Source organism: Heterodontus francisci, chromosome 29, assembly GCF_036365525.1.
Source record: "Heterodontus francisci isolate sHetFra1 chromosome 29, sHetFra1.hap1, whole genome shotgun sequence".
NCBI lineage: Eukaryota > Metazoa > Chordata > Chondrichthyes > Heterodontiformes > Heterodontidae > Heterodontus > Heterodontus francisci.
Window position 1 is genome coordinate 7,550,327 of NC_090399.1, and position 288,358 is coordinate 7,838,684.

The 288,358-nt window shown below is 46.5% G+C and overlaps 1 protein-coding gene and 1 pseudogene across 1 annotated transcript; one reads left to right on the top strand and one right to left on the bottom strand.

The window, feature by feature from the left end:
• Window positions 1-38,560: 38,560 nt before the first annotated feature.
• On the bottom strand, window positions 38,561-185,363 carry LOC137346096 (butyrophilin subfamily 3 member A1-like; annotated as a pseudogene).
• LOC137345677 (butyrophilin subfamily 3 member A2-like) lies at window positions 179,535-222,998 on the top strand. Its single transcript, XM_068008941.1, has 12 exons — window positions 179,535-179,716; window positions 182,853-183,198; window positions 183,837-183,840; window positions 191,986-192,036; window positions 192,182-192,301; window positions 196,602-196,949; window positions 198,467-198,751; window positions 207,363-207,482; window positions 208,030-208,062; window positions 213,169-213,195; window positions 215,651-215,677; window positions 222,928-222,998. The coding sequence occupies exons 1-12, from the start codon at window positions 179,535-179,537 to the stop codon at window positions 222,996-222,998; spliced, it is 1,614 nt and encodes a 537-aa protein (XP_067865042.1).
• The last annotated feature ends 65,360 nt before the right edge of the window (window positions 222,999-288,358 follow it).

A 288,358-nucleotide genomic window follows, 5' to 3' on the forward strand; every position in this document is an offset into this window, starting at 1 on the left:
TTTTAAACAAACTGACCAACCACAAAACTGTTGTGCTGAGTGCTCCCACTCAGTGCAACTGTCAGAGAGAAAGAGGTATGGGGGAAATAAAGAGAGAAAGAGAAAGGGAAACAGAGAGAGGTGGAAAACACAGAAGGCGGGTTCACAAAGAGGGAGAGGGGACAGAGAGGGGAGGAAACAGAGAGAGAGAGGGGGGTAACAGAGAGGGGGGAAACAGAGAGAGAGAGACAGGAAACAGAGAGAAGGGGAAAAAGAGAGAGGAGAATAAACATCGAGGGTGGAACAGGGAGAATGGGACAAACAGAAAGAGAGGGGGAAAACAAAGATGGGGAAACAGAGAGTGGGGGAGAAAACAGAGAAAGAAGGGGATACAGAGAAAGGAGGGAAAACAGAGAGGGGGGAAAACAGAGAGGGCGGAAACCGAGTGAGAGGGGGAAGAGAGAGAGGGGGAAGAGAGAGAGGGGGAAACAAAAAGAGAGGGGGAAACAGAAAGAGGGGGAAAACAGAGAAAGAGGGGAGAAACGGAGAGAGAGGGGGAAGAGAGAAAGGGTGAACAGAGAGAGGGGGAAACAACAAGAGGGGGCAACAGAAAGAGGAGGAAAACAGAGAAAGAAGGGAGAAACGGAGAGAGAGGGAACAGAGAGGGGGGAAGAGAGAGAGGGGGAAAACAGAGAGAGAGGGGGATGTCATGCAGGCTCCCACCTGCCAAGAAGGAGGAATATTAATTTCATCACACGAACATTAATTTTAAACTGTTACTGGAGTGAAGAAATAGCTTTCACCTTATAGTTTCTTCTCTTTTCTGTCCCTATCTGCATGTGTGTATCCTGCATGGTAGCATGGGCACATCGTATATCTGTAGGTGTTAACCGACTGAGAGTTAAGTAAGTTTAAAAAAATTTCAATCTTTCTTGTTTAAACCTCAGAAAACCTGTGTGGATTGGTTTCTTTGTCTTATAATTGGAAAGCGATGAACAAGGACTCACCAAGGGAGAGCTAAAAACAGTGTGTTTAAAATTAAAACCCTGTTACAGTAAGGACTGGTGAAGGTGGAGAGGGACCCACGGACACCTTCTCACCTGGTTGTAACAGGGAAAACAGAGAGGGGGGAAAACAGAGAGAAAGTGGGGACAACAGAGAGAGAGTGGAGAAAACAGAGGGGAGAACAGAGAGAGAGAGAGAACAGAGACAGAGAGAGAACAGATTGAGAGAGAGGGAATAGAGAGAGAGAGGGGGGAACAGAGGGGGGGGAAACAGACAGGGTGGAGAAACAGAGAGAGGGGAGAAACAGCGAGAGGGAGGAAAGAGAGAGAGGGGGGAAAGAGAGAGAGGGAGGGAACAGAGAGGGGGGAAAGAGAGAGAGGGAGGGAACGGAGAGGGGGGAAACAGAGAGAGGTGGAAACAGAGAGAGAGGCACGGAGAGGGGAGACACAGAGAGAGGGGGGAGAGAGAGAGGAGAGAGAGGGGGGGATGGGGAAACACACAATGAGGCTGCCATAGAGAGGGGGCAACAACACAGAGAGGGGGGAACACAGGGAGAGAGAGAAAGACAGCGACAGAGAGATCAAGGTCACTCCTGACAGATGGATATCTATCCAGAATATTCTGCATCGCTACATCAAGTGTACAGGCAGAGATTGATTACTTAAACATGTAAAAACAATGCCAGGTGTGTCACTAAATCAGTTTTCAATATAGTGACGTGAAAGTAAGTGAATAACTTAGTCTTCTCATTAAAAGATTCTTCACAAAAATACACATGTTGTTGTTTTTATTAGTAAGATAAGTTTTTCATACCTTTATCTTTTGAAATTTGGTCACCGGCACCATCCCCCCAGACCGAGCAAAAATCATAATGTGGGCCTCCACCGGAAAAGGTTGGACAACCCTGATCTAGTACACCTCTATCAAATTTCCCCCCAATCTCCATTGCTTTAGGAGATCAAACCCAGTTCTGCAGTTTAACCTTGTAACTAAAATCCCTCATCCCTGGAATCATTCTGGTAAGTCTCCTCTGCATTCTCACAGGAAACAGACAGGTATTCCTATGGCCATAAACGTGACTCCAGGATGGCAGTTGCCTCCCTGGTGTCACATTCAAGGATGTCCCAGAGTGGCTGCAGGACATTCTTCTGGGGGAGGGTGAACAGCCAGAGGTTGTGGTGCACATTGGTATCAACGACAGAGGTAGAAATAGGCATGAGGTCCTGAAAGCAGATTTTAGGGAGTTAGGTAAGACATTAAAAAGCGGGACCTCAGAGGTAGTAATCTCCGGATTACTCCCACTTCCATGTGATAGTCAGCATAGAAATAGAATGTTCGAGCTGATGAGTGCATGGCTGGAGAGATAGTGCAGGAGGGAGGGCTTTAGATTCCTGTGTCATTGGGACCGGGTCTGGCGGAGGTGGGACCTGTACAAGCCGCACAGTTTGCACCTCAATAGGGCTGGGACCACGATCCTTGCTGGGAGGTTTGTTAGTGCTGTTGGGGAGGGTTTAATCTAGTTTGGCAGGGGATGGGAACCTGAGGGTAGACTCAAATCGGGCAAAATCAGAAATGGAAATGGAAGGAAGAAAATTAGTGGATGAGTCTGGAATGCAGAGAAAACAAAGATGAGAAAAAACAGGGAAACAAAGTAAAATACTGCAGATGCTGGAAATCTGAAATAAAAACAAGAAATGCTGGAAATACTCAGCAGACCAGGCAGCCTTTGGCAGTGCTCAAGGGTATCTACTTCAATGCGAGGACTAGAACAAATAAAAGCAGATGAGCTGAGGGCACACATAGACACGTGGTAGTATGTTATCATAGCTATTCCAGAAACATGGCTTAAGGAGGGACAGGAATGGCAGCTCAACGTTCCTGGTTACAGGGCTTTCAGATGAAATAATTAGAGCTGTGAGGAGGGATGATATGTTGGAAGATTCATCAATTGAGGCCATATGGATTGAGTTTAGGAACAAAAGAGGGTCAATCACACTGCAGGGAATGTACTACAGACCCCCAGTCAGAGGGAGATAGAAGAACAGATATGTAGGCAAATCTCTGAGAAGTGCAAAAACAACAGGGCAGTAATAGTAGGGGATTTTAACTACCCCAATATTAACTGGGATAGTTTTAATATGAAAGGAATGGAGGAAACAGAATTCTTGAGGTGCATTCAGGAGACCTTTTTCGGCTAGTATGTAGCAAGTCCTACAAGAAAAGGCAAGGTTCTGGACTTGGAACATAGGAGCAGGAGTAGGCCATTCAGCCCATCAAGGCTGCTGCACCATTCAATACGATCATCCACTTCAATGCCCTTTTCCCACACTATCCCCATATCTCCTTATGTCATTGGTATTTAGAAATCTGTCAATCTCTGTGTTAAACATACTCAATGACTAAGCTTCCACAGCCCTCTGGGGTTGAGAAATCCAAGATTCACAACGTTCTGAGCAAAGAAATTTCTCCTCATCTCGGTCCGAAGTGGCTTCCCCCTTATTTTGAAATTGTGTCCCCAACCAGGGGAAACATCCGACATGCATCTACCCTGTTTATCTCTTTAAGTATTTTGCAGGTTTCAATGAGATCACCTCTCATTCTTCGAAACTCTAGAGAATACAGACCCAGTTTCCCCAATCTCTCTTCACAGGGCAGTCCTCCCATCCCGGGAGCAAGTCTGGTGAACTTTCATTGCACTCCCTCGATGGCAATAATATCCTTCCTAAAATAACATGGCCAAAACTGCACACAGTACTCCAGATGCAGTCTAACCAAGGCTCTATACAATTGAAACAAGACTTCACTACTCCTGTACTCAAATCTTCTTGCGATAAAGGCTAACATACCATTAGCCTTCTTAATTGCTTGCTGGACCTACATGTTAGATTTCAGTGACTTATTGACAAGGACACCCAGGTCTCTTTGTACATCTACACTTTCTAATCTCTCACCATTTTAGAAATACTCTGCACATCTATTCCTCCTACCAAAGTGGATAACCTCACATTTTTCCACATTATATTCCATCTGCCATGTTTTTTTTCCCACTCATTGGGCTGAATTTTATTCAGGCGCTGCACTCCACAGCGGCGCCCTTTAAACTCAGCGTGGTGCCCGCATTCAGTGGTCACCAAGCGGTCCCCAATATATTTTGCGTGGGGGCTCATTTAAAACGAGGGGGTGGAGCTGCCACCCCTGATGACATAAGGGGGCGGCTGCCATGTCGTCAGTGTCATTTTTAAAGGGCTTCAAGTCTATCAGTAACATTTTAAAATTTAAAGGTCCCGATCTCCGGGAAATGAAAATAAATTTAAATTTCAACTCTAAATCCCATCTCTCACCCCCAATTGGTCATTTATATATTAATTTCCCGCTCCCACCATAATAAACTTTTATTAGTATTCAGAATGTTCCCCCTGAAATTAGTTCCCTTTGACCCTCAACGCCTTCCCACCATCCCCACATCCAATTACAATTGATTTCCCTGCTCCTCCACCCCTCCCGCCCTGAAAATTCTATTGCTCCCCCCTCCCACCAGGTTCTTGCCCGGAACTCCGTGTGGAGATCCGAAGGTGCAGGGAGCACAAACAGTGGCCGTAAGATCGGAGTGGGACGGCTGCTGACTGCAAGTAGGTTATGACATGACCGCTCAAGACAAAGCTCCCAATCAAAATATATGATTCTGATTGTGGTGGGAGCAATGCACTGTCAATTCAGTCCTGTTACTCCACAGATCACATAACATATCACTTTAAACTTTCCAAATTAAAGAAAGCCACAGCCAAATTGAACAAGCTATTAATCCCCGGGTGCGGCGAACCAAACCAGATATCTTTAGATATCAACAAATTAACGGTTCATTAGAAAAAACTAAAAATCTTAAACACACAACGACAAAACAACATTTAAACAATAGAAATAACCATATCAATAACAAGTCCTTCCTGATGATCAGTCCTCTGATTCAAAGTCCACTCGCAATCTTCCAGGTTCCAATGAGATAAGGAAATCCAGTCCAACATCTGAAGCTTCAAACTCCTCTTCCTTCCAGTGATGACCACAGCAAAATCAACAACTTGCAACCACTTTCAAAAGAATCAATCTGGCTTAACTTTTAGAATTTTGAGAGGTTGAAAAATAGTCTAAATTTACTTCCTTCAGTTTAAATTGACAGAGATCTCTTTTCTGTTCATGCTGGCCCAGCTATGTCTGTGTCTGTTCAAATAGTCTGTCTCAACTGACTCTGCAAAAGCCAGTTCAAAGGTCAATCGCAACATTGTATATTCTGTTCTTGGTCTCTGAATGGTTGTACCCAAGGCACCCAAGATGCACCTTTACTCAGTAACTCATGAAACTTGCATTTTCTTAAAGCAGTATTGATCCTTTGCTGTCTTAAAGACACACTTCACATTTCCCACAAAAAATAGGATCATGCCAGTACATTAAGAACAAGAGGATAACTAAGGAAAGGGGAGGCCCTATCAGAGATGTACAAGATAACTTATGAATGGATGAAGAAGATGTGGGCATTAATGAGTATTTTGTCTCTGTTTTCACAAAGGAAAGGGATGATGCAGACATTGTAGTTAAATATTAGATACAATTAGCTTTCTTTGATTTGACAAGATCTCGCATGGCAGACTGGTAAGAAAAGTAAAAGCCCATGGGATACAGGAAGAATGTGGCAGGTTGGATCCAAAATTGGCTCAGTGACAGGAAACCAAGGATAATGATCAACGGATGTTTTTGCGAATGGAAAGCGGTTTCCAGTGGCGTTCTACAGGGCTCAGTGTTGGGTCCCTTGCTGTTTGTGGTAATATATTAATGATTTGCACTTAAATGTGGGAGGCATGATTGGGAAATTTTCATCTGACACAAAAATTGGCCATGTTGTTGATAGTGAAGAGGATAGCTGCAGACTCCAGAATGATATCAATGGCTTGGTTTAGTGGGCGGAAAAGTGGCAAATGGAATTCAAACCGGAGTAGTGAGAGGTAATGCATTTGGGAAGGGCAAACAAAGCAAGAGAAAACACAATAAACAGGAGGACTTTGAGAGGGGTAGAGGAAGTGAGAGACCTTGGAGTGCATGTCCACAGGTCCCTGAAGGTGGCTGGACAGGTAGATAAAGTGGTGAAGAAGGCACATGGAATGTTTTCCTTCATTGGTCGAGGTATAGAATACAAAAGCAGAGATGTAATGCTGGAAGTGTATAAAATGCTGGTTAGGCCACAGTTGGAGTATTGCGTACAGTTCTGGTCACCACATTACAGAAAGGACATAATTGTTCTGGAGAGAGTACAGAGGAGATTTACAAGAATGTTGCCAGGGCTTGAAAGTAGCAGCTATGAGGAAAGATTGGATAGGCTGGGTTGTTTGCCTTAGAACAGAGGAGGGTGAGAGGTGACTTAATTGAGTTGTAAAAAATTATGAGGGGCCCAGATAGAGTAGACAGGAAGGACCTATTTTCCCTAACGGAAAAGTCAATTACCAGGAGGCACAGATTTAAGGTGATTGTTAGAAGGATTAGAGGTGACATAACAGGACTGGACAAACTAGATGCAGGAAGGATGTTCCTGATGGTGGGGGAGTCCAAGACAAGGGGTCACAATCTCAGGATAAGGGGTAAGCCAATTAGGACTGAGATGAGGAGGGATTTCTTCACCCAGAGAGTGGTGAACCTGTGGAATTCTCTGCCACAGAAAGGAGTTGAGCCCAAATCATTAATTATATTCAAGAAAGAGTTAGATATAGTTCTTAGGGCTAATGGAATCAAGGGATACGGGGAGAAAGCGGGAACGGATTACTGAGTTTGGATGATCATCCATGATCGTATTGAATGTCGGAGCAGGCTCGAAGGGCCGAATGGCCTACTCCTGCTCCTATTTCCTACGTTTCTATGACATGAGGAAAAACGTTTTCACCCAGAGGGTGGTGGGTGTCTGGAATTCACTGCCCAGATTGGTGGTGGAGGCAGAAACCCTCAACTCATTTAAAAAGTACCTGGACCTGCACCTGAAGTTTTGTAACTGGCAAGGCTATGGACCAGGGACTGGAAAGTGGAATTAGAATGGTTGGCTAGTTTTTTCAGCCACTGCAGACACGATGGACTGAATGGCCTCTTTCTATGCCATAACTTTTCCATGGTTGCTATGGTTCTAACCTCCTTAATAATAGGTTCTAGCATTTTCCCTATGACAGAAGTTAGGCTAACTGGCCTGTAGTTTCCTGCTTTCTGTCTCTCTCCTTTCTTGAATCAAGAAGTTCCATTCACTATTTTCCAATCTGATGGGACTTTTCCAGAATCTGGGAAATTTTGGAAAACTACAACATCTACTATCTCCATAACCACTTCTTTACAGATCCTAGGATGAAGTCCATCAGGTCCTGGGAACTTGTCAGCTGGTAGTTCTAATAGTTTTCTCTGTACCTTTTCCCTGGTGATGATAATTGTTTGAATTTCCTCCCTCCCTTTCACCTCTTGATTTACAAGTATTTCTGGGATGTTATTTGTATTTTCTACAGTGAAGACAGACACAAAATATCTGTTCAACACTTCCACCATTTCCTTATTTCCTGTTATTAATTCCCCAGACTCACTCTCTAGACGACCCACATTCACTTTAGTTACTCTTTTCCTTTTTAAATACCTGGAGAAACTCTTACTATCTGTTTTTATATTTCTAGTTAGCTTTCTCTCATACTCTCATTTCTCCCTCATTTATTTTCATCATTCTTTGCTGGTTTTTAAATTCTGTTCAATCTTCTGACCTATCACTAATCTTTGTAGAATTGTACACTTTTTCTTTTAATTGGATACTATCTTTAACTTCCTTAGTTAGACACAGATGGTGCATCCTTCTCCAAGAGTCTTTCTTTCTCACTGAATTCTACACTAAGAATAGGTCAGAGGAACAGTTTATTAGCCTTTGGTGTAAAGGATAGTCATGTATAAACACCTGATCCTAACAGATAAAATAATAAATTTTTCCTTTGGCCTCCTTATCTCGAGAGACAATGGATACGCGCCTGGAGGTGGTCAGTGGTTTGTGAAACCGCGCCTGGAGTGGCTATAAAGGCCAATTCTAGAGTGACAGGCTCTTCCACAGGTGCTGCAGAGAAATTTGTTTGTTGGGGCTGTTGCACAGTTGGCTCTCCCCTTGCACCTCTGTCTTTTTTCCTGCCAACTACTAAGTCTCTTCGACTCGCCACATTTTAGCCCCGTCTTTATAGCTGCCCGCCAGCTCTGGCGAACGCTGGCAACTGACTCCCACGACTTGTGATCAATGTCACAGGATTTCATGTCGCGTTTGCAGACGTCTTTAAAGCGGAGACATGGACGGCCGGTGGGTCTGATACCAGTGGCGAGCTCGCTGTACAATGTGTCTTTGGGGATCCTGCCATCTTCCATGCGGCTCACATGGCCAAGCCATCTCAGGCGCTGCTGACTCAGTAGTGTGTATAAGCTGGGGATGTTGACCGCCTCGAGGACTTCTGTGTTGGAGATACGGTCCTGCCACCTGATGCCAAGTATTCTCCGGAGGCAGCGAAGATGGAATGAATTGAGACGTCACTCTTGGCTGACATACGTTGTCCAGGGCTCGCTGTCATAGAGCAAGGTACTGAGGACACAGGCCTGATACACTCGGACTTTCGTGTTCCGTGTCAGTGCGCCATTTTCCCACACTCTCTTGGCCAGTCTGGACACAGCAGTGGAAGCCTTTCCCATGCGCTGGTTGATTTCTGCATCTAGATATATATAATTAATCTATAATTAATTAAACTTGCAATTACTCCAAAAGCAACATTCTTTGTAGTTTGTGAATATTTCAATATTAAATTCTTGCCAAGTTCGATGATAGATTTCTGAAGTTTCACCTCTGGAAAGATACAATGAAAACATTATGATGAATAAAAGAAGCTGTGACATCATTAACCAAAAGGGTAAGTAAAGAAACACAAGCTTTGTCTAGAGGAGGTGTAAATGGGAAGAACACAAACGGAAATAGCTGCCATTTAAAAACAAAAAGAAACCCAGCTTTTGTTTCTTTACTTCTCCCATTACCATCCCTTTTGTCTTTTAATATCTCCTGCCTTCCATCCTATCACAGATCTTCCCTTTTGTTCTTTCCTCCCTTCCTCCCTCTTCCTGCCTCTGTACTTGCTGGTAATCTGAAACGTTAACTCTGTTTCTCTCTCCGCAGACGCTGCCGAACCTCCTGAGTATTTCCAGCATTTTCCTTTTGATTAATGATGTCACAGCTTCTTTTATTCATCATAATGTTTTCATTGTATCTTTCCAGATACTGGAACTTCAGAAATCTATCATAGAACAAGAATAAAAGGGGTCAGAGGTTATTGTCTGAAATTGTTGAACACAGTATTGAGTCTGGAAGTTGTAAAGTTCCTAATCAAAAGCTAAAGTGCTGTTCATTGAGCTTCATTAGAACTGTGTAGGAGACAGAGGACAAAGAGGACAGAAAGGGCTGGGGAATTAAAATGACAGGTGACCACAAGCTCTGGGTCACACTTGCAAACTGAACAGAAGTGTTTCTGCAAAGTGATCAGTAATCTGCTTTTGGCCTCCCCATTCATTGTGAACAGTGAATACAGTTTAGTAAATTGAAAGGAACACAAGTAAATCACTGTTTCACCTGGAAGGAGTGTTTGGGGCCCTGGTCAGTGGGAAGAGAGAAGGTAAAAAGGCAGGTGTTGTATCTCCTGTGCTGGTATAGGAAGGTGCTGTGTGAAGAGATTTACTTGGACACAGCGATTTCTGATATTCTTTTCCATTGATTTGAATAAGAAGATATTTGATCAGGATTCTTAATTCTGGAGCTAATTAGGAAACTGTGCATCTGCATCCTGAGATTTATCATCTAATACTGGAAGCAGTAAATCTCCCCGATCTCCTTGTAACAGAGGCAACTATCAAAATAATACAACAGCAAAATGGTGAAACAGAACTCCATTAGTTAATGTTATTCTGGATTATTCTGGCCCAAGAAAATGTTAAAGGCAGATTTACAATAAGAGCAGTATAATAGTGGAATGTTCAGTAGACAACCCAACTGTGTGAAGAGTTCTTGGTATTGCTGCCAGTACCAGGTATCCAGCAGCAGGTGGTGAGACTGCACTGTCAAACTTTCCTGATCTTTGTACAACTCGCTATCAGCATCTTCTGGCTGAAATTGACACTACAATGAACTGCAAGTGAAAGTTAAACATTCTGGAGGGAATTTTCACTTTTACCACCCAACACAAGAGAGTTAATTTGTGTATTTCTGGTTTCTAATGATGCACGGTGCTGAATACCTGAGGAATGTTCTCATTTTCAGAGCACAACTTCTACCTGCTGTTTTAATATAAATGAATGGGGGAGTGATGAGAAAGGGCTGGGTTGGAGTTGTTACCGGCTGCACACATTTCCCTGAAGAATGTGACTAAAATATCAAACAGTCTGGGCATCCGATTACATTCCCAGTGTGTCTGTGTGTGATAAGGTGGGGAGTTGGATGGAATTGATGTTCTGGTTGAAAATACTAATATCAGTTTTTTATTCCTTTCAGGATCAACAATCCAACATAAACAAAACTGCTTAAAATGAAACAGAAAAAGATGATTTTAATGTAAAATTCAAACATTACAATGATCACATCCCCAGACTCCATGGAAATGCAGTATTTTCCTCCTTCAATATTTGGATTTCTCCCTCAGGCTTTCATGTTGTGGGTGCAGAGTGAGAAATGGAAACACAGAAGAAATCACAGCTCCAGACTGGGAAACAGGTGAAGAGATGGAGGACGGGACTGGGTGGTTTGACTGACTGAAGCAGGGAGTGAATGAAGGAAGGAGAGACACAAGATATTTAATTTACTGTTTATTTTAATCTGCTGACATTTATATTTGTATTGGTTTTATTTTCAGTCTGATTGTGATTTTACAATGTATAATTTGGAAATTAAATGATACATTTAGAGACAACCTGGGGTCAACCTCTGTCCTCTGACCCCCAACCCCTGACCTCCAACTTCTGACCCCCAATCTCTGACCTCTGCTCCTGGGATCAGGTCATTGTGATATCAGTGATGATGTGATTGGCCTGAGGCCCCGCCCCTTTTCCAGATCCAGATCGGAACCGGATCAGATTCTCAGCCCTTTGTTTACATCCCAAGTCTGGAAGAAAGGATAAAGTGAATTTATTCCCAGTGAAAGTGTGGAGATGGGACTTGGTGTCCGCGCAGTAAAATGACACTGTCCCGGACTCATAACTGAGATAAATTCCCACCTTCCCAGGGATCTGATCAACAGGGAGATGGGATGGAGGAGAGGAGTTTATATAAAATTGATCATCAATCTGCTCAATGGTCCAGAATCCAGTCTCCGGGCTCCGGCTGATCTCTCTCTGCCTCGCCACAGATTCAGTGGCTACTCCCAGATTCCAGCCCCGATTCTCCAGCACATCCACCTCCCAGTAATGTCTCCCCGATGTGAATCCCTCTGCTCCCAGCACACAGGACCAGTTCATTAAATTCTTCCCAGTGTCAGGGAGACTCCTCTTGGTCCGGGTCCATCTCAAGCTGTTCAGATCCTCAGACACCTCGAGCCACGGATTCGCTGTTTTCACATCCAGGGTCACAGGGATTGGGAGAAAAAGCAGGAAATTAGAGACTCACTGGGGATCAGGGGAGAGAGACTGAAGATCTGTGGGAGAGACTCACTGGGGATCGGGGGAGAGAGACCGAAGATCTGTGGGAGAAACTCACTGGGGATCGGGGGAGAGAGACTGAAGATCTGTGGGAGAGACTCGGTGGGGATCGGGGGAGATAATCACCGTGGATTGGGATCGGGTGGGGTAGAGAGGCGCTGGGGATCGGGGGAGAGAGACCGAAGATCTGTGGGAGAGACTCGCTGAGGATGGTGGGGAGAGAATTTCTGGGGTTTGTGGGAGAGACTCGCTGGGCATCGGGAGGAGAGACTCGCTGGGGATCAGAGGCAAGAGACTCGCTGGGGATCAGGGGTGTGACTCACTGGGGATCTGGGGGAGAGTGACTGGAGATCTGGGGGAAAGATTCACTGCGGATCTGGGGGGAGAGACTCACTGGGGATCAGTGGGAGAAACTCACTGGGGATTGGGGGAGAGACTCACTGGGGATCAGTGGGAGAAACTCACTGGGGATTGGGGGAGAGACTCGCTGCAGATCGGGGGAGAGACTCACTGGGAATCGGGAGAGACTCACTGGGAATCGGGAGAGATTCGCTGGGGATCGGGGAGAGACTCGCTGGGGATTGGGAGGACACTCGCTGGGGATCGAGGGCAGAGACTCGCTGGGGATCGGGGGGTGAGACCCGCTTGGGAACTGGGGGAGACACTTGCTGGGGATCGAGGGCAGAAACTCGATGGTTATCAGGATAGTGATACTCGCTGGGGATTGCGGGAGGGGAGATACTCGCTGGGGATCAGGGTCGAGGCTCTCCTGGGTTCAGGGAGAGATACTGGAGATCAGGGTGAGACAAGCTGGGGATCAGAGGAGAGACCGGGATCAGGGAGAGAGTTGCTGATAATCGGGGGAGAAATTCACTGGGAATTTGGGGAGGAACTCGCAGGGGATCGGAGGAGAGACTCACTGGGGATCGGAGGAGGGACTCGCTGGTGATCGGGGGAGAGAGTCGATGGGGATCGGGTGAGAGACTCACTTGGTTGGGGTGGAGAGACTGCGTTGGATTCGGAGGAAGAGACTGGGTATCGGGGGAGAGACTCGCTGGTGATCTGGTGAAACACAGCGGCGCTGGAGGGCTGGGGGGAGAGATTATTTGGGGATCTGGGCAAGAGACTCGCTGGGGATCAGGGGTGAGATTCACTGGGGATCCGGGGGAGAGTAACTGGAAATCTGGGAGAGAGACTCGCTGGGGATCGGGGAGAGACGCACTGGGGATTAGGGGAGGTAATCACTGGAGGGCTGGGGGTAGAAACTCTTTGGGGATCTGGGGCAAGAGACTCGCTGGGGATCAGGGGTGAGACTCACTGGGGATCTGGGGGAGAGACTCACTGGGGATCTGGGGGGAGAGACTCACTGGGGATCAGGGGAGAGATGCATTGGGAATTAGGGAGAGACTCACTGGGGATCTGGGGAGAGACACACTGGGGATCTGGGGGGAGAGACTCACTGGGGATCAGGGGAGAGATGCATTGGGAATTAGGGAGAGACTCACTGGGGATCTGGGGAGAGACACACTGGGGATCAGAGGAGAGATGCACTGGGAATTAGGGAGAGACTCACTGGGGATCTGCGGGGAGAGACTCACTGGGGATTTGGGAGGAGAGACACACTGGGGATCTAGGGGGAGAGACTGGAGATCAGGACACAGGCTCGCTGGAGATCTAGAGGGAGAAACTCTTTGGGGATCTGTGGGGAGACTTGCTGGGGATCTGGGAGGAGAGACTCGCTGGGGATCAGGGGAGAGACTTGCTGGGAATCTGGGGAGAGACTCGCTGGGGATCGGGGGCAGGGACTCTCTGGGGATCGGGGGGAGAAACTCGATGGGGATCAGGGTGGAGATACTTGCTGGGAATCGTTGGAGGGGGGAGATACTCGCTGGGGATCAGGATGGACATACTCGCTGGGTATCGTGGGGGGGTGCGAGATACTCGATGGGGATCAGGGTAGAGGCTCGCCTGGGTTCGGGAGAGAAATTCACTGGAATTGGGAGCGACTCACTGTGGATCGGGGAGAGACTCGCTGAGGGTCGGAGGAGGGACTCGCTGGTGAACGGGGGAGAGAGTCGATGGGGATCGGGGGACAGACTCGCTTGGTTGGGGTGGAGAGACTCAGTGGGATTCGGAGGAAGAGACTGGGTATCGGGCGAGAGACACGCTGGTGATCTGGTGAAACACAGCAGCGATAAGAGCGGAACCTCACTGAGGATCAGAGGGAGAGAGACTGCAGATCTGGGGGGTGAGAGTCATGAGGATCAGGGCACAGACTAACTGGAGGGCTGGGGGGAGAAACTCTTTGGGGATCAGGGGCAAGAGACTCGCTGGGGATCAGGGGAGAGACGCACTGGGGATCAGCGGAGAGACTAACAGGGGATCGGGGAGAGACTCACTGGGGATCAGGGGAGAGACTTGCTAGGGATCTGGGGAGAGAGACTCACTGGGGATCAGGGGAGAGACTAACAGGGGATCGGGGAGAGACTCACTGGGGATCAGGGGAGAGACTTGCTAGGGATCTGGGGAGAGAGACTCACTGGGGATCAGGGGAGAGACTAACAGGGGATCGGGGAGAGACTCACTGGGGATCAGGGGAGAGACTTGCTGGGGATCGGGGAGAGACTCGCTGTGGAGCTGGGGCAAGAGACACACTGGGACTCAGGGAGACACTCACTGGGGATCAGGGGAAAGACTTGCTGGGGATCTGGAGGGAGAGAATCACTGGGGATCTGGGGAGAGATTGACTGGGGATCTGGGGAGAGACTCGCTGGGGATCTGGGGAGAGATTGACTGGGGATCTGGGGAGAGACTCGCTGGGGATCTGGGGAGAGATTGACTGGGGATCTGGGGAGAGACTCGCTGGGGATCTGGGGAGAGATTGACTGGGGATCTGGGGAGAGACTACTGGGGATCGGGGAGAGACTAGCTGGGGATCAGGGGAAAGACTTGCTGGGGATCTGGAGGGAGAGAATCACTGGGGATCTGGGGAGAGATTGACTGGTGATCTGGGGAGAGACTCGCTGGGGATCTGGGGAGAGATTGACTGGGGATCTGGGGAGAGACTACTGGGGATCGGGGAGACACTCTTTGGGGAGCTGGGGCAAGAGACTCGCGGGGCATCAACTGTGAGACTTACTGGGGATCTGGGGGAGAGTGACTGGAAATCTGGGAGAGAGACTCCCTGGGGATTGGGGGAGAGACTCACTGGGGATTGGGGGAAGACTCACTGGGGATTGGGGGAAGACTCACTGGGGATTAGGGGAGAGACTTGCTGGGGATCGGTGGAGAGACTCACTGGTAATTGGGGAGAGACTCACTGGCGATCGGGCAGAGACTCACTGGGGATCAGGGGAGAGACTTGCTGGGGATCGGTGGAGAGACTCGCTGGGGATCTGGGGAGAGAGACTCGCTGGGGATCTGGGGGGAGAGACGCACTGGGAATCTGGGGGAAGAGACTCGCTGGGGGTCTGTGGGGAGAGACTCACTGGGGATCAGGGGGAAAGATTCACTGTAGATCGGGAGGAGACTCGCTGGGGATCTGGGAGGAGAGACTCGCTGGGGATCAGGGGAGAGGCTTGCTGGGAATCTGGGGAGAGACTCGCTGGGAATCGGGGGGAGAAACCCGCTTGGGAACTGGGGGAGTCTCTTGCTGGGAATCGAGGGCAGAAACTTGATGGGGATCAGGGTGGAGATAATCGCTGGGGATCGTGGGGGGGTAGATACTTGCTGGGGATCAGGGTGGACATACTCGCTGGGGATCGTTGGGGGGGAGATACTCGATGGGAATCAGGGTGGACATACTCGCTGGGGATCGTCGGGGGGGAGATACTCGATGGGGATCAGGGTAGAGGCTCGCCTGGGTTCGGGGGAGAAATCCACTGGGAATTGGGAGGGACTCGCTGGGGATCGGGGGGAGACGCGCTGGGGATTTGAGGAGAGACTCACTGGGGATCGGGGGAAAGACTCGCTAGGGATCTGAGGGAGAGCGACTGGAGCTCTGGGAGGGAGACTCGCTGGGGTTCAGGGGGAAAGACTCACTGGGGATCTGGGGGGGAGTTTCGCTGGTGATCAGAGGAGAGATTCACTGGGGATTGGGGGAGAGACTCGCTGGGGATCTGAGGGAGAGCGACTGGAGATCTGGGAGGGAGACTCACTGGGGATCTGGGGGAGAAATTCACTGGGGATCGGGGGGAGAGACGCACTGGGCATTTTGCTTTAGATTTCGATTTTAGATTTCGAGATACAGCACTGAAACAGGCCCTTCGGCCCACCGAGTCTGTGCCGACCATTAACCACCCATTTATACTAATCCTGCACTAATCCCCTATTCCTACCACATCCTCACCTGTCCCTATACATCCTCACCTGTCTTTATATTCCCCTACCACCTACCTATACTAGGGGCAATTTATAATGGCCAATTTACCTATCAACTTAAAATAAAAGCAAAATACTGCGGAGGCTGGAAATCTGAAACAAAAGCAAGAAATGCTGGATTCACTCAGCAGGTCTGGCAGCATCTGTGGAAAGAGAAGCAGAGTTAACGTTTCGGGTCAGTGACCCTTCTTCGGAACTGACAAATATTAGAAAAGATTATAATCTGTGACTTTGCTAATATTTGTCAGTTCTGAAGAAGGGTCACTGACCCGAAACGTTAACTCTGCTTCTCTTTCCACAGATGCTGCCAGACCTGCTGAGTGAATCCAGCATTTCTTGCTTTTATTACCTATCAACCTGCAAGTCTTTTGGCTGTGGGAGGAAACCGGAGCACCCGGAGGAAACCCACACAGACACAGGGAGAACTTGCAAACTCCACACAGGCAGTACCCAGAATTGAACCCGGGTCGCTGGAGCTGTGAGGCTGCGGTGCTAACCACTGCGCCACTGTGCCGCCTGGGGACTTTCTGGGGATCTGACGAAGGGCCACTGGATATTTGGGAGACAGACACGCTGGGGATCCGGGGGGGAGATACTCGCTGGGAATCAGGGGAGAGACTTGTTGGGGAGCTGGGAGGAGAGACTCGCTGGAGATCTGGGGAGAGACTCACTGGGGATTGGGGGAGAGGCTCGCTCAGCATCTGTGGGGAGAGACTCACAGGGGATCTGGGGGAGAGTGACTGGAAATCTGGGACAGGGACTCGCTGGGCATCTGGGGGGAGAGACTCGCTGGGCATCTTGGGGAGAGTGACTGGAAATCTGGGAGAGAGACTCACTGGGCATCTGGGGAGAAACTCACTGGGGATCTGGGAGGAGAGACTCACTGGGGATCTGGGGGGAGAGACTCACTGGGAATCAGGGTAGAGACACACTGGGGATTAGGGGAGAGACTCACTGGGGATCTGGGGAGAGATCACTGGGGATCTGGGGGGAGAGACTCACTGGGGATCTAGGAGGAGAGACTTACTGGGGATCATGGGAGAGACGCACAGGGGATCTAGGGGGAGAGACTCACTGGGAATCAGGGGAAAGAATCGCTGGGGATCAGGGGAGAGACTCGCTGGAGATCGGGGAGAGACTAGCTGTGGATCTGGGGCAAGAGACTCACTGGGGCTCAGGGGAGAGACTCTCTGGAGGGCTGGGGGGAGAATCTCTTTGGGGAGCTGGGGCAAGAGACTCGCTGGGGATCAACGGTGAGACTTACTGGGGATCTGGGGGAGAGTGACTGGAAATCTGGGAGAGAGACTCGCTGGGGATCAGGGGAGAGATTCGCTGGGGATCAGGGAGAGACTCACTGGGGATTGGAGGAAGACTCACTGGGGATCGGGGAAAGACTCACTGGGGATCGGGGGAGAGACTAGCTGTGGATCTGGGGCAAGAGACACACTGGGGCTCAGGGGAGAGACTCACAGGGGCTCGGAGAGAGACTCACTGGGGATTGGGGAGAGGCTCGCTCAGCATCTGCGGGGAGAGACTCACAGGGGATCTGAGGGAGAGTGACTGGAAATCTGGGAGAGAGACTCGATGGGGATCAGGGGAGAAACTCACTAGGGATCTGGGGGCAGAGACTCACTGGGGATCTGGGGGACGAGACCTACTGGGGATCTGGGGGACGAGACCTACTGGGGATCTGGGGGGAGAGACTCACTGGGGATTAGGGGAGAGACTCACTGGGGATCTGTGGGGCGAGACTCACTGGGGATCTGGGGGACGAGACCTACTGGGGATCTGGGGGGAGAGACTCACTGGGGATTAGGGGAGAGACTCACTGGGGATCTGTGGGGAGAGACTCACTGGGGATCTGGGGGACGAGACCTACTGGGGATCTGGGGGACGAGACCTACTGGGGATCTGGGGGGAGAGACTCACTGGGGATCTGTGGGGAGAGACTTACTGGGGATCTGGGAGGAGAGACTTACTGGGGATCTGGGGGACGAGACCTACTGGGGATCTGGGGGACGAGACCTACTGGGGATCTGGGGGGAGAGACTCACTGGGGATTAGGGGAGAGACTCACTGGGGATCTGGGGGACGAGACCTACTGGGGATGGGGGGGAGAGTCTCACTGGGGATCTGGGGGGAGAGACTCACTGGGGATCTGGGGGGAGAGACTTACTGGGGATGGGGGGGAGAGTCTCACTGGGGATCTGAGGGAGAGACTCACTGGGGATCTGGGAGGAGAGACTTACTGGGGATCAGGGGAGAGACGCACTGGGGATCAGGGGGAGAGACTCACTGGGGATCTGGGAGGAGAGACTTACTGGGGATCTGGGGGAGAGACTTACTGGGGATCTGGGGGGAGAGACTCACTGGGGATCTGGGAGGAGAGACTTACTGGGGATCAGGGGAGAGACTTACTGGGGATGGGGGGGGAGAGTCTCACTGGGGATCTGGGGGGAGAGACTCACTGGGGATCTGGGGGGAGAGACTTACTGGGGATGGGGGGGAGAGTCTCACTGGGGATCTGAGGGAGAGACTCACTGGGGATCTGGGAGGAGAGACTTACTGGGGATCAGGGGAGAGACGCACTGGGGATCAGGGGGAGAGACTCACTGGGGATCTGGGAGGAGAGACTTACTGGGGATCAGGGGAGAGACTTACTGGGGATCTGGGAGGAGAGACTTACTGGGGATCAGGGGAGAGACTTACTGGGGATGGGGGGGGAGAGTCTCACTGGGGATCTGGGGGGAGAGACTCACTGGGGATCTGGGGGAGAGACTCACTGGGGATCTGGGAGGAGAGACTTACTGGGGATCTGGGAGGAGAGACTTACTGGGGATCAGGGGAGAGACTTACTGGGGATGGGGGGGGAGAGTCTCACTGGGGATCTGGGGGGAGAGACTCACTGGGGATCTGGGGGAGAGACTCACTGGGGATCTGGGAGGAGAGACTTACTGGGGATCAGGGGAGAGACGCACTGGGGATCTGGGAGGAGAGACTTACTGGGGATCAGGGGAGAGACGCACTGGGGATCTGGGAGGAGAGACTTACTGGGGATCAGGGGAGAGACGCACTGGGGATTAGGGGAGACACTCGCTGGGGATCTGGGGAGAGACTTGATGGGGATCAGGGCACAGACTCGCTGGAGATCTGGAGGGAGAGACTCTTTGGAGATCTGGGGAGAGACTCACTGGGGATCTGGGGAGAGATTGACTGGGGATCTGGGGAAAGACTCGCTGGGGATCTGGGGAGAGACTCGCTGGGGATCTGGGGGGAGAGACGCACTGGGAATCTGGGGGCAGAGAGTCGCTGGGGATCGTGGCAGAGACCCGCTGGGAATCGGGGGGGGCAACTCGCTGGGGATCGGGGGCAGAGACTCTCTGGGGATCGTTGCAGAGACCCGCTTGGGAACTGGGGGAGTCTCTTGCTGGGAATCGAGGGCAGAAACTCGATGGGGATCAGGGTGGAGATACTCGCTGGGGATCGTGTGGGGGGGGGAGATACTTGCTGGGGTTCAGGGTGGGCATAACCGCTGGAGATCTGGAGGGAGAGACTCTTTGGGGATCTGGGGAGAGACTCACTGGGGATCTGGGGAGAGATTGACTGGGGATCTGGGGAAAGACTCGCTGGGGATCTGGGGAGAGACTCGCTGGGGATCTGGGGGGAGAGACGCACTGGGAATCTGGGGGCAGAGACTCGCTGGGGATCTGCGGGGAGAGACTCAATGGGGATCAGGGGGAAAGACTCACTGGAGATCGGGAGGAGACTTGCTGGGGATCTGGGAAGAGACTCACTGGGAATCGGGGGGGCAACTCGCTGGGGATCGGGGGCAGAGACTCTCTGGGGATCGTGGCAGAGACCCGCTTGGGAACTGGGTGAGTCTCTTGCTGGGAATCGAGGGCAGAAACTCGATGGGGATCAGGGTGGAGATACTCGCTGGGGATTGTGTGGGGGGGGGGGAGATACTTGCTGGGGTTCAGGGTGGGCATACTCGCAGGGGATCGTTGGGGGGAGATACTCGATGGGAATCAGGGTGGACATACTCGCTGGGGATCATGGTGGGGGGGGGAGATACTTGCTGGGGATCAGGGTGGACATACTCGCTGGGGATCGTGGGGGGGGCAGATACTCGATGGGGATCAGGGTAGAGGCTCGCCTGGGTTCGGGGGAGAAATTCACTGGGAATTGGGAGGGAGTCGCTGGGGATCGGGGGGAGACTCGCTGGGGATTTGAGGAGAGACTCACTGGGGATCGGGGGGAGACTCACTGGGGATCGGAGGAGGGGCTCGCTGGTGAACGGGGGAATGAGTCGATGGGGATCGGGGGAAGAGACTCGCTTGGTTGGGGTGGAGAGACTCAGTGGGATTCGGAGGAAGAGACTGGGTATCGGGGGGAGAGACACGCTGGTGATCTGGTGAAACACAGCGGCGATAAGAGCGGGAACTCACTGAGGATCAGTGGGAGAGAGGCTGCAGATCTGGGGGGAGAGAGTCACTGAGGATCAGGGCACAGACTAACTGGAGGGCTGGGGGGAGAAACTCTTTGCGGATCTGGAGCAAGAGACTCACTGGGGATCTGGGGCAAGAGACTCACTGGGGATCTGGGGGAGAGTGACTGGAAATCTGGGAGAGAGACTCACTGGGGATCAGGGAGAGACTCACTGGGGATCGGGAAGAGACTCACTGGGGATCTGGGGGAGAGTGACTGGAAATCTGGGAGAGAGACTCACTGGGGATCAGGGAGAGACTCACTGGGGATCGGGAAGAGACTCACTGGGGATCTGGGAGAGACTCACAGGGGATTTGAGGGAGAGACTCACAGGGGATTTGAGGGAGAGACTCACTGGGGATCGGGGGAGAGACTCACTGGGGATCAGGGGAGAGACTCACTGGGGATCTGGGAGAGACTCACAGGGGATTTGAGGGAGAGACTCACTGGGGATCAGGGGAGAGACTCACTGGGGATCTGGGAGAGACTCACAGGGGATTTGAGGGAGAGACTCACTGGGGATCAGGGAGAGACTCACTGGGGATCAGGATGAGACTCACTGGGGATCGGGGGAGAGACTCACTGGGGATCGGGGGAGAGACTCACTGGGGATCAGGGGAGAGATTCGTTGGGGATCAGGGGAGAGACTCACTGGGGATCTGGGAGAGACTCACAGGGGATTTGAGGGAGAAACTCACTGGGGATCAGGGAGAGACTCACTGGGGATCAGGGAGAGACTCACTGGGGATCTGGGAGAGACTCGCTGGGGATCGGGGAGAGACTCACTGGGGATCGGGGAGAGACTCGCTGGGGATCGGGGAGAGACTCGCTGGGGATTGGGGGAAGATTCACTGGGGATTGGGGGAGAGTGACTGGAAATCTGGGAGAGAGACTCGCTGGGGATTGGGGGAGAGACTCACTGGGGATCAGGGGAGAAACTCACTGGGGATCAGGGAGAGACTCACTGGGGATTTGGGGGAGAGACTCACTGGGGATTTGAGGGAGAGACTCACTGGGGATCAGGGAGAGACTCACTGGGGATCGGGAAGAGACTCACTGGGGATCTGGGAGAGACTCGCTGGGGATCGGGGAGAGACTCGATGGGGATTGGGGGAAGATTCACTGGGGATTGGGGGAGAGTGACTGGAAATCTGGGAGAGAGACTCACTGGGGATCGGGGGAGAGACTCACTGGGGATCAGGGGAGAAACTCACTGGGGATCAGGGGAGAGATTCATTGGGGATCAGGGGAGAGGCTCACTGGGGATCTGGGAGAGACTCACTGGGGATTTGAGGGAGAGACGCACTGGGGATTTGAGGGAGAGACTCACTGGGGATCAGGGAGAGACTCACTGGGGATCGGGGAGAGACTCACTTGGGATCTGGGAGAGACACGCTGGGGATCGGGGAGAGGCTCACTGGGGATCGGGGAGAGACTCACTGGGGATCGGGGAGATACACTCGCTGGGGATTGGGGGAAGACTCACTGGGGATCGGGGGAGACACTTGCTGGGGATTGGGGGAAGACTCACTGGGGATCGTGGAGAGACTAGCTGTAGATCTGGGGCAAGAGACACACTGGGGCTCGGGGAGAGACTCACTAAGGATCAAGGGAAAGACTCGCTGGGGATCAGGGGAGAGACTTGATGGGGATCAGGGCACAGACTCACTGGAGATCTGGTGGGAGAGACTCTTTGGGGATCTGTGGAGAGACGCTGGGGATCAGGGGGGTGAAACTCACTAGGAATCAGTGAAAGAGACTCACTGGAGATCTGCGGGGTGATTCTCGCTGGGCACCTGGGGGGAAAGACTCCCTGGGGATCTGGTGAAACCCGGTGGCGATAAGAGCGGAGATCCAGGGTGAGAGAGTCACTGGGGATCTGGGACAAGAGACTCACAGGGGATCGGGGGAGACACTCACTGGGGATCAGGGTAGCGACTCGTTGGGTCTTGGGGAGATACTCATTGGGGATCAGTGGGAGAGACTCACGGGGGATCGGGCGAGAAATCCGCTGGGAATTGGGAGAGACTCACTGGGGATCAGGGGGAAAGATATGCTGGGGATCGGGGGGAGAGACATGCTGGGGATCGGGGGGAGACTCGCTGGGGATCGGGGGGAGAGACCCGCTAGGGATCAGGGGAGGGACTCGCTGGGGTTCGGGGGAGGGACTCACTTGATTGCGGTGGAGAGACTCGGTGGGTATCGAAGGAAGAGGCTGGGTACCAGGGGAGAGACTCGCTGGGGAAACTCGGTGGGGAAAAGAGCGGATCTCGGGGGAGAGACTCACTGGGGATCGGGGGGAGAGACTCACTGGGGATTGGGGGAGAGACTCACTGGGGTGCAGGGCAGAGACTCACTGGGCACCAGGGGAGAGACTCGCTGGGGAATCTCGGTGGAGAAAAGAGCGGATCTCAGGGGAGAGACTCACTGAGGAGCAGGGCAGAGACTCACTGGGGATCCGGGGGGGAGAGACTCACTGGGAATCGGGGAGAGACTCACTGGGGATCGGGGGGGAGAGACTCACTGGGGATTGGGGGAGAGACTCACTGGGGATCCGGGGGGCAGAGACTCACTGGGGATCAGGGGAGAGACTCACTGGGGATCACGGCAGAGACTCACTGGGAATCTCGAGAGACCTGTTGGTAATCGGGGAGAGACTCACTGGAGAGCGGTGTGAAACTCTCTAGGAATCGGGGGAGAGACGCTTTGGAGATAGGGGAGTATCCCTGGGGATTGTGGTAAGATTTATTTGTACAGCCAAATTGCAGGGTATTAATTTTTCAACCAGCAAAGACGGTGATAATCAATTTTTACTTGATGAAATTTGTGTTTAAAATTCCATGATCTTTGCGCTAATTTGTCTGATTTCAGACAGATAACTGGCAGAAACATTATTTAAAGGGATGACTGTGGAGAGGCAATGGCAAACATTTAAAGAGCGCATGGATGAACTGCAACAATTGTTTATCCCTGTCTGGCGCAAAAGTAAAACGGGAAAGGTAGCCAAACCATGGTTTACAAGGGAAATTAGAGATAGCATTAGATCCAAGGAAGAGGCATATAAATTTACCAGAAAAAACAACAGACCTGAGGATTGGGAGCAGTTTCGAATTCAGTAAAGGAGGATCAAAGGATTGATTAAGAAGAGTACCAGAGCAAACTTACAGGGAACATAAAAACTGACTGTAAAAGTTTCTATTGGTATGTGAAGAGAAAAAGATTGGTGAAGACAAACATAGGTTCCTTACAGTCAGGAACAGGGGAATTTATTATGGGGAATAAAGAAATGGCTGACCAGCTAAATGCATAATTTGGTTCTGTCTTCACAAAGGAGGACACAAATATCAGACTAGAAATGTTGGGGAACACAGGGTTTAGTGAGAGAGAGGAACTGAAAGAAATCAGTATCAGTAGAGAAATGGTGTTGGGGAAATTAATGGGATTGAAGGCTGATAAATCCCCAGGGCCTGATGGTCTGCATCCCAGAGTACATAAGTAAGTGGCCCTAGAAATAGTGGATGCCTTGGTGCTCATATTCCAAGATTGTACAGACTCTGGAACAGTTCCCACAGATTGGAGGGTAGTTAATGTAACCCCACTATTTAAAAAGGGAGGTAGAGAGAAAGCAGGGAATTATAAACCAGTCAGCCTGACGTCGGTAGTGGGGAAAATTCTAGAGTCCATGATCAAAGATTTTATAGCAGAGCACTTGGAGAACAGTGGTCGAATCAGGCAGAGTCAGCATGGATTTACGAAAGGGAAATCATGCTTGACAAATCTACTAGAATTCTTCGAGGATGTAACTAGTAGAGTTGATAAAAGGGAAGCAGTGGATGTGGTTATATTTGGACTTTCAGAAGGCTTTCAACAAGGTCCCACATAAGAGATTAGCGTGTAAAATTAAAGTGCGTGGGACTGGGGGTAGTGTATTGCGATGGATAGAAAATTGGTTGGCGGACTGGAAACAAAGAGTAGGGATAAATGGGTCCTTTTCCTAATGGCAGGCAGTGACTCGTGGGGTACCACAGGGATCAGTGCTCGGACCCCAGTTATTCACAATATACATTCATGATTTAGATGAGGGAACTAAATGTATTATCGCCAAATTTGCAGATGACACAAAACTGGGTGGGAGGGTGAGTTGTGAGGAGGATGCAGAGAGGCTTCAGGGTGATTTGGACAAGTTGAGTGTGTGGGATAATGCATAGCAGATGCAGTATAATGTGGATAAATGTGAGGTTATCCACTTTGGTAACAAAAACAGGAAGGCAGATTATTATCTGAATGGCTATAAACTGAGAGAAGGGAATATGCAGCGAGACCTGGGTGTTCTCGTACACCAGTCGCTGAACGAAGGTAAGCATGCAGGTGCAACAGGTGGTAAAAAAGGCAAATGGTATGTTGGCCTTCATAGCGAAAGGATTCGAGTACAGGAGCAGGGATGTCTTGCTGCAATTATACAGGGCCTTGGTGAGGCCATACCTGGAATATTGTGTGCAGTCTGCTTATCTGAGGAAGGATGTCCTTGCTATAGAGGGAGTGCAGCGAATGTTTACCAGACTGATTCCTGGGATGGTGAGACTGATGTATGAGGAGAGATTGAGTCGGTTAGGATTATATTCACTGGAGTTCAGAAGGGGGATCTCATAGAAACCTATAAAATTCCAACAGGACTTGACAGGGTAGATGCAGGAAGGATGTTCCCGATGGTGGGGGAGTCCAGAACCAGAGGTCATAGATGATGGATACAGGGTAAACCTTTCAGGACTGAGATGAGGAGAAATTTCTTCACCCAGAGAGTGGTGAGCCTGTGGAATTCACTAACACAGAAAGCAGTTGAGGCCAAAACACTGTATGTTTTCAAAAAGGAGTTAGATATAGCTCTTGGGTCTAAAGGGTCAAAGGGTATAGGGCGAAAGCGGAAACAGGTTACTGAGTTGGATGATCAGCCATGATCATAATGAATGGCGGAGCAGGCTCGAAGGGCCGAATGGCCTACTCCTGCTCCTATTTTCTATGTTTCTATGAAACTTTGGATCGATACATGGTACAACACATCAAAGCTCAGTGGGATTTGGACTTCCAGCTTCGACCAGTATAAGATTAGAATGACAAGTTTATAACTTCTCATGAGAATCTCTCTGTACCTGTAATCTCACGGTCACTGTGTGATCTGTCTGTACCGGTAATCTTACAGTCAGTGGGTGATCTGTCTGTACCAGTAATCTCACGGTCAGTGTGTGATGTGTCTGTACCGGTAATCTCACGGTCACTGTGTGATCTGTCTGTACCAGTAATCTCACACTCAGTGTGTGATCTGTCTGTAACAGTAAGCTCACGGTCAGTGTGTGATCTGTCTGTACCGGTAATCTCACGGTCAGTGTGATCTGTCTGTAACGGTAATCTCACAGTCAGTGTGTGATCTGTCTGTACCAGTAATCTCACGGTCAGTGTGTGATGTGTCTGTACCGGTAATCTCACGGTCACTGTGTGATCTGTCTGTACCGGTAATCTCACGGTCATTGTGTGATCTGTCTGTACCGGTAATCTCACGATCAGTGTGTGATCTGTCTGTACCAGTAATCTCACACTCAGTGTGTGATCTGTCTGTACCAGTAATCTCACACTCAGTGTGTGATCTGTCTGTACCGGTAATCTCACGGTCAGTGTGTGATCTGTCTGTACCAGTAATCTCACAGTCAGTGTGTGATCTGTCTGTACCGGTAATCTCACGGTCAGTGTGTGATGTGTCTGTACCGGTAATCTCACGGTCAGTGTGTGATGTGTCTGTACCGGTAATCTCATGGTCAGTGTGTGATCTGTCTGTACCGGTAATCTCACGGTCAGTGTGTGATGTGTCTGTACCGGTAATCTCACGGTCAGTGTGTGATGTGTCTGTACCGGTAATCTCACGGTCAGTGTGATCTGTCTGTACCAGTAATCTCATGGTCAGTGTGTGATCTGTCTGTACCAGTAATCTCACGGTCAGTGTGTGATGTGTCTGTACCGGTAATCTCCCGGTCAGTGTGTGATCTGTCTGTACCGGTAATCTCATGGTCAGTGTGTGATGTGTCTGCACCAGTAATCTCACGGTCAGTGTGTGATCTGTCTGTACCGGTAATCTCACGGTCAGTGTGTGATCTGTCTGTACCGGTTATCTCATGGTCAGTGTGTGATTTGTCTGTACCAGTAATCTCATGGTCAGTGTGTGATCTGTCTGTACCGGTAAACTCACGGTCACTGCATGACCTGTCTGAACCAGTAATCTCACGGTTGCTGTGTGATCTGTCTGTACCAGTAATCTCAAGGTCGCTGTGCGATCTGTCTGTACCAGTAATCTCTTCGGTCACTGTGTGATCTGTCTGTACCAGTAATCTCAGGGTCAGTGTGTGATCTGTCTGTACCAGTAATCTCACGGTCAGTGTGTGATCTGTCTGTACCGGTAATCTCACAGTCGCTGTGTGATCTGTCTGTACCAGTAATCTCACAGTCGCTGTGTGATCTGTCTGTACCAGTAATCTCACGGTCAGTGTGTGATCTGTCTGTACCGGTAATCTCACGGTCAGTGTGTGATGTGTCTGTACCAGTAATCTCACGGTCACTGTGTGATCTGTCTGTAACGGTAATCTCACGGTCAGTGTGTGATCTGTCTGTACCGGTAATCTCACGGTCAGTGTGTGATCTGTCTGCACCAGTAATCTCACACTCAGTGTGTGATCTGTCTGGACCGGTAATCTCACGGTCAGTGTGTGATGTGTCTGTACCGGTAACCTCATGGTCAGTGTGTGATCTGTCTGTACCAGTAATCTCATGGTCAGTGTGTGATTTGTCTGTACCAGTAATCTCACAGTCAGTGTGTGATCTGTCTGTACCGGTAATCTCACGGTCAGTGTGTGATGTGTCTGTACCGGTAATCTCATGGTCAGTGTGTGATCTGTCTGTACCAGTAATCTCATGGTCAGTGTGTGATCTGTCTGTACCAGTAATCTCACGGTCAGTGTGTGATGTGTCTGTACCGGTAATCTCCCGGTCAGTGTGTGATGTGTCTGTACCGGTAATCTCCCGGTCAGTGTGTGATGTGTCTGTACCAGTAATCTCACGGTCAGTGTGTGATCTGTCTGTACCGGTTATCTCATGGTCAGTGTGTGATTTGTCTGTACCGGTTAACTCACGGTCACTGCATGACCTGTCTGAACCAGTAATCTCACTGTCGCTGTGTGATCTGTCTGTACCAGTAATCTCACGGTTGCTGTGTGATCTGTCTGTACCAGTATTCGCACGGTCGCTGTGTGATCTGTCTGTACCAGTAATCTCAGGGTCAGTGTGTGATCTGTCTGTACCAGTAATCTCACAGTCGCTGTGCGATCTGTCTGTACCAGTAATCTCACAGTCGCTGTGTGATCTGTCTGTACCAGTAATCTCACGGTCACTGTGTGATCTGTCTGTACCAGTAATCTCACAGTCGCTGTGTGATCTGTCTGTACCAGTAATCTCAGGGTCAGTGTGTGATCTGTCTGTACCAGTAATCTCACGGTCAGTGTGTGATCTGTCTGTACCGGTAATCTCACAGTCGCTGTGCGATCTGTCTGTACCAGTAATCTCACAGTCGCTGTGTGATCTGTCTGTACCAGTAATCTCACGGTCAGTGTGTGATCTGTCTGTACCGGTAATCACACGGTTGCTGTGTGATCTGTCTGTACCAGTAATCTCACGGTTGCTGTGTGATCTGTCTGTACCAGTAATCTCATGGTCAGTGTGTGATCTGTCTGTACCAGTAATCTCACGGTCACTGTGTGATCTGTCTGTACCAGTAATCTCACAGTCGCTGTGCGATCTGTCTGTACCAGTAATCTCATGGTCAGTGTGTGATCTGTCTGAACCAGTAATCTCACAGTCAGTGTGTGATCTGTCTGTACCAGTAATCTCATGGTCAGTGTGTGATCTGTCTATACCAGTAATCTCACGGTCACTGTGTGATCTGTCTGTACCAGTAATCTCACAGTCGCTGTGCGATCTGTCTGTACCAGTAATCTCACGGTCACTGTGTGATCTGTCTGTACCAGTAATCTCACGGTCGCTGTGTGATCTGTCTGTACCAGTAATCTCACAGTCACTGATGAGTATTTCCAGCACTTTTTCTTTTTACTTCAGATTTCCAGCATCTGCAGCATTTTGCTTTTGTTTCTGTTTAATGATGTTGGTTCAGAGGCAGATATTGGCAGGACACTGGGGAGAAGTCACTGCTCTTCTTCAATCTATACATCCACCTTGGAGGGCAAGTGGCACCTCAGTTTAAAGTTTCATCCAAAAGATGACATATCTGACATGACAGCACTCCCTCTGTACGGAATTATCAGCCTTGATTACATACACTCCAGGCCTGTGCATGACTGCGGGGCACGACTACCCCTAGAACGCTCTGACTTTTAAGAGAAAAATGTCCCTTTATACTATTCCGCCAACTTTGGTCGTGTCTCTGCATAACCGAGGAGGTGCAGTTTTGCTGAGGCCACGTATTTAGGGGTTCACCTCACCTCTAATCTTTTGGGCATGATCCCTGTTCTACAAGTTCTGTTTAATGCATCGACCAAGTAGCCTTGTAGCCTTCACTAATTTTGACTGCCTTGTACTATCTCTCACTGTGGTAGATGGCGTCTCAGTAACTGCCCCTTATCTTAGTGCCTGATTCACGTGGCTCAGCTCATTTTCATTGACAGACAAATAAAAGCTTCCCTTTTCTCTACATTCACTTCCTGGCTGAACAGCTGAAACAAAGCATGCTGGGATGCTTTGACCAATTTCAACCATTTTAAGCTATTCTAACATTCCTCCATTTTGAATCTGAGTGAAAATCACTCTGGCTCCATGAATGTACTGTCTGACTTTTCTTTGGGACTATTTTGATTGGTCAGTTTAAGGGGTGCGTCTGTTGGTGGTGGTACCTGGTGCACAGGGAGGCACACGGAGCTCCTGGAGGACTGGAGAGTGTGACACAAGTGCAGCTGCTAACGGTTGTTGGTGGTAGCGGCAGGGTTGGGAGGGTTGGTGGAGAACAAAAACAATGGAAGGTAAAGGGAGCCCAAAAACAAAGTTACCCTGGGTGGAGAGTTTGTTTTGTGAGAAATGGAGATGGGAAGAAAGGGATGGAGATGGCAGAAGAGGGATGGAAGGAATGAAATACAGATGGCATTGGAAGGATGAAATGGCACGGGGTGTGGTGCAAGTAAGATTCTTAACACGGGGTCTCATTTCCCTCTAAGGTCCTGACCCCGTACTGAGTGTCAATCACACGAAACAGATGTTGGATACTGTTATCCGAGGTTTTATTTCTGTACTAAAATCCGAGAATTCTGTGTGTTTTAACAGACTGAAAAAAATATTTTTTAATAGACTTGGACACCTGCAAATAGCTGAAATTTTTGGATGTTGACTTTGTATACAAGAATAGGTAAGGCAAGCAGTTTTAAGGAAGCCAGTCAGGAGTTTGACTTCCTCATAGCAACACTTTGAATGACAGAGGAGGCACTGTGTCTGGTCATGTGATCGTCTCAGGAAGGTTCTTTCAATTTGGACCCTTTTAAAAATAAACAGAGTTGGATAAAGAGGAGGCTTTTGAAACTTAGACCTGACCTGCCTGGAGACTGGAGAAAAAGACCTCTCTCTGTAAAGGAAACCTGCATCTCTTGAAAAGAAATCCTGCATTTGAAAGATGGCAGATTCCTATTGCCTCCGGTCCCTGAAGAATTCCTGCATCCAGTGAGATTCCTGCTGCCTCCTATGTTTTTGGTATTCCTGGAACTTGAACGAAGCTTCTTCTGCTGTGCTGCTGCTGTGAGTCCTGAGCAGACCTGTTGCTACACACCTGCTGAAAGACCTATGCTGTAGTTGAGTTGCCTTGAACACCTACCCATCAAAGACTGTTCATCAACCTAGCTTGGAGAGACTTCGAGTGGCATCTGACTATTCAACTCTGGAACACCTCACCCAACTGAAAACATCCTCTCAGAAAGTGACAAACCGATTGTTTTTTTATTATTCCTTCTATTCCTAAGAAACAGTTGTGAACCAAAATCCTTTTTCCCCAGTTAATCATTTTATTTTGAATGCATGTGTGTGCGCATGTTGGCGAAGGAACAAAGGAGTTTTTCATATCTATAAATGTATCTCATTAGTAGTTAAGACTTATCATTTATCTTCTAATAAAAAGTTAGTGTTGTTGTTTAACAAAACCTGGTTTGGTGTGCCTTATTCTGGGGGACAAATAGAGTGTCTAATTTTGCTATTCTTTAGTAGGTGGGAATATTTATTGATATGCTATGACCTGTGGAGCAGTGGGACTGATTTAACAGGGCATTTCTCCCACCTTGGTCAGAACAAAACAATTTCCACTTAATGTGGAACACCTTTATTAACTCACCAAGAAATCGTATGTACTTACAACACCAGTTGCTTAGTAGATCTGTGTAGAAACTCGCTCCGCTGAACGATGTCTTCCGCATGACTTCCTGTGACTGACCAAGTCACACTTCCCGGCTGCAGCAACAATGTCCTTGTGAGCTGTGGCTTTATACCCCTTTCTGACCCTGGTCCCTCGACATATAAGGTAATGTTACGAATTGGGTCATCCGATTGGGCTTCAGTACCTTATCAATCCCACCCTGGCTATGCAAGACCATCTTCATGTGCTCATATCCTGCTCTCAGCAGGGGGGGAGGAGTCTTAGGTGCATACCACCCATGGATGTGATATCTGCAACTTAATAAGGCAAGAAGAAAAACATTCACACATATTCCAAAAGGCCATTGTCTATCAGTGTGTTTGATGTTGTAACAGGTCAGGTATGTTCTGACTTGCCTGTCTGTGTATGTATATGTGGGGGCCCTAATTCACTGACATTGTCTTATATTTTTAAAAAGTCCAATATTTTTTTAAGTACCCCCCCCTACACTTTCTATATTCCTCTAGGGCCTCCGCTGTTTTCACTGATATTTCTATCACTAGACTGGCTTCATTCCCTAGGATTAGGTCCAGTACTGCCCCTTCTCTTGAAGGACTTTCTACATGCTGGCTCAAAAAGCTCTCCTGTATGCATTTTAAGAATTCCACCCCCTTTAAGCCTTTTGCACTAAGAATATCCCAGTTGATATTAGGGAAGTTGAAATCCCCTACTATTATTACCCGATTATTTTTACACCTCTGAGATTTGCCTGCATATCTGCTCCTCTATCTCTCCCTAACTGTTTGGAGGCCTGTAGTTCACTCCCAGCCAAGTGATTGCCCCCTTTTCGTTTTTAAGTTCTACCCAAATGGCCTCATTTGAGGAATCTTCTAAGATATCATCCCTCCTTACTGCAGTAGTTGACTCCTTGATCAACAGTGCAATGCCACCTCCTCTTTTACCCCCTTGCCTGTCACACCTGAAGATTCTATACCCTTGAATATTGAGCTGCCATTCCTGCTCCTCTCTCAACCATGTCTCTTACACAGGGTGAAACTGAGATAATTTCAGAAAGATAAAGTCATTAAAAATTTGACTTCCTATTAATCAAAACAGTAACAAATGTGCATTTTTGCAAAGAAGCTTTAAAGGAGAAGAATAATTTATTGACTTACTTTCTCATCACTATGTTGGACAGTGATTTAGTGAGATACCTAGCTTTTTCTTTGCTTGCACAAGTAGTCAATGACTGCCCGCACACATGTTGCAGCAATACAGAGTATTCCAGATAGATGTTCATCTGTCAGGAGTGATCTTGATCGCTCGCTCTCCCTCCTCTCTCTCTCTGTCTGTCTCGCTCTCCCCTCCCTCTCTTTGTCCCACCTCTTTGTGTCTCCCCATTCTCTGTTCTCCCCTCTGTGATGTCTCCCATCTCTTATCCCTCCCTCTGTGTTGTTCCCTCTCCTCTGTGTTGTTCGCTCTCTCTGTGTCACCCTCCCCGCTGTGTCGTCCCCACCTCTGTGTGTTGTCCCCCTTCTCTGTGTCATTCCTGCTCTCTCTGTCCCCTCTCTCTCTGTCCCCCCTCTCTCCCCTCGTTCCGTCCCCCCGTTCTTCTCTCTTTCTTCTCTCTCTTTCCCTCTCTGCCCCCTCTCTCCTTCCCTTCCTTTCTTTCTCTCCCTCCATCCACTCTCCCCCCTCTCTTTCTCCCTATATCTCCCTCTCTCTCCGTCCCCCCTCTCCGACGGGATTTTCATTTGTCTCTTTTACCTTGTTCACCTTCATTGCTTTCTATTTCCCTCCTGGTGTTTGATAAAGTGTCTCCCAAAACTCGTTTTCACAGCCACATCTCCTTCCTCAGTGACTGTCTCCGGCTCCAACTTATTCCACGTGGATTCCAACTGAAGTTTCATCCTTCATGTTTTGAATCCACCCAGGATCACAGGTATCTCCGAGAAATACAACATTCCTCGGACTGCTACTCTCAGCACATCCTGAGATCCACACTCAGTGTCATGCACCGCCACATGTACACACTGAACCTCTCTCTCCAGAAGCACCGCCTCACCTTATCACAAAGCTATTCTACTCCACAGTTTTATTTCATCCTTCGTCTAATTTGACGAATTAACAAAAAACGTTTGTTCTTCCTTTCAGGTGTTAAGGAACACAAGCTCCAGCAGCTGATGGGGATTAATGCCCCTCCAGATCCTTCTTCCCCTTCACTTCCCTCTGACCCCACCCCTTCTGATCTGACCCCTTGCCGTGTATTCACTATACCCTCTGACCTCCCCCTCTCTGACGCTGAATGTTCTGTACTCAGCAAAGGACTCAGTTTATCCCCTTACGCCCCCACCTCAATGAATTTCACGCACGGTATGATGTTGAGCTCTTCTTCCATTGCCTTCACCTCCGGGCTCACTTCTTTGACCAGGAGTCCTCACCCTGACCAGCAGACCCATTCACCTACCTCCAGCATTCTCCCTCTACCTGGACCCCTCCCTCTGGCCCCTTACCCACTCTTGATCTCTTCATTGAAAACTGTCGGCGAGACATCAGTCGTCTCAATTTCTCTGCCCCCCTCACTCACTCTAACCTGTCTCTCTCTGAACTTGCTGCACTCCGTCCTCTCAGGTCTAACCCCAACATTCTGATCAAACCTGCAGACAAGGGTGGTGCTGTTGTTGTCTGGCGTATCGACCTCTACCTTGCAGAGACTCAACACCAACTCTCAGACACTTCTTCCTACTTCCCTCTGGACCATGACCCCACCACTGAACATCAAGCCACCGTCCACAGGACTGTCACTGATCTCATCTCCTCTGGAGATCTTCCCTCTACAGCTTCCAACCTCATAGTCCCAGAACCCCGGACAGCCCGCTTCTACCTCCATCCCAAAATCCACAAACAGGACTGTCCCGGCAGACCCATTGTGTCAGTCTGTTCCTTCCCCACTGAACTTATTTCTTCCTATCTTGACTCTATCTTTTCTCCGCTGGTCCAGTCTCTTCCCACCTACATCCGTGACTCTTCTGACGCCCTACGTCAATTTGACAATTTCCAGTTTCCTGGCCCTAACCGCCTGCTCTTCACTATGGACGTCCAATCTCTCTACACCTCCATCCCCCACCAGGACGGTTTGAGGGCTCTCCGCTTCTTCCTTGAACAGAGGCCCAACCAGTCTCCATCCACCACCACCCTCCTCCGCCTGGCTGAACTTGTTCTCACATTGAACAACTTCTCCTTCAACTCCACTCACTTCCTTCAAGTAAAAGGTGTTGCAATGGGTACCCGCATGGGTCCTAGTTATTCCTGTTTTTTTGTGGGATATGTCGAACATTCCTTGTTCCAATCCTACTCAGTCCCCCTCCCCCATCTCTTTCTCCGGTACATTGATGACTGTATCGGTGCTGTTTCCTGCTCCCGCCCCGAACTGGAAAACTTTATCAACTTTGCTTCTAATTTCCACCCTTCTCTCACCTTTACATGGTCCGTCTCTGACACTTCCCTTCCCTTCCTCGGCTTCTCTGTCTCCATCTCTGGGGATAGGTTGTCTACTAATATCCATTATAAGCCCACCGACTCCCACAGCTACCTCGACTACACTTCTTCCCACCCTGCCTCCTGTAAGGACTCCATTCCATTCTCCCAGTTTCTCCGTCTCCGACGCATCTGCTCTGATGATGCTACCTTCCATGACGGTGCTTCTGATATGACCTCCTTTTTCCTCAACCGAGGATTCCCCCCCACTGTGGTTGACAGGGCCCTCAACCATGTCCGGCCCATTTCCCACACCTCGACCCTCACCCCTTCCCCTCCCTCCCAGAACCGTGACAGGGTTCCCCTTGTCCTCACTTTCCACCCCATCTGCCTCCATATCCAAAGGATCATCCTCCGCCATTTCCGCCACCTCCAGCGTGATGCCACTACCAAACGCATCTTCCCCTCCCTTCCTCTGTCAGCATTCTGAAGGGATCATTCCCTCCGCGACACCCTGGTCCACTCCTCCATTACCCCCACCACCTTGTCTCCTTCCCATGGCACCTTCCCCTGCAATCACAGGAGGTGTAATACCTGCCCATTTACCTCCTCTCTCCTCACTATCCAAAGCCCCAAACACTCCTTTCAGGTGAAGCAGCGATTTACTTGTACTTCTTTCAATGTAGTATACTGTGTTCCCTGCTCACAGTGTGGTCTCCTCGACATTGGGGAGACCAAACACAGACTGGGTGACTGCTTTGCGGAACATCTCCGCTCAGTCCGAAAGCAGGACCCTGAGCTTCCGGTTGCTTGCCATTTCAACACTCCCCCCTGCTCTCATGCTCACATCTCTATCCTGGGCTTGCTGCAGTGTTCCAGTGAACATCAACACAAGCTCGGGGAACAGCATCTCATTTACCGATTAGGCACACTACAGCCTGCCGGACTGAACATTGAGTTCAATAATTTCAGAGCATGACGGGCCCCCCTTTTTATTTTTAGCTATTTTTTCTTTTTCATTTGTTTATCTTATTTTAGTTTGTTTCATCAATTATTTTTTTAACCATGTGCCGACCCATTGTTTCTTTTCATGTTTGTACTTTGGACCAGGGCTATTCATTTTCCTGTCAATTAACACCCTCTCTGCACTAACACTTTGTCTTTCAGGAACCATTAACATACTGTTTGTCTTTGCTCCATGACCTTCTGGTCAGTTATTCTCTGTGACCCTCTGTCCTCTCATCACCTTCTCTTCTGTTATCCCTTGCCACACCCAAGCTTTATTTGCTTAAAACCTGTTACATTTCTAACCTTTGCCAGTTCTGATGAAGGGTCACTGACCTGAAACGTTAACTCTACTTCTCTCTCCACAGATGCTGCCAGACCTGCTGAGTATTTCCAGCATTTCTTGTTTTTATTTCAGATTTCCAGCATCTGCAGTATTTTGCTTTTATTACAGCAGCTCCACCTACTGGCTTCTGCTGATATTGCAACAACCTGTTTCCCTCTTTGTTCTGAATGAGCAGATCACAAACAAATGAATTAGGAGCAGGAACAGGCCACTCGGCCCATCGAGCCTGCTCCGCCATTCAATAAGTTCATGGCTGAACTGATTACTCCACATTCCTGCCTACTCTGAATAACCTTTCACCCCCTTGCTTTTCAAGAATCTATCCACCTCTGCCTCAAAAATATTCAAAGACTTTGCTTCCACTGCCTTTTGAGGAAGAGAATTCCAAAAATTCACCACCCTCTGAGAGAAAAAATTCTCCTCATCTCTGTCTTAAATGGTTGACAATTTATTTTTAAATAGTGACCCTTGGTTCTAGATTCTTCCGTAAGGGGAAACAATCTTTCCACATCCACCCTGTCAAGACCCCTCAGGATCGAATATGTTTCAATGAAGTCGCCTCTTACTCTTCTAAACTCCAGCAGATACAAGTCTAACCTGTCCAACCTTTCCTTATAAGACAACCCACCCATTCCAGGTATTAGTCTAGTAAACCTTCTCTGAACTGCTTCCAATGCATTTCCATCCTTCCTTAAAACAGACCAATACTGTACACTGTATACCAGATGTGGTCTCACCAATGCCCTGTATAGCTGAAGCATAATCTCCCTACTTTTATATTCAATTCCCCTCCCGATAAACGAGAACACTCTATTTGCTTTCCTAATTACTTGCTGTACCTGCATATTAACCTCTTGTGATTCATGTACGAGGACACCCAGATCCCTCCGCATCTCAGAGCTCTGCAATCTTTCACCATTTAGATAATATGTTTCTTTTTTATTCTTCCTGCCAAAATGGACAATTTCACATTTTTCCACATTATATTCCATTTTCCAGATCTTTTCCCACTCACCTAATCTATTTATATCCCTTTGTAACTTCCTTATGTCCTCGTCACAACTTACTTTCCTACCTATCTTTGTATCATCAGCAAATTTAGCAAGCAGACCTTCAATCCCTTCATCCAAGTCATTGATATAAATTGTAAAAAGTTGAGGCTCCAGCACTGATCCCTGTGACACTCCACTCATTACATCTTGCCATCCAGAAAATGACCCATTATGACCCTCTCTATTCGGGAGCCAATCTTCTATCCATGCCAATATCACAGAATCACAGAATTGTTACAGAGCAGAAGGAGGCCATTCGGCCCATTGTGTCCGCACTGGCTCTCTGAAAGAGAAATTCCCTCAGTTCCATTCCCCCGCCTTCTCCCCATAACCCTGCACATTCTTCCTTTTCATATAACAGGATAATTCCCATTTCGAATGCTTCAATTGAACCTGCCTCCACCACGTTCTCAGGCAGCACATTCCAGACCTTATCCACTAACTTCCTTGTTCTTGTATTTTCTTCCTGGCTTCTATCAGAAAAACTCTTTTTCTTCTTTACCGTAATCTCTACTTCTTTTGTCATGAGCTTTTATTTTTCTCAATAACCTTTGATGTGGCACCTTATCAAATGCCTTCTGGAGATCTAAGTACAATATTTCCAGCGGTTCCCCTTCATCCACAGCACCCTATTAGATTGTATAAATAGAATTTACTTGGTGCAACACCACTACTGGTCAGTGAAACATGAAACCACAATCTGTCTATGGATTTATTTTAACCTAGTCATTTCCAAGAGTCTTTATGTCATTTAGTAGTAACAGGACGAGGCCATTCAGCCCTTCAAGCTTGATTTGCTGTTCAATTCGATCACTCAACTCCATTTACTACCTTAGAAGTGATATCAGGGCCTTAGTCACTACTTCTCTGATGATAGGTCTCCAGGGTTTCTGTGTATCGATGTTTATGAAAGTAGGTGAACAAAAACAATTTTTAATATAAAAATCCTATTTTCCATGGAGCAGCACCGCCACCTGCTGGCTGAGATCGGGACTCCACACATTTATTTTTCTGCATTACTGATTCTGGTCACCTGGTGGTGATGTTGCTCTGTTATTATTTCCAGATGTTTTGGTGATAATGAGCCTCCTCCATTCTGGTGACTGGTTTACTAACTTTCAATAACTAGTGCAGGGTGAATTACTGTTTGTGCCAGCGAATGGCACCGTTAGATTGTGTAGACATGTGAATGGGGGAGTGATGAGAAAGGGCTGGGATGGAGTTGTTACCGGCTGCACACATTTCCCTGAAGAATGTGACTAAAATATCAAACAGTCTGAGCATCCGATTCCATTCCCAGTGTGTCTGTGTGTGATAAGGTGGGGAGTTGGATGGAATTGATGTTCTGGTTGAAAATACTAATATCAGTTTTTTATTCCTTTCAGGATCAACAATCCAACGTAAACAAAACTGCTTAAAATGAAACACAAAAAGATGATTTTAATGTAAAATTCAAACATTACAATGATCACATTCCCAGACTCCATGGAAATGCAGTATTTTCCTCCTTCAATATTTGGATTTCTCCCTCAGGCTTTCATGTTGTGGGTGCAGAGTGAGAAATGGAAACACAGAAGAAATCACAGCTCCAGACTGGGAAACAGGTGAAGAGATGGAGGATGGGACTGGGTGGTTTGACTGACTGAAGCAGGGAGTGAATGAAGGAAGGAGAGACACAAGATATTTAATTTACTGTTTATTTTAATCTGCTGACATTTATATTTGTATTGGTTTTATTTACAGTCTGATTTTACAATGGATAATTTGGAAATTAAATGATACATTTAGAGACAACCTGGGTTAACCCCCAACCCCTGACCCTCAACCCCTGACCTCTGCTCCTGGGGTCAGGTCATTGTGATGTCACTGATGATGCGACAGGCCCGAGGCCTCGGAGCAGATTTTCACCCATTTGTTTTCATCCCAAGTCTGGAAGAAAGGATAAAGTTTCTCCGAGAATTTATTCCCAGTGAAAGTGTGGAGATGGGACTTGGTGTCCGCGTCGTAAAATGAAACTGTCCCGGACTCATAACTGAGATAAATTCCCACCTTCCCGGGAATCTGATCGTCAGGGAGACGGGATCGAGGAGAGGAATTTATATAAAACTGATCCCAAATAATCATCATCCCGCTGAATGGTCCAGAATCCATTCTCCGGACTCAGTCTGACCCGGTCCTTCCTGTTCACAGACTCTGCGGCTACTCCCAGACTCCAGCACCGATTCCTCACCACCTCCACCTCCCAGTAATGTCTCCCCGATGTGAATCCCTCTGATCCCAGCACACAGGACCAGGCTGTAAACCTCTTCTCAGTGTCAGGGAGACTCCTCTCGGTCCAGGTGTTTCTCACACTCTTCAGATCCTCAGACACCTCGAGCTCTGGATTTGCTGTTTCCACATCCAGGATCACAGAGACTGGGAGAAAAAGCAGAGAATTAGAGACTCACTGGGGATCGGGGGAGAGACTCGCTGGGGATCGGGATAGAGACTCGCTGGGGATCGGGGGAGAGACTCACTGGGGATCGGGGGGAGAGACTCGCTGGGGATCGGGGGGAGAGACTCGCTGGGGATCGGGGGAGAGACTCGCTGGGGATCGTGGGGGGAGAGACTCGCTGGGGATCGGGATAGAGACTCGCTGGGGATCGTGGGGGGAGAGACTCGCTGGGGATCGGGGGGAGAGACTCGCTGGGGATCGGGGGAGAGACTCGCTGGGGATCGTGGGGGGAGAGACTCGCTGGGGATCGGGGGGAGAGACTCGCTGGGGATCGGGGGAGAGACTCGCTGGGGATCGGGGGAGAGACTCGCTGGGGATCGTGGGGGGAGAGACTCGCTGGGGATCGGGGGGAGAGACTCGCTGGGGATCGGGGGAGACTCGCTGGGGATCGGGGGAGACTCGCTGGGGATCGGGGGAGAGACTCGCTGGGGATCGGGGGAGACTCACTGGGGATCGGGGGAGAGACTCGCTGGGGATCGGGGGGAGAGACTCACTGGGGATCGGGGGGGAGAGACTCGCTGGGGATCAGGGGAGAGACTCGCTGGGGATCGGGGGGGAGAGACTCGCTGGGGATCGGGGGGAGAGACTCGCTGGGGATCGGGGGGAGAGACTCGCTGGGGATCGGGGGGAGAGACTCGCTGGGGATCGGGGGGAGAGACTCGCTGGGGATCGGGGGGAGAGACTCGCTGGGGATCGGGGGAGACTCGCTGGGGATCGGGGGAGAGACTCGCTGGGGATCGGGGGAGAGACTCGCTGGGGATCGGGGGAGAGACTCGCTGGGGATCGGGGGGAGAGACTCGCTGGGGATCGGGGGGAGAGACTCGCTGGGGATCGGGGGAGAGACTCGCTGGGGATCGTGGGGGGAGAGACTCGCTGGGGATCGGGGGGAGAGACTCGCTGGGGATCGGGGGAGACTCGCTGGGGATCGGGGGAGAGACTCGCTGGGGATCGGGGGAGACTCACTGGGGATCGGGGGAGAGACTCGCTGGGGATCGGGGGGGATACTCGCTGGGGATCGGGGGGAGAGACTCGCTGGGGATCGGGGGAGAGACTCGCTGGGGATCGTGGGGGGAGAGACTCACTGGGGATCGTGGGGGGAGAGACTCGCTGGGGATCGGGGGAGAGACTCGCTGGGGATCGGGGGGAGAGACTCGCTGGGGATCGGGGGGAGAGACTCGCTGGGGATCGGGGGGAGAGACTGACTGGGGATCGGGGGGAGAGACTGACTGGGGATCGGGGGAGAGACTCGCTGGGGATCGGGGGAGAGACTCGCTGGGGATCGGGGGAGAGACTCGCTGGGGATCGGGGGGAGAGACTCGCTGGGGATCGGGGGGAGAGACTGACTGGGGATCGGGGGAGAGACTCGCTGGGGATCGGGGGAGAGACTCGCTGGGGATCGGGGGAGAGACTCGCTGGGGATCGGGGGAGAGACTCGCTGGGGATCGGGGGGAGAGACTCGCTGGGGATCGGGGGGAGAGACTCGCTGGGGATCGGGGGAGAGACTCGCTGGGGATCGGGGGAGAGACTCGCTGGGGATCGTGGGGGGAGAGACTCGCTGGGGATCGGGGGGAGAGACTCGCTGGGGATCGGGGGAGAGACTCGCTGGGGATCGGGGGGAGAGACTCGCTGGGGATCGGGGGGAGAGACTGACTGGGGATCGGGGGAGAGACTCGCTGGGGATCGGGGGAGAGACTCGCTGGGGATCGGGGGGAGAGACTCGCTGGGGATCGGGGGGAGAGACTGACTGGGGATCGGGGGAGAGACTCGCTGGGGATCGGGGGAGAGACTCGCTGGGGATCGGGGGAGAGACTCGCTGGGGATCGGGGGAGAGACTCGCTGGGGATCGGGGGAGAGACTCGCTGGGGATCGGGGGAGAGACTCGCTGGGGATCGGGGGAGAGACTCGCTGGGGATCGGGGGAGAGACTCGCTGGGGATCGGGGGAGAGACTCGCTGGGGATCGTGGGGGGAGAGACTCGCTGGGGATCGGGGGGAGAGACTCGCTGGGGATCGGGGGAGACTCGCTGGGGATCGGGGGAGAGACTCGCTGGGGATCGGGGGAGAGACTCGCTGGGGATCGTGGGGGGAGAGACTCGCTGGGGATCGTGGGGGGAGAGACTCGCTGGGGATCGTGGGGGGAGAGACTCGCTGGGGATCGTGGGGGGAGAGACTCGCTGGGGATCGTGGGGGGAGAGACTCGCTGGGGATCGTGGGGGGAGAGACTCGCTGGGGATCGTGGGGGGAGAGACTCGCTGGGGATCGTGGGGGGAGAGACTCGCTGGGGATCGTGGGGGGAGAGACTCGCTGGGGATCGTGGGGGGAGAGACTCGCTGGGGATCGGGGGGAGAGACTCGCTGGGGATCGGGGGAGAGACTCGCTGGGGATCGGGGGAGAGACTCGCTGGGGATCGGGGGAGAGAGACTCGCTGGGGATCGGGGGAGAGACTCGCTGGGGATCGTGGGGGGAGAGACTCGCTGGGGATCGGGGGAGAGACTCGCTGGGGATCGGGGGGAGAGACTCGCTGGGGATCGGGGGAGAGACTCGCTGGGGATCGGGGGGAGAGACTCGCTGGGGATCGGGGGGAGAGACTCGCTGGGGATCAGGGGGAGAGACTCGCTGGGGATCGGGGGAGAGACTCGCTGGGGATCGGGGGAGAGACTCGCTGGGGATCGGGGGGGAGAGACTCGCTGGGGATCGGGGGGGAGACTCGCTGGGGATCGTGGGGGGAGAGACTCGCTGGGGATCGGGGGAGAGACTCGCTGGGGATCGGGGGGAGAGACTCGCTGGGGATCGGGGGAGAGACTCGCTGGGGATCAGGGGAGAGACTCGCTGGGGATCGGGGGGAGAGACTCGCTGGGGATCGGGGGGAGAGACTCGCTGGGGATCAGGGGGAGAGACTCGCTGGGGATCGGGGGAGAGACTCGCTGGGGATCAGGGGAGAGACTCGCTGGGGATCGGGGAGAGAGACTCGCTGGGGTTCGGGGGAGAGACCCGCTGGGGATCGGGGGGAGAGAGACTCGCTGGGGTTCGGGGGAGAGACTCGCTGGGGATCAGGGGAGAGACTCGCTGGGGATCGGGGGGGAGAACACTGGGGATCGGGGGGGAGAGACTCGCTGGGGATCGGGGGGAGAGACTCACTGGGGATCGGGGGGGAGAGACTCGCTGGGGATCAGGGGAGAGACTCGCTGGGGATCGGGGAGAGAGACTCGCTGGGGTTCGGGGGAGAGACTCGCTGGGGATCGGGGGAGAGACTCGCTGGGGATCGGGGGAGAGACTCGCTGGGGATCGGGGGAGAGACTCGCTGGGGATCGGGGGAGAGACTCGCTGGGGATCGGGGGAGAGACTCGCTGGGGATCGGGGGGGAAACTCACTGGGGATCGGGGGAGAGACTCGCTGGGGATCGGGGGGGAGAGACTCGCTGGGGATCGGGGGAGAGACTCGCTGGGGATCGGGGGAGAGACTCGCTGGGGATCGGGGGAGAGACTCACTGGGGATCGGTGGGGAAACTCACTGGGGATCGGGGGAGAGACTCGCTGGGGATCGGGGGGGAGAGACTCGCTGGGGATCGGGGGAGAGACTCGCTGGGGATCGGGGGAGAGACTCGCTGGGGATCGGGGGGGAAACTCACTGGGGATCGGGGGAGAGACTCGCTGGGGATCGGGGGGGGAGAGACTCGCTGGGGATCGGGGGAGAGACTCGCTGGGGATCGGGGGGAGACTCACTGGGGATCTGGGGGAGAGACTCGCTGGGGATCGGGGGGAGAGACTCACTGGGGATCGGGGGGAGAGACTCACTGGGGATCGGGGGGGAGAGACTCGCTGGGGATCGGGGGGGAGAGACTCGCTGGGGATCGGGGGGAGAGACTCGCTGGGGATCGGGGGAGAGACTCGCTGGGGATCGGGGGAGAGACTCGCTGGGGATCGGGGGAGAGACTCGCTGGGGATCGGGGGAGAGACTCGCTGGGGATCGGGGGAGAGACTCGCTGGGGATCAGGGGAGAGACTCGCTGGGGATCAGGGGAGAGACTCGCTGGGGATCGGGGGAGAGACTCGGTGGGGATCGGGGGGAGAGACTCGGTGGGGATCGGGGGAGAGACTCGCTGGGGATCGGGGGAGAGACTCGGTGGGGATCGGGGGAGAGACTCGGTGGGGATCGGGGGAGAGACTCGGTGGGGATCGGGGGAGAGACTCGCTGGGGATCGGGGGGGAAACTCACTGGGGATCGGGGGAGAGACTCGCTGGGGATCGGGGGGGAGAGACTCGCTGGGGATCGGGGGAGAGACTCGCTGGGGATCGGGGGAGAGACTCGCTGGGGATCGGGGGAGAGACTCGCTGGGGATCGGGGGAGAGACTCGCTGGGGATCGGGGGGTAGAGACTCGCTGGGGATCGGGGAGAGACTCACTGGGGATCGGGGAGAGACTCACTGGGGATCGGGGAGAGACTCGCTGGGGATCGGGGAGAGACTCGCTGGGGATCGTGGGGGGAGAGACTCGCTGGGGATCGGGGGGAGAGACTCGCTGGGGATCGGGGGAGACTCGCTGGGGATCGGGGGAGAGACTCGCTGGGGATCGGGGGAGAGACTCGCTGGGGATCGGGGGAGACTCACTGGGGATCGGGGGAGAGACTCGCTGGGGATCGGGGGGGAGACTCGCTGGGGATCGGGGGGAGAGACTCGCTGGGGATCGGGGGAGAGACTCGCTGGGGATCGTGGGGGGAGAGACTCGCTGGGGATCGGGGGGAGAGACTCACTGGGGATCGGGGGGAGAGACTCGCTGGGGATCGGGGGAGAGACTCGCTGGGGATCGGGGGGAGAGACTCGCTGGGGATCGGGGGGAGAGACTCGCTGGGGATCGGGGGAGACTCGCTGGGGATCGGGGGAGAGACTCGCTGGGGATCGGGGGAGAGACTCGCTGGGGATCGGGGGGAGAGACTCGCTGGGGATCGGGGGAGAGACTCGCTGGGGATCGTGGGGGGAGAGACTCGCTGGGGATCGGGGGGAGAGACTCGCTGGGGATCGGGGGGAGAGACTCGCTGGGGATCGGGGGAGAGACTCGCTGGGGATCGGGGGAGAGACTCGCTGGGGATCGGGGGAGACTCACTGGGGATCGGGAGAGAGACTCGCTGGGGATCGGGGGGGAGACTCGCTGGGGATCGGGGGGAGAGACTCGCTGGGGATCGGGGGGAGAGACTCGCTGGGGATCGGGGGAGAGACTCGCTGGGGATCGTGGGGGGAGAGACTCGCTGGGGATCGTGGGGGGAGAGACTCGCTGGGGATCGGGGGAGAGACTCGCTGGGGATCGGGGGGAGAGACTCGCTGGGGATCGGGGGGAGAGACTCGCTGGGGATCGGGGGGAGAGACTGACTGGGGATCGGGGGGAGAGACTGACTGGGGATCGGGGGAGAGACTCGCTGGGGATCGGGGGAGAGACTCGCTGGGGATCGGGGGAGAGACTCGCTGGGGATCGGGGGAGAGACTCGCTGGGGATCGGGGGGAGAGACTGGCTGGGGATCGGGGGGAGAGACTGACTGGGGATCGGGGGAGAGACTCGCTGGGGATCGGGGGAGAGACTCGCTGGGGATCGGGGGAGAGACTCGCTGGGGATCGGGGGAGAGACTCGCTGGGGATCGGGGGGAGAGACTCGCTGGGGATCGGGGGGAGAGACTCGCTGGGGATCGGGGGGAGAGACTCGCTGGGGATCGGGGGGAGAGACTCGCTGGGGATCGGGGGAGAGACTCGCTGGGGATCGGGGGAGAGACTCGCTGGGGATCGTGGGGGGAGAGACTCGCTGGGGATCGGGGGGAGAGACTCGCTGGGGATCGGGGGAGAGACTCGCTGGGGATCGGGGGAGAGACTCGCTGGGGATCGGGGGAGAGACTCGCTGGGGATCGGGGGGAGAGACTCGCTGGGGATCGGGGGGAGAGACTGACTGGGGATCGGGGGAGAGACTCGCTGGGGATCGGGGGAGAGACTCGCTGGGGATCGGGGGAGAGACTCGCTGGGGATCGGGGGGAGAGACTCGCTGGGGATCGGGGGGAGAGACTCGCTGGGGATCGGGGGGAGAGACTGACTGGGGATCGGGGGAGAGACTCGCTGGGGATCGGGGGAGAGACTCGCTGGGGATCGGGGGAGAGACTCGCTGGGGATCGGGGGAGAGACTCGCTGGGGATCGGGGGAGAGACTCGCTGGGGATCGGGGGAGAGACTCGCTGGGGATCGGGGGAGAGACTCGCTGGGGATCGTGGGGGGAGAGACTCGCTGGGGATCGGGGGAGAGACTCGCTGGGGATCGTGGGGGGAGAGACTCGCTGGGGATCGTGGGGGGAGAGACTCGCTGGGGATCGTGGGGGGAGAGACTCGCTGGGGATCGTGGGGGGAGAGACTCGCTGGGGATCGGGGGGAGAGACTCGCTGGGGATCGGGGGGAGAGACTCGCTGGGGATCGGGGGGAGAGACTCGCTGGGGATCGGGGGAGAGACTCGCTGGGGATCGGGGGAGAGACTCGCTGGGGATCGGGGGAGAGACTCGCTGGGGATCGGGGGAGAGACTCGCTGGGGATCGGGGGAGAGACTCGCTGGGGATCGGGGGAGAGACTCGCTGGGGATCGGGGGAGAGACTCGCTGGGGATCAGGGGAGAGACTCGCTGGGGATCAGGGGAGAGACTCGCTGGGGATCGGGGGGGAGAGACTCGCTGGGGATCGGGGGAGAGACTCGCTGGGGATCGTGGGGGGAGAGACTCGCTGGGGATCGGGGGAGAGACTCGCTGGGGATCGGGGGGAGAGACTCGCTGGGGATCGGGGGAGAGACTCGCTGGGGATCAGGGGAGAGACTCGCTGGGGATCGGGGGGAGAGACTCGCTGGGGATCGGGGGGAGAGACTCGCTGGGGATCAGGGGGAGAGACTCGCTGGGGATCGGGGGAGAGACTCGCTGGGGATCGGGGGAGAGACTCGCTGGGGATCAGGGGAGAGACTCGCTGGGGATCGGGGAGAGAGACTCGCTGGGGTTCGGGGGAGAGACTCGCTGGGGATCGGGGGGAGAGAGACTCGCTGGGGTTCGGGGGAGAGACTCGCTGGGGATCAGGGGAGAGACTCGCTGGGGATCGGGGGGGAGAACACTGGGGATCGGGGGGGAGAGACTCGCTGGGGATCGGGGGGAGAGACTCACTGGGGATCGGGGGGGAGAGACTCGCTGGGGATCAGGGAGAGAGACTCGCTGGGGATCGGGGAGAGAGACTCGCTGGGGTTCGGGGGAGAGACTCGCTGGGGATCGGGGGAGAGACTCGCTGGGGATCGGGGGAGAGACTCGCTGGGGATCGGGGGAGAGACTCGCTGGGGATCGGGGGAGAGACTCGCTGGGGATCGGGGGAGAGACTCGCTGGGGATCGGGGGAGAGACTCGCTGGGGATCGGGGGAGAGACTCGCTGGGGATCGGGGGGGAGAGACTCGCTGGGGATCGGGGGAGAGACTCGCTGGGGATCGGGGGAGAGACTCGCTGGGGATCGGGGGAGAGACTCGCTGGGGATCGGGGGAGAGACTCACTGGGGATCGGTGGGGAAACTCACTGGGGATCGGGGGAGAGACTCGCTGGGGATCGGGGGGGAGAGACTCGCTGGGGATCGGGGGAGAGACTCGCTGGGGATCGGGGGAGAGACTCGCTGGGGATCGGGGGGGAAACTCACTGGGGATCGGGGGAGAGACTCGCTGGGGATCGGGGGGGGAGAGACTCGCTGGGGATCGGGGGAGAGACTCGCTGGGGATCGGGGGGAGACTCACTGGGGATCTGGGGGAGAGACTCGCTGGGGATCGGGGGGAGAGACTCACTGGGGATCGGGGGGAGAGACTCACTGGGGATCGGGGGGGAGAGACTCGCTGGGGATCGGGGGGGAGAGACTCGCTGGGGATCGGGGGGAGAGACTCGCTGGGGATCGGGGGGAGAGACTCGCTGGGGATCGGGGGAGAGACTCGCTGGGGATCGGGGGAGAGACTCGCTGGGGATCGGGGGAGAGACTCGCTGGGGATCGGGGGAGAGACTCGCTGGGGATCAGGGGAGAGACTCGCTGGGGATCAGGGGAGAGACTCGCTGGGGATCGGGGAGAGAGACTCGCTGGGGTTCGGGGGAGAGACTCGCTGGGGATCGGGGGGAGAGACTCGGTGGGGATCGGGGGAGAGACTCGCTGGGGATCGGGGGAGAGACTCGGTGGGGATCGGGGGAGAGACTCGGTGGGGATCGGGGGAGAGACTCGGTGGGGATCGGGGGAGAGACTCGGTGGGGATCGGGGGAGAGACTCGGTGGGGATCGGGGGAGAGACTCGGTGGGGATCGGGGGAGAGACTCGGTGGGGATCGGGGGAGAGACTCGCTGGGGATCGGGGGGGAAACTCACTGGGGATCGGGGGAGAGACTCGCTGGGGATCGGGGGGGAGAGACTCGCTGGGGATCGGGGGAGAGACTCGCTGGGGATCAGGGGAGAGACTCGCTGGGGATCGGGGGAGAGACTCGCTGGGGATCGGGGGGTAGAGACTCACTGGGGATCGGGGAGAGACTCACTGGGGATCGGGGAGAGACTCACTGGGGATCGGGGAGAGACTCACTGGGGATCGGGGAGAGACTCACTGGGGATCGGGGAGAGACTCACTGGGGATCGGGGAGAGACTCACTGGGGATCGGGGAGAGACTCACTGGGGATCGGGGAGAGACTCACTGGGGATCGGGGGAGAGACTCGCTGGGGATCGGGGAGAGACTCACTGGGGATCGGGGGGCAGAGACTCATTGGGGATCGGGGGAGAGACTCGCTGGGGATCGGGGAGAGACTCACTGGGGATCGGGGGAGAGACTCGCTGGGGATCGGGGAGAGACTCACTGGGGATCGGGGAGAGACTCGCTGGGGTTTGGGGTGGGGTAGAGAATCGCTGGGGTTCAGGGGGGTAGAGACACACGGGTTCGGGGGGGGGAGAGACTCACTGGGGTTCGGGGAGGTAGAGACTCACTGGGGTTCAGGGGGGGTTAGAGACTCACTGGGGTTCAGGGGGGGTAGAGACTCACTGGGGTTCGGGGGGATAGAGACTCGCTGGGGTTCGGGGGGATAGAGAATCGCTGCGGTTCGGGGGGGTAGAGACTCGCTGGGGTTCGGGGGGGTAGAGACTCGCTGGGGTTCGGGGGGGTAGAGACTCACTGGGGTTCGGGGGGGTAGAGACTCACTGGGGTTCGGGGGGGTAGAGACTCACTGGGGTTCGGGGGGGTAGAGACTCACTGGGGTTCGGGGGGGTAGAGACTCGCTGGGGTTCGGGGGGTAGAGACTCGCTGGGGTTCGGGGGGGTAGAGACTCGCTGGGGTTCGGGGGGGTAGATACTGGCTGGGGTTCGGGGGAGTAGATACTCACTGGGGTTCGGGGGGGGTAGAGACCCTGGGGTTCGGGGGGGGTAGAGACTCACTGCGGTTCGGGGCTAGAGACTCACTGGGGTTCGGGGGGGATAGAGACTCGCTGGGGTTCGGGGGGGTAGAGACTCACTGGGGTTCGGGGTAGAGACTCACTGGGGTTCGGGGGGGATAGAGACTCGCTGGGGTTCGGGGGGGATAGAGACTCGCTGGGGTTCGGGGGGGTAGAGACTCACTGGTGTTCGGGGGGGTAGAGACTCACTGGGGTTCGGGGGGGGGGTAAAGACTCACTGGGGTTCGGGGGGGGAAGAGACTCACTGGGGTTCGAGGGGAGGTAGAGACTCTCTGGGGTTCTGGGGGGGGTAGAGACACACTGGGGTTCGAGGGGGTAGAGACTCGCTGGGGTACGGGGGGGTAGAGACTCGCTGGGGTACGGGGGGGTAGAGACTCACTGGGGTTCGGGGTAGAGACTCACTGGGGTTTGGGGGGGTAGAGACTCACTGGGGTTCGGGGGGGTAGAGACTCACTGGGGTTCGGGGGGTAGAGACTCGCTGGGGTTAGTGGGGGGTAGAGACTTACTGGGGTTCGGGGGGGGGGGAGTAGAGACTCACTGGGGTTCAGTGGGGGGTAGAGACTCACTGGGGTTCGGGGGGTAGAGACTCGCTGGGGTTCGGGGGGGTAGAGACTCACTGGGGTTCGGGGTAGAGACTCGCTGGGGTTCGGGGGGGTAGAGACTCACTGGGGTTCGGGGGGTCGTTGTGACTCACTGGGGTTCGGTGGGGGTGTAGAGACTCACTGGGGTTCGGTGGGGGGTAAAGACTCACTGGTGTTCGGGGGGGAAGAGACTCACTGGGGTTCGGGGGGGAAGAGACTCACTGGGGTTTGGGGGGGGGTTAGAGACTCGCTGGGGTTCGGGTGGGGTAGAGACTCACTGGGGTTCGGGGGGGGTTGTGACTCACTGGGGTTCGGGGGGGGTTGTGACTCACTGGGGTTCGGTGGGGGTGCAGAGACTCACTGGGGTTCGGTGGGGGGGTAGAGACTCACTGGGGTTCGGGGGGGAAGAGACTCACTGGGGTTCGGTGGGGGGTAGAGACACACTGGTGTTCGGGGAGGGTAGAGACTCACTGGTGTTCGGGGGGGTTGTGACTCACTGGGGTTCGGGGGGTAGAGACTCGCTGGGGTTCGGGGGGGTAGAGACTCACTGGGGTTCGGGGTAGAGACTCGCTGGGGTTCAGGGGGGGTTAGAGACTCACTGGGGTTCGGGGTAGAGACTCGCTGGGGTTCGGGGGGGTAGAGACTCACTGGGGTTCGGGGGGTAGAGACTCACTGGGGTTCGGGGGGTCGTTGTGACTCACTGGGGTTCGGTGGGGGTGTAGAGACTCACTGGGGTTCGGTGGGGGGTAAAGACTCACTGGTGTTCGGGGGGGAATAGATTCACTGGGGTTCGGGGGGGAAGAGACTCACTGGGGTTCGGGGGGGAAGAGACTCACTGGGGTTCGGGGGGGGTTGTGACTCACTGGGGTTCGGTGGGGGTGCAGAGACTCACTGGGGTTCGGTGGGGGGGTGGAGACTCACTGGGGTTCGGGGGGGAAGAGACTCACTGGGGTTCGGTGGGGGGTAGAGACACACTGGTGTTCGGGGGGGGTTGTGACTCACTGGGGTTCGGGGGGGGGAAGAGACTCACTGGGGTTCGGTGGGGGTGTAGAGACTTACTGGGGTTCGGTGGGGGGGTAGAGTCTCGGTGGGGTTTGGTGGGGGGGGGGGGGTAGAGACCTGCTAGGTTTCGGGGGTGTCGTGACTCGCTGGGGTTCGGTGGTGGTGGGGGGAGGTAGAGACTCACTGGGGTTCGGTGGGGGGGGTAGAGTCTCGCTGGGGTTTGGTGGGGGGGGGGGTAGAGACCTGCTAGGTTTCGGGGGTGTAGAGACTCGCTGGGGTTCGGTGGGGGTGTAGAGACTTACTGGGGTTCGGTGGGGGGGTAGAGTCTCGGTGGGGGGGGGGTAGAGACCTGCTAGGTTTCGGGGGTGTAGAGACTCGCTGGGGTTCGGTGGTGGGGGGGGGGGTAGAGACTCGCTGGGGTTCGGGGGGGCGGAAGGGAAAGGGAAATGATTTTTAACAAACTTGTTGGAGTTTTTTGAGGACTTAACTCACAGAATAGATCAGGGGGAACCGGTGGATGTGATATATTTAGATTTTCAGAAAGCTTTTGAAAAGGTCCCACACAAGAGGTGAGTAAATACAATTAGATCAGATGGGATTGGGGGAAATATACTGGCATGGACTGAGAACTGGTTAATGGACAGAAAACAGAGAGTCGGTATAAATGGTCATTTTCAGGTTGGCAGGCTGTAACTAGTGGGGACCACTAGGATCAATGCTGCGGCTCCAGCTCTTCCCAATCTATATCAATGATTTGGTTGTGGGGATTAAATATAATATTTCCAAGTTTTCAGATGACACAAAACTAATTGTAAGTGTGAGAATTGTCAGGGTGAAGGCGGAAGAGTGGCATGAGGTAAATTGCTCTTTCAGAGAGCCAGCCCAGACATGATGGGCCGAATGGCCTCCTCCTGTTATGTGACAATTCTGTGAACACCTCCATTCAATCTGCAAATGTGACCCCATCCGTCATTTTGATTCTCTGCACCACTCCCACTCTGTCCTCTGACCTTGGACAGCTACACTGTTCCAGTGAAGTTCTCGGTGAGCTTGAGGAACTGTACCTCATCTTTCAATGAGACATTTTACAGCCTTACAGACTCAATACTGAGTTCAACAATTTCAGATTATAACCTCAGCCCCATTTTTTATTTTTTTGGATGACAGCTGTTGGTGATGATTCTTTCGTTCCCATTTTCATCTCCTCTCGACCCATCTTTTGTTTCTTTACTTGTCCCATTACCATCTCCTTCTGCCTTGCACTATCATCCCTTTTGTCATTTAATTTCTCTGCCCTCCACCCTCGCAGAGCCTGGAGGTAAGGAGCACGGAGCTGAAGGAGTGGGCGGATGGAGCAGCAGAGTGACCGGACAAGATAAAAAGCAAGGCCCTGGGAGTAGGCCTCAAATTGACAAGGCCTAGAGGTTGGGAAAGTGAATCTGAAAGAGTTTTGGGGCGAAGTAGCAGAGCAGCCCGAACCCCGAGAGACGTGTGTTTCAGAGAGTGAGGTAAAAAAGTGACATCAGCTCAAGGGTAGAAGCAGCTCGTTACCAAAGTCTTTCGTTTATTTCTGTAAGTTTAGTTCATCTAATAAACAGATGCATCGTAGGATACCTCAGTCCCGTGGAATGCACACCCTGTTCCATGTGGGAACTCCAGAATGCTTCTCGTGTCCCGGACAACCACATATGCAGGAAGTGTTGTCAGGTTTCGAAGCTTGTGTCACTCCGTTCCATCTATGAGGCTGAGAGCTACTTGGATAACACATTTCTGGAGGCAGTCACCCCACAGCTGAAGAGTAAATAGGCAGATAGGGAATGGGTGATCACCAGTCAAAGAGGACCAGGCAGGTAGTGTAGGAGTCCCCTCAGTATATCTTGCCCTCAAACCGGTATTCTGTTCTGAATATTGGTAAGGGTGATGGTTCCACTGGGGAGTGCAGGCAGAGCCAAGTCCACGGCACCATGGGTGGCTCAGCTGTGTGGGGGTGGTGGGGGTGAAGAGGAAGATTGGGAATGCAATAGTGATCGGGGATTCTATAGTTAGAGGATCAGACAGGTGTTTCTGCAGATGTTTGATTCCGGGGTGGGAGGTTGCGTCCCTGGTGCCAGGGTCCAGGATGTCACTGAACGGCTGAAGAACATTCTAAGGCGTGTGGGTAAACAGCCAGAGGTCGTGGTCCATAACAGTTACAGCAACATAGAAAGAAAGAGGGATGAGGTCCTGCAGGTAGACTTTAGGGAGCTTGGAAAGGGATGAATAAACAGAACCTGAAAAGGGAGTAATCTCCGTATTAGTCCAGCTGCCACACACCAGTGAGTATAGAAATAAGAGGATAGTAAATGAATGTGTGGCTGGAGAGATGGTGCAGGAGGGAGGGCTTCAGATTCCTGGGACATTGGGACCTGTACATGCCGGATGGGTTACACCACCACAGAGCAGGGAGCAATGTCCTCGTGGGGCAATTTGCTGGTGCTGTTGGAGAGGGTTTAAATAATTTGGCAGGAGGATGGGAACCAGGATGTAGCATGAGAAAGGAGAAACAAGGTGCACAAAGGATTGGGAGAGACAGGTAGCACTAAAGTAAGAAATTGTGAGCTAGTATGTGGGGTCAGACTAAGAGGAAATACAATAAGATCTAATTCAGGTTTACAGTGAATGTATGTAAATGTACAAAGCATGATAATAAAGTTAGTGAGCTGCAGGCACAGACAGACACATGGGAATACGATGTTAGAACATAGAACAGTACAGCACAGTACAGGCCCTTCGGCCCACGATGTTGTGCCAAACCTTTAACCTACTCTAAGATCAAACTAACTACCTACCCTTCATTCCACTATCATCCATGTACCTATCCAAGAGCCGCTTAAATGTCCCTAATGTATCTGCTTCTACTACCACCGCTGGCAGCGCATTCCACGCACCCACCATTCTCTGTGTAAAGAACCTACCTCTGACATCCCCCCGAAACCTTCCTCCAATCACCTTAAAATTAGGCTGCCTGGTGATAGCCCTTTCCACCCTGGGAAAAAGTCTCTGACTATCCACTCGATCTATGCCTCTCATCATCTTGTACCTCTCTATCAAGTCACCTCTCATCCTTCTTCACTCCAATGAGAAAAGCCCTAGCTCCCTCAATCTTTCTTCGTAGGACATGCCCTCCAGTCCAGGCAGCATCCTGGTAAATCTCCTCTGCACCCTCTCTAAAGCTTCCACATCCTTCCTATAATGAGGCGACCAGAACTGAACACAATATTCCAAGAGTGGTCTAACCAGGGCTTTATAGAGCTGCAGCATAACCTCGCGGCTCTTAAACTCAATCCCCCTGTTAATGAAAGCCAACACACCATACGCCTTCTTAACAACCCTATCAACTTGGGTGGCAACTTTGAGCGATCTATGGACATGGACCCCAAGATCCCTCTGTTCCTCCACACTGCCAAGAATCCTGTCTTTTAGCCTGTATTCTGCATTCAAATTCGACTTTCCAAAATGAATCACTTCACACTTTTCCAGGTTGAACTCCATCTGCCACTTCTCAGCCCAGCTCTGCATCCTGTCAATGTCCCGTTGCAACCTACAACAGCCTTCCACACTATCCACAACTCCAGCAACCTTCGTGTCATCGGCAAACTTGCTAACCCAGCCTTCCACTTCCTCATCCAAGTCATTTATAAAAATCACAAAGAGCAGAGGTTCCAGAACAGATCCTTGTGGAACACCACTGGTCACCGAGCTCAAGGCTGAATACTTTCCATCTACTACCACCCTCTGCCTTCTGTGGGCCAGCCAATTTTGTATCCAGAGTAATAGTGTAAAGGGCAGAGACAGCAGGGGGAAGGCGGGGGGAAGAGTTTCCGAAGTGTGTTCAGGAGAATTTTCCTGATCTGTACATTTTGGGTTTGACGAGGAAGGAAGCATTCCCAGATCTGGATCTGGGGAATGAGGTGAATTAAGTATCACTGGGCGAACATTTAAAGAACAGTGATCATTCTATCATAAGGTTTAGATTAGCTATGGGAAAAGACAAGGAGCAATCTAGAGTGAAAATACTGAATTGGAGGAGGACAAATTTCAGTGGGTTGAGGATGATTCTAATTTAATCGGGACAGATTCAAAGATTGGCAGGTAAAACTGTAATGGAATAATGGGCTGTTTTTAAAGAGGAGATGGTTCGGGTCCAGTTGAGGTATATTCCCACGAGGGGGAAAGGTAAATGAGCACTTTGCATCTGTCTTTACCAAGGAAGAGAATGTTGCCAAAGACATACTGAAAGAGGAGGTAGTTGACATACTAGATGGTAAAAATGACTAAAACTGAGGTACTAGAAAGGCTGACTGTACTTTGATAAATCATCAGGACTGGATGGGATGTATCCGAGAATGCTGAGGGAAATGAAGGTGGAAATTGTGGAGGTACTGGCCACAATCTTCCAATCCTCCTTAAATACAGGGGGTGGTTCCAGAGGATGGAAGAATTACAAATGTTACACCCTTGTTTAAAAAAGAGTGTAAGGATAAAATCAGCATTTACAGAACAGTGAGTTTATCCTCGGTGGTGGGAAAACTTTTAGAAACGATAATCTGGGACAAAATCAACGTCACTTGGACAAGTGTGGATTAAAGAAAACCAGCATGGATTTGTTAAAGGTTAATCGTGTTTCAGTAACTTGATTTGAGTTTTTTTACTGGAGTAACAGAAAGGGTTAATGAAGGTAATGCAGTTGATGTGTATATGGGCTTCCAAAAGATATTTGATAAAGTGCCACATAAAAGATTAATAGGCAAGATAAGGGCTCCTGATGTTGGGGGTAATATATTAGTGTGGATAGAGGATTGGTTAACAGACAGGAAGCAGAGAGTGGATTTAAATGGGACATTTTCAAATTGCAGGCAGTGAATAGTGGGGGTGCCGCAAGGATCAGTGCTGGGACCTCAGCTATTTACACTCTATATTAATGACTTGGATGAAGAGACAGAGAGTAATGTATCTAATTTTGCTGATGATACAAAGCTTGGTGGAAAGGTAAGCTGCGGGGAGGATGTAGAGAGGCTGAAAAGAGATATAGACAGGTTAAGTGAGTGGGCCACAAGATGGCAAATGGAGTAAAATGTAGGAAAGTGTGAAGTTGTTCACTTTGGTCGTAAAAATAGAAAAGCAGAATATTTTGTAAAAGTTGTGAAAATGGTAAGTGTTGATGTTCAGAGAGACTTGCGGGTACTCGTACAAGGAACACATAAAGTTAACATGTCGGTGCAGCAGGTTATTAGGAAGGCAAATAGCATGTTGGCCTTTATTGCAATGGGATTGGAGTACAGGAATAAAGAAGTCTTAGTAAAATTGTACAGGGCTTTGGTGAGACTGAACCTGGAATACTGTGTGTAGTTTTAGTCTCCACATTTAAGAAAGGATATACTTGCACTGGAGGCAGTGCAGCAAACATTTACTAAATTGGTCCCTGGGATGAGGGGGTTGTCCTATGATGAGACGCTGAGTAAATTGGGTCTATATTCTCTGGAGTTTAGAAGAATGAGAGGCGATCTAATTGAGACATAACAAGATTCTGAAAGGGCTTGATAGGGTAGAAGCTGAGAGATTATTCCCACTGGTCAGAGTATCTAAAACACAGGGACACAGTCTCAGGATAAGGGGTCAATCATTCAGGACTGAAACGAGGAGAAATTCCTGCACTGAAAGGGTTGTGAATCTTTGTAATTCTGTATTCCAGAGGGTTGTGGATCTCCATCATTGAATACATTTAAGTTTGGGATAGATAGATTTTTGGTCTCACAGGGAATCAAGGGATATGGGGATGGGGTAGGAATGTGGAATTGAAGCCCAAGATCAGCCATGATCGTATTGAATGGAGTAGCAGGCTCGATGGGCCGAATGGTCTATTTCTGTTCCTATTTCTTGTGCTCGTGTGTGAAGGTTTGAGCGAGGGTACAGAAATGATTTCTGAGAAAGGTTCTGGGGATGAGGGACTTCAGTTATGTGGATAGACTGGAGAAGCTGGGGGTCTTCTCCTTGGAGAAGAGAAGGTTGAGAGGAGATTGGATAAAGGTGTTCAAAATCATGAAGGGTCGCCTGCCCAACCTGAATCAGCCTGACTAAAATCATAGAATCATAGCATGATTACAGCACAGAAGGAGGCCATTCGGCCTGTCATGTCCATGCCGGCCCTTTGCAAGAGCAACTCACCTAGTCCCACTGTCCTGCCTTTTCCCCATAGCCCTGCGATTTTTTTTTTGTCTTCAGATAATTATCCAATACCCTTTTAAAAGTCATGCTTGAATCTGCCTCCACCACACTCTCCGGCAGTGCCCTCTGGTTCTGGACTCACCCACAAGAGGAAACATCCTTTCCATATCCACCTTGTCAAGACCGTTCAGGATCTTATAAACTTCAATCAAGTCTCCTCTCACTTTTCTAAACTCCAGTGAAAACAAGCCCAGTCTGTCCAGCCTTTCCTCCTAAGACAACCTGCCCATTCCAGGTATCAATCTAGTAAACCTCCTCTGAACCGCCTCCAATGCATTTACATCCTTCCTTAAATAAGGAGACCAAAACTGCACACATTCGAGATGTGGTCACACCAATGCCCTGTATAACTGAAGCATAACATCCTTACTTTTATTTTCAATTCCTTTCCTAATAAAGGATAGCATTTCATTAGCCTTCTTTATTACTTGCTGTACCTTCATACTAATGTTTTGTGACTCATGCCTTAGAACACCTAGATCCCTCTGCACCTTGGAATTCTGCAGTCATTCTCCATTTAAGTAATACTCTGCTTTTTTAATCTTCCTGCCAAAGATAACAACTTCACATTTTCCCACATTATAATGCATCTGTCAGATTTTTGCCCACTCACTCAACCTATCTATATCGGTCTGCAACCTCATGTCCTCTTCACAACAGACTTTCCAACCTATCTTTGGGTCATCTGCAAATTTAGCTACCATGCCATCGCTCCCCTCATCTGAGTCATTGATGTCAATTCTAAAAAGTTGAGGCCATTTAACAATTTATATCAATGACTTAGATGAGGGGGAATAAATACTTTTAAGAGAAGTCATCTGCTGCATTGTGTATTTTAAAAGTGAACAACACTGAGCTGTGATAGCTGTTACTGAGTGTTCCAACTTACTCAGTTACAAGGGAGAGACAATGTCCTGTCCAGATCAGGAACTCAGAACTTCACAGACAAGTAATATTCCCTTTTGCCGACAGTGTTACTTCTGTTTTCGGTGGGTATTGGAGATTGGATTCCCCATCTTCAGAAATATTTGAGAGAGGTGATGTGACTGGAATACCTTTGGATTCCTGTAATGCATTCCCACAGAAATCATAGCAGGTTTAAGGCACAGAAAGAGGCCACTTGGCCCATCGTGTCTGTGCTGGCCGAAAAATGGTCCACCTATCCTCACCCCACCTTCCAGCATTGGGTCCGTAGCCCTGCAGCTTACAGCACTTGAGCTGCATATCCAGACTCCTTTTGAATCAGTTGAGTGTCTCTGCCTCAACTATCCTTTCAGGCAGTGAGTTCCAGACTATCACCACCCTCTGGGTGAAAAGGTTTTTCCTCATCTCCCCTCTAACTTTTCTACCAATCACTTTAAATCTATGCCCCCTCATCACTGACCTCTCTGCTAAGGTGAATAGACCCTTCACCTCCACTCTATCCAGGCCCCTCAAAATTTTGTACATTTCAATCAGATTTCCCCTCAGCCTTCTCTGTTCCAAGGAGAACAGCCCCAGCCTATCCAATCTTTCCTCATAGCTGCATTTTTCCAGTCCTGGCAACATCCTCATAAATCTCCTCTGTACCCTCATTTCTGTAATGAGGTGTTCAGAACTGCACACAGTACTCAAGTTGTGGCCTAACCAATGAGTTATACAGTTCCAGCAGAACCTCCCGGCTCTTGTGTTATGTACCTCGGTTAATAAAGGAAAGGATTTCTTATGCCTTCTTAACCATCTTATCGACCTGTCCTGCTACCTTCAGGGATCTGTGGACATTCACCCCAAAGTCCCTCACTTCCTCTATGCTTCTCAGTGTTTTCTCATTAATCATGTATTCCTTTGCCTTGTTTGACCTCCCCAAATGCATCAACTCACACTTCTCCAAATTGAATTCCATTTGCCACTTTTCTGCCCGTCTGACCAGACCATCAATATCTTTCTGTAGCCTACAGCTATCCTCCTCGCTACCTACCACACGGCCAATCTTTGTGTCATCCGCAAACTTCTTCATCATGCCCCCTACATTTATGTCCAAATCGTTAATATATACCACAAAAAGCAGGGGACCCAGTACTGAGCCCTGCGGAATGCCACTGGAAACAGCCCTCCAGTCACTAAAACAGCCGTCAACAATTACCCTTTGTTTCCTGCCACTGAGTCACTTTTGTATCCACCTTGCTGCATTTCTCTGGATCCCATGATATTTTATTTTTTAACCAGTCTGCCATGTGGGACCTTGTCAAATGCCTTGCTAAAACCCATGTAGACCACATCAACTGCACGACCCTCATCTATCTTCCTTGTTACTTCTTCAACAAATTCGATCAAGTTGGTCAAACAAGATCATCCCTTAACAAATCCGTGCTGACTATCCTTGATTAACCTGTGCCTTTCTAAGTGACAGCTTATACTGTCTCTCAGAATAGATTCCAATAATTGTCCCACTACTGAGGTTAGACTGACTGGCCTGTAATTATTCGGTCTATCCTTCGCTCCCTTTTTAAACAGAGGTACAATGTTAGCAATTCTCCAATCCTCCAGCATCACACCTGTATCCGGTGAGGATTGGAAAATGATGGTCAGACCTTCTGCTATTTCCTCTCTTGCTTCTTTTAACAGCCTAGGATACATTTCATCTGGCCCTGGAGATTTATCAACTTTCAAGGATGCTAATCCCATTAATACTTCCACTCTCCCTATGTTTATCACATCCAATATTTCACACTTTTCCTCCTTAATTACAATATCTGCATCGTCCCCCTCTTTTGTGAAGACAGATGTAAAGTATTCATTAAGAACCATACCAATATCTTCCTCTCCTACACATTGGTTACCTTTTTGGTCTTTTATGGGCCCTACTCTCTCCTTAGTTATCCTCTTACTCTTAATGTATTGATAAAACATCTTTGGGTTCACCTTGATTTTGCTTGCCAATATTCTTTTATGCTCTCTCTTTGCTTTCCTAATTTCCTTTTTGATTTCACCCCTCCACTTTCTATACTCTTCTCGGCTTTCTGTAGTATTGAGTTCTCGGTGTCGGACATAAGCTTTCCTTTTCTGCCTTATCTTCCCCTGTAGCTCCTTGACATCCATGGGGCTCTAGATTTGGCCGCATCACCCTTTTTCTTTGTGGGAACATGTTTACCCTGAACTGCTTGAATCTCCCCTTTGAATGTCTCCCACTGTTCTGACATTGATTTTGCTTCAAGTAGATGTCTCTAGTCCACTTTTGCTAAATCACTCCTCAGTTTAGTAAAATTGGCCGTGCCCCAATTGAGAACTCTGATTCCTGTTCTATCTCTGTCCTTCTCCATAACTATGTTAAAACTGACTGAATTATGATCACTACCACCAAAATACTCTCCCACTGCCACTCCTTCCACCTGCCCATCTTCATTTCCGAAGACTACACCTAAAACTTTTTTTTATTTCCAAAATATGCTTTATGCATAAAAAACTGTCAAAAAAAATACATTACAAAACAGTTCAAAACAGCACCAAGTCCACAATACAAAGAGTGCAAAAGAGATCAGTTTCCTTCAATACAAGAGTGAGTTGCCTCACAACCCTTCCATTTCATTTTACCTGCCATGTACATTTTGCAGCAAACAAATATTTTCTGGATACAGCCCGAGGGGTTTTCCCTGGATCCAGCCCCTCAGTTCAGCTTGGTGGGGGGACCTTACACAGTGGTCTTTCCCCATTGAGCCTTTGCTGCAGCTGCCCCAAGCTTTAGTGTGTCCCTCAGCATGTAGTCCTGGACCTTGGAATGTGCCAGTCTGCACCATTTGGTCGTGGGCAACTCTTTGCGCTGGAAGACCAACAAGTTTCGAGCAGACCAAAGGGCGTCTTTGCACCCTTTATTGTTGGACTTGCAACATACTGGGCAAAAATGTTGTCCTGAATGCACCTCAAGAATTCTATTCCCTCAATTCCTTTTACAATAAAACTATCCCAGTTAATATTGGGGTCATTAAAATCCCCTACTATTACTGCCCTACTGTTCTTGCACTTCTCAGAGATTTGCCTACATCTCTGCTCTTCTATCTCCCTCTGAATGTTTGAGGGTCGATAGTACACTCCCTGCAGTGTGATTGCCCCTTTTTTATTGCTTAGCTCAATCCATATGGCCTCATTTGATGAACCTTCCAACATATAATCCCTTCTCACAGCTTCCACTCCCCCTCCTTTCTTATCCCCCACTATCACATCTGAAAACCCTGTAACCAGGAACGTTGAGCTGCCATTCCTGTCCCTCCTTCAGCCATGTTTCTGTAATAGCTGTGATATCATACTGCCATGTGTCTATCTGTGCCCTCAGCTCATCTGCTTTATTTGCTATACTCTTTGCATTGAAATAGATACCCTTGAGCACTGCCAAACTCTTCTTTAAATTTTCTAACCCTCGTTTCCTCTGTCTTCCAGACTCATGCATTAATTTTCCGATGTCCATTTTCATTTCTGATTTTGTTCCAGCTGAGTTTATCCTCAGGTCCCCATCCCCCTGCCAAACGAGTTTAAACCCTCCCCAACAGCACTAGTAAAACGTCCTGCAAGGAACTCAGTCCCGGCTCTGTTCAGGTGCAACCTGTCAGGCCTGTACAGGCCCCATCTCCCCCAGAGCCGGTCCCAATGTCCCAGCTGAAGCCCTCCCTCCTGCACCATCTTTCCAGCCTCACATTCATCTGTCTTATCCTTCTATTTCTATACTGACTTGCACGTGGCACTGGGATTAATCCAGAGATTACTACTTTTGAGGTCCTGCTTGCTAATTTCTTGCCTAGCTCCCTAAATTCTGACTGCAAGACCACGTCCCTCTTTCTACCTATGTCATTGGTTCCGATGTGGACCATGACTGCTGGCTGTTCACCCTTCAGGATGCTCTGCAGCCGCTCAGTGACATCCTTGACCCTGGCACCAGGGAGGCAACACACCATCCTGAATTCACGTCTGCAGCCACAGCCCCACCACCCGCTCCCCCCCCCCCCCCCCCCCCCCCCCATGAACCTGGCTCTGGCTGCTCTCCCTAGGTGAAGCATCACTTTCTTCAGTATTCAGAACTGAATACCTGTTGAAGAGTGAGATGCACTCAGGGGTCTCTTGCACTACCTGCCTGATTCTTTTTGACTGCCTTGTGGTCACCTATTCCCTCTTTCCCTGTATACACTTAAGCTGTGAGGTGACCACATCTATAAACGTACTATCCATGTAGCTCTCATCCTCATGGATGCACCTCAGTGTCACCAGCTGCCGCTCAAGTTCCAAAACCTGGCGTTCAAGCTGCTTCAGTTGACGACACTTCTTGCACAAATGGTTCTCCAGGATACGGGAAGCATCCTGGATCTCCCACATAGCACAGGAGGTGCACTCAACAAGGTTGAAGCAACCTTGCCATTCCTTAATTTATTAGTTGACTCTTTGCTCTGCTAAAAATAACCTTACAAATACTAAAACTGCTTAGAATAAAAATACCAGCTACTCACTTGTTCCTTATTTGCAAGCTATTTACACACACACCCTAACAGTAATGTACATGCCCAGCTATTGAGAGTTATTCCCTAACAGCAATTAATCACCAACCAATCACCTTACAGCTTTCCTGTGACGTCACTGTTCACTTTTTGTTTTCAAACGCCTGGACTCCTCTCCGCTGCTCTCCCAGAAGGGAAGTGATCTAGGCCTCAATCCTCGAGCTCTATTTATCCGCTCCTTACTCCCTGTTCTTCCCACATGGTATGAGCAGGCCCAATGCATGATGATGTCATTAAACATGTTAATTGGCCATCTTGGTGTCTGTCTTTCTTTACCAGTTCCTCCCAATATATAACAATTCCAGAGTGTGTCCCATGCAATAAATGCACATTTTGATTTCTTTACAATAATTTCAAATATATTCTTTTGTGTGGCACTGCTGCAGATTTACTTCAATTTCCTGGGGACTGGCAGTGCTGCTGCCCGTTACCGCACAGAGTTCTTCAATGATACATCGTCTCATTCTGCCCTGTCTCAGCTCATCTGCTGCTGAAACCCTCTTCAATGCCTGTCAATCCAGGGAATCAAGGCAAATCAGCTGTGGTGCTATACAAATGTATTTCTCCTCCATTGTTTTTAAATGTATAAATATCAAGATATTATTGTCAAATGAGATAGGTTCTAAAATGAGCTGAGACTATGGCCGGAGTTTAACAGTCCCCCACAGGAGCAGGCTGGTGGTGAGGGTGGCGGGTCGTAAAATTGAGTGGGAGGTGGGGGGAGGGGGGGCGGAATCATTCCTGACACCTTCCTGCCCCCGCTGTAATTTTTCAAAGGGCAGTGGTGAGAAACACCCCGCCTGCCCCAGACCATTCAATGACCTTAAGTGGCCAATTAACGGCTACTTAAGGGTCTCCTCCCACCACCGCTGGGGTGAGCCCTCCTGATCGGGCACCCTGTGCCTCATGGATGGCCCCCCCATTGCACAACAACCCCCCCCTCCACCCCACACCGATCACACTTGCCTCACCAGGACCTGGCCGATTGTCCCTGGCGAGGCCCCAAAACTTATCTCCCTTCTGGGGCCGACGTCCATGATCCTGCTGCTGGCTGGGTGCAGTGCCAGAAATGGCCACCGCTCCTGGTGCTGTGGCTGGGACTGTGAACTGCCGGCTCTCTGATTGGCCAGCAGCTCCATTAGGCGGGACTTCCTGCCTCAGAGAGGCGGAAGAGGCCCAAGATCACTTAAGGGCCTGGGGCACATAAAATGTTAGTGTGGCTCCCAGGCCCAGTGGAGGCGGGCTCACCCCCAACTTTTTGACTGGTGGGCGGGGTCTCCCGCCAAATGTAAAATTCCGGCATATTTCATGCAACTGGAGGATTGCAGTTAGGCTCCAACTGGAGGATTGCATCCAGTTCTGGTCACCACACTTCAGGAAGAATGTGAGGGTCCTTGAGAGGATGCAGAGGAGATTTACCAGAATGGTTCCAGGGATGGAGGATTTTAGTTACAAGGTTAGGTTGGAAAAACTGTGTTTGTTCTCCTTCGAATAAAGGAGATTGAGGGGAGATTTAATCGAAATGTAGAAGATTGTGACAGGTTTAGATAAGTTAGACAAGGAAGAGTGGTTTTCTATTCACAAATGGTACAAGGACTCGGGGACACAGATTGAAAGTTTTGGGTAAGAGATGCAGGGGGGATGTGAGGAAGCACTTACTTACACAGTGGGTGGTAATGACCTGGAACTCACTGCCCACAAGGGTGGTGGAAGTGAAGATGATCAATGACTTCATTGGGAATCGAGCCGGGGAGTGGGACTGACTGTGGAGAGTGGCATAAACTCGATGGGCCGAATGACATCCTTCTGTGTGTAAATGTCTCAATAATTCTGAAGTATTATTTTTGCTGAGGTGGATTTAGAAACTGAAAAGGGAAGTGACATGATGGTGCATAATTTATTCTCTAGTATGGTGATTTATTTTATTCATTTTGGGAATATGGGTGTCGCTGGCAAGGTGCCCTCATTCAGGCAAGTGAAATGTATTCCGTCACACTCCTGACTTGTGTCTTGTAGGTGATGGAAAGGTTTTGGGGAGATGGGAGGTGAATTACCGCAGAATACCCAACCTCTGATCTGCTCTTGTAGCTACAGTATTTATGTTCAAGAAAGAGTTAGATATAGTTCTTAGGGCTAATGGGATCAAGGGATATGGAGAGAAAGCGGGAACAGGTTACTGAGTTTGGATGATCAGCCATGATCGTATTGAATGGTGGAGCAGACTCAAAGGGCCGAATGATCAACTCCTGCTCTTATTTTTCTATGTTTCTATATGGCTGGTCCAATTAAGTTTCTGGTCAATGGTGACCCAAGAATGTTGCGGGTGGGGGATTCAGCTGTGATAAAGCCATTGAATGTCAAGGAAAGATGATTAGATTCTCCCATGTTGGAGATGGTCATTGCCTAGAACTTGTGAAATGTGAATGTTATTTGCCATTTATCAGCCCAAGCCTGAATGTTGTCCAGGTCTTCCTGCATGTTGCCATGGGCTCCTTCAGTATCTGAGGGCTTGCAAATGGAACATAAACACTGTGTAATCATCAGAAACATCCCCAGTCTGACCTTATGATGAAGGGAAGGTATGATGAAGCAGCTGAAGATGGTTGGACCGAGGGCGCTGCCCTGAGGAACGCCTGTCATGATTTCTTGGGGCTGAGATGATTGCTCTCCAACATCCACAACCATCTTCCGTTGTGCCAGGTATGACTAGGGAGAGTTGTCTCCCTCTATCGCTATTAACTTCGATTTTACTGGAGCTCCTTGATTCCACACTTGATCAAATGCTCCCTTGATGTTAAGGGAGTCAATCTCACCTCACCTCTGGAATTCAGTTCTTTTGTCCATGTTTAGACCAAGGTCATAATGAGGTTTGGAGCCGAATGCTCCTGGCAGAACTGAGTATTGGTGAGCAGGTTATTAGTGAGTAAATGTCACTTGATAACACAGTCGACAACACCTGATTATTGAGAGTCGACTGATGGGACAGTAATTGGCCAGATTCGATTTCATAGAATCGCAGAAACCTATTCAGCCATTCAGCCCATCGTTACTATACTGGCTCTTTGAAAGAGCTTGGTCCCACACTCCCTTTTTTTGTCTGTAACCTGTCAGTTCTTCATCCTCAAGTACCTATCCAACTGTTTTAAATTATTTGTGGAATCAGTTTCCACCACCTTTTCAGGTAGAACATTCCAGATTCCATAAACACTCTGAGTGAAACATTTCTCCTCATCGCCCCTCTACACTTTTTTCCAATGTTTTTAAATCAATGACTTCTGATTCTTAACCACTTGTCAGAGGGAATAATTTTTCTCTATCAAAGTCTCTCATCATATTGAAAACCTCTATTAGGTCACATCTTAACCTTCTCTGTTCCAAGAAGAACAGTCCTAACTTTTCCAACTTCTTCCCATAACTGAATTCCCTCATCCCTGGTAACATCCTGGTAAATCTCCTCTGTAACCTTTCGAAGGCTTTTACATTTTTCCTGAAGTGTGTTGCCCAGTATTGTCCACAAAACTCCAGCCGGGACCGAACCAGTTGTTTATAAAGTTCCAGCATGATCTCTTTGCTTTAATAATCTATTCCTTTATTTATAAATTCAAGGAACACATATGTCTTTTTAACCACCTTATTAACTTTCCCTCCCACCTTTAAGAATTTATGGATGTGAACAACAAGGTCTCTGTTCATCCACACTTTTCAAAATCGTGCAATTTATCGGATACTGTCTTTCCATATTGGTCCTCCCACAGTGCATCACTTTGCACTTCTCTGCATTGAGCTCATCTGCCAAACTTATGTCCATTTCATCATCCTGTCTGTGTCATCCTGAAGTCTACAATGATCCTCATCACTATCTACTACATTGCCAAGCTTTGTATCATCTGCAAACTTTATAATGTTGCTTCCTGCACCCGAGTCTATCTCCTTTGTTAAAATTGAAAAGTCAAAACTGATCCTTGGGAAACACCACAGCAAACACCTCCCTATGGTAGCATATTGGTAATGTTACTGGACTAGGAAATAATGTGTTTGACTGTTAACTGCTCTCTGAAATGGCCTAGCAAGCCACTCAGTTAGATCAAATCACTACAGAAAAAAGCACTATGTGGCTGCAGTGGTTCAAGAAAGCAGCTCACCACCACCTTCTCAAGGGCAATTGTGATGGGCAATAAATGCTGGCCTTACCAGCAATGCTCACAACCCAAGAATGAATAAAACAAGTCTGAAAAACATCCAGCCACCATCTGCTTCCTGTCATTGAGTCAATTCTGTGTCCATATCGCCACTTTCCTCTGAATTCCATAGGCTTCCATCTTCTTAACAAGTCTCCCATGTGGCACTTTGTCAGATGCCTTCCAATATCCAGATATAGAATATCTAATGCACTACCTCAGTAAAACTCAATTCCACTTTTCATTACTGAACCTATTTAATTTCAATCTATTTCTATTTGCTGTTTTGCAACCTTATATTTTTAATAATTTCGTTTTCTGTCACTTCTGTTAAATCACTGTGTACACCGTGTCTAAATACTCATTCGGCAAGATATTTAATTTGAACTTGAGCAATATGGGTTGATAATTTAATCCATTGACTTGGTGGTATAGAAATGGTGCCTATATATGAGTAGTCAGAGGAGGAGTGGGGCCTATTAGGGACAGAGAGGCTTAGAGGCACCGGGCTTGGTTGGGTTCCCCTTGTTTGAATGTTCCTGGCCTGTACCTGAAGCATCTCTTCCTTAAAGATAACCCATTGTTCCGATACAGCTCTTCCTGACAGTCTTTGGTTCCGTTCTACCCTGGCTAGATCCCTTCTCATTGCATTGAAATTAGCCCTCTTCCAATCTAGACATTCTAACTTATTTTGTTTCTTGCTTTTCTGTATTACTTCTCCAAACCTTATAATACGATGATCACTCTTACCCATGTACACCCTCACAGTCACTTGGTCCACTTGTCCCACCTCATTTCCCAGCACCACATCCAGCAATGCCTCCTTTCTAGTTGGGCTGAGAACATATTGATCACAGACATTTTAGAAAATCTGCCCCGATTTAACCTTGACTCTAAAATTATCCCAATTGACATTTGGGTAATTAAAGTCCCCCAATATAACCACTCTATAGTTCTTGTACATCTCTGACTTCCCTGCAGATTTGCTCCTCTATCTCTCTCTCACTATTTGGAGGCCTATAGAATACGTGAGAAGCAGAATGGAGACTGGATTCAATCTCACTTTGAAGAGCTGGAACCTGTCATAGCCGTCAAGTGCACTGCACTATTGAACTACAAGAAAGCCCCCAGCAAGCTAACATCCTTAGCACTTAAAGTAGCCAGAAGCACTGAGCAAAGAACAGCCAGGCGCTGTACAAATGACCACTGGCAACACCTATGCAGTCGTATTCAGCTGGCCTCCGACACCAGAAACATCAGAGGACTGTATGACGGCATTAAGAGAGCTTTTGGGCCAAACATCAAGAAGATCGGCCCCCCCTCAAGTCTAAATCAGGAGAAACGAGTAAGCAAATGGACCGCTGGGTTGAGCACTACCTAGAACTGTACTCCAGGGAAAATGTTGTCACTGAGACTGCCCTCAATGTAGCCCAGTCTCTGCCAGTCATGGATGAGCTGGACGTATAGCCAACAAAATCGGAACTCAGTGATGCCATTGATTCTCTAGCCAATGGAAAAGCCTCTGGAAAGGCATTACCCCTGAAATACTCAAGTGTGCCAAGCCTGCTATACTCTCAGCACTCCATGAACTGCTTTGCCTGTGCCGGGAAGAGGGAGCAGTACCACAGGACATGCACGATGCCAATATCATCACCCTCTCTAAGAACAAGGGTGATGGCAGTGACTGCAACAACTAGCGTGGAATCTCCCTGCTCAGCATAATGGGGAAAGTCTTCGCTCGAGCCATTTTAAACAGACTCCAGAAGCTGGCTGTGCGTGTCTACCCTGAGGCACAGTGCGGCTTTCGAGCAGAGAGATCCATTATTGATATGCTGTTCTCCCTTCGCCAGCTACAGGAGAAATGCCGTGAACAACAGATGCCCCTCTATGTTGCCCTCATAGATCTCACCAAAGCCTTTGACCTCGTCAGCGGACATGGTCTCTTTTGACTACAAGCAAAGATCGGATGTTCACCAAAGCTACTAAGTATCATCACCTCATTCCATGACAATATGAAAGGCACAATTCAGCATAGCGGTGCCTCATCAGACCCCCTTCCAATCCTGAGTGGCGTGAATCAGGGCTGTGTTCTCGCACCGACACTGTTTGGGATCTTCTTCTCCCTGCTGCTCTCACATGCATTCAAGTCGTCAGAAGAAGGAATTTTCTTCCACACAAGATCAGATGGCAGGTTGTTCAACCTTGCCCGTCGAAGAGCGAAGACCAAAGTACGGTCCTCATCAGGGAACTCCTCTTTGCTGACGATGCTGCATTAACATCCCACAGAGAAGAGTGCCTGCAGAGACTCATCGACAGGTTTGCGGCTGCCTGCAACGAATTTGGCCTAACCATCAGCCTCAAGAAAACGAACATCATGGGACAGGACGTCAGAAATGCTCCATCCATCAATATCGGCGACCACACTCTGGAAGTGGCTCAAGAGTTCACCTACCTAGGCTCAACTATCACCTGTAACCTGTCTCTAGATGCAGAAATCAACAAGCGCATGGGAAAGGCGTCTGCTGCTATGTCCAGACTGGCCAAGAGGGTGTGGGAAAATGGCCCACTGACACGGAACACAAAAGTCCAAGTGTATCAAGCCTGTATCCTCAGTACCTTGCTGTACAGCAGCGAGGCCTAGACAACGTATGTCAGCCAAGAGCGGCGTCTCAACGCATTCCATCTTCGCGGCCTCCGGAGAATCCTTGGCATCAGGTAGCAGGACCGTATCTCCAACGCAGAAGTCCTCGAGACAGCCAACATCCCCAGTATGTATGCCCTACTGAGCCAGTGGCACTTGAGATGGCTTGGCCATGTGAACTGCATGGAAGATGGCAGGATCCCCAAGGATGTATTGTACAGTGAGCTCATCACTGATGTCAGACCCACCAGCCGTCCATATCTCCACTTTAAAGACGTTTGCAAACGTGACATGAAGTCCTGCGACATTGAGCACAAGTTGTAGGAGTCAGTTGCCAGCGATCGCCAGAGCTAGCGGACAGCTATGAAGGCGGGGCTGAACAGAAGCGAGTCGAAGAGACTCAGCAGTTGGCAGGAAAAGAGACAGAAGTGTAAGGAGAGAGCCAACTGTGTAACAGCCCCGACAACAATTTCACCTGCATCGGCTGTGGAAGAATTGGCCTTTATAGCCACTCCAGGCACTGCTCCACAAAACACTGACCACCTCTAGGTGCTTACCCATTGTCTCTTGAGGCCAAAAAGGAAAGGATAGAATACCCTTAGCAGTGTGACCATCCCCTTTCTGCTCCTCAACTCTAACCAAGTGGATTCTGCCCTTGCCCCTTCAAGGACATCCTCCCTTTCCAGCACTGCAATGTCTTCCCCAATCAGGAATACCACCCACCTCCCTTTTTTCCTTCTCTATCTTTTCTGAGCACTTTATATCCTTGTATATTAAGCACCCAGTTTTCAGCATTTTTAACCATGTTTCCGTTATTGTCACTACAACATATTCCCATACTATTTGTGCTTGTAGCTCAACAATCTCATCTAGAACACTTGGTGCATTTACACACATGTATTGTAATCCTGTCTTTGCATTCCTCATCGTCCTTCTCAGTCCATTCCCATCCAATCGAGAACTACTCTCTTCTCTTGTACTGTCTAACACTCTCACTCTGACGCCACCTAATTCTTTGCTATTTTCTACACTAATGCTATCTGTCCCTTCCAATTCTCTGTGCACTGTGACGTGCCTCTTGTATTATCTCCTGGTTCCCACATCCCTGCCAAGTTAGTTTAAACCCTCACCAATAGCACCAGCAAATCACCCCACAAGGAATCTTGTCCCAGCTCTGTTCAGGTACAACCTGTCCGGCCTGTACATGTCCCAACTTCTCCAGAACTGGTCCCAGTGCCCCAGTAATCTATAGCCCCCCCTCCTGCACCATCTTTCCAGCCACGCATTCACCTGCACGATCCTCCTATTTCTATACTCACTTGCTTTCATGCACTTCAGGTTCTTCCTCTAAATTACAGCTAATGGGATACGGAGAGTCTCCTGACAACACAGAGCATGTGCAGAGCGATCGCCAACATCATCTGTGTATCTGAGCAGTTTCCATCTTCCAGTATGTGTCTGCGCATTCACGTATCAACTTCACCACGTTATGACGTCAGATGTAATGATGCCCGAGTGTTCCTTCACTCCTCAATGGCCGCGATCACCACCTCCATCCCCTCCAACACTACCCCACTCTCTACCGCAATCACTACCTCCATCCCCTCCAACACTACCCAACTCCCTCCCGTGATCACCACCTCCATCCCCTCCAACACTATCCCACTCTCTACCGCAATCACCGCCTCCATCCCCTCCAACACTACCCCACTCCCTCCTGCGATCACCACCTCCATCCCCTCCAACACTATCCCACTCCCTCCCGTGATCACCACCTCCATCCCCTCCAACACTACCCCACTCTCTACCGCAATCACCGCCTCCATCCCCTCCAACACTACCCCACTCCCTCCTGCGATCACCACCTCCATCCCCTCCAACACTATCCCACTCCCTCCCGTGATCACCACCCCCATCCCCTCCAACACTATCCCACTCTCTACCGCAATCACTACCTCCATCCCCTCCAACACTACCCCACTCCCTCCCACAATCACCGCCTCCATCCCGCCGCTCCCACCTGCTCACCGCTCCATCCTGCCGCTCCCACCTGCTCACCACTTCATCCTGCCGCTCCCACCTGCTCACCGCTCCATCCCGCTGCTCCTGCCTGCTCACCACTCTATCCCTCTGCTCCCGCCTGCTCACCACTCCATCCCGCTGCTCCTGCCTGCTCACCACTCCATCCCACTGCTCCCGTCTGCTCACCGCTCCATCCCGCTACTCCGCCTGCTCACCGCTCTATCCCGCTGCTCCCGCCTGCTCACCGCTCCATCCCGCTACTCTGCCTGCTCACCGCTCCATCCCGCTGCTCCTGCCTGCTCACCACTCCATCCTGCTCCTCCCACCTGCTCACCGCTCTATCCCGCTGCTCCCGCCTGCTCACCGCTCCATCCCGTTACTCTGCCTGCTCACCACTCCATCCCGCTACTCCCACCTGCTCATCGCTCTATCCCGCTGCTCCCGCCTGCTCACCGCTCAATCCCGCTGCTCCCGCCTGCTCACCGCTCTATCCCGCTGCTCCCGCCTGCTCACCGCTCCATCACGCTACTCCCGCCTGCTCACCGCTCTATCCTGCTGCTCCCGCCTGCTCACCGCTCCATCCCGCTGCTCCCACCTGCTCACCGCCCCATCCCGCTGCTCCTGCCTGCTCACCACTCCATCCCGCTACTCCCGCCTGCTCACCACTCCATCCCGCTGCTCCCGCCTGGTCACCGCTCCATCCCGCTACTCCCGCCTGCTGACCGCTCCATCCCGCTACTCCCGCCTGCTTACCGCTCCATCACGCTACTCCCGCCTGCTCACCGCCTTATCCTGCTGCTCCCGCCTGCTCACCGCTCCATCATGCTGCTCCCACCTGCTCACCGCCCCATCCCGCTGCTCCCGCCTGCTCGCCACTTCATCCCGCTGCTCCTGCCTGCTCACAGCTCCATCCCGCTGCTCCCGCCTGCTCACTGCTCCATCCCGCTGCTCCCGCCTGCTCACTGCTCCATCCCGCTGCTCCTGCCTGCTCACAGTTCCATCCCGCTGCTCCCGCCTGCTCACAGCTCCATCCTGCTGCTCCCGCCTGCTCACCGCTCCATCCCGCTGCTCCTCCCTGCTCCCGCCTGCTCACCGCCCTATCCCACTGCTCCCGCCTGATCACCGCCCCATCCCGCTGCTCCCGCCTACTCACCGCTCCATCCCGCTGCTCCCGCCTGCTCACCGCTCCATCCCGCTGCTCCCGCCTGCTCACCGCCCCATCCCGCTGCTCCCGCCTGCTCACCACCCCATCCCGCTGCTCCCGCCTGCTCACTGCCGCATCCCGCTGCTCCCGCCTGCTCACCTCTTCATCCCGCTGCTCCTGCCTGCTCACAGCTCCATCACGCTGCTCCCGCCTGCTCACCTCTTCATCCCGCTGCTCCTGCCTGCTCACAGCTCCATCCCGCTGCTCCCGCCTGCTCACTGCTCCATCTAGCTGCTCCCGCTTGCTCACTGCTCCATCTAGCTGCTCCCGCTTGCTCACCGCTCCATCCCGCTGCTCCCGCCTGCTCATCACTGCATCCCGCTGCTCCCGCCTGCTCTCCGTCCCATCCCGCTGCTCCCGCCTGCTCACCGTCCCATCCTGCTGCTCCCGAATCCATCCCACCTCTCACTTCCCGCCTTGCAGCTAGCAGCCCACTCGCTCCCAACCCACCACCTCTCTGAGCAGTGAGGCAAGGAGCGAGAGTGGGAGGGAAAAGTGAGCAAATGGGCTTGGAAGAGAACGGCAAGATCGAGTGGTGAGCAGTCGAGAACGGCGGGATGGAGCGGCGGGAAGGCAGGTGCAGGAGGGAGCAGGGAAGCGAAGTGGCGATCCCGGGATGCAGTGGAGTGCTGTTCGGGAGTGGGGTGGAGACAGCGATCACAGCCATTGAGGGGTGAGGGGGTTTGGGTTCAATTCTTGTTTTGTGACAAATTGAGCAGCGCCATCTTTATTACTGGCAGCTGCCTGAGACGTCACAGACAGCGAGATTTCAGTCAATGAGGCTGCAATTGTGATATGGCAGTACTGCGCCACCTAGTGGTTACGCTGTCTGAAAACGCAGCCTTTAACTAATGGTCTTTACATGTCCTGCAGGAGGGAATTGTGTGGTTCACAGAAAACCAAAACTGAAATGTGGAATCTGATCCCAAAACACCAATTAAAAGTCCTGAAATACAATGTAATAAAAAGGAATGTATCTTATTTAGTTGCACTGGAACAGTGGTCATGGTCATAGGCCTTTATTTAAGGGTATTTTTCACGTAATTTTTTTTGAGTTGTCAGTTTTTGAGTTTATTCTTTCTTGTGTTACAATAATAAGATCTTACCTTCACAGTCACAAATTCTCTTCCACTCTGGAAATAGAAACAACAAATGAGACTGGAGTAATCTCTCAGTGATCTAATACATTATTAATTACACAGAAAAGAGTTTTACAGGCATTTTTAAACATAATAGATACCTCCTAATGGACCTCGTGTGACATTACTCACTGCAAATTGGAAGCTAATTTTATCAGGGAACAAGTACAATTGCTTTGCCTGACGGCAGTGCCTGTCACATATTCAGTGCCCACAATATTCCCCTCATCGAGTTTAATAGGCAGAAAACCGTGGGCACTTTTGGAATAAATTTACTCATCTGTCCACCCAGCATTTCTCGAGAATTTCTCGGATCTGTCAGTATTGTGAATTGCTCAGATCTGTCAGTATTGGGAATTGCTCGGATCAGTCAGTATTGGGAATTACTCGGATCTGTCAGTATTGGGAATTGCTGGGTTCTGTCAATATTGTGAATTGCTGGGTTCTGACAGTATTGTGAATTGCTGGGTTCTGTCAATATTGTGAATTGCTGGGTTCTGTCAGTATTGTGAATTGCTGGGTTCTGTCAGTATTGTGAATTGCTGGGTTCTGACAGTATTGTGAATTGCTGGGTTCTGTCAATATTGTGAATTGCTGGGTTCTGTCAGTATTGTGAATTGCTGGGTTCTGTCAATATTGTGAATTGCTGGGTTCTGTCAGTATTGTGAATTGCTGGGTTCTGTCAATATTGTGAATTGCTGGGTTCTGTCAGTATTGTGAATTGCTGGGTTCTGTCAGTATTGTGAATTGCTGGGTTCTGTCAGTATTGTGAATTGCTGGGTTCTGACAGTATTGTGAATTGCTGGGTTCTGTCAATATTGTGAATTGCTGGGTTCTGTCAGTATTGTGAATTGCTGGGTTCTGTCAATATTGTGAATTGCTGGGTTCTGTCAGTATTGTGAATTGCTGGGTTCTGTCAATATTGTGAATTGCTGGGTTCTGTCAATATTGTGAATTGCTGGGTTCTGACAGTATTGTGAATTGCTGGGTTCTGTCAGTATTGTGAATTGCTGGGTTCTGTCAATATTGTGAATTGCTGGGTTCTGTCAGTATTGTGAATTGCTGGGTTCTGTCAGTATTGGGAATTGCTGGGTTCTGTCAATATTGTGAATTGCTGGGTTCTGTCAGTATTGTGAATTGCTGGGTTCTGTCAGTATTGTGAATTGCTGGGTTCTGTCAGTATTGTGAATTGCTGGGTTCTGACAGTATTGTGAATTGCTGGGTTCTGTCAATATTGTGAATTGCTGGGTTCTGTCAGTATTGTGAATTGCCGGGTTCTGTCAATATTGTGAATTGCCGGGTTCTGACAGTATTGTGAATTGCTGGGTTCTGTCAGTATTGGGAATTGCTGGGTTCTGTCAATATTGTGAATTGCTGGGTTCTGTCAATATTGTGAATTGCTGGGTTCTGTCAGTATTGGGAATTGCTGGGTTCTGTCAATATTGTGAATTGCTGGGTTCTGTCAATATTGTGAATTGCTGGGTTCTGTCAGTATTGTGAATTGCTGGGTTCTGTCAGTATTGTGAATTGCTGGGTTCTGTCAGTATTGTGAATTGCTGGGTTCTGACAGTATTGTGAATTGCTGGGTTCTGTCAATATTGTGAATTGCTGGGTTCTGTCAGTATTGTGAATTGCCGGGTTCTGTCAATATTGTGAATTGCCGGGTTCTGACAGTATTGTGAATTGCTGGGTTCTGTCAGTATTGGGAATTGCTGGGTTCTGTCAATATTGTGAATTGCTGGGTTCTGTCAATATTGTGAATTGCTGGGTTCTGTCAGTATTGGGAATTGCTGGGTTCTGTCAATATTGTGAATTGCTGGGTTCTGTCAATATTGTGAATTGCTGGGTTCTGTCAGTATTGTGAATTGCTGGGTTCTGTCAGTATTGTGAATTGCTGGGTTCTGTCAGTATTGTGAATTGCTGGGTTCTGTCAGTATTGGGAATTGCTGGGTTCTGTCAATATTGTGAATTGCTGGGTTCTGTCAGTATTGTGAATTGCTGGGTTCTGTCAGTATTGTGAATTGCTGGGTTCTGTCAGTATTGTGAATTGCTGGGTTCTGACAGTATTGTGAATTGCTGGGTTCTGTCAATATTGTGAATTGCTGGGTTCTGTCAGTATTGTGAATTGCCGGGTTCTGTCAATATTGTGAATTGCCGGGTTCTGACAGTATTGTGAATTGCTGGGTTCTGTCAGTATTGGGAATTGCTGGGTTCTGTCAATATTGTGAATTGCTGGGTTCTGTCAATATTGTGAATTGCTGGGTTCTGTCAGTATTGGGAATTGCTGGGTTCTGTCAATATTGTGAATTGCTGGGTTCTGTCAGTATTGTGAATTGCTGGGTTCTGTCAGTATTGTGAATTGCTGGGTTCTGTCAGTATTGTGAATTGCTGGGTTCTGTCAGTATTGTGAATTGCTGGGTTCTGTCAGTATTGTGAATTGCTGGGTTCTGTCAGTATTGGGAATTGCTGGGTTCTGTCAATATTGTGAATTGCTGGGTTCTGTCAGTATTGTGAATTGCTGGGTTCTGTCAGTATTGTGAATTGCTGGGTTCTGTCAGTATTGTGAATTGCTGGGTTCTGACAGTATTGTGAATTGCTGGGTTCTGTCAGTATTGTGAATTGCTGGGTTCTGTCAGTATTGTGAATTGCCGGGTTCTGTCAGTATTGGGAATTGCTGGGTTCTGTCAATATTGTGAATTGCTGGGTTCTGTCAATATTGTGAATTGCTGGGTTCTGTCAGTATTGTGAATTGCTGGGTTCTGTCAGTATTGTGAATTGCTGGGTTCTGTCAGTATTGTGAATTGCTGGGTTCTGACAGTATTGTGAATTGCTGGGTTCTGTCAATATTGTGAATTGCTGGGTTCTGTCAGTATTGTGAATTGCCGGGTTCTGTCAGTATTGTGAATTGCTGGGTTCTGACAGTATTGTGAATTGCTGGGTTCTGTCAGTATTGTGAATTGCTGGGTTCTGTCAGTATTGTGAATTGCTGGGTTCTGTCAGTATTGTGAATTGCTGGGTTCTGACAGTATTGTGAATTGCTGGGTTCTGTCAGTATTGTGAATTGCTGGGTTCTGTCAGTATTGTGAATTGCTGGGTTCTGTCAGTATTGTGAATTGCTGGGTTCTGACAGTATTGTGAATTGCTGGGTTCTGTCAATATTGTGAATTGCTGGGTTCTGTCAGTATTGTGAATTGCCGGGTTCTGTCAATATTGTGAATTGCTGGGTTCTGTCAGTATTGTGAATTGCTGGGTTCTGTCAATATTGTGAATTGCTGGGTTCTGTCAGTATTGTGAATTGCTGGGTTCTGTCAGTATTGTGAATTGCTGGGTTCTGTCAGTATTGTGAATTGCTGGGTTCTGTCAGTATTGTGAATTGCTGGGTTCTGACAGTATTGTGAATTGCTGGGTTCTGTCAATATTGTGAATTGCCGGGTTCTGTCAGTATTGTGAATTGCCGGGTTCTGTCAATATTGTGAATTGCTGGGTTCTGTCAGTATTGGGAATTGCTGGGTTCTGTCAGTATTGTGAATTGCTGGGTTCTGTCAATATTGTGAATTGCTGGGTTCTGTCAGTATTGTGAATTGCTGGGTTCTGTCAGTATTGTGAATTGCTGGGTTCTGTCAATATTGTGAATTGCTGGGTTCTGTCAATATTGTGAATTGCTGGGTTCTGTCAGTATTGGGAATTGCTGGGTTCTGTCAGTATTGTGAATTGCTGGGTTCTGTCAATATTGTGAATTGCTGGGTTCTGACAGTATTGGGAATTGCTGGGTTCTGTCAGTATTGGGAATTGCTGGGTTCTGTCAGTATTGTGAATTGCTGGGTTCTGTCAATATTGTGAATTGCTGGGTTCTGACAGTATTGGGAATTGCTGGGTTCTGTCAGTATTGTGAATTGCTGGGTTCTGTCAATATTGGGAATTGCTGGGTTCTGTCAATATTGTGAATTGCTGGGTTCTGTCAATATTGTGAATTGCTGGGTTCTGACAGTATTGGGAATTGCTGGGTTCTGTCAGTATTGTGAATTGCTGGGTTCTGTCAATATTGTGAATTGCTGGGTTCTGTCAGTATTGTGAATTGCTGGGTTCTGACAGTATTGTGAATTGCTGGGTTCTGTCAATATTGTGAATTGCTGGGTTCTGTCAGTATTGTGAATTGCTGGGTTCTGTCAATATTGTGAATTGCTGGGTTTCGACAGTATTGTGAATTGCTGGGTTCTGTCAGTATTGTGAATTGCTGGGTTCTGACAGTATTGTGAATTGCTGGGTTCTGTCAATATTGTGAATTGCTGGGTTCTGTCAGTATTGTGAATTGCTGGGTTCTGTCAATATTGTGAATTGCTGGGTTCTGTCAGTATTGTGAATTGCTGGGTTCTGTCAATACTGTGAATTGCTGGGTTCTGTCAGTATTGTGAATTGCTGGGTTCTGTCAATATTGTGAATTGCTGGGTTCTGTCAATATTGTGAATTGCTGGGTTCTGTCAGTATTGTGAATTGCTGGGTTCTGTCAATATTGTGAATTGCTGGGTTCTGTCAGCATTGGGAATTGCTGGGTTCTGTCAATATTGTGAATTGCTGGGTTCTGTCAATATTGTGAATTGCTGGGTTCTGACAGTATTGTGAATTGCTGGGTTCTGTCAGTATTGGGAATTGCTGGGTTCTGTCAGTATTGGGAATTGCTGGGTTCTGTCAATATTGTGAATTGCTGGGTTCTGTCAATATTGTGAATTGCTGGGTTCTGACAGTATTGTGAATTGCTGGGTTCTGTCAGTATTGTGAATTGCTGGGTTCTGACAGTATTGTGAATTGCTGGGTTCTGACAGTATTGTGAATTGCTGGGTTCTGTCAATATTGTGAATTGCTGGGTTCTGTCAGTATTGGGAATTGCTGGGTTCTGACAGTATTGTGAATTGCTGGGTTCTGTCAATATTGTGAATTGCTGGGTTCTGACAGTATTGTGAATTGCTGGGTTCTGTCAGTATTGGGAATTGCTGGGTTCTGTCAGTATTGGGAATTGCTGGGTTCTGACAGTATTGTGGGAAGCAGGGTCTTGTTGGAATTCAGCTGAACCAATCTTAAAGGATTCCCAAGATCAGCCGGAATAGTTGTGCAGCCCAGATTAGACCTGTCACTGGAAACTTACTGACAGGGGGTTGGCAGGAAATAGGAGCAAAACTGCAGCTCTGAAAGTCTGGCTGAATCAAGGAGAAGATCTGCTCTATTTCTGATGTTTCTTTGGATATTCTGTTGGAGGATCTATAACAAAGGAGGCTTTGCTTCATTTGACAATGTTACAGGATGACTTCTTGTATTATCTGGGTTTAGCAGACAAAGTCAATGCAGTGCAATGGAGAATCTGGAAGTAGATGTGTTATAAAATAAATACTCAGGAAATCTTCCTAACCAGCATTGCATTACAGGGGAAATTCACAAATCCCACCACCACCACCACCCCCCCTCTCCCCTGGGGGGTAAAATACTCCAGTATCAGATGAGTTGTGGCCCAATCTCGAAGCGAGGATCCCTGCTGGGTGTGAAGTGGAAAATTAATCCTCAAATGCTTACAACAGATAAGTGAAGAGAAGAACCACTGATGATGGGGAAATCACCAGGAGGAAGCTATCTGAGGATGCAGGTAGGGAGAGGTGGGAAGATGGTGGGTGGGACAATGTGGGCGTCATTCTCCTGAGACCCTTTCATATAAGGCTGATAGACCCTGCTACCACAATACTGACAGATCCTAGCAATCTCTACCAGACACTGACTACTCCCAACACTCCAAATCCTCCTCAGTCCTGCTGGATCCCATAATCCCCTTTCTGTGACTTCCCTTTTTCCCCACCTTCCCAGATCATGAGATTCCCTCTCGGCACTCACAGATCCCTAGCCTCCAAGTCAATCTCAGTCTAGTTTCTGCTGGATGTGTTTCTACAGTGTAATGTGCCCACAGGTTGTCACAAATTATATTCCCAATGTAAGTCAGAGTGGTCAATAGAATTAACACTGTGGGGAACACAAATGTAACACTGCAAGCAGCATTCTGATTGAGGCTACACTGAAGACAGCTGCAATTTTCTGATTGTTGGTCTGCTACTTCCGAGGCCCCTGTGGCAGCACAAGGTCTTGGACAATTCTGCCCGAAGTATTTAAATAAAATGTTGAAGATTAAACCAAGATATCCTTGTACAGTGAATTCTGAATGAGGATTTGAACTTTAACTGTGTATGAACAGGTTTCCCAGGTTTTGTGCAGCTCGCCAGTGAAATCAAGGTGAGAGGATAGTGGGGTTTGAGGGGGGTGAGCAAATGACATGCAAAAAAAATCATTTTGTAGTCGGACCTGCTTCCTTTCCGAAGTGAAAATTCTTTCTCACAAGACTTGTTCTGAGTGTGTGCTTTCACCACTTTGGAGCTCATTGCCAATACTTTGGCGGTCATTTCTGTTACCTTGGACTTTTGTGTCTGATCTAAACCTCCCACCTGTCAAACATCAGTGCATCATGGATACTGCTCATGCAGTTTTACCGAGCATGTACTCATTTGAATGTTGTTGGCCACACTTTCCACGGCAGTCGACATCATCACAAAGGCCACTGAACTCTGATTTAAATCGACCTCCAGTCACTTCCAGGAATCTCCATTGCAGGTCATTCCCAGGTCAGACACTGGGAATTCTGCGGCGAGTAACTCACCTCGTGACTCCCCAGCGCCTGTCCACCATCTACAAGTGTCAGAGCAGTGGGAGGGATTCAAAGGGGAGATTCCAGGGGTTCAGAGTAAACATGTTCCCACAAAGAAAAAAGGGTGAGATGGCCAAATCTAGAGCCCCATGGATGTCAAGGAGCCTACAGGGTAAGATAAGGCAGAAAAGGAAAGCTTCTGCCCGACATCGAGAACTCAATATTACAGAAAGCCGAGAGGACTATAGAAAGTGGAAGGGAGAAATCAAAAAGGAAATTAGGAAAGCAAAGATAGGGCATGAAAGAATATTGGCAAGCAAAATCAAGGTGAACCCAAAGATGTTTCATCAATACATTGAGAGTAAGAGGATAACTAAGGAGAGACTAGGACCCATGAAAGTCGAAAAAGGTGACCTATGTTTAGGGGCAGAAGATGTTGGCATAGTTCTTAATGAATATAAAAGAGAGGGACAATGCAGACATTGTAGTTAAGGAAGAGGGGTGTGAAGTATTGGATGTGATAAACATAGGGAGAGAGGAAATATTAATGGGATTAGCATCCTTGAAAGTAGATAAATCACCAGCGCCAGATGAAATATACCCCAGGCTGTTAAAAGAAGCAAGAGAGGAAATAGCGGTAGGTCTGTCCATCATTTTCCATTCTTCACTGGATACGGGATTGGAGAATTGCTAATGTTGTATCTCTGTTTTAAAAGGGAGCGAGGGATAGACTGAATAATTATAGGCCACTCAGTCTAACCGCAGTAGTGTGCAAATTATTTTAATCTATTCTGAGACACAGGATAAACTGTCACTTAGAAAGGAACAGGTTAATCAAGGATAGTCAGTGTGGATTTGTGAAGGGAAGATGTTGTCTGAACAAATTGATCGAATTTTTTGAAGAAGTAACGAGGAAGATACATGAGGGTAATGCAGTTGATGCGGTCATTTTATGGCTTTTAGCAAGGCTTTTGACAAGATCCCACATGACACAGTGGTTAAAAAAATAAAATCCCATGGGATCCAGGGAAATACAGCAAGGTGCATACAAAATTGGCTCAGTAGCAGGAAATAAAGGGTAATTGTTGACGGGTATTTTAGCGACTGGAGGGTTGTTTCCAGTGGCATCCGCAGGGCTCAATACTGGGTCCCCGGTTTTTTGTGGTATATAGTAATGTAGTAAAATGTAGGGGGCATGATGAAGAAGTCTGCAGACGACACAAAGATTGTCCGTGTGCTCGACAGCGAGGAGGATAGCTGGAGGCTGCAGGAAGATATTGATGGTCTGGTCAGATAGGCAGAAAAGTGGTAAATGGAATTCAACCTGGAGAAGTGTGAGGTGATGCATTCGGGGAGGTCAAACAAGGCAAAGGAATACACGATTAATGGGAAAATATTGAGAAGTGTAGAGGAAGTGAGGGACCTTGGAGTGAATGTTCACAGATCCCTGAAGGTAGCAGGACAGGTCAATAAGGTGGTTAAGAAGACATATGGAATCCTTTCCTTCATTAGCCGAGGTATAGAATATAAGAGCAGGGAGGTTATGCTGGAACTGTATAACTCATTGGTTAGGCCACAACTTGAGTACTGTGTGCAGTTCTGGTCACCTCATTACAGAAAGGATGTAATTGTACTGGAGAGGGTACAGAGGAGATTTATGAGGATGTTGCCAAGACTGGAAAAATGCAGCTATGAGGAAAGATTGGATAGGCTGGGGTTGTTTTCCTTGGAACAAAGGCGGCTGAAGGGAAATGTGATTGAAATGTACAAAGTTTTGAGGAGCCTGGATAGAGTGGAGGTGAAGGGCCTATGTACCTTAGTAGAGAGGTCAGTGATTAGGGGGCATAGATTTAAAGTGATTGGTAGAAAAATTAGAGGGGAGATGAGGAAAAATGTATTCACCCAGAGGGTGGTGATGGTCTGGAACTCACTACCTGAAAGGCTAGTTGAGGCAGAGACCCTCAACTGATTGAAAAGGAGTCTGGATATGCACCTCAAGTGCCATAAGCTGCAGGGCTATGGACGAAATGCTGGAAGGTCGGATTAGAATAGGTGGAGTGTTTCTTGGCCAGCACAGACACAATCGGCCAAGTGGCCTCTCTCTGTGCCTTAGATGTTCTATGATTCTAATATATAGTGGAGCAATTTATTCGTCTTTAGTGTAAAGGATAGTCATGGCAGCAAAATGTGTCCTAGACAAACACATCTGCAGGAAGTGTCACCGGCTGCAGAAGCTTGAGCTTCGGGTTTCGGAACTCGAGCGGCGGCTGGAGTCACTGCTGTGTATCCGTGAGGCAGAGAAATACATGGACAGCACGTTTAGGGAGATGGTCACATCACAGGTTAGGAGCATACAGACAGATAGGGAATGGTTGACCACCAGGCAGTCTAAGAGAACCAGGCAGGTAGTGCAGAAGTCCCCTGATACGATCTCACTCACGAGTCGGTTTTCCATTTTGGATACCGGTGAGGGTGATGGTTCCTCAGGGGATCGCAGTCACAGCCAAGTTTGTGGCACCACAGGTGGCTCAGCTGCACAGGACAGGAGGAAGAGGAGTGGAAGAGCAGTAGTGACTCGAGATTCATTAGTTAGGGGAACAGACAGGTGTTTCTGTGGCACCAAACGTGACTCCAGGAGGGGGTGTTGCTTCCCTGATGCCAGGGTCAAGGATGTCACGGAGAGGCTGCAGGACATTCTTCTGGGGGAATGTGAACAGCCAGAGGCCATGGTCCACATTGGTACCAATGACATAGGTAAGAAGGGGGATGAGGTCCTGAAAGCAGATTTTAGGCAGCGAGGAAGGAGATTAAAAAGCAGGACCGCAAAAGCAGTAATCTCAGGATTACTCCCATTCCCACGTGCAAGTGAGCATAGGAATAGGAGAATTGAGTAATTGAACATGTGGCTGGAGAACTGGTGTAGGAGGGAGGACATCAGATTTCTGAGACATTGGGACTGGTTCTGGGGCAGGTGGGACCTGTACAAGATGGACGGGTTGCATCTTAGCAGAACTGGGACGAATATCCTCGCAGGGGGATTTGCTAGTGCTGTTGGAGAGGGTTTAAACTAAATTGTCAGGGGGTTAGGAACCTGAGAGGGAGCTCAGATTGGAGAGAAACAAAACTGGTAACTAGTCAGAGGTGTGGGAACCCAGGAGCAAGTATTAGAGAGGAATATCAAGCAGCACAGAATATTGGAGGAAATAGATAACACGAAAGTAGGAAATAGTAAGTTATTTGGCAGGATCACAGTAAGGGACAAAGTAATAAAGTCTGAATCAGGGTTAATGTGCATGTATGTGAATGCACAGTGTGTGGTTAATAAGACTGGTGAGGTCCAGGCGCAGATTGCCCTGAGGAAATATATTTTTTTTATTCATTCATGGGATGTGGGCATCGCTGGCCAGGCCAGCATTTATTGCCCATCCCTAATTGCCCTTGAGAAGGTGGTGGTGAGCTGCCTTCTTGAACCGCTGCAGTCCATGTGGGGTAGGTACACCCACAGTGCTGTTAGGAAGGGAGTTCCAGGATTTGACCCATTGACAGTGAAGGAACGGCGATATAATTCCAAGTCAGGATGGTGTGTCACTTAGAGGGGAAATGGCAGGTCGTGATGTTCCCATGCATCTGCTGCTCTTGTCCTTCGAGGTGGTAGAGGTCGCGGGTTTGGAAGGTGCTGTCTAAGAAGCCTTGGTGCATTGCTGCTGTGCATCTTGTAGATGGCACACATTGCTACCACTGTGTGTCGGTGGTGGAGGGAGTGAATGTTTGTGGATGGGGTGCCAATCAAGCAGGCTGCTTTGTTCTGGATGGTGTCGAGCTTCTTGAGTGTTGTTGGAGCTGCACCCATCCAGGCAAGTGGAGAGTATTCCATCACACTCCTGACTTGTGCCTTGTAGATGTTGGACAGGCTTACTCGCTGCAGGATTCCGAGCCTCTGATCTGCTCTTGTAGCCACGGTATTTATATGGCTACTCCAGTTCAGTTTCTGGTCAATGGCAGCCCTGAGGATGTTGATAGTGGGGGATTCAGTGATGGTAATGCCGTTGAATGTCGAGGGGAGATGGTTAGATTCTCTCTTGTTGGAGCGATTCATTGCCTGGCACTTGTGTGACGCAAATGTTACTTGCCACTTATCAGCCCAAGCCTGGATATTGTCCAGGTCTTGCTCCATTTCTACACGGACTGCTTCAGTATCTGAGGAGTCGCAAATGGTGCTGAACATTGTGCAATCATCAGCGAACATCCCCACTTCTGACCTTATGATTGAAGGAAGGTCATTGATGAAGCAGCTGAAGATAGTTGGGCCTAGGACACTACCCTGAGGAACTCCTGCAGTGATGTCCTGGAGCTCAGATGATTGACCTCCAACAACCACAACCATCTTCCTTTGCGCTAGGTATGACTCCAACCAGCAGAGAGTTTTCCCCTGATTCCCATTGACCTCAGTTTTGCTCGGGCTCCTTGATGCCATACTAGGTCAAATGCTGCCTTGATGTCAAAGGCAGTCACTCTCACCTCACCTCTTGAGTTCAGCTCTTTTGTCCATGTTTGAACGAAGGCTGTAATGAGGTCAGGAGCTGAGTGGCCCTGACGGAACCCAAACTGAGCATCACTGAGCAGATTATTGCTAAGCAAGTGCCGCTTGATGGCACTGTTGATGACACCTTCCATCACTTTACTGATGATTGAGAGTAGACTGATGGGGCGGTAATTGGCCGGGTTGGACTTGTCCTGCTTTTTGTGTACAGGACATACCTGAGCAATTTTCCACATTTCAGGGTTGATGCCCATTTCGTAGCTATACTGGAACAGCTTGGATAGGGGTGCGGCAAGTTCTGGAGCACAGGTCTTCAGTACTATTGCTGGAATATTGTCAGGACCCATAGCCTTTGCAGTATCCAGTGCCTTCAGTCGTTTCTTGATATCACACGGAGTGAATCGAATTGGCTGAAGTCTGGCATTTGTGATGCTGGGGACTTCAGGAGGGGGCCGAGATGGATCATCAACCCGGCACTTCTGGCTGAAGATTGTTGCAAATGCTTCTGCCTTATCTTTTGCACTGATGTGCTGGGCTCCCACATCATTGAGGATGGGGATATTTGTGGAGCCACCTCCTCCAGTTAGTTGTTTAATTATCCACCACCATTCACAACTGCATGTGGCAGGACTGCAGAGCTTAGATCTGATCCGTTGGTTATGGGATCACTTAGCTCTGTCTATCGCATGCTGCTTACGCAGTTTGGCATGCAAGTAGTCCTGGGTTGTAGCTTCACCAGGTTGACACCTCATTTTGAGGTATGCCTGGTGCTACTCCTGGCATGCCCTCCTGCACTCTTCATTGAACCAGGGTTGGTCTCCTGACTTGATGGTAATGGACGAGTGGGGGATATGCCGGGCCATGAGCTTACAGATTGTGGTTGAGTACAATTCTGCTGCTGCTGATGGCCCACAGCACCTCATGGATGCCCAGTTTTGCATTGCTAGATCTGTTCGAAATCTATCCCATTTAGCACGGTGATAGTGCCACACTACACGATGGACGGTATCCTCAATATGAAGGCAGGACTTCGTCCCCACAAGGACTGTGCGGTGGTCACTCCTACCAATACCGTCATGGACAGAAGCATCTGCGGCAGGCAGATTGGTGAGGACGAGGTCAAGTATGTTTTCCCCTCGTGTTGGTTCCCCCACCACCTGCCGCAGACCCAGTCTAGCAGCTATGTCCTTTAGTACTCGGCCAGCTCGGTCAGTAGTGGTGCTACCGAGCCACTCTTTGTGATGGACATTGAAGTCCCCCACCCAGAGTACATTTTGCGCCCTTGCCACCCTCAGTGCTTCCTCCAAATGGTGTTCAACATGGAGGAGTACTGACTCATCAGCTGAGGGAGGGCGGTAGGTGGTAATCAGTAGGAGGTTACCTTGCCCATGTTTAATCTGATGCCATGAGACTTCATGAGGTCGGTAGTTGATGTTGAGGACTCCCAGGGCAACTCCCTCCCTACTGTAGACCACTGTGCTGCCACCTCTGCTGGGTCTGTCCTGCCAGTGGGACAGGACATACCCGGGGACGGTGATGGCAGTGTCTGGGACATTGTCTGTAAGTTATGATACTGTTAGTATGACTATGTCAGGCTGTTGCTTGACATAGTCTGTGGGACAGCTCTCCCAACTTTGGCACAAGCCCCCAGATGTTAGTAAGGAGGACTTTGCAGGATCAACGGGGCTGAGTTTGCCGTTGTCGTTTCCAGTGCCTCGGTCGATGCCGGGTGGTCCGTCCAGCGGTTAGGTACAACTGACTGGTTTGCTAGGCCATTTCAGAGGGCATGTAAGAGTTAACCACATTGCTGTGGGTCTGGAGTCACATATAAGCCAGACCAGGTAAGGACAGCAGAATTCCTTCCCTAAAGGACATTAGTGAACCAGATGGGTTTTTCCAACAATCGACAATGGTTTCATGGCCATCATTAGACTAGCTTTTTAATTCCAGATTTATTAATTGAATTCAAATTCCACCTTCTGCTGTGGTGGGATTTGAACCCATGTCTCCAGATCAATACTCTGGGTCTCTGGGTTACTAGTCCAGTGATAATACCACTACGCCACCGCCTCCCCTAATATGATGTTGTCGCTGGAACAGAGACCTGGCTCAAAGAATGGCAGGACTGGATGGTAAATATTCCTGGATACAAGGTGTTCAGGAAAGATTGGAAAGGGAAAAAAGGGGGAGGAGTGGCAGTATTGATTAAGGAGAGCATTGCAGTGCTGGAGAAAAAGGATGTCCCAGCGGGGTCAAAAACAGAATCAATTTGGCTAGAGCTAAGGAATAAAAAAGGTGCAGTTACATTACTCGGTGTTGTCTATTGGCCACCAGCTATTGGGAAGGACGTGGAGGAACAAATTTGCAGGGAAATTACAGAGCGGTGCAAAAATTATAGGGTAGTTTTAATGGGGGACTTTAATTATCCCAATATAGACAGGGATAGTAGTAGTGTAAAGGGCAGTGAGGGGCAAGAGTTTCTAGAGTGTGTTCAGGAAAATCTTCTGCAACTGTATGTTACTAGTCCAATGAGAAAGGAAGGACTGCGAGACCTGGTTCTTGGAAATGAGGTGGACCAAGTGGATCAAGTATCAGTAGGACAGCATTTAGGGGACAGTGATCATTGTATCATAAGGTTTAGACTGACTATGGAAAAGGACAAAGAGCAATCCAGGGTGAGAATAATTAACTGGGGGAAGGCCAACTTCAATGGTGTAAGAATGGAGCTGGGGTGAATTACCTGGAGTCAATAGCTGGCAGGAAAACTGGGAGATCAACAGTGGGCTACCTTCAAAGAAGAGATAGTTCGGGCACAGTCAAGATTTGTTCCCTCGAAGGGGAAAAGTAGAGCAAACAAATCCAGAGCTCTCTGGATGACAAAAGAGGTAGAGATTAAGATAAAGAAGAAAAAGTGTGCTTATGACAGATGCCAGGTAGAAAATACTATTGAGAACCAGGCTGAATATAGAAGGTCGAAAGAGATCATGAAAAGAGACTGGCAGCTAGCATTAAAGAAAATCCCTAAGTTTTCTATCGGCATATTAATAGTAAAAGGATGATAATAGGAGGAGTGGGGCCGATTAGGGACCAGAAAGGGGATTTACACATGGAGGCAGAGGGCATAGCTGAGGTATGAAATGAATAATTTGCATCTGTCTTTACCAAGGAAGAAGATGCAACCCAGGCAATGTTGGAAGAGGAAGCAAATCAGACACAAGAAGGATTTAAAATTGATAAAAGAGGAAGTATTAGATCGGCTGTCTGCATTTAAAGTGAATAAAGCACCAGGGCTGGATCAGATGCATCCAAGGATACTGAGTGAAGTGAGGGTGGAAATCACAGAGGCACTGGCCATAATTTCCAGTCTTCCTTAGACTCAGGGGTGGTGCCCAATGACTGGAGAATTACAAACGTTACACCCTTGTTCAAAAAAGGGTGTAAAGATAAGCCCAGCAACTACAGGTCAGTCAGTTTAACTTGGGTGGTGGAAAAACGTCTAGAAAAAATAATTTGGGACAAAATCAATAGTCGCATGTCCAAATGTGAGTTAATTAAGGAAAACCAGCATGAATTTCTCAGGGCAAAATCATGTTTAATTAACTTGCTGGAGTTTTTTGAGGAGGTAACAGAGAGGGTTGATGAGGGCAATGTTGTTGATGTAGTGGACATGGACTTTCAAAAGGCGTTTGATACTGTGCCACACAACAGAATTGTGAGCAAACTTGTAGCTCATGGAATAAAAGGGACAGTAGAAACATGGATACGAAATTGGCTGAGTGAATTCGGGCTGGAGGAAGGTTTGTCGTTTGTTCCGGAGTTCCCCGGGGATCAGTGTTGGGACCCTTGCTTTTCCTGATCTATATTAATGACCTAGACCTTGGTGAACAGGGCACAATTTCAAAGTTTGCAGATGATATGAAACTTGGAAGCATTGTGAACAGGTGTAGAACCTCAAAAGGAAATAGACATGCTGGCAGAATGGGCAGACAGGTGGCAGATGAAGTTCAATGCAGAGAAATGTGAGGTGATTCATTTTGGTAGGAAGAACTTGGAGATTCTAAAAGGGGTGCAGGAGCAGAGGAACCTAGGTGTATATGTGCATAAGTCATTGAAGGTGGCAGGACAGGTTGAGGGAGCAGTTAATAAAGCATACAGTATCCTGGGTTTTATTAATAGGGGCATAGAGTACAAGAGCAAGGAAGTTATGTTGAACTTGAATAAGACACTAGTTCGGCCTCAGCTGGAGTATTGTGTTCAATTCTGGGCACTGCACTTGAGGAAAGACATGAGGGCATTGGAGAGAGTACAGAAAAGATTCATGAGAATGGTTCCAGGGATGAAGGAATTTAAGGTATGAAGATAGATTGGAGAAGTTAGAACTGTTTTCCTTAGAGAAGAGAAGGCTGAGAGGTGATTTGATAGAGGTATTCAAAATCATGAGGGGTCTGGACAGAATAAATAGAGAGAAACTGTTCCCACTCGTGAAAGGATCGAGAACGAGAGGGCACAGATTTCAAGTATTTGATAAGAGAAGCAAAAGTGACATGAGGAAAAACTTTTTCACACAGTGAGTGGTTAAGGTCTGGAATGCACTGCCTGAGAAAGTGTTGGAGGCAGGTTCAATTGAAGCATTCAAAATGGAATTATCCTATTTCTATGAAAAGGAAGAATGTGAAGGGTTATGGGGAGAAGGCAGGAGAATGGAACTGAGGCAATTGCTCCTTCAGAGAGTCAGTGCGGACACGATGGGCCGAATGGCCCACTTCTGCACTGTAACAATTCTGTGATTCTATGTAGAAATAACCGATCTTAATGGATAAAAAATGTAAACAAACTGAATTAAACTTGCAATTACTCCAAAATTAACATTCTTTGCAGTTTGTGTATAATTCAATATTGAATTCTTACCAAATGCTACGATAGATTTCCGAAGTTCTAGCTCTGGAAAGACACAACAAAAACATTGTGGTGAATAGTCGAAATGATGGCTGGACTTTTACGCCCCCCGCAGGAGCGGACTGGTGGGGGGGGGCAGTGGTGTTGTAAGATTGAGTGGGAGGCGGGGGGTGCCGTTCCCGATCCCTTCCCCACCCCCCCCCGCAATTTTACAAGGGGTGGCAGAGGCGAGAATCGGCCCAACCACCCCAGGCCAATCAAGGCTCTTAAGGGCCTCCTCCCAGCAGCTGAGGTCCCCCAGGAGGAGGCCCGCCTGATTGAGCACCCTGTGCCCGATGGAGGGTCCTCCCATGCCCCAACTTCACCCACTGCACTACACTCCACGCACCTCTTCGCCTCACCGGGGCCTGGCCGATTGTCCCCGGCGAGGCCCCAGACACTCCCCTTTTTTCCGGGCCGGTGTCCACGACCCTGCGGCGGCTGGGTGCAGTTCCAGCAGTGGCCACCACTCCCGGTGGCGCTGCTGGGTTGGAGAGCTGCTGGCCTGCAGATTGGCCGGCAGCTCTTGGAGGTGGGACCTCCTGCTTCAAATGGGTGGAAGTCCTGCCCAAGGCCAATTAAACACCTGGGGCACATTAAATCCTGGCATGGCACCCAGGCCTGGCAGAGGCAGGTTCACCCTCAACTTTTTGGCTGGTGGGCGGGGCTTCCCATCCAACATAAAATTCCCGCAGATTACTTCATTAAACAAAAGCAAAATACTGCAAATGCTGGAAGTCTGAAATAAAAACAGAAAATGCAGCAGGTATGGCAGCATCTGTGGAGAGAGAAACGGAGTTAACGTTTCAGAATACCAACAAGTACAGACGCAAGGAAAGGGAGGAGGGGAGGAAAGAACAAAAGGGAAGATCTGTGATAGGATGGAAGGCAGGAAATATTAACAAAAGGGATGGTAATGAGACAAGTAAAGAAACAAAATCTGGGTCTGGAGGAGGTGTAAATGGGAATAACAGAAACATAATCAGCTACTAATCAAAAACAAAAAAAAACTGAAAACATAACAATAAAAAACTGGGGGCAGTGATTATTGTCTGAAATTATTGAACTCAGTGTAGAGTCCAGAAGGCTGTAAAGTTCCTGATGAAAAGATGAATTGCTGTTCCTTGTGCTTGCATTGAGCTTCATTAGATCAGTGTCGGAGACCGAGGACAGAGAGGTCAGAGAGAGGTGGGCAATTAATATGACTGAAAGCTCAGGGTTACACTTGCAAACTGAATGGAGATGTTCCACAACATGATCGGCTAATCTGTGTTTGGCCTCCCCAATGTAGAGGAAACTGCATTGTGAGTAGTGAATACAGTATACTAAATTGAAAGGAATACAAATAAATCACTGTATCACCTGGAAGGAGTGTTTGGGGGCCTGGATGGTGGGAAGGGAAAAAGTAAAAGGGCAGCTGTTGCATCTCCTGTGCTTGGATGAGAAGGTGCCGTGGGAAGGAATTTACTTGAACACAGGGATTTACTCCGTCTGATATTCTTTTCTATTGATTTGAATAAGGAGGAATTTGATCTGGATTCTTAATGAGTAAATATTCCAGTGCACCAATTCTGGAATTCATCAGGAAACTGTGCATTTCCATCCTGAGATTTACCATCTATTACTCTAGTGATTTTCTGATATTCACTGGAAGTGGGAAATCTAACCTATCTTCTTGGTGCAGAGGCAAACAAAAAAATAGTTTCATGAATTAATGAAAAAGCAAAAAGGTAGAACAGAGCTCCATTTATTGATGTTACTCTGGATTATTCTTGTTTTCACAAGAAAATGTTAAAAACATACTTACAATAAGAGGAACAAAATTGCAGATTATTTAATAGGCAACCTAACTGTGAAAGTTATTCAAAATACTGAAAATTCAAGAGAGTTTTCTATTTCACAGAAAAGTGGGAATTGTAACTATTCCTTTATTTTTCACTTTATTGTTCAGTCTCCTACACCCGCCCACCGCCGCCCCTCCCCCGCCACACCCGACCCCCAAACATTCAATAATGAAATAAAGCTAGTCTACTTTCCACATTTCACTGGTTTAAATCTGCAGTCCTGAAATTCCACAGGGTTCCTCTTGTCTCCCAGTCTAACTTCAATGGAAGATCGGCAGAGCCCTCAGTGATACCTGGTTTTTATTCTGTTTCTGTAGGGATTCCTCCAGGTTTCCACTGAATTTTCAGTGGGAGACTGGGAGAACCCCCACTGGATTTCCAGGCCTGTCGATATATATTGTCATTTTTCAGTTACATTGAGAATGTACCTTTAATACGTCGATATTGTTTCACATTCCAATAAATCACAGCAGACAAAGCTGCAATTAGAAGACAAAGGGTCACGAGCAATGGCACAGGCCAGGCAGGGTCAACAGGGAAGATATCACCTGTAAAGTAAACAGCAGTGAATTAGATAATGATATTATCAGCAACATATACCATATGGAAATCATTCTCTCAGAATATCCAATATAGTAAAAGTTCATGAAGTGGAAAACCCACAGTTGTTCTGGCAGCTTCCTGCCGTAACTTCAACAGGAATCCACTGAACAGACAGAAATACCAGCATTGAACGTTATTAAATGTCCTGTTGAGAATGGACCCTCTGCCCACTTCAATCACTGTCACTGATGTTTATTATTATTGTTGCCTCTCTCAGGACATTGGTGTTTTCTCAGCCAAAAAAGCATTTTCAGTTTCCCCTTTAAACTTGTATTCTGGATCTGGTGGGACTGACACTCCCACACTTTCTGACCTCTGTCTGACAGGGTGTTCTAACTGTGCCCCGAGCTGCCAAAGCCATTTAAATTGTGGAACCTCCCCCTGATGCTGTGAATTATGGTGGAGTCAGCAGCAGAAGTTGGGGGCTGGAGCAGCACAGCACACACAGAGATACGGCACACACAGAGATACGGCACACAAAGAGATACAGCACAGACAGAGATACAGCACAGACAGAGATACAGCACACTCAAAGAGACAGCACACACAGAGATACGGCACACACGGCGACGTGGCACACATGGAGATACGGCACAGACAGAGACAGGGCACACATGGAGACAGGGCACACACGGAGACAGGGCACACACAGAGACAAGGCACAGATGGAGACATGGCACAGACAGAGATACGGCACACACGGAGGCACGGCGCACACAGAGATAAGGTACAGACAGAGACACAGCTCACACAGAGACATGGCGCACGCGGAGACACGCCGCACACGGAGACACGGCATACGCAGAGATACGGCGCACACAGAGACAAGGCACACAGAGAGATATGGCACAGAGAGATATACGGCACAAAGAGAGATACGGCACAGATGGAGATACGGCACACACGGAGACACGGCGCACACAGAGACATGGCGCACACAGAGATACAGAAGCCGGAAAATTGTTCCGGCCTAGGTTTATAAACAATGGCTGGGATTTTATGAGATCTGCGGCGTTCCCGACACTGTGACCGGAAGTTGGCGTAACTTCTGCTTCCGCCATTATTCCTGTTTCACAAGCGATTTAAATGTAAATGAACTGTGCGGTGACAGGCACGGGGGCACGTAGGATTTATGCGGTGGGGCATCCTTTCATTGGTGGAACCACTGTCACTGGGTCAAAAGCACCATGATCGCCACGGCGATAAAACATTGTGTTTGCAGCCGCAAAGATCAGCAGTCTTCCTGTCATGTAAGTCTCTGCACTGGAACCTGAAGTAAAGTTTGTATTTAATTCAAAATGCTTTTGCCTCCCTTAATTTTTGTAATCTAGCACCAACTTCATATTATTTATTTCTTTTGCAGCAGAAGCAAAGCAGATGTCAGCCAGCAGGCAGTGTCTCTGCCCATGGTTCAGTGATGTCACCCTGCAGGTTCTCCTCCAGGCCATCAGGGAAAGGCAGGAGGTCCACTTCCCTGCAGATGGAGTCAGAAGACCCTCCCACCTGACCAAGGCAGCCTGGGTGGAGGAAGCAGAGGAGATCTCGAACTGTGGGGTGACACGGAGAACCTGGGTTCAGTGTTCCAAACGTAACAATGACTTGCTCGGATTGGTGAGGGTAAGTGGTCTTGGCAAAGCTGTTTCATTGTTTTTCTCCCTGACTCCATCTCTTTAAGACAGAGGGCAGACAAGGAATGCAGTGGAATGTGTGAACAGCCTTGGTGCCGTACACTAAACGATTGTGCGCAAAGGTGACGATTGGCATTGTTGATGTGCTTGGATGTGTTGTGTGAAAGTCAGTCCTGAACGAGTGATGTTTACAATGGTTGCGATTCACCTTTTGACATGTCATTATTTCTGCACTGTCTCCTGCAGGATAAACGCACCCACAACCAGCGAGTGGGCAAAGACAGGTGGAGGTGTTCCAGACATCAGAGTCCAGACAGCGGCTGAAGAGGAGACTGTAGAAATTGTGAGAGGATGGAGGCAGGTCAATTACAGATGGCGAGGCAAGGTCCTCAATAAAGATGAAATGTCATCTTCAGTCTTGCAGCCATATGTGAACAATAAAGGGAAGTGCGTGAACTCATACTCAGCTGGTGATGAATGTGCCTCTGTTTGTGTCTCCACTGCAGGTGTCCACACTCGAGTGAACGCCACGAGGCCCAAGACACCTCCTCTGAAGAGGAAGAAGAAGCCAATTCCCCAGAGGGTGCACCGTCACCTGCCTCTTCTCCCACCTCCACCAGCGCAGATACATCCACACGGTCTGCGGGGGATTTAAGATTAGAATCTGAGTCACAATCTGGTGTGCACGACACAGACACGTCCCAGCAGCTGATGGAGCATGTGCCAGCCGGGTCCCCTGACAATCGGAGGACTGCTGGGGATCAGGCCCCTGCTCAGCCCCTCGCTCACGGTGATCCTTTGACTGTTGCTATGAGAAGTCTGCTGGATGTGCAGCAAAGCCATGTGGGAAATATGTCGGAGATGCCTGAGGTCGTGTGTGGCTTTGTGCGTGTCATGGAGGAGTCCATGCAAGCTATGACGTCTGCCATGTCCCAGGTATATGAGTGTATGGCTTCCTCAGTCCAGAGTCTGGTGAGCTCCGTGGTGAGTCTGGTTGAGCACCCGAGCCATATTTGATCTGACCTGTGCTCCATCGCTGTTGCCGTGGGCTCCATGCAACAGAGTCTAAGCGAGAGGGAGACGAGGAACCTGAACCTCCCTCCAGGTGCTCCTTCCCCTCAGGGAGACAGGCAGGTGCCATTGTGCACACAGATGGAGGACGAGCGCATGCCAGCTTCCCTGGGGCCTTCCTCTCAGGACACCCCCAGAGTAAACAGCCTCTTGTCCTCCCCTCCGACATTGACTCTTATCTCCAGCAGGCGAGCACACATGGGATACTCACTCACCAGTGCTGCAGACCCCCAGTATGATGGAGCCATCAAGGCCCCGTTCTTCCAGTGGACGCCCACCACGGTCATCCACAGCACTGGGGCAGTGCACTGAGCAGACTGCCTCCAGCTCAGCTGCTAATGTCAGGGTAGCACCTAGACATAGTGTGAGAAAACGTAAAAAGAAACAGTTCTGAGCACAAAGATACTGTAAATATTGTACACATCTTCCAGAAGTTTAAATACATCTTTATTTACTTTAGTATTTGATGCACTCTCGTAAATCATTTGCTTGGTTTCAGATGAAAAGGAAAATGTTCATTGGAGACCAATGGCAGGAACACATTGATGTTTGCAAAGCATTTCAGAAAGTTCCCAGTCTCCATTTATCATTGACATTTGAATCTTCAGTCTTCAATGATGGCTGTTTGTTGTTTGATGGTTAATCACTCTTTTCACTACTAACATACCTTACATTTCTGGTTCTGTGGTCACACCCTTACTTTCCTTGCATTGGTGTATTCTCGGTTCCATTGTCGCACAGCAAAGATTTCATCTGCCGGTCACATCAAAGTGCAGAAAAGTTGTAGCTTCCTACGTGTGCTGGTTAATGCCTTGATGCTGGACAATTCTTCCAATGGAGACACAGGTCTCTTTTAATGAAGTTTATAGGATACAGGCCGTCAGGTACATCTCCACTGCAGGGTCATGTGCTGTTGTCAGAACAGCCCTTCCTTTTGATTCCAGCAATGAAGATGACCTCATGTGTATGTGAATATATTTGGGGAATTTTCTTTCTCCTACTAACGTTCCTTGATGAAGTGGCTTATTGTTGGCTGAAACGTGTAAATATGAGGTTCTCCCTGATGTCCCTTCTATGTCTCTCCATGGCCCTTTTATCCATAACTGCATTGTTGGCATTGTTGCCGTCCTCCTCACCCTCTTCACTGTCATCCCCATCTGAGGAGGACTGGTGTTCCTCCTGGTCCTCCACCTGCAGAATGTTGCCGTGTCTAATTGCCAGATTGTGCGAGGTACAGCAGCCAATGATTACTCGTGACACCCTCTGCAGTGTGTACTGAAGAACCCCTCCAGACCGGTCCAGGCAGTGGAATCGCATTTTCAGCATGTCAATGGTGTGTTCGGTCCTGGCTCTGGTGGATGTGTAAGTGGCATTATACCTCTCTACAGCAGCACTTTGGGGATGATGTACCATGTCACCCAGGATCCAGCCGTCTACTTCGGCTGGTTCCTCAAATATTGCTGGCAGCTGTGAATTCATCACAATGTAGGAGTAATGACAGCTCCCTGAAAACGTGCAAAAACCTGCATTATTCTTCTCCTGTGGTTGCAAACCAGTTGTATATTTAAAGAGTGGAAGGCTTTGTGATTCACAAATACAGCAGGCTGGTCCCAGGGAGCTCTAATGGCCACGTGAGTACAGTCGATCACCCCTTGCACTCCTCGGAATCCAGCGATGGCACCAAAGGCCATAGAGCTTGCTGCCTGGCTGTCCTAGTATACAGGTAAGTAAATAAAATCATCGGCACTTCGAGAAAGAGCACTGGTCACCGCCTTGATACACCTGTGGGTCACAGACTGTGATATGCCACATATGTCATCCATTGATCACTGGAAGGACCCACTAGCAAACAAATTGAGTGTCGCAGTCACCGTCAAGGCAACTGGCATGGGATGCCTACCTAACCCAAATGGCTGCAGGTCATGCCGCAGGATCCTACAAATTTCTGTGACCATTTCACTTGACATCCTCAGGCGTCTCTGGCATTGCCTCTCTGATATTTGGGGGTAATTTGTCCTTGTCCTGAGGATGTGATGATGTGCCAGTGCCCGTCTGTGATAAGGCCGTTCCTGGATGTTATCATTCGGAGCATCCTCACCCTCCTGTTCTGCCTGTTGCTGGCGTTCCCGCATCATGTGCTGAGGGAGAAGAGCCCTCCTTAGTCTCTCCCTCTGCTCTCCTTCCTGTGGTACTGGACAAATTGGGTGTATGAGACCCAAGTTGCTGCGGCTTTTCTGAACAATAAATAAGCAGGGTGTTGCAATTCAGCCCTCTGTTACCAGTCAGCTGAAACATCGAGGCAATGAGCAGTTCACTTTTAAATGCCTTCAAATTGCAGCAAGGTGGAAGATACACCCACTATTATTTGTCTCCTCCCATTCTCCTTGCTATCTTTGTGTGGCCACGTTGTTTGCATTAGCATTGGAGAAAATGGTGTGTGTACAATTTAGAGCAAGTCTCCCAACTTCCAACCTCCTCCTGCAACCTTCCAGCCTGAACCCATCACCCTTGACCCACCCAATGTAACCATAGCCCTTCCTTCTGATGTCATTGAACCAGCTCCCATTAAAGTGTTAAAACTGAAAAGATTCCATGGATATGTTTTTTTTACCAAGTTCACCAAAAGGACACTTGAGATGTTGTTTGAAAACAACCTGTGCCAGAAACCACCTGTGATTTGGGCTCAGAAAACAACAGAACCCTTGGTGACTTGGGATAATGGTTACAGAGAAGTCACATGTTAAGCCTTATGGAGGTCAGGAGGTCGACTCTTTGTTTGGGGTTTGGACATTGTTTTCAGTTTAGTTGGATGTGAACTGTTTGCAGATAGTTGGTGTTTTCCTGCCAAGGGAAAAAGAAACCAGCCAGCTCACCTCCTTCTCTGTCACTTTGCAGAAATCCTGCAAAAATCCAGTGTGAGGGAGCTAAAATCCCTGGTGTTGCAGAACTCCTGAGAAGCTGAGAAAAATCTTACAATTCAAGAGTGTGCTGCTGGAAAAACCCTGATGCCACATTTCTCCTGGAAAGTCGACTGGAATAATTCACGACATCTCCAGAACGGATTGCTTCTGAAATGATCCCAGTGACCCATCTCCGTATACCTGGATGCCAGACCATAAAAGGGACAACGAACTTCCTTCCATATCTTCTCTTTCTTTGGCAAAAATTAGCAAATATTTAGCCAATAGTAGTCTCTTTATGTATTTTTGTAACAGACCTCTGCAGAGAGAATTTCTGTATTTTTCCCAATGTGTGCAAGTGTAATTGGGGAATTTAAAAAGGGAACTTTCATATTTCAATCTGTGTGTTAATGTTTGCTTTGTTACTGATTAAGTCTTGTTTTGTAATAAACTGATAATTTTGTTGTTTATTAAAGAAACCTGGTTGGTGTATTTTAATCTGGGATAAAAAAAAATAGAGTGTGTGATTGGCTGTACCGGTAACCGGGTAAACATTTAAATATATGTTGTGATCTGTGGAGAAGTGGAACTAGAAAAGACAGTACACTCCTCCTGCCTCGGTCACAACACTGTGATCCCTAGTTCTAGATTCCCCAGCCAGGGGAAACATCCTCCCAGCACTGATCCTGTGAAGCCTCTGAAAATTATATATGTTTCAATGAGATCAGCTCTCATTCTTCTAAACTCCGGGGAATATCAGCCTAGTCCACTCAATGTCTCCTCACAGGACAATCCCATCATCCCAGAAATCCACCTAGCGAACCTTTGTTGCACTCCCTCTAAGGCAGGTAAATCCTTTCTTAGATAAGGAGACCAGATATGTACACTGTACTGCAGGTGTGGCCTCACCAAGGCCCCATACAACTGCAGTAAGACTTCTTTACTCTTTTACTCCAATCCCTTTGTAATAAAGTCTAACATGCCATTTGCTTCCCTAATTGCTTTCTGTACCTGCACTTTAACTTGCTGTGATTCATGTACAAGGACACCCAGATCTGAATAATAACATTTCTCAGTCTCTCATCATTTAAAAAATATTCTGCTTTTCTATTTTTCCTACCAAAGTGGATAACTTCACATTTTCCACATTATATTCCATCTGCTACGTTCCTGCCTCCTCACTTGTTCTGGTTAAATCCTTTTGTAACCTCTGTGTCCTCCTCACAGCTAACTTTTCCACCTAACTTTGTATTGTCAGCACATTCGATCATTACACTCGATCCCTTCATCTAAACCATTGATATAGATTGTAAAGGTGCAGCAGCTCGAGCTCCGGGTTGTGGAACTTGAACAACAGCTGGTGTCACTGTGCGTATCCGTGAGGATGAGAGCTTCTTGGATAGCACGTTTATAGATGTGGTCACCCCACAGCTTAAGAGTCGGCAGGGAGAGAGGGAATGGGTGACCACCAGGCAACCAAGAAGAAACAGACAGGTAATGCAGGAGACCCCTGAGTGTGTCTCACTCTCCAACAGGTATTCAGTACTGAATACTGAGGAAGGTGATGGTTCACCTGGGGAGTGCAGCCAGAGACAAGGCCATGGCACCATGGATGGTTCAGCTGCACGGGGGAGGGGCACAAGGAAGACTGGAAGAGCCAGAGTGACAGGAGATTCGATAGTTAGGGGAATTGACAGGCATTTCTGCAGCCGCAGACGTGAATCCAGAATGGTGTTCACTCCCCTGTAAGATAAAGTTCACTGACACTGTCCTGCTACCATTCACCAGTTAGAGAAACAGCTGGGAAAACAAAATGCAATTGTAGTGGCAGTAACCATGGGAGACCTTTACCCAGATTATGGGCTGGAATTTGATGAATTTTGTGAAAATTAATCTCCTCCCCAGCCTCTCCTTCTGTGTCAGGTCCTCTGCCCTATTTCAATAGTAACAAAGAGGAAATCCCAAAAATTCCCTGTGAAGGGAAAGCTCCACTTGATTTCCCAAATACAGAAAACCCAGTTAGTGTCTGAATTAGAACTCAAGTGGTTCCTAATATTCCAGCTGTGGGACTGGGAGAAAATCCCCAAAATCCACTACCGGGAAATGGGAATGAGGGGCAAGGAGCAATTCCGCCAGGGTCCTGTGGATGATGCCAACCCTTAGACTATTCCAAACTACAGGCATGTGTTTAACAATTAGGACCAATCAACCCACAAACATGTCCCATAGACCTAAGACAGCACTTGTAGGTGTTTCAGAATGACCACCCAGTCTCGAAGACAGTGATATGAAGAATGTTATCTTGTCCACTCTTACCTCAGATTAGTGAGGTAATCTTCCTTTTATTGTTTTTAACTGGGATACTGCCCTGAATGATATGATCACTGCTTTGATAATAGATAACATAGACCTGGGGGAAAAGATATATCAAACTAAACAGGGCCCTCATGAAAGCCCCACTGCATTCGGTGACTGACTATACATTATTTATGAGATGTTACAGGGAAATCCCAATGGTAAGACTCTGAACGGAAAAGATGAAGACACTTTTAAAAAAGTATATCTAAAAAATATACAGCCTGCCTTACAAACAGCCCGAGGTCATACTGTTCGTTACAACTCACTCTGGACTGATCTACGTGAAGCAAACACTGCTTGGATGTATGATAAAAGCCAGAGACAGGATTCCCAGAAAGGGAAACCCATCCAAATAGTAGAAAGACCCCACGCCCTTCCGTCTGCACCACACCTTAAACAGTCAGCAGTGTGCTATAATTCTGTCAAACTGGAGCAGTAAACAGTCGGGAACCGGGGTGGGAGATTTAACAATGATCAAATCCACCCCATTAGACCTCACACCTGTCCAGTACTATAGAAACTAAAATAGATGCATTGGACTCTAATTTGTAAAAAATGTCTGTTATTATACAGGCCTTGGTAACCACCCAAACATCAGGATGTCCCGTGGCACAAACCACGAGTGCACCTTCACATGGGACTGGAAACCCTGACTGACAGGGTCTGGCCCCACCAGCCTGGTCTGAGGTGGGGTTCAGACGAGACGGTCACGGTCGACTGGTTGTTTCCACTTTGCTGCCTGGGGTCAGACAGTAAAATATGCCGATAGACACTGGTTCATCTGTCACAATTTTACACACCCCACACCCTCGCACCATCTTGTGACAGGGAAAATCTGCTTCACTGTCACTGGTGTTACAGACACTAAAGTTTCAGCTTACCCCGGAGATAGTATCAGTTTTATTTTGGGCACGATCCCAGTATAGATTGTCAAACTGTGCATATGTGTATGACCAATGAAAAGGGAATTTTGGACAGTGATCCTCTCCACATACTGACAGCTATTGTGCATTACAATCCAAACTGTTTATGGGTTAGTTCAGGATCAGGGGACATTGAACAAATTTCAGACACTCACTCAGTATTTGCCATTAAACAGCCTGAACCCATTGCTTTACTGACTCACTCACTGCCTGCTGTTAATGCTTTAATCACTGATCATGTAGCAGCTTTTGCTGAGTCTAAACACGATTGTGGAAGGATGTCTGGTGAAATTCAAATTAATGGCCCGCCCCATCGCTCCTGTAAACAGTATCCTATTCTGAGGGAGAGTATTCTGTGTTTGTGATCAGTCATTGTCTCATTGGAAAAACAGGGGATATTACATAAAAGATCTTTCACTATTAACTCTCCTATACGGCCTGTTAGGAAGACAGATGATTCATGGAGATTTACTATCGACTATTGAACATTAAACAAAGCTTCCCCACGACAGAACCCGACCGTTAGTCAGGCTCCTTGTCTGTTAACATCTGTCCCTCCCAAAGCTACTGTTTTCTCTACACTTGACATAGTGAATGGTTTTTGGAGTATCCCAGTTGCTCAGGTGGACCAGTATAAATTCACTTTTACATTCGAGGGGCAAGGGTCTACTTTTACATATCTACCACAAGACTTCCAGAACTCACTGTCAATATTCCACCAGCATATGGTACAAACTGTGAAGGTATTTTCAAAACCATCGGTTCTCCTCCAATATGTAGACGACCTCCTCCTTGTTACAGAAACTGTCGAAGAGCATTTGTTGCTTTTAAATGAACTTTTTGATCTGTTACAGAAAGTGGGATTGAAGGTGAACCTGAAAAAGGCTCAGTTGGTGCAGAGTGAAGTCACCTTTTTGGAGATAAAAATCTCTGCGATGGGACTCAGTCCGGATCAGCATCAGGTCAAAGTTATTCAGAGACTCCCATTGCCTGTATTGAAGATGGCATTGCCATCCTTTCTGGGGTCGGGAGGATATCAGAGAAGTTTTATCCTGAACTTTGCAGATTTGGCCAAGCCACTGTATGAACTATTGAAAGGTGATGAGGAAGATATTCGGCCAGCAGGGGGTGATAGTCACACAGAATCAGTGAATGTCTTAAAACAGACAGCAATGCAGGTTACTGTCCTGATCACCCCAGACTCTAACAGGCCTTTCTACCTGGAAGTTAGTTCCACCCCTTCCAGCCTGACAGCAGTTTTAAGTCAGGAACAGCAGATAAATATCACATTAATAAATTGCACCCACCTCCTGTATTGAGAGGAACAGAGAATATATACTCAGCCCCCACTCACTACCTTCTGGACAGTCACTTTACTTACATCACCAGACTACAGAAAGTGATTTTACATTCACCGCACACACTCCTTTATTTATTTAGAGATACAGCACTGAAACAGGCCCTTCGGCCCACCAAGTCCGTGCTGACCAACAACCACCCATTTATACTAATCCTACATTAACTTCATATTCTCTACCACAGCCCCACCATTCTCCTACCACCTACCTACACTAGGGGCAATTTACAATGGTCAATTTACCTATCAATCTGCAAGTCTTTGGAGGTGGGAGGAAACCAGAGCACCCAGCAGAAACCCACACAGACACAGGGAAAACTTGCAAACTCTGCACAGGCAGTACCCAGAACTGAACCCGGGTCGCTGGGGCTGTGAGGCTGCGGTGCTAACCACTGCGCCACTGTGCCGCCCGTGTCAGAACCAAGTGGTACTAAAGTGTCTTCTTAATGGATCAACAAATGGACACTTGAGTTACTGCAGTGAGACTTGGACATCACCCCCACATGAACAACTCCTTTTCCCCAGATGTTTGCTTATGAGGGAAGTCCACACCAGTGTCCATTACCTGTGGTGGAGATGGAATTAAACCCGGTAAAAGCCTGGACTATTCCGGAAGCCTGGAACATGTATGTGGACGGCTCGTCCCGACTACATTGATGGCCATCCCAAAACCAGTATGTCATAGTTCACATAGACGCGCCTGATTGGACAATGGGATTTCCAAGTTCCCACCCATTCATGTCAACAATCAGAGCTGATAGCTGTCATCCTCACTGTCCAATACACAGCATTGCAAACAATTAATATTTGGTCTGATAGTTACAATGGAGATACGGCCTTGCTCCTGTACCACAAAAATGATTATTGTCCATCAGATGGTAATCCTTTATTACATTCTGGTCTCCTCCGTAATCTATGGGAAGTTCTCCAGGAACAAGTTCCCCCCACCCCGTCATGTAGGAAAGGTAACAACCCATTGGAAAGATTCATCACCAAACAGCCAGGGTAACAATGGAGCCGACTGACTTGTTGAGGAATCCACAGAGAATGGATTATCATTATCAGGGTGGATGATGGATAAATCTAGATCCCAGGTACCTGTTGTAACAGTCGCTACAAAAACTATCAATTTGACAGAACTCCAAACTTTGTTCACTCCATATGGTCAGGTCATAGAATGGCACCAACAGTGGTGTCCACTACCACAGTCCACCTGCTGGGCAAACTCCACAGTGTTTCAGAACCACAATAAAGGAAGCCCCTCCCTGTTAATGATTAAAAATAAGGATGATTCTTTGGTAGTTTACATTCCTCCTCAACTTAAAGAGAAGATATTAGTCCTCTTTCATTCTCACCCAACGGCTGGACATTATTCAGCTGATATTACACTACAAAAGCTAACCTGTGCCTGTTGGTTCTGGAAATGGAACAACATGTAGAACAATATGTCAATAGATGCCGACTGTGTTTACAAATTAATCCTCCTTCCTGTTCTAATCACACCCTAACACTGGTCACAACCTCCTCCTGATGGCCCATGGACACACTTACAGATTGATTTTATTGGTCCCTTTACAAAGTCTCAGGGAATCCATAAGTATGGTCTTGTGGAGGTGGACCAATTTACAAAATGGATAGAGGCCTTCCCAACCAGGAACAATAAAGCATGTACGGTCACAAGAATCATTTTGAGTGATGTGTTCTGTAGGTGGGGAATACTGATACAGGTGGATAGTGACCAGGATCCACACTTTACTGGGAAATTTTTACTCCCTGCAGGACATGCTCTAAATAAGGCAGAAATTGCACATTGCTCACCACCCACAATCATCAGGGATTGTGGAAAGGGATAATCGAACTTCAAAAACCATGTTAGCAAATTGTGTACAGAACAGCCCACTCAATGTGCTGACATGATGCCTCAATGTTTGATATCCCCTCACAAAGCAATGGGGATAAGTCCATATGAGGCTTTGACTGGGAGAAAAATGCGGATACCGGGACATGTAACTCTGGAGAATAGAACACCATTAAAATTACAGTCGTGCTGTCAGACGTGATTGCAGACAATGATAGACTATGTGGAAAAAGTGAACAGACTGGTGACAGAAAACGTGGGAAGGTCACAAAATCAAGTTAAACAATGTTTTGACAAGAAAGTCAAACCATTCGAATATGGGGTTAGAGACCAAGTAATGTTACAACGTTTCTCCCTGAAAAACACTCTTTTGATGTGAACTGGGTCGACCCCCACACTGTAATTGACACATTAAACCCAGCTGTATACTTATTGAACATGTCACACAGTCCAAAAAAAACAAACAAAATTGAGGTGGTTCCATATTAATCAGATGAAAACAGTTAAGGATTATTAAGATGTTACGTTTGCTCTACGTACAGGTGTAAATGTGGACCTGCATGTTTGTATTGATACTTGGAAAGATGGTGAATGCAATAAACACAACGATAACATTCAGGACCATCATTACTCGCTGTACTCTGGACAAAGGAGGTGAATGTGTCCCACTGGTAATCTATGGATCAGAACCTCAGATTCTTGGTGGACACAAAAGGTCAATGAGACACAATAACTCATACACAACATACGAGGGGGATCAGGCTGTGGAAGAGTTTCCATGTGAGAAATAAAAGAGGGATATGGAGTGTGTATTCAGTGTAAGGTGTCAGGCAAGCTAGCCCCGCCCCACCACCACCTCCCCAGACTGAGGCACACATTATTTTTTCACATGAACGTTAAAACTTAAAATTGCAAGCCCCTGACTAGAAAGACATTTGCATAGTAACAGATGGTGTTGGAACAATGAGGAACCAGTCCCTGCCTCAATACAAAGAAGAGACCTGGTCAAACCAGCTGGTCACGTGACCACCGGCGGGCCAACTAGGGGAGTTTTAAATTGGAAAAACAGAATCTGAACTGAGAAAGCCATGTGCTCCTGGAACTGAAACAAGAATTACCTTACCTTCTCTCCTGTCCGCCTGTTCATCTCTCAGGGAACTGAATCTTGTGAAAACACGAGCCTCAAAGAGAGAAAAATCTCCTACATGAACAAGGTTTAAGAATACTGGGCCCCAACGAAAAGCAACACCTGCTATAATCAAGTGAGCTCGAAGCACAGTAAACAAGAAACTCTTCTTAAATTGCCTCAAACCCCTCTCTACTATACTTTCCTCTCCTCTTTTCTGTCCCTAATTGCACGTGTGTATTGTGTGAGCATGCTCGCATGGGTGTGTTGAATATTCGAAGGCATGAACTGTATTAGAGTTTAAGGGTAGTAATGACCTGGAACTTGCTGCCCACAAGGGTGGTGGAAGTGGAGATGATCAGTGACTTCAAGACGAAGTTGGATGGTCACCTGAGAGAAATAGACTTGCAGGGCTACAGGGATCGAGCCAGGGAGTGGGACTGACTGCATAGCTCTGTGGAGAGCCAGCATGGGCTCGATGGATAGAATGGCCTCCTTGTAAATGACTCTTGACTCTCTCCCTGCCCTCTCCCCTTGCTGTCTCAGTGTCTCTTGGTCTCCCTCTCACCCCTCTCTCTGTCTCCTTCTCACCCCACCTTCTCTGTATCTCTTCCCCCACTATCCCAGTATATCCAGTTTTCTCCACTCCCCGTTCATTGTTCCCCACTCCCCACTCAGTGTTCTCTGCTCAGTGTTCCTCGCTCCCTGCTCAGTGTTCCCCGCTCCCCATCCCCCTTGTCAAAAAAAAGAGAACTACCCATCCCCCTAAAGTCAAAAGCCTTTTCATGACTCAGCAAAGCACTAAAAAAGAGAGTTCAGGATAGACCCACCCACTATTGACTCTCCTGAGGAAACAAATTCCAGTTTAGGGCTAATTAAATCTACCCCCCGCCCCCATCACAACACTTTTCAGACCTCAACAGGAACAAAGACCCTCGGGAGACATGGAATGGGCAAACTGAAGAACAATGTCCCCAAAAAGCCACATGTTTATTGGGATGCCAAAAATTGGCAATTAAAGCTGCACTGGCACCAAGAAAAGACAGGCTGTAATAAGTTTTAGGATTTATGAATGAATGGAATGAATGAGAGAAATGCATGTTTTTTTGCTGTATCTTATATTTTCTCTCGACCTGGCACATGTGGCAACTCCTGCAGTACTCCATCACATCTTTGTGCAGTTTTGGCCATCAAACTGCTGTCTTATGTGGCCTTTGTTCTTTCGTATACCGGCATGTACAGCCACTGTAGTCTCGTGGGCCCTTCTTAATATTTCTCCCCGTTACCTCTGTGGCACCACGAACTGGTGAACCGCTGTCCACTCTTTGCTCTCAGGTCTGTGAGGAGAACTCCATTTCCTCATCAGTATCCTCATTCTTTAAACAGTAGCAATCAGGGACTCCCTCTGTTTCACTTTCAGAGTGCACAGCCTGTTCTAACTTTCACAATACCAGGTCAGCTCGCTGAGCCTCAGCGAGGGAAAATTTATTTAATTCATTTCCTGGTTCTTCCAAATTTCCAAAGAAAGTCTTGGACAGACAGACCTCATTGTCATTTGACTACAGAGCCAATGCAGTCTCCTCTGAGGGAGCTGGTTTGATCACGGCCTCACTCATTACACATTCAGGGAAACTACAGGAGACCGTCTCCTGTCACTGCCCTGTCTCTCTGACCTCCTGCGGTCTTTTTTTCACTACTGGGAAAACTACCACCTTCACCCCCGTCAGATCATTACATAGGAGGAGGTCAACACCGTCCACAGGCAAACTAGGGACAATCCGTACGGTCCCGAAATTAGGTCGCACTCCAGGTGAACCCGGTGTACAGGTACAAGCATACACTGCCCTCCAATACCATTCACCACCATTGTGGTGTTCACTGCACTCTCTGGGGGAAAGGTCAGGCCTTTTCCTAGTAAAGGGGATCTAGTGGCCCCTGTGTCTCTGAGAATTACCATGGGCTTGCTTGCGCCAATCGAGGGGTATGGGGTTACTTTCCCTTCAAACATAAAACCCTGATAGCCTTCAGGAATCCTATTAACTTTCCCTGTATCTGTAGTAGTAAGCCTCCTGGGTCTCACTCTTACTGCAGTTAAGCCACAGCTTGTTCTGCTTTGCTTCCCATCATGGTTCCTTCTTCACTGAGCAGGTGTGTCCTGATTAACTCTACAGGTTTTCCCTTTAGTTTCCAGCAGTCAGCTTTTAGATGCACTGCCTTATTACAATGGAAGCACACAGGTCTCTGGGTCTCACTTCTGCTCACAGCACCTTCTTTGTTGGCTAGAGGAGGCCCCACTGTGTCTCCTGCTTTTCTTTCTCTCCCAGGACTGCTTGGGCTCCTGTCACCTTCCCACCCTTTGTCCTTTTTGGATTTGTGGGGGTGACTAGGAAGGATTCTCCCCTGGGTAACTGACTTATAAATTAAAGCAAACTCATCAGCTAAAACAGCCACTTGCCGAGCTCTCTGAACCCGCTGCTCCTCTACAAGGGTCTTGATGGAGAGTGGGAGAGAGTGTTTAAATTCCTCCAACAGAATTACTTCTGAGATTCTCATAGCTGAGCTGTACTTTAAGAGCCCTCAGCCACTGGTCAAAAGCCAGCTGCTTACTTATTTCAAACTCCAGATAAGTTTGATTAGTTTGCTTCTTGAGGGTTCTAAACTTTTGGCAATAGGCTTCAGGTACTAATTCATATGCCCCAAGGATAGCACATTTGGTCAGATGTCAGATGAACTCTCATCTGGCAACAGGGAATAAACCTCATGGGTTTTTCCAGTTAGCTTACTTTGTAATAAAAGAGGTCAGGTTTCAGCTGGCCATTTTAGCTGCCTTGCCAGTTTCTCAAAAGACACAAAAAACACTTCTACGTCTCCCTCATTGAATTTTGGAATTAGTAGAGATCGCAACTTACAGATAACAATTCTGTACGCAGCCCTGAATTACGCTCCTCCATATTGGCCAAGCTTTCACTGGGTTTACTCTGTTGCACCCTAGTTAACTCAAGCTGCTTCAGCTATCTTTCTTCACATTCTTTCTGGAAGGCTCTTTCTTTCTCCCTCTCCTGTCTCTTTCTCTCTCTTCTAATTCAAGTTTCTTTTGTCCTAATTGTATCTTTGCTAGCAATACCCTGTCAGAGTCTACTTCCAACACTGCTCCTGCTTCTTCAAATTCAAGGGAAAAATGGTTGGCCACTAGTCTTAGGAGTTCAGATATCCTAGCCTTGCCACATACAGTGATCCCACACTGCTCAGCCATTATTCTCAACTTCTCCATAGACAGTGTTTTTAACTTATCCCAGGTTACTTCACCCTGGCTTGGGGAGCTACTAGCTTCAGCTGCAGACATGTTCGTATTCTAGCACACACAACCACAAGAAAACCTGTATTGAAATCTTGCTCTTTTTTGATTGGTAACAATTTGGCTTCCCACTTCCAATTACTCTCGTTTGTCTGTGGGTAAAATCCAGGACGGTAGCCCTAAATTTCTGTTACGACAGGTGAGAAAGGGGTCCAGGGTTCCCTCTCAGTCTTCACCAAGTCTTACTGTAACAGGGTTTAATTTTAAACACACCGTGTTTTTAGCTCCCCCTTGGTGAATACATATTCACCGCTTTCCAATTATAAGGCAAAGAACTAGCCAAACAGTTTTTCTTAGGTTTAAAGCAAAAAAGTTGAAATTTATTAAACTTAAACTCTAATTCGGTGAACACCTACGGATACACGACGCACCCACACTAGCATGCATATGCGATACACATATGCAGATAGAGACAGAAAAGAGCAGAAGAAATAAAGTGGAAAAGTTTGAGGCAACTCTGAAGATGGTTTTTTGTTACGGATCTTCAAGCTTACTGTAGAGTCCTTGATTGTCGGTAGATCTTGCTTTTCATTGCTGCCCAGTATTTTTCTTAAACCTCGTTCACTGGAGGAGACTTTTCTGTCTTGGCGTTCATGTGTCTTCAGAGGATTTGGAGTTCCATGAGAAAGAGATGGAAGCAGACAGGAGAGGCTGTGGCGAGCCAGCCAGGAGAGATCTTTTCAGTGCAGAAGGAAACAGATACTCTCAGTTCAAACTGTTTGTACAATTCAGAAAAACCCAGGTTGCGAAGCAGGTTAGTCATGTGACTAGCTGGTCTGACCACATCTGTTTGTGGATTCTCTGGTCTGAGCTGACACTGGAATGTCTCTTCTTACACACAACACCTGGTGCTCAAAGTCCATTGTGGGTTAAATTGGAGCAGGGACTAGCCCCTTTGTCCTTCCGTGCACAGGCTGTTAGTATGCAAAAAATGTTTTTCCAGCCAAGGGCCTGGTGATTTTTCAAACAAGTGCTTTCTTTACTTCAGCAACAGTTTGAAGTTTAATGTTCATATGGAAAAATTAATATGCCTCATTCTTAGCAGGTGGGGGTCTAGCATGACACTGTCCTTTAAGCTTGCTGTAGAGTCCTCGATTGCAGGTAGGACATGCTTTTCGTTGGGGCCCAGTATTATTCTTAAACCTTGTGTAATGTAGGAGACTTTTCTCTCTTGAGGTTCACGTGTCTTCAGTGGGTCCTGAGGCTTGTGAGAAAGAGATGGGAGCAGACAGGAGAGGTCTTCTCAGTCCAGGAGCAAACAGTCTTTATGACTTCAAACTCTCTGTGGCTAGTTCAAAAAAACCCTGGACCAGCCAATTAGTCATGTGACCAGCTGGTCTAACCAGCCCTGGCCCTTATGAATTGTGTCACCTTAGCAGGCCCTGGAATGTGCTTCCTTAACCCTTCACTGTCTGGTGATCAAAATCCATTTGAAGTAATTGGAGCAGGGCATAGTCCTTCATCTCCACAAACACTGTCTGTTAGTATGCAAATGTTTTTCAGCCAAGAGTCTGGTAGCCTTTGTAACAGGCCTTCTCTTCTTCCCAGCACAGTTTGAAATCAATGTTCATATGACAAAATTAATATGCCTCATTCTTGGCAGGTGGAGGCCTGCATGACAGTCACGAGATTTGGGTATGGCATCCCTGAACTACCTAAAGCCTTAACAACATTAATAAGTCAAATGAACACCTCCCAACACCATTATTACATTCTAGATCAAGGAAATAAAGCTATAGCCAAGGAAATTCCAGGGGTGGAGGATTCAACACATTGGTGGGAAATAGGGATAAACATGGAAAATCACCCCTGGATTAGAATAATTTCACACATATTGGTTATAACCCTGTTATTGGTGCTAATATGCTCACTGCTGTACACTTGCTACTCGAAGCACCTGGTACACCAGACAAGATCACAATTAAACATGATCACAGCACAAAATCTCTTGGAAATAGGTAAATATGGAAGTTCAAAGTACACAAGAATTTCATTTTAAAGGGTCGGCATAAATGCCTTGCCCTCAAGGTGGGGATATTGTAAGATAGAGTTCACTACTTGGTATAATATTAAATCTGTATACTGTATGGTGTAATGTCTTAAAATATGTAAGCTTAATTAGAAGTGATTATGAAGATAATAATGCTTTATAATATTGTTAAAGTAACTATAATATGTGGAAGCTCAATTAAACATGATACTCGGCCGAGAAGCAAAGCATGATGGTAAATTTAAGCCAACTTGAAGAAGTTAAAAGCAAAAAGGAATGTGCTGAGGCAAGGTTATGTTCAACACAAGCTGGCAGCAAGGAACAGAACCTTGAGCAAATATACAAGAATGTGTTTAAGTAGTGGGATGTCTGAAACAAACAGATAATGAAAGACAGAACATTAATTACATTACAATTGAAACAGAAGGTTTAAAGTTTGAGATCCATTATCACTAGAGTAAAATACATTGCTGTAACTCATGTAAAAACTGTTTGCATGAAGATCCTAGATAAGGAATAACGAAGTTACAAGAAGATGGAATAAAGTGATACCAGAGGATTAAGTATGGAATTTAATGTTAAAGGTTCAAAAAATGATTATTAAAGAGTGTGAGTGAGATAGCCCAGGTGATTGTCAGTTGGCTCAAAGGAGAAAAAGGATATAAAAGAACAGATATTGAAGATGAGAAGCAGCACAAAAACCTAAAGGAAGAAAGAGAATCTTCATTCAACAGAACACAGCAAGAGAAAGAGAGACCGTACCACAGTCACTCGGAGGGCTACCACTGAAGGTCTGAGGAACAGACTGTGACTATGGTCTAAGTATTACTTCTTTGAACTGGATGTTAACTACTTAATAAATCTGCTATACTTATAACCAATATATATCTCTACACCCCCCTCACACCCTCTTCCCCCCACCCCCATCGCACCCCCTTCCCCCACCCCCCCTCACACCCCCCTTCCCCCCACCCCCCTGAGGAACAGACTGTGACTATTACTTCTTTGTACTGGATGTTAACTAATTAGATTAGATTAGATTAGATTAGATTAGAGATACAGCACTGAAACAGGCCCTTCGGCCCACCGAGTCTGTGCCGAACATCAACCACCCATTTATACTAATTCTACACTAATCCCATATTCCTACCAAACATCCCCACCTGTCCCTATATTTCCCTACCACCTACCTATACTAGTGACAATTTATAATGGCCAATTTACCTATCAACCTGCAAGTCTTTTGGCTTGTGGGAGGAAACCGGAGCACCCGGAGAAAACCCACGCAGACACAGGGAGAACTTGCAAACTCCACACAGGCAGTACCCGGAATCGAACCCGGGTCCCTGGAGCTGTGAGGCTGCGGTGCTAACCACTGCGCCACTTAATTAATAAATCTGCTGTACATATAACCAATATATATCTGTACTCACAGTGGTTTGTTGTAGTCATGGACGAGTCACCCTTGTTGGATTAAATTTAATCCTGAAAGTAGCAAGAAAGCTACAGCCAGTGTCAAGGATGTTACTGAATGGCTGCAGAGCACCCTGAGGGTGGAGGGTGAACAGCCAGCAGTGTGGTCCACATTGGTACCAACAACATAGGTTAGAAGAGGGATGTCGTCTTGCAGAAACAGTTTAGGGAGCTGTGAAAGAAATTAGCAAGCAGGACTTCAAAAGCAGTAGCACATGTAAGTGAGTACAGAAATAGCAGGATAGAGCAGATGAATGTGTGACTGGAAAGATGGTGCAGGAGGGAAGGCTTTAGATTCCTGTGACACTGGGACCAGTTCTGGAGAAGATGAGATCTGTACCAGCCAGACGTGTTGCACCTGAACAGAGCTGGGACAAATTTCTTTGCAGGGCGATTTGCAACTGTTAGTGGGGAGAGAATAAAATAACTTGGCAGGGGTGTGGGAACCAGGAGATAATACAGGAGAGGAACACCAAGGTACAGAGAATTGGAAGAGACAGATAATACAAGAGTATGAAATAATAAAGTATTAGGTGGGGTCAGAATGAGAGATTTAGACATCCCTGGTATCATCCTGGTAAACCTAGTCTGTACCCTCTCCAAGGCCTTGACATCCTTCTTGACATAAGAATTGTGCTGACCAGACTCCAGCTGAGGCCTAACCACTGATTTGTAAAGGATTAGCATGACTTCCTTGTTTGTGTATGCAATGTCCTATTTACAAAGCAAGTATTCCATATGTTTTTTAACCTACCTTAACAACTTTCTCTGTCATCTTCAAGGATTTGTAAATACACATCCTCAATCCCTCTGCTCCTGCAATCCCCTCAAAATAGTACCATTATATTACCATTATATTTCTTCTCTATGTTATTTCTCCCAAAATGCATCACTTTACACTTATCTATATTCAGTTGTATCTGCCATGTGTCTGCCCATTTCACCAGTCTGTCTATGTCCTCCTGAAGTCTCTTATCCTCATCACTATTTACTATGTTACCATAGAATTGTTACAGCACAGAAAGAGGCCATTCAGCCCATTATATCCATGCTGGCTCTCTACGAGAGCAACTCATTGAGTCCCACTCCTGTGCCTTTGCTCCATAGCCCTGCAAATATTCTCTCTTCAGATAATTATCCAATTCCCTTTTGAAATCCATGATTGAATCTGCCCCCACCACACTCTCAGGCAGTGCATTCCAGATCCTAACCATTTGTTGCGTAAAAATGTTTTTCCTCATGTCGCCATTGGTTCTTTTGTAAATCAGCTTAAATTGGTGTCCTCTGGTTCTCGACCCTTCTGTCAATGGGAACAGTTTCTCCCAATCCACTCTTCTCAGACTCCTCAGGATTTTGAACATCGCTATCAAATCTCCTCTCAATCTTCTCTTCTCTGAGGAGAACAACCCCATCTTCTTCAATCTATCTTCATTACTGAAGTCCCTCATTCCCGGAACCATTGTTGTAAATCTTTACTGCACCCTCTCTGAATCCTTCCCACCCTTCCTAAAGTGCGATGCTCAGAATTGGACACAATAAACCAGTTGATGACAAAGCAGTGTTTTATTCAAGTTTATCATAAATTCCTTGCTTTTATACTCTATACCACGATTTATAAAGCCCAAGATCCCATATACGTTTTTAACTACTTTCTCACCCTGCCCTGCCACCTTCAATGATTTGTCACATATACCCCATGTCTCGCTGCACTTGCAACCTCTTTAAATTTGTATCCTTTATTTTAGATTGCCTTCCTCATTCTTCCTACAAGAATGTATCACTTCTCTGCATCAAATTTCATCTGCCATGTGTCTGCCCATTCCACCAGCCTGTCTAAGTCCTCTTGAAGTCTATCACTATCATCCTCACAATTCACAATATTTCCAAGTTTTGTGCCACCTGCAAATTTTGAACTTGTGCCCTGTACACCCAAGTCTAGGTCAATAGTATATAACAAGAAAAGCAGGGGTCCTAACATCGGCCCCTAGGGAACCCCACTGCATACCTTGCTTCTGTCCAACAAATAACCATTCACTACTACTCTCTGTTTCCTGTCACTCAGTTTTGTATCCACGCTGCCACTGGCTTCAAGTTTGCTGACAAGCCTAATATGTGACAACTTATCAAACAATTATACCTCCCTCATTAACCTTCTCTCATTACAGCCACCCCTCCTCCTTTCTTTCCTTCTCTATCTTTCCTGACTACCTTCTATCCAGGAATATTTAGTACCTAATCCCGAGATTAGATTAGATTAGAGATACAGCACTGAAACAGGCCCTTCGGCCCACCGAGTCTGTGCCGACCATCAACCACCCATTTATACTAATCCTACACTAATCCCATATTCCTACCAAACATCCCCACCTGTCCCTATATTTCCCTACCACCTACCTATACTAGTGACAATTTATAATGGCCAATTTACCTACCAACCTGCAAGTCTTTTGGCTTGTGGGAGGAAACCGGAGCACCCGGAGAAAACCCACGCAGACACAGGGAGAACTTGCAAACTCCACACAGGCAGTACCCAGAATCGAACCCGGGTCCCTGGAGCTGTGACGCTGCGGTGCTAACCACTGCGCCACTGTGCCACCCTTTTTTGAATTCAGTCTCTGTTAATGCCGCAACACCATATTCCCATGTGGCAATCTGCGCCTGCAGCTCACCAACCTTATTGACCACACTTTGTGTATTTACATACATGCACTGTAAACCTAATTTAGACATTATTGCATCCCCTCTTACTCTCATCACATCTAATATCTTACTATTTCCTACTCTAGTGCCATATGCTTCTCCCAATCATTTGTGCACCTTGTTCATCCTCTCCAATATCATCTCCTGGTTCCCATCCCCCTACCAGGTTAGTTTAAACCCACTTCAATAGCACTAGCCAATCACCCCACGAGGACATTGGTCCTGGCTCTGTTCAGGTGCAAGCCGTCCGCCCTGTACAGGTCCCACCTCCTCTAGAATTGGTCCCAATGTCCCAGGAATCTAAAGCCCTCCCTCCTGCACCATCTCTCCAGCCACACCTTCATCTGCTCCATCCTCCTATTTCTATACTCACTAGCACATGGAAATACTACCTTGGAGGATCTACTTGCTAGTCCTGCTTATTAATATTTTTACGAGCTCCCTAAAATTTTCCTGCAGTACTCCAGCCCACTTTCTACCTATGTTGTTGGTACCGATATGGACTACGACAACTGGCTGTTCACCGTTCTCCTTCAGAATGTTCTGCAGCGACTCAGTGACATTCTGGACCCTAGCACCAGGGAGGCAACATATCATCCTGGATTCACAACTCGAGATGTAAAAATGTCTGTCTGTTCCCCTAACTATAGAATCCCCTATCATTGTTACTGTCCCAATCATCCTCCTGCTCCCTGGTATAACTGAGCCACCTGTAGTGCTGTGGACTTGTCTCTGGCTGTATTCCCAGAGGAACAATCACCCTTACCAGTATTCAAATACTAATTAGAGAGCAAGATGCACTCAGGGGACTCTGGCACTTCCTGCCTGGTCCTGATTTTGTGTCTGGTGATCACCCTGTCCCTCTCTGCCTGCACACCTGTAAACTGCAAGGTGACTACCTCTAGAAACGTGCTATCTTAGTCTCACGGATGCACCGCAGTGACACCAGCTACTGCTCCAGATCCGAAACCCAGAGCTCAAACTCCTCCAGCTGACAACACTTCCTGCATATGTGGATTCCCACATGGAACAGGATGTGCATCCAAGGGACTGAGATGCCCTTCTATTTGTTAGAGTACTGACTAAACTTATCAGAAATAAAAGTCTTTAAAAAAACTTAAGATTGAATTCCTAAAACCTGACTATTTTTAGACCTGAGTTAATTAGTCTAGTTCCTCATCTTAGACCCTTTCCTCAATACTTACCCTCATTCTCGATGTTAGTTTCCTCGGATCCTGCTGTTCCTTCCTCGCTGCACTGATTCTGACTTCACTCTGACCTCACTCTTTCAATTTCTGCCTATGTTGAGTTGTTCTCGCTCCACTTTCACTTTCACACTTTCTGGGGAAGTCTGCACTGCTGCTGTGCTTTTTCTCCCACTCCGCTCTGGCTCCACTCCTGCTCCTCTTGATCAAATCTTACCTGATGTCACTTTTGTTCAGCTCACACACTGACTCAGACTTTCTGGACAGGACTCAATGTATACGACAGAAGCTAAAATGCATCACGAATGAATCACATTCATTACTTTGATAAATATCTCCGGATGCCCCAAATCGCTTGACAGCCAATGAAATACTTCTGAATTGTAATCACTGTTGTAATCTAAGAATTTAAATCATCATTCTTTTTAATGATTAAACATCAATTTTACAAACCTGATATCCTGATAATTGCTTCTTGTTCTGTTTTCAACTGTTCACTCCATATCAGACACCTGAAGCTGTTTGTTGATTGTTTTGTTATTTCAATGTTGCTCTGGATGTCTCCAAGACCATTAGAGTCCTGCTGGTATCTTGTTTCAGCCTGTATTACATTATATCCATCCTCATTAATCCACAGTATCCCCGGTTCAGGATACCATCCACTGGATTTACACACAAGCTGGATTCCATTATTATGATATTGTTTCATCTGAATCCAGGGCTTACGCCCCAATCCTGTAATCAACAGTGAATAGATTCAGAAAGAACTATTGTTAGGAACACTTCCTATAGCCTGTGGGAAATATTCATTTAATGTTATTGATAAATATTTAATCATAGTCCTGGAATAATGTGACTTTAATGGGATTCTGAACTGAATCTCAAAATATATTGTTATAGAACAGTGATGATTAAATAATTAATGTAAATCAGAAATCAGTTGTTCAGACTGATTAACTCCCACCTGCGTGAGGTGACAGAGGACACCTGATCCCAATGGGATTGTACTCCAGCCTGGCATAAACACCTTCAAGAGGAGATAAAGGAGAAAATCGATGGACCATAAAAATCCATATATTACTGACCAAATATACATACACTTGGAGGCAGATGATACCTATAGACACTAGAGTAATAATTCTGGTGGTGCCAATGGATTTTCAAACTTCTCCTGTCATGCTCTCTGTGTTCTGACCCCATTCCAAGTCCTGGGTGTGGGGTTATTTCTATATTAGGGTCAGACACCTGCAGCAGTAGCAGTGCCCACCCAGCAGTCCTCTTGGGATATCGATCAGGTATGTTCCAATCAGGTGGTAATGACACAGTGCCATCAACTGGCACATTTTACATCATTACCACCTCAGCAATGATGGACTGAAGACATATTTATCAGTGTTGTTAAGGAAGGCAAACAATCTGATGGCAAAAGAATATATTCACGCTGAATTGACACTAAAACATTGGTAGGTTTTTCCGATTTATTGGTGCCTGGAAAAGTGTTGCTGAGCTCCCAGGGGCTGTCTGTCTCTGAAAGATTCTGCAGGCACCATCTCCCCCAGCAGCAGCAGCAGCTATTTCTCACAACCACACCCCCATGGTGAGCTCCCAAGCACAGGCAGGAATCCTGTATAACACATTTACAGAAGGTTAACCCTGGAAATTTCACCAGTGTTAGCAGTGGATCAGCACAGTGCCCACCCTGCCACGCTTCTACCAGGATCAAACCACAGATGAAAATCCCTGCCTGTAATCTCAATTTTTTTTAATGTTCATTCATGGAGTGTGGGCGTCACTGGCCAGGCCAGCATTTATTGCCCATCCCTAATTGCCCTTGAGAAGGTGGTGGTGAGCTGCCTTCTTGAACCGCTGATGTAGGTGTAGGTACACCCACAGTGCTGTTCGGAAGGGAGTTCCAGGATTTTGACCCAGTGACAGTGAAGGAACAGTGATATAGTTCCAAGTCAGGATGGTGTGTGACTTGGAGGGGAACTTGCAGGTGGTGGTTTTCCCACACATTTACTGCCCTTGTCCTTCTAGTTGGTAGAGGTCATGGGTTTGGAAGGTGCTGTCTAAGGAGCCTTGGTGCATTGCTGCAGTGCATCTTGTAGATGGTACACACTGTTGCCACTGTGCATTGGTGGTGGAGGGAGTGAATGTTTGTGGATGGGGTGCCAATCAAGTGGGATGCTTTGTCCTGGATGGTGTTGAGCTTCAAGTGTTGTTGGAGCTGCACCCATCCAGACAAGTATTTCATCAGAGCCCTGACTTGTGCCTTGTAGATGGTGGACAGGCTTTCGGGAGTCAGGAGGTGAGTTACACACTGCAGGATTCCTAGCCTCTGACCTGCTCTTGTAGCCATGGTATTTATGTGGCTACTCCAGTTCAGTTTCTGGTCAATAGTAGCCCCTAGGATGTTGATGGTGGGGTGTTTAGCGATCGTAATGCCATTGAATGTCAAAGGGAGATGGTTAGATTCACTCTTGTTGGAGACGGTTATTGCCTGGCATTTGTGTGGCACGAATGTTACTTGCCACTTCTCAACCCAAGCCTGGATATTGTCCAGGTCTTGCTGCATTTCTATATGGACTGCATCAGTATCTGAGGAGTCGTGAATGGTGCTGAATATTGTGCAATCATCAGTAAACATCCCCACTTCTGACCTTATGACTGAAGGAAGATCATTGATGAAGCAGCTGAAGAAGGTTGGGCCTAGGACATTATCCTGAGGAACTCCTGAAGCTCAGATGATTGACCTCCAACAACCACAACCACCTTCCTTTGCGCTCGGTACGACTCCAACCAGCGGAGAGCTTTCCCCAATTCCCATTGACTCCAGTTTTGCCAGGGCTCCTTGATGCCATACTTGGTCAAATGCTTCCTTTATGTCAAGGGCAGTCACTCTCACCTCACCTCTAAAGTTCTGCTCTTTTGTCCATGTTTGAACTACGGCTGTAATGAGGTCAGGAGCTGAGTGGCCCTGGCGGAACCCAAACTGAATGTCACTGAGCAGATTATTGCTAAGCAAGTGCCACTTGATAGGACTGTCGATGACACCTTCCATCACTTTACTAATGACTGAGGGTAGACTGATGGGGCAGTAATTGACCGTGGCTTGGATTTGTCCTGCTTTTTGTGTACAGGACATACCTGGGCAATTTTCCACATTGCAGGGTAGATGCCAGTGTTGTAGCTGTCCTGGAACAGTTTGGCTAGGGGCGCGACAAGTTCTGGAGCACAGGTCTTCAGTACTATTGCCAGAATATTATCAGGGCCCATAGCCTTTGCGGTATCCAGTGCCTTCAGTCACTTCTTGGAGTGAGTGAATTGAATTGGCTGATGTCTGGCATCTGTGATGCTGGGGACTTCAGGAGGAGGCCAAGATGGATCATCCACTTGGCACTTCTGGCTGAAGATTGTTGCAAATGCTTCAGCCTTATCTTACGCACTGATGTGCTGGGCTCCCCCATCATTGAGATGGGGATATTTGTGGAGCCACCTCCTCCAATTAGTTGTTTAATTGTCCACCACCATTCATGGCTGGATGGAACAGGACTGCAGAGCTTAGATCTGATCCATTGGTTATGGGATCGCTTATCTCTGTCTATCGCATGCTGCTTCCACAGTTTGGCACGCAGATAGTCCAGTGTTGTAGCTTCACCAGATTAACACCTCATTTTGAGGTATGCCTGGTGCAGCTCCTGGCATGCCCTCCTGCACTCTTCACTGAATCACATGAAAGATATTAAAATAACAAAGACTGAGATAAACGTGGCTGATGGTTTCCAAAGAGCACAAGTTTAAACTCCTGAGAGGGTTGAGGGTTCAACTCCTGTCTTTAAGCACAATTTCTAAGATGATGATTCAGTGTCAGACTGAGTAAATGCTGCTGCCACATTGAGAGTTTTTATCATTTATTTTTCTTCAGTGAAAGAATTTTGGGTTTGAATTTGATTTAAAAGTTGTGTCTCAACAAAAAGTAAATTCATATAGTTTTTTAACACAGTGAGTAGTTGGGGTCTGGAATGCACTGCCTGACAGTTTGGTGGAAGCAAATTCAATCGAGGCCTTCAAAAGGAAATTGGAGAAGTAGCTGAAGATAAAAACTGTGCAGGGTTATGGGGTAAGGACAGGGTGTGGAACTAGATGAATTGTTCTTGCAGAGAGCTGGCACAGACTCGATAGGCCAAATGGCCTCTTTCTGTGCTGTAACCATTCTCTGATTCTATGTAAACTGCAGACATTGAAGAATGGGGATTGAAGCCACACAAGTCAGTGTGTGGAATGTGAACTCAGCAAACTGCAAACTAATTCAATGAAGGTCAACTGTCCAATCACAGACCCATTAGTCAGGATGACCTCCATTCTGTTTGGAAAAGAGCAAGAAATGTTCCCTTTCTACCCACACCTCAAAGGAGGATCAGAGATAGTCAGTTTAGTGAACAGGCCTGCAGGCAAGTCTGCTCCCTGGGGCCAGAATGAAGGATGAACCCATGTTCAGGAGTCAGTCAAATATTGAACAGAGGATAGAAAACACAGCCCTTGGTCCAGAGCTGAAAGTTAATTTGCAGGCAGTCCGATTCTTTACTGAAACGTTAGAAAGAGAGAAAGGGATGTGAAAACACATCAGTCAGTCCACAAAAAAGCTCGGTCGTTTATTATTTCTTTTCAGCTCATTTTTAGAGGAGAGGCCTGATTAAATTTAATGGATTTTTTTCTGTCACCCAAGATTAGAGAAACACATGGGAGAACAGGTGGGAAAAACATGTTAACTAGTTCAGATCACAAGGGTTTCTACTGGTAAACCTCTGGGTTACAATATTGTACAGTGAGATAGTGGGGAGTACTGGCATGCTCCTGAATGTAAACCACTCAGTTTGCTTAATGCAGTGACAAGTACCTGGCACCAGATAGAATGGGGCCAACATTGTTTTTCCTTTCTGCAGACTTCCATTGTTATTGAGGCTGGTTTCCAGTGTTATATCCTGAAGAGAGGACTGACCCAGAAACCAATGTGAAGAGTTCCCATGCAGCATTGTAAGGAATGGGCATTCCCTTCACTGAGAGTTTTATTTATTTGTTAATGGGTTATGAGCATCGCTGACAAGGACAGCATTTATTGCCCATCCCTAATTGCCCTCGAGAAGCTGGTGGTGAGTCACCGTCTTTAATCGCTACAGTCCATCTGGTGTAGGTGTACCCACAGTGCTGTTCGGAAGGGAGTTCCAGGATTTTGACCCAGTGACAGTGAACGAACAGTGATATAGTTCCAAGTCAGGATGGTGTGAGACTTGGAGGCGAACTTGCAGGTGCTGGTGTTCCCATGCATCTGCTGCCCTTGTCCTTCCAGATGGCAGAGGTCACAGGTTTGGAAGGTGCTGTCAAAGGAGGCTTTGTGAGTGGGTACAGTGCATCTTGTACATGGCACACACTGCTGCCACTGTGCTCCAGTGCTGGAGGGAGTGAATGTTTAAGGTGCTGGATGGGCTGCTAATCAAACAGGCTGCTTTGTCCTGGATGATGTCAAGTTTATTGAGTATTGTTGGATCCAGGCAAGTGGAGGTTTTTCCATCACAGTCCTGAGTTGTGCCTTGTAGATGATGGACAGGCTTTGAGGAGTCAGGAGGTGAGTTACTTGCTGCAGAATTACCAGACTCTGGTCTGCTTTTGTAGCCACAGTATTTATATAGCCAGTGCACTTGAGCTTCTGGTCAATGGTAACCCCCAGGGTGTTGATGGTGGAAAATTCAGTGATGGTAATATCAAGGGAAGTTGGAGATGGTCATTGCCTGGCACTTGTGTGGCACAAATGTTACTTGCCACTTACCAACCTCAGCTAAATGTTGTCCAGGTCTTGCTGCATCTGGACACAGACTGCTTCAGTATCTGAAGAGTTGCAAATGGTGCTGGACATTGTGCAATCATCAGCGAACATCCCCACTTCTGACATTATGATGGAGGGAACGTCATTGATGAGGCAGGTGAGGATGGTTGGGTCTAGGACACTACCCTGAGGAACTCCTGCAGTGATGTCCTGGGGCTGAAGTGATTGGCCTCCAGCAACCACAACCAGCTTCTTTTATGCTGGGTAAGCCTCCGAACAGTGAAGAGTTCTTCCTCGATTTTCACTGACTTCAATTTTTCCAGGGTTCCTCGATACCACACTTGGTAAATACTGTGTTGATGTGAAGGGCAGTCATTCCCATATCACCTCTGGAATTCAGCTCTTTTGTCCATGTTTGGCCAAAGCTGTAATGAGTTCCGGAGTTAAGTAGGCACAGAGTGACAGAATTGTTACAGCACAGAAAGAGGCCATTAGGCCCATCATATCTGTACCAGCTCTCCGAATGAGCAATTCACCTAATGTCATTCCCCGGACTTCTCCCCGAAACACTGCACATTCTTCCCTTTCAGATAATAGTTGAATTCCCTTTTGAATGCCTCGATTGAACCTGCCTCCACCACACTCTCAGGCTGTGCATTCCAGATCTTCACTCACTGTATGAAGAACTTTGTCCTCATGTCACTTTTGCTTCTTTTGCAAATCTGTGCCCTTTTGTTCCTGATTCTTTCACGAGTTGGAACAGTCTGTCTCTCTCCACTCTGAACAGACCCCTCATGATTTTCAATACCTCTATCAAATCACCTCTCAGCCATCTCTACGCCAAGGAAAACAATCTCAACTTCTTCAATCTGTCTTCATAACTGAAGTTCCACATCCCTGGAACCATTCTCGTTAATCTTTTCTGTGCTCCTATCAATACCTTCATTTATTTCCTAAAATGCGGCACCCAGAACTGGACGTAATACTCCAGCTGAGGGCAAACTAGTGTCTCATACAAGTTCAACATAAATTCCTTGCTCTTGTACTCTATACCCCTATTAATAAAGCTCAGGATACTAAATGTTTTATTGACTGCTCTCTCAACCTGGCCTGTCACCTTCAATGTCTTATGTACATATCCATCCAGGTCCCTCTGCTCCTGCACCCTTTTTAGAATTGTACTCTTTATTTTATATTGTCTCTCCATGTTCTTCCTACCAAAATGAATCACTTCACATTTTTCTGTAGTGAACTTCATCTGTCACTTGTCTGCCCATTCCACTAACTTGTCTATGTCCTTTTGGAGTTCTACACTGTTCTCCTCACAGTTCACAATGTTTCCAAGTTTCATAACATCCACAAACTTTGAAATTGTGCCCTGTGTCTAGGTCATTAATATTTATCAGGAAAAGCAAGGATCCCAAAATTGACCCCTGGGGAACTCCACTACAAACCTTCCTCCAGCATGAAGAATATCTATTAACTACTACTCTCTGTTTCTTGTCACTCAGACAATTTCCTATCCATTTTGCCACTGTCCCTTTTATTCCATGAGTTATAATTTTGCTCACAAATCAATTGTGCAGCACTGTATCAAACACCTTTTGGAAGTCTGTGCAAACTACATCAACAGCATTGCCCTCATTAACTCTCTTTGTGTTACCTCTTCAAAAAACTCCAGCATGTGAATTAAACATGATTGGCCTTTAACAAATCCATGCTGGTTTTCCTAGCGGAACCAAACTAAGCATTAGTGTGCAGGTTATTACTGTGTAAGTGCTGCTTGATAACATTGTCGCCAACACCTTCCATCACTTTGCTGATGATTGAGAGGAGAATGATAGGTCACTGATTGGTCAGATTGAATTTGTCCTGTTTTTTGTAGTCCGGACATACCCGGACAGTTTTCCATATTGTTGAGTAGATGTCAGTTGTAGCTGTACTGGAACAGCTTATCTCGAGGTATGACTAGTTCTGGAGCACTACATCTGGGATGTTGTTGGGGCCCATAGTCTTTACTGTATTCAGTCACTCAGGTGATCCTTGATATCACGTGGAGTGAGTTGAAATGGCTGACTGGCATCGATGATGCTGGGGACTTCAGCAGGAGGGCAAGAAGGATCATCCATCAGTATTTATGGCTGAAGATATTTACAAATGCTTCAGCCTTGTCTTTTGCACTGTGATGATTGGCTCTGCCATCCTCGAGGATGGGAATGTTTGTGGAACCTCCTGCTCCTGTTTTTAACTGACCACCACCATTCATGACTGGATGAGGCAGGATTGCAAAGCTTTGATCTGATCTGTTGGTCATGGGATCACTTAGCTCTGTCTACTGCAACCTGCTTCCACTCTTTAGCATGCACATAGTCCTGTGCTGTAGCTTCACCAGGTTGATACCTCATTTCTCAGTATACCTTTGAACTGCACCTTGCAGGTTCTGCTACACTCCTCATTGAACCAGGATTGTTCCTTGATGGTAATGGTAGAGTGAGGAACATGCTGGGCCATGAGGTTACAGATTGTGACTGAATACAATTCTGCTGCTGCTGATGGCCCACAGTGCCTCATGGATGCCCAGTTTTGAGCTACTAGATCTGTTCAGAATCCATCCTATTTAGCATGGTGGTGGAGCCACACAACACGATGGAGGGTATCGTCAGTGTGAAGACAGGACTTAATCTCCACAAGGACTCTGCAGGTCCTGTAGGTCAGTCCTACCAATGCTGTCATGGTCAGATGCAGTTGCCAACCAGGAGGTTGGTGAAGACCAGGACAGGTAGGCCCTTCCCTCCTGTTGGTTCTCTCATCACCTGCTGCTGCAGGCCCAGTCTGGCAGATATGTTCTTCAGGACTTGGCCAGCTCAGTCAGTAGTGCAGGAACCAAGTCACTCTTGGCTTGCGGCCCCAATGATATTCTAATTGACTGGTGGGCTTTTGCTCAGATCAAGACTCCATGCATTCATCCTATGGATCTGGGAGTAAAATGAACCCATCCTCCTTCCCCACTAACCACCCTCCCACCCCTGCCGACAATTGTAACTATCTTCGAGACGGAAGATAAATAATGTTTTGCAAACTATCGAGGTATTTCCCTCTTGTCCAGATCAGGGAACATCCTGACACGTATTCTCCAGAATCACCTACTTCCTGTGGCTGATGAAATCCTCCCAGAGACACAATGCAGCTTTAGATCTTCCAGAGGAACCTCCGACATGGTCTTTGTTGCCAGAAAAATCCAAGAAAAATGTTGAGAACCCCAGAAACTCTTCAGTGCATTCATCAATCTGAGTCAGTCACACGAGGCTCTGTGAATTGTGCTTCAAAGATTTGGATGTCCAAGAAACTTCATCACAATCCTGCAATTGCTCCATGATGATATAACTGTCTTGTGTGGGAGTTCTGAAACAGACATCTTCAAAATCCAGACCGGGGTCATACAAGGCTGTGTGACAGACCCCGTACAATTTACAATCTACCTGACAGTGACTATTCACTTGATCAAAGATCAGCTGCCCTCTGGTGTGATTATTAAATACCGCCTAGATGGAAAACTCTTTCAGCTCAGTTATCTCTGTGCCAAAACTAAACTGACCACCACAGACATACATGATCTACAGTTTGTGGATGACTGCAGTGTCGTTGCCCACTCTGCACCAGATTTGCCAGCTGCTCTCGATCTCTTCAATTCTACATACAAGAGACTCGGCCTGTACTTGAATGTTGCCAAAACTCATATCAACCCACACCTGGTCGGCCAAATATTCCACTTCCCATATATGTTGAAGGAGACACTCTGGATTATGTTGAGCACTTCCCATACCTTTACAGCTACCTCTCTCAAAAGACCACCATTGATCAGGAGATCCAACACCAGATCAGCTGCATCAGCTCAGCCTTCTACAAACTACTGCAGCGAGTGTTTGACAACAAAGACCTCCGCAAGTCAACAAAAGTCCTAGTGTACAGAGCAGTTGTTATCCCATACTCCTGTAGTGTAGAGAGATCTGGACTGTGTATCAGAAATTTCATCAGTAATGTCTCTGCCACATCCTCCGGGTTCAATGGGAGGACTGTCGAACAAAAGCTCGTGTCCTTCTTGAAGCCAGCACCACAAGCATTCAGGTAAAACTCCTGCAAAATCACCTCAATGGATTGGACACTATGTCCAGGATGGCCGAAAACCGTCTACCCTCCAGCTCCTGTTTTCTCAACTCTCAAAAGGCCAGTGTTCCGGGGAGGACAAAGCAAATGCTTCAAAGACACTCTGAAGTTCTCCATGAAGTGTGTCAGCATTGACATTGATGACTGGGAGGAGCTTTACCAATCGTTCAAACTGGCGACAACTTGTTCATCAAGCTGCATCATGCTTTGAGTCCAAATAAAAAGTCTTAATGATGAGACAGAGTGGTGACAGAGAAGGAAAGAAAAGGAAGAAAATCCTGCTCTCCGGATCCCACTACCTCGTGGGACATCCTGCCCAATGTGCTCAAAGATCTGTGGGTCGAGAATCGGCCTGTTCATCTCCCACATCTCCTGAGTGCAGCTTCATGACTGGGAGCATAGGAATATGAAATTAACATTGACATGAATTATTCATTAACATGAATATTGCACCAACTGCTAAAGAAACCTATTTTTAATCTATTTGCAATTTAAACAGGAGTTTAAACACATCACTTCTACAAGTTGTTAATGTGTTGGTAGATATTTACTAACCTGCAACTTCCAGTGTAACTGCAGCTTCTGCTGAATCAGTTCTGTCATCAACTAAACATGTATATTCCCCTTCATCAGATACTGTTGTGTTCTTTATTCTGAGAGAAATGATTCCTTTAGTCAGTTCCTCTCTAATCAGTTCAGTCCTTCCTCTGTAATTCTTGTGTTGAACGACAATATCATCTTCTCCATTTCTGTACATGTGTACTGGTGAATCGAGACCTGATTTAAGCCACTGCACCACCATGTTACTGATGAATAGATCTGGCACAAGCTGACATTCCAATAGAGCATCTTCACCCACAATGGCGACAACAGGATCATCAGGTCCACGTATGTGGAATTGACCTGGTGAACAAAAACATTTCAAAATAAAAATCAATTATTCATGTAATCTACAAAAGTCAAAATACTTTCAAAGTAACTGATCATTTAAAATATATAGTACAACATACAAGTCCTCCAGAGCTGTACTTGTAAAACAATATGAACTCAATAAGTTATTGCTTCTGACTTAATACCAACAAATTGATCTTATTAATTTGATAGATTTCTGGAGTTTATTTGAAATTGCTTATTCACATATCAATTTTCCGTAGCTTGTAAATATTATACAGTTCTATTAGTATTCTGCCTCCCTCAGAGAAACCACCATATTGTCTCGGGGATCTTTTCCTGAACTGTATGTAGCACAGCCATTGGGGATGGTAAATAACAGTGTGTCACTGAGCAGAAGAGAGCAGGGAGTGGGTTGGATTGAAACTAAAGAAATTAGGTGGTGAAATTTCCAAACACTGTGAAAAGTATGACAAGGACAAAGCTGGACACAGAGCCCCAAACTAAAAGTGATAAAATCTATATAAAGTTCTGGTGAAAGATCTTTGACCTGAAACGTTAACATCTGTGGAAAGAGAAACAGAGTTGAGTATTTCCAGCATTTTCTGTTGTTATTACGGATTTCCAGTATTTTTGCTTTTGCATAAGGAGAGTTTGCTTTATGCAAAGTGGTGACAAACCAGTTATAAAAGGATGAAAGCAGGAGGTAAATGAACATTGTCATGGACTGTTTGCTGTTTTATTTTGGTCTGAGGATTGTCTGCTGAGGAAGATTAACACAAAGTTAAAAACACTCAGGTCCTGGGAAAGATAATGAAAATGCAGCTTTATCAACATGTCTGCCAGATATGTCAGTCACAAAACTACAGGTCGACACAAGTAAAACTTTGTTAAAAGGGAATTAATTCCACAGTGTTTATGAGGCAGAAATTCCTGTCAGACAATAGCACAAAGTGGGCAATATCAAATCAGCCGCTCACTTTACACCCCATCAAACTTCCTGTTCCATTGAAGCTGTCAGCTCCACAAGACAAATGGCTCTTTAATCATACATGTGGGGGACACCTACCACCCCTCAAGGAGGCCATTGGCCTCTCTCAGCTTGACCTCCAACCACCCAGTCACCACCTCCCAATCACAAACCTCCCCCCAGCTCCCACAACTCTCCTGATCACAAACCTCCCCCTCTCCTGAACCCCCCTGATCATCAGGCTCCCCCCAACCGCTCAAATCACCAGCCTCCCCACCAGCTTCTTGATCACCAGCCTCCCCAGCAGCCATCCTGATCAGCAGCCTCAAGATCAGCAGCCTCACCAGCATCCCCCCCAGTCCCCCAATCGTCAGACTCCCAATCGTCAGACTCCCAATCGCCAGCCTCCAGACTTCATGAGATAGCACCATTGAAACAGAGGAAATGACGACAGTGGATTTCTGCACACTGTGTTCCAATGGAAGGTGAATTCCATTCCGATAGGGAACTGGGATTAGCATCTAATATACATTGATCAATCAACCATCTTTAATGAAGAATATGAGAAACATCTCACCCCTGACAGTGTCATATTAAACAGTGAATTAGAGCAAGGTTGACAGTTCAGGTTTAAAAGATTAAATCGTTATATCTGAGCGGGTGGTGAAAATAGATCCCAATCAGGCAGAGTCCATTCTAAACTGGATCTGCTCCATGACCAACAAAAAGTATGACAATTTCTTGACTTGTCTGGCTATTATTGCACATTGATTTCCCAATTATTGTGACATGACAAGTCTTTAATCTGAAAGTTGACGACCAATCAAGTGGTTTGGTCACTCAAGACAGAAAATGTTCCTGAAACACTGAAAAGTGCCCGATATACAGACCCAATACTGATTTGTCTCAATTATTCTTAAACTTTCACAGTCCACACTAATGTATCAGTGTAATACTGAGTCAAATAAAGTACCTTGGGGAGAAAATCAAAATTATTTATCTAAGTTTCAAACTGGGCTATGATTTGTCAGTTTGGGTTGTCAGGATTTCCAGATGCCATGACATTATTTGCATTGTTGCAGGACTGGGATGAATATCCTCACAAGGAGATTTCTTATGCTGTTGGGGAGGGTTTAAACTAGATTGTCAGGGGGATGGGAACCTGAGAGGGAGTTCAGATTGGAGGGAAGCAAAAGTGGTAACTTGTCAGGGGTGTGGGAACCAGGAGGAAATATCAGAGAGGAAAACCAAGGTGCAGAGAATACTGAGAGAGAGAGATAGCAATAAAGTAGAGAATTATTAGGCGAGGTCAGAGTAAAGTTGAAAGTAGTAAAGTCTAAATCAGGGTTAATGTGTATGTATGTGAATGCACGGAGTGGGGTTAATAAGGTTGGTGAGGTACGGGCGCAGAGTGCCATGAATATGATGTGGCTACAACAGAGACCTGGCTTAAAGAACGGCAGGCCTGGATGTTAAATATTCCTGGATACAAGGTGTTCAGGAAAGATAGGAAAGGGAAAAAAAGGGGAGGGCTGACGGTATTGATTAAGGAGAGCTTTGCAGTGCCGGAGAAAAAGGATGTCCCAGAGGGGTCGAGGACAGAATCAATTTGGCGAGAGCTAAGGAACAAAAAAAGGTGCAGTTACATTGCTCGGTGTTGTCTACAGGCCACCAACTGGTGGAAGGGATGTCGAGGAAAAAATTAGCAAGGAAATTCGAGAAGTGCAAAAATTATAGTGTATTTATAATGGGGGACTTTAGTTATCTAAACTTAGACTGGGATAGTAGTGGTGTAAAGCACAGTGAAGGGCAAGAGTTCCCAGAATGTGTACACCAGTATGTTTCTAGTCCAATGAGAAAAGAGGCACTGCTAGATCTGGTTCTTGGGAATGAGGCAGGCCAAGTGGATCAAGTATCAGGAAGACAGCACTTAGGGAACAGTGATCATTGTATCATGAGGTTTAGGCTGACTATGGAAAAGGACAAAAAACAGTCCAGAGTAAGAATAATTAACTGAGGGAAGGCTAAGTTCAGTGGGGTAAGAATGGCGCTGGGCGAATAAATTGGAGTCAAAGGTTGGCAGGAAAACCAGTAGATGAACAATGGGCTACCTTCAAAGAAGAAATAGTTTGGGCACAGTCAAGGTATGTTCCCTCGAAGAGGAAAGGTAGGGCAAGCAAATCCAGAGCTCTCTGGATGACAAAAGAGGTACAGATTAAGATAAAGAAGAAAAAGTGTGCTTATAACAGATGCCAGGTAGAAAATACTATTGAGAACCAGACTGAATATAGAAGGTCCAGAGGAGAAATGCAAAAGGAAATAAGAGAAGCAAAGAGAGAGCATGAAAAGAAACTGGCAGCTAACATTAAAGGGAATCCCAAAGTTTTCTATAGTTATATAAATAGTAAAAGGGTGGTAAAAGGAGGAGTGGGATTGATTAGGGACCATAAGGGGGATTTACACATGGAGGCAGAGGGCAAAGCTGAGATATCAAATGAATACTTTGCATCCGTCTTTACTGAAGAAAAAGATGCAACACAGGCAATGGTTAAAGTGGAGGTAATTCACACATTAGAAGGATTTAAAATTGATAAAGAGGATGCATTAGATAGGCTGTCTGTACTTAAAGTGGATTTAGCACTAAGACCGGGGATGAGATGCATCCAAGGAGGGAGGGAGGAAATCACGGAGACACTGGCCATAATTTTTCAATCTTCCTTAGACCCGAGGGTGGTGCCAGAGGACTGGAGAATTGCAAATGTCACACCCTTGTTCAAAAAAGGGTGTAAAGATAAGCCCAGCAACTACAGGCCAGTCAGTTTAACTTTGGTGGTGGGGAAACTTCGAGAAAAAATAATTCAAGACAAAATTAAATGGCGCATAGACAAATGCAGGTTAACGAAGGAAAGCGAGCATGGATTTCTTAAGGGAAAATCATGTTTAACTAACTTGCTGGAGTTTTTTGAGGAGGTAACAGAGAGGGTTGATGAGGGCAATGCTATTGATGTGGTGAACATGGACTTTCAAAAGCTGTTTGATACAATGCCACACAACAGACTTGTGAGCAAAGTTATAGCTCATGGATAAAAGGGACAGTAGCAACATGGATATGGAATTGTCTGAGTGACAGGAAACAAAGAGTAATGGTTAATTGGTGATTTTCAGACTGGAGGAAGGTTTGTAGTGGAGTTCCCCAGGGATCAGTGTTGGGACCCTTGCTTTTCCTGATATATATTAATGACCTAGACCTTGGTGTACAGAGAACAATTTCAAAGTTTGTGGATGATATGAAACTTGGCAGCATTGTGAGTTGTGGGGAGGATAGTGTAGACCTTTTAAAGGACATAGACAAGTTAGTGGAATGGGCAGACAAGTGGCAAATGAAGGTTAATGCAGAGAAATGTGAAATGATTCCTTTTGGTAGGAAGAACATGGAGAGACAATATAAAATAAAGAGTGCAACTCTAAACGGGGTGAAGGGGCAGAGAAACCTGGGTGTATATGTGCACAAGTCATTGAAGGTGGCAGGACAGGTTGGGATCGCGGTTAATAGAGCAGACAGTATCCTGGGCTTTATTAGTAGGGGCATAAAGTACAAGAGCAATGAAGTTCTGTTGAACTTGTACAAGACACCAGTTTGGCCTCAGCTGGAGTATTGCATCCAGTTCTGGGTGCTGCACTTTCGGAAAGATGTCAAGACATTGGAGACAGTACAGAAAAGATTCAGAAGAATGGTTCCAGGGATGAGGAACTTCAATTATGAAGATAAATGAGAAAAACTAGGACTATTTGGAGAAGAGAAGGAAGAGAGGTGATTTGATCGAAGTATTCGAAGGGCTCCAGAGGGTTACAAGGTAGCCAGGAAGGAACTGAAGAATGGACTTAGGAGAGCTAGAAGGGGACATGAAAAAGTCTTGGCGGGTAGGATTAAGGAAAATCCCAAAGCGTTCTACACTTATGTGAGGAACAAGAGGATGGCCAGAGTGAGGGTAGGGCCGATCAGGGATAGTGGAGGGAACTTGTGCCTGGAGTCGGAGGAGGTAGGGGAGGTCCTAAATGAATACTTTGCTTCAGTATTCACTAGTGAGAGGAACCTGATCGTTTGTGAGGACAGCGTGGAACAGGCTGATATGCTTGAACAGGTTGAGGTTAAGAGGGAGGATGTGCTGGAAATTTTGAATGATATGAGGACAGATAAGTCCCCGGGGCCAAACGGGATATACCCAAGGATATTACGGGAAGCAAGGGAAGAGATTGCTGCGCCTTTGGTGATGATCTTTGCGTCTTCACTGTCCACTGGAGTAGTACCGGATGATTGGAGGGTGGCAAATGTTGTTCCCTTGTTCAACAAAGGGAATAGGGATAACCCTCGGAATTATAAACCAGTCAGTCTTACGTCGGTAGTGGGCAAATTATTGGAGAGGATTCTGAGAGACAGGATTTATGATTATTTGGAAAAGCATGGTTTGATTAGAGACAGTCAGCATGGCTTTGTGAGGGGCAGGTCATGCCTCACAAGCCTTATTGAATTCTTTGAAGATGTGATAAAACACATTGATGAAGGAAGAGCAGTGGATGTGGTGTATATGGATTTTAGCAAGGCGTTTGATAAGGTTCCCCATGGTAGGCTCATTCAGAAAGTAAGGAGGCATGGGATTCAGGGAAAGTTGGCTGTCTGGATACAAAATTGGCTGGCCCATAGAAGTCAGAGGGTGGTAGTAGATGGAAAGTATTCAGCATGGAGCTCGGTGACCAGTGGTGTTCCACAAGGATCTGTTCTGGGACCTCTGCTCTTTGTGATTTTTATAAATGACTTGGATGAGGAAGTGGAAGGCTGAGTTAGCAAGTTTGCTGATGACACGAAGGTTGCTGGAGTTGTGGATAGTGTGGAAGGCTGTTGTAGGTTGCAACGGGACATTGACAGGATGCAGAGCTGGGCTGAGAAGTGGCAGATGGAGTTCAACCTGGAAAAGTGTGAAGTGATTCATTTTGGAAGGTCGAATTTGAATGCGGAATACAGGCTTAAAGACAGGATTCTTGGTAGTGTGGCGGAACAGAGGGATCTTGGGGTCCATGTCCATAGATCGCTCAAAGTTGCCACCCAAGTTGATAGGGTTGTTAAGAAAGCGTATGGTGTGTTGGCTTTCATTAACAGGGGGGATTGAGTTTAAGAGCCGCGAGGTTATGCTGCAGCTCTATAAGGCCCTGGTTCGACCACACTTGGAATATTGTGTTCAGTTCTGGTCACCTCATTATAGGAAGGATGTGGAAGCTTTAGAGAGGGTGCAGAGGAGATTTACCAGGATGCTGCCTGGACTGGAGGGCATGTCCTACGAAGAAAGATTAAGGGAGCTGGGGCTTTTCTCACTGGGGAGAAGAAGGATGAGAGGTGACTTGATAGAGGGGTACAAGATGATGAGAGGCATAGAGTGGATAGTCAGAGACTTTTTCCCAGGGTAGAAAGGGCTATCACCACGGGGCATAATTTTAAGGTGATTGGAGGAAGGTTTCGGGGAGATGTCAGAGGTAGCTTCTTTACACAGAGAGTGGTGGGTGCGTGGAATGCGCTGCCTGCGGTGGTAGTAGAAGCAGATACATTAGGGGCATTTAAGCGACTCTTGGATAGGTACATGGAGGATAGTAGAATGAAGGGTAGGTAGTTACTTAGATCTTAGAGTAGGTTAAAGGTTCGGCACAACATCGTGGGCTGAAGGGCCTGTACTGTGCTGTACTGTTCTATGTTCTATTCAAAATCATAAGGGGTCTGGACAGAGTAGATAGAGAGAAACTGTTCCCACTCATGAATGGATCGAGAATGAGAGGGCACAGATTTAAAGTAATGGGTAACAGAAGCAAACTTGACATGAGGAAAAACTTTTTCACCCAGTGAGTGGTTAAGGTCTGGAATGCGCTGCCTGAAAGTGTGGTGGAGATCGGGTGAATTGAAACATTCAAAAGGGAATTAGACTGGTATATGAAAAGGATGAATGTGCAGGGTTACAGTGAAAAGGCAGGAGAATGAAACGGACTGAAGTGAACTGCTCCTTCAGAGAGCTAGTGCAGACACAATGGGCCGAATGGCCTCCTGCTGTGCTGTAACAATTCTGTGATTCTGTGACATTACCTGTTTGGCAGAGATGTTGATTAAATATTTTTTGTCTGTCTTCACAGTAGAAGACACAAGTTACATGGAGGGTAACCTAGAGGCTACTAAGAATGAAGAAATTAAAGTAATTGATACCAGCAGAGGAAAAGTACTGGAGAAATTTAAGGGACTAAAATCCGACACATCCCCAGGATCTGATCGTCTATGTCCTCATGTTCGAAAAGAGGTAGCTGCAGAGAAAGCAGATGTACTGGTTATGAGTTTCCAAAATTCCAGCGGATTGGAAGTTAGCAAATGTAATACCCCAATTCAAGACAGGAGGGAGAGAGAAAACAGGGAACTACAGGCCAGTTAGCCTGACATCAGTCATTGGGAATGTGCTGGAATCTATTCGTAAGCAAGTCTTAACAATGCACTGTAATATGATCAGACAAAGTCAACATGGTTTTATAAAAGGAATTTATGTTTGACAAATTTATTCGAGTTTTTTCAGGAGGTAATTAGCAGGGTAGATAAAGGGCAACTAGTTAATGTGGTAGATTTTCCAAAAGGTATTCGATAAGGTATCACCCAATAGGCAAGAAAGGGGCTCTTGGAGTTGGGGGTAATATATTAGCATGGACAGAGGATTGGTTAACAGAAAGGAAGCAAACAGTAGGGAGAAACAGGGTATTTTTAAGTTGACAGGCTGTAACTAGTGGAGTGCCACAAGGATCGGGGCTGGGCAATCTATATCAATGAATTAGATACAGAGACAGAGTCATGTATGTAAGCTTGCTGACCATACAAAGCTTGGTGGGAATATAAGCTATGAGGAGGACACAAGGAGGCTGCAAATAGATATAGACACATCAAGTGAGTGGGCAACAAGAACATAAGAAATAGGAGGAGTAGGCCATTCAGCCCTTCGAGCTTGTACCGCCATTCATCTTCAACCTCATATTCCTGCACTATCCCCATATCCCTTGATGTTTTTAATATATAGAAATCTATCGATCTCAGTCTTGAATATATTCAACGACAGAGCCTCCACAGCCCTCTGGGGCAGAGAATTCCAAAGATTCACAACCCTCCGAGTGAAGAAATTCCTCCTCATCTCACTCCGAAATGGCCTGCCTCTTATTCTGAGACTGTGTCCCCCTGGTTCTAGACTTCCCAACCAGGGGAAACATCCTTCTTGCATCTACCCTGTCGAGCCCTGTTAGAATTTTTTTATGTTTGAATGAGATCACCTCTCATTCTTCTAAACTCGAGAGAATAAAGGACCAGACTATTTAATCTTTCCTCATAGGATAATCCCTCCATCTGCCAGTTTTGTTGCACTTCCTCCACGGCAAATATATCTTTCCTTCGGTAAGGAGACCAAAACTGCAGACAATACTCCGGGTGCGGTCTCACGAAGGCTCTATATAATTGCAGGAGGACATCTTTACTCCTCTACTCAAATTCTCTTGTAACGAAGGCCAACGTAACATTTGCCTTTTTAATTGCTTGCTGTCCCTGCATGTTAGCTTTCAGTGAATCATGAACAAGGACACCCAAGTCCCTTGGAAGTTCAACACTTCCCAGTCCCTCACCATTTAAGAAATACTCTGTATTTCTCTTTTTCCTTCCAAAGTGGATAACTTCACATTTTTCCACATTATAGTCCACCTGGCATGTTCTTGCCCACTCACTTAGCCTCTCCAAATCTCCTTGAAACATCTTTGCATCTTTCTCACAACTCACAATTTCACCTAGTTTTGTGTCATCTGCAAACTTGGAAATATTACATTTAATCTCCATATCCAAATCATTGATATAGATTGTGAATAGCTGGGGATCAGGCACTGATTCTTGTGGTACCCACTAGTCACAACCTGCCAACCTGATAATGACCCATTTATTCCTACTCTGTTTTCTGTCCATTAATCAGCTCTCAATCCATGCCAGAATATTCCCCTCAATCCCATGTGCTCTAATTTTGTTTACTACCCTCTTGCGTGGGAGCTTATCAAAGGTTTTCTGAAAATCTAAATATACTACATCCACCGGTTCCCCTTTATCTATTCTGCTCATTACATCCTCAAAAACTGCAACAGGTTTGTTAAACATGATTTTCCTTTCCTAAATCCATGTTTCCTCTGCCCAATACTACCATTATTTTCGAAGTGTCCCGTTATCACATTCTTTATTCGAGATTCTAGCATTTCCCTGCGACTGATGTTAGGCTAACAGATCTGTAGTTCCCCGGTTTCTCTCTCCCTCCTTTCTTAGATAGTGGGGTTACATTTATCACCTTCCAACCTGCAGGAACCATTCTAGAGTCGACAGCATTTTGATAAATGACCACCAATGCATCTACTATCTCTACAGCCACCTCTTTCAACACTCTGGAATGTAGGCCATCAGAGCCAGAGCCAAGTCCTATGAATTTCTCTAGTGCTTTTTTTTTAATGAATATTAATATCTTACAGTTCTTCCTTTACACTAGTCCCCTGATGCTCTGTTATTTCTGGGAGGTTTTACTATTTTCCTCCATGAAGACAGACACAAAGTACTTGCTCAGTTTCTCTGCCATTATTCTCCAATTTAAATTCTACTGATGCTACTTGTAATGGACCCACATCTGTCTTTACTCGTCTTTTCCTTTTTACTTACCTACAGAAGTTTCTACAGTCTGTTTGGATTTCACTGTTTTACTCTCATATTCTATTTTACCTTTCTTAATCTTTTTCTTGGTCCTCCTTCAAAGAATTCTGAAATGTCCCAATTATCAGGCTTACCATTTTTTGACAACCTTATACACCTCTTCCTTTGCCCTAATACAATCCTTGATTTCTTTCATTAGCACAGCAAGGAACACTTGCCTTGCTGGGTTTTTGTGCATTAAAGGAAAGTTTTTTTGTTGTAAATTATGTTTTAGTTCTTTAATGTGAGACATTGCCTGTCTGCCACCATACCGTTTAACATAGTTTCCCAATCCACCATAGCCACAATTTGCCCCTCATACCTTCATCGTTTCCTTTGCTAAGACTTAACACCCTAGTTTCTGATTGAATTACGTCACTTTCAAACTTCATATAAAATATTATGGTCACTCTTTCCTAAGGTCTCCTTTACAACAAAATTATTAATTAGCCCTTTTTCATTGCACTAGATCTAAAATAGCCCATTCCCTAGTTGGTTCCTCAACATACTGTTCTAGAAAACTATCTTGTATACATTCCAAGATTTCATCCTCCACAACATTAGCATGAATAAAGTTTACCCAGTCCATATGTAGATTGAAATTCCCCATGATTACTCTATCACCCTCGTTACATGCAACTCTAATTTCCTGATTTATACTATGATTTACATTACCACTGCTGTTTGGTGGCCAATAAAAAAACTTCAACCAATATTTTCTGCCCTTGGCTGTTTCTTAGTTCCACCCAAACTGATTCTATGTCTTGATCTTTCGAACTATGCTCTCATCCCACTACAGTACTAATGCCCTCTTTAATTCACAGAGCTATCCCACCACCTTTTCCCAACTCCCTGCCCTTCATGAATGTCACATACCCTTGGATATTTAGGTCCCAGCTTTGGTTTCCTTGTAGACATGTCTCGGTGATGGCTACCAGGTGATATATATGAATTTCTATTTGAGCTGACAATTCATCTGTCCTCGTGCAAATACTGCAGCCATTCAAATACAGAGCCCTTCATTCAGTTTTTTTTTTTACTGTTTTTGTAAAACTCTGGCTGTGTCAGCTGGCACACTCTTAAGTTTGCAATCACTGTCCTTTCCTGCCATACTCTGATCATCATTACCTTTATTGCTACCTTGATCTATTGCCTAGACATTTCTTTAAAGTTTATTCAATTTTTCCCGATATGATCCCTTCACCCCTCTATTTAGTTTGAAGTTCTCTCTACTTTGCCAGTTTGATGACCTGCTAGAACACTGATCCCAGCATATTTCAGGTGAAGTCCGTCCCAACAATTCAGCTTCCACTTTCCCCAGTACTGGTGCCAGTGCCCCACGAATCAGAACTCAATTCTCCCATATCTGTCTTTCAGCCATGCATTCATCTCTCAAATCTTATTTACCCTATGACAATTTGCACGTGGCTCAGGCAGTAGTCCAGAGATTATTACCTTTGAGGCTCTGCTTTTTAAATTACTGCCTAGCTGCTCATATTCCATATGCAGAATCTCTTTCCTAGTCCTATCTATGTCATTAGTACCTATGTGGACCATGATCACCAGATCCTCCTCCTCCCACTGTAAGTTCCTCTCCAGCCCTGAGCAGATGTCCCAAACCCTGGCACCGGGCAGGCAACACAGCCTTCTGGACTCTTGCTGTCGGCTGCAGAGAACAGCATCAATCCCCCTTACTATACTGTTACTTTCTACAACTAATTTTCTTTTTTCTCCTCCCTACTTGAATGACTACCTGTACCATGGTGCCATGGTCAGTCTGCTCATCCACAATAGAGCCCTCAATCTTGTCTATGAAACCTGCAAGAACTTTGAACTTGTTGCTCAATTGCAAGGACTAAGGCTGCTCCCACCCTTACCTTCACAATCCTTTTACCTGCCTGACCCACCGTCACACTCTCCTGTCCCTGACCACTGACCAAATCAGAAGACCCTATCCTCAGGGATGTGACTGCCTTCATAAACAAAGCGACCAAGTAGCTTTCCCCCTCCCTGATGCATTGCGATATCTGCAGCACGGCTGCCAACTCATCTACAATGAGCCGAAGCTCCTCAAACCACAGACACTATAGACGTGGTTGCCATGGATTGCCATGGCATCCAGGAGCTCCCATATTCTGCAGCTATAACACATCTATGAACTGCCATCTTTATTGTGTTAAAAGTTACGACCAGATGAGAAGGGGCCTAGGGGTTCCCTCTCAGTTTAACCATAACAGGGTTTAACTTTTTAAAACACCAAGTTTTAAGCTCCCCCTCACTGAATCCTTGTTCACTGCTCCAATTGTAAGGCAAAGAAATCAGACATGTTTCCTTAGATTAAAACAAGAAAGGTGGAAGTTTATTCATCTTAAACTCGAATCCAGTCAACGACTATGAATATGCAATGCAACCACGCTAGCGTGCACCCACGATAAACACATTTGCAGATAGAGACAGAAAAAATAGTAAAGAATAAAGGGGAAAAGTTTGGGGCAATAGATGGGTTTCTAATTTACTGTCCTTTGAGTTTGCTGTGGAGTCTTTGGTTGCCCATAAGTCCTGCAATTTGTTGAGGTCCAGTGCATGCTTCAACTTGTTTCTAAGTCGGAGTCTTTTCTCTTGAGATTTACCTGTCTTCCGTGGGTCCGGTGGCTTGGGAGAAAGCGAGAGAAAGAGAGAGAGATATATATATATATATATATATATATATATATATATATAGAGAGAGAGAGAGAGAGAGCGAGACAGAGACAGAGACAGTGAGAGAGAGACAGAGACAGAGACAGTGAGACAGAGACAGACAGAGACAGAGACAGTGAGACAGTGAGACAGAGAGACAGAGAGACAGAGAGACAGAGAGAGAGACAGAGAGACAGAGAGACAGAGAGAGAGACAGAGAGAGAGACAGAGAGAGAGACAGAGAGAGAGACAGAGAGAGAGAGAGACAGAGAGAGAGACAGAGAGAGAGAGAGAGACAGAGAGAGAGACAGAGAGAGACAGAGAGAGAGAGAGAGAGACAGAGAGAGAGAGACAGACAGAGAGACAGAGAGACAGAGACAGAGAGACAGAGAGACAGAGACAGAGAGACAGACAGAGAGACAGAGAGAGAGACAGAGAGACAGAGAGAGAGACAGAGAGAGAGACAGAGAGAGAGACAGAGAGAGAGACAGAGAGAGAGACAGAGAGAGAGACAGAGAGACAGAGAGACAGAGAGACAGAGAGACAGAGAGAGACAGAGAGAGAGAGAGAGAGACAGAGAGACAGAGAGACAGAGAGACAGAGAGAGAGAGAGACAGAGAGAGAGAGAGACAGAGAGAGAGAGAGACAGAGAGAGAGAGAGACAGAGAGACAGAGAGACAGAGAGACAGAGAGAGAGAGAGAGAGAGAGAGAGAGAGAGAGAGAGACTCCCTTGTTCCAGCTTCACTTGCAGACCACGTTCTGTTCCTTTCTGTGTGGCACAATTTTTAAAAACCCAGCTTGCCCAGAAGGTTAATCATGTGACTACCTCCTTATTTGGAATAGTCTCTCCTGTGAGGTTTGTGTATTTCAAAGCTCTTGATGGGGGTGGGGGTGGTGGGGTGGTTGTAGTGATGTTTCTTACTGACAAGATGTGGAACCATTGTCAGAGCGATCTCTGTTAATTGAATCAGTGAGCAATTCTTTTGTCTCTCCAAGCACTGTCTCTTAGTAATGTTCTTCCAGCCAAGTGTCTGGTGATCTTCAAGCCGGTCATTTCTTCACTCCAGTAACAGTTTAAAATCAATGTTCATATGATGAAATCAGTATGCCTCATTCTTGGCAGGTGGGGGTCCACATGACATAATTAAATTACACTTGTTTTTCTTAATTTATAGTTTCCCTCAGTCACCAAACTCCCTTCTTCACACTCTGAGCAGACAAGCAGCACTCAGAGATCGTCCTGAGTTTACACTGTTTGAAAAACAATGATGGATCAGCTTTGCTAGAGCTCAGAAACCAGTTTAAGCTAGCTGCCTAATTATCTAGCTCCAGCTACTCTCAGAGAGTTTGTATATCCCTGTTTAAAACTCAACGTAACTTAACTTGCCTCTTAACTTAAACAGTAATTTTAGTTAATTGTTTTCTGTAAACACAAACTAGACTTTAGAGAGCGACTAACCCTTAAAATCCCGTCACTTACCAAACAAGATTCCAGATGGAGTATAATGTGGGGAAGTGTGAGGTTATTATTCACTTTGGTAGCAAGAATAGAAAAGCAGAATGTTTTTAAAAAACTTGTAAATGTTGATATTCAAAGAGACTTGGGTGTGCTCATACGAGAAACACAGAAATTTAGCACCCAGGTACAGTAAGCAATTAGGAAGGCAAATGGCATGTTGGCCTTTATTGCAAGGCAATTTGAGTACAATAATAAGGAAGTCTTGCTACAGTTGTGCCTGGCTTTGGTGAGACCACATCTGGTGAACTGTGCACAGTTTTGGTCTCCATATTTAAAGAAGAATATACTTTCATTGAAGGCAGTACAGCACAGTTTCAATATATTGGACCCTGGGATGAGAGAGTTGTCCTCTGATGAGGGGCTAAGTAAATTAGATCCATATTCTCTGGAATTTAGATGAAAGAAAGTTTTTTGAAATATACAATATTCTGAAGGGGTTTGACAGGGTAGACATTGAGAGGTTGTTTCCCTTGGCTGAGGAATCTGGAACATGGGGGCAGAGTCTCAGGATAAGGGGCCGATCAGTCAGGACTGAGAGGAGGAGAACTTTCTTCAAAGGGTTGTGAATCTTTGGAATTCTCTACCCCAGAGGGTGATGAATGCTCCACCATTGAATATATTTAAGGCTGAGAGAGACAGGAAATCAAGGGATATGGGAGCAGGTGGGAAAGTGGAGTTGAAAGCGAAGATCACCCACAATTGTGCTGAACGGTGGAGTAGGTTTTAAGGGCTGTATGGTCGACTCCTGCTCCTATTTCTTATGTTGTGTTCGCATTTTAAAGTGAAAACTGCACTATTCCAGTATTTTCTGACATAGGTATAGGAACATCACTGGGATGAGGGAGAGGGCATCTGCAAAAGGCTGAGGAAGTTCAGGCCACATTCTACATGGCAGTGAGGGGGCACAGATGAGAAGACTCAGTTGCCTGAGTGAGAAACATTTGCCGAAGTGAAGTTAGAAATTTGGTGCACGTGGGAATTCGGTGTCGAGGAGGAAGGAAGGGCTCCTTTTCCTAAGTTTTTCAGCCTTGAGCAGTTGGTGAGTCTTCTTCCAAGCTGGGCGAGTCCAACTTTCCATTACTTTAGCTTGAATTATTAACTAATAGACTAATTAAATAAAGGTTGCACAGAGATTCCAGGGTCAGTGGTGTGCTGCAACTGCAACATGCAGGAATCTGTGGAATTCACTAGAAATTCGAGACAATCATGCCTGCAGCTTGCACGACTTTAGCTCAGAATTGCTGATCTGAACACTGAGTTGCAGACATTGTGGAGTATCAGGGAGGGGGGAGAGTTACCTGGACACTTTGTTCCATGAGGCAGTCACCATCCCTTACAGTAGGGAGACCATTAGAGATGGCCAATGGTCAGAGGCAGAATGGTGTGACTGTGAGTGAGGCAGGTAGGGGAAATCAGCATGTAGCGATGGAGGAGCCTCAGCCTCTGACTTTGTCCAGCAGGTACGGGGTCCTTGCTACTTGTGTGGATGAAGAGAAGGATTGTAAGGTGGATGAGCAGACTGACCATGACACCATGGTGAAAGATGCCATTCCAGTGGAGGGAGTGAAGAGGAATGTGGTAGTGATAGGAGACAGTATAGTCAGGGGGATAGATACTGTTCTCTGTAGCCACAACCGGGAGATCCGACAGTTGTATTGCCTGCCCAGTACCAGGGTTAAGGGTATCTCCTTGCAGCTGGAGATGAACTTGGAGTGGGAGGAGGAGAATCCAGTTGCCCGTGGCCCATGTGGAAACCAATGACATAGGTAGAATCAGAAATTATGCTCTGCTTACAGTATTTGAGGAGTTAGGGTGCAAACAAAAACACAGAACACCAAAGGTAATCATCTCCAGATTGTTACCTGAGCCACGTAGAAATTGGCACATGGTCAAGCAGATTCGAGAATTAAATGCGTGGCTCAAAGAGTGGTGTGGGAAGAAAGGGTTTTGATTCTTGGGGCACTGGCATCAGTACTCAGGGAAGAGGGAGCTATTCCATTGGGATCGGCTTCATTTGAACCAGGCTGGAACCAGTGTCCTGGCCAATCACATAACTAGGGCTGTGGACAGGGATTTAAACTTACAGGGAGAGGAGAGTTTGGGTAAAGGAAATGTTAGAAATCCAAAAAGAGAGGTCAGGGCATCAGAACAGGATAGTGATGTGGGTAACTGCCAACAGAATGGGACAGGAAGGGACAGAGAGTTGAACAAAAATTGTACATTGGCAAATAAGGTCATTGCAGGGAATCGAGGTTAAATAAATGAAATTGAAGTTGCTTCATCTGAATGCAAGAAGCATCTGTTGATGAACTAGTGGCATGAATAGAGGTAAATGATCTAGATCTAATTGCCATTACCGAGACATGGTTACAAGGAGATCAAGGTTGGGAAATTATTATTTCAAGGTACACAATATTTTGGACAGACAGACAGAATGGTAAAGGGGGAGGGGTATCCCGGATAGTAAAGGATGACATAAGGACAGTAATAAGAAGGGATCTGGCCTCAGAAGATCATGAAGTAGAATCAATTTGGGTGGAAATTTGGAATAGCAGGAGTCAGAAAACATTGGTTACAGTTACAGGCCCCCTAACAGTAGTTATACTATTGGACAGAGAATTAAATGGGAAATTATTGGAGCATGGGAAAAAGGTAATCTATTATTGTGGGGAACTTTAATTTGCATATACACTGGGACACTCAGGAAGTTAAGGAGAGTATTAGACTAAAAGAAGAGGCTTACAATGTTGCAAAAAAATAGTAGCAAGTCTGAGGATTGGGAGTGTTTTAGAAACCAGCAAAGGGCCACCAAAAAGTTGATAAAAATGGAAAAAATAGAATGAGAGTAAACTAGCCAGCAATATGAAAACAGATTGTAAGAGCTTTTATAAGTACATAAAAAGGAAGAGAGTAGCTAAAGTAGATATTGGTACCTTCGAGGCAGAGACAGGAGAAATCATCATGGGGAAATGGGGAAATGGCAAAGACATTGAACAATATTTTGTGCCTGTCTTCATTGTTGAAGGCACATACCAGAAACAGGCAGTAACCGAGTGGCTAAAAAGAGTGAAGAAATTAAGGATATTGATATCAGCCAAGAAAAAGTATTGGAGAAATTTGATGGACTAAAATCTGACAAGTCACCAGGACCAGATGGCCTACATCCCAGGGTTCTAAAAGAGATAGCAGCAGATAGTGGATGCACTGGTTATGATTTTCCAGAATTCCTTAGATTCAGAAATGGTCACATCAGATTGGAAGTTGGCAAATGTTATGCTGCTTTTCAAGAAAGGAGGTAGAGAGAAAACAGGGACCTACAGACCAGTTAGCCTAACATCAGCCATTGGGAAGATGTTGGAAACGATTATTAAAGAAGTCTTAACATTGCACTTAGAGAAGCATAGTATGATTAGAACAAGTAGTTTTACGAAAGGGAGATCCTGTTTGACAAATTTATTGGAGTTTTTTGAGGATGTAACTAGTAAGGTAGATAAAGAGGAACCAGTATATGTAGTATACGTGGATTTTCAAAAGGCATTTGATAAGGTGCCACGTAAAAGATTAAATGACAAGATGAGGGCTCATGGTGTTGGGGTATTATATTAGCATGGATAGAGGACTGGTTAACAAACAGGAAGCATAGAGTGGGCATAAATGGGGCATTTTCAAGTTGGCAGGCAGTAAATAGTGGGGGTGCCGCAAGGATCAGTGCTGGGGCCTCAGCTATTTACACTCTATATTTGACTTAGATGAAGAGATAGAGAGTAATGTATCTAACTTTGCTGATGATACAAAGCTCGGTGGAAAGGTAAGCTGCGGGGAGGATGTAGAGAGGCTGCAAAGATATAGACAGAGTAGGTCAGTGGGCTTTTGACCCAGCAACAGTGAAGGAACAATGTTTCAGGTCAGGATAGGTGTGTGGCTTGGAGAGGAACTTGCAGCTGGTTGTGTTCCTGTGCATCTTCTGCCCTTGTTCTTCTTGGTGGGAGAGCTCATGGGTTTGGAAGATGCTGTCAAAGGAGCCTTGGTGAATTTCTGCAGTGCACCTTGTAGATGGTAAACCACTGCTGCCACTGTGTGCCAGTGGTGGAGAGAGGGACCATTTAGGGTGGTGGATGGGTGCCAATCAAGTGGGCTGCCTTCTCCTGGATGGTGTCGAGCTTCCTGAGTGTTGTTGGAGCTGCACCAATCCAGGCAAGTGAAGAGTATTCCATCACACCCCTGACTTGTGCCTTGTAGATGGTGGACAGGATTTGGAGAGTCAGGAGGTGAGTTACTCGCCACAGAATTCCCAGCTTCTGATCTGCTCTTGTAGCCACAGTATTTATGTGGCTGGTTCAGTTACGTTTTAGTCAGTGTTGATTCCTGGATGTTAATGGTGGGAGTTTCAGTGATGGTAATGCCAGTTGAGCATCAAGGGGAGATGGTGATATTCTCTCTTGTTGAAGATGGTCATTGCCTGGCCCTTGTGCAGTGTGATTGTTACTTGCCTGTTATCAGCCCATTCACATCCTTGTTTTCAAATTCCTCCCTGCCCTCATCCCTCCCTACATCATCTCCCCCACCCCCTCCACAACCCCAGAGATCTCTGCACTCCTCTAATTCTGGCCTCTTCAGCATTCCTGATTTTAATCACTCCATCAATGGCGGCTGTTCCTTCAACTGCCTGGACCCTAATCTCTAGAATTCCATCCCAAAATCCCTCTGACTCTCTACCTCTCTTTCTTCCTTTCAGACTCCTCAAAACCTACGTTTTGACCAAGATTCTGATAATTTGGCCTAATATCTCCTTATATGGCTGTTGTTTGCTACTACTTGTAAAGTAGCTTGAGATGTTTTATTAAGTTAAAGGTGCTATATTGTTATGAAAGGGGTCTAGAACTAAAACTGGACACAATACTCAATGCTAATAAACAACTCGCCTCCCCAAAGCGGGATACACAAGTTTACTGAAATCCGTTGCCGTAAAAATGATGATGGGGTCATACATGCCGTGTTTGGGTCAGGTTCTGCTGATTTCACATTTTACCCCTCCCCCACCCATTACCATCTCTGCGCATCATGGGGGTGAATATCTAGTTCGGTGTACTAAGATGCACTGCAGCAACTCACCAAGGCTCCTTCGACAGCACCTTCCAAACTCGCAACCTCCACCATCTGGTAGGACAAGTGCAGTGGATGCATGGGAACACCACCACCTGCCAGTTCCCCTCCAAGCTGCACATCCTCCGGACCTGGATCTATATCACTGTTCCTTCACTGTTGCTGGGTCAGAATCCTGGAACTCCCCTCCTGATAGCACTGTGGGCATGCCTGCCCAACACGGAGTGTGGCAGTTCGGAGGGGGCAGCTCGCTACAGCCTTCTCATGGGCAATTGGGGAAGGGCAGTGGATGATGGCCTGGCCAGTGATGTGCACATCCCATTAATGAATAAAAGATAATCATTCTAATTGTGGTAATATTTTCAACTATTGTAAAACTAGTCTGTGAGGAACAAACCTCCTGGAGTCTGGACAGGGTAGACAGGGAAAAATTGTTCCCATTGGTGGAGGGATTGAAAACACGAGGGCACAGATTTAAGGCAACTGGCAAAAGAAGCAATGGCGACATAAGGAAAAACCTTTTTCACACATCGAGTGGTTAAGATCTGGAATGCGCTGCCCGAGAGTGTGGTGGAAGTCGGGTCAATTGAAGCATTCAAAAGGGAATTAGACTGTTTATATGAAAAGGAAGAATGTGCAGGGTTACGGGGAGAAGGTGGGGGAATGGCACTGAGTGAATTGCTCATTCGGAGAGCCGGTGCAGCCACGATGGGCCGAATGGCCTCCTTCTGCGCTGTAACAATTCTGTGATTCTGTGAAAGTGCTTCCATGTTTTTGTCAAATATTTTTGAGGATTCATATTTAAATTATGGAAATGGGTTCATAGAAACATAGAAATATAGAAAATAGGAGCAAGTGTAGGCCATTCAGCCCTTCGTGCCTGCACCGCCATTCAATACGATCATGGCTGATCGTCCAAACTCAGTACCCTGTTCCCGCTTTCTCCCTGTATCCCTTGATTCACATGCCTTAAGATGAATAAACAACAGAAACCTTGGTGACTTGGGGGAGATGTTTACAGAGAGGTGACTTGTCCAGATTTATGAGGGTCAGGAGTTGTTTTGGCTTCTAAGTTATTGTTTTGATTAAGTTGGGGTATGACAGTATTAAAAAGCAGTTGGTTTTGTAGCTGACTGAAAAAGAAACCCCTGGCTCATCTTTTCTGCACGTCTCTAAATAAACTCTGAGAAATCCAGTGTGTCAGCTCCTCTTTCTCTACCTCTTTGTAAAAACCCTGTGAATCCAGAGTGTTACAACTGAAATCCCTGATTCAACATTTCTCCTGGAAATCCGACCAGATTAATTCTCAACAACTCCAGAATGAACTACTCCAGAAAAGATTCCCGTGACCTGTCTCCATATTCCCAGACACCATGCAAAAAGCGACAACTGACATCCATCGAGATCTTCTCTTTTCTCTCAAGAACTAGCAAGTATTTGGTCAAAGTATTCTTTTTTGACTTGTTTTGTAAAAGAGTTGTGCAAAACAAAAATCTCTATTTTTCTTTAACCAGAGTGAGAGTTCACGTGTGTGTGTGTATATGTGTGTATGTGTGCGTGTGCGTGTTTTCGTGTGTGTGTGTGTTTTCGTGTGTGTGTGTGTATATGTATGTGTGTGTTCGTGTGTCCATGTGTGTGTGTCCGTGTGTGTGTGTGTCCGTGTGTGTGTGTGTCCGTGTGTCCGTGTGTCCGTGTGTCCGTGTGTCCGTGTTCGTGTGTCCGTGTGTCCGTGTTCGTGTGTCCGTGTGTCCGTGTGTCCGTGTCCGTGTGTCCGTGTCCGTGTGTCCGTGTTCGTGTGTCCGTGTTCGTGTGTCCGTGTTCGTGTGTCCGTGTTCGTGTGTCCGTGTTCGTGTGTCCGTGTTCGTGTGTCCGTGTGTGTGTGTCCGTGTGTGTGTGTCCGTGTGTGTGTGTTTGTTTGGAGGGGGGAGGGGGGGGTATTTTAAAAAGGGAACTTTCATAATTCAATTTGTGTGTTAATGCTTTGCTTCTTTACTGGATAAGTCTTGTTTTATAATAAACTGATCATTTTGTTGTTTATTAAAGAAACCTGGTTGGTGTATTTTACTCTGGGATAAGGAGTAAAGTACAGGATTGACTGCATCGGTAACTGGGTAAAAATTTAAATATATGTTGTGATCTGTGGAGAAATGGAACTAGAAAAGATAGTGCACTCCTCCTGCCTCAGACGTAACAATATAAATGCGAGTTATTGTTGGTATTCTACAGCATTCATTCCAAAGGAGCTGTGTACTACAATGCCAGTGAGGGTGAATAATTCCATGCACAGAGCTCTAGGCAGATCAACCACTAACAGTCAAGACTGAAAACCACTCTGAGAACTAATGGGAATGGTCAAAATCAGGCAGGAAAATGGTAAGGGCCCAATGGTGCTGCTTCATCTGCTCTGTCAGTTGCTAACATCCTCATGCATCTGTTCTGGATACAGTCTAAGGCTTTCCACAGGCATCAGGAGGGAACCAGGATCTCTTGATAGGATTCAATGCACCCAGTTGGAGAGTGCTGTGCCTAATCTCACTCAGTGTCATTGCTTCCAGTGATTTGCCTTCACCGGAAACTTCAAAACGTGATCTTCTACTGCAGGGACTCTCTGCTGTCACTGGCGGGTGGAGAATCCACAAGGCTAGCCAAGAAGTCTTGGAATCAGTGGGAATCTGGCATCACCATATCTTTGTTAGTTTCCTATGGGTTACATTAGAGTTACAGGAAGAGTTTGATGGAACCCACAATGAAACTTTGGGCTGTACTGTAAATATTTTATTACAGAGAAAGCCAGACAGACATTCATATTTTCACAGAATAATGGTGTTACAGCCAGGTGGACGATGGTGTCGCTGGTTTCCGCTGTTCACTTCCCAACTGACCCCAGACAGTGTTTCTGTATTACTAAAGTTTCAGCCCCTGGGTTTTGTTTTCCAAATAGACAGTGACAGGTTTTCTCATAGGTTTCAAACAAAAGATTAAATATTTATTAAACAATAATCACCCGAAATGTTTTCAACACAACCCATGCGTGCATTTACTCTCACAGGCATACACAAGAGAAGATAGACAGAAGGGAAAGGGGAAGAGATGTTCAGAGTTCAAGGTGTAAAAGCAGGGAACGGCACCAACTTGTTGCACCAAAAACATAAACAAAATTATTGACTGAGCCAGACACGGGGACAATTAATCTGTATATAAAATGTATAAACAACCTAAAGCAGTCAAAACACAGTCCGATTTAAACACATTCCTCACTATTTAGTGAAATACCTGGCATTGTTTTTGCATGCACAAGTAGTCAATGTCTGCCTGCATATTTGAGATAGTGATGTGGAGAATTCGGATTGATGTCCATCGGTCAGGAATGATCTTGATGTCTTTCTTTCCCCTCTCTCACTCTCCCTCTGTGTCCTTCCCTCACCCACCTCCCTCTCTCTTCTATGTCCATCCCATTCCCTTTCTGTGTCCATCCCACGCCCTTTCTGTATCCATCTCACTGTCCTGTGTTCCTCTCTCTTCGCTCTCGCTGTCTCTCCTCACTTTCTCCATCTCTCTCCATCCCGTCTCTGTGTCTATCACTATTTCTGCCTCTCTCTCTCTTCCCCTCCCTCCATCTCATCCCCAACCTGGTGCCGATTCACAGAATCATTACACTGCAGAAGGAGACCATTCAGCCCATTGTGTCTGAACTTGCTCTCTGAAAGAGCAATTACTCAGTTCCATTCCCCTGCCTTCTCCCCGTAACCCTGCACATTCTTCCTTTTCATATAACTGTCTAATTCCCTTTTGAATGCTTCAATTGAACCTGCCTCCACCACATTCTCAGGCAGCGCATTCCAGACCTTTACCACTCGCTGCATGAAAAGTTTTTCCTCATGTCACTTTTGCTTCTCTAACCAAATAATTTCAATCAGTGCCCTCTCGTTCTCGATCCTTTCACGAGTTGGAACAGTTTATCTCCATCTCCTCTGTCCAGACCCCTCATGTTTCTCTTCTCCAAGGAAAACAATCCTAACCTCTCCAATCTACCTTCATAACTGAAACGCCTCATCCCTGGAACCATTCTCGTGAATCTTTTCTGTACTCTCTCCAATGGCCTCATGTTTTTCCTAAATTAGTGTCTTATACAAGTTCAACATAACGTCCATGCTCTTGTACTCTATGCCCCTAATAAAGCCCAAATGCTTTATTAACCACGCTCTCAAACTTCCCTGCCACCTTCAATGACCTTTGTACACCTACACCCAGGTCCCTCTGTTCCTGCATCCCCTTTAGAATTGGTTTACAGGGCTGCCTGACTCTCAGGATGCTCTCTCAGTGCTGTGATGCTGGCTGTGTACTGACCTGCTTCCTGCTCTCCCCTTAGCCTCTCTCTCCCTCTTCCCCACAGCAGCCATTCCCACTCACTCCCTGAATGGTGCAAAAACATCAGCGGCCGTTCCCAGTGCACCTATGCCACGAGCCGCCAATCAGTGCTCACCCCGCCCAGACAGCCCACTGAGCAATCAGACAGGTATCTGCCATCCGTCAGACACAGGTCCCGCCTACCCCCTCTGCCTGACCTACACTTCAATAGGAGAGCCATCAATGAAAGCCGAGCCACAGGCAGCCCACTGTCAGTCAGAGGATTGGCAGGACTGATGGAAACAACTGACATCAATATTATTACCACTGACACTGGTGTCCGTGTGTGGACATGTTGCATCACTGTGTAAAAGTCTGTTGTTGCAGTAAAAACCCATGGGATCCATTCGGAAGGTGAGTGTTGAAGTTGCAGGCCTATTTGCTGGTTGTCTTATATTAGCTGGGTTACTGGAGACTTCTGGCAGTTCATTTCAATTTGAAGACGGTGCTGATTTCTTAGTTCAGTTTTCACAGGGGAAGGAGTGGTTTTTAAAAGACACTTTCTTTTCTGTGCTGTAGATGGCTTGTCTCAGCAGAGGTCAACTGTGTTGGCTGGAACTGATCTCTCTCTCTCTCAGCCTTGCTGTAATTCAAGATGACTTTAGACATTTACTGTGTGGCTGAGGAGAGACCAGACTGATCTTGATGTCTGAAGTTCCGCACTGACAAGACTCCCGCACCACCCCCTCCCCCCCTCAACTCTGTTCCTCAAAACAATTACCTTTTAAGGTGAACTAACAAGTGGTAGCATCGCCCATGTGACTTCAGATTTCAGTTCCTGCTGGGCTGCACAACGGCCTTTCGATTACCCCATTTTGAGGAGATGAGGCTGCTCATACTCCATTGTAATGAAGGTTAGTTGGAGATGAAAAGTGTGAGGAAGGTCTTTGTCTTTGTTTGTTTGAGTCTCGTTCATATCCATGTGTGATTATCTGTCCTATTTCCATACAGATGGGGTTGATTGGTTTTCAGTATTAGTAGACAGTTAGTACAATGTAGGAGGTGGTATGACTCATGTGACTTCTCCTCCATTTTGTTGACAGCCAATGTACCAATCCTTTAAAATTGTTCGAACATTTACAACTTTTCAGTTTGTTTCTGTATTTTCATCGCTACACTTCTCGTGAAATGGAATTCTCAAAGTTCCAACAAAAAAAACACAGATGATTTCAGAAAAATGAAATTAAACTTATTCACTGCAAATCAGGGGCCCTGACATTATCCCCCACATTGCATAAATGTTGGTATTGTTATAAAAGAGTAAATCTTCTGACTCATCATTAATAGCACCACAGGAGGGCTATTGGTATTAAATATAAACATAACAAAACAAGTTATAATGATCCTTACCGTATACTGAAACCAGAATCACAAGTAAGAGTAGCACAATGTGGTGAACCTCTTTCATCTTGAGATCTTAGCAGAAGAATAATCACCTGAGAGAGAGAGAGAGAGAGAGAGAGAGAGAGAGAGAGAGGTGATCATTTCATTATTTGTCATAGATCATATATCTACAGTGCACACATATCATTGCTAAACAGACTGTGTTCCACTTACAAAAGCTTTTAGTCAAATATAAACTCTTTGGGCCTGAAGTATGTTTACATTATATCCTATGAACATTTGTGTGTCTATATTTTTTCATCTGTATGTATTGTTACGTCTCTGACATTTTTCAAAAAATACTATGATTGCTGTGTATTTGAAGAATGATCCTGTAATTAAGGCGATTTGGGCCTTGATGTCTGGTATTAACATTTCCCACTGGGTTGTCATGACTTTCCTCAAGATTTGGTGCCAACAGGAACTGCTTCTCTGATGAATGGAGATCAGTGCACTTGGCCTGTAGAATCCGGTGTGACTACACTGATGGATGAATGCACAATATCTCTGGTAAACCTGGTTTCCCTGGCAGCTCTTCATTAGTCCTTCTCACCCTCTAAAGAGCTCAGACATTGGGGGATTCCCATGGAGAAACCCATTTGCGTCACTGTTGTAGAGGTGAAGGCTGTATTACAATAATTAACACAAATGTTCCTTAGTGCAAAATCAAACTAAAAAAACAAATCATTTAGAGAAATGGACTGAAAATTGTTCAGTCTTCTTGCACAGCTCTTTAAATAAATTTCAGTAAATACCTCAGACCCGAGCAACTCTGGAAGCCACTTTACATGAATGACTAAATCACTTGGAGTAATTCCGGCACAATCACCAGGAAATTATTTAACATCAAACTATTTCTTCCAAATTCAACTGAATATTAAAATGAAACTCCCACTTGTTTTAGGTTCCAAACAATTCTCCCACATGTGAGTGATACACAGAAAGGTGGAGCTCTGACACAAGATATTTCTGTCAAAACGCTCATTCAGTAATGTCTATTTTCCACATGTAAATGGGGCAAAACTAATTAGAAAAAACTGCTCGACTGTTCCTGTCATTCTCCTTGTCTGTTTACCTCTCTCTCTCTCTTTGTTTCACTCACATGCTACTTGCACATCTCTGTTGGTCTCTGTGTTGAGGAGACTTCAGTCCTGTGGTGAATGCTGAGAGAACAAGTGGACATTCCATAGGCTGCCTATGGTTTTCCCTCCAAGAACTTTAGTGATCAGGGTAACAGAGTGAGATGGTACTGGACTAGCAACTCAAAGGTTGTGAATTAAAATCACATCATGGTCTTGTAAATTGTGGGTAATCCCTTAACAGTAACAACACTTGTCATTACATAATGCCTTTCGCACAATAAAAACATCTGAAGGCGCTTCAGAGGGGCATTATAAAAAGAAAAATGACCAAAGCTTGGTCAAAGAGGTAGGTTTTACAGAGTGCCTTAAAAGGAGGAAAGCAAGTTGGAGAGGTGCAGGGAAGATATTCCAGAGGTTAGGTCTTAGGCAACTGGAAGCACGGCCACTGTTGTATATTGTTGTATTATCTGTAAAGAGCTGGGAACTATTTGTTACATGTCAGTGTTCCAGGGGGCCATAATCACGGCGGTACTGGAGGGACATGTGACATGTAATACGACAGCAGTCCTTACCAGGCAGATTGGAAACTGAATAGAATAAACAAAGAGCTTCAACCTTTCCAAGTCTAAAGTGGGATTATTTCGAATTTATGGGAAACTAGGAGACATAACAGCCAACAACCGTGCAGCAATTAAAATCAGGGATGCTCAAGAGGCCAGAATTAGATGAGGTTTGAGACACTAGAGGAGATTACAGAGATAGGGAAGGGTGAGTCCATGAAGTGATTTAAAAACAAGGATTAGAATTTTAAAATGGAGGTTTTTCTTCAGTGGGAGCCACTGTAGATCAGCGAGCAAAGGGGTGAAGTGTGAGTGAGATTTGGTGCAAGTTAGGATATGAGCAGCAAAGTTGGATGATCTCAAATTTACAGAGGGTAGAATGTGGGAGGCCGGTCAGGAATACAATAGAATTCTCAAGTCTGGTGGGAACAAAGGCATGGATGAGGATTTCTGCAGATGAGGTGAAGCAGGGCTCGAGTTGGGCAACAATAATTTTGCTACATAGCATAGGAACATAGGAGTAGGAGTAGGCCATTCAGCCCATCGAACTTGCTCCACTATTCAATATGATCATGGCTGATCTTCCCGTTCAATGCCTTTTTCCCACATTATCCCCGTATCTCTTTATATCATTGGTATTTAGAAACCTGTCAATCTGTGTTTTAAACATACTCAATGACTAAGCTTCCACAGACTTCTGGCATAGAGAATTCCAAAGATTCACAACCCTTTGAGTAAAGAAAATTCTCCTCATCTCTGTCCTAAGTGGCTTCCTCCTTATTTTGAAATTGTGTCCTCTGGTTCTAAACTCCCCAACCAGGGGAAATATCTTCCCTGCAGCTACCCTGTCTATCCCTTTAAGTATTTTGTAGGTTTCAATGAGATCACCTGTCATTCTTCAGAACGCCAGTAAATACAGGCCCAGTTTCCCCAATCTCTCTTTATAGGACAGTCCCACCATCCCGGGAACAAGTCTGATGAACATTTGTTGCACTCCGTCTCTGAAAATAATATCATTCCTAAGGTAAGGGGACCAAAACTGCACACAGTACTCCAGGTGCGGTCTAACCAACATTCTATACAATTGAAGAAAGACTTCACTACTCCTGTACTCAAATCCTCTTGCAATAAAGGCTAACATCCCATTAGCCTTCCTAATTGCTAGCTGCACCTGCATGTTAGCTTTCAGTGACTTACTGAGGAGGACACTCATGACCCTTTGTACATCTACACTTTCTAATCACTTACCTTTTAAGAAATACTCTGCACATCTATTCCTCCTACTAAAGTGGATAACCTCACACATTTCCACATTATATTTCATCTGCCATCTTGCCCACTCACTAAGTCTGTCCAAATCCCCATGAAGCCACTTTGCATCTTTCTCACAATATACACTTCCATCTAGTTTTGTGTCATCTGCAAACTTGGAAATATTACATTTGGTTCCCACATCCAAATGATTGATATGTATTTTGAACAGCTGGGACCCAAGGACTGATCCTTGTGGTATCTATGTTTCAAAGTATCCCACTAGTCACAGCCCGCCAACGTGGGAATGACCTGTTTATTCCTGCTCTGCTTTCTGCCTGTTAACCAATCCTTAATCCATGCCAGTAAATTACTTCCTATCCCGTGTACTTTAATTTTGTTAACCTACCTCCTTTATCAAAGGGGACTTTATCAAAAGCCTTCTGAAAATCCAAGTACACTATGTCCACTGACCCCTTTATTAATTCTGTAAGTAAAATCCTCAAACAACTCCAACAGGTTTGTCAAATGTTATTTCCCATTCATAAATTCACACTGACTCTGCCCAATAAGATTATTATCCAAGTGTCCATTTATCACATCCTTGAGAATAGATTCGAGCATTTTCCCTACTATTGATGCAAGGCTATCAGGTCTGTAATTTGCTGCATTCTCTCTCCCTCCCTTCTTTAATAGTGGGGTAACATTTTCTACCTTCCAATCTGCAGGAATCGCTCCAGAGCTACAGAATTTTGGAAGATAATCACCAATGCATCCAACTTTCTCCATAGCTACCTTTTTCAACACTCTGGGATGTAGAATATCAGGTCCCAGGGACTTATCAGTCTTCAACCCCATTAATTTCTCCGATACAACCTTCTTACTAATACTCATTTCCATCAGTTCCTCATTCTCCCTAATCCCTTGGATCTTTAATTCTGGGAGATTTCTTGTATCCTCCACAGTGAAGACAGACACAAAGTAATCATTTAACTTCTCTGCCATTTCTCTATTCCCCATTATAAATTCTCCCAACTCTGCCTGTAATGGACCCACATTTGTCTTAGCCAAATGTTTCCTTTTTACGTACCTGTAGAAGCTTTGAGAGCCGTTTTTATGTGTTCTGCTAGTATACATTCATATTCAAGTCTCCCTTTCCTTATCAGTTTCTTTGTCCTCATTTGTTGTATTCTAAAATCTTCCCAATCCTCAGGTTTACTACTATTTCTGGCAACTTAGCTAGTCTAATGGTTACCATGAAACAATTGTCGATTGTTGTAAAAACCCATTTGGTTCACTAATGTCCTTTCGGGAAGGAAATCTGCCTGTCCTTACCTGGTCTGGTCTCCATGTGACTCCAGACCCACAGCAATGTGGTTGACTCTTAAATGCCCTCTGAAATTCAAGTTCAAGGGCATTTAGGGATGAGCAATAAATGCTGGCCTAGCCAGTGACGCCCACATCGCACAAACGAATAAAAAAAACTTTAGAAAAACTTTTCTTTTAATCTCATACAATCCTTAACTTTCTTTGTTAGCACGGTTGACTGATTTTTCTTTTTGGGTTTTTGTGTCTTGAAGGAATATATTGTTGCTGTAAATTATATAATAATTCTTTAAAGACTATCTATTGTCGATGTACTATGATACCTTTTATTGTATTTTCCCATTCCACCTCAGCCAATTTGCCCCTCAAGCCTTCATAATTTCCTTTGTTCAAATTTAACACCCTGGCTTCAGAATGAACTACCTCACTTTCAAACATAATGTAACATTTTCTATCATATTATAGTCACTCATCCCCAAGAGTTCTTTTACAACAAGATTATGAATTAGCCCTTTCTCATTACAAATGCTACATCTCAAAAAGTCTGTTCTCTAGTTGGTTCCTCAACATACTGCTCTCGAAAACCATTCTTAACACACTCCAGAAACTCATCCTCCACAGTATTAGTGCTCATTAGATTTACCCAGTCTATATGCAGATTGAAGTCACCCATGAATACTGTATTACACTTGCTACATGCTTCTCTAATCTCCTGATTAATATCATGCCCTACACTGCTACTATTGTTTGGTTCTCTATAAAGGCTTTTTGGGGTCCTGCTTTTTAATTTCCTTCCTAACTCCCTAAAGTCTGCTTTCCAGGACTTCATCTCTCTTACTACCAATGTCATTGGTACCAATGTGGACCACGATCTCTGGTTGTTGACCCTCCCCCAGAAGAATGTCCTGCAGCAGCTCCATGACATCCTTGACCCTGGCACCAGGGAGGCAACACACCATCCTGGAGTCACGTTTACTCCTGCAGATGTGTTTGTCTGGGACACAAGGTGCATCCATGACTTCCCACATACCAAAGGAGGCACATTCCACTGGCCGAACTGACCTGCCAAAACGTAACTTTGAAAACTATTTATTAAATTTAAAATAGTAGAATAACTTACCAATTATTCACCAATCAGCTTATTCCCCTGTACCAAACTAAGAGCCAGCTACTGGAGGCTGAAAAAAGGTAGAAGAAAGAAAGAAGGGAGCATCTTCCTCAAACTCCCACTTTACACTCAGTACAGAAAAAGCAGCACTGAGGAAGCCCTGCTTTTACACTTTTATACTTTCTGATAAGACCCCTTTCCAATCCTGAGTGGCGTGAAACAGGGCTGTGTTCTCACACCTACACTGTTTGGGATCTTCTTCTCCCTGCTGCTCTCACATGCGTTCAAGTCTTCAGAAGAAGGCATTTTCCTCCACACAAGATCAGATGGCAGGTTGTTAAACCTTGCCCATCTAAAAGCGAAAACCAAAGTACGGAAAGCCCTCATCAGGGAACTCCTCGTTGCTGACGATGCTGCATTAACATCTCACACTGAAGAGTGTCTGCAGAGACTCATCGACAGGTTTTCGGCTGCCTGCAATGGAATTTGGCCTAATCATCAGCCTCAAGAAAACGAACATCATGGGACAGGACGTCAGAAATGCCCCATCTATCAATATCGGCGACCACACTCTGGAAGTGGTTCAAGGGTTCACCTACCTAGGCTCAACTATCACCAGTAACCTGTCTCTTGATGCAGAATTCAACAAGCACATGGGAAAGGCGTCCGCTGCTATGTTCAAACTGGCCAAGAGAGTGTGGGAAAATGGTGCACTGACACAGAACACAAAAGTCCAAGTGTATCAAGCCTGTGTCCTCAGTTCCTTGCTGTACGGCAGCGAGGCCTGGACAACGTACGATAGCCAAGAGCGACGTCTCAATTCATTCCATCTTCGCTGCCTCCGGAGAATCCTTGGCATCAGGTGGCAGGACCGTATCTCCAAAACAGAGGTCCTCGAGGGGGCCAACATCCCCAGTATGTACGCTCTACTAAGCCAGTGGCACTTGAGATGGCTTGGCCATGTGAGCCTCATGGAAGATGGCAGGATCCCCAAGGACACATTGTACAGCGAGCTCGTCACTGGTACCAAACCCACCGGCCTTCCATGTCTCTGCTTTAAAGACGTCTGTAAACGCGACATGAAGTCCTGTGACATTGATCACAAGTCGTGGGAGTCAGTTGTCAGCAATTGCCAGAGCTGGCGGGCAACCATAAAGGCGGGGCCAAAGCGTGGCGAGTCGAAGAGACTTAGCAGTTGGCAGGAAAAAAGACAGAAGTGCAAGGGGAGAGCCAGCTGTGTAACAGCCCCGACAACCAATTTTATCTGCAGCACCTGTGGAATTGGCCTCCATAGCCATTCCAGGCACTGCTTCACAAACCACTGACCACCTCCAGGCACTTACCCATTGTCTCTCGAGACAAGGAGGCCAAAGAAGAAGCAGAAAAGACTTTCTGATAAACAACTGATTCAAGCTTCTGAAAACCAGTTTAAGCCAGTGACCTAAGCAACTAGCTGCAACTACCCATCATGTCTGCACTAGCTCTCCGAAAGAACAATTCACTTAGTCCCATTCTCCTGCCTTCTCCCTGTAACCCTGCACATTCTTTCTTTTCATATAACAGTCTAATTCCCTTTTGAATGCTTCAATTGAACCTGCCTCCACCACACTCTCAGGCAGCGCATTCCAAACCTTAACCACTCGCTGCGTGAAAAAGTTTTCCTCATGTCATTTTTGCTTCTCTTACCAATTACTTTAAATCTGTGCTCACTCGTTCTCGAACCTTTCACGAATGGGAACAGTTTCTCCCGATCTAGAAAGGAAGGTTTATTTTATATTGTTTCTCCATGTTCTTCCTACCAAAATGAATCACTTCACATTTCTCTGCATTGAACTTCATCTGCAACCTGTCTGCCTTTTCCACCAACTTGTCTATGTCCTTTTGAATTCTACACTATCCTCCTCACAGTTCACAATGCTTCCAAGTTTTATATCATCTGCAAACTTTGAAATTGTTCTCTGTGCACCAAGGTCTAGGTCATTAATATGTACAGCAGGAAAAGCAAGGGTCCCAACACTGACCCTGGGGAACTCCACCACAAACCTTCCTCTAACCACTACTCTTTGTTTCCTGTCACTCAGCCAATTCCATATCCATGTTGTCACTGTCCCTTTTATTCCATGAGCTATAACTTTGCTCACAAGTCTGTTGTGTGGCACTGGATCAAACCCTTTTTGTAAGTCCATGTACTCAGACAAATGTTGCCTCGATGTCAAGGGCAGCAAGTCTTTCTGCTGACAGTCAGCTCCTATATCCATGTCTGGATCAAGGATGCAATAGGACCTGGAGCAAAGTGGTTCTGGTAGAACCTGAACTGGGCATCAGCAAGCAGGTCATGGAGAAAGTTCTCCAGTGGTTAGAGTCATAACTGACACACAAGATGATTTTTCTAGTTCTTAAGGGCTTATCACGAAAATCCCAGGATATCTCTGCCAGAGTTCCACAGGACAGCATTCTTAGCCCAACCACTTGCAGCCTCTTCATTAATGACCTCATTCTGTCACACTGTCAGCAGTGAGGATGGTGACTGATGATTCTAAATGTTCAGCTCCATTCATAACTGCTCCTAAACAGACAATACCAGTCGAGAAGATCTGGTGGACAAACAAGTGCCAAATAACATTCATACCACAGAACTGATTAGATTAATTGACTCAATGGTTTGCCCACACATTTACAGACCTCCATTCATCAGAGGAGGGGTAACAAATCTCAAAGGTGGTGATGACAGTCCAATACTTTACCCAGTTCTGATGTAAGGTCATTAACCTGAAACGTTAACTCAGTCTCTCTCTCCACAGATGCTGCCAGACTTTATTTCCAGCATTTTCCATCTTTATTTCAAATTTCCAGCACCTGCAGTATTTTGCTTTTGCACTAAATAGTGTTTTTTTTTATTATTTGTCCACGAAATGTCAGCTTCACTGGCAAGGCCAGTATTTATTGTCATATGTAAAGGCCTGACTCACCTTTCCCTTACACACAGGCAGTGAGAAAAAAACACAGACTTGCATTTCTATAGCACCTTTCACGACCTCAGGACCATCTTAAAATTTCATTGGCTGTCACTGTCCTCACTGTAGTTTGTAGGAAACGCAGCAGCCAAGTTGCACACAGCAATCTCCGACAAACAGCAATGTGATAATCAGCAGATCATGTGTTTTTTGGGATGTTGATTGAGGAATAAATATTGGGCAGGACAGAGAGGATAACTCTCCTGCTCTTCTTCAAAACCGTGCCAGGGGATCTTTTATATCCACCTGTGAAAGCATAGGAACATAGGAAGAAAGGAACAGGAGTAGGCCATTCAGCCCCTCAAGCCTGTCCCGCCATTCAATGAGATCATGGCTGATCCGCGGCCTAACTTCATATACCTGCCTTTGGCCCATATCACTTAATATCTTTGCTTAACAAAAATCTATCTATCTCAGATTTGAAGTTAACTGTTCTAGCTTCAACTGCTGTTTGTGGGAGAGAGTTCCAAACCTCTACCACCCTTTGCGTGAAGAAGTGCTTCCTAACATCTCTCCTGAACGGTCTGGTCCTAATTTTTAGACTATGCCCCCTAGTTTTAGAATCTCCAACCAGTGGAAATAGTTTATCTTTATCTAGCCTGTCTTTTCCTGTTAATATCTTGAAGACTTCGATCAGATCACCCCTTAACCTTCTAAATTCTAGCAAAAACAGGCCTAATTTGTGTAATCTCTCCTCGTAACTTAACCCCTGTAGTCCAGGTATCATTCTTGTAAACCTACATTACGCTCCCTCCAAGGCCAATATATCCTTCCGAACGTGCGGTGCCCAGAACTGCTCACAGTACTCCAAGTGGGGTCTAACCAGGGTTTTGTACAGCTGCAGCATAACCTTTGTATCTTTATACTCCAGTCCTCTAGATATAAAGGTCAGCATTCCATTAGCCTTTTTGATTATTTTCTGCACTTGCTCATGGCATTTTAAAGATCTATGTACCTGAATCCCCAAGTCTCTTTGGACATCCACTGTACTTAACCTCTTCCCATTTAGAAAGTACCCTGCTCTATCCTTTTTTGGTCCAAAATGGATAATCTCACACTTGCCTGCATTGAAATCCATCTGCCACAGTTTTGCCCACTCACCTTGTCCGTCAATATCTCTTTGCAATTTTATGCTATCATCTAGACTGTCTACAATGCCGCCTAACTTTGTATCATCAGCAAATTTGGATATATGACTTACTATGCCATCATCCAAGTTGTTAATAAATAATGTGAATAATTGAGGCCCCAACAAAGATCCCTGTAGGATACCACTAATCACACCCTGCCAATCGGAGTACTTATCCATTATCCTCACTCTCTGTCACCTACCACTCAACCAACTTCCTAACCATGTCAACAATTTACCCTCAACTCCATGGGCTTCTACCTTAGTTAACAGTCTCTTATGTGGGACTTTATCAAATGCCTTCTGGAAGTCCAGATAAATAACATCCATAGACATTCCCCTGTCCACTACCTTAGTCACCTCTTCAAAAAATTCAATGAGATTTGTCAGGCATGACCTTCCCGTCATGAATCCATGCTGGCTGTCCCTGATTAACTGAAATTTTTCTCGGTGTTCGGTCACCCTATCCTTGATTATAGACTCCAACAACTTGCCCACCACAGATGTCAGGCTAACTGGTCTGTAACTTCCTTGGTTCCCCCTTTCACCCTTCTTAAAAAGTGGAGTGACATGTGCAACTTTCCAATCCAGAGGCACCACTCCTGAATCTAGGGAACTCTGAAAGACTATAGTTAGGGCATCTACAATGTGCTCCCCTACTTCCTTTAACACCCTCGGATGGAAACCATCAGGTCCTGGGGATTTCTCACTCTTTAGTTCCATTACTTTCCTTGTTACTAATGTTTTACCTACGTTAACTATATTAAGTCCCTGTCCCCTATCGGCTATCAATTTTTTTGGGACTTCCGGCAAGTTATCCTTCTTTTCAACTGTAAATACTGAGGCAAATTAATTGTTTAACATGTCTGCCATTTCCCCATTATCAATGACAATATCTCCATTTTCAGCTTTTAGTGGGCCTACATTGCTCTTGACCACCCACTTTCCCTTTATGGAACTGTAAAATTTCTTCTTATTGATTTTGATGTCCCTTGCAAGTTTCCTTTTAAAATCTCTTTCAGTAGCTCATCTAAGCTGCTTTGCGACCCTTTGCTGGTCTTTGTGTTGATCCCATTGGGCTGGATCTGTGCTGCATTTTGCATTTTTGTAAGCCCTTTCTTTTTGTTTTATGCTATCCCTAATCTCTTTAGTTGTCCATGGCTGTTTTTTCTGTGAAGTGGAGCTTTTTCCTCTCAGGGATATATACTCACTCTGTATTTCGTTAAATGTTTCTTTAAATATTCTCCACTGTTCTTCAGTCGTTTGACCCATTAACAGATCTACCCAGTTTACCGTGGACAGTGTCTGTCTCATCCCAGTAAAGTCAGCCTTACCCAAGTCCAAAATTCTAGTAGCTGATTCGTGCTTTTCACAGAGCAGATGCGACATTGGCATCTCATCAGAAAGACCGCACTTCTGACAGTGCAGCACTCACTCAGTCTTCCACGGAGTATCAGCCTAGATTTTTCTGCTCAAATCTCTGGAGTGGAACTGACTCAGAGGCGAGTGTGTTACCAACTGAGACACAGCTGACACTTCATGGAACAGGTTATTCAACTCCACACTGATTGGTTATTTGTTTCTAATCTCATCTCTGTAATTTATTTTAATCGATTTGTCACACTCGAAGAAATTGACTGCCCAGGGTGAAGAGGTCACATTACGTTTGAGTGGGAAACCTATAGCTGATGGAGTTCAATGTGGAGAAGTACAAGGTCATCCACTACAGAATCTAAAAAGACAAATCTGAATATTTGCTTCATGGTGAGAGTCAAGGAGCTGTGGAGCAGCAAAAGGGTTTGGGTGTCCATGCACACAAATCACTAAAAGCTAACACACAGGTACAAAATTCAGTCAAAAAGTCTAATTAAATGATGTATTTCATCTCAAAAGTGTTAGAACACAAATGGAGGAAGTGATGCTTCAATTGTACAGTGTTGGTCAGACTCTATCTGGAGGACTGGGTTGAGTTTTGGGCACTACACCTCATGAAAGATATACTGGCCTGGGGTTTGGTGTTGATCACTGATTCACTAGAATGGCACCAGGGCTTAAAGGGTTAAATTATGATCACTAGTTGTATAAACTTAGTTTGCATTTCCTTTGAGTTCTGTAGGTTGAAGGGTGATCCAATCAAAGTACTGAAAATGATAAGGAATCTGATAAATACAGAGAAACTATTTTCTCTGGTGGGAGAATCCAGAAGAAAACATAATCTTAAAATTAGACATAAGCCATTTAGGACTGAAATCTCCAGAAGCCTTTTGCAAACTAAGAGTAGTGGAAATCAGAAGCTCTCCTGAAAGGCACCTTATGTTTGGTAAATTTAAATTTTCAAGACTGAGATTGATTGATTTTTGTTGGGTAAGGGTATCGAGTGATATGGAGCAAAGGTGAGTAAATAGATTTGAGATACAGATCAGCTGTGATCTAATATAATGGTGACAGGCTCAAGGAGCTGACTGTCCTATTCCTGTTCATATATTTAACACTGGATCACTCTTCACAAGCACATCATTCACTGTGTTTCAGGCTTTAAATGTTCTTTACTGAAAAAAGGCATACTGGGAAGAGAAGATCAACATTGCAAACACCTAGCAATAACTATGGACATTTGTCTTCCCAAGGTCTGGGTGAGCAGAGAACCAGATGCAAGGACACCTGCAGTTAACATGTACAAAGAACAATACAGCACAGGAACAGGCCATTCGGCCCTCCAAGCCTGCGCCGATCTTGATGCCTGCCGATACTAACACCTTCTGCACTTCCGGGGCCCAAATCCCTCTATTCCCTTCCTATTCATATATTTGTCAAGATGTCTCTTAAACGTCGCTACCGTATCTGCTTCCACCACCTCCCCTGGCAGCAAGTTCCAGGCACTCACCACCCTCTGTGTAAAAGACTTGCCTCGCACATCCCCTCTAAACTTTGCCCCTTGCACCTTAAACCTATGTCCCCTAGTAACTGACTCTTCCACCCTGGGAAAAAGCTTCTGACTATCCACTCTGTCCATGTCGCTCATAACTTTGTAAACCTCTATCATGTCGCCCCTCCACCTCCGTCGTTCCAGTGAAAACAATAAGAGTTTTTCCAACCTCTCCTCATAGCTAATGCCCTCCAGACCAGGCAACATCCTGGTAAACCTCCTCTGTACCCTCTCCAAAGCCTCCACGTCCTTCTGGTAGTGTGGCGACCAGAATTGCACGCAATATTCTCAGTGTGGCCGAACTAAGGTTCTGTACAGCTGCAACATGACTTGCCAATTTTTATACTCCATGCCACGACCGATGAAGGCAAGCATGCCATATACCTTCTTGACTACCTTATCCACCTGCGTTGCCACTTTCAGTAACCTGTGGACCTGTACGCCCAGATCTCTCTGCCTGTCAATACTCCGAAGGGTTCTGCCATTTACTGTATACCTCCCACCTGCATTAGACCTTCCAAAATGCATTACCTCACATTTGTCCGGATTAAACTCCATCTGCCATTTCTCCGCCCAAGTCTCCAACTGATCTATATCCTGCTGTATCCTCTGACAATCCTCATCATTATCTGCAACTCCACCAACCTTTGTGTCATCTGCAAACTTACTAATCAGACCAGATACATTTGCCTCCAAATCATTTATATATACTACAAACAGCAAAGGTCCCAGCACTGATTCCTGCAGAACACCACTAGTCACATCCCTCCATTCAGAAAAACACCCATCCACTGTTACCCTCTGTCTTCTGTGACTGAGCCAGTTCTGTATCCATCTTGCCAGCTCACCTTTGATCCCGTGTGAGTTCACCTTTTGCACCAGTCTACCATACGGGACCTTGTCAAAGGCTTTACTAAAGTCCATAGAGACAACATCCACCGCCCTTCCCTCATCAATCATCTTCGTCACTTCCTCAAAAAACTCAATCAAATTAGTGAGACACGACCTCCCCTTCACAAAACCATGCTGTCTCTCGCTAATAAGTTTGTTTGTTTCCAAATGAGAGTAAATCCTGTCCCGAAGAATCCTCTCTAATAGTTTCCCTACCACTGACGTAAGGCTCACCGGCCTATAATTTCCTGGATTATCCTTACCACCCTTCTTAAACAAAGGAACAACATTGGCTATTCTCCAGTCCTCTGGGACCTCACCTGTAGCCAATGAGGAAGCAAAGATTTCTGTCAAGGCCCCAGCAATTTCTTCCCTTGCCTCCCTCAGTATTCTAGGGTAGATCCCATCAGGCCCTGGGGACGTATCTACCTTAATGCTTTGCAAGACACCCAACACCTCCTCCTTTTTGACAATGAGATGACTAAGACTATCTGCACTCCCTTCCGTAGGCTCATCATCCACCAAGTCCTTCTCTTTGGTGAATACTGATGCAAAGTACTCATTTAGTACCTCGCCCATTTCCTCTGGCTCCATACATAGATTCCCATCTCTGTCCTTGAGTGGGCCAATCCTTTCCCTAGTTACCCTCTTGCTCTTTATATATGTATAAAAAGCCTTGGGATTTTCCTTAATCCTGTTTGCCAATGACTTTTCATGACCCCTTTTAGCCCTCCTAACTCCTTGCTTAAGTTCCTTCCTACTGTCTTTATATTCCTCAAGTGCTTCGTCTATTCCTAGCCTTCCAGCCCTTACAAATGCTTCCTTTTCCTTTTTGACTCGGCTCACAATATCCCGCGTTATCCAAGCTTCCCGAAACTTGCCAAACCTGTCTTTCTTCCTCACAGGAACATGCTGGTCCTGGATTCTAATCAGCTGACGTTTGAAAGACTCCCACATGTCAGATGTTGATTTACCCTCAAACAGCCGCCCCCAATCTAAATTCTTCAGTTCCTGCCTGATAGTGTTATAATTAGCCTTCCCCCAATTTAGCACCTTCACCCGAGGACTACTCTTATCCTTATCCACAAGTACCTTAAAACTTATGGAATTATGGTCACTGCTCTCGAAATGCTCCCCCACTGAAACTTCGACCACCTGGCCGGGCTCATTCCCCAATACCAGGTCCAGAATGGCCCCATCCCTAGTTGGACTATCTACATACTGTTTCAAGAAGCCCTCCCGGATGCTCCTCACAAATTCTGCCCCATCCAAGCCCCTAGCACTAAGTGTGTCCCAGTCAATATAGGGGAAGTTAAAATCACCCACCACTACAACCCTGTTACCTTTACATCTTTCCAAAATCTGTCTACATATCTGTTCCTCGACCTCCCACTGGCTGTTGGGAGGCCTGTAGTAAACCCCCAACATCGTGACTGCACCCTTCCTATTCCTGAGCTCTACCCATATTGCCTCGCTGCATGACCTCTCTGAGGTGTCCTCCCGCAGTACAGCTGTGATATTCTCCTTAACCAGTAATGCAACTTCCCCACCCCTTTTACATCCCCCTCTATCCCGCCTGAAGCTTCTAAAGCCTGGAACATTTAGCTGCCAATCCTGCCCTTCCCTCAACCAAGTCTCTGTGATAGCAACAACATCATATTTCCAAGTACTAATCCAAGCTCTAAGTTCATCTGCCTTTATTGTTATACTTCTCGCATTGAAACAATGCAGGACTGGTACAGCCAGAGGCAGTACTGTCAGAAACAGCCTCAAGTCTGTCTCTATCTGCTTCTGGGTTTGCTGCAGTGCCCTTATCACTTATTTAGATTTTTATACCAGATATTTTCCCTGGTTCAACAGCACCCACCCTCCCATATGTGGACTTTGGTGTTCTCTGAAGTACAATTGTTATCTTTCATAAAAGAGAGCAAACATAAAAGGGAATCTAAAGGTCTAGCTAATATAAAAGGGAATTCAAAGGTCTAGCTAATATAAAAGGGAATTCAAAGGTTGTTTATAGGCATATTAACAGTAAATAGTTGTTCAAGGTGTGGTGAGGCTGATTAGGGACCAATGTGGAGAACTATCAGTGGAGGCAGAAGGAATGGTCAAGGTAGTAAATGATCACTTTCCATCGATGTTTACCAAGGAAGAGGACTTTGCCAAAGCTATGGTAAATGAGGAAGTTGCCGGGATATTGGACGAGATAAAAATAAATCAAGAGGAGGTACAAGAAAGGCCGGTGGTACTTAAAGTGGATAAGTTACACAGTCCGGATGGGATTTATTCCAGGTTGCTGAGGAAAGTAAGGGTAGAAACTGCGGAGGTTCTGGACACAATTCCAATTCTCCTTAGATAACAGGATGGTGCCAAAGGACTGGAGGATGGAAAATTTTGAACCCTTGTTCAAAAAAAGTGAAGAATAAACCTGGAAATTACCGGACACTCAGTTTAATGTTGGTGGTGGGAAAGCTTTTAGAAACAAGAATCCAGGAGAAAATTAATGGCCACTTGGACAAGCATGGACGAATAAAAGGAGAGAACATGGATTTGTTAAGGACAAATAATGTTTGACCAATGTGTTTGAGCTTTTGGATGAGGTAACAGTGAGGGTGAGGGCAGTGCAGTTAATGTTGTGTATATGGACTTTCAAAAGATGTTTGATAGATTCATACATATTAGGCTGGTTAGAAAAATTGAAGCTCATGGGATCAAAGGGGCATCAACAGCAGCGTGGATACAAAATCAGTGAAGGGATAGGGGAGATGGTGGCCCAGTGGGAATGTCACTGAACTTGTATTCCAGAGGCCCAGGCTAATGACCTGGGGACATGGGTTCAAATCCCACCAGGGCAGCTGGTGGAATTCAAAGTTAATTAATAAATTCAATTAACAAAACAATCTGGAATTGAAAGCTAGTCTCAGTAATGATTGACAGTGAACCTATCTGGTTGACTCTTAACTGCCCTCTGAAATGGCTGAGAAAGCCACTCAGTTGTCAAGGATAATTAAGGATGGACAACAAATACTGGCCTTACCAACAGCACCCACATCCCATGAAAGAATAATAAAACAAAGAGTTGTGGTGAATGGCTGTTTTTCTCTCTGGAGAGAGATATACATAATAACATTCACCAAGGTTCAGCACCAGGGCCACTGCTATTCCTGATATACAAATATACTGAGGGGTACAGGGCATAATCGCAAAATCTCCAGATGACACAAAACTTGAAAGTACAGTAAACAAGGAGGAAGTTAGTAATAGACTTCACAATCACTCAGACATGCTGGTCAAATGGGCAGACACATGGCAGGTGAAATTCAAGTCAGAAAAGTGTGAGGTGATACATTTTAGTTGGAAGAATGAGGAGGAGAGACCGTACATAAAAAACGACACAATTTTAAAGGAAGTGTAAGAACAAAGACACCTGGGGCCGGTATTTATTGTAGGTACCGGGGGTCTCGCTTGCCAGCTGAAAAGCCAGCAAGAGCCTCCTTTCGGGAAGGCCCGCCAAATTAAGTGCCAATTAGGTACTTAAGCACAGAGCGGCAGGTCTTCCCCAGGATCAAGGGCCCTGGGGGCAGAAGTCCTACTCATCGAGAGCTGCAGGTCAATCAGAGGACAGCACCGGGGAGGCAGTGACTGCTGTGAGAAAGACACCCACCCGAGACCTAGGTCGGTGCTAAATCCCAGACTCAGATCAGTGTTAGAGTCATAGAGAGATACAGCACTGAAACAGGCCCTTCGGCCCACCGAGTCTGTGCCGACCATCAACCACCCATTTATAGTAATCCTACATTAATCCCATATTCCCTACCACCAACCTGCACTAGAGGCAATTTACAATGGCCAATTTACCTATCAACCTGCAAGCCTTTGGCGGTGGGAGGAAACCAGAGCACCCGGCAAAAACCCCCGCGGTCACAGGGAGAACTTACACACTCTATACAGGCAGTACCGAGAACTGAACCCGGGTCACTGGAGCTGTGAGGCTGCGGTGCTAACCACTGCGCCACTGTGACGCCCCCAGTGATGGTGGGAGGGGTTACACGGGGTGGGGTTGTGGGGGGTTTGGTAGCAAGGGCAGGGGGTTAGCTTTCAGGGGGCCCCACCTTTCCCAATGCTGGGTCCGTTGATCAGGCACTGAGTGCCACTGAACGAGGGACTCCTCCCCCAGGCCTGCCTGCCGCTGGGTTATTGCCCCTTAAGGGCATCAATTGGTGATGGGGCAGGAAGGCCATCCACGGGCCTACCCACCACAGACTTAATCAGGATAAAGGTGGGAATGTAGCAGGGTCGCCATCCCCCAGCATCCCGCCTGATAAAATCCTTTCCCCACCTCCAAACACCATCAGGAAGAGCATAAAATCCAGCCCAGGGTGTTGGTACACAAAACTTTAAAGGTGGAAAGACAGGATAACAAAACAGTTAATATATTATACAGGATCCTGGGCTTTATAAATAGTCAGGAAGTTATTCTCAAGCTGTATAAAACACAAGTCCGGCCCCAGTTGGAGTATTGTGTTCAATACTGGGCATCACACTTTAGGAAAGTCATTAAAGCTTTGGAGAGTGAACAGAAGAGAATGGTTCCAAGGATGAAGGATTACAGTTCAGTGAATTGAATAGAGAAGCTGTTCGTCTCAGAGCAGAGAGGATGGAGGAGATTTGATAAAGGTGTTTAAAATAATGCAGGATTTAGATCGAGAAAATAAAGAGAAACTGTTCCGCAAGCTGAAGGAATGATAACTAGTGGGAACAGATTCAAGGTGATTGGCCAATGAATAATTGAAAAAATAACAAAGAATGGTTACAGCACAGGAGGAGGCCATTCAGCCCATTGTGTCCATGCTGCCCCTCTGCAAGAGCAACTCAGTGGCATTTCCAAAGGGCCAGTACTAGGACCACCAATTTTCCTGATATATATTAATAAATTAGACTTGGGTGTACAGGGCACAATTTCAAAGTTTACACATGACATAACTTGTAAATATTGTGAACTGTGAGGAGGACAGTGACAGACAGACTGGTGAAATGGGCAGACATGTGGCAGATTAACTTTAATGCAGAGAAATGTGAAGTGGTACATTTTGGAAGGAAGAACGAGGAGAGGCAATATAAACTAAAGGATACAATTCTAAAGGGGTGCAGGAATAGAGGGATCTTGGGATATATGTGCATAAATTATTGAGGCACCAGGCCAAGTTGAGAAAGTGGTGAAAAAGGCATGTGAAATCAGAGGTTTCTAAATAGAGGCATAGGTTTTTCCTTGTCTTGTAGTTCCATTTGAATTTAAAGTACTGCTGTAGATTATCCTTTTCTATTCCATTTAGTACCTGAGCTCAGATCAGAGACTGAGGAACTGCCCTGTAGATGAGGAATGATCTGATCGAGGTGCTGTCCATCACCATCTTCTGAAGACAATTTGACACGGACATTGAAGATGGTCTTTGCAACACTGTTCACATCCTGAGGATGTTGTAATGAACTTTTGTAAAACACTGGCTCAGCCTCAACAACAGCTGATATTTGATAGAGCATCTTTCATAGAATGAAAGCCAACCCCCTGCCCTTGCTACCAAACCCCCTACAACCCCTCCTCGCGCAACCCCTCCCACCATCACTGGGGGCGGCATAGTGGCGCAGTGGTTAGCACCGCAGCCTCACAGCTCCAGTGACCCGGGTTCAGTTCTGGGTACTGCCTGTGTGGAGTTTGTAAGTTCTCCCTGTGACCACGTGGGTTTCCGCCGGGTCCTCCGGTTTCCTCCCACAGCCAAAGACTTGCAGGTTAATAGGTAAATTGGCCATTATAAATTGCCACTAATGTATGTAGGTGGTAGGAGTATGGTGGGGATGTGGTAGAGAATATGGGGTTAATGTAGGATTAGTATAAATGGGTGGTTGCTGGTCGGCACAGACTCGGTGGGCCGAAGAGCCTGTTTCAGTGCTGCATCACTAAATAAATAAATAAAACATCCAAAGGCAATTTACAGGAGCATTATAAAACAAAGTATGACACCGAGCCACAGAAGGAGATATTAGGTCAGATGACCAAAAGCATGGTCAATGAGGTAGGTTTTAAGGAGTGTCTCAAAGGAGGAAAGCGAGGTGGAGAGGTGTAGGGAGGATATTCCAGAGCTTGGACCCTTGGCAACTGAAAGCACAGTCCACCAATGGTGGAACAATTAAAACCAGGGTTACACAAAAGGCCAGAATTAGAGGGGCACAGATATCTCGGAGGGTTATGGGACTGGAGGAGATTATAGAGATAGGGAAGGACGAGGCCATGGAGGGATCTGAAAAAAAAGATGAGAATTTTAAAATCAAGATGTTGCTTGACCAGGAGCCAATGTAGCTCAGTGAGCACAGGGGTGTTAGAGGAATGGGATTTGGTGCAAGTTAAGACAGGGGCAGCAGAGTTTTGGATGACCTCAAGTTTACAGAGGGTAGAATGTGGGAGACCAGTCAGGAATAGTCAAGTCTAGAGGTAACAAAGGCATGAATGAGGGTTGCAGCAGCAGTTTAGCTGAGATGGGGCGAAGTCAGGCATTGATTTGGAGGTGGAAATAGGCAGTCTTAATGATGAGACAAAAGGAGATCGGAAGCTCATCTCCAAGTTATTTTTTATTCATTCATGGGATGTGGGCATCGCTGGCCAGGCAAACATTTATTGCCCATCCCTAATTACCCTTGAGAAGGTGGTGGTGAGCTACCTTCTTGAACCGCTGCAGTCCTTGTGGGGTAGGTACACCCACAGTGCTGTTAGGAAGCGAGTTCCAGGATTTTGACTCAGGACAGTGAAGGAACGGCGATATAGTTCCAAGTCAAGATGCTGTGTGACTTGGCGGGGAACTTGCAGGTGGTGGTGTTCCCATGCATTTGCTGCCCTTGTCCTTCTAGATGGTAGAGGTTGCAGGTTTGGAAGGTTCTGTCCAAGGAGTCTTGGTGCGTTGCTGCAGTGCATCTTGTAGATGGTACACACTGCTGCCAATGTGCATCGGTGGTGGAGGGAGTGAATGTTTGTAGATGGGGTGCCAATGAAGTGGGCTGCTTTGTCCTGAATGGTGTCGAGCTTCTTGAGTGTTATTGGAGCAGCACCCATCCAGGCAAGTGGAGAGTATTCCATCACACTCCTGACTTGTGCCTTGTAGATGGTGGACAGGTTTTAGGGAGTCAGGAGGTGAGTTACTCGCCGCAGGATTCCTAGCCTCTGACCTGTTCTTGGAGCCATGGTATTTATATGGTTACTCCAGTTCAGTTTCTGCTCAATGGTAGCCCCTAGGATGTTGATAGTGGGGGATTCAGCAATGGTAATGCCATTGAATGTCAAGGTGAGATGGTTAGATTCTCTCTTGTTGGAGATGGTCATTGCCTGGCACTTGTGTGGCACGAATGTTACTTGCCACTTATCAACCCAAGCCTGAATATTGGCCAGGTCTTGCTGTATTTCTACATGGACTGCTTCAGTATCTGAGGAGTCACGAATGGTGCTGAACATTGTGCAATCATCAGCGAACATTCCCACTTCTGACCTTATGACTGAAGGAAGGTCATTGATGAAGCAGCTGAAAACGGTTGGGCCTAGGACACTACCCTGAGGAACTCCTGCAGTGATGTCCTGCAGCTCAGATGATTGACCTCCTTTGCGCTAGGTATGACGCCAACCAGCGGAGGGTATTCCCCCTGATTCCCATTGACCTCAGATTTGCTAGGGCTCCTTGATGCCATACTCAGTCAAATGCTGCCTTAATGTCGAGGGCAGTCATTCTCACCTCACCTCTTCAGTTCAGCTCTTGTGTCCATGTTTGAACCAAGGCTGTAATGAGGTCAGGAGCTGAGTGGCCCTGGCAGAATCCAAACTGAGCGTCACTGAGCAGGTTATTGCTACGCAAGTGCCGCTTGATGGCACTGTCGATGACACCTTCCATCACTTTACTGATGATTGAGAGTAGGCTGATGGGGCGGTAATTGGCCAGGTTGGACTTGTCCTGGGCAATTTTCAACATTGCAGGGTAGATGCCAGTGTTGTAGCGGTACTGGACCAGCTTGGCTAGGGGCTCGGCAAGTTCTGGAGCACAGGTCTTCAGTACTATTGCCGGAATATTGTCAGGGCCCATAGCCTTTGCAGTATTCAGTGCCTTCAGTCGTTTCTTGATATCATGTGGAGTGAATCGAATTGGCTGAAGTCTGGCATCTGTGATTCGAGGGACTTCAGGAGGAGGCTGAGATGGATCATCAACTCAGCACTTTTTTTTTTAGAGAGATACAGCACTGAAACAGGCCCTTCAGCCCACCGAGTCTGTGCCGACCAAGAACCACCCATCTTTACTAACCCTACAGTAATCCCATATTCCCTACCACCTACCTACACTTGGGGCAATTTATAATAACCAATTTACCTATCACCTGCAAGTCTTTGGCGGTGGGAGGAAACCGGAGCACCCGGCGGAAACCCATGCAGACACAGGGAGAACTTGCAAACTCCGCACGGGCAGTACCCAGAATTGAACCCGGGTCCCTGGAGCTGTGAGGCTGCGGTGCTAACTACTGCGCCGCCCACTGTTCAGCCACTGGCTGTAGATTGTTGCAAATGCTTCAGCTTTAACTTTTGCACTGATGTGCTGGGCTCCCCCATCATTGAGAATGGGGATAATTGTGGAGCCACCTCCTCCAGTTAGTTGTTTAATTGTAAACCACCATTCACGGCTGGATGTGGCAGGACTGCAGAGCTTAGATCTGATCCGTTGGTTATGGGATCGCTTAGCTCTGTCTCTCGCATGCTGCTTACAACAGTCCTGTGTTGTAGCTTCACCAGGTTGACACCTTATTTTGAGATCTGCCTGGTGCTGCTCCTGGCATGCCCTCCTGCATGCTTCATTGCAGCGGGGCTAGTCTCCTGGCTTGACGGTAATGGTAGAGTGGGGGAGATGCCAGACCATGAGGTTACAGATTGTGGTTGAGTACAATTCTGCTGCTGTTGATGGTCCACAGCGCCTCATGGATGCCCAGTTTTGCATTGTTCGTTCTGTTCGAAATCGATCCCATTTAGCACAGTGATAGTGCCACACAACACGAAGGAGGGTATCCTCAATGTGAAGGCGGGACTTCGTCTCCACAACGACTGTGCAGTGGCCATCCCTTCCAATACTATCATGAACAGATGCATCTGCGGCAGGCAGATTGGTGAGGATGAGGTCAAGTATGTTTTCCCCTCTTGGTTCCCTCACCACCTGCCGCAGACCCAGTCTAGCAGATATATCCTTTAGGACTCGGCCAGCTCGGTCAGTAGTGGTGCTACCAAGCCACTCTTGGTGATGGACATTGAAATCCCCTACCCAGAGTACATTCTGTGCCCTTGCCACCCTCAGTGCTTCCTCCAAGTGTTGTTTAACATGGAGGGGTACTGACTGATCACCTGAGGGAGGCAGTAGGTGGTAATCAGCAGGAGGTTTCTTTGTCCATAGAATAGAATAGAATAGAACATTACAGCGCAGTACAGGCCCTTCAGCCCTCAATGTTGCGCCGACCTGTGAAACCGTCTGACCTACACTATTCCATTTTCATCCATATGTCCATCCAATGACCACTTAAATGCCCTTAAAGTTGGCGAGTCTACTACTGTCCATGCGTGACCTGATGCCATGAGACTTCATGGGGTCCAGAGTCGATGTTGAGGACTCCCAGGGCAACTCCCCCCCTACTGTATACCACTGTGCCGCCACCTCTATTGGGTCTGTCCTGCTGGTGGGATAGGACATACCCGGGGATGGTGATGGCAGAGTCTGGGACATTGTCTGTAAGGTATGATTCCGTGAGTATGACTATTTATTTAGAGATACAGCACTGAAACAGGCCCTTCGGCCCGCCGAGTCTGTGCCGACCATCAACCACCCATTTATACTAATCCTACACTAATCCCATATTTTTACCACATCCCCACCTTCCCTATATTTCCCTACCACTTACCTACACTAAGGGCAATTTATAATGGCCAATTTACCTGTGAACCTGCAAGTCTTTGGCTGTGGGAGGAAACCGGAGCACCCAGCGAAAACCCATGCGGTCACAAGGAGAACATGCAAACTCCGCACAGGCAGTACCTGGAATTGAACCCGGGTCGCTGGAGGTGTGAGGCTGCGGTGCTAACCACTGCGCCACTGTGCTGGCCACTATGTCAGGCTGTTGCTTGACTAGTCTTTGGGACAGCTCTCCCAACTTTGGCACAAGCCCCCAGATGTTAGTAAGGAGGACTTTGCAGGGTCGACAGGGCTGGATTTGCCATTGTCATTTCCGGTGCCTAGGTCGATGCCGGGTGGTCCGTCTGGTTTCATTCCTTTATATTGACTTTGTAGCGATTAGATACAACTGAGCGGCTTGCTAGGCCATTTCAGAGGGCATGTAAGAGTCAACCACATTGCTGTGGGTCTGGAGTCACATGTAGGCCGGACCAGGTAAGGACAGAAGATTTCCTTCCCTAAAGGACATTAGTCAAATGCAACATGAAGTTGCGAACAGACTGGCTTAATCTCAGACTGTTGCCAGGGAGAGGAATGGAGTCAGTAGTTGGGGAACAGAGTTTGGAGCAGGGATTGAAATTAATGGCTTCAGTCTTCTCAATATTTAATTGGAGGCAATTTCAGCTCATCCAGTACTGCATGTTGGATAAGCAGTCTGATAATTTAGCAACAGTAGAGGAACTGAGAGAACAAAGAACAAAGAAAATTACAGCACAGGAACAGGCCCTTCGGCCCTCCAAGCCTACGCCGATCCAGATCCTCTATCTAAACATGACGCCTATTTTCTAAGGGTCTGTATCTCTTTACTTCCTGCCCATTCATGTATCTGTCTAGATACATCTTAAAAGACGCTATCGTGCCCGCGTCTACCACCTCCTCTGGCAACGCGTTCCAGGCACCCACCACCCTCTGTGTAAAGAAATTTGCACGCATATCCCCCCTAAACTTTTCCCCTCTCACTTTGAACTCGTGACCCCTAGTAATTGAATCCCCCACTCTGGGAAAAAGCTTCTTGCTATCCACCCTGTCTATACCTCTCATGATTTTGTACACCTCAATCAGGTCCCCCCTCAACCTCCGTCTTTCTAATGAAAATAATCCTAATCTACTAAACCTCTCTTCATAGCTAGCGCCCTCCATACCAGGCAACATCCTGGTGAACCTCCTCTGCACCCTCTCCAAAGCATCTACATCCTTTTGGTAATGTGGCGACCAGAACTGCACGCAGTATTCCAAATGTGGCCGAACCAAAGTCTTATACAACTGTAACATGACCTGCCAACTCTTGTACTCAATACCCCGTCCGATGAAGGAAAGCATGCCGTATGCCTTCTTGACCACTCTATTGACCTGCATTGCCACCTTCAGGGAACAATGGACCTGAATACCCAAATCTCTCTGTACATCAATTTGCCCCAGGACTTTTCCATTTACTGTATACTTCACTCTTGAATTGGATCTTCCAAAATGCATCACCTCGCATTTGCCCTGATTGAACTCCATCTGCCATTTCTCTGCCCAACTCTCCAGTCTATCTATATTCTGCTGTATTCTCTGACAGTCCCCTTCACTATCTGCTACTCCACCAATCTTAGTGTCGTCTGCAAACTTGCTAATCAGACCACCTATACTTTCCTCCAAATCATTTATGTATATCACAAACAACAGTGGTCCCAGCACAGATCCCTGTGGAACACCACTGGTCACACGTCTCCATTTTGAGAAACTCCCTTCCACTGCTAGTGGTGTGAGGTAGAGCTGAGTGTCATCAGCATCCATGTGAAAATCAGATGATGTTGATCAAGGACAGCATGTAGATTAGGAATAGGAGGCAGCCATGATAGATCCTTGGGAGACACCAGAGATAATGATGGGAGAGCAGGAAGAGAAGCCATTGTAAGTGATTCCCTGGCTATGATTTGATAGATAAGAAGGGAACCATGTGGGAAAAGTCCCAACCAGCTGGATGACAGTGGAGAAGGTTTGGAGGAGGATGGTGTGGTCAACCATGTCAAAGGCTACAGACAGGTCGAGAAGGATGAAGAGGGAAAGTTTACCTTTGTCACAGTCACATAGGATGTCATTTGTGACCTTGATAAGAGTTGTTTCAGTACTGTGGCAGGGGCAGAAACCTGATTGGAGGGATTCAAACGTGGAGTTCTGGAAAAGATGGGAATGGATTTGGGAGGTGACAACATGTTCAAGGACTTTGGAGATAAAAGGGAAAACTCAGCTGGAGTATTGTGTCCAGTTCAGGCCACCACACTTCAGGAAGGAAGTGAATGTATTGGAGAGGGTGCAGTAAAGATTTACCAGAATGGTTCCAGGGATGAGGCACTTCATTGTGAAAAATGTAATTCTCTGTTTACTGACCAGGAGCTTGTATCTCATAGTGAATTGTTATATTTTGCTTTCACAAGTTAGTCACCAGACCATGAATCATTCTACTTACTGGAGCAGGCCATTATCAACTTTGCAAACCAAGTTAAATTTATGTGTTGTTCAAAAATTATACTCTAGCCCTTTAAAGTCATTGGTGTGTACAGGAATGGGAAAATGATACCCAATCCAGTGAGCCACAAATTATGAAAAATAAAATGTTCCGCAAAATCACCTCTGCTGCTAAAATACATTCAACTCTGTCCAGAGGGATTTCAGTTTTTTTTTTTTAGAGATACAGCAATGAAACAGGCCATTCGGCCCACCAAGTCTGTGCCGACCATCAACCACCCACTTATACTAATCCGACACTAATCCCATATTCCTACCACATCCCCACCTGTCGCTATATTTTCCCGACCACCGACAATACTAGGGGCAATTTCTAATGGCCAATTTACCGATCAACCTGCAAGTCTTTGGCATGTGGGAGGAAACCGGAGCACCCGGAGGAAACCCACGCAGACACAGGGAGAACTTGCAAACTCCACACAGGCAGTACCCAGAATTGAACCCGGGTCGCTGGAGCTGTGAGGCTGCGGTGCTAACCACTGCGCCACTGTGCCGAGTTATCGAGGAGGAGGAGCCAACATTTAATGGGGTTTCGGGAGGAGCTGCCGATATTTGGTGATATTCTAGGGATATATATATGCATATATATTTGGATGATATTCTACATCCCAGAGTGTTGAAAGAGGTTGCTGTGGAGATGCATTGGCTACTCCAGTTCAGTTTCTGGTCTATAGATTCTGGAGAATCCTGCAGATTGGAAGGTTGCAAATGTCACCCCACTATTTAAGAAGGGAGGGAGAGAGAAACAGAGAGCTAACAGACCTGTTAGCCTTCCATCAGTCATTGGGAAAATGCTAGAAACTATTCTAAAGGATGTGATAAATGGACACTTGGATAATAATGATCTGATTGGGCAGAGTCAACATGGATTTATGAATGGGAAATCATGTTTGATGAACCTGTTGGAGTTTTTTGAAGGTGTTACTTACAGAATTGATAAAGGGGAGTCGGTGGACGTGGTATACTTGAATTTTCAATCGGACTTTGATAAAGTCCCCCACAGGAGGTTGATTATCAAAATTAAAGCACATCGGATAGGAGGTAATATAGCGGCATGGATGAACAGGTATAAAACAGAGAGTAGGAATAAAGGGGTCATTCTCGCGTTGGCAGGCTGTGACTAGTGGGGTACAGCAGGGATCAGTACTTGGGCCCCAGCTGTTCACAATATATATCAATGGACGTGGGGACCAAATGTAGTCTTTCCAAGTTCGCGGATGACATAAAACGAGGGCAGAATGTGTATTGTGAGGAAGATGCAAAGCGGCTTCAAGGGAACTTGGAAAGATTTAATGAGTGAGCAAGAATGTGGCAGATGGAATATAATGTGGAAAAATGTGAGGTTATCCACTTTGGTAGGAGAAACAGTTGTGCAGAGTTTTTCTTCAATGGTAAGAGATTAATAAGTGTATATAAAAATACAAAGGGACCTGGGTGTCCTGGTCAATAGGTCACTGAAAGCTAACATGCAGGTGCAGCAAGCAATTAAGAAGGCTGATGGTATGTTAGCATTCATCGCAAGAGGATGTGAGTACAGCAGTAAAGTCTTGCCTCAATTATATAGAACCTTGGTTAGACTGTACCTGGAGAACTGTGTGTAGTTTTGGTCCCTTTGCTTTAGGAAGGATATTATTGCCATTGAAGGAGTGCAATGAAGGTTCACCAGACTTGTTCCCGGGATGGTGCGACTGTCCGATGAAGAGAGATTGGGGAAACTGGGCCTGTATTCTCAGGAGTTTCAAAGAATGAGAGGTGATCTCACTGAAAGCTAAAAAATACTTAAAAGGGATGGACAGGGTCGATGCAGCTAAGATGTTTCTCCTTGTTGCGGAGTCTCGAACCAGGGGATACAAGTTCAAAATAAGGGGGAAGCCACTTAGAACAGAAATGAGGAGAAATTTCTTTACTCAGAGGATTGTGAATCTTTGGAATTCTCTGCCCCAGAGGGCTGTGGAAGCTCAGTCATTGAGTATGTTTAAAGCAGTGATTGACAGATTTCTAAATACAAATGACATAAGGGGATAGGAAGATAGTGTGGGAAAAAGGCATTGAAGTGGATGATCAGCCATGACTGTATTGAATGATGGAGCAAGTTCGATGGGCTGAATGGCCTACTCCTGCTCCTATGTTCCTAAATGCTGTCAAATGAAGAAGCACGAGCTCTGGGTTTCGGAGCTTGAGCTTGAGCTGCAGCTCACTTCATTGCCGTGCTTCCACAAGGCTGAGGGCGACATGGATAGTGTTTTTCTGGAGGTGGTCACCCAACAGTTAAAGAGCATGCAGGCAGAGTGGGAATGGGAATGGGAATACTTTGTGACTGTCTTCACAGCAGAAGACACAAGTTGCATACCAGAAATAGAGGATAACCTAGGGGCTAAAAAGAGTGAGGAAACTAATATCAGCAGAGAAAAAGTGTTGATGAAATTTAAGGGACTAAAATCTGCCAAATCCCTGGGACCTGAGGGCCGATATCCTAGGGTTCTAAAAAAGATAGCTGCTGAGATAGTGGATGCGCCAGCTATGATTTTCCAAAATTCCTTCGATTTGGGAATGCTCCCATCAGATTAGAAATTGGCAAATGTAACACCACTTTTCAAAAAAGGGGGAGAGAGAAAACAGGAAACTACAGGCCAGTTAGCCTGACATCAGTCAATGGGAAAATGCTGGAATCTACTATGAAGGAAATCTTAACAATACACTTAGAAAAGCACAGTATGATTAGAACAAGTCAACATGGTTTTACTAAAGGGGAATCCTGTTTAACAAATTTAATAGAGTTTTTTGAGGATGTAGCGAGGAGAGTAGATAAAGGGGAACCAGTAGATGTAGTATACCTTGATTTCCAAAAGGCATTCAATAAGGTGCCACACAAAAGGTTAATAGGAAAGATAATGGCTCATGGTGTTGGGGGTAATATATTGAGCATGGATAGAGGATTGGTTAACAGACAGGAAGTAGGGAGTGGGAATAAACAAGGCATTTTCAAGTTGGCATCTGTGACTAGTGGAGTGCTGCAAGTATCAGTGCTGGGGCTTCAGCTATTTATAATCTATATTAATGACTTAGATGAAGAGACAGAGAGTAATGTATCTAAGTTTGCTGAAGATACAAAACTAGGTGGAAAGGTAAGCTGTGGGAAGGACACAGAGAGGCTGTCAAGAGATATAGGTTAAGTGATGGGCAACAAGATGGCAGATGGAGTATAATGTGGGGAAGTGTGAAGTTGTTCACTTTGGTCATAAGAATAGAAAAGCAGAATATTTTTTGAAAGGTGTGAAACCTATCACTGTTGATGTTCAGAGAGACTTGGAATGCAGCAAGTTAGCATTCAAGTACAGCAAGCAATTTGGAAGGAAAATGCATGTTGGCCTTTATTGTAAGTGGATTGGATTACAGGAATAAAGAAGTACAGGGCTCTGGTGAGACCACACCTAGAATACTGTGTGCAGTTTTGGTCCCCATATTTAATGAAAGATATACTTGTATTGGACACGGTGCAGCGAAGGTTCACTAAATTGGTCCCTGGGATGAGAGGGTTGTCCTATGATGAGAGACTGAGTAAATTGGGCCTGTATTCTCTGCAGTTTAGAAGAATGAGAAGTGAACTCATTGAAACTTACAAGTTTCTGAAGGGTTTTGATAGGTTAGAAGATGAGAGATTGTTTCTGCTGGTCAGGGAAATCCAGAGCACAAGGCACAATCTCAGGATAAGGCACTGATCATTTCGGACTGAGATGAGGAGAAATTACTTCACTCAAAGGGTTGTGAATCTTTGGAATTCTCCACCCCAGAGGATTGTGGATGCTCCATCATTGAATACATTTAAGGCTGGGATAGATGTATATTGGTCTCTTAAGGAATTAAGGGATATGGGGAGTGGGCGAGAAAGTGGAATTGAAGCCCAAGAGCAGCCATGATCATATTGAATGGTGGAGCAGGCTCAATGGACCATATGGTCTACTGCCACTGTGAGTGACCACCAGACAGACGTGGAGGACCAGGTAGGAAGGGCAAGAGCCCCCAAATGCATCTCGCTTTCGAACTAATATTCAGTTCTGCATATTGGAGAGGACAATGTTTCCTCTCGGGACTGCAACGAGAGCCAAGATAACAGCACAATGAGTGGAGTGGCTCAGCTATACAGGGGGTAGGGGGGGAAGAGGAAGGGTAGTAGAGGCAGAAACCCTTATGGCATTTAAAAAAATACTTGGATATGCACTTGATGTGCCATAACCTACAGGCCTATGTTCCAAGAGCTGGAAAGTGGGATTAGGCTGGATAGCTCTTAGAAAGGCACTAATTAATCAAGGATAGTCAGCATGGATTTGTTAAGGGAAGCTCGTGTCTGAATAATATGTTTGAATTTTTTGAGGAAGTATCAAGGAGGATTGATGAGGGTACTGCAGTTGATGTGGTCTACATGGACTTTAGCAAGGCTTTTGACAAGAACAAAGAACAAAGAAAATTACAGCACAGTAACAGGCCCTTCGGCCCTCCAAGCCTACGCCGATCCAAATCCTCTATCTAAACCTGTCACCTATTTTCTAAGGGTCTGTATCTCTTTACTTCCTGCCCATTCATGTATCTGTCTAGATACATCTTAAAAGACGCTATCGTGTCCGCGTCTACCACCTCCGCTGGTAATGCGTTCCATGCACCCACCACCCTCTGCGTAAAGAACTTTCCACGCATATCCCCCCTAAACTTTTCCCCTTTCACTTTGAACTCGTGTCCCCTTGTAATTGAATCCCCCACTCTGGGAAAAAGCTTCTTGCTATCCACCCTGTCTATACCTCTCATGATTTTGTACACCTCAATCAGGTCCCCCCTCAACCTCCGTCTTTCTAATGAAAATAATCCTAATCCACTCAACCTCTCTTCATAGCTAGCGCCCTCCATACCAGGCAACATCCTGGTGAACCTCCTCTGCACCCTCTCCAAAGCATCCACATCCTTTTGGTAATGTGGCGACCAGAACTGCACGCAGTCTTCCAAATGTGGCCGAACCAAAGTCCTACACAACTGTAACATGACCTGCCAACTCTTGTACTCAATACCCCGTCCGATGATGGAAAGCATGCCGTATGCCTTCTTGACCATTCTATTGACCTGCGTTGCCACCTTCAGGGAACAATGGACTTGAACACCCAAATCTCTCTGTACATCAATTTTCCCCAGGACTTTTCCATTTACTGTATAGTTCACTCTTGAATTGGATCTTCCAAAATGCATCACCTCGCATTTGCCCTGATTGAACTCCATCTGCCATTTCTCTGCCCAACTCTCCAGTCTATCTCAGGTTCCACATGGCAGAATTTTTTTTTTAAAAGCCCATGGGATCCAGGGAAATGTAGCAAGCTGGATACAAAATTGACTCAGTGGCCGAAAACAAATGGTAATTGATGGGTGTTTTCTGACTGGAAGGCTGTTTCCAGTGGGATTCCGCAGGGCTCCGTTTTGGGTCCTCTGCTTTTTGGGGTATATTAACAATTTGGATGTAAATGTAAGGGGCATGATCAAGACGTTTGCAAACAACACAAAAATTGGCCGTGTTGTTGATAGTGAGGAGGATAACTGCAGACTGCAGGTAGGTATCAATGAAATGGTCAGGTGGGCGGAAATGTGGCAAATGGAATTCAACCTGAAGAAATGCGAGGTGATGCATTTGGGGAGGTCAAACAAGGCAAAGGAATGCACAATAAATGAGAGGATACTTAGAGGTGAAGAGGAAGTGAGGGACCTTGGACTGAATGTCCACAGATCCCTGAAGGTAGCAGGACAGGTTGATAAGGTGGTTAAGAAGGTATATGGAATCCTTTCCTTTATTAGCCGAGGTATAGAATATAAGAGCAGGGAGGTTATGCTGGAACTGTATAACTCACTGGTTAGGCCACAGCTTGAGTACTGTCTGCAGTTCTGGTCACCTCATTACGGAAAGGATGTAATCGCACTAGAGAGAGTACAGAGGAGATTTACAAGGATGTTGCCAGGACTGGAAAAATGCAGGAAAGATTGGATAGGCTGGGGTTGTTCTCCTTGGAATAGAGGAGGTTGAGGGGAGATTTGACTGAGTTGCATAAAATTGTGAGGGGCCTGGAGAGTGGATGGGAAAGGCCTATTTACCTTAGCAGAAAGGTCAGTGAGGAGGGAGCATAGATTTAAAGTGATTGGTGGAAGGATTAAAGGGGAGATGAAGAAAAAATTCACTGAGGGTGGTAGGGGTCTTGACTCGCTGGCTGAAAGGGTGATAGAGGCAGAAACCCTCAACTCATTTAAAAGGTGCCTTGATGTGCACCTGAAGTGCTGTAACCTACAGGGCTACAGACCAAATGCTGGAAAGTGGGATTAGGCTGGGTGGCTTGTTCTTTCGGCCTCTTTCTATGCTGTAAATCTTCTATGTTTCTGTAGAACGGTAAAAGCAAAGCAGATATGGCTTCAGTGGTTTGAGAGTCTGATGGGGACAACAAAAGCAGTTTGACACCAAGGATACAGATCACCCACCAATAGTTTTCTGAAAAGGGTTCACATCCTCATCCCAGTAAATATTGACACACACATCCCACATTGCCAACATCTACAGCCAGAGGAAAAATGTCAGCTATAGTTAATGTCTGATGATAAAGTTAACATTAACGGCAGAGAGCTGCAGACAGCCGCGTAGAAAGACAAAGCATTATGCTTTCCTTCGGAAATCTCAGCCACTTTGTCTGATCTCTGATAATAGTTTTTCTGTTGATAAAGTACCCTGCATGCTTGTGGGATTTTAAGATCTTGCATGCTGATTGGAACCCTAAAAATCCAAATTAAACATTGAATACAGACAAAATAAAACTAAAAGAGAGAATGATATGTAATGGGAAGCAGAACTAAACTTTTCAAAACCTCCTCATGATCAATTCTTCACTTCATCAACCCTGAGCCATCAAACAAACTCACTGTTCTGCAAACTTCATGTTGGGCCTCCAAACTGGGTTTTTATTCACAAACTTTATTTGTTATTTATTTGCCCTTTTAGCCTCACAAAGATTCCCAATAGGTTGATTTTTTCCCCCAAAGGTTCCTACAATATTTGTCATTGTGTTCAGGCACTATTCAGGATCTAAATCCCCTTTTCAGTTCTGATGAAGATTACACACCTCAAAATGTAAATCTCTTTCTACTCTGGATGTCGATTGATCTGTTGCGCGTTTCCCAACTTTTTCTGCTTTTGTTTCAGATTTCCACTCTTTGTAGAATTGTGTTTTTATTAATATCGGCTGAGTTTTTGTATCAATGTCATAGTAGATCTACTCGGATTACACTTCAGAGATTTAAATTATAGTCTTCATGACCACTCCTTAAAGAAACTGAAACAAAAGTAACAAATTGTATTCAGTGTAGTGTCGATTAAAGAATATTTAACATGAAGTTCCTGCATTAAAGGGTTGATTTAAGAAAGGAGAGGCCGCAATGATCTCTCAGGTTAATGATTTAATTTTAAATCTAAACCCCAGCGGGTGAGGTTTTATTTAATGGCCGTTACAAGACTATGTTCCTCTTTTTTACTTCTGTCTCTCTTCCTGGTCTCTGTGTTTGACTCTGACAGTTTCATGTCTAAAATGTTCTCTCCCTCCCGTTCCCTTATCCTGATAGGACCCAGTTCCAGACACTGTTCCTGTGATTAGAGACATTTAGAAAGTTTTCACTGTTTCACTGGACAATCTCCAGCAGCTCCCAGTTCAACTCCTTGTATTTGATCAGAACCTTTCACCATTAATAAAAACAGTCCAATCTCACTGGGAATAAAACCTACCCTGAAAATAAAGAATATTTCACACTCACCTCTTACTTTCAGACAATCTGATTGAAGATTTTCCGCCTTTTCTCCATTGATCTGTGAGGAGCTGGCCTGTTCACAACAACAACTCCCTGAAAACTTTCACTTTCACTTTTCATTGTCGAACAAGGGAACTTGACTGGATGTTTTTTCGACCGCAATTGTTGACAACGCCGTCGGTAGATGGCGCTGTTTTGGCACATGCGCAAATACAGCATGTGCCACGAAAACGTCACAGCTTGCGACTGTCGCAGCTGCCAGGACTAAAGATGGCGCTGCTCAAAGAATCACAGAGATGGGGGGGAGGGAGAGGGAGGGAGGGAGAGAGGGGGGGAGGGGGAGAGGGAGAGGGGGGGGAGGGGGAGAGGGAGAGGGGGGGAGGGGGAGAGGGGGGGAGGGGGAGGGGGAGAGGGGGAGAGGGGGGGGAGGGGGAGAGGGAGAGGGGGGGAGGGGGAGAGGGAGAAGGGGGTGGGTGGTGAGCAGCTGAACGGAAGAGGAGTGCCTTTTTCTGTGCATGCACCATAAACACAACAGCAAAAGACTTACCGGCCAGTCCCTGGACCCGGTGACACCAAGGTCTTCGCACACTCGCTCCCCGCGGCTCTCTACGGCCTCTCGCTTCCGGCCCTCTCCATTCAGCCATTCCCTCCAGCTGCGGATGCCCAATCCAGTTGCTTTCTCCCCTACCCAGTTGCTTTCTCTACTTCTCCACAGTACTTCAGGCATTGCAACTGTCTGGTTCCTGCATTTTGCATGCTCCCTCTCCCCACCCCCCCACCCTCTTCACCCACCCCTCCCTCCCCCTCTTCACCCACCCCTCCATCCCCCTCTTCACCCACCCATCCCTCTACCCCACTACCTCCACCCCTCCACCATAGTTGAATATCTGAAGTGCAGTTGCAAAGTCGGGGAAATAGCATGCAAAACAAAACCTCAACAATTCTGGGTTTAATTATTGAAAAGTTTTATTAAGTTCATTAAGTATCCGAGGAACTGCTGTGCATGGATACATGAGTGTTGTGTCCAGCATTCCCGTGAGACAGACAGGCCGAGTCTCTGCTATGCACAGCTAAAGAGATTGTTCCTGGAGAGCCTTGTGGTGAATGAACGCTTGGCTCTCTATTCCACTACTGTATTGTCCATGTGAAGAAGGCAAAGTCACAAGAGTCTGAGCTCAGTCTATTCTTGGTGAATGTTCCCCAAGCGCATCCCAATGTGCATTCCCAATTCATCCATAAATGCAATGTTCCTTTCCACATCGTGATGAGCTCCGCAGCATGATCCAGTTGCCTTCGTTGCTTGAATGCTGACCGTAAGTCTCGAGGATTGTTTTCTCGACGGCATGTTTTACATGAAAAGAAGAAAAGCAAATCAAAGTCAGAGCTTGCCTCCCTCCATCCACTGAAATTACCGTTGCGCACACCTTTTTAAGTTCTGCAGTGAAGGCACCAATTGATAACGTCGCCAATGAAGCACTTATTACCTACCTCAGATGCAGGAATCATCACATCCTTGCGTCATCTCCTGCACTGCCTCCTTTGCTGGAATGCCGTCCTTAAGTGTCAAGGATTGTTTTCTCAAGGGCACATTTTACATGAAAGGAAATAATGAAAGAGCATCAGTGTCAGAGCTTCCCTCCCTCCAATGAAATTACTGTTGTGCATGCTTTATGCTCTGCAGTATCGGCCAATGAATCACTTAGTACCCACCTCAGCTGTAGGAGTCAGGATGATGTTACTGCCCCTATCTCGTGATGGTTCAATGCTGCTCTCAGGGAAAACATGAATGATGTGAGGGTGCTGGAAAAAGAAGCACATTTCTTTTGGACTATGAACATAAAGCAGGCCATTTAGCCCAGCTGTTCCCTGCTAGTGGTTATGCTACTCGTGCGTCTTCCCATCCATTCCCATTTAATCCTACCTACCACTATCAGCATCACCTTCCATTTCTTTCACTCTTATCTACCTTTGCCATAAAGCAACACTGAGGATGGAGAATGGTGTGGCTGCACTTCCACCTCACCAGTTGTGTACGCAGCAAGAGCATTCACATTTGTGCTACCACTGGACACGGCATGCTTGTTTCTTTTAGTGCTCAGTCTCTTCTTGCTGAATGTTCCCCAAGTGCTTGACCCCTTTGGACGCCTTCTCTGCTTGACAGGCAGCAGCTGGCAACTGCGGAGTCTCACAAGGCTCTGCATGGTTGTTTCAAGGGCAGATGGGGAAACATGTGGCTGTGTGTCCACGTGCACTGCTCGGATGGGTGCAGGAACAGGTGGCTGTGTGTCCATGTGCACTGCTCGGATGGGTGCAGGAACAGGTGGCTGTGTGTCCATGTGCACTGCTTGGATGGGTGCAGGAACAGGTGGCTGTGTGTCCATGTGCACTGCTCGGATGGGTGCTGGAACAGCTGGCTGTGTGTCCATGTGCACTGCTTGGATGGGTGCAGGAACAGGTGAACAGCAAGGAGAGGGTACCACAGGTGGGGGAAGTGGAGCTTTGAACAGGCAGGCGTATGTATGGTCCATCAGATCATTAGGCCGGGGGTGAAAGGCTCAGGATCCATGGATTGTGGCACGCGACTGATGTCCAGCGCATGGCCACCTCCATCCAAAGGTGCTTCCGGGCAATTGTTGGGCAAATTAATTGGCTCCATCTCATCAGCCAGTCCTTGTGTTTATGGCGCATGCACAGAAAAAGGCACCCCTCTTCCACTCCGCTGCTCCCCCCTTCCCCCCTCCCTTCCCCCACTCCCTCCCTTACTCCTTCACCCCCCTCCCTCCCCTCCCTCCCTTCCTCCCCTCCCTCCCATCCTTCCCTTCCTCCCCCCCTCCCCTCCCTCCCTTCCTCCCCACCTCCCCTCCCTCCCTTCCTCCCCTCCCTCACTTCCCTCCCTCCCTCCCTCACTTCCCCCCTCCCTCCCCTCCCTTCCTCCCCTCCCTTCCTCCCTCCCTCCCCTCCCTTCCTACCCTCCCTTCCACCCTCCCTCCCCTCCCTTCCTCCCCTCCCTTCCTCCCCTCCCTTCCTCCCTTCCCTTCTTCCCTCCTTTCCCCCCTCCTTTCCCTTCTTCACTCCTTTCCCCCCTCCTTTCCCTCCTTCCCCCCCTCCTTTCCCTCCTTCCCTCCCTTGAAATGTTTTCAGACCAACTTAACAACAGGGACTGGAGCACATGCGGTGCCCCAGACAATGTAAATATTTTCAGAGCAACTTACCTTGGAACAATCTCCTCTGTCTAATAAAAATGAAGCAAATGTCCAAAATGACTAAATAATTGAGATAAAATGCCCGACGAAACCTCTCCTCCTTCCATTTTCAAAAACTCGCGCCAAAGCTTTCGGAAGATTGACGCACATGCGCACATGGTCTCCGGCCATCTGCACATGCTCTGCGGTCCGGCTTGCCAGGACCAGTTTGCGCATGCGCAGAGGCCAACCTGGCGTGTTCCCCGAGGAAGATGACGTTACGCGATGACGTCATCTGCGCATGCGCAAACTGGTCCTGGCAGGCCGGACCGCAGCGCATGCGCAGAGGGCCTGAGACCGTGTGCGCATGTGCGCACCGCGGCGCATCCTGATGACGTAGCGTTGTCATCAATCACTTTGATTTTTTTTATTCGTTCATGTGATGTGGGCGTCACTGGCTAGGCCAGTATTTGTGGCCCATCCCTAATTGCCCTTGAGAAGGTGGTGGTGAGCTGTCTTCTTGAACTGCTGCAGTCCTTGGAGTGTAGGTACACCCACAGTGGTGTTAGGAAGGGAGTTCCAGGATTTTGACCCAATGACAGTAAAGGAAGGGAATAGTTCCAAGTCAGGATGATATGTAGCTTGGAGGGGAACTTGCAGATGGTGGTATTCCCCTGCATCTGCTGCCCTTGTCCTTCTAGGTGGTAGAGGTCGCGGGTTTGGAAGGTGCTGTCAAAGAAGCCTTGGTGCGTTGCTGCAGTGCATCTTGTAGATGGTACACACTGTTGCCACAGTGCGTCGGTGGTGGAGGGAGTGAAATTTGAGGGTGGTAGATGGGGTGCCAATCAAGTGGGCTGATTTGTCCTGGATGGTGTCAAGCATCTTGAGTGTTGTTGCAGCTGCACTTATCCAGGCAAGTGGAGAGTATTCCATCACACTCCTGACTTATGTCTTGTCGATGGTGGACAGGCATTCAGGAGACAGGAAGTGAGTTACTCGCTGCAGAATTCCGAGCTTCTGACCTGCTCTTGTAGTCACAATATTTGTGGCTGGTCCAGTTCAGTTTCTGATCAATGGTAACCCCCAGGATGTTGATAGTGGGGGATTCTGCGATGGTAATGACATTGAACATCAAGGGGAGATGGTTAGATTCTCTCTTAGAGTCATAGAGTCAAAGAGCGAGACAGCACAGAATCAGGCCCTTCGGCCCATTGTGTCTGTGCTGGCCATCAAGCACCTAACTATTCTAATCCCATTTGCCAGCACTTGGCCCATAGCCTTGTATGCTATGACATTTCAAATGCTCAGCTAAATACCTCTTACATGTTGTGAAGGTTCTTGCCTCGATCACCTCTTCAGGCAATGCGTTCCAGATTCCAACCACCCTCTGGGTGAAAACATTTTTCCTCAAATCCCCTCTAAACCTCCTGCCCCTTACCTTAAATCTACGCCCCCTGGTTATTGACCCCTCCACTAAGGGAAAAAGTCTCTTCCTATCTAATGTATCTATGCCCCTCATAATTTTGTATCCATCAATCATGTCCCCCCTTCAGCTTTCTCTGCTCTAAGGAAAACAATCCAAGCCTTTTCAGTCTCTCATCATAGCTGAAATGTTCCAGCCCAGGCAACATCCTGTTGAATCTCCACTGCACCCTCTCCAGTGCAATCACATCCTTCCTATAGTGCGGTGCCCAGAACTGTACACAGTACTCCAGCTGTGGCCTAACCAGCGTTTTATACAGCTCCATCATAATCTCCCTGATCTTATATTCTATGCCTAGGCTAATAAATGCAAGTATCCCATATGGCTTCCTAACCACCTTATCTACCTGTGCTGCTGCCGTCAGTGATCTATGGACAAGTACACCAAGGTCCCTATGACCTTCAGTACTTCCTAGGGTCCTACCATCCATTGTATATTCCCTTGTCGTGTTAGTCCTCCCAAAATGCATCTCCTCCACTTCTCAGGATTAAATTCTATTTGCCACTGCTCCGCCCATCTTACCAGCCCATCTATATCGTCCTGTAATCTAAGGCTTTCCTCCTCACTATTTACGACACCACCAATTTTCGTGTCATTTGCGAACTTACTTATCATACCTCCTATATTCATGTCTAAATCATTAATGTACGCTACAAACAGCAAGTGTCCCAGCACAGATCCCTGTGGTACACCACTGGTCACAGGCTTCCACTCACAAAAACAACCCTCACCCATTACCCTCTGCCTCCTGCCACTAAGCCAATTTTGGATCCAATTTTCCAAATTGCCCTGGATTCATGGGCTCTTACCTTCTGAACCAATCTCCCATGTGGGACCTTATCAAAAGCCTTACTGAAGTCCATGTAGACTACATCAACTGCTTTACCCTCATCTACACATCTCGTCACCTCCTCAAAAAATTCAATCAAGTTAGTTAGACATGATCTTCCCCTGACAAAGCCATGCTGACTATCCTTGATTAATCCCTGCCTCTCCAAGTGGAGATTAATCCTGTCCCTGAGAACTTTTTCCAATAGTTTCCCAACTACTGATGTTAGACTCATCGGCCTGTAATTACCCGGTCTATCCCTGCTACCCTTCTTGAATAATGGTACAACATTCGCTGTCCTCCAGTCCTCTGGCACCTCTCCTGTGGCCAGAAAGGATCTGAAAATTTGTGTCAGAGCCCCTGCTATCTCCTCCCTTGCCTCACATAACAGCCTGGGATACATCTCATCTTGGCCTGGAGATTTATCCACTTTTAAGCCCACGAAAACATCTAATACTTCCTCCCTTTCAATGCTAATATGTTCAAGTATATCGCAATCCCGCTCCCTGATTGGTACACCTACATCATCCTTCTCCATAATGAACACAGATAAAAAGTAATCACTTAAAACCTCACCTATGCCCTCCGGCTCCACACACAGATTGCCACTTTGGTCCCTAATGGGCCCTACTCTTTCCCTGGTTATCCTCTTGCCCTAAATATACTTATAAAATGCCTCAGGATTTTCCTTTATCTTGGCCGCCAATGATCATGTCCCCTCTTCACTCTCCTAATTACTTTTTTAAGTACCCCCCTACACTTTCTATAATCCTCTAGGGCCTCCGCTGTTTTCAGCACTCTGATCTGCCATACACCTTTATTTTCCTGATCCAATACTCTGTCTCCCTTGACATCCAGGGTTCCCTGGACTTGTTGGTCCGACCCTTCACCCTAATGGGTACATGTTGGCTCTGAACCCTCACTATTTCCTCTTTGAATGACTCCCATTGGTCTGATGTCGACTTTCCTACAAGTAGCTGCTCACAGTCCACTCTGGCCAGGTCCTGTTTTATCATATTGAAACTGGCATTCCCCCAATTCAGTACCTTTATTTCCAGCCCGTCTTTGTCCTTTTCCGTAACTACCTTAAATCTTACAGAGTTATGGTCACTCTCCCCAAAATGATCCCCCACTGACACTTCTACCACTTGTTCAGCTTTGTTCCCTTGGATTAGGTCCATTACTGCCCCTTCTCTTGTAGGACTTTCTCCGTACTGGCTCAAAAAGCTCTCCTGTATGCATTTTGAGAATTCCGCCTCCTTAAGCCTTTTGCCATAAGACTATCCCAGTTGATGTTAGGTAAGTTTAAATCCCCTACTATTATTACCCTATTATTTTTACACCTCTCTGAGAGTTGCCTACATATGGGCTCCTCGATCTCTCCCTGACTGTTTGGAGCTTTAGTACACACCCAGCCAAGTGATTGCCTCCTTTTTGTTTTTAGGTTCTACCCATATGGCCTCATTTGAGGAACCTTCTAAGATATCATCCATCTTTGCTGCAGTAATTGACTCCTTGGTCAACAGTGGAATGCCACCTCCTCTTTTATCCCCTCGCTTGTCACGTCTGAAGATTCTATACCCTGGAATATTGAGCTGCCAGTTCTGCCCCTCCCTCAATCATGTCTCTGTGATAGCAATAATATCATAATCCCATGTGCTAATCAATAACCTCAATTAGTCATATTAGTAAGACTCCTTGCATTAAAATAGATGCAATCCAGCCTTGCATTTTTCACTTGTGCCTTAACAGGTCTATATTTGCTCTGCCTTCCAGACTGACTCAGTTTCTCTTCTATATTTGACTGTGCATCACCCCCGACTGTACCTCCACTCTGTATCCCATTCCCCTGCCAAATTAGTTTTAAATCTCCCCCCTCAACAGCACTAGCAAACCTCCCAGCAAGGAATTTGGTCCCATTCCAGTTCAGGTGCAACCAGTCCAATTTGTAGGGGTCCCACCTTTGCCAGAAACAGACCCAGTGATCCAGGAAACTAAAGCCCTCCCTCCTGCACCATCTCCTCAGCCACACATTCATCTGCTCGATCCTCCTATTCCTATGCTCACTCGCATGTGGTACTGGGAGTAATCCAGAGATTACAACCTTTGAGGTCCTGCTTTTTAATCTGCTACCTAGCTCCCGAAATTTATGTTTCAGGACCTCATCCCTCTTTCTACCTATGTCTTTGGTACCAATGTGTACCACAACCTCTGACTGCGCATGCTCCCCCTTCAGAATGCCCTCTTGTTTGAAATGGTCATTGCCTGGCACTTGTGTGGCACGAATGTTACTTGCCACTTTTCAGTCCAAGTCTGGATGTTGTCCAGATCTTGCAGCATCTGGACACAGCCTGCTTCAGTATCTGAGGAGTCACGAATGGTGCTGAACATTGTGCAATCATCAGCAAACATCCCCACTTCTGACCTTATGATTGAAGGAAGGTCATTGATGAAGCAGGTGAAGATGGTTGGGCCTAGGACACTACCCTGAGGAACTCCTGCAGTGATGTCCTGGAGCTCAGATGATTGACCTCCAACAACCACAACCATTTTCCTTTGCGCGAGGTATGACTCCAACCAGCAGAGGTTTTTCCCCCTGATTCCCATTGACCCCAGTTTTGGTAGGGCTCCTTGATGCCATACTCGGTCAAATACTGCCTTGATGTCAACTCACTCTCAACTCACCTCTTGAGTTCAGCTCTTTTGTCCACGTTTGAACCAAGGCTGTAATGAGGTCAGGAGCTGAGTGGCCCTGGCGGAACCCAAACTGAGCATCACTGAGCAGGTTATTGCGAAGCAAGTGCTGCTTGATGGCACTGTTGATGACACCTTCCATCACTTTACTGATGATTGAGAGTTGGCTGATGGGGCGGTAATTGGCCGGGTTGGACTTGTCCTGCTTTTTGTGTACAGGACATACCTGAGCAATTTTTCACATTGCAGGGTAGATGCCAGTGTTGTAGCTGTACTGGAACAGCTGGCTAGGGGTGCGGCAAGTTCTGGAGCCCAGGTCTTCAATACGATTGGGGAATATTGTCAGGGCCCACAGTCTTTGCAATATCCAATGCCTTCAGTCATTTCCTGATATCACGCGGAGTGAATCAAATTGGCTGAAGTCTGGCATCTATGATGCTGGGGACTTCAGGGGGAGGCCGAGATGGATCATCAACTCGGCACTTCTGGCTGAAGATTGTTGCAAATGCTTCTGCATTATCTTTTGCACTGATGTGCTGGGCTCCCCCATCATTGAGGATGGGGATATTTGTGCAGCCACCTCCTCCAGTTAGTTGCTTAATTGTCCACCACCAATCACGGCTGGATGTAGCAGGACTGCAGAGCTTAGATCTGATCTGTTGGTTATGGGATCGATTAGCTCCATCTATCGCATGCTGCTTACGCAGTTTGGCACGCAGATAATTCTGTGTTGTAGCTTCACCAGGTGACACCTTATTTTGAGGTATGCCTGGTGCTGCTCCTGGCATGCCCTCCTGCATTCTTCATTGAACCAGGGTTGGTCTCCTGGCTTGATGGTAAGGGTAGAGTGGGGGATATGCCGGGCCATGAGGTTACAGATTGTGGTTGAGTACAATTCTGCTGCTGCTGATGGCCCACAGCGCCTCATGGATGCCCAGTTTCACATTGCTAGACCTGTTCGAAATCTATCGCATCTAGCACATTGGTAGTGCCACACAACACTCGGGGGGTATTCTCTATGTGAAGGTAGGACTTCGTCTCCAGAAGGACTGTGCGGTGGTCACTCCGACCAATACTTTCATGGACAGATGTATCTGTGGCAGGCAGATTGGTGAGGACGAGGTCAAGTATGTTTTCCCCTCTTGTTGGTTCCCTCACCACCTGCCACGTACCCAGTCTAGCAACAATGTGCTTTAGGATTCAGCCAGTAGTGGTGCTACCGAGCCACTCTTGATGATGGACATTGAAGTCCCCCACCCAGAGTACATTCTGTGCCCTTGCCACCCTCAGTGTTCCTCCAAGTGCTGTTCAACATGGAGGAGTACAGGCTGAGGGAGGGCAGTAGGTGGTAATCAGCAGGAGGTTTCCTTGTCCACGTTTGGCCAGGTGCCATGCAACCTCATGGGGTCCAGAGTCGATGTTGAGGACTCCCAGGGCAACTCCTTCCCTACTGTATACCACTGTGCCGCCACTTCTTCTGGGTCTGTCCTGCCGGTGGGACAGGACATATCCACGGATAGTGATTGCAGTGTCTGGGACATTGTCTGTAAGGTATGATTCCTTGAGTATGACTATGTCAGGCTGTTGCTTGACTAGTCTGTGGGACAGCTCTCCCAACTTTGGCACAAGCCCCCAGATGTTAGTAAGGAGGACTTTGCAGGGTCGACAGGGCTGGGTTTGCCGTTGTTGTTTCCAGTGCCTAGGTCGATGCCGGGTGCTCCGTCCGTTTTCATTCCTTTTTATTGACTTTGGTTAGATACAACTGAGTGGCTTGCTAGGCCATTTCAGAGGGCATGTACGAGTCGACCACATTGCTGTGTGTCTGGAGTCACATGCAGGCCAGACCAGGTAAGGAGAGCAGATTTCCTTCCATAAAGGATATTAGTGAACCAGATGGGTTTTTACAACGATCGGCAATTGTTTTATGGCCATCATTAGACTAGCTTTTTAATTCCAGTTATATTAATTAAATTCAAATTCCACCTTCTGCTGTGGTGGGATTTGAACCCATGTCCCCAGAGCAATACCCTGAGTGTCTGGGTTATGAGTCCAGTGACAATACCACTTCGCCACCGCCTCCCCTCTGTCATGGAAATGCAGCTAAAAAATGACTCCTGCTCCCACAATACAAATGCAATTTGATTTATTCAATCACTGTAAATCACTGACCCTGATGATATATTTGATGTTACATGGGATAAAACCGTATTTTCACTGTGACCAATGCCACTGGAGAGCTGATGTTGACATATTTGCTCCACTCTTCTGAAAGTCTCTCCTTCTGCCCACATTTGTTAATCATGTTCCTGTTCTACAGTCGCCAAGTTCCGGTCTCTCCCTCGACTTCTCTCACATGAATTCTACTCTCTCCCTTTCCTGCTAATCAATAGCTGAACATAACACACAATTAACTGACAGAAGTGTGCAGAATATCTCTCTCTGTAACATAAAGGATTATAGAATAATTTAATCGGTGTGCTTTCCCTTTAACTGTACTTGGGTATATAATCTAGGTTGACACAGTGTCAGGGACGCTGTCTTTCAGATCAGATATTAACTGAGATCCTGTCTGCCTCAGACCTCATGGCATTATTCAAAGAAGAGCTGGGCATTTTCCTGATTTTCTGGCAAACAGGTCACTTTCAACTAACATCAGCAAAAACAGTTTACTTGGCCATTCGTTCATTTTCCTGTTGTTGGAATCTTGTTTTCTATAAATCCGCTGCTGCACATGTTCCAGCTATTGTACACTTCAAAAGTAATTCAGTGGTTAGAAAGTTATTTACAACATCCTGAGGATGTGATCAATAACTATGTAAATATAATTTTTTTCTTATCCTTTCTTCCTTTCTCTCTCATATACTTAGATATGCACAGAAAATATGAATTAAAAAATGAGAATCTCCCAAATTACTAATTTCTGTTTGGTATTAAAATATAAATATTGATTTACTGAGTTCATAATGTCCTTTGTAAAAGCATGATTTTAAAATATGTCTTTTTTCCAACAGCTTCAGAGAATAATAGATTTTGTCTTCTGTTCAAGTTCAGCAGATTTCTTTATAATTGTTTAATTAAGATGGGATTCTAACAACAAAACTCATTTTTAAGTTTAATAATCAAGACATTTCCTGAAGTTGAAATCATTTCATCAGACAATAATTCCACAGGTAAATTCACCGTTACTGGACCAACTCATCCTGTTGTAGCCATTGTGGGTGAAGATGCTGTATTGGAATGTCGGCTTGTGCCAGATCTATCTGCCAGTAACATCGTGGTGCGATGGCTCAAATCAGACCTTGGGTCAGCAGTCCACGCGTACAGAAACGGGGAAGATGACACTGCTGCTCAGGATCATGATTACAGAGGAAGGACTGAACAGTTTAAAGATGAACTGAGCAAAGGAAATGTTTCTCTTCGAATAAAGAATACGAGGGTGTTTGATGAAGGGAAATACATTTGTTCAGTTGATGATGAAACAGATTTTGAAGAAACTGTGATTGAGTTGAAAGTTGGAGGTTAGTGAACACATCTATTTACAAACTAATAACATTAAGAAAATAACATTTTAAAACTAATCCTTTGGTCAAGATCCAAGTCTTTTTGAAAATAATAATTCTTCACTCCCTGTTATAATATTTGTTCACTGGTACATTTGATAAAGAAAATGCTTCCAGCACAGATTGGTCATCAAGAGTATTCAAAAAGAAACTAAGGGATGTTCAAATTCAGGGCATTTGATTTATAATTCTTTAATTAAATTGGAATACTAATGACAGTCAAATTTTAGATTTAAGAGATTTCATTAAGTTAAAGTAATTCCATTACACAAGAATTCATGACATCATTACTGGTTTTCTCCCAGACTGTGTGGAAAATGAAGATGTGGAAAGTAAGTTTGATTAGTTGCTTTCAGTGCTGTCTTTGACTGTGATTTATCCTCCATTTACCGAATCTTTATATTCTGCTTATTAATGTTTCACCTGTTTTTAATTTTTATAAACAGTATTTGTTACACTGTGTAAGTTTGGTCGGCCCAAGAGGCTGACTAATGAAATAATTAGGGAGTAAGTTCCTTCTTTTGAGATTGTTTTTAAGGTTCTTTGTAAACCAAGATTAAATTTTTAAAAAGGAGCAACTTTTAATCCTTTGCACATTACTGGTTGGAAAGGCTCCTCATCAGACACCTGAATGAGTGGTGGTTACAAAATGCTTTTATCCATTCAGTCACTGGTGATGTTGATGACATTTAAACATTTGACAGGACCATGATCATCACCAGGTTGAATATCCATGGCAGCAGGAAACACCACTTTTCAGAGCCTCTCAGTCCTGAAGGAAGTGCTTAGTCTGCTTCCGACAGGAAAGTCACACTGCCTGAAGAGAGAAATCAACTGGATCCTGCAGTGAGTCTACTAGAGTCACCTGATCACAAGTTGCAGTGCGGTGACGAACTACTTGGTCCCCATTTTTACAGATACTGGTCATTACAGAGATAGTGAAAAGTCTCTTCTTTCATCTTGACTTTCTTCACAATGACATGCTGCTGTACCTGTTGAACTTGCGTTCCCCATGTGATGTCACAGAGGGAGTTCACTTCTTTACCAGGTGTTCACCTAATTCAATACCATTGATACTAGAAAATGTGTTCTCCTCAGTAGGGATTTCAACTACACATATCCTGGTCTTGATAAACATGGATCATTGGTGGAAAGGTTGAGGGACCTGGTTAAGTTTTTCACATTGCTGGACATCTGATGTTATCACCATCCTGACTGCTGCTCTTTCATGTAAATGAGGGCTGGAGCCAGTTGGAGCAGTCAGTTGAGAATCAATTGCTTTTTTGCATTTCTTGAGTGTTTGCTTCCTGCATGCTGCCTTCTGGGATGAACCCATTCATGGTGCTGAAATATTCTGATTATATCATTCAATAACAGTAAATTAATCATTCCCATGGGTTAAAGATTGTTCACAACAAATGTTATTTTCACTATGTTATATAAATAAAAGTTGTTATATTTATTGATCATTGTAGGTTTGGGACGTGAGCACTGGATCCAGATTGAGGGATACCATCAAAATGGAATTCAGCTTGTGTGTGAATCTAATGGATGGTTCCCTCAGCCACAGGTGCTGTGGACTGGTGGAGAAGGACAGAACTTAACAACACAGTCTAAAATAAATTACCACCGTGACTCGAAAGGTCTTGTAAATGTCCAGAGCAATGTTGCAGTAACAAGAGATTCAACAAACAGGTTCAAGTGTCTCATACGGAACAATCTATTGAAAAAAGAACAAGAAGCAACTATCCAGATAGCAGGTCTGTAAATGATAAAATATAGTTAATGAAAGGGAATAGTGATTGACTTACAATTTCAACACTGTCATAAATCAAACTGGGACTAAGATATTCTCATGTTCGAGTTATTGTGGGAATGGTTTTTGGGATGAGTTAAACTGGATGATTCATTTACCTCAGTATATTTGTGTAAACAGGGTAACCCTCAGGTTCCTGGATATTAGTCCATTCTCAAAAATGTGATTTCCTGATGTAGACTATTCCAAATCCCAGGACTGGGATTATTTACATAAAGTGGTTGGGCATTTGTTCCATCTGGCAGGGCAGGGATCCTGAAGAACCAAGACAGCATGGAGTGGGCTTCGCCATCAGAAACTCCTTGCTCAGCATGATAGAGCCTCCCTCAAATGGCTCGGAACGCATACTGTCCATCCGACTGCTCACCACCTCTGGTCCAGTACACCTACTCAGCATCTATGCTCCAACACTCTGTTCCACACCTGAAGCTAAAGACCAGTTCTATGAACAACTCCATAACATCATTAGCAGCATCCCCAACACCGAACACCTATTCCTGCTGGGGGACTTTAATGCCAGGGTTGGGGCCGACCATGACTCATGGCCCTCCTGCCTTGGGCGCTATGGCGTTGGAAGGATGAATGAGAACGGGCAGAGACTGCTTGAGTTGTGTACCTATCATAACCTCTGCATCACCAACTCGTTCTTTCACACTAAACCCTGTCACCAGGTTTCATGGAGGCACCCAAGATCACGTCGTTGGCACCAGCTAGACCTCATTGTCACAAGGCGAGCCGCCTTAAACAGTGTTCAAATCACACGCAGCTTCCACAGTGCGGACTGCGACACCGACCACTCCCTGGTGTGCAGCAAGGTTAGACTCAGACCAAAGAAGTTGCATCATTCCAAGCAGAAGGGCCACCCGCGCATCAACACGAGCAGAATTTCTCACCCACAGCTGTTACAAAAATTTCTAAATTCACTTGTAACAGCCCTTCAAAACACTCCCACAGGGGATGCTGAGACCAAGTGGGCCCACATCAGAGACGCCATCTATGAGTCAGCTTTGACCACCTACGGCAAAAGTGCGAAGAGAAATGCAGACTGGTTTCAATCTCATAATGAAGAGCTGGAACCTGTCATAGCCGCTAAGCGCATTGCACTTTTGAACTACAAGAAAGCCCCCAGCGATTTAACATCCGCAGCACTTAAAGCAGCCAGAAGTACTGCACAAAGAACAGCTAGGCGTTGCGCAAACGACTACTGGCAACACCTATGCAGTCATATTCAGCTGGCCTCAGACACCGGAAACATCAGAGGAATGTATGATGGCATGAAGAGAGCTCTTGGGCCAACCATCAAGAAGATCACCCCCCTCAAATCTAAATCGGGGGACATAATCACTGACCAACGCAAACAGATGGACCGCTGGGTTGAGCACTACCTAGAACTGTACTCCAGGGAGAATGCTGTCACTGAGACTGCCCTCAATGCAGCCCAGCCTCTACCAGTCATGGATGAGCTGGACATACAGCCAACCAAATCGGAACTCAGTGATGCCATTGATTCCCTAGCCAGCGGAAAAGCCCCTGGGAAGGACAGCATTACCCCTGAAATAATCAAGAGTGCCAAGCCTGCTATACTCTCAGCACTACATGAACTGCTATGCCTGTGCTGGGACGAGGGAGCAGTACCCCAGGACATGCGCGATGCCAACATCATCACCCTCTATAAAAACAAAGGTGACCGCGGTGACTGCAACAACTACCGTGGAATCTCCCTGCTCAGCATAGTGGGGAAAGTCTTTGCTCGAGTCGCTCTGAACAGGCTCCAGAAGCTGGCCGAGCGCGTCTACCCTGAGGCACAGTGTGGCTTTCGTGCAGAGAGATCGACTATTGACATGCTGTTCTCCCTTCGTCAGATACAGGAGAAATGCCGTGAACAACAGATGCCCCTCTACATTGCTTTCATTGATCTCACCAAAGCCTTTGACCTCGTCAGCAGACGTGGTCTCTTCAGACTACTAGAAAAGATCGGATGTCCACCAAAGCTACTAAGTATCATCACCTCATTCCATGACAATATGAAAGGCACAATTCAACATGGTGGCTCCTCATCAGAGCCCTTTCCTATCCTGAGTGGTGTGAAACAGGGCTGTGTTCTCGCACCCACACTTTTTGGGATTTTCTTCTCCCTGCTGCTTTCACATGCGTTCAAATCCTCTGAAGAAGGAATTTTCCTCCACACAAGATCAGGGGGCAGGTTGTTCAACCTTGCCCGTCTAAGAGCGAAGTCCAAAGTACGGAAAGTCCTCATCAGAGAACTCCTCTTTGCTGACGATGCTGCTTTAACATCTCACACTGAAGAATGCCTGCAGAGTCTCATTGACAGGTTTGCGTCTGCCTGCAATGAATTTGGCCTAACCATCAGCCTCAAGAAAACGAACATCATGGGGCAGGATGTCAGAAATGCTCCATCCATCAATATTGGCGACCACGCTCTGGAAGTGGTTCAAGAGTTCACCTACCTAGGCTCAACTATCACCAGTAACCTGTCTCTAGATGCAGAAATCAACAAGCGCATGGGTAAGGCTTCCACTGCTATGTTCAGACTGGCCAAGAGAGTGTGGGAAAATGGCGCACTGACACGGAACACAAAAGTCCGAGTGTATCAGGCCTGTGTCCTCAGTACCTTGCTCTACGGCAGCGAGGCCTGGACAACGTATGCCAGCCAAGAGCGACGTCTCAATTCATTCCATCTTCGCTGCCTTCGGAGAATACTTGGCATCAGGTGGCAGGACTATATCTCCAACACAGAAGTCCTTGAAGCGGCCAACATCCCCAGCTTATACACACTACTGAGTCAGCGGCGCTTGAGATGGCTTGGCCATGTGAGCCGCATGGAAGATGGCAGGATCCCCAAAGACACATTGTACAGCGAGCTCGCCACTGGTATCAGACCCACCGGCCGTCCATGTCTCCGTTATAAAGACGTCTGCAAACGCGACATGAAATCGTGTGACATTGATCACAAGTCGTGGGAGTCAGTTGCCAGCATTCGCCAGAGCTGGCGGGCAGCCATAAAGACAGGGCTAAATTGTGGCGAGTCGAAGAGACTTAGTAGTTGGCAGGAAAAAAGACAGAGGCGCAAGGGGAGAGCCAACTGTGCAACAGCCCCAACAAACAAATTTCTCTGCAGCACCTGTGGAAGAGCCTGTCACTCCAGAATTGGCCTTTATAGCCACTCCAGGCGCTGCTTCACAAACCACTGACCACCTCCAGGCGCGTATCCATTGTCTCTCGAGATAAGGAGGCCCAAAAAGAAAAAAAAAAAGAAGTGGTTCCTGGATGTTTATCCAATCGGGGCCAGGAATATCCAAGTGGGATGGACTGTTACAGCCAAAGATTGAAATATTGTTGAAGAACTTTGCCCCAATGAAAGTAATCTTGTTAACTTTATTGTGAGTTCTTCCCGAGTACCTCCGGGTTCTGGAGATTATAATCTTAACCTACTGCGACATGTTGCTGCTTAAAGCAGGTTTTGGTTATTTGCAACAGATTAAATATTGATTATGTTTCCTTATTTTTCCCAAGGGGATGGGGGCTGCAATCCACTTTTAGACTTTTTCTTATTCTTAATTATTCCTCATTTTAAGGGTTTTATTTACGAAATTTTCCTCCTTAGTGTTTGTGTTGCATTTGTTTCTGTCAGTCTGTATCTGAAAATGTTCTTCATTCCTTTCTTGCTCTGTTAAGATGCTGTGTTCTTTATTACACTGCAGGGTTAAGAACACTCGGAGAAATTTTCTGCTTCTGATCATAAGCATGTGCTGAGCAAGTGTAGGGTGAAAAATCAGGTCCATGGACCAAGTGCTTGTAATGTACTGTGAGCAGCAGCCTGATGCTGGGGGACTGGGAGGCTCTCGTCACTGGGGTATACAATCTGCATTGGAGCTTCACTGTCCCACAGCTCCCAGTGGTTTAATCCCCCTTCATAACATCATTTCTTTTCACCTTTATCAATAAACACACACACCAGCTGACAGCCAGGAGAAGGGACTTCCTAATTGTCTCAAATCTGTTTTCCTCTTGGTTTCAATAATTTTTTTTGTGGGTTGCTTTTCTTGCATATATTTAGAAGATTTATTTTGATATTTTACCTTTTATCTTTTTCTTTTCTACCACCTACCATTCAAGGCGGTTTCTCTGATTTGCAGCAGCTCCGACTGATACAATGGACATTCCTATTGGAATTCCTCTTGCCTTCCAGTATCTTGAGGACACGGAGGAATTGTGGAGGAATGAGCTGCCTGTATTTGGAGCAGTTTCCACAGTCCTGCTCTTAATCAAGAAGGTGGATCCACAGGCCCTGCCAGAGTTGCTGGGACATGTCACAGGATTTGTGCCTTTCCGACCTTCTCTTGACCGGGTTGTGTTGCTCCAGGTTCAGGATGTACCCTTGTGATTCCACCCTGTACAATCAGGAAAGTAATCTTGAGCTGCTGAGTGTTGAAAGAGCACGTGCCCAATGACTAATGTTCACAGTCTTCATCGATACATGACTGTGGTTTATTTGGACTTTCAGAAGGCTTTCAACAAAGTCCCGCATCAGAGATTATTGTGTAAAATTAAAGTGCATGGGATTGGGGGGTAGAGTATTGCGATGGATAGAGAATTGGTTGGCAGACAGGAAATATAGAGTAGGGATGAATGGGTCTTTTTCCGAATGGCAGGCAGTAACTAGTGGGGTACGCAGGGTTCGGTGCTAGGACCCCAGCTATTCACAATATACATTAATGATTTAGATGAGGGAACTAAATGTAATGTCTCCAAATTTGCAGGTACCACAAACTGGGTGGGAAGGTGCGTTGTGAGGACGATGCAGAGAGGCTTCAGGGTGATTTGGACAAGTTGAGTGAGTGGGCAAATGCGTGGCAGATGCAGTATAATGTGGATAAATGTGAGGTGATCCACTTTGGTAGCAAAAACAGGAAGGCAGATTATTATCTGAATGGCTGTAAACTGTCTCTCAGAATATGCAACGAGACCTGGGTGTTCTCATACACCAGTCATTGAAGGTAAGCATGCAGGTGCAACAGGAGGTAAAAAAGGCAAAAAAAAAATTAGCCTTCAGTGTGAGAGGATTCGAGTACAGGAGCAGGGATGTTTTTCTGCAATTATACAGGGCCTTGGTGACGCCACACCTGGAATATTGTGTGCAGTTTTGGTTTCTTTATCCGAGGAAGGATGTTCTTGCTATAGAGGGAGTGCAGCGAAGGTTTACCAGACTGATTCCTGGGATGGCGGGACTGACGTATGAGGAGAGATTGAGTCGGTTAGGATTGTATTCACTGGAGTTCAGAAGAGTGAGGGGGGATCTCATAGAAACCTATAAAATTCTAACAGGACTTGACAGGGTCGATGCAGGAAGGATGTTCCCGATGGCGGGGTGTCAAGAACCAGGGGTCATAGTCTAAGGATACGGGGTAAACCTTTCAAGACTGAGGTGAGGAGAAATCTCTGCACCCAGACAGTGGTGAGCCTGTGGAATTCACTAACACAGAAAGCAGTTGAGGTCAAAACATTGAATGTTTTCAAGAAGGAGTTAGATATAGCTCTTGGGTTTAAAGGGATCAAAGGATATGGGGTGAAAGCCGGAACAGGTTACTGAGTTGGATGATCAGCCATGATCATAATGAATGGCAGAGCAGGCTTGAAGGGCCAAATGGCCTACTCCTGCTCCTATTTTCTATTTTTCAATGTTTCTATATCCATCATGCAGTTAGAACAAAGAACAAAGAACAGTACAGCACAGGAATAGGCCATTTGACCCTCCAAGCCTGCGCCGATCTTGATGCCTGCCTAAACTAAAACCTTCTGCACTTCCGGGGACTGTATCCCTCTATTCCCATCCTATTCATGTATTTGTCAAGATGCCTCTTAAACGTCTCTATGGTACCTGCTTCCGCCACCTCCCCCAGCAGCAGGTTCCAGGCACTCACCACCATCTGTGTAAAGAACTTGCCTCGCAAATCCCCTCTAAACTTTGCCCCTCTCACCTTAAACCTATGTCCCCTAGTAACTGACTCTTCCACCCAGGGAAAAAGCTTCTGACTATTCACTCTGTCCATGCCACTCATAACTTTGTAAACCTCTATCATGTCGCCCCTCCATCTCCGTCGTTCCAGTAAAAACAATCTATGTTTTTCCAACCTCTCCTCATAGTTAATGCCCTCCAGACCAGGCAACATCCTAGTAAACCTCTTCTGCACTCTCTCCAAAGCCTCCACGTCCTTCTGGTACTGAGGCGACCAGAATTGCATGCAATATTCTAAGTGTGGCCTAACTAAGGTTCTGTACAGCTGCAGCATGACTTGCCAATTTTTATACTCTATGCCCGACCGATGAAGGCAAGCATGCCTTCTTGACTACCTTATCCACCTGCGTTGCCACTTTCAGTGACCTGTGGACCTGTATGCTCAGATCTCTCTGCCTGTCAATACTCATAAGGGTTCTGCCATTTACTGTATACTTCCCACGTGCATTAGACCTTCCAAAATGCATTACCTCACATTTGTCCGGATTAAACTCCATCTGCCACTTCTCCATCTGCCACTAGACTGTTTAACAAAAAGAAATTGAGATGCTATGGCCTTGAAAGATATGAATATAACAAGCTGTTCCATCATACTTCATATCTTGAAGATGGACCCTCCTGAGGAATGGATTTACAATGGAAGGAAATGTAATATTGTATGAGAACGTGACATGGGCTCCTTTACAAGTGCTGCCATCTTGTGTATCTATCAGTTCCTTCAGGTGGTGGAAACAGTGTTGCTCCTGGTTACCACCAGCTGTCAGGAGTGGTGCTCTAGGGAGGGTGCGCTATCGTGTCAAACATCCCCCCCTCCCCTACCCTTACACCTACTTCATGCAGCTGCACATTCATTTACCATCAATCAAATAGGGGAGTTGGGTGCTGCATCGCTCCAGCACTTGTCCATCAAATCTGTTTTGCCTCCATATTGGATTTCCTTTTCCTTGAGGCTTCAGGTGGTTCTATCATTAGAGGGATAGGTAACGTTTTCTGCAACCACAACCTGGAGTCCAAATGGTCCGGTGATCCCGAGGTCCTGGTGTAAGGAGCCAATCAGAGCAGGGGGATAAGACACTGGAAAAGTAAACTCAGTATCCTGAACTCATGGTTCATGTTGGAGCCAGTACTGGAACAAAGAACATTACAGAGATAATGCAGAGGGAGTTTGAGGAATTAGGGATAGATTTTTAAAGCCCACTGAGAGCGGGTGCAGGAGGCGAGTGCAATTTAAAGTTCACATTCTCAGAGGTTGGCACTGGGACTCACCGCCTCTGGAATGAGAAGCCATTTTTAATGGAACGCTGGGAGGCAGGGAACAGAAAGTCCACACGCCTCCAATTAATTACTTGTTGAGCTAATTATGGAGCTCATTAGCAGGCTTGTTAACAGCAGTTTGGGATCTTTAAAGGGAGTGAACGGGGGAACGCCATGTGGGGAACACGGCAGAGTGTACAAGACATGAACACTGTGCGGGACCATGAGGGCTCTGGGAAAGGTGATTAAAATAATGCTGAGGCACAAAATTAAGCTCAGCTGCTTCAAAAGTGCCAAAGAGTAGCCACTGTTGGAACTGTGAGACTTGGTTTTCTTAGTGGTGAGTGGCAGGAATCTGGAGAGGGGCATGAGCCCGCTGGCATCACTGGACACCTGGGGTTGGCAGGGGAAGGCCTGGTGAATGAACAGACCCCAGCTGAGCGAGTTCAGATGGGAACAGGTTACTCTGACATTGGACAGAGCAGCCAGGATGAGCTTCAGCAGATGTAACCTTCTGAACAGCAGGAGGCCAGAGGAGCACAGTGGGACTGCAAGAGGAATAAGGCGCTACCCAAGGCATCGGGTCTACTGCCCAGTCAGCTACCTGCAAATGACAGACTGCCAGACCAAGCAGATAGTCTCAGACCTTTGTGCTCTGATCCACAGTGACCTGAGGCCTCATGTCTCCCATGGCAATCCCTTACCGACAGCCATCAAGGTCACCATCAACCCTGAATTTCTATGCAACTGGGTCATTCCAGGGATCTTCTGTGGATCGAGGTAGCATCTCGCAGTTGGCAGCTCATCGTGGCATCAGGCAGGTCATGGATGCCATTATCTGGAGGACGGGGTAACTACATCCACTTTGACACAGATGGGCCTGTGCATGCCCAGAGGGCATTGGTTCTCGGCTCCATCGCTGGATTCCCCCAGGTGCAGGGCATAATCGATGTGGCCATCAAGGTCACATAACTCAGGGGACATAAACTTTTAACTTGTCTAATATCAGGCAGACAAAAAGAATGATTCATGTGGAATATGTTAGAGGAGCCGGTCTGCCCAAGAGCAGGTCCTCTGCTCTTTTTCTCCACACAGGAGAGATGAGCATGACTAGGGAAATGGGTAAATGAGGTGGTTTTCCATTGCCTTCCTCAGACCAGAACGGGAATTGAACCCACACTGTTGATGCTATTCTGAGTCACACGCTAGTCATCTAAGCATGTTAAAGGTCATCTAATCTAATACACTGATGTTTACTTTGCAGGTGATTTCTTCCCAGCTATCTCAGGCTGGCTGGTGTTTTTATCTGTGATCCTCAGTCTTGTAATAGTAGCTCTTGCCGCTGGGAACATTTGGACTGTGAAACAACACAGATACTTCAAAGGTACGGTCTCAGTCTAACAGTGACAATGGAGAATACAGATTCAGGATTGAACAGAAATGTGGAAACAGAACCAGGTTTTTTGATAAATTTGGAAGAAGTTTGTGTTCCCTTGTATCTTTAATAATTCAGCCATTGTAGTTTTAGTCTCGGGGAAGGGGAGAGGGAGAGGCTGCTGTTCAAACTGAAACCAAAGGCATGTTTAAATGATGATATTTTAATTCTTTTCTTCATGGGGATATCATGAATCTTATTTTTCTTCAATATATTTGAAAATATTTTGTTTAATTTATTCTTCACCTCCCACTTAATCTTCCCTAGAAATAGACCAATTTGACAGTAAAACAAACATGAACTATAATACGGGTTATCATTTAAACACCTAAAGGTGATAGAAGTGGATCCATGGTGTTCTGGAGAAAGGGCTGACAATGGTTTTACTCAGATGGAAATGAATATTATTTATTTATGTTCGAAAGTGAAAGCACGTCTGATTAAATAAACCATTGTTTGATATTAACTGCAATTTATATTTATTGGATTTTTCCAGAACTTGAAGTTGACAAGTCTATCAAACAATTTGGTAAGGATTTAACCTTGAAGTGTCTGGAATATTTTTTTTATTTTATTTCCAAAATATACTTTATTCATAAAAATCTGTAAAAATTACATTGCCAAACAGTTTCCAAACAGCACCAAAAAATACAAACATTGCAAGGGAGATCAGTTTCCTTCAATACTCTCATGAGTTTCTTCCCAACCCTTCCGTTTCACAATTGTCATGTCAATTACAGTTTTACATTTACAGCAATTGTGAATATTAACGATACAGTTCGAGGGGTTTCCCATGGATTCAGCCCCTCAGTCCAGCTTGGTGGGGGAACCTTACACTGTGGTCTTTCCCCATTGAGCCTTTGCTGCGGCTGCCCCAAGCTTTAGTGCGTCCCTCAGCACGTAGTCCTGGACCTTGGAATGTGCCAGTCTGCAACATTCAGTTGTGGACAACTCTTTGCGCTGGAAGACCAGCAAGTTTCGGGCAGACCAAAGGGCATCTTTCACCGAATTGATAGTCCTCCAGCAGCAGTTGATGTTTGTCTCGGTGTGCGTCCCTGGGAACAGCCCGTAGAGCACAGACTCCTGTGTTACAGAGCTGCTTGGGATGAAACTCGACAAAAACCACTGCATCTCTTTCCACACCTGCAAAGACACATTCCAGGAGGAGGTGGGCGACCGTCTCTTCCCCACCACAGCCAACGCGGGGGCACTGTGCGGAGGGGGCGAGACTTCGGGTGTGCATGAAGGATCTGACGGGGAGGGCCCTTCTCACCACCAGCCAAGCTACGTCTTGGTGCTTGTTTGAAAGTTCTGGTGATGAGGCATTCCGCCAAATGACTTTGACGGTCTGCTCGGGGAACCATCCGACAGGATCCACCGTTTCCTTTCCCCGTAGGGCCTTGAGGACATTCCGTGCAGACCACTGTCTGGAATATGGTAAAGAATGTTGGGTTTGGGTATTTAGATGTACAGATGGCACAGCTGGACTGCCAAAAATGGCTATTCAACTAACTCTTTAAAGTATTATTTTGTACATAATTCACAATATGAGCTGTACCTTTGCATCATCTTCCAATGTTTGATTTCAATATAAAAATACAAAAAACGTTACCAATAAGTTTTAAAAATAAATAAATAATTTCTAATTAGCTGAAATATTTCAACATTTACCTCTCACATATCTGAATATAACACACACTATTACAACAATGCACCTTATTTCCACATTCAACTGCTGTTCAGTTCTATTTCTCACACAACTAATGCTTTGACCATTCTAATTTTTCATATAATTTGTCCAGAACATGGGCACATACTACTGTACAGTCACATCCACGAGAAACTGGATTGACTGACACAGGCTCATTTCATGCAGAACAACAATCGGCACAAGGAGAAGAGAATTTCATTCCATCAAGCCTGGTAAAAGGATTGGGATACCTGACTGTACCACTCGAGTTCCCAACTCAACAAATTGTTTGACAAACCATTTATTTATAGTATGCCTTTTGATTAATATTACCTTAAAGCTGTGAGCACTATTCACTAGTTTTCTCAAAATCTTTTTTGATAATTAGCTAGAAGCTAAAGATGGCCAGTTGACCCGTCTTGCTGGCATTTCAGTCTGGTACCGAAGTTGGCAGACCTGTCTGATAGGCTAGTCAAGTAAAAGAATTGACAGTCAACAAACTAGACTCCTTCATCACCATATCTGGGTAAATCCTGTACCATTGACAAGATGTGGGCCCACTGAAGTGGGACATAGTTATGTACAGTTGAGGTGAGTCCCTGAGAGTTCTGACTATAGACTCTGGACCCCATGAAGTTTTATGACTTCAGGTCAAACAAGGACAAGGAAACTTCCAGCTGATCACTACCTGCCACTCCCCTCAACTCACAAATCAGCACCCATCCATGTTGGAACATTTCTCACAAGAAGCACAGAGAGAAGCACAGAGAGTGGCTTGGTATTTGTAGTAATGACCGAGCTAGATGAATCATGAAGGACACAGCTGCCAGACTGGGCCTGAGTCAGCTGGTGAGGGAACCACTATGAGGAAAAAAATCAACTCAACTTGGTCCTCACCAACCTACCTGTTGTGACACATCCTTTATAATAACATTAGTAAGCATAACCATTTCATGGACCTTAGGAAGACAAAGTCTCATCTACACACCCTCCATCCTGTAGTGTGACACTACCACTGTGCAATATGGGACAGGCTTAGAAAGATCTAGCAGGTTAAAACTGAGGTGCTGTGGGCCGTCAGTAGCAGCTTGACTGTTGACCATCACAATCTGTAACCTTATGGTGTGGTATATCCTCACTCCTCCATCACCATCAAGCTGGGTGACTAACATTATTTTAATAGGGATTGTAGAAGACAGACCAGACACAGCAGCAGGCATCCCATGTAATGAGGCAATAACTTAGTGATCTGAGTGTCCTTGTACATGATGATGACCTTATTGAAACATATAAGATTCTGAGGGGGTTGACAGGGTAGATGCTGAGAGGATGTTTTATCTTGTGGGGGAAAGTAGAACTAGCAGCCACAGTTTCAACATAAGGGCTCTTTCACGGGAGATGAGAAGGAATTTCTTCTCTGAGGGCCGTTAATCTTTGGAATACTCTACCCTGGAGGACAGTGGAGGCTGGGTCATTGAATATATTCAAGGCTGAATTCGACAGATTTTTGATCTACAAGGGAGTAAAGGGTAATGGGGAACAGGCAGGAAAGTGGAGTTAAGGCCATAATCAGATCAGCCATGATCTTACTGAACAGTAGAGCAGGCTCGAGGGGCCGAATGGCCTTCTCCTGCTCCGATTTCTTATGTTGTTATGAAGCTACAACATAGGGCTACATGCATGCTAAACACCAAAAGCAGCAGGTTATCGACAGAACTAAACTTTCCTGTAATTAACAGATCAGAACAATGTTCTGTCACCCTACAACATTCAGACAGGAATGGTAGTGCTGGGCATTCATGTGATAAATGAGGAGGAGGCTCCATGAAAATACCCATCCTTAACCATAGTGGAACCAGCAAGTGACTGAATGACTTACATACAATTCAGCCTTGTTCAATCATTCAAAAAGTACCAAGTGGATGATCCTACTCGGCATTTCACCCAGGTCTTCACCATCATAGATGTCAGCACCAGTCATTTTACTTTACTCCATGTAACTTTTAAGAAGCTACTCAGTATTTCCTTTCAGTCCTGCTGCCACCCTCCCCTCCCCACTGCTCAAAACTCTGACCATTTCTCCTTTGGTCCCCTTGTCAAGGTACCAACCCAATATATTTAAAACATAACCACTTCTTCAGGGGTTCAGCCACTCCTCTTGCCTGTACCCCAGTCCCTGGGTGGTTTTCACTTCAGCACATCTGGAGGCAGCTATGTATGATCTCACTCGGTGTATCAGCCTCCCGTCCTCCAGCACAACTGGATTCCTGCTGTTTTTCCACTGGAAACTCTGAAGAAATGTGGGAATTGTGTAATGAAGTGTTGTGAATGACTGAAACAAACATCTCAATGCAGCCAGTAGCTAAAAGATGTCAGTCATTATCACTGTGGGTCAGGAATATACCACATCAACAGGGATAGGAATCAGTGAAGTGAAAATACAGAATGGTATCAAATCAACAATATTAAATAGTTGGATAAAAAGTGTAGGATGAACAGATAAATTACTGACAGTTAGAGTTCTTACTTTATGTATATGAAAAAAATATTGAAAACCGAACTGCAGAAAATTACAGATCGTGACAATAATTATCGTATTTAAATCAGCATTCAGAATTCTGCAGACATTTCATGTTCCAATAATATAAACAGATTCAGACACGTTATTTACTCTCCTCACATTTTCATCAATGTAAACACTTAAAGAAATAAAATAGTGACCTTTTGTAAATTTAATAAATAGTTTGGGTGATTGATTGATTGTAATTAAGATGAGAGGTACAAGGACTGGAGCAAGTTGACCATCCTCTGCTTGAAGGACACTAAGGTCAGGTCGATTAGATTGTGCTGATGAAAACTCTTTCCACACTTTCTCAATAACACATCATCACTGTCACTCTCAAAAGATGATGCACTGGTGTGGCAACTCCATTTCTCACACCAACTAATCTTGTAAATTTACTATGGGAATATCATATTAGTGACAACAAATTGTCCTTGATAGGTCCGTGTGTAAAGACATTGTCCAATATGGTCGTGAGCCATTTAGAGCCCATGATCTGTGTTCGATCCCTAATCTGTGCTGAATCAGCTGAACTTGCATTCGGGAAGGGAAAACAAACCAGGGTTCCTGCTGTGAGTGTTATCCAGTGAACCCTGATGTTCTCTGTGATTGAATCACCAGCAAATGCTGATTGTCTCAGCTCATATATGAAGTACGACCACATGAGTAAAACACTACAGGGCTGCCCAGTGAAATCCAGCATCCTCAGTGGAGAAACACAGGGATAAAATTGGAAAAGTAAACCATCTCGATGATGGGTTTTATAATAGCTTGAAAGTACATAATAACAGTGAATTATTTTCAACTGTTTGAAAATGAGGGTTACTAATGCACAACCTTTTATTTATCAAGCACCTTTCATGACTTCATGATGTCCCAAAGCACTTTACAAACAAGGTGTTTCTGAAGTGTAGTCACTGTTGTAATGTGGGAAATGCAGCAGTCAGTTTGTGCACAGCAAGATCCCACCAACAGCAATGAGATTAATGAGCAGTTAAATGTCATTGTGATGTTGGTTGAGGGATAAATATTGTCCAGGACACCAGGACAACTGTCCTGCTCTTATTCAAAATAATGCCGAGAGGAGCAGACAGGGCCTCTGTTTATCATCCCGTCAGAAAGACGGTACCTCCGACAGTGCAGCACTCCCTGTGTACTGGACTGGGAGTGTCAGCCTGGGTTATGTGCTCAAGTCTTTGGAGTGGGACCCATGACCTTCTGACTCAGAGGTGAGAATTCTACCACTGAACCAAGGCAAACACCTACAAAGCTAACATTTCAATGTTCAAACCATTTCAAATATAGAGAGCATGACAATATTTTAATGTTTATGACTATCAGATTAATGAAGTGTATTTATAACTTTTTATTTATTTTTTTAGACCAGTGGAAATCTCTGATTGATTCAGGTATGACATTCTCTTTTCCTAAACTGTTGTTATATATTAATGCACCAGGTAAGTTGCAGCATCAGTTGTATTCACTAATGTATCTGCTGCAGTAACAATACATTTAATCTGATGGGAATTCGAGGGTCAGAATTTACTGTAACAGGGCATTGTTAGAATTCCCCTGCACCCTTCAACACAAAGATCTTTTGCTCACAAAGTTACAGAAGGTGCCAGATGAAAACGGCAAAGCGAAGAAAACGGTATCTGGGACCTGAGTGAACTATTGGACAAACAGTCAATCTCCTTAACCAATGAGATTGTAGGATTGGAAAATAAACTCAGGAAAGACTGAGAAGGAGGGTAAATTAAAGAGGGTGAAATTGCACAGAAAAGAGAGGGGAAGAAAGATTGAATTAACTGCGAGAAAAGAAAATAAAATATAATCTCCCGAAAAACCTGAAGGAATGATGTTCCATACTTGTAATAGTTAATTTTCACTGGTAGAAAGGGTGATTGTAGTCATTAACAATTATCACACTGTTAAAGAGTACTTGCACTGATGATGACAAGACATATCTTTCTGTGGCAAGTTTAATGGGTAAATATGCAGAGAAGGTGAAGGGGAGATTTAATGGAGATGTTCAAAATTACCATGAGCTTTGATCGAGTAAATCAGGAGAAACTGTTTCCAGCAGCAGGAGGGTTGGTAACCAAAGGAAACAGAGTGAAGGTAATTAGCAAAAGAACAAGAGGGGAGAGGAGACTTTTTTTAACACTGTGAGTTATGATCTGGTTTGTATTGCCTGAAAGGGTAGTGGAAGCAGATTCAATATTAACATAGTCTACTTCAGTATACTTGCAAATGGAAAATCTGAAAGGCTATAGGGAAAGAGTGGGGGCTATGGGACATGGGATAGCTCTTTCAAAGGGCCAACACAGGCACGATAGGCCGAATGGCCTCCTTCTGTGCTCTCACATTCCATGTTTTCTTCTCACCGATGATATTCTGAAGACATTAAAGATTTTGCAATGAAGGCATTTTTTTTTGTACACGTAATTAGTGTAATCAATTTAGCTCTTTTCTATGACTTGTATTTTGTATGTGTGTGATTGTACACATATGTCAGTATGTGTGGAATCATTGGCCTGGATTTTACAATGGCGGCCTGTAGCGCAGGCCCTACTTCGTGGAGCCACCGCGATATTAAACACAGAAGTTGATTTGAATGGCCAGGGCGACCGACCCTTCACCCAATCCCCCCCCCAACACCACCACCACGGATGACGTGGAGGGTGCGGGCAGTCTGTCCCTGGCAATGGTGTCAGCAGCCTTTACACAGGCACTGACGCCAGTTTGAAAGGACTTCGAGCCCTACATTGCAATTACAATATTTAAAGAAATACTGACTTTAAAAATTTAAATAAAGTGATCCCTCTCCCAACCACCACCCCCCCCATAAACATAAAATTCATTACTTACCCTCTTCCACCCCTGCCCAAAACCTTGTGCTCCTGACCTTCCCCCCCGCCCCAAGTTCATAAACTTTAAACTTTACCCCATTCCCACCATCCCCTATACCAATCAGATTAGTTTAACCCCACATCCCCCCGCCAGCACTGAAATGTTACCTGCTTCCCCCTCCCTGCCAGTATTCCAGCTCTGATTCCCCGACAGGGATCCAGAAATGCGGGAGTGCCGGCCACCGGCACCAATATCGCACCAGGATGGATGGTGGGAGCAGGGAAATTAATCAATTTGTTTATTTTAATAAATTAACAGATGCAAATTTTGCTCCCTCGCCGGGAAATATCGGGCCGGGCCTTCCCGAAGTTGAGGCCCATATCGGGCCTCTGCCAGAGGCATTTTCCAGCCTCCCCCACTATGACCCCTGACGTCGGGGGGCTGTAAAATTCAGCCCATTATGTTTGAAACATGTGAAACATAAGACCTGTCAAACTTCTCCCAATTCTGCTGAGGCTGCCCAAATCAAATCTCACCAGCTGGAACTTGTTACCACAGGCACTGAAATTCATGGACTATTGTTTAGTGACAGAAATTTAAAACTGCATTGACTCACTTCCCCTGGGACCAAGTCCTGTCAGGCTGGTTTGCACTGGTATATAATGTTGGGAGAAACTGCCAGGATCTCTGGCTGATGATGTCAGTCCACATGTCTCATCTCTTTTTGTGTCCCCACACAGGAGTCAGACACAAAAAGCATCTGCTCCAATTACCATGAGATTTTGGAACGGCCTTGAAAAGGGGCAGCGATCTGGTTTAACGAGATTATAATCCAAATTCCTCCCTTGTCCACACAGACAATGGCAGCTTTCCACTACCAGGGTCCCAGTAATTTTGGGGTTTACGTCGCCCAATTTACAGTCAGCAGTTAAAAATGCAAGTGAAATTTTTTCTCTGGAATTATTTGCGTGCTGATTTCTCCAGTTTTATCAGTTTATTACTTGTTTTCAGATTGGAAGAAGATTTCTGAGTGTCAAGGTAAGATCCTCAAGTTATTGTAATGAACACTTCATGTAAATTGGACTGAAACTTATCCCTTGATCATAATCACTATAGCACATAGAAACATAGAAAAATAGGAGCAAGAGTAGGCCATTCGGCCCTTCGAGCCTGCTCCTTCATTCAATACAATCATGGCTGATCATCCAAACTCAGTAACCTGTTCCTGCTTTCTCCCCGTATCTCTTGATCCCATTAACCCTAAGAACTCTTTCTTGAATATATTTAATGATTTGGCCTCAACTGCTTTCCGTGGTAGAGAATTCCACAGGGTCACCACTCTCTGGGTGAAGAAATCTCTCCTCATCTCAGTCCGAAATGGCTTACCCCTTATCCTTAGACTGTGACCCCTGGTCCCGGACTTCCCTTCCATCAGAAACATACTTCCTGCATCTAGTCTGTCCAGTCCTGTTAGAGTTTTGTAGGTTTCTATGAGATCCCCTCTCATTCTTCTAAACTCTAGCGAATACAAGCCCAATTGACCCAATCTCTCTTCATATGTCTGTCCTACCATCCCAGAAATCTGTCTGGTGAACCTTCGCTGCACTCCCTCCATAGTAAGAACATCCTTCCTCAGATAATGAGACCAAAACTGCACACAGTATTACAGATGTGGTCTCACCAAGGCCTTAAATATTTGCAGCAAGACATCTTTGCTCCTGTACTCAAATCTTCTCGCTATGAAGGCCAACATACCATTTGCCTTCTTAATTGCCTGCTGCACCTGCATGCTTACTTTCAGCGACTGGTGCACAAGGACACCCAGGTCTTTGCTGCACCTCCACCTTTCCCAATCTATCGCCGTTCAGATAATAATCTGCCTTTCTGTTTTTGCCACCAAAGTGGATAACCTCCCATTTATCTACATTATACTGCATCTGCCAAGTATTTGCCCACTCACTCAACCTGTCCAAATCACACTAGAGCTTCTCTGCATCCTCCTCACAACTCACACTCCCACTCAGCTTTATGTCGTCTGCAAACTTGCATATATTACATTTAATTCCCTCATCTATATCTTTTTAATATATAGTGTGAATAGCTGGGGTCTTAAAACTGATCCCTGCAGTACCCCACTAGTCACTGCCTGTCACTCTTTGTTTCCTGTCTGCCAACCAGTTCTCTATCCATGTCAGTACCTTACCCCCAATCCCATTGCTATAATTTTGCATGCTAATCTCTTAGGTGGGACCTTATCGAAAGCCTTCTGAAAGTCCAAATACACCACATCCACTGGTTCTCCCTTATCTATTCTACGAGTTACATCCTCAAAAAATTCCAGTAGATTTGTCAAGCATGATTACCCTTTCGTAAATCCACGTTGACTTTGTCAGATCCTGTCATTGTTTTCCAAGTGCTCCGCTTTTACATCTTTTATAATGGACTCTATCATTATCTTTCCTACTGATGTAGGCTAACCGCTCTATAATTCCCTTTTTTCTCTCTACCTTCTTTTTTAAATAGCGGGGTTACATTAGCTGCCCTCCAATTCATTGGAACTGTTCCAGAGCCTATAGAATTTTGAAAAATGACCAGCAATGCATCTACTATTTCTAGGGCCACTTCCTTAAATACTCTGGGATGTAGATTATCAGGCCCTGGGGATTTATCGGCCTTCAATCCCATCAATTTCCCTCACACCATTTCCCTACTAATATTGATTTTATACAGTTCCTCCTTCTCATTAGACCCTCTGTTCCCCAACATTTCTGGGAGGTAATTTGTGTCCTCCTTTGTGAAGACAGAAGCAAAGTATATTTAATTCGTCTGCCATTTCTTTGTTCCCCATTATAAATTCCCCCGTTTCTGATTGTAAGGGACCCACATTTGTCTTCACTAATCTTTTTTATCTTCACATTACTATAGAAGCTTTTGCAGTCAGTTTTTATGTTCTCTGCAAGCTTACTCTCAGACTCTATTTTCCCCTTCTGAACAATCCCTTTGTCCTCCTTTGTTGAATTCTAAACTTCTCCCAATCCTCAGGTTTGCTGCTTGTTCTGGCCATTTTATATTTCTCCTCTTTGGATCGAATACTATCCCTAATTTTTTTTGTAACCCAAGGTTGAGCCACCCTTCCTGTTTTATTTTTGCAGCAGACAGAAATGAACAATTGTTGTAATTCATCCATGTGCTCTTTAATTGCTAGCTATTGCTTATCCACTGTCAACCCTTTAAGTAACATTTCCCAATTTATCATAGCCAACTCGCACCTCATACCTTCATTGTTTCCTTTATTTAGATTCAGGACCCCAGTCTCGGAATCAACTCTCTCACTCTCCATCTTAATGAAGAATTCTATCATGTTATGGTTGCTCTTCCCAAGGGACCCCGCACAACAAGATTGTTAACTAATCCTTTCTCATTACACAATACCCGATCTAGGATAACCTGTTCTCCAGTTGGTTTCTTAACTTATTGGTCCAAAAAATCATCACATACACACTCCAGGAATTCCTGTTCTGCAGTATTATTGTTAGTTTGGTTTGCCCAATCTATATGTAGATGAGTACCCAGAATTACTGTTGTACCCTTATTGCATACGTCGCTAATTTCCTGTTTAATGTCACCCTGTACAACCCCCACCTATGTTTTTTGCCCCTTGGTGTTTCTTAGCTCCACCCATAAGATTCCACATCATCTGTTCCCTCAGCAGAGCTTTATATAGGTTCAGTATTAGTTCCCTGCTTTTGTACTTAATGCCTCAATTTATGAAGCCCAAGCATATATCCTGCCAACTTCAAAGATCTGTGCACATGAATCCCCTGGTCCTTCTGTCCCTGTACACGCTTCTGAACTGTGCCATTCAGTTTGTACTGCCTCTCCCTATCCCTTCTGTAAAAATGCATGACCTCACAATTCTCTACTAAATTCCATCTGCCTTGGTGAGATGCTGCAATGCATCTTGTAGATAGTACACACTGCTGCCATGGTGTGCTGGTGGTGGGGGGAGTAAAGTTTTAAGGTGGTGGATGGGGTGCCGATCAAGCGGGCTGTTATGTCCTGGATGGTGTCGAGCTTCTTGAGTGCTGTTGGAGCTGCACCCATCCAGGCAAGTGGAGAGTATTCCATCACATTCCTGTCTTATGCTTTGAAGATGGAGAGTCAGGAGATAGGTTACTCTCTCAAAATTCTCACTCTTGTACCCACATTATTTATGTAGTTAATTTTCTGGTCAATGGGTGATGCCCTAGATTTTGACCGTGGGGGATTCTGTTAGTTTCTTTCTTCTTGAAGATTGTCATTTCCAGGCAATTGTGTGGTATGAACGTTACTTGCCACTTAGCATCCCAAGCCTGAATGTTCTCCAGGTCTTGCTGTATGTGGGCCTGCTTTATTACCTTAGGACTTGTGAATGGACTGAACACTGTGCAATCATCAGTGAAAATCCTCACTTCTGACCTTATGATGGACGATGGTCATTGATCAAGCAGTTGAAGATAGTTCGAACTAGGAAACTGCCCTGAGGAATCCTGCAGTGATGACTGGCCTCCAACAACCACTACCATCTTCCTTTCTGCTCAGTATGACTCCAGCCAGTGGAGTTTTCTCCTGATATCCAATGACTTGAATTTTACAAAGACTGCTTGATGCCAAATGCTGCCTTGATGTCAAGGTCAGTCACTTTCACCTCATCTCTGAAATTCAGCTCTTTTGTGTTGTTGGACCAAAGCTGTAATGAGGTCTGGAACTGAGTGGTCCTGGCAGAATCCAAACTGTGCATTGATGAGCAGGTCATTGGTGAGTTAGTGCCATTTGATTACACTGTAGACAACACCTTCCACCACTTTACTGATGATTGAGAGTAGACTGAAGGAGTGATAACTGCTTGGATTGGATTTTGAATCAGGGTTGATCTTTGATCTTGATGGTGGAATGATGGATATGTCAGGCCATGAGGTTAGAGGGTGATGATGTGTAATTCTGCTGCTGGTGGACAACAGTACTTCATAGATGTTTAAATTTGGATTGTGCAATCAATATTTTTTGACATAAATAAAAGCAAAAAACTGCTGAAATACTCTGCAGATCAGGCAAAACTGTAGAGAAAGAAAGGTAGATGTTGATGCATTTTCACTAGATATTTTTGTTGTCTATTATTTTCCAATCTCTATTACATTGACCTGTTATATTTCTACATCCCCATCACTGCTGCTAAAACCCTAATTTGCATTTTTATCAACTTGAGCCTTGCTTTCTCCACTCTTCACAGATTAAAATGTAGTGGCAATTCTTTTATCCACCACAACCCTTCCCTTTGGAACGCTGTTCCAAATCTGTCCACTCTGACACTTTCCTCCCGACTTTTAAAATCCCTCTTAAAAGGCTTCCTATTGAAACTCTGTTGTTCCCTATTTTCTTTTGTTTTTTTTATTCATTGATGTGATGTGGGCTCCGCTGGCCAGGCCAGCATTTATTGCCCATCCCTAATTCCCTTGAGAAGATGGTGGTGAGCTGCCGTTCTTGAACCTCTGCAGTCCATGTGAGATAGGTACACCTACAGTGCTATAAGGAAGGGAGTTCCAGGATTTTGACCCAGCGACAGTGAAGGAACGGTGCTATAGTTCCAACTCAGGATGATGTGTGACTTGGAGGGGAACTTGTAGGTGGTGGTGTTCTCATGCATTAGCTGCCCTTGGCCTTCTAGTTGGTCGAGGTCACGGGTTTAGAAGGTGCTGTCTAAGATGCCTTGGTGCGTTGCTGCAGTGCATCTTGTAGATAGTACACACTGCTGCCACCATGCGTCGGTGGTGGAGGGAGTGAATGTTTGTGGATGGGATGCCAATCAAGCGGGTTGCTTTGTCCTGGATGGTGTCGAGCTTCTTGAGTGTTGTTGGAGCTGCACCCATGCAGGCAAGTGGAGAGTATTCCATCACACTCCTGACTTGTGCCTTGTAGATGGTGGACAGGCTTTGGGGAGTCAGGTGATCAGGTACTCGCCACAGGATTCCTAGCGTCTGACCTGCTCTTGTAGCCACAGTATTTATATGGCTACTCCAGTTCAGTTTCTGGTCAATGGTCGCCCCTAGGATGTTGATAGTGGGGGAATTCAGCAATGGTAATGCCATTGAATGTCAAGGGGAGATGGTTAGATTCTCTCTTGTTGGAGACGGTTATTGCTTGGCACTTGTGTGGCACGAATGTTACTTGCCACTTATCAGCCCAAGCCTGGATATTGTCCAGGTCCTGCTGCATTTCTACATGGACTGCTTCAGTATTTGAGGAATCGCGAATGGTGCTGAACATTGTGCAATCATCAGCGAACATTCCCACTTCTGACCTTATGATTGAAGGAAGGTCATTGATGAAGCAGCTGAAGATAGTTGGGCCTAGGACACTATCCTGAGGAACTTCTGAAGTGATGTCCTGGAGCTCAGATGAATGACCTCCAACATCCACAACCACTTCTTTGTGTTCGGCATGACTCCAACCAGTGGAAAGTTTTTCCCTTGATTCCCATCGACTTCAGTTTTTCCAGGGCTCCTTGATGTCAAGGGCAGTCATTCTCACCTCACCTCTTGAGTTCAGCTCTTTTGTCCATGTTTGAACTAAGGCTGTAATGAGGCCAGGAGGTGAGTAACTCTGTTGGAAACCAAACTGAGCGTCACTGAGCAGATTATTGCTAAGAAAATGCTTCTTGATGGCACTGTTGATGACACCTTCCATCACTTTACTGATGATTGTGAGTAGACTGATGGGGCAGTAACTGACCGGGTTGGACTTGCCTTGCTTTTTGCGTGCAGGATATACCCAGGCAATTTTCTACATTGCCGGTTAGATGGCAGTGTTGTAGCTGTACTGGAACAGCTTGGTTAGGGGAGCGGCATGTTCTGGAGCACAGGTCTTCCGTACTATTGGCAGAATATTGTCAGGACCCATAGCCTTTGCAGTATCCAGTGCCTTCAGTCGTTTCTTGATATCACGTGGAGTGAATCGCATTGGCTGAAGTCTGGCATCTGTGATACTGGGGACTTCAGGAGGGGGCAGAGATGGATCATCAACTCGGCACTTCTGGCTGAAGATTGTTGCAAATGCTTCAGCCTTATTTTTTGCACTGATGCGCTGGGCTCCCCCTTCATTGAGGATGGGGATATTTGTGGAGCCACTTCCTCCAGTTAGTTGTTTAATTGTCCACCACCATTCACGGCTGGATGTGACAGGACTACAGAGCTGAGATCTAATCCATTGGTTATGGGATCGCTTAGCTCTGTCTATCGCGTGCTGCGTACGCAGTTTGGCATGCAAGTAGTCCTCTGTTGCAGCTTCATCAGGTTGACACCTCATTTTGATGTATGCCTGGTGCTGCTCCTGGCATGCCCTCCTGCACTCTTCATTGAACCAGGGTTGGTCTCCTGGCTTGATGGTAATGGTAGAGTGGGGGATATGCCGGGCCATGAGGTCACAGATTGTGGTTGAGTACAATTTGATGCTGCTGATGGCCCACAGCGCCTCATGGATGCCCAGTTTTGCATTGCTAGATCTGTTCGAAATCTATCCCATATCACACTGTGATAGTGCCAACAACACGACAGATGGTATCCTCAATGTGAAGACGGGACTTCGTCTCCACAAGGATTGTGCGGTGGTCATTCCTACCAATACAGTCATGGGCAGAAGCATTTGCGGCAGACAGATTGGTGAGGACAAGGTCAAGTATGTTTTTCCCTCTTGTTGGTTCTCTCACCACCTGCTGCAGACTCAGTCTAGCAGCTATGTCCTTTAGGACACGGCCAGCTCGGTCAGTAGTGGTACTACCGAGCCACTCTTCGTGATGGACATTGAAGTGCCCCACCCAGAGTACATTTTCCCTTTCTTCACATGGGTCCACTGGAGAAGGAAAAAGTGGGACTTCGCTTCAAGACTACAGTGGAATGTAAACCAATATAAAGTGGGTTGACTTAAGAAGCGAGACCCTGAGATCAGATGGTTGGAGAAGGAGGTGCTTGGTCTGATGCCCCATTTTGATCATGTCAAAGATCTGACACTGCAGTAGGTGTAACAGGAGAAAAATGGTGGACTGAAGGACCTGCAAGTCATTGGATCCCCAGGCATGGCAGTGAGATCTTGACCCCAGTTCTTTCTTGACCTGGACCTTGGCTCCTCCTCTTGGTGGAAGAAATGCATCCGTAAGCAGCTCTTTGGGCTGCTGGCCTATGATGGATCCTTTGTCTTGGATCCGAAGGTAACCAACACGAGGGTTTGTGATAAATATGAGATTCTTCTCTCTCCAGACTGGTCAGTGTGGGTGTCTGCTGAGTTTTTTGTGGGAGGACCTGCAAAAGTTCAACCTGAAGTGTGTTGAGCAGCTTGATGCTCTGCTCAGGTTGATGAGCTGATCAGTGTCCTGTGTCATTTCTTGAGGAACAAAGCCCCAGGACTGCACGAGCTAATCATGGAATTTCACAGGGAATTCTGTTTTGTCCTGGAGAGTGAATACTTGCCGATCCTGGGGAAATGCTGGCAACATGGGAGATGCCCCTTTCTTGACATAGGGTGGCCATCACTCTGTTATCAAAGAAGGGGGACCACAGTCACTTAAACACTGGCGCCCAGTCTCCCTCCTCAGCATCGATTACAGTTCTTTGCCAATACAATATCTGCTCGCCTTGGTACCATGGTGGTTCACGTGATCCACCCTGGCCAGTCCTACATGATCCTGGGCCAGAACATCCATGACAACATCCTGGACCTGATGCACCATTCCAAAAGGCTGATCGGTCAAGGGCCTTTCTTTCCGTGGATCAGGAGGAGACATTTGACTGCTGGATCATGAATATTTGGCATTCTGTCCCTGGATCTGAATTCTCTAACTGCTGCACAGTCTTTAAGTAAGGTTACCAGATCTTTGACATCCCCCTTCGTTTTGGGAGAAGAGTGCTTCAGGGAGACCCCATGTCCAGCCAATAATATATAACATGCATGGAGCTTTTCCTGTATGGCGTACTGACCTCTACCTTGTAGAGGCCCAGCGCCAACTTTCAGACACTTCTTCCTACTTCCCCCTGGAACATGACCCCACCACCGACCATCAAGCTACTGTCCACAGGACTGTCACTGACCTCATCTCCTCTGGAGATCTTCCCTCTAACCTCATAGTCCCGCAATCCTGATCAGCCCGCTTCTACCTCCTTCCCAAAATCCACAAACAGAACTGTCCTGGCAGACCCATTGTGTCAGCCTGCTCCTGCCCCACTGAACTTATTTCTTCCTATCTTGACTCTATCTTTTCTCCACTAGTCCAGTCTCTTCCCACCTATATCCGTGACTCTTCTGATGCTCTACGTCATTTTGACAATTTCCAGTTTCCTGGCTTGAACTTCCTCCTCTTCACGATGGACGTCCCCCACCAGGATGGTTTGAGGGCTGTCCGCTTCTTCCTTGAACAGAGGCCCAATCAGTCCCCATCCACCACCACCCTCCTCCGCCCAGCTCTACTTGTTCTCACATTGAACAACCTCTCCTTCAACTCTACTCACTTCCTTCAAGTAAAAGGTGTTGCTATGGGTACCTGCATGGGACCTAGTTACGCATGTCTTTTTGTGGGATATGTCGAACATTCTTTGTTCCAGTCCTACTCAGGCCACCCTCCCCCAACTCTTTTTCCGGTACATTGATGAATGTATCGGTGCCGTTTCCTGCTCCCACCCCGAACTGGAAAACTTTATCAAGTTTGCTTCTAATTTCCACCCTTCTCTCACCTTTACATGGTCCATCTCTGACACTTCCCTTCCCTTCCTCGACTTCTCTGTCTCCATCTCTGGGTCTACTCTGGCTGTCTACTAATATCCACCTCGACTACACTTCTTCACACCCTGCCTCCTGTAAGGACTCCATTCCATTCTCCCAGTTTCTCCGTCTGCGACGCATCTGCTCTGATGATGCTACCTTCCATGACAGCGCTTCTGATATGTCTTCCTTTTTCCTCAACTGAGGATTCCACTCCACTGTGGTTGACAGGACCCTCAACCGTGTCTGGCCCATTTGCCGCACCTCTACCCTCACCCCTTCCCCTCCCTCACAGAACCGTGACAGGGTTCCCCTCGTCCTCACGTTCCACCCCATCAGCCTCCATATCCAAAGGATCATCCTTCGCCATTTCCGCCACCTCCAGCATGATGCCATTACCAAATGCATCTTTACCTCCCCTGTCAGCATTCCGAAGGGATCGTTCCCTCCGCGATACCCTAGTCCACTCCTCCATTATCCCCACCACCTTGTCCCCTTCCCAGGGCAACTTCCCCTGCAATGACAGGAGGTGTAATACCTGCCCATTTACCTCCCCTCTCCTCACTATCCCAGGCCCCAAACACTCCTTTCAGGTGAAGCAGCGATTTATTTGTACTTCTTTCAATGTAGTATTCTGTATTATCTGCTCACAATGTGGTCTCCTCTACATTGGGGAGATCAAACGCAGACTGAGTGACCGCTTTGTGGAACAACTCCGCTCAGTCCGTAAGCATGACTCCAAGCTTCCGGTTGCTTGCCATTTCAACAGTCCCCCCTGCTCTCATGATCATATCTGTCCTGGGATTGCTGCAGTGTTCCAGTGAACATCAACGCAAGCTCGAGGAACAGCATCTCAGTTACCGATTAGGCAGACTACAGCCTGCCGGACTGAACATTGAGTTCAGTCATTTCAGAGCATGACGGGCCCCCCATTTTACTTTTATCTTTAGTTATTTTTTCTTTTTTCTTTTTTTTTGTGTTTATTTAATTTTATTTTATCTTAGTTTGTTCAGTTTGCTTACGCACTTTTTTCATATTTGTACTTGTGGCCATTCAGTTTTCAGTCCATTAACACCCTATCTGTACTAATGCTTTGTCTTTCAACACACCATTAACATATTGTTTGCCTTTGCTCCATGACCTTCTGGTCAGTTATTCTCTGTGACCTTGTCCTATCTACACCTTCTCCTTTGTTATCGCTTGCCCCACCCTTGCGTTACTTGCTAAAAACCTCTCACATTTCTAATATCTGATAGTTCTGAAGAAGGGTCACTGACCTGAAACGTGAACTCTGCTTCTCTCTCCACAGATGCTGCCAGACCTGCTGAGTATTTCCAGCATTTCTTGTTTTTATTTCTGTGAGAGATTTTATCAAAAGCCTTCTGAAAATCCAAATATACCACATCCACCGACTCCCCTTTATCAATTCTATTGGTAACCTCCTCAAAAAACTCCAGCAGCTTCGTCAAACATGATTTCCCATTCATCAATCCATGTTGACTATGTCCAATCAGATCATTATTATCCAAGTGTCCATTTATCACATCCTTTAGAATAGTTTCTAGCATTTTCCCAACGGCTGTTGTGAGGCTAACTGGTCTGTAATTCCCTGTGTTCACTCTCCCTCCCTTCTTAAATAGTGGGGTGATATTTGCTACCTTCCATACTGCAGGAAATGTTCCAGAATCTATAGAATTTTGGAAGATGATCACCAATGCATCCACTATATCCATAGCTACCTCTTTCAACACGCTGGGATGTAGAAATTCAGGACCTGGGGAGTTATCAACCCTCAACCCCAATAATTTCTGCAGTACAACCTCCTTAGAAAAACTAATTTCCTTCAATCCCTCATTCTCCTTAATCCTTTGGATCTCTAATTCTGGGAGATTTCTTGTATCTTCCTCAGTGAAGATAGACACAAAGTAATCCTTTAGATTCTTTGCCATTTCTCTATTCCCCATTATAAATTCTCCTGACTTTGCCTGTAATGGACCCATAATTGTCTTAGCCAAACATTTCATTTTACATACCTATAGAAGCTTTTACAGTCTTTTTTTGTTTTTTGCTCGCTTGCATTCATATTCTATTCTCCCTTTCTTTATCAGTTTCTTCGTACTCCTTTGCTATATTCTAAAATCCTCCCAATCCTCAGGTGTACTCCTATTTCTGGCAACTTTATAGGCCTTTTCTTTTAATCTTTTTCAATCTTTAACTTCCATTATTAGCCACGATTGACTGCCTTTACTTTTGACATTTTTGTGCTATGAAGGAATATATAGTTGCTGTAAACTATGTAATATTTCATTCCATTGCCTATGTATTGTCAGAGCTTTTAATATATTTTCCCAATCTACCTCAGCAAATTTGCCCCTGATACCTTCATAATTTCCTTTGTTCAAATTTAACGCCCTGGCTTCAGATTGAACTACCTAGCTTTCAAACATAATGTAAAATTCTATCATATTTGTGGTTACTCATCCAGAAAGGTTCTTTTCCACGAAGATTATTAATTAGCCTTTCTCATTACGTAATACTACATCTAAAATAGCCTGTTCTCTAGTCGGTTCCTCAACATACTGCTCTAGAAAACAATCCCCAACACACTCCAGAAACTCGTCCTCCACAGCATTAGTGCTCATTAGGTTTACCCAGTCTATATGTGGATTGAAGTCACCCATGAGTACTTTATTATCCATGCTACTTGCTTCTCTAATCTCCTGATTAATACTGTGCCGCACACTACCACTACAGTTTGCTGACCTATAAACAACTCCGACCAATGTTTGCTTCCCCTTGCTGTTTCTTAACTCCACCCAAACAGATTCCACATTTTGTTCTTCCGATCAGAGATCCTCGCTTACTAATGTACTGATCCCATCCCTTATTATCAGCGCAACTCCACCTCCTTTTTCCTTTTTGCCTGTCCTTCCTAAATGTCAAATATCCTTGAATATTCAGTTCACAGTCTTGAACACCCTGTAGCCATGTTTCTGTAATGGCAATTAGATCACACCTATTTATCTCTATTTGGGCCATTAAATCATCTACCTTATTTTGAATGCTGCATGCATTCAGCTAGAGTGCCCTTAACCTTTCCTTCTTGACATTATTCTGCATTGCACAATGTTCAGCACCATTCGTGACTCCTTGGATACCGAAGCAGTCTGAGTAGAAATGCAGCAAGAACTGGACAATATCCAGGCTTGGGCTGATAAGTGGCGAGTAACATTCGCGCCACACAGGTGCCAGGCAATGACCATCTCCAACAAGAGAGAATCTAACCATCTCCCCTTGACTTTCAATGGCATTATGATCGCTGAATCCACCACAATCAACATCATGGGGGTTACCACTGACCAGAAACTGAACTGGAGTAACCATATAAATACCGTGGCTACAAGAGCCGGTCACAGGCTAGGAATCCTGCGGCGAGTAACTCGCCTCCTGACTCCCCAAAGCCTGTCCACCATCTACAAAGCACAAGTCAGGAGTATGATGGGATACTCTCCAATTGCCTGGATGGATGCAACTTCAGCAACGCTCCGAAAGCTCGACACCATCCAGGACAAAGCAGCCCACTTGATTGGCACCCCATCCACAAACATTCACTCCTTCCACCACTGACGCACAGTGGCAGCAATGTCTACCATCTATAAGATGCACTGCAGCAACGCACCAAACTCCTTAGACAACACCTTCCAAATCCATGACTTCTACCACCTAGAAGGACAAGGGCAGAGAATGCATGGGAACACCATCACCTGCAAGTTCTCATCCAAGCCACACAGCATCCTGACTTGGAACTATATCACTATTGCTTCACTGTCGCTGAGTCAAAATCCTGGAACTCCCATCCTAACAGCACTGTGGGTGTACCTACCCCACATGGACTGCAGCAGGTCAAGAAGGCAGCTCACCATCACCTTCTCAAGGGCATTTATGGACGAGCAATAAATGTTGGCCTAATCAGTGACACCCACATCCCATGAATGAATAAAAAAATTCTAAGTCTTGTTGATGTGTGAAAGAATATCGGTATAATAGGCTTGATTAAGTAGAATTTGGAAGCAGTTAGTGTGTTATGCCTTTAGAGTTAAAGATTGAATAAATGGTTAGTTTTCAGAGCTCACTGACGTTCCCCTTTAAGATGGTAGAGTTAAACATTTCAAGATCTCTATTGGAATAGAATCTCTGTTACCAGGGGTCTCTGTTAGAATAGCATTGCCATTACCAGGGACTTGGGTGATAAACACACACATTGAAATATATTGTGTGATCTCAGTAAGAGATAGCAATAAACCTTAATTGGTTTATGGGGTCGTTGTTCAGACAGGTCGGCTCCAGAAGTTGCTGTGGGTACCATGGAAAGGGTAATTAACAGTAAATGGAATGTACTCACAGGAACAAGAGAGGTCAGATAAACACAATTATGAACATTTTGAGCAGATGAAAGCTCACAAACTTCAAATTCCAGTAAAACATCAATTTAAAGATATAGATTTTAAAAGGGAACACAGAAAGGTCACATCAAATCAAAAGTCATATGACACCTTAGAAATAGTATACAAATGCAAGGTTCTGCAGCAGACACTTAGAAGTGTATCCTTAACAATGCATCTCAACTACGGAAATTTAAGGTACAAGTTTACTTTAAATTTTGATGGATAGTCTGGATATTCTAAGATAATTTTGCTGTAACATTAGCAAGGTTAAACTTTTGGATTCTATGTTAGAAATAAGAATATGTGTTGACAAATATCTAAAAGTTAATAAATCGTTTCCAGTAATATTCTGTATACAACTACAAGAACCCCCTCTCTGCGTCTCTTGAAGTGAAGAGACACATATTGAAGAGAGTTTCCCAGACCCTTATAATATCTGGGATATTTATGACTTAACCACAGAAATATTAGAAGTTGGCTAACGGAAAGATGGTAAAATTCTCTGATGGTTTTCTTTCTTTGAGGGAAAGCTAGTGCAATTCTTTGCATCCAAATAAGTGTCTGAGAATTTGTCTGGTTTGAACTTGATTAAAGGAGATTGATGGGGATGTGCTGCTGATTTGGTTTAGTCCCTACAAGGGGTTAAAGTCATAAATCACTTCAGATGCTTGCCTTTGTTTCACCTGCCTTATAATGTCACTCACTACTTTTCTACCTCCTGTTACCAGCTTTACTTGAGCTACCCCTCAGGTTCCCATCCCCCTCACAACCCTCCCCAACAGCAATGGTAAATCTCCCAGCGAGGATGTTAGCCTGGTCCTGTTAAGGCATAGCCCGTCCATCTTGCACCGGTGCCACCTGCCTCAGAACCAGTCCCAATGCCTCGGAAATCTGATGCCCTCCCTCTGACACCAATTCTCCAGCCACGTGTTCAATTGATCAATTCTTCTATTCTTCTCTAGCACATGGCACTGGGAGTAATCCTAAGCTGACTGCTTTGGAGGTCCTGCTTTTTAATTTCCTTCCTAACTACCACAAATCTGCTTTCAGGGCCTCATACCTCTTCCTAGCTATGTCGCTGGTAACAATGTGGACCATGCCCTCTACTTGTTTACCCTCCCCCAGATGGATATCCTACAGCCTCTTTGTGACATCCTTGACCCCTGCACTAGTGAGGCAACGCACCATCCTGGAGTCACGTTTATTGCTGCAGAAACGCCTGTCAGATCCCCTGACTATCGAATCCCCTGTCACTATTGTTCTTCCACTCTTCTTCCTCCCCTCCTGCGCAGCTGAGCAACCCATGGTGCCACGGACTTTACTATGGCTGCACTCCCCGGAGAAACCATTGCTCTCACCAGTATCCAAAGTGGAAAACCAATTAGCATGCAAGATAGACTCAGGGGACTCCTGCACTGCCTGCCTGGTTCTCTTAGACTGCCTGGCGGTCACCCATTTCCTCTCTGCCTGTATGCTCAGAACCTGCAGTGTGACAACCTCCCTAAAAGTGCTATCCACATGGTCCTCTGCATGGCGGATGCACAACAGTGACTCCAGCCAACGCTCGAGTTCAGAAACCTGGAGCTCAAGCTTCTGCAGCCCGTGACACTTCCTGCAGATGTGTTCGTCTAGGTCACGTGGTCTCCGACTAGCGATCCAGGACTGATTCCTTGTCAGTGTCTTGCCATCGATGCACCTCAAGGGGTTTTGGGTTTGATATTCTGGTCCATAGACAGAATTTAGTACATCCTAGAAGCTTTTATGTCGCCAGTATCAGTATACAGTTGATTTTTTTTTCCATACGTTTCCCCATCCACCAGGATCTTAACAACATCCCTCACCACCACTTGAAGTCACACAAACCCTTCTGGATTCACATACTTAACCTTTGAAAATATCACTTCAATCCTGATGATGCCTGTAAAATCGAATGAAATTATCAACAAGTCACAAACACCTCGTGAAAGACTTGATGCTTCGATCTTCTGTAAAGCTTATGGGTCACGCTAAACTGCATCTGCGCAATCCTGGGCAGATGCAGATACTTGATGCACAAATGAAGACCAAGTGACCATGTGACCAAGTTCACAGACCTGAAAGTTAATTCTGATTCTCTCTCCACAGATGCTGCCTGACCTGCTGAGCTTCCCCAGCACTTTCTGCTTTGCTGCCACATACTTACCCTGCTGTGTCCCAGTGTCCCATGAAGTCATGATTCTCTTCTTCCACTCAAGTGTAACATTCTTTCTTGTAGGTGTGCCGCACCTAAGTGAATAATCTTAATTTCACACTTTCCAGGACATGACACGCAAATGTACCATAAAAGGCAAAAACACAACAGAAATAACACTATAATTGAAGAAAATCTCTGTACTATGAGCTTCTGATCATCTGACTGTGAAAATCCACAGACGAATATGCATTTGGAAGCTGTATTCATTTCTCTGCTAAATGTTATGTGAAAATGCATGTAACTGCTATTAAATGATCTTTGTAAATAAAAAGGAAAATATGTTGATATTCTAGCTGCATTGCCAACTAGAACTATTACACCAATAATTATGATCAGCTGCTGCAGAAGCAAAGTATTTGTGCATATGTCTCAATGTGTAATAGGTGAAAAACTGTGACAACAGCACAGATTTCATCACTAGTCCTGCATTGGTCTGCAAACATGTGCGAGATAAAGCTTGCAGCCAGAAGTTGGAACAGTTACACAGTGGAGTCACCTTTGCATTTAAAGGACCACACCAAATGCAGGGAATGGCAGAGAGGTGCTCTAGGGTAGCCCCACAGTTCAGCGAAGCCTCCCTGCTCACTCTCCTCCTGACTGTGCAGGCAAGGCAGGAGGTCCCTTTACCCAATGATGGTAAGAAGAGGCCCGCCCGCTTGAACAAGGCAGCCTGTCTGGAAATGACGGAGGAGGTGAGTAGTCATGGGACAATCCGGCATCAAAGGGTCCACTGTCAGAAGGGGATGAACGAGCACTCCCCCAGCCAGCTGGGACCCTCTAGGCCTCGTATGCACAGGGTACAACTGCCAAAGACATCCACAGCCAAAGGGCACTCAGATCAGCAGCCTTCCTCCAGTCAGGCTGCTAGTGCAGAGGTTGCACCGAGAAGCAGCACTCACAAGCATTTACAGAGAACACACTGACACAAATGGGAATGCATGGGTGTCACAGCAATGTAAATGCATCTTTCACTAAATGTTCCTCACCAACATGTGTGTCCTTTTCTCTGTGTGAATGATGTGTGACAGCATGTTGCACCAATGTCACATCCGTTTTCACCGTTGGTTCTTTAGGAGAGCCAACCTATACAATAACCATCATTGCCCTGCCACCATTACTCATGAGCGTCTCCACGGATGCAGTGACATGGACATTGGCTCAGTCAGCTGCTGCCTCTAATGGTTTACACAGGGATGCTGCAGGTTAGACTGGTGCACAGGGTGATGTGTGGCTTGCAGAGCTCATGTCAGTTCCTATGGAGCAGACAGCCTATGTCGGATAAGCCACTCCCGTACATCCCTAGCTCACTGCTAGCCCTGCGTGCAGAGCCTGGGTGCCATCTGTCCTTCCATGTGCCTTTCCCGTTGTAGGTCCCCAGTGTCCTCATAGTCCGAGGAGGAATCCTGTTGCGGTCTCTCCTCATCATGCCAGGCCTGCGCCCGATTAGGTGCGTAGTTGTGCAGAGCACAGCGAGCAGCAAAGAGTTGGCCTTTTCGGCCCTTAGTACAGGTCATCACCCTATCTATCTAGGCATTGGAAGTGCTTTTTCAGCATGCCGATCGCCTGCTCAATGGTGGCTCTTGTAGCTCAGTGGCTGGTGTTGTATCTCCTCTACAGCAGTGGTGAGGTTTCTCACTGGTATCGGGAGCCATGTCTGCAAGAGATAGCTCTTATGTCCAAGAAGCCACCCCTCCATCTGAGCCAGTTCAGTGAACAACAGTGGCAGCAGGGACTGGTGCAGAGCCCATGTGTCATGGCACATCTGCAGTATCCCTGTGTAAACCATTAGAGGCAGCAGCTGACTGAGCCAATGTCCATGTCACTGCATCCGTGGAGACGCGGCCAGAGAAGTGGGCACAGATTTGCATGAAGCATCTTCGGTGATTGAGGATTCATTTAATGGTAACGTCTTCAGGTGGTAGCCTGGCAGGAGGCCTGATGGCCACATGGGTGTAGTCTATGAAACCTATAGTTCTCCAGCAATGGTGCCAAAACCGATGGCACTCTGGGCCTGGCTGTGAGAGTCCATCCTGAGGTGGGCATACTCACTGGCCCTCTGGTGCAGGGCATCGGTGACCTCCCTGATGTAGCGGTGCACTGCCCTCTGTGTGATCCCACAAAGGTCTGTGCTGGGCCCCTGAAATGCTGCATATGAATCACTGCCACTGTGAGGACCACAGGCATAGGATGTCCACCAATGCCCATGGACTGCAGGTCATCATTGTGCAGGACACAGGGACGTGTCACCACTCTCTCTACATGCACAATCTCCTCTGACACTGGTTATCTGACATCCGAGGTCATGTCATGTAGATGCGCGGCGAACTGTAATGACGAGCTGCCCTTGGGGGCTGCTACTCACGACCGGGGGCCTCTATGTGGACTGCACCTGCCTGTTGATTTTGCCTCCAGCGCATACGCATCCTCAGGAGAAGCAGATCAGACAATGTAGGATGAGCCAAACCCATTTCCATGTGATAAATAAAATTGTATCCTTCATTTATTTGAATGTTCTGAACAGGGCAGGGATTGGTGTTGACTGGTACAGCAGGTGCTAACATGGATCAGCTAGATGGTGTTGCATGGCATTGCCTAACTTGGCTAACAATCAGAGTGGCACGGCATGACCACATCAAGATCCTACCAGCTGCATTGATTGCCCTTACCATCCATATAACCTTAACACTCCTACCTTTTCTGGCACCCTTGTCACATACAGGATGACTAGAGTACCATTGCTCCTTCACACACACAGACAAACACAGAGCGTACACTGTTTACGGAGGGAGAGTACACAGTACCTCCCTTCATGCCTGCAGGTCTTTCCCTCCAGTCATCCTAGACCCCCTCCTTCCTCACTTTAAGAATCTAAAGCTGAGACCCCTGTATATCCGGACTTACCTTCATTGTCCTGCTTCTGATGTCCTGTCTGGTTCCCTGTTTGTGAACAGGACGGCACGTGACGGCCGCCCGTACTATGAAAACTGCAGAAGTGTACAGTGAGAGACGGTGGGATGTATACTCTGGAGAGGTAAGTAGTGTTTTACATATTCTAATTGAACTGCTGCCGCCAAGCAGCAGGGGGTCCGCACCACATCGGGGGTCGAGGCAGGCCTCTCCCCGCAGAATTTTACGGGCTGCCCCGCCGCGACCCACTGCGAGGGGCTCGTAAAATTCAGCCCTTTAATGTGTAAAATATCCCAAGGTCCTTCACAGGAGAGATCATCAAACAAAATTAGACACCAAATCAGGTACAAGGACAGGTGAACAAAAGCATTGTCAGAGATAGAAGCAAAATACTGCAGATGCTGGAAATCTGAAATAAAAACAAAAAGTGCTGGAAATACTCAGCAGGTCTGGTTGCATCTGTGGAGAGAGAAGCAGAGTTAATGTTTCAGGTCAGTTCTGATGAAAGGTCACTGACCTGAAACGTTAACTCTACTTCTCTCTCCACAGGATTGTCAGAGAGTTGGGTTTTAACAACAATTTGTATTTATATAGCACCTTTAACAGAATGAAACATCCCAAGGTGCTTCACAGGAGCATTATAAAACAAAGAAGACAGCCAGTCACACGAGGAGATATTAGGATAGGTGAGGTAGATTTTCAGGAATTCCTTAAAGGAAGATGAGTTAGAGAGTTGGAGAGGTTTAGGGAGGGAATTCCAGAGCTTAGGGCCGAGACAGCTGAGGTCACAAACATTAATGATGAACAATTAAAATCAGGAATGCTCTGGAGGCCGGAATTAGAGGAGCTCAGATATCTCAGAGGCTTGTAGGATTGGAGGAGATTACAGAGAAAGGGAGGGGCAAGGCCATGGAACGGAAGGATAATAAAGGCTTTTATTGGACAGTCTGGGAAAAGGCCGTATCAAGTAGAACTTTGGGCTAATTAGAAAGAATAGCCCAAGTATATGGATTTACAACATGGGAACATAATGAGGGGAATTGCATCTCCCCTTTATAATTAAATGTTTGCTGTTCATTTCAGTCAAAAGAAATACCAAACTCATTTTATATACATACCTTATCCTGTCCCCAAATAAATCCTAAAACATTTCACAACCAATGAATCACTTCTGAAGTGCAGTCACTGTTGTTGTGTAGGCAAATAAAATCCCCAATTTGCTCACAGTAAGATCCGACAAACAGCAAATGAGGTGAATGACCAGTTAATATGGGTTTGTTTGGGAGCAGGTGCTTGGTTGGTTGAGGGATAAATATTGGTCAGGACAGCAGGAGATCACCCTGCTTGATCTCGAATAGTGCCTTGGGATCTTTTACATCCTCCTGAACCACCAGAACAGGAAGACGGGAAATAATTCCAACATCTGATCAGAATGGCATTATCTTTTAGCAATATACCACTTGTAGAGAACTACACTGAAATGTCAACCTAGGCTATGTGATTAAATTCTCAAGTGGGGCTTCCACTATTTCCATATGATTCTGATGTAAGACATGACAGAAAGCGTAATTTCAATGTATATTTTTCTGTAATTCTGTCTCACTTGCATTTTACATACTCCACAGCACTTTTAAAAAAGTTACTTGCCTTTTCTTCATGTGCATCATTGCTCAATGCATTGGAAAATACAATGCATAATTTAAACATTAAACTGAGGTTTTAATATATTTTAAAATACAATCCTGATTCACAATGTTGAACTGCAGCTGACCACATGTTAATAAAGATCAGTTTAACCAGGTATTTGCACTTTGATGTTACAATTCCACAGAGGGCAGCAAGCATGTTGTAAAACAGATCTTTATTTCAGGCAATAAAAAGCACATTTATAGTTTTGATACAGATACAGTCAGTAATAAAGAACTGTAAAAAAAAATCCAATACAGGAAGTGTAAAAAGAAAATTATAAAAAGAGTTAAACAATTTCATTTGGCACTAAGCTGTCAACATTATTCAGAGATTATTGGGACAATCTTTAGAAATATAAAATCTCTCTCTGGTGTAGTTGTACAGGTTTTTCCTCAATGATAGTCAGCATATTAGTGCAACAACAAGAAAGGAGCTTTATTCCAACTCCTGCAGTACTACAAATCTGCTATTAACTGATCTCAGTGTTGGGAGTGTGTGGGCCACCCCTTCCCCTCCCTCCCAGAACAGCAACAGGGATCCCCTTCTCCTCGCTTTCCAGCCCACCAACCTCCACAACCAAAGGATCATCCTCCTCCATTTCCACCACCTCCAAACACATCTTCCCTTCCCCTCCCATCAAATTTTGAAGGGTTTGTTCCCTCCGTGAGACCCAGGTCCACCCCTCTATCACCCCGACGCCTCGTCCCCTTCCCACAGCACCTTCCCATGCAATTGCAGGAGGCGTAATATCTGCCCTTTTACCTCCTCTCTCCTCACCATCCAAGGTCCCAAAAACTCCTTCCATGTGAAACAGCGATTTACTTGTTCTTCTTTCAATTTAGTATACTGTATTCGCCGCTCACAATGCAGTCACTTCTACATTGGGGAGACCAAACGCAGATTAGGTGACCGCTTTGCAGAACACCTCCACTCAGTCCGAAAGCATGACTCTGAGCTTCCAGTTACTTGCCATTTCAACACACCCCCTGCTCTCATTCCCACATCTGTGTCCTTGGCCTGCTGCAGTATTCCAGTGAACATCAACACAAGCTCGAGGAGCAGCACCTGATCTTTCGATGAGGAACCCTACAGCCTTGCGGACTGAACATGAGTTTAATCATTTCAGAGCATGACTGGCCTTTTTTACATTTTTTTATTTTTTTTATTATTTTATTTTTTAATCATGTGCCTGTTTTTCATGTAGACAGAGCTGCTCATTATTCTGTCATTAACGCTCTCTTGGACTAATGCTTTGTCTTCACCACAAACATCAACATGCTCTTTGCCTTTGTCCCATGACAGTTTTATTTAATCTCTCCTGTCCTCTCACCTTTAGTTCCCTTCCCCACCAAAATGCACACCCTCCCCCCCAACTTCACTTGCTTAAAACCTAATTTTGTTCTAACCTTTGCTAGTTCTGATGATAGAGGTGAAGTTTCAGGTTAGAGGGACACTTTTATAATCTGGTAGCAGACGGATGGCAAATCCAACAGTTACCAGAGCCCAAGATTCTCCTGGTTTCTCAGTGTTTTATATGGGGTGAAACCTCTACTCCTCACTGTGAAAAATTAGATCTTTAATTTGTTCCTAACTTTTATTTTGCATGAGATACAAACATGCAGTGGGCTGACTTGTGGAAGCTGAATTTACATTATTTAAAGCTCGTACAAGCAGACTGTATTTTATTAAAGGGGTGATTCCAGCAAACTCCAACAATAATTATCACTGTAATCCAGCAGCATTTTAGCTATTTTATGCAAAGCTTATCTTAAAATGAAAGATTAAATTCAATATTTACATATTTGATAGGTTCCTTTGACTGATTGTGTTGAACTAGAAAGTATTTTGGAGAAACCTTGAGTTCAGAGACCTTTTAAAGAACTACTGTTGAACTGGGCAGATTTTCAGCCATTTGTTACAATGCTCCATACTGAAGAAGGGATAAAGTTTCTCTGTGAATTCACTCCCAGTGAAACTGTAGAGGTAACTCTTGGTGTTTGCACTATAAAATGAAACTATCCTGGACTCATAACAGAGATAAACACCAATCTTCCTGGGAATCTCATGGGCAGGGATATTGGATTTATTGGCAGAGTTTGCCTGAAATTTATCCTCATCCCTCCCAATGGTCCAAAATCCTTTCTCTGGGATCAGTTGGATATCCCCCTTCCTGACTACAGACTCTTTGGCTACTCCCAGAGTCCAGTGCTGATTCCCCACCACCTCCACCTCCCAGTAATGTCTCCCTGATGTGAATCCCTCCGATCCCAGCACAGATTCAGAGGCTGTAAACCTCTCTTCATTTTCAGGGACACTCATCACTGTCCGGGTCAATCTCACATTCTTCAGATCCTTCGATACCTCAAGCCTTGGATTTGCTGTTTCTGTATCCAGGGTTACAGTGACTGGGAGGAAAAGGGCAGAATTAGTGAGAGCTGAAGTACAGGTTCTGAGGCTCAATTAAACCAATCAACAGTAATGTTTGAAAGACCAAATGAAGCAAGAGATATTGTAGCAAGAATCACAACTAGAAGAACAACCACTTACATCTCTTTCGCACTACTGGCTGACACAAAGATGCCTGAAAGCACTTTCCAGGGGAGGCAGTGGTGTAGTGGTATTGTCACTGGACTAGTAACCCAGAGACCCAGGGTATTGTTCTGGGGACATGGGTTCAAATCCCACCACAGCAGAAGGTGGAATTTGAATTCAATTAATAAAAGATCTGGAACTAAAAGCTAGTGAAACCATTGTTGATTGTTGTAAAAGCCCATCTGGTTCACTAATGTCCTTTGGGGAAGGAAATCTGCTGTCCTTACCTGGTCTGGTCTACATGTAACTCCAGACCCACAGCAATGTGGTTGACTCTTGAATGCCCTCTGAAATGGCCTAGCAATCCACTGTGTATCTAACTGCTACAAAGTCAATAAAAAGGAATAAAACTAGTCGGAACACCCAGCATCGACATAGGCACTAGAAACGACAACAGCAAACCCAGCCCTGTCGACCCTGCAAAGTCCTCCTTACTAACATCTGGGGTCCTGTGCCAAAGTTGGGAGAGCTGTCCCACAGACTAGTCAAGCAACAGCCTGACATAATCATATTCACAGAATCATACCTTAATGTCAATGTCCCAGACACTGCCATCACTATCCCCGGGAATGTCCTGTCACACTGGCAGGACAGACCCAGCAGAGGTGGTGGCACAGTGGTATACAGTAGGGAGGGTGATGAGCTGGGAGTCCTCAACATCAACTCCAGACCCCATGCAGTCTCATGGCATCAGGTCAAACATGGGCAAGGAAACCTCCTACTGATTACCACCTACTGCCCTCCCTCAGCTGATGACTCAGTACTCCTCCATGTTGAACAGCACTTGGAGGAAGCACTGAGGGTGGCAAGGGCCACAGATTGTACTCTGGGTGGGGGACTTCAATGTCCATCACCAAGAGTGGCGCGGTAGCACCACGACTGACTGAGCTGGCCGAGTCCTAAAGGACATAGCTGCTAGACTGGGTCTGCGGCAGGTGGTGAGGGAACCAACACGAGGGAAAAACATACTTGACCTCGTCCTCACCAATCTGCCTGCTGTAGATGCACTTTCCATGACAGGATTGGTATGAGTGTCCACTACACAGTCCTTGGGGAGACCAAGTCCTGCCTTCACATTGAGGATACCGTCCATCGTGTTGTGTGGCATTATCACAGTGCTAAATGGGAGAGATTTCGAACAGATCGAGCAATGCAAAACTGGGCATCCATGAGGTGCTGTGGGCCATCAGCAGCAGCAGAATTGTACTCAACCACAATCTGTAACCTCATGGCCTGGCATATCCCCCACTCTACCATTACCATCAAGCCAGGAGACCAACCCTGGTTCAATGAAGAGTGCAGGAGGGCATGCCAGGAGCAGCACCAGGCATACATCAAAATGAGGTGTCAACCTGGTGATGTTACAACACAGGACTACTTGCATGCCAAACTGCGTACGCAGTATGCGATAGACAGAGTAAAGCGATCCCATAATCAATGTATCAGATCTAAGCTCTGCAGTCCTGCCACATCCAGCCGTGAATGGTGGTGGACAATTAAACAAATAACTGGAGGAGGTGGCTCCACAAACATCCCCATCCTCAATGATGGGGAAGCCCAGCACATCAGTGCGAAAGATAAGGCTGAAGCATTTGCAACACTCTTCAGCCAGAAGTGCCGAGTTCATGATCCATCTTGGCCTCCTCCTGAAGCCCCAGCATCAGAGATGCCAGACTTCAGCCAATTCGATTCACTCCGCGTGATATCAAGAAATGAATGAAGGCACTGGATACTGCAAAAGCCATGGGCCCTGACAATATTCCGGCAATAGTGCTGAAGGCCTGTGCTCCAGAACTTGCCGCGCCCCTAACCAAGCTGTTCCAGTACAGCTACAACACTGGCATCTACCCAGCAATGCGGAATATTGCCCAGGTATGTCCTGTACACAAAAAGCAAGACAAGTCCAGCCTGGCCAATTACTGCCCCATCAATCTGCTCTCAATCATCAGTAAAGTGATGGAAGGTGTCATCAACAGTGCCATCAAGAAGCACTTGCTGAGCAAAAACCTGCTCAGTGACGCTCAGTTTGGGTTCCGCCAGGGCCACTCAGCTCCTGACCTTATTACAGCCGCAGTTCAAGCATGGACAAAAGAGCAGAACTCCAGAGGTGAGGTGAGAGTGACTGCCTTTGACATCAAGACAGCACTTGACCGAGAATGGCATCAAGGAGACCGAGCAAAACTAAAGTCAATGGGAATCAGAGGGAAAACTCTCTCATGGTTAGAGTCATACATAACACAAAGAAAGATGGTTGTGGTTGTTGGAGGTCAATAATCTCAGCTCCAGGACATCACTGCAGGAGTTCCTCAGGGTAGTGTCCTAGGCTCAACTATCTTCAGCTGCTTCATCAATAACCTTCCTTCAATCATAAGGTCAGAAGTGGGAATGTTCGCTGATGATTGCACAATGTTCAGCACCATTCGTGACTCCTCAGATACTGAAGCAGTCCTTGTAGAAATGCAGCAAGACCTGGACAATATTCATGGTTGGGCTGATAAGTGGCACGTAACATTTGTGCCACACAAGTGCCAAGCAATGACCATCTCCAATGAGAGAGAATCTAACCATCTCCCCTTGACATTCAATGGCATTACCATCGCTGAATCCCCAACTTTCAACATCCTAGGGGCTATCATTGACCAGAAACTGAACTGGAGTAGCCATATAAATACCGTGGCTACAAGAGCAGGTCAGAGGCTCGGAATCCTGTGGCGAGTAACTCACCTCCTGACTCCCCAAAGTCTGTCCACCATCTACAAGGCACAAGTCAGGAGTGTGATGGAATACTCTCCACTTGCCTGGATGGGTGCAGCTCCAAGAATACTCAAGAAGCTCGACACCACCCAGGACAAAGCAGCCCGCTTGATTGGCACCCCATCCACAAACATTCACTCCCTCCACCACTGACGCAGTGGCAGCAGTGTGTACCATCTACAAGATGCACTGCAGCAACGCACCAAGGCTCCTTAAACAGTACCTTCCAAACCCGTGACCTCTACCAACTAGAAGGACAAGGGCAGCAAATGCATGAGAACACCACCACCTACAGGTTAACCTCCAAGTCACACACCATCCTGACTTGGAACTATATTGTCGTTCCTTCACTGCCGCTGGGTCAAAATCCTGGAACTCCCTTCCTAACAGCACTGTGGGTGTATCTACCCCCACATGGACTGCAGCGGTTCAAGAAGGCAGCTCACCACCACCTTCTCAAGGGCAATTAGGGATGGGCAATAAATGCTGGCCCAACCAGCGACGCCCACATCTCATTAATGAATTTAAAAAAACAAAGAAAATAGGGAACAACAGAGTTTGAACAGGAAGCCTTTTAGGAGGGATTTTAAAAGTAGGGAGGAAAGTGTCAGAGTGGACAGATTTGGGACAGTGTTCCAAAGGGAAGGGTTGTGGTGGATAAAAGAATTGCCACTACATTTTAATCTGTGAAGAGTGGAGAAAGCAAGGCTCAAGTTGATAAAAATGCAAATTAGGGTTTCAGCAGCGGTGATGGGGATGTAGAAATATAACAGGTCAATGTAACAGAGATTGGAAAATAATAGACAACAAAAATATCTAGTGAAAATGCATCAACATCTACCTTTCTTTCTCTACAGTTTTGCCTGATCTGCAGAGTATTTCAGCAGTTTTTTGCTTTTATTTACTGCAAAAAATATTGATTCCGTAATTCAGATTTAAACATCTATGAAGTACTGTTGTCCACCAGCAGCAGAATTACACATCATCACACTCTAACCTCATGGCCTGACATATCCATCATTCCACCATCAAGATCAAAGATCAACCCTGATTCAAAATCCAATCCAAGCAGTTATCACTCCTTCAGTCTACTCTCAATCATCAGTAAAGTGGTGGAAGGTGTTGTCTGCAGTGTTATCAAATGGTACTAACTCACCAATGACCTGCTCATCAATGCACAGTTTGGATTCTGCCAGGACCACTCAGTTCCAGACCTCATTACAGCTTTGGTCCAACAACACAAAAGAGCTGAATTTCAGAGATGAGGTGAAAATGACATCAAGGCAGCATTTGACAGAGTGTGGCATCAAGCAGTCTTAGTAAAATTCAATATCAGGAGAAAACTCCACTGGCTGGAGTCATACTGAGCAGAAAGGAAGATGGTAGTGGTTGTTGGAGGCCAGTCATCACTGCAGGATTCCTCAGGGCAGTTTCCTATTTCTAACTATCTTCAACTGCTTGATCAATGACCATCCTCTATCATAAGGTCAGAAGTGGGGATTTTCACTGATGATTGCACAGTGTTCAGTCCATTCGCAAGTGCTGAGGTAATAAAGCAGGCCCACATACAGCAAGACCTGGAGAACATTCAGGCTTGGGCTGCTAAGTGGCAAGTAATGTTCGTACCACACAATTACCTGGAAATGACAATCTCCAAGAAGAAAGAAACTAACTGAATCCCCCACGGTCAAAATCCAGGGCATCACCCATTGGCCAGAAAATTAACTGGACGAGCTACATAAATACTGTGGGTACAAGAATAGGTCACAGGTTGGGAATTTTGAGAGAGTAACTTACCTCCTGACTCTCCATCTTCAAGGCATAAGACAGGAATGTGATGGAATACTCTCCACTTACCTGGATGAGTGCAGCTCCAACACTCAAGAAGTTCGACACCATCCAGGACAAAACAGCCCACTTAATCGACACCCCATCCACCACCTTAAAAATTTACTCCCCCCACCACCAGCACACCATGGCAGCAGTGTGTACCATCTACAAGATGCACTGCAGCATCTCACCAAGGCAGATGGAATTTAGTACAGAGAAATGTGAGGTCATGCATTTTTACAGAAGGGATAGGGAGAGGCAGTACAAACTGAATGGCACAGTTCAGAAGAGTGTACAGGGACAGAGGGACCAGGGGATTCATGTGCACAGAAGTTGGCAGGACATATTGAGAGAGTAGTTAGCAAGGCATATAGGAACTTGGGCTTCATAAATTGAGACATTAAGTACAAAAGCAGGGAAGTAATATAAGTATATAAAGCTCTCCTGAGGAAACAGATGATGTGGAATCTCTATGGGTGGAGCGAAAAAACACCAAGGGGCAAAAAACATTGGTGGGGGTTGTATATAGACACCCAAATAGCAGTGGTGATGTACAGGATGACATTAAACAGGAAATTAGAGACATATGCGTGAAGGGTGCAACTGTAATTATGGGTGACTTTCATCTACATATAGATTGGGCAAACCAAATTAACAATAATACTGTAGAACAGGAATTCCTGGAGTGCATTTGTTATGGTTTTTTGGACCAATAAGTTGAGAAACCAACTACAGAACAGGCCATCCTAGACTTGGTATTGTGTAATGAGAAAGGATTAGTTAACAATCTTGTTGTGCGGGGTCCCTTGGGGAATAGCGACCATAACATGATAGAATTCTTCATTAAGATAGAGAGTGAGAGAGTTGATTCCGAGACTAGGGTCCTGAATCTAAATAAAGGAAACAATGAAGTTATGAGGCATGAGTTGGCTATGTTAAATTGGGAAATGTTACTTAAAGGGTTGACAGTGGATAAGCAATAGCTAGCAATTAAAGAGTGCATGGATGAATTACAATAATTGTTCATTCCTGCTTGGCGCAAAAATAAAACAGGAAGAGTGGCTCAACCTTGGGTTACAAAAAAAAATTAGGGATAGTATTAGATCCAAGGAGGAGAAATATAAAATGGCCAGAACAAGCAGCAAACCTGAAGATTGGGAGCAGTTTAAAATTCAGCAAAGGTGGACAAAGGGATTGTTAAGAAGGGGAAAATAGAGTATGAGAGTAAGCTTGCAGAGAACATAAAAACTGACTGTAAAAGCTTCTATAGGTATGTGAAGAGAAAAAGATTAGTGAAGACAAATGTGGGTCCCTTACAGTCAGAAACGGGGCAATTTATAATGGGGAACAAAGAAATGGCAGACAAATTAAATATACTTTAGTTCTGTCTTCACAAAGGAGGACACAAATTACCTCCCAGAAATGTTGGGGAACATAGGGTCTAATGAGAAAGAGGAACTGTATGAAATCAGTACTAGTAGTGAAATGGTGTGAGGGAAATTGATGGGATTGAAGGCCGATAAATCCCCAGGGCCTGATAATATACATCCCAGAATACTTAAGGAAGTGGCCCTAGAAATAGTAGATGCATTGCTGGTCATCTTTCAAAATTCTATAGACTCTGGAACAGTTCCAATGGATTGGAGGGTAGCTAATGTAACCCCACTATTTAAAAAAGGTAGAGGGAAAACAAGGAATTATAGACTGGTTAGCCTGACATCAGTAGTGAGGAAAATGATAGAGTCCATTATAAAAGATGTAATAGCAGAGTACTTGGAAAACAATGACAGGATCAGATAAAGTCAACATGGATTTATGAAAGGGAAATCATGCTTGACAAATCTACTGGAATTTTTTGAGGATGTAACTAGTAGAATAGATAAGGGAGAACCAGTGGATGTGGTGTATTTGGACTTTCAGAAGGCTTTCGATAAGGTCCCACCTAAGAGATTAGCATACAAAATTAAAGCACATGGGATTGGGGGTAAGGCACTGACATGGATAGAGAACTGGTTGGCAGACAGGAAACAAAGAGTGGCAGGCAGTGACTAGTGGGGTACCGCAGGGATCAATGCTAAGACCCCAGCTATTCACAATATATATTAAAAAGATATAGATGAGGGAATTAAAATGTAATATCTCCAAGTTTGCAGATGACATAAAGCTGGGTGGGAGTGTGAGCTGTGAGGAGGATGCAGAGAAGCTCCAGTGTGATTTGGACAGGTTGAGTGAGTGGGCAAATACATGGCAGATGCAGTATAATGTAGATAAATGGGAGGTTATCCACTTTGGTGGCAAAAACAGAAAGATAGATTATTATCTGAACGGCGATAGATTGGGAAAGGGGAAGGTGCAGCGAGACCTGGGTGCCCTTGTCCACCAGTCGCTGAAAGTAAGCATGCAGGTGCAGCAGGCAGTTAAGAAGGCAAATGGTATGTTGGCCTTCATAACGAGAGGATTCGAGGACAGGAGCAAGGATGTCTTGCTGCAATTATATTGGGCCTTGTATACATCTGGAGTATTGTGTGCAGTTTTGGTCTCATTATCTGAGGAAGGATGTTCTTGCTATGGAGGGAGTGCAGCGAAGGTTCACCAGACAGATTCCTGGGATGGCCGGACTGATGTATGAAAAGTGATTGGGTCGATTAGGCTCGTATTCACTGGAGCTTAGAAGAATGAGAGGGGATCTCATAGAAACCTAAAAAATTCTTACAGGACTGGACAGACTAGATACAGGAAGGATGTTTCTGATGGTGGGGGAGTCTGGGACCAGGAGTCACAGTCTAAGGATAAGGGGTAAGCCATTTCGGACTGAGATGAGGAGAGATTTCTTCACCCAGAGAATTGTGAACCTGTGGAATTCTCTACCACGGAAAGCAGTTGAGGCCAAATCATGAAATATATTCAAGAAAGAGTTCTGAGGGCTAATGGGATCAAGAGATACGGGGAGAAAGCGGGAACAGGTTACTGAGTTTGGATGATCAGCCATGATTGTTTGAATGGCAGAGCAGGCTCGAAGGGCCGAATGGTCTACCCCTGCTCCTATGTTTCTCTGTGCTATAGTGATTATGATCAAGGAATAAGATCAGTTTCAATCAAATTTACATTAATTGTTCATTACAATAACTTGAGGATCTTACCTTGACACTCAGAAATCTTCTTCCAATCTGAAAACAGAAGTAATAAACTGATAAAACTGGAGAAATCAGCACGCAAATAATTCCAGAGAAAAAATTTCACTTTTTTAACTCCTGCCTGTAAATCAAACGACATAAACCCCAAAATTACTGGGACCCTGGTACTGGAAAGCTGCCATTGTCTGTGTGGACAAGGGAGGAATTTGGATTATAATCTTGTTAAACCAGATCGCTGCCCCTTTTCAAGGCCGTTCCAAAATCTCATGGTAATTGGGGCAGATGCTTTTTGTGTCTGACTCCTGTGTGGGGACACAAAAAGAGATGAGACATGTGGACTGACATCATCAGCCAGAGATCCTGGCAGTTTCTCCCAACATTATATACCAGTGCAAACCAGCCTGACAGGACTTGGTCCCAGGGGAAGTGGGTCAGTGTGGTTTTAAATTTCTGTCACTAAACAATAGTCCATGAATTTCAGTGCCTGTGGTAACAAGTTCCAGCTGGTGAGATTTGATTTGGGCAGCCTCAGCAGAATTGAGAGAAGTTTGACAGGTCTTATGTTTCACATGTTTCAAACATAATGGGCTGAATTTTACAGCCCCCCGACGTCGGGGGTCATAGTGGGGGAGGCTGGAAAATGCCTCTGGCAGAGGCCCGATATGGGTCTCAACTTCAGGAAGGCCCGGCCCAATATTGCCCAGCGAAGGAGCAAAATTTGCATATGTTAATTTATTAAAATAAACAAATTGATTAATTTCCTGCTCCCACCATCCATCCTGGTGCGATATTGGTGCCGGTGTCCGGCACTCCCACACTTCTGGATCCCCGTCAGGGAATCAGAGCTGGAATACTGGCAGGGAGGGGGGAAGCAGGTAACATTTCAGTGCTGGCGGGGGGAAGCGGGGTTAAACTAATCTGATTGGTATAGGGGATAGTGGGAATAGGGTAAAGTTTAAAGTTTATGAACTTGGGGCGGGGGGGGAAGGTCAGGAGCACATGGTTTTGGGCGGGGGTGGAAGAGGGTAAGTAATGAATTTTATGTTTATGGGGGGGGTGGTGGTTGGGAGAGGGATCACTTTATTTAAATTTTTAAAGTCAGTATTTCTTTAAATATTGTAATTGCAATGTCGGGCTCGAAGTCCTTTCAAACTGGCGTCAGTGCCTGTGTAAAGGCTGCTGACACCATTGCCAGGGACAGACTGCCCGCACCCTCCACGTCATCTGGCGGGGTGGGGGTGCGGTTTTGGTCGCCCCGGCCATTTAAATTAGCTGCTGCGTTTAATATCGCGGTGGCTCCACGAAGTACAGCCTGTGCTACAGGCCGCCATTGTAAAATCCAGGCCAATGATTCCACACATACTGACATGTGTACAATCACACACATACAAAATACAGGTTATAGAAAAGAGCTAAACTGATTATGCTAATTGTGTGTACAAAAAAATGCCTTCATTGCAAAACCTTTAATGTCTTCAGAATATAATCTGTGACAAGGAAACATAGAATGTGAGAGCACAGAAGGAGGCCATTCGGCCTATCGTGCCTGTGTTGGCTCTTTGAAAGAGCTATCCCATGTCCCATAGCCCCCACTCTTTCCCTTTAGCCTTTCAGATTTTCCATTTGCAAGTATACTGAAGTAAACTATGTTAATATTGAATCTGCTTCCACTACCCTTTCAGGCAATACAAACCAGATCATAACTCACAGTGTTAAAAAAAGTCTCCTCTCCCCTCTTGTTCTTTTGCTAATTACCTTCACTCTGTTTCCTTTGGTTACCGACCCTCCTGCTGCTGGAAATAGTTTCTCCTGATTTACTTGATCAAAGCTCATAGTAATTTGGAACATCTCCATTAAATCTCCTCTTAACCTTAGAGTCATAAATTCGTACAGCATAGAAACAGGCCCTTCTGCCCACTGCGTCCATGCCGACCATAATGCCTATCTATACTAATCCCACCTGCCTGCATTAATTCCATATCCCTCTATGCCTTGCTCATTCAAGTACCTGTCCAGATGCCTCTTAAATGTTGCTACTGTTCCTGCCTCCACCACCTCCTCAGGCAGCTCATTCCAGATACCCACTATTCTTTGTATGAAAAATTTACCCCTTTGATCCCCTTTAAACCGCCTACCTCTCACCTTAAATCTATGCCCTCTAGTTTTAGTCACCCCTACCATGGGAAACAGACTCTGGCTATCTACCCTATCTACGCTTTCCATAATTTTATATACCTCTATCTTGTCCCCTCTCAGCCTCCTTCGCTCCAGGGAAAACAGACCCAGCCTATCCAATCTCTCTTTATAACTCAAGCCTTCCAAACCAGGCAACATCCTTGTGAATCTTTTCTGCACCGTCTCTAGCTTAATCACAACTTTCCTGTAGTGCGGTGACCAGAACTGCACACAGTACTCCAAATGCGGCCTAACCAACGTTATGTACAACTGTGACATGACGTCCCAACTCTTGCACTCAATGCCTCGGCCGATGAAGGCAAGCATGCCAAATGCCTTCTTCACCACCCTATCTACCTGTGTTGCCACTTTCAGGGAACTATGTACTTGCACCCTAAGGTCTCTCTGCTCAACAGCACTCCCCAGGACCCTGCCATTCACTGTTTTTGTCCTGCCCTGGTTTAACTTCCCAAAATGCATCACTTCACACTTTTTTTTTCCAAAATATACTTTATTCATAAACATCTGTAAAAATTACATTGCCAAACAGTTTCCAAACAGCACCAAAAAATACACACATTGCAAGGGAGATCAGTTTCCTTCAATACTGTCATGAGTTTCTTCCCAACCCTTCCGTTTCACAATTGTCATGTCAATTACAGTTTTACATTTACAGCAATTGAGAATATTAACGATACAGTTCGAGGGGTTTCCCATGGATCCAGCCCCTCAGTCCAGCTTGGTGGGGGAACCTTACACTGTGGTCTTTCCCCATTGAGCCTTTGCTGCGGCTGCCTCAAGCTTTAGTGCGTCCCTCAGCACGTAGTCCTGGACCTTGGAATGTGCCAGTCTGCAACATTCGGTGGTGGACAACTCTTTGCGCTGGAAGACCAGCAAGTTTCGGGCAGACCAAAGGGCGTCTTTCACCGAATTGATAGTCCTCCAGCAGCAGTTGATGTTTGTCTCGGTGTGCGTCCCTGGGAACAGCCCGTAGAGCACAGACTCCTGTGTTACAGAGCTGCTTGGGATGAACCTTGACAAAAACCACTGCATCTCTTTCCACACCTGCTTTGCAAAGGCACATTCCAGGAGGAGGTGGGCGACCGTCTCTTCCCCACCACAGCCAACGCGGGGGCATTGCGCGGAGGGGGCGAGACTTCGGGTGTGCATGAAGGATCTGACGGGGAGGGCCCTTCTCACCACCAGCCAAGCTACGTCTTGGTGCTTGTTTGAAAGTTCTGGTGATGAGGCATTCCGCCAAATGACTTTGACGGTCTGCTCGGGGAACCATCCGACATGATCCACTGTTTCCTTTTCCCGTAGGGCCTTGAGGACATTCCGTGCAGACCACTGCCTGATGGACCGGTGGTCAAAAGTGTTTTCCCGCAGAAACTGCTCCACAAAGGATAGGTGGTACGGCACCGCCCAACTGCATGGAGCGTTCCACGGCAATGTGACCAGGCCCATCCTTCGCATCACTTCACACTTGTCTGTGTTAAATTTCATTTTCCACTCCCTTGCCCACTTTCCCAGTTGATCTATATCCTGTTGTAACCTTAGACAACCTTCTTCACTGTCCACTATACCACCAATTTTGGTGTCAGCTGCAAACTTACTAATCATGCCCCTTACATTCACATCCAAGTCATTAATATATATGACAAACAACAGAGGGCCCAGCACCGATCCCTGCGGCACACCACTGGTCACCGGCCTTCTCTGCATATTTACCCATTAAACTTGCCACAGAAAGATATGTCTTGTCATCATCAGTAAGTACTCTTTAACAGTGTGATAATTGTTAATGACTACAATCACCCTTTCTACCAGTGAAAATTAACTATTACAAGTATGGAACATCATTCCTTCAGGTTTTTCGGGAGATTATATTTTATTTTATTTTCTCACTGTTAATCCAATCTTTCTTCCCCTCTCTTTTCTGTGCAATTTCACCCTCTTTAATTTACCCTCCTTCTCAGTCTTTCCTGAGTTTATTTTCCAATCCTACAATCTCATTGGTTAAGGAGATTGACTGTTTGTCCAATAGTTCACTCAGGTCCCAGATACCGTTTTCCTCGCTTTGCCGTTTTCATCTGGCACCTTCTGTAACTTTGTGAGCAAAAGATCTTTGTGTTGAAGGGTGCAGGGGAATTCTAACAATGCCCTGCTACAGTAAATTCTGACCCTCAAATTCCCATCAGATTAAATGTATTGTTACTGCAGCAGATACATTAGTGAATACAACTGATGCTGCAACTTACCTGGTGCATTAATATATAACAACAGTTTAGGAAAAGAGAATGTCATACCTGAATCAATCAGAGATTTCCACTGGTCTAAAAAAATAAATAAAAAGTTATAAATACACTTCATTAATCTGATAGTCATAAACATTAAAATATTGTCATGCTCTCTATATTTGAAATGGTTTGAACATTGAAATGTTAGCTTTGTAGGTGTTTGCCTTGGTTCAGTGGCAGAATTCTCACCTCTGAGTCAGAAGGTCATGGGTCCCACTCCAAAGACTTGAGCACATAACCCAGGCTGACACTCCCAGTCCAGTACACAGGGAGTGCTGCACTGTCAGAGGTACTGTCTTTCTGATGGGATGATAAACAGAGGCCCTATCTGCTCTTCTCGGCATTATTTTGAAGAAGAGCAGGACAGTTGTCCTGGTGTCCTGGACAATATTTATCCCTCAACCAACATCACAATGACATTTAACTACTCATTAATTTCATTGCTGTTGGTGGGATCTTGCTGTGCACAAACTGACTGCTGCATTTCCCACATTACAACAGTGACTACACTTCAGAAACACCTTGTTTGTAAAGTGTTTTGTGACATCATGAAGTCATGAAAGGTGCTTGATAAATAAAAGTTTGTGCATTAGTAACCCTCATTTTCAAACAGTTGAAAATAAATCACTGTTATTACGTACTTTCAAGCTATTATAAAACCCATCATCGAGATGGTTTACTTTTCCAATTTTATCCCTGTGTTTCTCCACTGTGTATGCTGGATGTCGCTGGGCAGCCCTGTCGTGTTTTACTCATGTGGTCGTACTTCATATATGAGCTGAGACAATCAGCATTTGCTGGTGATTCAATCACAGAGAACATCAGGGTTCACTGGATAACACTCACAGCAGGAACCCTGGTTTGTTTTCCCTTCCCGAATGCAAGTTCAGCTGATTCAGCACAGATTAGGGATCTAACACAGATCATGGGCTCTAAATGGCTCACGACCATATTGGACAATGTCTTTACACACGGACCTATCAAGGACAATTTGTTGTCACTAATATGATATTCCCATAGTAAATTTACAAGATTAGTTGGTGTGAGAAATGGAGTTGCCACACCAGTGCATCATCTTTTGAGAGTGACAGTGATGATGTGTTATTGGGAAAGTGTGGAAAGAGTTTTCATCAGCACAATCTAATCGACCTGACCTTAGTGTCCTTCAAGCAGAGGATGGTCAACTTGCTCCAGTCTTTGTACCTCTCATCTTAATTACAATCAATCAATCACCCAAACTATTTATTAAATTTACAAAAGTTCACCAGTTTATTTCTTTAAGTGTTTACATTGATGAAAATGTGAGGAGAGTAAATAACGTGTCTGAATCTGTTTATATTATTGGAACATGAAATGTCTGCAGAATTCTGAATGCTGAGTTAAATACGATAATTATTGTCACGATCTGTAATTTTCTGCAGTTTGGTTTTCAATATTTTTCATATACGTAAAGTAAGAACTGGAACTGTCAGTAATTTATCTGTTCATCCTACACTTTTTATCCAACTATTTAATATTGTTGATTTGATACCATTCTGTATTTTCACTTCACTGATTCCTATCCCTGTTGATGTGGTATATTCCTGACCCACAGTGATAATGACTGACATCTTTTAGCTACTGGCTGCATTGAGATGTTTATTTCAGTCATTCACAACACTTCATTACACAATTCCCACATTTCCTCAGAGTTTCCAATGGAAAAACAGCAGGAATCCAGTTGTGCTGGAGGACGGGAGGCTGATACACCGAGTGAGATCATACATAGCTGCCTCCAGATGTGCTGAAGTGAAAACCACCCAGGGGCTGGGGTACAGGCAAGAGGAGTGGCTGAACCCCTGAAGAAGTGGTTACATTTTAAATATATTGGGTTGGTACCTTGACAAGGGGACCAAAGGAGAAATGGTCAGAGTTTTGAGCAGTGGGGAGGGGAGGGTGGCAGCAGGACTGAAAGGAAATACTGAGTAGCTTCTTAAAAGTTACATGGAGTAAAGTAAAATGACCGGTGCTGACATCTATGATGGTGAAGACCTGGGAGAAATGCCGAGTAGGATCATCCACTTGGTACTTTTTGAATGATTGAACAAGGCTGAATTGTATGTAAGTCATTCAGTCACTTGCTGGTTCCACCATGGTTAAGGATGGGTATTTTCATGGAGCCTCCTCCTCATTTATCACATGAATGCCCAGCACTACCATTCCTGTCTGAATGTTGTAGGGTGACAGAACATTGTTCTGATCTGTTAATTACGGGAAAGTTTAGTTCTGTCTATAACCTGCTGCTTTTGGTGTTTAGCATGCATGTAGCCCTATGTTGTAGCTTCATAAGAAATAGGAGCAGGAGTAGGTCATTTGGCCCCTCGAGCCTGCTCTACTGTTCAGTAAGATCATGGCTGATCTGATTATGGCCTTAACTCCACTTTCCTGCCTGTTCCCCATTAACCTTTACTCCCTTGTAGATAAAAAATCTGACGAACTCAGCCTTGAATATATTCAATGACCCAGCCTCCACTGCTCTCCGGGGTAGAGAATTCCAAAGATTAACGGCACTCAGAGAAGAAATTCCTTCTCATCTCCCGTGAAAGAGCCCTTATGTTGAAACTGTGGCTGCTAGTTCTAGTTTCCCCCACAAGATAAAACATCCTCTCAGCATCTACCCTGTCAACCCCCTCAGAATCTTATATGTTTCAATATATGTATTTATATCATGTACAAGGACACTCAGATCACTAGGTTATTGCCTCATTACATGGGATGCCTGCTGCTGTGTCTGGTCTGTCTTCTACAATCCCTATTAAAATAATGTCAGTCACCCAGCTTGATGGTGATGGAGGAGTGAGGATATACCACACCATAAGGTTACAGATTGTAATGGTCAACAGTCAAGCTGCTACTGACGGCCCACAGCACCTCAGTTTTAACCTGCTAGATCTTTCTAAGCCTGTCCCATATTGCACAGTGGTAGTGTCACACTACAGGATGGAGGGTGTGTAGATGAGACTTTGTCTTCCTAAGGTCTATGAGACGATTATGCTTACTAATGTTATTATAAAGGATGTGTCACAACAGGTAGGTTGGTGAGGACCAAGTTGAGTTGATTTTTTCCTCATACTGGTTCCCTCACCAGCTGACTCAGGTCCAGTCTGGCAGCTGTGTCCTTCATGATTCATCCAGCTCGGTCAGTGTTACAAATACCAAGCCACTCTCTGTGCTTCTCTGTGCTTCTTGTGAGAAATGTTCCAACATGGATGGGTGCTGTTTTGTGAGTTGAAGGGAGTGGCAGGTAGTGATCAGCAGGAAGTTTCCTTGTCCTAGTTTGACCTGAACTCAAAAAACTTCATGGGGTCCAGAGTCTATCGTCAGAACTCTCAGGGACTCACCTCAACTGTACATAACTATGTCCCACTTCAATGGGACCACATCTTGTCAATGGTACAGGATTTACCCAGATATGGTGATGAAGGAGTCTAGTTTCTTTTACTTGACTAGCCTATTGGACAGGCCTGCCAGCGTAGGTACCAGACTGAAATGTCAGCAAGACGGGTCAACTGGCCATCTTTAGCTTCCAGCTAATTATCAAAAAGGATTTTGAGATAACTAGTGAATAGTGCTCACAGCTGTAAGGTAATATTAATCAAAAGGCATACTATAAATAAATGGTTTGTCAAACAATTTGTTGAGTTGGGAACTCGAGTGGTACAGTCAGGTATCCCAATCCTTTTACCAGGCTTGATGGAATGAAATTCTCTTCTCCTTGTACCGATTGTTGTTCTGCATGAAATGAGCCTGTGTCAGTCAATCCAGTTTCTCGTGGATGTGACTGTACAGTAGTATGTGCCCATGTTCTGGACAAATTATATTATAAATTAGAATGGTCAAAGCATTAGTTGTGTGAGAAATAGAACTGGACAGCAGTTGAATATGGAAATAAGGTGCATTGTTGTAATAGTGTGTGTTATATTCAGATATGTGAGAGGTAAATGTTGAAATATTTCAGCTAACTAGAAGTTATTTGTCTATTTTTAAAACTTAAAACCTTGGGAAGGTTTTTTGCAGTTAAACATTTATAAACATTGGAAAATTATGCGAAAGTACAGCTCGTATGGTGACTTATGTACAAAATAATACTATAAAGAGTGAGTTGATTAGCCATTTTTGGCAGTCTCGCTGTGCCATCTGTACATCTAAAGACCCAAACCCAACATTCTTTACCATATTCCAGACATTTACCAAGATGTAGCTTGGCTGGTGGTGAGAAGGGCCCTCCCCGTCAGATCCTTTCTGCACGCCCGAAGACTTGCCCCCACCGCACAATGCCCCCGCGGTGGCTGTGGTGGGGAAGAGATGGTTGCCCACCCCCTCCTGGAATGTGTCTTTGCAAAGCAGGCGTGGAAAGAGATGCAGTGGTTTTTGTCGAGGTTCATCCCAAGCAGCTCTGCAACACAGGAGTCTGTGCTCTACGGGCTGTTCCCAGGGACGCACACCAAGACAAACATCAACTGCTGCTGGAGGACTATCAATTCGATGAAAGACGCCCTTTGGTCCGCCCGAAACTTGCTGGTCTTCCAGCGCAAAGAGTTGTCCACCACCGAATGTTGCAGACTGGCACATTCCAAGGTCCAGGACTACGTGCTAAGGGACGCACTAAAGCTTGGGGCAGCCACGGGAAAGGCTCAATGGGGAAAGACCACAGTGTAAGGTCCCCCCACCAAGCTGAACTGAGGGGCTGAATCCATGGGAAACCCCTCGAACTGTATCGGGAAAATTTTAATTTGCTGTAAGATGTAAAAATGTTAATGGCATAACAATGAAATGGAAGGGTTGTGAGGCAACTCATGATTGTAATGAAGCAAACGGACCGCTTTTGCACTGTTTGTATTTTTGACTTGGTGCTGTTTGGAAACTGTTTGGCAATGTATTTTTCACAGATTTTTATGAATAAAGTATATTTTGGAAATAAAAAAAATATTCCAGACATTTCAAGGTTAAATCCTTACCAAATTGTTTGATAGACTTGTCAACTTCAAGTTCTGGAAATATCCAATAAATATAAATTGCAGTTAATATCAAACAATGGTTTATTTAATCAGATGTGCTTTCACTTTCGAACATAAATAAATAATATTCATTTCCATCTGAGTAAAACCATTATCAGTCCTTTCTCCAGAACACCATGGATCCACTTCTATCACCTTTAGGTGTTTAAATGATAACCCGTATTCTAGTTCATGTTTGTTATACTGTCAAATTGGTCTATTTCTAGGGAAGATTAAGTGAAGAATAAATTAAACAAAATATTTTCAAATATATTGAAGGAAAATCAGACTCAAGATATCCCCATGAAGAAAAGAATTAAAATATCATCACTTAAACATGCCTTTGGCTTCAGTTAGAACAGCAGCCTCTCCCTCTCCCCTCTCCAAGACTAAAACTACAATGGCTGAATTATTAAAGATACAAGGGAACACAAACTTCTTCCAAATTTATCAAAAAACCTGGTTCTGTTTCCACATTTCTGTTCAATCCTGAATCTGTATTCTCCATTGTCACTGTTAGACTGAGACCGTACCTTTGAAGTATCTGTGTTGTTTCACAGTCCAAAAGATCCCAGCGGCAAGAGCTACTATTACAAGACTGAGGATCACAGATAAAAACACCAGCCAGCCTGAGATAGCTGGGAAGAAATCACCTGCAAAGTAAACATCAGTGTATTAGATTAGATTACCTTTAACATGCTTAGGTGACTAGCGTGTGGCTTGGAATAGCATCAACAGTGTGGGTTCAATTCCCGTTCTGGTCTGAGGAAGGCAATGGGAAACCACCTCATCTACCCATTTCCCTAGTCATGCTCATCTCTCCTGTCTGGAGAAAAAGAGCAGAGGACCTGCTCTTGGGCAGACCGGCCCCTCTAACATATTCCACATGAATCATTCTTTTTGTCTGCCTGATATTAGACAAGTTAAAAGTTTATGTCCCCTGAGTTGTGTGACCTTGATGGCCACATCGATGATGCCCTGCACCTGGGGGAATCCAGCGATGGAGGTGAGACCCAATGCTCTCTGGGCATGCACAGGCCCATCTGTGTCAAAGTGGATGTAGTTACCCCGTCCTCCAGAAAATGGCATCCATGACCGGCACAATGGCGCAGTGGTTAGCACCGCAGCCTCACAGCTCCAGTGACCCGGGTTCAATTTTGGGTACTGCCTGTGTGGAGTTTGCAAGTTCTCCCTGTGTCTGCGTGGGTTTCCTCTGGTTGCAAGGTTTCCTCCCACATGCCAAAGACTTGCAATTTGATAGGTAAATTGGCCATTATGAATTGCCCCTAGTATAGGTAGGTGGTGTTGGGATGTGGTAGGAATATGGAATTAGTGTCGGATTAGTATAAATGGGCGGTTGATGGTCGGCACAGACTCGGTGGGCCGAAGGGCCTGTTTCAGTGCTGTATCTCTAAACTAAACTAAACCTGCCTGATGCCACGATGAGCTGCCAACTGCGAGATGCTACCTCGATCCACAGAAGATCCCTGGAATGACCCAGTTGCATAGAAATTCAGGGCGATGGTGACCTTGATGGCTGTAGGTAAGGGATTGCCATGAGAGACATGAGGCCTCAGGTCACTATGGATCAGAGCACAAAGGTCTGAGACTATCTGCTTGGTCTGGCAGTCTGTCATTCGCAGGTAGCTGACTGGGCAGTAGACCCGATGCCTTGGGTAGCGCCTTATTCCTCTTGCAGTCCTCACTGTGCTCCTCTGGCCTCCTGCTGTTCAGAAGGTTACATCTGCTGAAGCTCATCCTGGCTGCTCTGTCCAATGTCAGAGTAAGCTGTTCCCATCTGAACTCGCTCAGCTGGGGTCTGTTCATTCACCAGGCCTTCCCCTGCCAACCCCAGGTGTCCAGTGATGCCAGCGGGCTCATGCCCCTCTCCAGATTCCTGCCACTCACCACTAAGAAAAACAAGTCTCACAGTTCCAACAGTGGCTACTCTTTGGCACTTTTGAAGCATCTGAGCTTAATTTTGTGCCTCAGCATTATTTTAATCCCCCTTCCCAGAGCCCTCATGGTCCCGCACAGTGTTCATGTCTTGTACACTCTGCCGTGTTCCCCACATGGCGTTCCCCCATTCACTCCCTTTAAAGATCCCAAACTGCTGCTAACAAGCCTGCTAATGAGCTCCATAATTAGCTCAACAAGTAATTAATTGGAGGCCTGTGGACTTTCTGTTCCCTGCCTCCCAGCGTTCCATTAAAAATGGCTTCTCATTCCAGAGGCGGTGAGTCCCAGTGCCGACCTCTGAGAACGTGAACTTTAAATTGCACTCGCCTCCTGCACCCGCTCTCAATGGGCTTTAAAAATCTATCCCTAATTCCTCAAATTCCCTCTGCATTATCTCTGTAATGTTCTTTGTTCCAGTACTGGCTCCAACATGAACCATGAGTTCAGGATACTGAGTTTACTTTTCCAGAGTCTTATCCCCCTGCTTTGATTGGCTCCTTACACCAGGACCTCGGGATCACCGGACCATTTGGACTCCAGGTTGTGGTTGTAGAAAACGTTACCTATCCCTCTAATGATAGAACCACCTGAAGCCTCAAGGAAAAGGAAATCCAATATGGAGGCAAAACAGATTTGATGGACAAGTGCTGGAGCGATGCAGCACCCAACTCCCCTATTTGATTGATGGTAAATGAATGTGCAGCTGCATGAAGTAGGTGTAAGGGTAGGGGAGGGGGGGATGTTTGACACGATAGCGCACCCTCCCTAGAGCACCACTCCTGACAGCTGGTGGTAACCAGGAGCAACACTGTTTCCACCACCTGAAGGAACTGATAGATACACAAGATGGCAGCACTTGTAAAAGAGCCCATGTCACGTTCTCATACAATATTACATTTCCTTCCATTGTAAATCCATTCCTCAGGAGGGCCCATCTTCAAGATATGAAGTATGATGGAACAGCTTGTTACATTCATATCTTTCAAGGCCATAGCATCTCAATTTCTTTTTGTTAAACAGTTTAACTGCATGATGGACATAGAAACATAGAAAATAGGAGCAGGAGTAGGCCATTCGGCCCTTCGAGCCTGCTCCACCATTCATTATGATCATGGCTGATCATCCAACTCAGTAACCTGTTCCCGCTTTCAGCCCATGTCCTTTGATCCCTTTAGACCCAAGAGCTATATCTAACTCCTTCTTGAAAACATACAATGGTTTGGCCTCAACTGCTTTCTGTGGTAGCAAATTCCACAGGCTCACCTCTCTGGGTGAAGGAATTTCTCCTCATCTCAGTCCTGAAAGGTTTACCCCATATCCTTAGACTATGACCCCTGGTTCTGGACTCCCCCACCATCGGGAACATCCTTCCTGCATCTACCCTGTCAAGTCCTGTTCGAATTTTATAGGTTTCTATGAGATCCCCCCTCACTCTTCTGAACTCCAGCGAATATAATCCTAACTGACTTAATCTCTCCTCATACGTCAGTCCCGCCATCCCAGGAATCAGTCTGGTAAACCTTCACTGCACTCCCTATATAGCAAGAACATCATTCCTCAGATAAAGAGACCAAAACTATGTTCTATGTTCTATGTTCAAAACTGCACACAATATTCCAGGTGTGGCCTCACCAAGGCCCTGTATAATTGCAGCAAAACATCCCTGCTCCTGTACTCGAATTCTCTCGCTATGTCGGTGAACATACCATTTGCCTTTTTTAACACCTGTTGCACCTGCATGCCTACCTTCACGAACTGGTGTACGGGATCACCCAGGTCTTGCTGCATATTCCCCTCTCTCAGTTTATAGCTGTTCAGATAATAATCTGCCTTCCTGCTTTTGCTACTAAAGTGGATAACCTCACATTTATCCACATTATACTGCATCTGCCATGCATCTGCCCACTCACTCAACTTGTCCAAATCACCCTGAAGCCTCTCTGCATCCTCCACATGACTCACCCTCCCACCCAGATTGTGGCATCTGCAAATTGGAGACATTACATTTAGTTCCCTCATCTAAATCATTAATATATATTGTGAATAGCTGGGCTCCTAGCCCCAATCCCTGCGGTACCCCACTAGTCACTGCCTGCCATTCAGAATAAGACCCAGTTATCACTACTCTTTGTTTCCTGTCTGCCAACCAATTCTCTATCCATTGCAATACTCTACCCCAATCCCATGCACTTTAATTTTACACACTAATCTCTGATGTGGGACTTTGTTGAAAGCCTTCTGAAAGTCCAAATAAACCACAGTCGTGTATCGATGAAGACTGTGCACATTAGTCATTGGGCACGTGCTCCTTCAACACTCAGCAGCTCAAGATTACTTTTCTGATTGTACAGGGTGGAATCACAAGGTTACATCCTGAACCTGGAGCAACATGACCTGGTCAAGAGAAGGTAGGAAAGGCATAAATCCTGTGACATGTCCCAGCAACTCTGGCAGGGCCTGTGGATCCACCTTCTTGATTAAGAGCAGGACTGTGGAAACTGCTCCAAATACAGGCAGCTCATTCCTCCACAATTCCTCTGTGTCCTCAAGATACTGGAAGGCAAGAGGAATTCCAATAGGAATGTCCATCTTCTAAATATATGCAAGAAAAGCAACCCACAAAAAAAATTATTGAAACCAAGAGAAAAACAGATTTGAGACAATTAGGAAGTCCCTTCTCCTGGCTGTGAGCAGGTGTGTGTGTTTATTGAGAAAAGTGAAAAGAAATGATGTTATGAAGGGGGATTAAACCACTGGGAGCTGTGGGACAGTGAAGCTCCAATGCAGATTGTATACCCCAGTGACGAGAGCCTCCCAGTCCCCCAGCATCAGGCTGCTGCTCACAGTACATTACAAGCACTTGGTCCATGGACCTGATTTTTCACCCCACACTTGCTCAGCACATGCTTATGATCAGAAGCAGAAAATTTCTCCGAGTGTTCTTATCCCTCCAGTGTAATGAAGAACACAGCATCTTAACAGAGCAAGAAAGGAATGAAGAACATTTTCAGATACAGACTGACAGAAACAAATGCAACACAAACACTAAGGAGGAGAATTTCGTAAATAAAACCCTTAAAATGAGGAATAATTAAGAATAAGAAAAAGTCTAAAAGTGGATTGCAGCCCCCATCCCCTTGGGAAAAATAAGGAAACATAATCAATATTTAATCTGTTGCAAATAACTCTTTTTTTATTTCCAAAATATACTTTATTCATAAAAATCTGTAAAAATTACATTGCCAAACAGTTTCCAAACAGCACCAAAAAATACAAACATTGCAAGGGAGATCAGTTTCCTTCAATACTGTCATGAGTTTCTTCCCAACCCTTCCGTTTCACAATTGTCATGTCAATTACAGTTTTACATTTACAGCAATTGAGAATATTAACAATACAGTTCGAGGGGTTTCCCATTGATCCAGCCCCTCAGTCCAGCTTGGTGGGGGAACCTTACACTGTGGTCTTTCCCCATTGAGCCTTTGCTGCGGCTGCCCCAAGTTTTAGTGCGTCCCTCAGCACGTAGTCCTGGACCTTGGAATGTGCCAGTCTGCAACATTCGGTGGTGGACAACTCTTTGCGCTGGAAGACCAGCAAGTTTCGGGCAGACCAAAGGGCGTCTTTCACCGAATTGATAGTCCTCCAGCAGCAGTTGATGTTTGTCTCGGTGTGCGTCCCTGGGAACAGCCCGTAGAGCACAGACTCCTGTGTTACAGAGCTGCTTGGGATGAACCTTGACAAAAACCACTGCATCTCTTTCCACACCTGCTTTGCAAAGGCACATTCCAGGAGGAGGTGGGCGACCGTCTCTTCCCCACCACAGCCAACGCGGGGGCACTGTGCGGAGGGGGCGAGACTTCGGGTGTGCATGAAGGATCTGACGGGGAGGGCCCTTCTCACCACCAGCCAAGCTACGTCTTGGTGCTTGTTTGAAAGTTCTGGTGATGAGGCATTCCGCCAAATGACTTTGACGGTCTGCTCGGGGAACCATCCGACAGGATCCACCGTTTCCTTTTCCCGTAGGGCCTTGAGGACATTCCGTGCAGACCACTGCCTGATGGACCGGTGGTCAAAGGTGTTTTTCCGCAGAAACTGCTCCACGAAGGATAGGTGGTACGGCGCCGCCCAACTGCATGGTGCGTTCCGCGGCAATGTGACCAGGCCCATCCTTCGCAACACCGGGGACAGATAGAACCTCAGCACGTAGTGACACTTGGAGTTTGCGTACTGGGGATCTACACATAGCTTGATGCAGCCGCACACGAAGGTGGTCATCAGGATGAGGGCCACGTTGGGTACATTTTTCCCGCCCATGTCCAGAGATTTGAACATCGTGTCCCTCCGGACCCGGTCCATTTTAGATCCCCAGACGAAGCGGAAAATGGCTCAGGTGACTGCCACGGCGCAGGAGTGGGGTATGGGCCAGACCTGCGCCACGACCAAAACCTGCTTTAAGCAGCAACATGTCGCAGTAGGTTAAGATTATAATCTCCAGAAGACGGAGGTACTCGGGAAGAACTCACAATAAAGTTAACAACATTACTTTCATTGGGGCAAAGTTCTTCAACAATATTTCTATCTTTGGCTGTAACAGTCCATCCCACTTGGATATTCCTGGCCCCGATGGGATAAACATCCAGGAACCACTGCAAATGGAACAAATGCCCAACCACTTTATGTAAATAATCCCAGTCCTGGGATTTGGAATAGTCTACATCAGGAAATCACATTTTTGAGAATGGACTAATATCCAGGAACCTGAGGGTTACCCTGTTTACACAAATATACTGAGGTAAATGAATCATCCAGTTTAACTCATCCCAAAAACCATTCCCACAATAACTCGAACATGAGAATATCTTAGTCCCAGTTTGTTTTATGACAGTGTTGAAATTGTAAGTCAATCACTATTCCCTTTAATTAACTATATTTTATCATTTACAGACCTGCTATCTGGATAGTTGCTTCTTGTTCTTTTTTCAATAGATTGTTCCGTATGAGACACTTGAACCTGTTTGTTGAATCTCTTGTTACTGCAACATTGCTCTGGACATTTACAAGACCTTTCGAGTCACGGTGGTAATTTATTTTAGACTGTGTTGTTAAGTTCTGTCCATTTCCACCAGTCCACAGCACCTGTGGCTGAGGGAGCCATCCATTAGATTCACACACAAGCTGAATTCCATTTTGATGGTATCCCTCTATCTGGATCCAGTGCTCACGTCCCAAACCTACAATGATCAATAAATATAACAACTTTTATTTATAGAACATAGTGAAAATAACATTTGTTGTGAACAATCTTTAACCCATGGGAATGATTAATTTACTGTTATTGAATGATATAATCAGAATATTTCGGTGCCATGAATGGGTTCATCCCAGAAGGCAGCATGCAGGAAGCAAACACTCAAGAAATGTAAAAAAGCAGTTGATTCTCAACTGACTGCTCCAACTGGCTCCAGCCCTCATTTACATGAAAGAGCAGCAGTCAGGATGGTGATACCATCAGATGTCCAGCAATGTGAAAAACTTAACCAGGTCCCTCAACCTTTCCACCAATGATCCATGTTTATCAAGACCAGGATATGTGCAGTTGAAATCCCTACTGAGGAGAACACATTTTCTAGTATCAATGGTATTGAATTAGGTGAACACCTGGTAAAGAAGTGAACTCCCTCTGTGACATCACATGGGGGACACAAGTTCAACAGGTACAGCAGCATGTCATTGTGAAGAAAGTCAAGATGAAAGAAGAGACTTTTCACTATCTCTGTAATGACCAGTATCTGTAAAAATGGGGACCAAGTAGTTCGTCACCGCACTGCAACTTGTGATCAGGTGACTCTAGTAGACTCACTGCAGGATCCAGTTGATTTCTCTCTTCAGGCAGTGTGACTTTCCTGTAGGAAGCAGACTAAGCACTTCCTTCAGGACTGAGAGGCTCTGAAAAGTGGTGTTTCCTGCTGCCATGGATATTCAACCTGGTGATGATCATGGTCCTGTGTCACCAACATCACCAGTGACTGAATGGATAAAAGCATTTTGTAACCACCACTCATTCAGGTGTCTGATTAGGAGCCTTTCCAACCAGTAACGTGCAAAGGATTAAATGTTGCTCCTTTTTAAAAATTTAATCTTAGTTTACAAAGAACCTTAAAAACAATCTCAAAAGAAGGAACTTACTCCCTAATTATTTCATTAGTCAGCCTCTTGGGCCGACCAAACTTACACAGTGTAACAAATACTGTTTATAAAAATTAAAAACAGGTGAAACATTAATGAGCAGAATATAAAGATTCGGTAAATGGAGGATAAATCACAGTCAAAGACTGCACTGAAAGCAACTAATCAAACTTACTTTCCACATCTTCATTTTCCACACAGTCTGGGATAAAACCAGTAATGAAGTCATGAATTCTTGTGTAATGGAATTACTTTAACTTAATGAAATCTCTTAAATCTAAAATTTGACTGTCATTAGTATTCCGATTAAATTAAAGAATTATAAATCAAATGCCCTGAATTTGAACATCCCTTAGTTTCTTTTTGAATACTCTTGATGACCAATCTGTGCTGAAAGCATTTTCTTTATCAAATGTACCAGTGAACAAATATTATAACAGGGAGGTTGTAAGGACAGAGGGAGCGAGAGTTGTTTTTTTGAGAGGGGTGATGACAGCAGATTTAAAGGAGAGCGAGGGACAGCACCTGAAGATAGAGAACCGGTAACAATATCAGCTAACATAGGAGGGGAAGTTGGGTGGTCATCAGTTTAGTGGGAATAGGGTCGAGGGAGCAGCAGGTGGGTCTCATGGAGAAGATGAGCTCAGAAAGGGCACGAGGGGAGACAGGAGAGAAACTAGAGAAAGATGGGAGTTCGGAGCTAAGGAAGGGGGGAATTTCAGAGAAGTCTGGGCTGGTGGGTGAGTGAAAGGGACGGAAGCAGCAGAGGCAGCTGATTGGATGGTCTCAGTCTTGGTGACAGAAAGGTCCATGAGCTCCTTGTACTTATTGTTGGAGACAGGGTGGAGGAGACAGGGGAGAGGGGTTTAAGAAGATGGTTTGCAGTAAAGAAAAGCCAGGCAGGGGCTAGCTTTACATTCCAGGATGATCCTGGAATAGTGAGCAGTTTTAGCAGACAACAGCAAGACCTGATAGTGTTTCATGTGCTCCAGTCAGATCTGTTGGTGAATGGCAAAACCAGTTGTCCACCGTTTCCATTCAAGTCTGAATCTCTTGGACTTAAGGGAGTGGAGATGAGGGCTGTGTAGGGGAAATGGCCAGGGTGAGAGAGAGTAATGGTTTTACTGGGGACTAGGGCATCAAGGATGGGAGGTGAATGTGTGTTTGAACAAATCAGTAGCTACAGAAATGTTGTGACGAATGGAGGCCAAAGGCTGAACAGGTAGGATTTTAAAAATACAGTTGTAAGTGAATTGGGAGGAGTTTTATCCAGGGATGGATACAGAGGAGGAATAGTTGGGACATGGAAGGGGGTGGGTGGAGAGTGATACAAGGAAGTGATCAGAGACCGTGATTGTTACGATGGGAGTAGCTATCTATATGAAACGTAATAAACACCCGGCAGCCCTGCTAACCTGTAATTTTAAACCCTGTCAGCTAGGTTTACCTCAATAGTAACATTTCAACACATGGTACACGAATGTTCTCATCGTCTCCCCTTCCAACTCCTCCCCTCTCCTTCCAGGTAGAGTCTGAAATCTTAAAACAGGATAGTTCCTGGAATATTACTACTTCATTGCAAGCAGATGTCAGACTCTGTGCATTTGTTACACCTGCAGAAGAATCTTAAGATGCAGTTTCTCCTGAACGGCCTTTCTAACCTCCAGTCTGAAACTGAGGAGCATTTTACCAAAACAAGTCTACTGATCAAACCACAGTTAAATTCTGAAACAGCCTATGTTTACTTCATTTGTAATCTGAAGAGAGACAGTTCCACCTTCACAGCAGATACTATGTTGTACATTGCATATTATTATCTATAAATGTAATTAAATGAATAAATGTTAATATTCCTTACCACACATGGAGCACGGAACCTCAAAGAGTAAAAGCACAATGAGGTAAGTTCCTTCCATCTTTGTGAGATCTTAGCAGAACATCCCTGAATACACAGAAAATCAATTCATCCCTCATTATATTATAAATATTATGTTCTATTAACATTGTGTTGTATTAACATATCATTATTAAACAGGCTGTGTGTCACTTCTACCAATTTTCTGGTGAAATATAAAAGTCTCACATCATAGGTTTAACTACATTCTGGCCAAATACTATGAATTTATTCAATAACTCTGAAAATATTCTACTTTACAGATTAACAGAATTCAGCTTTCACATTCCTGATCTTACAGATTATTACATTTACTGTGTCACACAAGAGAAAATATGCTTTAAAAAAACAGGGCGAGTGTCCTTTTAATGGAGAAACCAAGGTGAAGGGTCACATAAAGAGATATTAGGACAACTGAGCAAAAGCTTGGTCAAAGTGATGGGATTTAAGGAAGATGAGAAAGGAGAAGAGAGAGGTGGAGAGGTTTAGGGAGGGAATTCCAGAGTGAATTTCAGTGCCAGGCAGCTGAAGTCACTACTGCCAAAGGTGGAGCTCAGAAAAGTGGGAATGTGAAAGAGTGGAATCGGAGTCTGCTTTTAGCACAGGAGAAGCTCTTCAATTAAAGCTTTATTTAAGAAAGGAGACGCCGTAATTATCTCTCAGGTTAATGATTTGATTTTAAATCTAAACCCCAGCGGGTGAGGTTTTATTTAATGGCCGTTACAAGACTATGTTCCTCCTTTTTACTTCTGTCTCTCTTCCTGGTCACTGTGTTTGACTCTGACAGTTTCATGTCTAAAATGTTCTCTCCCACCCGTTCCCTTATCCTGATAGGACCCAGTTCCAGACACTGTTCCTGTGATTAGAGACATTTAGAAAGTTTTCACTGTTTCACTGGACAATCTCCAGCAGCTCCCCGTTCAACTCCTTGTATTTGATCAGGACCTTTCACCATTAATAAAAACAGCTCAATCTCACTGGGAATAAAACCTACCCCGAAAATAAAGAATATTTCACACTCATCTCCTGCTTTCAGACAATCTGATGAAAGATTTTCCTCCTTTTCCCCACAGATCTGTAAGGAATCAGCATGTTCACAACAGCTACTCCATGAAAACTTTCACTTATCAGTGAGTTAACACCGTTACAACCAGGTGAGAAATGTGTAGGGGGTGGGGGGTGGGGGGGGGGGGGGGGGGTGGGGGGGTGGGTGGTGGTTTGCTGTCTTTACCTGGTCTTAGTGTAACAGGGTTTAATTTTAAACACACTATGTTTTGAGCTCCCCTTTTTGTGAATCTTTGTTCACAGTTTTCCAATTATAAGACAAAAAAGTTCACACAGGCTTTCTCAGGTTTAAAGAAGAAAGATGAAAGTTTATCAAAACTTAAACTCTCATACAGTTCACACCTTTGGATATACAATGCGCCCACACTAACATGCACATGTGATATACACATGCAGATAGGGACAGAAAAGAGAAGAAAATATAGTGGAGAGGGGTTTGAGGCAATATTTTGTTACGGTGCTTCAAGCTCACTGTAGTCCTTTTGTAAGTAGTCTTGCTTTTCATTGGGGCCCAATAGTCTTCTTAAAACCTTGCTCACATAGCAAACTTTTCTCTCTTTGAGTTTCACATGTCTTCACAAGATTTAGTTCCGTGGGAAGGAGATGGAGATGGAGGCAGGATTAGAGGTTCTTGCTTCAGTTCCAGGAGAACACGACATTCTGAGTTTAAATCCTTTGTTGGAAGTTCAAATTCAAAAAAACGCCAGCAGCTAGTCATGTGACTAGGACTGGTTTGTCCACTTCTTCTGTGTATTGGAGAAGCAACGACTGGGTCCCTTTTATTCCAACACTGCTAGTTACTATACAAAATGTCTTTCCAGTCAGCGGCTTACAATTTTAAGCTTTATTTTGAATGTGGTGAAATAATGTGTGCCTCAGTCTTGGCAGGTGGGGAGTTTGTCTGACAACACATTGAGTGATGGTCACTCGATTCAAACAAGTGGTGTTTTGCTGCTCCTGTGTCGAATCACATGAAAATCACTCTTTAAACGATAATCCCCAGAGAATGAATCGTGTCACATCAAAAGCAGTCACTAAGTTAACTAGAAGGAGATTGACTTTCCACTAGTTTTATTTGTGTAATTGGGGTGAAACCAGCTGAACCAGTCCAAACCATCCAGTAAACTCAGTTTACACTGGGTGTAACTTTAACCCTGGTGTAAAAGTCATTTCACTCGATGTCATCTCCCAGCCCCAGATAGAAATAATGAGCTGGTGAGTTTCTACTGATTGCTGCCTCTTCAAGGAGGGTTTTCTCATTGAACATCTCTGACACCAGGAGGCATGTTTTAAACATTCTCCATATCAAAAAAAAACATTTAATTTACAAAGAAACTGGTCAGTGGACACCATTGAAAGGAGGAAATGGTTCAGTCTAGATTTTCAAATTATTGTCAGTGCTTTAAAATTCAGAGACAGGAGTGACTCGCTAACAGGTCAAACTCAGTTCTCAGCACCAACATCCATTTGTATTTCATCCCCCACCCCCCGGATTCCTTCAGTTCCAGGGAGAGAGACTCTTCCTGGTTTGAAACAGAATCCAAGTGACCCAAACTGGCACTAAACTGGCAATCTCAGTCCAGACACCACTTGTCCCAGTCGGTGACACTCCTGTCTTTGAAATGACTCTGGGATGGTGCAAATCTCAAACAGTTTATCAGTCGGAGAGAGGTGGAGTCTGGAATGGGAAGAGGTGGAGTCTGGAATGGGGAGAGGTGGAGTCTGGAATGGGGAGAGGTGGAGTCTGGAATGGGAAGAGGTGGAGTCCGGAATGGGGAGAGGTGGAGTCTGCAATGGGGAGAGGTGGAGTCTGGAATGGGGAGAGGTGGAGTCTGGAATGGGAAGAGGTGGAGTCTGGAATGGGGAGAGGTGGAGTCTGCAATGGGGAGAGGTGGAGTCTGGAATGGGGAGAGGTGGAGTCTGGAATGGGGAGAGGTGGAGTCTGGAATGGGAAGAGGTGGAGTCTGGAATGGGGAGAGGTGGAGTCTGGAATGGGGAGAGGTGGAGTCCGGAATGGGAAGAGGTGGAGTCTGGAATGGGGAGAGGTGGAGTCTGCAATGGGGAGAGGTGGAGTCTGGAATGGGAAGAGGTGGAGTCTGGAATGGGAAGAGGTGGAGTCCGGAATGGGGAGAGGTGGAGTCTGCAATGGGGAGAGGTGGAGTCTGGAATGGGGAGAGGTGGAGTCTGGAATGGGAAGAGGTGGAGTCTGGAATGGGGAGAGGTGGAGTCTGGAATGGGGAGAGGTGGAGTCCGGAATGGGAAGAGGTGGAGTCTGGAATGGGGAGAGGTGGAGTCTGCAATGGGGAGAGGTGGAGTCTGGAATGGGGAGAGGTGGAGTCTGGAATGGGGAGAGGTGGAGTCTGGAATGGGGAGAGGTGGAGTCTGGAATGGGAAGAGGTGGAGTCTGGAATGGGGAGAGGTGGAGTCTGGAATGGGGAGAGGTGGAGTCTGGAATGGGAAGAGGTGGAGTCTGGAATGGGGAGAGGTGGAGTCTGGAATGGGGAGAGGTGGAGTCTGGAATGGGGAGAGGTGGAGTCTGGAATGGGGAGAGGTGGAGTCTGCAATGGGGAGAGGTGCAGTCCGGAATGGGGAGAGATGGAGTTTGCAATGGGGAGAGGTGGAGTCCGGAATGGGGAGAGGTGGAGTCTGGAATGGGGAGAGGTGCAGTCCGGAATGGGGAGAGATGGAGTTTGCAATGGGGAGAGGTGGAGTCCGGAATGGGGAGAGGTGGAGTCTGGAATGGGGAGAGGTGGAGTCTGGAATGGGGAGAGGTGGAGTCTGCAATGGGAAGAGGTGGAGTCTGGAATGGGGAGAGGTGGAGTCTGCAAAGGGGAGAGGTGGAGTCTGGAATGGGGAGAGGTGGAGTCTGGAATGGGAAGAGGTGGAGTCTGGAATGGGGAGAGGTGGAGTCTGGAATGGGGAGAGGTGGAGTCTGGAGTGGGGAGAGGTGGAGTCTGGAATGGGAAGAGGTGGAGTCTGGAATGGGGAGAGATGGAGTCTGGAATGGGGAGAGGTGGAGTCTGGAATGGGGAGAGGTGGAGTCTGGAATGGGGAGAGGTGGAGTCTGGAATGGGGAGAGGTGGAGTCTGGAATGGGGAGAGGTGGAGTCTGGAATGGGGAGAGGTGGAGTCTGGAATGGGGAGAGGTGGAGTCTGCAATGGGGATTGGACCCAGGATCCATCCCTAAATTCAGTCACAGGGAGGTGAAAGTTGCTATATTAATGCAGGTTCTTTCTCACATCTGTCTGCACACCTGTATTAGCTAGCTAGCAAGTAAACAGTCTGCAATGACAATGTGAATTCCTATTGTTAACAGAATCGAGCCAGTTACACCATGTGCTAATGTTGTGTTAACATTAACCAGCCAGTTCAACCATCACAATAAAAACCAGGACTGTGAGAAGTAACTTTACATCATTCAACCAGTAAAATAGGAAATAATTTTCCACACTGGAAAAAGCGATTATCTAGTTGAACTAGTTAGCTAACAAGTTAATAAAAATAAATTCAACTCACATTAATGTTTTGAATGGACCTCATCACTGCAGTTATATCGAAGTCCTTTGTGCTCATTGTTTCAGCTGCAATAGGTAAACAAGCATCAACCGGACAGTTCTCAACCCGATTCCTTGTGGATGTTTTGTTGCTAATACAGTTGTGCTGCTCTCCATTGATGTTTGTATGTTTAGTTACTTTATTTATAGGGAGAAATGTGTTTTAAATCGGACTGTGTTTTGATGGTATTAGATTGACCATACACTTTATATACAGATTCATTGCCCCATGTCTGTGGCTGAGTGAATAATTTTGTAAAATATTTATGGTGTAACATGTCGGTGCCTGTCCCTGTGCTGTTCTCCTTCCCCCTCCCCTCGATCACACACTGAGGCAGTTAAAACAAGCACTGGTGTTACCTGGTGAGATCCAGTCACTCAGATCAGTCTCCAGTGTCCATTGTCATTGCATTTAATCTGGGACCCACAGAAAACCTTCCAGTTCTGGAGTGTTTCCCCCACCACCTACAGGGGACACGTCTCTGGGCAGTTCGCTTTGGTTTTGCTGCATTCTCTGAATTCACACTTCACTCACCCTTCACTACACGGATGTACTACTTATTTTTGATGTGAAGCAGTTGTCAAACACGGTCTGGTTGGAGAGTCACTCGGTGTGATGTACATTGTTCACCAGAAAAGTAGTAATGACTCCCCTGGAGTCCAGACTTTTCAGGCTGAACGTGTCCTTGAGGTAAACCTGGATGGAAAGAGAAAGAATAATTTTTATTTCATTTAGAGAGTGTCACTTTCACACAACATTCCTCATGGCTCCGAATAAAAACAGTCAAACCTGGGCTGGGCTGTGATTCTCCCCAACCATTGTAACAGTCAGTCCAGTTACTTAGGCCAGAGATTGGAGCTAATGTTGTCCCTGGAACTCAGCCCTGCCAGTAGCCCCAGCAGCCCATGTAACACTGTCCCAGCAGCCCATGTAACACTGTCCCCAGCAGCCCATGTAACCCTGTTCCCAGCAGCCCATGTAACACTGTCCCCAGCAGCCCATGTAACACTGTCCCCAGCAGCCCATGTAACCCTGTTCCCAGCAGCCCATGTAACACTGTCCCCAGCAGCCCATGTAACACTGTCCCAGCAGCCCATGTAACCCTGTCCCAGCAGCCCATGTAACATTGTCCCAGCAGCCCATGTAACACTGTCCCAGCAGCCCATGTAACCCTGTCCCAGCAGCCCGTGTAACCCTGTTCCCAGCAGCCCGTGTAACACTGTCCCCAGCAGCCCATGTAACACTGTCCCAGCAGCCCATGTAACCCTGTCCCAGCAGCCCATGTAACATTGTCCCAGCAGCCCATGTAACACTGTCCCCAGCAGCCCATGTAACCCTGTTCCCAGCAACCCATGTAACACTGTCCCAGCAGCCCATGTAACACTGTCCCAGCAGCCCATGTAACACTGTCCCCAGCAGCCCATGTAACCCTGTTCCCAGCAACCCATGTAACATTGTCCCTGCAGCCCATGTAACATTGTCCCAGCAGCCCATATAACACTGTTCCCAGCCTCCCGTGTAACCCTGTCCCCAGCAGCCCATGTAACACTGTCTCCAGCCATCCGTGTAACACTGTCCCCAGTCGCCCACGCAACTCTGTCCCCAGCAGCCCGTGTAACACTATCCCAGCAGCCCGTGTAACACTGTCCCCAGTAGCCCATGCAACTCTGTCCCCAGCAGCCGGCGCAACTCTGTCCCCAGCAGCCCATGTAACCCTGTCGCAGCAGCCCATGTAACACTGTCCCAGCAGCCCATGTAACACTGTCCCAGCAGCCCATGTAACCCTGTCCCAGCAGCCCATGTAACACTGCCCCAGCAGCCCATGTAACACTGTCCCCAGCAGCCCATGTAACCCTGTCCCCAGCAGATCATGTAACACTGTCCCCAGCAGCCCATGTAACACTGTCCCAGCAGCCCATGTAACACTGTCCCCAGCAGCCCATGTAACACTGTCCCAGCAGCCCATGTAACACTGCCCCAGCAGCCCATGTAACACTGTCCCCAGCAGCCCATGTAACCCTGTTCCCAGCAGCCCATGTAACACTGTCCCCAGCAGCCCATGTAACACTGTCCCAGCAGCCCATGTAACACTGTCCCCAGCAGCCCATGTAACCCTGTTCCCAGCAGCCCATGTAACACTGTCCCCAGCAGCCCATGTAATACTGTCCCCAGCAGCCCATGTAACCCTGTTCCCAGCAACCCATGTAACACTGTCCCAGCAGCCCATGTAACACTGTCCCAGCAGCCCATGTAACACTGTCCCCAGCAGCCCATGTAACCCTGTTCCCAGCAACCCATGTAACATTGTCCCTGCAGCCCATGTAACATTGTCCCAGCAGCCCATGTAACACTGTTCCCAGCCTCCCGTGTAACCCTGTCCCCAGCAGCCCATGTAACACTGTCTCCAGCCATCCGTGTAACACTGTCCCCAGTCGCCCACGCAACTCTGTCCCCAGCAGCCCGTGTAACACTATCCCAGCAGCCCATGTAACACTGTCCCCAGTAGTCCACGCAACTCTGTCCCCAGCAGCCGGCGCAACTCTGTCCCCAGCAACCCATGTAACCCTGTCGCAGCAGCCCATGTAACACTGTCCCAGCAGCCCATGTAACACTGTCCCAGCAGCCCATGTAACACTGCCCCAGCAGCCCATGTAACACTGCCCCAGCAGCCCATGTAACCCTGTCCCCAGCAGATCATGTAACACTGTCCCCAGCAGCCCATTGAACTCCCCATCTCAGCATGGTTCGGCATCTTCAGGAACGGAGAGGACAAAAAGAAAGAGGAATCTAAAATATTTCAGCTCCGTTAAATAACTTTCCTGCCAAGTGCAGTGACTGGTCTTGAGCTGTTTCCCCTCAGAACACAGACAGAGGGATCAACACTTACAGGGGAATATGAGGCAATTCCATCAGACTGTGTGCCCCAAGCACATTCCCACTAAAGTACTAAGCCTCAGGCTGGTCCTCACAGGGTGGGCTCCCAAATCACAACTGAACCAGGGATGGAGGAAGGGAGCAGGTAAATCCCAGTCAGTCAGAAGTTTAGAGAGAGGAATGTCAGCGTTCTCTTACACTGTCCACTGATCTCTCACCCTGTATTTCTGGGAGATTACTGCCTTCATTGCAGCAACAATGTGCATTTACACAGTGACTTCATGTAGAAAAATGTCTTCACAGAAAAAATGTACATCGAGCAAAAAGAGGAAATATTAGGACAGGCGACCAAAAGCTTGGTCAAAGAGGTTAGTTTTAAGGAGTATCATGCAGGCCAAGAATGAGGAATATTAATTTCACCACATGAACATTAATTTTAAACTGTTACTGGAGTGAAGAAAGAACTGGTTAAAAAAATGCAAAATGGATCCTTGGCTGGAGAGACATTTTTGCATCTTAACAGACTGTACTTGAAAAGGACAAAGGGGCTATTCCCTACTCCAATTTAATCCACAATGGACTTTTGATTACCAGACGTTGAGGGTGGAGGAGCTCTTATTGCAGGTTGACTGCTAAGATGGCCGAATACACAAATGAACGTGGTCACATCAGCTAGTCACATGACTAACCTGCTGGGCCACCTGAGTTTCTTTGAATTTGAACTTGCCACAGAGTTTTGAACAGGCAGAAAACTGTTTATTCTCAGTTTGAAAAGACCTCTTCTGTCTGTCTGGCTCTCCATCTCTTTCTCCCCGAACTCCAAAACCCACTGAAGGCACATGAACTTCAAAGAGAGAAAAGTCTCCTTAACTGAACAAGATTTAAGAGGAATACTGGGACCCAATGAAAAGCAAGACCTACTTACAATCAAGGACTCTACAGCCAGCTCAAAGTACAGTAACAGTAAAACAGCCCTTTCACAGACTGCCTCAATTTTACACTTTATTTTTCTTCTCTTTTCTGTCCCTATCTGCCTGTGTGTATCACATGCTCGCGTGGGTGCATTGTATATCCGTAGGCGCTAACCAAAGTAAGTTCAAGTAAGTTTAATAAAATTTCAATCTTTCTCCTTTAAACCTCAGAAAACCTGTCTGAACTGGTTTCTTTGTCTTATAATTGGAAAGCAGTGAACACAGATTCACAAAGGGGCAGCTAAAAACACCATGTGTTTAAAATTAAACCCTGTTACAGTAAGAACAGGTGAAGACAGTAAAAGACCCCTCGACCCCTTTCTCACCTGGTCATAACAGGAGCATCTTAAAGGAGGAAAGAGAGGTCGAGAGGATTAGGGGGAAATCACAAAGCTTTGGCCCTTGGTATCTGAAGGAATAGACGAGTCTGGAGGGGATAAAGACATGGATGAGGGTTTCAGCCGAGGAGCTGAGGTAGGGCCAGAGTCGGGCGATGTTACGGAGGTGGAAGGAGACAGTCTTGGTGATGGTGAGGATCTGTGGTTGGAAGCTCTGCTCAGGGTTAAATAGGACACCATGGTTACACACAATCCGGTTCAACACAACAGAGGATGTGGAGAAGGACTGGATTCAGTGAGAAGTGAATGAAGTTTGTGGCTGGGCCCAAGGACAATGATTTTGGTCATTTTGATGTTTAACAGGAGGAAATTTGAGCTCATCCAATACTGGATGTTGGACAAGCAGCTTCACAATACAGAGACAGTGGAGGGGTTGAGAGAGGTGGTGGTGAGATCGAGCTGGCTCCCATCAATGTACATGTGGAACCTGACATCATGTTTCAGATGATGTTACGATGGGGCAGCATGTCGATGAGGAAGATGGCGGGAGGACAAAGATAGATCCTTGGGGGAATTCCCAAGTTAACAGTGCAGGGGCAGAAAGAGACTTTGTCTCCAATCAGATAGTTAAGAATGGAGTGAGGTGAGGGCAGGTTGACTGAGCTGGATAATAGAGGAGAGACATTGGAGAAGGATGGTGTGATCAACCACATGAAAGGCTGCAGATACAGAGAGAAGGGAGAACTCACCACGATCACAGTCAGAGTGGATATCTTTTGTGATTTTAATTCGGACTGTTTCAGATCTGTGACAGGGTGAAAATCTGATTGGAGAGGAGTTGAGGGAAAGATGGGCACGGATTTGGGAAGTGACAACATATTGAAGAATTTTGGAGAGGAAAGGGTGTTTGGAAATGGGGTGATAGTTTGTAAGGACAGTGAACCAGGGAGAGGAGCAGCAGCAGAAAGTTAATGTTAAATATTGTCTAATATCTAATAGCAGTAAATACAGTCAGAATAAAATCTTCAGTAAATTCAAAAAAGGCAAATGTCAAAAAATTCCCTTCCTTTCCCACTATTTTGTGTTCCTGTTATTCTTCCACAACAGGTTGCATATTTTTAAAGGAACAACAAAGTGTTCAGTGCAAACTTTAACCTATCATTTCCTGACAGTCTCCCCACCTCCCCCGGATAGTTCCAGCAATCTCTGTTTCCACTTCAACTTTTTAATCACAGTTGAACAATAATCGGTGCATTGCCACCACCTGCTGGCGGTGAGCGGGACTGCGCTCAACAAATTATCCCACAGACGGCGCTGAGACGGCAATATCCCGATTTTTACATGGAGCAGCACCGCCACCGGCTGGCGGAAACCGGTACTGCGGATAAATATATCTAACAGATGGCGCTGTTATAGAAGTAAAATACTGCAAATGCTGGAAATCTGAAATAAAAACAGAAAATGTTACAAATACTCAGCAGAAACAGAGTTAATGTTTCAGGTCAAAGAACTTTTATCAAACCTGGGACAAATGAGAGATGTAACAGGTTTTAAGCAATACAGAGGCAGGAAAGGGAGAGACGGGCAAAGGACAAAAGGAAAGAAATGTGATCGGATGGAGGGAAGGAGACAGTAAACGAAAAAAGGGATGATGGTGCAAGACAAAAGGAGGTGGTAATGGGACAAAAAAATCAACATGGGAATCAGAGAATTATTACCAACAGCTGCTCTCCAAACAAATGGGAGCAGACATTCATGATCTGAAATAGTTGAACTCGATGTTGAGTCTGGGAGACAGTGTAAGTGTATGAAAAGATGAGGTGCTGTTCCTCAAGCTCACACTGAGCTTCATTGGAACAATGTAGGACCACACCCCGAGCAGTGAATACAGTTTAAGAAATTGAAAGAAATGCAAATCACTGTTTGCCCTGGAAGGAGAGTTTGGGGCCTGGATGGTGGGAAGGGAGGTGTAAAAGGGCAGGTGTTGCATCTCCCACCTGTACATGGAAACGTGCTGTGGAAGGGGAGGGGAGTGTTTCCCCTGCGGAGTTTCTCCTGTGTTTTGTTTCTGTTTTTATATTCCCAGCATCTGAAGAACTTTATTTTCATAGTTTACAACACCACATGTCTACACAATCTAACGGTGCCATTCACTGGCACAAACAGTAATTCACCCTGCACTAGTTATTGAAAGTTAGTAAACCAGTCACCAGAATGGAGGAGGCTCATTATCACCAAAACATCTGGAAATAATAACAGAGCAATAGCACCATCAGGTGACCAGAATCAGTAATGCAGAAAAATAAATGTGTGGAGTCCCGATCTCAGCCAGCAGATGGCGGTGTTGCTCCATGGAAAACAGGATTTTTATATTAAAAATTGTTTTTGTTCACCTACCTTCATAAACATTGATACACAGAAACCTGGAGACCATTCATCAGAAAAGTAGTGACTGAGACCCTGATATCACCTCGAAGGTGGAAAAAATGGAGTTGAGTGATCGAATTGAACAGTGAAACAGGCTTGAGGGGCTGAATGGCCTCCTGCTATTCCTACTAAATTACAAAGACTCTTGGAAATGACTAGGTGAAAATAAATACATAGACAGCTTGTGGTTTTATGTTTCACTGACCAGTAGTGGTGTTGCACCAAGTAAACTATATTTATACAATCTCACAGTGTGATCTGCTGGTTCAGAATAAAACAGGGAAACATGTTGTTGCAATATCAGCAGAAACCATTAGGTGGGGCTGCTGCACTGGTTTAAAAATCCCAATGTTATCCCTGCAATACCAATCCTTGCCAGGTGGTGGTGGTGTTGTTGCAATACCATTCTCCGCCAGGTGGTGGTGGTGTTGTTGCACTGTCTAATTTTACTTTCATTCTCACATTCTAACCATCCACCAATGGCCCCAATAATTCAACCCTGAGGCTTCTCATCCTCCTAACACATATAAAAGAGTGACACGGAGGCTGCAGAACCCACTTCTAGACAAAAGGGACCAAAAGTGCTGAACAACTGCAGAAAATCAAAAAGCAAATCACTGCGGATGCTGGAAATCTCAAATAAAAACATAATGCTGGAAACAGCAGGGAGAATTCATGGAGAGAGAAACAGAGATAACCTTTCCGGTCGATGACCTTTCATCAGAACTGGACGATGTTTCAGAAGAAACAACTTTTAAACAGATACAGAGCCAGGGTGGAGGGCAGTAGAGATTAAAGGAAAAAAAGGATGATGGGGAAGAGAGAAGGAGATGGTAATGGGACAAGTACAGAAACAAAAGGTGGGTCTAGAGGAGGTGTAAATGGTCAATGCAGAACAGCAGAGGGGAAGGGAAGCTTGGGAACTCTGACAAAGACCCCCATTGCCCAGGAACCTGGTGGGAGAAAGGTGGGTGAGACCCCGGGGGTACCGGCCGTGAACTGACAGGGGGTCCTGGAGTTCCCCTTTCACCATTACCTCACTCCATCCCCACTCACCCTGCAGCTCATTGCTGTGGGTGTTGGACAACTCACCAGCTGCTCTCTCATATCCACCACTGTCTCATTCTCATCGTAAAATCCAAAGTGACTGGAAAAGAAACAGTCAGAAAGGGGTTGGAATTAGCACATTACATTCAGTTAGTAACAGACAGAGACAGGCACTAACATGGTGCATCTCAGACATTTAACAAATTTATTAACTCAGCCACGGACGTGGGGACAATGAATCTGTATATAGTGTAGAGACAATCTAATACCATCAAAACACAGTCAAATGTAAAAGACATTTCTCCCTATTTACTGAGACAGCTGCACAAGTAGACAATGTCTGCCTGCACACTTGATGTAGTGATGTGGAAAATTCAGATTTCCATCTGTCAGGAGTGATCGTGATCTCTCTCTCTCCTTTCTGTCGCCATCCCTCTCTCCACCCCTGTCTGTGTCCCTCCCCCCTTGCTCCCCTCTCTGTGTCCCTACCCCTCTCCCCTCTCTATGTTCATCCCCCTCTTCCCTCTCTGTGTCCATCCCCCTCTCCACTCTCTCTCTCTGTCCATCTCCCTCTCCCCTCTCTCTGTTCTTCCCCCTCTCCCCTCTCTGTGTGTCCATCCCCCTTTCCCCTATCTCTGTTCTTCCCCCTCTCCCCTCTCTCTGTCCATCCCCCTCTCCACTTTCTCTCTGTCCATCTCCCTCTCCCCTCTCTCTGTTCTTCCCCCTCTCTCCTCTCTCTGTGTCCATCCCCCTTTCTCCTCTCTCTGTTCTTCCCCCTCTCCCCTCTCTGTATGTTCATCCCTCTCTCTCCTCTCTGTGTGCCGATCCCCCTCTCCCCTCTCTCTCTCTCCATCTCCCTCTCCCCTTTCTCTCTGTCCATCTCCCTCTCCCCTTTCTCTCTGTCCATCCCCCTCTCCCCTCTCTCTCTCTCCATCCCCCTCTCCCCTTTCTCTCTCTCCATCTCCCTCTCCCCTCTCCTGGGACTAACTAATGACCAACTAATGGGATCCAACAACTTGCCGTAGTCGGCAGGATCGCTGGAGGATTAAAACTGAATCCATAGACATTGGACCTATCGGTGCCCCAGAGGTAAGGACTGCTCTTTACGTTAAAAGTCCTCGGTCGTTGTCTAAATTTCGCTTCCCTGCCACGCGATCCCGAACTTTTCTTTTGCGGCTCGAGACCCCTTTCTAGACGTTTAACTTGGTGGTATTTGACGAAATACCTACTCGGTGGAAAAGCCTGACGGCTCGAGACCTACTTCCCTACTCGATTGATAAAATGACAGACAAAGGCAACTGACAGTTACCAACTACTGACAAAGGTGGGCGGGCCCCACATGACATTCCCGAAGATGAAATACTTCGACAGTTGAAGGAATATGTAGAGTAACAGTTTAATCTGGTTAAAACATACACTGAAATTAGACAAGAATATGGCACCTCCACGGGACAGTGGTCCCTGGAAGATATAGAGAGAATCTGGGGAAAAACAACCCGTTTAACGGATAAAGAACAAACCCAATGGTCCCGAGCCGTAATGGGCCAGATTCGGCAACGCAATGAGATTATGTGACAAGCCCAATGTGATCGCGACCTAACGAGTGCAAAGGATCAACTGAAGGCGGTCTGCGAACAACTGAAAAAGGAGAAGTTTAAATCGGAATAGTTAGAAATTGAAAAATCTGAAAAGGAAAGGCTAGAGATTGAAATTAAAGAGCTTACAAAACAACTACAAGACCAGCAGACAACCCAACCGAAGGAACCGGGACAGCTCTGTGAACCCCACCGACCACCTCCAACTAACTTGTATCCCAGTTTGAAGTCGTTACAAACGGAACAACGGAAGATGCAACTGTGTGAAGCAGGTCTAGCCGAGTCTTCCAGTGAAGAAAGTGACAATGATGATGGGTTACCGTTTCCGCGACTAGCTCCCCTTAAACAGATACGCGTTAAGGTCAAGACGGAAAAGAGGACTGTGAACGGTAACGAGGTCACCACGGCCGAGCACAACACGTACTGGACACACGTCCCGGCTTCCCCTGAGAAAATCGACAAGTGGTCCACAAGATTGCCCGACCGGAAGAAAGGGGGTCTAAAAACGTGGGAGCAGCTGGAACGATTGAAGGGAATTTACGATCTCCATCCATGAGACGGGATACAGATTCTGACCGTAATGGTGCCCGGACGAGCGAGCCGAAAGCTAAGGAGAGAGGTCCAAATTGCTTTGGGTGAAGATGGTCAGCTACTAGACGCTGAATGGACTGCGATTAACAAGTGGTTGCGAGAGTTTTGTCCTGCAAAAACGGACTGGGGCAAAGTTGCAGCCTGTCAGCAGAAGAACTTGGAGGAAGTGCGGGAGTATGAAGAGAGGTTTAGGTCCACCTGGGTGGAATACTCAGGGATAGTAGACCCTACTCCAGAGGATCTGGACGACACCAGTTTTGGACCCTTAAAAACTGCTTTTGTTGATGGACTAAAGCCAGAACTGTCTAAAATACTGAAGGCCACCCTACCGGAGTGGGACATGGTAAGAGTGACATACTCAGAGTTAATTGACAGATGTGCTCAGCTGGACAGGGATATGGGAGTCAAGCTTCGAGCCCTGCAGACGGATCCAGTACCGAAAGAGCCTGACAAAGAGCAAGTTAGGCGACCCGGCCCCTGTTACTACTGCGGGAAGGAAGGCCATTGGGCTAAGGCGTGTAGAGCGAGAGGACGAGGCAGAGGATGCCAAGGACGCAACCCGGCACCCAAACCAGCTCCCTCCACTGATGCCAACGACCGCTTTGAGAAGTTCAAACAGTTGACGCCCCAGCAACAGAAGGAGGTGTCCTCCTTAATAGATGCGACAAAAAACTAGAGGAGCCCTCCCTCGCCTTTTCGGCGCCTCTCCTGGCGCTAATAGAACATAGAAAAGATGGATTGTATGTAACTGCGAGGGTGGGCGATCGAAACATTGACTTCTTATTGGATACCAGAGCCGAATTAACGTGTCTACCTCAACAATACGGAAACTCCCTACCGATGGACGGTAAGACTAAAAGAGTTGACGGAGCTGGGGGCAATGGGTTGATAATCAGGAGGACCCAGCCCGTCCGCCTTGGTCTTGGTCCGCACGAATTGATAACACCGGTCTGGGTAGGTCCGGTGGACCAAGCACTCCTCGGTATGGACGTTCTCACTCAGCTGAACTCCTCGTTGCATTTCGAAGGCGGCCAGGTAACTTGGTCTATCAGAAGTTTGAAGAAAGAGCAGCTGAGGGAGCACCCAATATGGGCCCAGGATAAGAACGATTGTGGGCTACTTCAGATGGAACTGGCAACGTTTACAGGATCTGCTCCGCCCTGGACTAAACAATACCCCATCAGTCAAACATCTATTGCAGGAATCCTACCCGTAATTAGACAGCTGGAGGAGTGAGGCATGCTGGTTAAAACACACAGTACCTCAAACAGCCCTGTGTGGCCAGTACGGAAACCAAACGGGACCTGGCGGCTTACTGTCGACTATAGAAAGGCTAACCAGTGTATTAATCAAAAGGCCCCTCTGGTAACTGACCCCTCTACGGTATTTAATGCCCTGAAGCCGGAACACAAATGGTTCTCTGTTATCGATATGACTAACAGATTTTGGTCGGTGCCACTGGCACCTGAGGTTCAACTGTGGTTCGCCTTTACTATACAACAACAACACTACACCTGGACTCGCCTGCCGCAGGGTTTCCACAACAGCCCCACGGTATTTCACATGGCCCTACAAAACCATTTGAGGGAGTTACCTTCCATGTACTCCACGGTCATTCAGTACGTGGACGACATTCTGTTAGCCTCTGAGACAGAAGAACAGCACGAACAAGATCTGTGTACCCTGCTGGACCACCTTCATCAGAGAGGACACAAGGCCAGTATTGACAAAGCACAGATAGCAGAAGGAGAGGTCGTGTACCTGGGACAAAAGATTTCGAAAGGAAAGAGAGAACTCACCCAGGACAGGACCGATGCCATTCGAGCTGCCAAACTGCCCACCACTATCCAGGAGCTGAGGTCCTTTTTGGGTTTGTGTAACTTCAACAGAAACTGGATCGACAGCTGGCTCAACCATTAACCGATCTCTTGAAGGGAAAGCGGGCCTCGAAAGAATCAGTTACCCGAACCAAAGAACAACAAGAAGCTTTCGAATACTTAAAGAGGGCTTTGTGCTCAGCGCCAGCCCTGAGAATTCCCGACAACGGGAAACCGTTTACCCTGTTTGTACATGAAAAAGAGGGATATATGACTGTCGTACTGACACAGGAACACGGGGACAAACAGAGACCTATTGGATACGATTCGAAAAGACTGGATACCGTCGCCCTCGGATGGGGCAGTTGTTTAAGAGCTATGGAAGCTACATGTCAAGCAGTAATGACTACTGCAGGTCTGGTATTAGATCAAAAGTTAACCATTGAGTGTCCGCACACAGTTCACACTTTGCTATCTATGAACAGAGTATCCCAAGTGACTGCAGCCAGATGGACCCGATGGACAACAGTCCTGGAGGCTCCCAATCTCCACATTGTCCGGGCCAGTCCGGTAAATCCGGCGACTATGCTCCCGTGGCCTGGAGAGATGGAGGAAGAAGAACATGATTGTGTGGAGATTATGGAAGAGACAGAGGAGGTAACCCTAGCAACAGAGGAAGCATTGCTCAACCCAGATTTAATCCTTTTTACAGACGGCTCATCCTTCGTTGACAACGGTACACGGAAAGCAGGATGGGCAGTTACAACCCGACATGAAGTTGTGGAAGTGGGAGGCCTGTCTTCAGGAACATCGGCCCAACAAGCCGAACTGCGAGCCCTGTCGCAAGCATGTCGAATAGCAGAGGGGAAGACAGCTAATATTTACACAGACTCACAGTATGCTTTTGCAGTCGCTCACGACTTTGGTCAGTTATGGTGCAAAAGAGGATTTCTCACTGCTGCTGGTCCACCTATTCGAAATGGGAAAGAGGTCCGAGACTTACTAGAAGTGATGCAATTGCCACAAAAGGTATCCATTTTGAAATGTAAAGCCCATACGAAAGACAACACCATAGAGGCAAAGGGGAATGTCCTAGCCGACAAGGCAGCCAAGGAAGCCGCCTCGCAGGGTGATCCCCCGGACACACGGATGCAAATATGTAAACTGAATGCGTCCCTTCTGACACAAAACCTACAAGTGATGCAGAGTGAATGTTCCAAAGAGGAAAAATGGACCTGGATAGAAGCAGGGATGAAGATATGTGACGATGGCATCTGAAGACAAAGGGACACCGAGAAACCCGTCACACCACAGGGGCTGATGCCCTTTTTAGCCCAAAACATTCACTCCTGGGGCCACCTGGCCCCGCAACAGATGACTGCACGGTTCCAGAAAAGCTGGTGGGGTCGAGGGTTCAAAAAACACACACAGCTGGTGTCTGCCCGCTGTGTGGTCTGTCAGAAAAACAATCCAGGACCCACCACGATGATGCCTCAACTAAAAGCCCCTGCTCCAGCCGGCCCATTCCAGTGTTTACAAGTTGACTATATCACTCTCCCACCTTGTCAGGGATACACCGGCATTTTAGTCATTGTCAATAAATTTTCTAGATGGGTAGAGGCCGTCCCAGCTAGAAAAGCCACGGCCAATCACACCGCTAAGGTCCTGTGTAAGGATTACATCCCCAGATGGGGAGTACCGGTCAGCATTGACTCTGACCAAGGAACTCATTTCACAGGCACGGTCTGTCAGGAAGTCAGTTGACTACTGAACATTACGTGGGATTTACACTGTCCTCATCACCCACAGTCATCAGGCCAAGTGGAGCGAATGAATCAGACACTAAAACAGCGACTATCCAAGTATTACCAGGAAGGAATACAGTGACCTCAGGCATTGCCGATGGTTCTGTGTAGTATCAGAGAGACCCTGAACAGAACAACAGGCCTGAGCCTGTTTGAAGTAATAACAGGGAGACCCATGTCTTTACCGGGAGCAATTGATCTGTGTAAAGCTGATTGTCACTTGATGAGGGACGCTTTACTAGAATATTGCCAGAACTTAACAAATGCTGTCAGTTCTGCTTCCTCACAGGTATCGGCAGCTTGGGGTGACCCACCAGAAGGAGGGCACGACATCGTCACGGGAGTCTGGGTCTACATGAAGAAAATACACAAAGAACCTTTGGGCGCGAAGTGGGAGGGAACTTTCCAAGTGCTACTGACAACCCAGTCAGCAGTTAAAGTCGAAGGAAAGAAAACCTGGATACTCGCCTCTCAGGTCAAACGAGCAACCCGTGATTGAACTCCGAATTATTAATTGCTGCTATGTTCAGAATTTGTATTATCTTCTTTTCATGTATTTTAAGTAGTTGCTCACTTTTGACTAACCAAACCTGTCCACATGGGGAAACTAATCGTGTGTCCAGGGAATTACATATTAACTAAATGCAGAAATGGTAGCTATCCGCACAGTAACACTCCAGAACCGAATGGCCTTAGATTTTGTCCCAGCAGAAAAGGGAGGTACATGTACCCTGATAGGACCCGAGTGCTGTACTTACATTCCAGATAGCTCCAAAGAAATTTCTAATCTGGCAGAACACATCCGAAAGGAAGTGGAAAAGCTAAAACAACCCCCAACCCACACCTTATGGAGTTGGGCAACCAGTTGGTTGGGCTCGATAGGGACCTCGGTGGTACAGGGTTTGGTCTTTTTAGTGATGATTGTAATTCTGTATTTGACGTTTATGCTCATTAAGTGTTGTTGTAAACAAGTAACTGAAGCCCCTGCAAAACTTCTGCCTTTACAGAGCTTCCGCGGGCCCCTCTTGTGGCACAAGCAGACAACGTATTGAGTGTGACCCCTCTGGGTGTTGAAGGCTGTTTCTAGACAAGTAGAGACCATTAAAGGCACCTAGGTGGGATCAAGAAGAGAGGACATTCAGGAAAACAAACTTGTCTACTATTTCTTGTCATACAATGTGTTCAAACAACTGATGATTGATATGATTGATTATAAAATGATGGTGATTGATGACATATTCCAATGAACACACACCCTCAGCTGTATTAATACACATACCCGATTGCTCCATCCCGAACTTTTATCTCTTTGTTTCCTTTTTATGTTAAAACTCCAAGGAAACAGTTGACTTCATGGCCTCGAGGACCCCGGCTCCAGCCTTTGTTCCCTTATCCTGACCTTTGTCCTAACAGCTTGTTATTCTTCCCTCAACCTGACTATTAAATTCTGCTGCGATGCTTTTCTAAAACTCAATTTATCTCTACTTAACCCTTTCAGTCCCCACTTTTGGCCCTTGGCCCAGCCCAAAATGGCCAACAGACCTGAACAGTGATGTTGCTCAACTCTCTTTGCTCTCCGCCACTCATGATACTGGCCAGGTATCGAGCTTTGGATTGCAAAGGCAATTGACTACAGCATCTGTATGGGTCGGCCCTGTAGTAGGCTCACAGCCTACTTTCCTAATCCCCGTGTTCCCATGTTCCCATACTATTGGCTTCTCCTTGTGTGTCCTCCTGACCCTGTGGACCAAGCACATCAAGTATACACCCATCACTACTTGAGTAATAACCAAGACGTGGGAGATGATCCTGACCCAGTGGGGGGGACTGGTATCTGTATGTTCGAACTCCAATTCCATAGATCATCCCACCATGTGGTATCATCGATCTGTTTGACCTCCTTTTCCAGTGTTTCAGTCTGTTGTTGTGGAGTATAATACACCCTGTGTACTGACTGTAACCCCTCATGGATACCTATGAGGTGTATGGGCAGTGGTGAGATAGAATATGAAAACTGTCTCAAGTACTGTGTGAGGTTTTCCTTTATGTTCTTGGTGACCTGCAGGTTGACAGTTTCTCTTTAATATATCTCCACCAGCTCTACCTTTCCCACCCTCACTGGTACCTGTGGGTGTAGACACACCATGTGATTAGTTAACGGACAGGATCGGTTGTGTCCGTACTGATATTCTCGTGTGTCGCGGTCAGACAATATCTCCCTTTTCCCACATATACAACATGGGTCGGTTCCATTACTGCCCGTATCGCTTCCCTTGTACAATTGACTGTTGCGTTAAAGCCACATTGGGCTCCTCGGTCACATATATTGGGTGTGGACACACTACGGCAGAGACTCCTATACTACATCTATCTAAAGTAGTATCTATCATTTCCCCCTTTATTTCTACAGTGTATGATGGTATATTATGATATTTTACATGATAATCTTCCCTTACCCCAATGTTCTCCACTTCATCTCGGGGTTTTACTGTGTATTGATTCTGCTATAACTGGAATTGCCAAGACCACACTTATCAATAGGCTGTTATTTTAGATTAGATTAGAGATACAGCACTGAAACAGGCCCTTCGGCCCACCAAGTCTGTGCCGACCTTCAACCACCCATTTATACTAATCCTACACTAATTCCATATTCCGACCACATCCCCACCTGTCCCTATATTTCCCTACCACCTACCTATACTAGGGACAATTTATAATGGCCAATTTACCTATCAACCTGCAAGTCTTTGGCTTGTGTGAGGAAACCGGAGCACCCAGAGGAAACCCACGCAAACACAGGGAGAACTTGCAAACTCCGCACAGGCAGTACCTAGAATTGAACCCGGGTCACTGGAGCTGTAAGGCTGCGGTGCTAACCACTGCGCCACTGTGCCGCCCCTCATCATTTCTCATCACCTTTATACACACAAATTAAACCTCTGAACTGGCAACTAGTCAGGTTCTGGTGACGGGACAAGTTAGATAAATGGGTGTTTGATATCCACAGGAGAATGTCACCCTCATGGAGTTGTCCTCAAGCTCTGCCGAGTTTGCTCAAGCAACCAAGATCCACAAGTGCTGCAGACACTGTTCCGAGCTGCATCCTCTGAAATGTTACGCTCCTCGCCAATTAGTTTGTTAATGGTCCATGCGTGAATCTCAAGTACTACAACCAAATCCTGAACTGTCCGTGTCAGGGTTTGACCCACACCGAGCTGTCTGTTCTGGATCAATTCTCCCTGTCTGAGTTGGGTACTTAGCGTTCGGACATTTTGGTCCACTGAAGCCAAGTCAAACGAATTTCTGACTGAAGTTAAATAACTTGGCAGCATCATTAAATAGACTATGTTTTTGTCGGTACTCCCCTGAGCGAGGGGTTCTCCCCTTGGTTCCCCCCCCCCACCCCCCCGAGCATTGACCCAAGATGCCTGTGTTATTACTTGTTTTACCGAAGCCTCATACAATGTCTGGGTTTCCACCGGACACCACTGAGGTAATTTAATGTCAGAAATGTTTAGGACAGTGGGTACCAGCTCATGGTGTACATTATCATACAAAGTCTTACTAGTTTTTATTAACACTAGCCCATCCTCTGGCCCTGGGTTTAGTGTTGGACAAGGGGTGGGGGAGGGGGGTTAGTTAATTGTGTCCTTGGTGTCGGTGTTCTGTTCATTGATCCCTATGGTCTTGAGGTCTGTTGAGCTATTGTGAAATGATCCATTTGCCGTTTGGTGGGTTAAACCTTTGCCGATTCCCAGTCCCGGGGGTATCAGTATTGTGAATACGACTCTGTAAAATATAATGGACCTTCTAGTCGTCACTGGTCAGCCGTGATTAAATTATGCAAAACCACATCAGTCAGTTCTATGTTTCAGCTGCATCCACACAGGCACGTGTGTTGCTGGTCATTATTACCTCGTAGGGTCCTATCCACCGAGGAGCCAGTCCTGGTTTCTCAGGCATTATTTTTACCATTACTTTGTCTCCCACAACAGGACACCTTTGCTTGTTTCTCTTTCATGTCCATTTCTATATAACCTCCTTCCTCAGCTCATTCAGTTGTCTGCACAGCTCCTTCACAAATCTTTTAACGCTTTCTCTCGTGGGTCTTACTTCCTCACTACCTGCTATGACGTACCTTGACAGTCTCATCACCCTTCATTAGTTCATTGCTCTACATGTAACAAATCACATCTGCACACGTACACCAGTATCACAATATCACACCACACATTCTCAACTCTCAGGTGATCTTATCAAAAGATCAAAATGTCAGGGGGAGCTGGTGGTGTCTGTCTGAGATGTTTCAGTTACCTCCCCCTGCAGGGTCCTGATGTCTCGGATCATGGCCAGACTTTCAAATGTAGCTCTCTTTAAAAAAAAAACTCATAGGCAAGGATACAACTGTCTCCAAGAGAAAACTATCAAAGTACCGGTCTCATCTACACTTTCCTGACTTTCACTGGAAAGTTCGAGACTCTTGGAAATTCGACACTATATTAATTTAATGGTTTAAATTGTGATTAGCTCCTGTATCAGTTAGATTGAATTGTCAATTCCCATTCATTATAATTCTATTTCATTCATGAACCCTGGAGAAACTGGACAGTCATAATTCTTTATGACTCTCCCCAAAAGAAACTTTGTTATTTATACTTAGGAACCACCGAGACTGTTTTTTTAAAACTTTAATTGTCCTCTTAAATGTCAGATA

Excerpts from the sequence above, each read along its gene's own strand:
- LOC137345677 (XM_068008941.1), top strand. The coding sequence starts at position 179,535 with ATGGCCTACTCCTGCTCCTATGTTCCTAAATGCTGTCAAATGAAGAAG. Across the intron at positions 208,063-213,168 it reads CAAGTCTATCAAACAATTTG|ACCAGTGGAAATCTCTGATT; the intron begins GTAAGGATTTAA and ends TTATTTTTTTAG. Across the intron at positions 213,196-215,650 it reads GAAATCTCTGATTGATTCAG|ATTGGAAGAAGATTTCTGAG; the intron begins GTATGACATTCT and ends ACTTGTTTTCAG.